Source organism: Tubulanus polymorphus, chromosome 2, assembly GCF_964204645.1.
Source record: "Tubulanus polymorphus chromosome 2, tnTubPoly1.2, whole genome shotgun sequence".
Lineage (NCBI taxonomy): Eukaryota > Metazoa > Nemertea > Palaeonemertea > Tubulaniformes > Tubulanidae > Tubulanus > Tubulanus polymorphus.
In genome coordinates this window covers 3,500,197-3,788,554 of record NC_134026.1, presented here as the reverse complement: position 1 = coordinate 3,788,554, position 288,358 = coordinate 3,500,197, and the positions used below count along the sequence as shown (strand labels likewise).

General features: G+C 38.5%; 26 protein-coding genes, 1 long non-coding RNA gene and 1 other non-coding gene across 35 annotated transcripts in view; 15 read left to right on the top strand and 13 right to left on the bottom strand.

Annotated features, from left to right (window-relative positions):
* Window positions 1–1,117, bottom strand: part of LOC141900748 (mannosyl-oligosaccharide glucosidase-like) — a 3,916-nt gene extending 2,799 nt beyond the window's left edge. For both annotated transcript variants that reach the window (XR_012618760.1, XM_074787773.1), the window contains exons 1-2: window positions 1,043–1,117; window positions 206–895 (exon numbers count right to left, since the gene is read on the bottom strand). Coding sequence is in view for 1 of the 2 variants with exons in the window: in XM_074787773.1 (XP_074643874.1) it covers window positions 206–829 (624 nt within the window). In the remaining variant the exon portion in view is untranslated. The remainder of the gene's footprint in view (window positions 1–205; window positions 896–1,042) is intronic.
* A 188-nt stretch (window positions 1,118–1,305) lies between these two features.
* Window positions 1,306–6,566, top strand: LOC141900644 (vitamin D3 receptor B-like). Its single transcript, XM_074787627.1, has 5 exons — window positions 1,306–1,430; window positions 1,934–2,043; window positions 2,133–2,321; window positions 2,776–2,893; window positions 3,025–6,566. Exons 2-5 carry the CDS (start codon window positions 1,960–1,962, stop codon window positions 3,927–3,929), a joined length of 1,296 nt encoding a protein of 431 aa, XP_074643728.1. The 5' UTR covers window positions 1,306–1,430; window positions 1,934–1,959; the 3' UTR covers window positions 3,930–6,566.
* A 718-nt stretch (window positions 6,567–7,284) lies between these two features.
* Window positions 7,285–10,650, bottom strand: LOC141900648 (uncharacterized protein C6orf62 homolog). The gene is made up of 6 exons (XM_074787630.1): window positions 9,498–10,650; window positions 9,224–9,400; window positions 8,978–9,103; window positions 8,630–8,764; window positions 8,476–8,535; window positions 7,285–8,327 (listed from the first exon to the last, which is right to left on the bottom strand). Exons 1-6 carry the CDS (start codon window positions 9,624–9,626, stop codon window positions 8,268–8,270), a joined length of 687 nt encoding a protein of 228 aa, XP_074643731.1. The 5' UTR covers window positions 9,627–10,650; the 3' UTR covers window positions 7,285–8,267.
* A 240-nt stretch (window positions 10,651–10,890) lies between these two features.
* On the bottom strand, window positions 10,891–33,774 carry LOC141900639 (small G protein signaling modulator 2-like). Of its 4 annotated transcripts, none has more exons than XM_074787618.1 (24): window positions 33,744–33,774; window positions 33,585–33,628; window positions 30,383–30,458; window positions 28,257–28,422; window positions 27,716–27,921; window positions 25,712–25,869; window positions 23,507–23,647; window positions 22,871–23,004; window positions 21,760–21,825; window positions 19,534–19,601; window positions 18,982–19,155; window positions 18,497–18,583; window positions 17,588–17,749; window positions 17,314–17,509; window positions 16,651–16,715; window positions 16,418–16,563; window positions 16,262–16,330; window positions 15,397–16,155; window positions 15,181–15,305; window positions 15,010–15,092; window positions 14,812–14,921; window positions 14,610–14,706; window positions 14,098–14,265; window positions 10,891–14,012 (listed from the first exon to the last, which is right to left on the bottom strand). In XM_074787618.1, the coding sequence occupies exons 1-24, from the start codon at window positions 33,757–33,759 to the stop codon at window positions 13,924–13,926; spliced, it is 3,405 nt and encodes a 1,134-aa protein (XP_074643719.1). In that variant the 5' UTR covers window positions 33,760–33,774; the 3' UTR covers window positions 10,891–13,923. The 4 variants fall into 4 exon arrangements, with proteins under 4 accessions (XP_074643719.1, XP_074643722.1, XP_074643721.1 ...); XM_074787621.1 differs by having other exon boundaries at window positions 18,991–19,155; XM_074787620.1 differs by having other exon boundaries at window positions 25,718–25,869.
* A 359-nt stretch (window positions 33,775–34,133) lies between these two features.
* On the top strand, window positions 34,134–38,427 carry LOC141900642 (vacuolar protein sorting-associated protein 33A-like). Its single transcript, XM_074787625.1, has 16 exons — window positions 34,134–34,293; window positions 34,607–34,672; window positions 34,763–34,890; window positions 35,171–35,267; window positions 35,401–35,505; window positions 35,598–35,714; window positions 35,808–35,982; window positions 36,264–36,448; window positions 36,523–36,613; window positions 36,734–36,808; window positions 36,914–36,993; window positions 37,076–37,162; window positions 37,262–37,393; window positions 37,476–37,644; window positions 37,932–38,051; window positions 38,179–38,427. The coding sequence occupies exons 1-16, from the start codon at window positions 34,192–34,194 to the stop codon at window positions 38,280–38,282; spliced, it is 1,833 nt and encodes a 610-aa protein (XP_074643726.1). The 5' UTR covers window positions 34,134–34,191; the 3' UTR covers window positions 38,283–38,427.
* Window positions 38,428–39,295: 868 nt separating this feature from the next.
* Window positions 39,296–50,393, bottom strand: LOC141900647 (protein unc-119 homolog B-B-like). The gene is made up of 5 exons (XM_074787629.1): window positions 50,063–50,393; window positions 49,148–49,261; window positions 45,805–45,916; window positions 44,698–44,870; window positions 39,296–43,907 (listed from the first exon to the last, which is right to left on the bottom strand). The coding sequence occupies exons 1-5, from the start codon at window positions 50,250–50,252 to the stop codon at window positions 43,795–43,797; spliced, it is 702 nt and encodes a 233-aa protein (XP_074643730.1). The 5' UTR covers window positions 50,253–50,393; the 3' UTR covers window positions 39,296–43,794.
* A 584-nt stretch (window positions 50,394–50,977) lies between these two features.
* Window positions 50,978–59,693, bottom strand: LOC141900640 (PHD finger protein 12-like). Its single transcript, XM_074787623.1, has 13 exons — window positions 59,341–59,693; window positions 58,732–58,916; window positions 57,344–57,696; window positions 57,024–57,138; window positions 56,537–56,669; window positions 56,281–56,451; window positions 56,033–56,161; window positions 55,159–55,705; window positions 54,866–54,958; window positions 54,464–54,757; window positions 53,992–54,074; window positions 53,615–53,857; window positions 50,978–53,161 (listed from the first exon to the last, which is right to left on the bottom strand). The coding sequence occupies exons 1-13, from the start codon at window positions 59,386–59,388 to the stop codon at window positions 52,925–52,927; spliced, it is 2,631 nt and encodes an 876-aa protein (XP_074643724.1). The 5' UTR covers window positions 59,389–59,693; the 3' UTR covers window positions 50,978–52,924.
* A 6,943-nt stretch (window positions 59,694–66,636) lies between these two features.
* On the top strand, window positions 66,637–93,732 carry LOC141900649 (uncharacterized). Its single transcript, XR_012618744.1, has 3 exons — window positions 66,637–66,802; window positions 85,037–85,087; window positions 93,458–93,732. It is a non-coding gene; the product is annotated as an uncharacterized LOC141900649 (long non-coding RNA).
* A 19,438-nt stretch (window positions 93,733–113,170) lies between these two features.
* LOC141900641 (uncharacterized) lies at window positions 113,171–145,056 on the top strand. The gene is made up of 6 exons (XM_074787624.1): window positions 113,171–113,904; window positions 124,698–124,965; window positions 137,189–137,335; window positions 139,391–139,467; window positions 141,484–141,674; window positions 142,673–145,056. Exons 1-6 carry the CDS (start codon window positions 113,567–113,569, stop codon window positions 143,797–143,799), a joined length of 2,148 nt encoding a protein of 715 aa, XP_074643725.1. The 5' UTR covers window positions 113,171–113,566; the 3' UTR covers window positions 143,800–145,056.
* A 22,074-nt stretch (window positions 145,057–167,130) lies between these two features.
* On the top strand, window positions 167,131–170,356 carry LOC141900643 (uncharacterized). The gene is made up of 3 exons (XM_074787626.1): window positions 167,131–167,238; window positions 168,145–168,268; window positions 168,354–170,356. Exons 1-3 carry the CDS (start codon window positions 167,236–167,238, stop codon window positions 170,069–170,071), a joined length of 1,845 nt encoding a protein of 614 aa, XP_074643727.1. The 5' UTR covers window positions 167,131–167,235; the 3' UTR covers window positions 170,072–170,356.
* A 2,695-nt stretch (window positions 170,357–173,051) lies between these two features.
* LOC141900646 (uncharacterized) lies at window positions 173,052–177,130 on the top strand. The gene is made up of 2 exons (XM_074787628.1): window positions 173,052–173,474; window positions 175,947–177,130. Exons 1-2 carry the CDS (start codon window positions 173,078–173,080, stop codon window positions 176,585–176,587), a joined length of 1,038 nt encoding a protein of 345 aa, XP_074643729.1. The 5' UTR covers window positions 173,052–173,077; the 3' UTR covers window positions 176,588–177,130.
* Window positions 177,131–181,224: 4,094 nt separating this feature from the next.
* LOC141899568 (C-type mannose receptor 2-like) lies at window positions 181,225–185,251 on the top strand. Its single transcript, XM_074785943.1, has 8 exons — window positions 181,225–181,924; window positions 182,367–182,855; window positions 182,926–183,198; window positions 183,390–183,575; window positions 183,648–183,902; window positions 184,089–184,265; window positions 184,470–184,745; window positions 185,115–185,251. The coding sequence occupies exons 1-8, from the start codon at window positions 181,831–181,833 to the stop codon at window positions 185,144–185,146; spliced, it is 1,782 nt and encodes a 593-aa protein (XP_074642044.1). The 5' UTR covers window positions 181,225–181,830; the 3' UTR covers window positions 185,147–185,251.
* A 148-nt stretch (window positions 185,252–185,399) lies between these two features.
* Window positions 185,400–189,036, bottom strand: LOC141899569 (threonine synthase-like 2). Its single transcript, XM_074785944.1, has 10 exons — window positions 188,856–189,036; window positions 188,481–188,601; window positions 187,961–188,155; window positions 187,718–187,870; window positions 187,444–187,595; window positions 187,126–187,192; window positions 186,903–187,051; window positions 186,042–186,167; window positions 185,780–185,922; window positions 185,400–185,640 (listed from the first exon to the last, which is right to left on the bottom strand). The coding sequence occupies exons 1-10, from the start codon at window positions 188,958–188,960 to the stop codon at window positions 185,400–185,402; spliced, it is 1,452 nt and encodes a 483-aa protein (XP_074642045.1). The 5' UTR covers window positions 188,961–189,036.
* Window positions 189,037–189,243: 207 nt separating this feature from the next.
* On the bottom strand, window positions 189,244–195,371 carry LOC141900272 (uncharacterized). Of its 2 annotated transcripts, none has more exons than XM_074787075.1 (2): window positions 195,338–195,371; window positions 189,244–193,886 (listed from the first exon to the last, which is right to left on the bottom strand). In XM_074787075.1, the coding sequence occupies exon 2, from the start codon at window positions 193,819–193,821 to the stop codon at window positions 190,498–190,500; it is 3,324 nt and encodes a 1,107-aa protein (XP_074643176.1). In that variant the 5' UTR covers window positions 193,822–193,886; window positions 195,338–195,371; the 3' UTR covers window positions 189,244–190,497. The 2 variants fall into 2 exon arrangements, with proteins under 2 accessions (XP_074643176.1, XP_074643175.1); XM_074787074.1 differs by lacking the exon at window positions 195,338–195,371 and adding an exon at window positions 195,064–195,307.
* Window positions 195,372–197,932: 2,561 nt separating this feature from the next.
* Window positions 197,933–202,225, top strand: LOC141898274 (metabotropic glutamate receptor-like). The gene is made up of 3 exons (XM_074784112.1): window positions 197,933–200,002; window positions 200,781–200,918; window positions 202,220–202,225. Exons 1-3 carry the CDS (start codon window positions 197,933–197,935, stop codon window positions 202,223–202,225), a joined length of 2,214 nt encoding a protein of 737 aa, XP_074640213.1.
* An 803-nt stretch (window positions 202,226–203,028) lies between these two features.
* Window positions 203,029–206,068, top strand: LOC141900329 (low choriolytic enzyme-like). The gene is made up of 8 exons (XM_074787163.1): window positions 203,029–203,125; window positions 203,524–203,572; window positions 203,872–203,912; window positions 204,020–204,095; window positions 204,562–204,706; window positions 204,893–205,074; window positions 205,472–205,678; window positions 205,832–206,068. Exons 1-8 carry the CDS (start codon window positions 203,057–203,059, stop codon window positions 205,966–205,968), a joined length of 906 nt encoding a protein of 301 aa, XP_074643264.1. The 5' UTR covers window positions 203,029–203,056; the 3' UTR covers window positions 205,969–206,068.
* Window positions 206,069–209,811: 3,743 nt separating this feature from the next.
* On the top strand, window positions 209,812–212,882 carry LOC141898273 (metabotropic glutamate receptor 3-like). The gene is made up of 2 exons (XM_074784111.1): window positions 209,812–211,794; window positions 212,355–212,882. The coding sequence occupies exons 1-2, from the start codon at window positions 209,812–209,814 to the stop codon at window positions 212,880–212,882; spliced, it is 2,511 nt and encodes an 836-aa protein (XP_074640212.1).
* Window positions 212,883–215,509: 2,627 nt separating this feature from the next.
* LOC141899885 (SOSS complex subunit C-like) lies at window positions 215,510–218,216 on the bottom strand. The gene is made up of 5 exons (XM_074786489.1): window positions 218,080–218,216; window positions 217,727–217,808; window positions 217,472–217,529; window positions 217,274–217,351; window positions 215,510–217,060 (listed from the first exon to the last, which is right to left on the bottom strand). The coding sequence occupies exons 1-5, from the start codon at window positions 218,108–218,110 to the stop codon at window positions 216,968–216,970; spliced, it is 342 nt and encodes a 113-aa protein (XP_074642590.1). The 5' UTR covers window positions 218,111–218,216; the 3' UTR covers window positions 215,510–216,967.
* Window positions 218,217–218,431: 215 nt separating this feature from the next.
* LOC141898654 (sorting nexin-30-like) lies at window positions 218,432–225,588 on the top strand. Its single transcript, XM_074784679.1, has 11 exons — window positions 218,432–218,575; window positions 219,637–219,813; window positions 221,824–221,934; window positions 222,081–222,242; window positions 222,328–222,523; window positions 222,609–222,739; window positions 222,818–222,886; window positions 222,982–223,068; window positions 223,696–223,800; window positions 224,345–224,497; window positions 224,649–225,588. Exons 1-11 carry the CDS (start codon window positions 218,432–218,434, stop codon window positions 224,745–224,747), a joined length of 1,434 nt encoding a protein of 477 aa, XP_074640780.1. The 3' UTR covers window positions 224,748–225,588.
* Window positions 225,589–226,297: 709 nt separating this feature from the next.
* On the bottom strand, window positions 226,298–231,600 carry LOC141899572 (DDB1- and CUL4-associated factor 15-like). Of its 2 annotated transcripts, none has more exons than XM_074785947.1 (12): window positions 231,458–231,600; window positions 231,218–231,336; window positions 231,004–231,148; window positions 230,809–230,915; window positions 230,272–230,378; window positions 228,790–229,764; window positions 228,362–228,471; window positions 228,146–228,280; window positions 227,914–228,064; window positions 227,710–227,770; window positions 227,511–227,623; window positions 226,298–227,368 (listed from the first exon to the last, which is right to left on the bottom strand). In XM_074785947.1, exons 1-12 carry the CDS (start codon window positions 231,530–231,532, stop codon window positions 227,313–227,315), a joined length of 2,154 nt encoding a protein of 717 aa, XP_074642048.1. In that variant the 5' UTR covers window positions 231,533–231,600; the 3' UTR covers window positions 226,298–227,312. The 2 variants fall into 2 exon arrangements, with proteins under 2 accessions (XP_074642048.1, XP_074642049.1); XM_074785948.1 differs by having other exon boundaries at window positions 228,146–228,271.
* A 658-nt stretch (window positions 231,601–232,258) lies between these two features.
* Window positions 232,259–237,057, top strand: LOC141898272 (uncharacterized). The gene is made up of 10 exons (XM_074784110.1): window positions 232,259–232,397; window positions 233,025–233,229; window positions 233,506–233,593; window positions 233,674–233,829; window positions 234,123–234,216; window positions 234,306–234,383; window positions 234,460–236,380; window positions 236,458–236,620; window positions 236,735–236,812; window positions 236,896–237,057. The coding sequence occupies exons 1-10, from the start codon at window positions 232,259–232,261 to the stop codon at window positions 237,055–237,057; spliced, it is 3,084 nt and encodes a 1,027-aa protein (XP_074640211.1).
* Window positions 237,058–242,672: 5,615 nt separating this feature from the next.
* On the bottom strand, window positions 242,673–242,745 carry Trnat-agu (transfer RNA threonine (anticodon AGU)). The gene has a single exon. It is a non-coding gene; the product is annotated as a tRNA-Thr (tRNA).
* Window positions 242,746–242,971: 226 nt separating this feature from the next.
* LOC141898873 (merlin-like) lies at window positions 242,972–249,021 on the top strand. Its single transcript, XM_074785012.1, has 14 exons — window positions 242,972–243,177; window positions 243,771–243,902; window positions 244,146–244,352; window positions 244,768–244,919; window positions 245,000–245,210; window positions 245,635–245,709; window positions 245,944–246,057; window positions 246,316–246,438; window positions 246,739–246,870; window positions 247,199–247,284; window positions 247,366–247,468; window positions 247,573–247,766; window positions 247,845–248,004; window positions 248,157–249,021. The coding sequence occupies exons 1-14, from the start codon at window positions 243,079–243,081 to the stop codon at window positions 248,205–248,207; spliced, it is 1,839 nt and encodes a 612-aa protein (XP_074641113.1). The 5' UTR covers window positions 242,972–243,078; the 3' UTR covers window positions 248,208–249,021.
* Window positions 249,022–249,688: 667 nt separating this feature from the next.
* Window positions 249,689–253,534, top strand: LOC141900490 (uncharacterized). Its single transcript, XM_074787406.1, has 7 exons — window positions 249,689–249,715; window positions 249,919–250,447; window positions 250,689–250,835; window positions 251,629–251,685; window positions 252,233–252,288; window positions 252,436–252,535; window positions 253,162–253,534. Exons 2-7 carry the CDS (start codon window positions 249,938–249,940, stop codon window positions 253,381–253,383), a joined length of 1,092 nt encoding a protein of 363 aa, XP_074643507.1. The 5' UTR covers window positions 249,689–249,715; window positions 249,919–249,937; the 3' UTR covers window positions 253,384–253,534.
* Window positions 253,535–253,779: 245 nt separating this feature from the next.
* On the bottom strand, window positions 253,780–258,350 carry LOC141900136 (leucine-rich repeat-containing protein 14-like). Its single transcript, XM_074786898.1, has 7 exons — window positions 258,159–258,350; window positions 256,313–256,575; window positions 255,546–255,886; window positions 255,303–255,404; window positions 255,121–255,213; window positions 254,792–254,961; window positions 253,780–254,676 (listed from the first exon to the last, which is right to left on the bottom strand). The coding sequence occupies exons 2-7, from the start codon at window positions 256,495–256,497 to the stop codon at window positions 253,939–253,941; spliced, it is 1,629 nt and encodes a 542-aa protein (XP_074642999.1). The 5' UTR covers window positions 256,498–256,575; window positions 258,159–258,350; the 3' UTR covers window positions 253,780–253,938.
* A 2,275-nt stretch (window positions 258,351–260,625) lies between these two features.
* Window positions 260,626–273,321, bottom strand: LOC141898302 (uncharacterized). The gene is made up of 22 exons (XM_074784145.1): window positions 273,243–273,321; window positions 272,471–272,634; window positions 272,281–272,398; window positions 271,828–271,906; window positions 271,618–271,707; window positions 271,421–271,541; window positions 271,261–271,335; window positions 270,899–271,043; window positions 270,741–270,813; window positions 270,186–270,315; window positions 269,799–269,984; window positions 269,178–269,277; window positions 268,857–268,963; window positions 268,539–268,676; window positions 267,807–267,896; window positions 267,454–267,583; window positions 266,349–267,367; window positions 265,354–265,732; window positions 264,827–265,041; window positions 264,652–264,744; window positions 262,803–262,877; window positions 260,626–262,611 (listed from the first exon to the last, which is right to left on the bottom strand). The coding sequence occupies exons 2-22, from the start codon at window positions 272,630–272,632 to the stop codon at window positions 262,504–262,506; spliced, it is 3,633 nt and encodes a 1,210-aa protein (XP_074640246.1). The 5' UTR covers window positions 272,633–272,634; window positions 273,243–273,321; the 3' UTR covers window positions 260,626–262,503.
* A 264-nt stretch (window positions 273,322–273,585) lies between these two features.
* Window positions 273,586–278,098, top strand: LOC141898304 (uncharacterized). Its single transcript, XM_074784146.1, has 9 exons — window positions 273,586–273,592; window positions 273,700–273,907; window positions 274,250–274,393; window positions 275,078–275,155; window positions 275,401–275,960; window positions 276,054–276,235; window positions 276,488–276,633; window positions 276,756–276,881; window positions 277,186–278,098. Exons 2-9 carry the CDS (start codon window positions 273,710–273,712, stop codon window positions 277,480–277,482), a joined length of 1,731 nt encoding a protein of 576 aa, XP_074640247.1. The 5' UTR covers window positions 273,586–273,592; window positions 273,700–273,709; the 3' UTR covers window positions 277,483–278,098.
* Window positions 278,099–278,559: 461 nt separating this feature from the next.
* Window positions 278,560–283,255, bottom strand: LOC141899238 (uncharacterized). Of its 2 annotated transcripts, none has more exons than XM_074785419.1 (12): window positions 283,159–283,255; window positions 282,770–282,866; window positions 282,551–282,694; window positions 282,307–282,414; window positions 281,892–282,118; window positions 281,708–281,777; window positions 281,591–281,615; window positions 279,690–281,512; window positions 279,509–279,594; window positions 279,383–279,456; window positions 279,187–279,295; window positions 278,560–279,114 (listed from the first exon to the last, which is right to left on the bottom strand). In XM_074785419.1, exons 1-12 carry the CDS (start codon window positions 283,173–283,175, stop codon window positions 278,937–278,939), a joined length of 2,958 nt encoding a protein of 985 aa, XP_074641520.1. In that variant the 5' UTR covers window positions 283,176–283,255; the 3' UTR covers window positions 278,560–278,936. The 2 variants fall into 2 exon arrangements, with proteins under 2 accessions (XP_074641520.1, XP_074641521.1); XM_074785420.1 differs by having other exon boundaries at window positions 279,383–279,440; window positions 279,517–279,594.
* Window positions 283,256–288,358: the final 5,103 nt, after the last annotated feature.

Genomic DNA, 288,358 nt, shown 5'->3' with positions numbered 1-288,358 from the left:
TAACAGGCATGTAATGTGTCTACACTACTCTGCAGTGTATTGTAAGTTACTAATTTTATTTATTGTTTGCTATGTGCTGGCATCTTTCATCTGAGATAAAAACTAATTACCAATTACATTAATATCTTTGGTGCAGTGTACTAGCAAAGGCCATCACCAAAGGGTTAAACGCAGTATGAAATTGGTAATTTTTTTGCTCACTTACCGTAGATTTAGCAGATATTTTTGCGGTCCAATCACCGCCATGATTGCCACCTGGCTGCTTCACGAATTTCGTTTGCAATTCGAAACCATCGTCGACTATATCTTGGACGCCGAAATTGATGCCGTCGTGTTCAACCCAGCCGTATTTGCGTAGGCCATCACCGTGATCGCACCAGTGACGTAGTTTCGGCTGTCCGTGTTGCGCAATCCACATGAGACCAGCGACGGGCGAATTGGGACTTCTGGTTTTCATTCCGAAATAGTTTCCCGGCCGGTACGAGCCCCAGAATCTCCGTGGATCAACTGATGCAGATGTCGCGTTGTGAGCAATGATAGGAATGACACCAAGTGGTTTCCTTATTCTTTCTTTCAACACGTTTTGGTAGATTACATATCCAACAATCATAAAAATGCATAGAACTCCAATTATTCCGAAGATGATCCTGAAATCATCTAAATTCATCGCAGCATTCTGTTTTTTCTTCTTTTGCTTCATCAAGTTTGGTAAAGACGATTTATTCTTGGTTGGTGGGGACTTTGCTTCTTGTGCATCTGATTGGTTTTTCTGGGTAGCTTGTGTAGAACCTTTAGGATTATTTCGCTTTCTTGCTTCACCTTTTGCCATTGTTATGATTTTGAAATATTGAGCAAAAAATAACTTGTCTTTCTCAGCTGAGTCCGAGTCCAAACCCTACAAATAGTGTTACCTTATCAAGTAGCGACATTACTCTAGCTATAGATCTAATGGGAAAGCGAGTAAGTACTAAATAATTTTGCAAACTAATTTTTCTAGTCCAAAGGATTGAAATACATTGTTATCACTGGATGAAATACTCACATTAATCAGTAAAAATCAACAAAACGATAATTAAACACGATTACGTGTTACACCGGCAGCCATGACAGTACTCCTCACCGATGCAGTACTGTCGTGCCTCTACCGAAATCGGATATAAATTCAAATACTTTTTGCGACTATAAATAAAGTAATTGATTTGAAATGATAGCTTAGACTAACACAAATGAAAATGTTGTGAAATTCAGTAGATCAAAGGTAAAAGTGCAAATATTATTATCCCGAATATTCGGACACCGGAACGGACCAAACATGTACCAGGTCACGGTCAGCTGACTTCCTGTATCGATGATTTTGACATGAAATCGAGAGATCGTAAATCGATTTGGGGCTGATTATTTTATGATTGACTATTGCTGTGATTGATTATGTGAGTATGTGGCGTGAACATCTGTTTCAAAGTACTATGAAATTATTGTTAAGCCTCAATATTCGTTCGTATTTTTGGCCTATCCGTAAGTGAAAGTTGGTCAGATGTTTTAACCAGTAGCAGTGACTCACCACCAACCTGGCCTGTCCATGCTCACTTTTTCTTGGTTCAGGACCTAATGCACCTGCAAGCGTACTCAATTTCTAAGGAAATGATTTTTGAAATTATTTTGAAACCTTAAATGCAGATTGTAGGTGGGTGGTTTTCTCTTTCTTACCCTAGTATATGGTGTTTAATCATTGCATTGGTGTTACATGAATTATAAGCAAGATAAAAAACCTGTTGGCCATAGCCTATAATCTTAAATGGCCTTATCTTCTATTTGTATAAAAAGATATGCACAGTCACGTGAAATGTTTAAACCATTTCAGGGAACGTACATGCTGAATTGAATGCGAGGATCTGACCGTATTGAAAACTAAATCATACTTTTCCGTTTGCAGATTAAGGTTAGGAGATTTATATCGACATGGATGAAGAAGCCGAAGCAAATGGCCAAGCCAGTACCGCGAGCTCTGGTAGCATTTCAGAAACTGAACAACAGCTTTTTACTGTAAGTTAATTCTACAAGACGCTTGTGATTTAGCAAATAGGCCTATATGGACTGTGTACTTGAAATGTATTCTTCTATGCGTATTGCAGTTATGTCAAGAATATGACATGGTGAAGAGTCCCTCGGAACAAAATGAAACCAACAATAAAAATAAAACCCGATGCAAAGATAAAAAGATCTGCGGCGTTTGCGGTGACAAAGCTCTTGGATATAATTTCGACGCGATCTCGTGTGAATCTTGTAAGGCGTTCTTCCGACGAAATGCTCTCAAAGACAAGGTATATTATCATGAGTTATTTTAAAAGTCGAAATAAAAAAAATCTCGGAAGATTAATTGTCGGTCTTTGCTAGAGTTATTTCTGAATGAGAAATGCAGATTAAGCGTTATGCATGACATAAATTTATTATGTAAATGATATCCAGGTTAGGTGGAAATAGAATAACCGGAGGGGGGCAAGTTGCTTAAAAGTTGCTTGAAGATAACAGGGCCCGGTTCCACAGTCGTGAGTTAAGATTTGACCCCGAGTTAAAATATTGAAAATGAACTAATCTTAACTCAGAGTTAACTCTAACCCACAACTATGGAACCGGATCCTGGAGGAGAAATACCATAGTAACAATGAACACTCAATTGTCCCTATGTCTACTAACCACTGGTTAACTCTAAGTAACCTACTTTTGAGCAACCGTTAAGCGGGTTAGACTGTATTGGCCTTATTTATTGTTTTGTAGATTGTAAAATGTATGTTTAAAGGCAACTGCCAGTTGGATATAAATACTCGAAGATTTTGCTCATACTGTCGTTTGATGAAGTGTCTGAAAATCGGCATGAAGAAGGATATGATATTAGGTAAGAATTTGGCAGCAGACAGAGGAGTCGGTTTCAATCTTATGGTTATTTTATCGTTGGTTTGATAATTTTAATCTTTATTCGCGACGCATTGCACATAAATACCTCTTGACGTTTCGAACTCATTTCAGGTGATGCGGAGAAAAAGAAACGCCTCGAAAAGATGAAGAAAAACAAAATAAAAAGAGAAACAACTTCGAAAACGAAGATAAAATCTGAACCGGTGAATGTCATGTCGCCTTCGGAAGCGAGTCCGCCGAGTGTTCCCAGTTCGTTGAGTTCGACGCCCGTTCCCGACGAATTGTTGTGTCAATCTCCGATGCCCGTATTCAGCAACAGTCCGCAACCGTCGCGTAAACTCACCAACGACGAATACTTTCTCATTACGGAAATCGCCAACGCGTACGAAATAACGTTTACAAAACTCGACGAAAATCCGTCTGAAAATTCGTCGCTGAATCAGCTGGTCAACGCGTCCGGATTGATCGTGCGGCGTTTGATAAAATTCGCGAAACGACTCGAGGATTTCCTGCACATGAGTCAAGACTGTCAGATCTGGTTGTTAAAGGGCGTCGTTTTGAGCACGTTGTTTCTACGCTCGGCCGAACACTACAACCCGGAAAAGGACTCGTGGATAACGCCGAACGGCGAAATACCGACGATCGTGTTGAAAAAAGCGACCGGTTACGTCGAACTGCACGAAGAACACGTGAAATACTGTCAATCGTTGAAACCGCTGATTCAAAACGATACGAACATAATGGGAATAATGCAGACGATATCGTTGTTTTCGCCCGATCGGCCGAATATCCGAGAACGAGAATCGGTGTCGAATTTACAGGATAAATACATGTCATTGTTGAAACATTATCTGGAGTCTCGGCATTCGTACGCGCACGCTCGTAATTTGTACCCGCGTTTACTGAGCAAACTCGACGAACTACAGCAGCTGACAGAGAACCACGGTAAAGTGCTGTTACACGTGAATCCGAATGAAATCGAGCCTCTGATGCTGGAAGTTTTTGACCTGAAGTAATAAATGGGATATGTCGCAATGATTGTAATGCATCAGGATCCCTATAACTCCTTGATTCCTTAAAACTTCTTCTTAATGGAAGATGCTTGAAACTCTTTTGATTTGAACATAAATGTCAAGAACTCCTTTAAAACTCATTCAATTTTGAGAAATAGGGAAAAAGATATTTTTAAAAGTTGTTCATTGAACTACGCCTAAATCAGTACAGTTGGAACAAAGATCTTTTTGTTACCCTATTAGGTGGTTACCGAATTAGAAACTTGAGTTTGGGTAGTGTAAAGGATAAAAATAAAGGTTTTGCTTACAAAACCATTGAATTAATGGTTTACTGACATAAAACAGTACCAATTTAGGAGGAGTTAACAGAATTTAGGATATAAAAGTGATGCAGACGCTTCCATGAAATATAAAACTTTCTCCTTGAAAACTCCTTATATCCAGGAATGATCGATCTGTAGGGATCCTGTGTATGTTCGTATAGTAAATTAATATTGAATTCTGGCAGGTTAGGCGTGTATAGTATGAGTGTATTTTACTAGTTTCGAGGGTGTTCGGTTTTGTTCTGTATCTTATCGTCGAAGAGTGGAATGCGTGAAGAAGAAAGAAAGAGTGACGCGACCTTATTTTCCATAGGTCAAAGTGTAAGAAGGAATCACTCCTAAAGTGACAAATGCATATTAGCATGATCGATTTGATACTGTTAAATACATGTACTTATCTCGTATGAAAGAATTTCTTCTAAGAATGATTATTACTCATTGTCTCCACAATTTATCACCTGTTTACTGTTCAGTTGGAGCAGTGTGGAACTACTGTTCGTATTTCCCTATTATAGGCTACTTTTATATCCTGAATTTAGGTCTGTACGGCTCTATGATTTTAGTGGCAGATCCAGGGTGCCTCTTGCCTTAGACGAAACACTCGAGAATAAATGCTCATCATTTGCCCTGGATCCGTCCGTATAGAAGTGCATGCCATTTCATCACTGGAGCAGATATTGCCATGATATTTTACTGGGAGCAGAGTTTACTGAGAGTGAACCTTAATCCCTATTGTAACGTAATAAACTGCCTCAGGACCACTGTGCTATGCTATGTAATTAGAAAGTGAGCAGGATATTATGCATACAATGTATTGCGTACATGGGACCATTCATAGAGTACATTTTAGTGATTAAGAAGGTATTGTTATATACCTTACATAACAACTCTTATCAGAGGACACAAATTTCCCAAAAAAATTATTTTATGAATGGTCTCGATTTTACCGGTGTTAGTTATTATTGAGTCTGATATGAGAGATCAATTTGTATTACTATTGTTGGTCCACAGAATTACATTATGATAGCCATTGATTGAATAAAGGCTTTGGCTGGTTTTTGAAATCGCTCGCTTTTTGCTTATGAAACGTATAGACGACTAGTTCTTAGATATTGTCCTTTTGTTTTATACCTGTTTATTGCACGAACGCAATCACATCAAGTGTAAGGTGTTATTTGAATTATCTACAATTCAACTAGGATAAGCAAACTGATAAAAGAAAGCTGGTCCCCTGAAGAAAGTTATTATAAATTCACAAGGTCGTAGTTGTGCAAACAGATCTATTGCTAAGCGTATGGCAATAGATTCGTGAAGGCCTTTTGCATATAATTTGCATTCATCAGCATTAATTCGTTGTAGATAAAATGTATGTTTTCGCATTTCGTTATTCTAAGTTATTGGCCCTAAATTATTTGAAAATGTGGTCCAAAATATTCTTTGAAATCAGCAAAGAATTCAATTGCCTTTCCACCATAGTGACTTGAGAACAATGTAATATAATTCATAAGTAGATGAAGTGTGCTTTATAAAGTGTGTAAGGTATGTGAGATCTGACTGTCATCATTACGTGTCTTACGATGAAATATTTGTTTGTCTGGTGCTTCCAGCTTTAGTTTTACTTCCAAATTGTCACTTCGTTTTTGTCCTGCTAAAAATTATTTTTGAAATACTTCGATACGTTGTTATTATAACTCATCACTGTCTTCTACTGCTCAGGAAAATTACATTTCGAGTTTGAAATGAACATGATTTACCCTAGTTATATTCAGATGAGAATTTCGTCTTCACGTTCATGAAAAACTTAATCTGTAATATGAAGTACATGTACGTGTATTTTGTGTAGTCAACTCAGAAAACTGCTAGAAATCGATGAAGATTTCTGATTTCTCAACTCGGTGAAATATTTATGGTAAACCATGGAATTTTACGAGCGCATAAAATGCCAAGCAAGACAAGAGTCTACTTAGTCAGTAAAGCCCACATACTGTGTGTATTCTGGATTCGCGATCATTTGTAAAGTAATGTCCAAAAACGTAAATCTAGAGTAGTTCATGCGAATTCAATTTTCATAAATTGAATCAAATCCTGATAAGCACAGGTTTATCTCTTGAGAAAGATTTTATAGATTTGTGAAAAGCACCTATTTTAGTATGGCTTGTTAATGGTACTATATATTATTACTGACTTTAGATAGAATACAAAGATATATATAGAGATATATGTATATGAATATGCTTCTAGTCTGAATGTGTTTATGATTTGTTGGAAGATTTTTGAATGAATGCAAATTTTATTATGGATCAATGCAAATATGCAATAAAGATACAACATATTTTTCTTTACTGAATTAGTTCTTATCTAGTAATGGTCGTCTTCCAAAGCTTTCCTGCTCTGTACTTAAGTTGAAACTTAAGAGTATCTGGCAAGTTGGGATATAATCAGATTCTATGCTACTCTTTAATTAACACATTCACTATGGGATGTTGCAGCCACCATTGCATTAGGTTATCCCTCGTACCTAGTCATTCAATATAGCCGTGTTCATTTGGGAGACTGACCTATTCAGTGTGCCATAACAATCTAGAGGAAAACTCGAAGCCAATATGGCTGCACCCAGGATCATCCGCTTAACAGCTTTCTCTGTAGATGACACCGTACTGAATTGAGCAAAATGAGCAGTTTCATCAGGCATAACAGATAACCAAAGACCAAGTTGACTTCCAGTCTTCGCAGCACAGCTCAATATGACTTGGAATGACGTGGTTCCTTGTTGATTAACCAATTATCTTCAAAACTGATCAGTTCTTAACAATAGCTACATACACTGACTGTATGTTGTGCTGTAGCTGCCAACAACTACAAGATATCCTCATGGTGTCCGAAAATAATTGCAGCAGTGAAAATGTAAATAAAGAAAGGTTCCAATAATATACATCTTTCACCCGTATCAAAGACCAGGCATCTGCAACTATAAATCTAAAATATAAATCTAAAAACACTGTATAGTTCGTTATTAAATCATTTATTTGACAGCACATTGTATTTTTATGTTAGATAGATCAAATTTTACAAATTTTTTTAATGATTTGAGACCTTCACTGCATCATCATCATATTTGAATGGAAGCAGAAATATTTATCTGAATAAGATGCTTAAATCAATATCATGTGAACCTTTCGACTTTAAATACGAACATCGCGTAGAAAATATACAAAAACGTTAAGGTTCACAGAATTTTTGAATTTCTGGTAGATATATAGACATATTCGTTATACAGTAGATATAATCTGAATACAAATTTGAATTGGAATGTGATTCTCAACACCTGATATGCCAGTTCACCACCAGATGATCGCTGATTATTTAAGAGATTTACCAACAGTTCCGTAATTAGTTATACATCGGGGAATATTTTCAGAATTTCTAATATGCCGCTGACATAAACGTATAAATTTACAATCAAATAAAACAATTTCATTGTAATGATTTATCTATTCATTGCCTTATAATTATCATTTTAAAATAAATCAGCTCTTTTTCGAGAACCTAAACTCCCAAATGAAGTCTCGAAAGCACATTCTTATTTACAATGCCAAAACGAAAACCTTAACGAAATGAAAATCTTGTCAAAACCGAACAAATGACCGCCATCACTGTGGTTTTGGTTGAGAAAACGACAGTTTAAAACTGTTAGACTCTGCAAAAATATCAAGTATGTTATTGTTTATTTACATAATTTTCAACCTAAAACATTTTTGGATACGTAGATACCAGTGCATTACGCAATTCCTCATTATCCCAACAGGTATACCTATACATAGTCAATGAAGACAATGCCAGTGCATTAATCATAGTTCAGTAGAGGTCTCAAGAGTGTTCAAGTAACAGTAATGAAATTCAAACATGGGTATAAATTCATTCTTGCGTAGCTCACCACAAAAATTACTAAGCAGATAAAGCAGTTAAATCAGACACTAGAAAATAATGAAAAGTCTTCTCGAAAAAAGATTGAATGCTTTTAGACATAAGCTGCCATCTCGTCCTCCATAGTCGATGGGCCCCATAATGTCAACTGGTCCTAGAAAAATACAGTATCTTTATGAAATAATAATAATGATAATAATAATAATAATGTCATACAATTGAAAAGAATTATTAAAGGCCAGCGAGATTAGTTCTAACTTAATATATCGTATTGCGACGAAGAGCTTTCGTCTGAATCTTACCTGAGGTAAATAGAGACAGATACTTGTCAGTTTGAATACAACAGCTGTGTTTTTTGATGTCTAAAATAAATATGTATCAAAGGTTAAAGCATAATCAGTTTAAAAATTATATCTTCTGATGAAATATAGACCAGTAGAGCAACCTTGAACTGACCTTCATAGTACACCTTTCCATGAAGAAGAAAATTGACTGTAGCACGTTGTTAATTATGAGACCCGATTTCTCTTTTTGAGTCAACAAACGTATAATTTGCTTTTCGTAATCATCGGAGTGGAATTCAAATACAACCTGTCAACAAAAAAAAGTATCTTTAATATCAAAGTACCTTTCATTTCTAAACATCTGATGGGGTTAGATTTGTCATTTTGTCAAATACAATAATCAGAGGTGGCAATTGTTATACGCTGTAATCCATTGTGGTCCCAACCTTTTTTTCGAACGAGTACATTTTGGCGTCCATCCAACTAGAATATTCGATAACTTAAAATGTAAACAAAATACCTGCAGCCGCCTGAAAGGTTCTTCCGATTCGCCTTTCCAGCGTGAAAATAGAAGACATTCAACGTGATCGATATCACCGCGAGGCCAAAGAAAAAAGTCGATCGTAGATGTACATCCAATAACATCCTGAACAACATAAACAAGACACATTTACAGTAGTAATTGTAAAGAAACTTCAAGAGATTTGACTCTGAATCCGAGAAGCCAAGATACCGATTCTTGATGCATATTCGCTTATCATTTTACCTTTCTCATTGGATGCCACCTATGGGCATGAAGTTGAACTACATCTTTCTGTAGCAGTTCGACGGAGCTTTCATACGAGTACGCTTCTTCTTTCACTCCTTTCAATATCGTATCCTCATAGTTATTGGTCATCACATTCACCACTTCGGCCATTTCGAACACCGCCGGAGATTTTTTCTGCGAATTAAGAAAAAACACTCTGAGAAAATATTGTTCTGAATATATATAGGTCGAGTCAACTGCACCTATCTCATATTTTGTTCCCAAATAGTACCTTATCTTTAAAGTGAAATATAGTGTACATCTTGTAGTCAAACTGGTCGGCTAACGATTCCCTTTTCTTGCGTAGTTGCTGCCGCAGCCTTTGAACAGCGTTTGATTTTCGCGAGCGTGGATCACTCATCCTGAATTTTGTGCTTCTGTGCGTTTTATCGACAAAATCGTGCTCCGCAAGTCCTAGAGTTTTTGTATGTTTTTTTAAAGCAGTTTTCGATACTGCAGCATTTGAAATATATAGCCTTTACCGCGCGTATTGAAATTTTTGTGCCGCAAATCACGAAGTCGTCACTAATAATGACATCCTCATACAAAACGCTTGTACGACAGTTAACAGTTTCGTGGGTTTTCTCTTCTCTCCTGGCAAAATAATTTTATGATGTCGAAATCTCTGACGTCGAGTAGTAAACTTGTAGTCTATATATCAATATGGCAACTAGAGACCTAATGTCATCGTGTCATATAAATATATATATATATATATATTTATACGTGCTATTTACAAAGAACTATAGAAATACAGAACAAAACGAAATGAATTTACACTTTACACAAAAACAAAGGTAAGCTTCGTCGACGATGTTGCTGTATAGATTCATTGCACGACAAGTAGCTTCATTTCTAACACTGGATTCTCATCTGATCAGGAAGCGAACGATATAATCCTATCTCCCGCGTACATTCAACCGTCTCGGCGAACCATCGCTGCTTCTTCAGATACTTATCTTTATTTCTTTCCTTACTTTTTTCCTTCCATTCTCACAGTCACTACTACTACTACGTTTTAGACTTTAGCTTTTTCGTGATCTATTCCCATTCTGGAGCTTGATTTTTGTAATTTAGTCTACTTCGCTTTGTTGTTGACGACTTATCTAAACGCGTTACTGGTGTTGACCTACGTTACAACTCGGTCTCCTTCAGTAATCTTCTTAATCTTATCGATTCAGACAATCCAGCGAAAAGTGGCCTATCTAAATTTGATATTTATGCATTCTGACAAGGGACGAATCATCAACGGTCGATAACAACGAGTTCTTAGATATTTAGAAGTCATCCTGAAGCAATAACTGATCGCCGCTTGAGCCAGACAACTTGGATAAACGCACAAAAACAACGGAATGTTCGCGTATCTCAAAAATTCAGAAGGGCAGCCATGATGAATTTTACTTCCGGGTTTAGTATAACCGGACAGCGAACCGGACTCTATCGACACCGGACCGGACCGCGTCATTAATTTGACCGTTTAATAATTCGTAATCAATTAGTCGGAGTTAGCAAATTACTAACAGAAAATTACCAATATTCCAGTTGCTCATGTTTCAAATCCGAGAAAGATCGACAAGGTGCATTTTTGTATCATATAATAACAGTTTTATTTATTTTTTGCACAATTTTACAAATATTCACAATATATTTTCATATATAATTTATTCTTAGATCGATCTATATACACACAGTAAACAACACATAATAAAGTTATTATGTCTATATTGCACATCTAAGGATTTCATATATCTTATAATATATATGTATATATACATTTATAGATTCATACATTCATCTACTGAGTTATAGTCACCAGGATCACGCAACAATAGAAAAATATAGGAACATTTTACACGAACTACCGGTATATCACAATATCTTCTGTACAATGAAATCGCTAACTAGGGAGAATTCCGCGAAGCAAAGATCAATGATAAGGGACTCAAATTTTATGATACTTTTAAAACTAATTTTTATACATTCCAATATTATGGATCCAGGGACATCATGCCCACTTGACATAGTGCTTGAAAATTCTGCAATAGAACACCCCCAGGGCAACAAATACAGTAATCAATGACCTTGTTTATATTTTTGGGCAAAAAATGGTCACAGGATGGCCATTTTGAGTCCGATCGACTCAATGTTTTATAACATGGTGGGCTCTAGGGGGATACATATATACATAGGAAATGTCAAGATAATTGATTGAGGCATTTTGAAAAGCTGAGTTGATCAGCGAACATAATAATTAGTCGCACACTAGTCAGCCAACTTGATTCTGATAAGGCCAGTTTTTGGGCTGCAGATGGACAGGGGTAGATACATGTATAACCCAAATATCAAGTCAATCCATTGAAGCATCTTCAATACTTCCCAAATTAACTGGATTCCGTCTACGGCCAGATAGAAAAATAGAAGTGAATGCAATTACCCACTGGGACTTAATTCCGAAGTGGGCTAAACAGGTAATCAAATCCTATTTCATTTAAGGATTGTAATTTTTGCAATCCAATTTTTTTTTTCAAATCTACGATACATAGGGTATATCTTGTTAATTTTTTCAATCATCGAGCCACTTTTCAAAGATAGGAAATGTCTCTTTCTATCCATTAAGGCTTCACTGAAACTGGCTAATATTTGACTACCCTGGTATAAGTATATATAATGTATATATGGCAGTGCACATAGGTGGGATACATAATTTACAATACATTATATACAATACTCTTGGAAAGAATTGATTATGTAATTATCACAATATTCCATGTAATGGCTAATATATTACAATCCAGCCTTCGTTTATAGCGCAATCAGAAACAATTTTTTCAATTGTAATCGTCAATACATGAACGCCGATAACTTCAATACTCTGAATGATTTAAACTGGAATCTATCACAACGTTTAACACTGGCAAGGGATAAACATACACCGTCACGTATAAATACATATATACATTTGTTCCACTGGATAAACCTAAACTAATCTCTTTTTAAAGTTCCCTTTACAATGGAATCTCGTTACAATGAATTTCAGGGGCCGTAAAATCATTTTTTTATAACCAATAGTTAGCTTATACCGAACCCGAACGCAAATGGTTACTAAAACAGTCACGAAATTTATCAAATCGTTTTATCCGAGCTTGCTATAACGAAGTTCCACCGTAGAATCATTTCCATGAAATTTCTTATGGAATGATTTGATTCTGTGTGTGTTTGAATTGATACTGAAGTAGAAATTCTGTGCAACTCTTTATATGGCATGCAATGAAGACATTATAGATGCTCATGGCAACATCGATGAAATTTATGTGTGGATCTGTTCAGGACTACACAGGAAGAATAACAGATTTAAGTACAACACATAAGATATACTACAAATGTTTATATGCGGAATAAACTATGGAAGATTAAATAATTCAATAATCAAACTTTCTGCTCGACTTTTTGCTAACTAAAATTTGTGAAACTGAAACTCAACTATAAGCGATATACCTAATATACAATGCATATTCGTATAAAGTTTCATATTGATGAAAATATAAGTCTACCCCCGGTATGTCTATCACAGAATCATAACATTTTTATACCTCTCATCAAAGTGACCTACATTGAGGCAATTTTCTGAACAATGATGAAGTACATTGCAAATCCTACTTGGGTGTATTTATTAGAAAGTCATAATATAGGCCTGATGATATGTTTCAAATTTTGAAAATGCATTTTGTTTATGGAAAGTATCAGAAGCTATGAATCGATTAAATTTTGTTCGTATGATTTTATACATTATGAAGTAACAGTCCTACATGTAGTAATTATTACCGTAATCGAATGCATGGAATTTTTCTAATTTCTCCCTCCTTTTTTAAGTACAACATAATTCATTCGATGATGAATTTTAGAGAACATTTTTCACATAAAAATTATAAAAATACAAACAAAATAAATGTGAATGAGACATTATTTCCTTAAGTATTCTCTCATATACAGTGAATGAAACCTCACTCAGTAAAACTTTGGTATAACATTTATTTTTTTGTAACAGCTATCAGCTGCGATATCTCATTCACTTAGGAGAAAAACACTGAGCAACAAACAGATTTACATACCAGTAACTTACAGCAAAATTTCAATTTTGACTCAACAAATTTCATGGCAAGAAACTAAATCTACTCAATACCTAGGGAATTAATAAAACTCAACAACTACTGTCGGTAACTTTTTAAACAAAGCAAACAAAAATATTCATTTTACCAATTCTAACAGCAATGACATGCTCTCTGCATTCAGGTATTTCAACTGGATAGGTTCACAACAGTTTTAAGTATGTAAGCAGTTTTAGCAGTTGCACTCGACAAGAGTGTAAACGTTAATGCAAGAAGATTCTTATCCCGTATCAGTTCCGTAAGTGAATCTAGTAATTTTTGCTGCGATTAGATGTGTAAAGTAGAGAATGTGTACATGTTCACAAAAACTGAATTTAACTCAATACCTAAAGCTCATATCGAGTTTTGACATATTTCTTCACCTCTTAACAAGACATAATGCCCAACATGTCGAAGTACTACGAAACCACACTATGTGAATGTCACTGGAATATGGATCATGTAGTGTTCCCATGACCATCGTATTTGACTAGCAGTAAAACAACTTCTATTCTATTTGTTTTCTATCAAATCTTGTAAACGATACACGAGTTCGCGAGATATCTTCAGCACTTGTTTCGCGTTATGACGTTCGGCCATTTCTGTAAGGATGTGAGAAAAAAAACTTTATTTCTAGATGAGAGTAAACACAAACGCTTCAATAATTTACGATTTATGATTACATACCATTGAAGAATTTGATAATGTCTGTGAAATCCATGTTGTTATCGAGTATGATTTCTCGGTAGTATTCGACTAAAGCTAAAGCGATGAATAACACAAAGTATTGCGAACTTATGTGCTTCGCGGCCCAGATAGTTTCCCATACGGCAAATACGTCATCATAGACCAATTCTGCAAAAAATCAAATATCATAGTTTGTTTCATAATCTACGATCGTCGTGCAGTCCATATGTTACGCAACTAAACAAATGATTTAGTTCAGCTGAAAATCAGAAAATCTGTTGTACAACCACCTAAACTATTGAGCGTATACATGAATATCATTAATCAATATATGAACAGCGCGTTTTTCCTATCCTGAATTGTATAGTGTGCTTTGATACACACTCCACTCTGTGCAGTAAGCGCTATCAATTATTCTAATCAATATATCTATTTTCCTGAAATAACCTGACATATATGTATACGCATCATCCTGACATTCGATAATGTAAAGGGGCTACGTAATAGCTTACCTCTTTTGAAATCGAGTAGGAACCAGCGGTAACAGAAATAGAAATGCGTGTAGTCACCATTCTGGTGCATGTGTTCAAATAGTTCTGCATCTAGAATCTGTTGTAAGAACATAAACAAAATTAATAATTTTCCGAATGGGAGAAAAAAGGAGATGATTTAACATTTCATATGATTTCTTATCAGTTATGACTGCACATTCACCTGAATTAGAGATCGCATATTTGCAAAATGAGTATCCATAGCTCCACCGTGTGGAAAGTTTGAAGACATTCGTTTCATCAATTCATTAAAGCAACTATAAGTCAATGACTCTGTAATTCAAACATAAGCCCAGTTTAGCAGAACTCTATACCGTATTACACCGGTGAAGAAGGGCAAAATGAGAAAGGCTATGCTTACCATCATCAAAAATGACTAGTAATGGAGCAACAAGATCACACATTCCCTGAACATAACCAACATCAAGGTGTTCCCAAACGTATCTAAACAGTCGAGCAGACATTTCAAATAAGCACTAGAAGTACGGGTAAAATTCCAACGTTGGGAGAGGCAGCGAGAAACATAACTTACGTGCACATGACATTGCGCAGTTTTTCTAAATTTTCTAAGGTGAAATAGGAATAATTACGATCACATCTTTGCACATCTTTGTCGATACGATGGAGATTTAACGCCACAGTTTCCAACAGTTCTGCCTGAAAAGAAAAGAACAATTTCATTTCATACGAAAAGATATCCAACGTGACTAGTTTGATATCGCTGTGAGGAAAGGAAGCTGTATCTTACTGAGTAGACACCTCCACTAGAGGCAGGTGAAGCTGGTGACACTAAACTTTCCATCGACAGATGTACATCAGGTTCACCAACATTGAGATTAGCAGACTCCTTCTCACTGTCGATATCCACTTGTTCTTTATCAGCTTGGTATTTCAATTCTTCATCCGCATTATCGGTACCACTTCCACTATCTACTGAGGCATTCGTCACTATGATATTTTTAGCTTTAATATCTTCATCGTCAATGTCTTTGTCTACATCGTGTACGTTCTCTAAAGCCATATCATCGTTGGCGTCATCTTTCGAGTTCTGTTGAGCGTCCGTGAGTGAGCTCGACTGACGCAATTCGCCGATACCCTCATCCGGACTTTCCATTTTTCCCTGTGCCGGAGTAACATTATCTGACGTTTTGGAAGCTGTTGCTACTTGTTCAGTTGTAGGTGATGTTCCAGCAGTTGAAGATTCCTCGGGCAATGTCTCCGGATGTGATATACATTCATCAGATGCGTCGCTCATGTTGTCCATAAATACGTCGTTGCTCAAACTCGAATCCTTCCGCACGAGGGGAATGTGGCCATCTGTACTTTCTGACGATAATTTTGCCAGATTAGCAGCCATAATCTCTTTATCGCGTTGTCGAACTATCGCCTCAACTGCTAACCATTCAGACATTGTTTTTTCGTATTGTTGCCGAATGTCATTGTCGAGGCTTTCACGTTCGTCTGGTGTACTACCAAACTTATAATACCCCAATAGATATGGCCACACCTAAACAAGATATATCAAGTACTACTTAACAAATTCAATACTCCAACTTTGCAATCATCCAACAACTTATCATCATGAAAACCTTTTTCTGATAAATCATACGAACCTCTTTTCTAATCTCTTGCGCTACTCCACCATAATAAACCAGTCTATAAACCTCTTGATCTGAAGTAACCTAAAATCAACAACATATGAATGGATATGAAAATATCCCTTTGAGTATTAAGAATTGTAACAATACTTTAGAATAAACGCAACTTACAATTCCATTTTTGTTCATTTTCTGCCAGACCTCAATGGTGAGACCTTGTGATGCATCAAGCGGGTCTTCTATGGATATGATAGTAGAATTGACTAGACCTGACAAATGAGTTCGAACGGTTTTCAAATGGCGACAGTGGGCCAACCCTACAACAGAAAACATTTGTGTATCAGCCATTAAATTCTTTAAGGGATCCAGGAAAATTGTACCCAACATGTGAATGATTTACTTACATCCATAGAAGGCTCTGGATATGATCTGTTTTTTCATTGTATCACAAAGCTGTTTGATTGATGTCCTAAAACATAACGCACACCAATTTGTTCATAAATACACATATCTTAAATCATAAAATAATAGAAAATAGAAACAAAATGATAGTTCAAGTTAGAGAAGAATATATGAAAGAGAAAGGATAGAATCTGATGACCAGATAGAGTATGTTAAACTCAAATCTAACTTGAAACTTTAATTCATTTACTGTTAAATTTAAAGAATTTTGATAATGATTCAAGCAGTTCAGATACCACTTTATTCTGAAATAGTCTAATTTCTAATATACAACAAGTGAACCTTTACTGGACACTTTGGTAGTGCAAGTTTTCATTCATTTGGTGTGATACAAACTGATACTAAAAGCAAGCGGAAATATATGATCAATCTACATATCTTGTATCCCTTTTATTATCTAAATTTGATTATTTCTACAATTTTCAGTCTCCAGACATTTCTGATAGAAGGTTTTAAGGAAGAAATTTTCCAAAAGCTACCAAGCAATCAACCTAGTTATCAGTGTGATAAAATTGAAAGTTGCTCGGCAACTTTGATGAGGACTAAAAGCGGATACATAAGAAGTGAAAGCCACAACACGAATTATACTAAAGTGCTATATGTACTTTTCATCCCACCTATGCTGCCCCTGGAGACAGTTATTGTTCTGTTGCTGTTGTGTTTTAGCATAACTCTGAATGGAGACAGTTGATGAACTAGAACTGGAGCTACTTGTATGGCGTACTGGCATCTTTGACGGCCAAGGAAAAAACCCGTTTGATTTTACAGTCATATCTGCTTTTGGATCCATCATTTCATTTGCTGAAATACCGAAAGGATTGACTTCAAATGCTCAGTAGTAGATTTGATATAACGGCGAAAGCACGCGCCGATACTTACTGAGATTTTCTGGTTTGAAAGTTGATATGATTCTAAATACATAATCAGTGGCTTCTTCTTCGACAGTCGCTGTGGCAAGGTTGTCACCAGCTGCCTCTTCAACACCATTCTCACCCTTTGCCATTCGACTTCCTTTGCGTTTGAGTTTTGGAAATACTTTCCCTGAAATAAACAACAAAGCCACAACCGTATGAGAGATTTTACAGATGAAGAGGGATAGAACGATAGAATTGCAGAAAATTAATACATGCAGAAAATCATGCAACATTTGAATAACAAAATATAACTAACACTTAGACTAGGTAATACCACCGCTTACAAAGCGCAAAAAGCATTTTTTAATAAAAAGCCTTACATGCTAAAGAGTTACCATGTTAGCTCAATATTAGCTTAAAAGCTGAGGGTTTTGGTCGCACAAAACTGTCGAGATTGAGAAAGTAGAAAGTGAATGATGTTCAGTGAGATATGTGAAATTGATGCTAAGTGTGATACATGTTTAATCATATTGACAAAACAACAGCCATTCTGAATGGGCTACATGAGAAGTCTCTTCTGTGGAGACTCCATTATCATGTTGATTTCGACGATTCAGATCGATTTAAGGACTTTTAGTCGCCGTTGAATGCTAAACACGTATTTTTATTAGCACTTGAAATGCAGTGCATGCAAAATGTGATAACATGGCTACTGTCAGCGTATGTGCAAAACGGCTTTCAGTGAAGTTTCAAGAGGAAAGAGATCCTGAAACTATTCGATACAGAATAACTGTAAAACTGGTAATGTTTCAAAATAGCTGGTTTCATCATCAGGATCGCTTTCTACTCCAGAATAATAATGATTCAAAAATGAAAAGGAATGTATGTAAAGATCTATGGATGCATAGAAAAGTGTATCTATATAAATAAAGACCTGTAAATGCTTCATACGAGTCTATAACTTTCTGCAGTTGTTCAGATAGTGGAAAACCGAGACCCAGGCTTGTACCATTTGGTCTATCTAGTTATAATACAGAAAAATACATGCAAAATCAAGAACAAAATACGACATGAAATCGGACATCGAAAAATAAACAAAAATGTCAGGAGGAAAATCAATCGCGGAATGTTGAATACAAACACGTACATTCGTGTAGGCATGAACTTATTATTGGCACTATCAGCAATTAGAATATCAAGCTTCTTTGCCTAAATTTTAATTTGTTAGCCAAGAATATATGATGTAATGTTATGCAACTATACTGGCATATTAAATGTAATTTTGGATTATTAGACAAATATTCAGTGCATTTGTATTAATTAAATATGGACGCACGACACTTCCAAATTAATATCGACGAAGCAAAACTGACACCTAGCGATTGAAAAAGTTGATGTTTGTATTAATTTGATGCGCACATTGTTTACCTTTCCCCCGCTGTGACCAGAGTGGAGGATCGAGCTGTCCGTGCGGAAGAAGTCCGTTTTCCATACATGACAAGAACGCCAGAAGATGGCCGCCTTTTGGGAAGTGTATCGGAGGACGTTGAACGCCATCTTGTCCGACCAGAACTATCGTACCCCCGCTGTCAGCTGCAGAATATAGTTACATAACAAATGTGTTAGATACGGGAATAATTAAAAGGTCGATTAAAAATGTTAGAAATATTGGAGTAGACAAATTCTTGGTTCACGGAATATGCAACTAATTAGGTGTGTTCAGTTGGACGACTGAATTGACCGCATCAGTCCAACCAATTGAAAAGATGGTTATGTCAATCTAAACCGAATTCACCGATTACACCAATTGAACAGTGAACTAAGCCCAATCGAACACACCTGGCAATGAATATGATATGGTACTTTTCAGAATGAATGTACTGTACCCTATTCGAACTCAAAATGCACACCGGTAACACATTCGCACATTTTTTGAATAACTGATCAATAAGAATGATTATCTAGACTTACGTTGCTGATGACAATGGAGGTAAACTATTTCATCGAGGAAGATCGTTACTGCATAATCCCAATACAAACTGTAAAACAAATGGAAAAATACAGTCAATACAAACAGCCATTTGTTAGCAGACTATAATCGACAAGGGAATAAGAAGGTACTGAAAGCGTCATCAATTTAATCTAAGCAACGAAGCTTCATTATTTAGCTTCGAGCCATTACAGCTTAACGACTGTAACTTAAATGAAACGAATACATTTGGATCTTATTTTCGTCTGAATGAGCATCTTTTCACAATAAATAATGTGATTCGGGCAACGATGGCGAAACTGGTAATTAACGATGGTGATAATGACCGGACATTACTACATAATGTAAGCATGTGAATTAGCGACCAATTCCAAGAGAACAACTGAGAAATAGAGCGAGAGACAAGATAGATGTATGTACAGATATGAGAGGCTACAAATCTGAACTCAGTTAATTACCCTTCGTACCACGTGAAATCAGTTCAAATTACATGCTATTGTTGACGTTATTAACACGTACATTATTTACAAATGGTAACTTTCAGTTAGGTTCTTTTCATCATGAAAACACAGTATAAGAGAGTTATGATTTTTTCTCGTTCAGGGAGATGATGTAAACAGAGGAATCCGTCACACCTCAGCTCCCTGTGTATAGAAATACGGTCCTTTGTTTACAGTGAAAAGCAAACGATGTTAGTTTCATACTCGGTTAGTAAGACTCCCCACACCCGACAAAATCATGAAATCCACTGATTTTGTGACAAGTGATTTTCTGATTTTTGGGGATGACAATAATTTCAGAAATTCAGAAAAGAACGATAATCAGGGACAATCACCCACACAATTTTCAGACATGCACATTTGGCATCTCTTGACTGCGATCCGACCATATCGATTGGTTTGCTTTTGCTATCGCGGCTAAAGCCGAGTATTTCATTACGCGCCTGACTGTGTAGATGTCAAACAATATCAATGACAAGTAGTAATCGATAGTCGTGTTTGTCAGTTACTCGATTGACACGAAAACATGAACTCAATCTAAACTCCCCCCCCCCCCCCCGAAAAAAATACCGCCGCTTGATTACTAAACGGCTCGATTCAACCGATCTACATACGGCTTCGCGGATATAGCATCGTCCAAATGATCTATCGAATTTCGGGAAAAATTGGTTAGTCACGCTGAAGAAGTTTACACCACCAATAGTTATTGAATTAATGGGAAATGATGACAATCACAAGGGGGGAGGGGTGGGGGGTAAACCATGCAATCCACCACCAACACATGCCGCAAACAACATGTTTTTTCACTGTTCGTTTTTGGTTTGATAAAATTACTAAATTTATTCATCATTCATAGCAATCATTTCCAGAAATAGTTTTTTTTCCGTAGCTGAACTTCAACATTTATTTAAGATCTATATTAGTCCGTTTGTTTGTTGTTTCATGTAAGTGCTGATTGAAAAGTCAAGAAACGAAAAACAATTTCCAATTATCATCCGGTTACCATGGTAATGCCGATAGATATGATGCAAACTTCAAGCGTTGAATGCGTGAATCCTGTTAATGATTAAAGGGGCATCATCCATGCTGGTTTAGAATGAGGTCTGTCTTTAACCCTCACAACCTTTCGAACCTCTGTCCAAGAATCCCCTTAACAATCTAATCCAGTCCCAGATCGGTAGAGTTGTTGATGATGGAACATATACTCGTCGACACGAAAGCTATTGATATGCTATGGTATACGTCTGCATATGGCAGATTAAGCATTTCCAAAGCCAAGCACGAGAAGGAGGACATTGACAATATTAAGTTGTTTCACAAGTCGTTAGAGATATAACATAGCATTACAGCTCTACGACGAGTTAAACAAGCATTGTTTGTAGATTCCTTGAATCCTCTACCCACTTACCACTAAAGGCATTGTAAGCGGGTTCGTGGTATTTCCTAACACGAGGAAGAAAGGCCAGAGAACCATCTCTGCCATCACCAGGGTGAGTACCGATGAGCCCTGGGTTGATTGAGGAGACCAGTCGATGACTGATGGCTTAAATCACAGAGCCACTGTGCCTCTTAAACCAAGCATTTACAGGCTCATTTATATAAACCCGACTTGGTCAACAAGAATGTTTTGATTGCAAGGACAGATACTGTTATTGTGAGGTTTAAAAAGGGACGATTACGGCATGTAATCTTCGTAGATATACTCACTTGCGTTTACCACTAATCTTGATTAGTTTATTTAAAGTCTTCGAATACCTAAAAGTGTTGTCGGGTCTTTTTGTAAGTGAAAGAAATAATGAGCTCTGTTAAAGAAATATTGCCCATGAAGTCGTACGCGGTCGCACACAGGTGGTTCACGTTTCAGAAACGTTAAGAGAAAATCAAATTGAGGCATTGCTCATAGAAATTTAAAGAATTTGTTTTACCCGAGGCAAGTCTTGGCTTGAATAAGTATGAATTTTCGAGTGACCCACCTGCGTTGTTGCGAGACATTTTTAACTAAATATTGATCATCAGTGGTAATCATTATAGCTTCACTAGTATTTTGTGTATTTGGCCAGAAGGGAACGTTTTATTTAGAACTAGCATAGTTCATTTTTGCGGAATGTCACGTAAATGTCAAATCACATGATAACGGAAATTCAAGAACGTCATTATCGGGTTAGAACACTGAAGGCATTTTGCAGTCGAAACCATTCAAGCTCTAAGAGCTACAGTGCTTTAATTTGACTAAACTAATTTACGAAACATGAGATTACTGCACAAAAAAGTAGGCAAGAAATCAAGAAAAACAAAGATAAACTAAAAACTCAATACACGTAGGGGCACATGATCTAGTCCAATTCGACTGTGTATTTTCAGTTATAAAATCAAATAACGAACTAGATCATAGGTTTATTTAAAAACAGATATTTTGTTTCAGTCAAGTAACCGTGAATAGCTTGATTTCATACGCGCGAGAATCTGAATGAATGAATGTATGATACGCGCTTAAGTTGAATATTATAGATTTTATCCAGAGGTATTAAGGCTAATCCCGTCGTATGAAATCAGGCGACGGTCTCTCTATCTAGCGGTTCATGAGCAGTTGAAGCTATTTGAATTGCGAGAGAGAGGCACGTAATCCCAAGCTTTGACTGATAATAGATAATTCAAAGCCCTCGTGCAGTGCTACTCGTTACATCTGATCGCAATTCGAAACTGATTAGATATCTCGAAATCGCTACGAAGGCGCTATAGTCTACACGCGGGCTTTATCTATTAAAATGAATAATAATAAAAACGGCTTTATCGAACGAACACAAACAGGCAGGCATACCTCCTGTCAAATTCCTCATTTTCGTCGATTTCGCAACAACCGTTCATCAGCTGATTCGGCGTCCATTTTATCGTTAAGCCTTCTACCGACTGGTGCAGTGATAAATAACCGGGCATCATCTCGACATCTTCTTTCTGAAAATGGATGCCAATGGGTGCATGATTTTTCCCCTGAAACTTGTGCAAATCTATTCGAGTGCACAAGCGGTAAGTGACTACATGCATTGAATATCTATTTCCCCAGTTACAGTTTTGATTTCATAAACATCTTCACTTCAAATTCTAGGTTAAATGAATATTTTGTATGTCTCAATAGCCACTTAAGACTGAATATGGCGTGAAAAATGTCCATTCAAAAGCAATACCCATAAACCCTTCCAAGTGCCTTCAAGGTGAGACTCCTGTGGGGCTTAACCCAGATCATTGCTAAACACCCTGAATTGCTAAAAGCCATTTCTAAATCACGAGTCCAAATTTATATGAATAAAGTGGGGTGTATTGCATTCCCTTTCAGGGCTGACTAATTAATATCCTAAATGTATTGTACAGACACTGAAAGGAGTGCCTTCGTAGAAACACCCTCAAATGTTTCCACTCATGGAAAGTTTCTATGCGTCGATATTTTTCGGAAACTTACAGGTTGTACGAGGACATTGTTTTTGCCGTAGAGTAAAGTTGTTTTTGAGTTTTGATGCAGGGACTCGACGTACTCTTTAGCCGATAATGGAACGCTACGTAACGCTTCATCGCTTCCGCTTGAACTTGTATTCCTCGGAACCTGCAGAAAAATACAGAAAAATCGTTTGTTTATCGATATAAAAAAAAACGTGAAGATAAACGACACAGATTTCTTCGGTTACGATATCAAGGACGAGTTATTGAACATCGGAGTACATGATCCAATAGATTTCATGCACACGGTGGTGGACAAATTTCTGTTGACGTCAATCTCAATCAGAAACCAACAGCTCCGTGCGTCACTATCGAAGGCTTTCTATCTGTATGTGACAGGATTCTATCAGAGTGAGATGGAGAGAGCAGAGGGACAGAGAGGAAAGGGAGAGGGGGAGGGAGAGCAGGAAGGGAGGAAGGGAGAGAATAGAGAGAGAGCAGGGAGGGACGGAGAGAGAAGCATACAATCCATTCAATTAGTAGACCATGGACGTAGATTATACGTCCTAGACATATAGATCAATGTATGCACACATGTATGATCATCTGTTCACTGAGAGAGCAAAAAAAAACTAGATATGTAGGTAACATGAAACAATATTTGTACTAGTGTCTCTATACATCAAATTATACTAATCATTAAAAAAATAATACTAATTTCTCAGTGGCGAATATGAAATCATACACGATGAGCTGAATGAATTTCCTATAGCACAGTTTCATTAGAGTGAAGGGATGTTATAAACACAGCCATGCATTTTTACACGGAATAAATCAACATCATTCAGACAACTCTGCATAAAAAGGTCGAGTTTTGTTACATCGAATGCGTTGAATGAGAAAATTGTCGACATCAGTAGCAGCTAATTAGACTATGTGCGATGAATTCATGAATATTCGAACAGCAATCGATACCACGCAATTGAAGGACAAACGGCACTTAAAAACCAAATCGACAATCTGTGCTAAACGCATTATAGACTGTCGAAATGTCAAAGCGCTATTATTCTTAACGGCATGGCCTGCCTAGCTGCACGAGCGTAGGCGCAAAATTGCCTGGAAACGGGCTGCCGAAACGCAAGTTGTCACGGGCGCATTTTTATCATCCGCATCGCTAGGAAAAAAAATCGATTTCCGATCTTGCCATTTATCCTTGCGCTAGATTCGCCGGCGTCGGTCGAAGGAGACGACCGGCGTGTCACGCGGCGGATGAAAGAAACGAATGATTTGATTAATCGACCGACGGGGAGTAAGAATACATCGGAGAGACGCATCGCGCGCAGATAATATCAGTTATTACACGAATCGTACGCGGATGTCAAGATGAGAAGTCATCGTTTCTGCCAATACCATTCAGAAACTACTTCTGATAGACGAGCGCACTTCGCGCAGACAAGCATCGTGAATTATGTAAAAGCGTGGACTCTCACTGAAACCTCTTAGTAAAATCGACTGCATACACAACTAAAGAATCTTTATTTGATGTTAATAATGAGGTATATATGCACTAATATGATACGCGCATAAATGTCAGCATACAACTTCACTAATACACTTTCGCTGTGGTTCAATAACCTCGCAGTCAATATCTACCATACGGTGAATCTCATAACCACTGCCCACCTACTCATTCTCAATGTTACCAAGGCCTTTTTGTAAATACTTTTTTCAACTAAGAAAGAGTGAAGATTGTGTTGAATCGAATGTAAGTGATAAGGAAAATGGGAAAAAACGAGCCTTTTAGAAATAATGAGATCGAAAATCAAGATGGAAACGCAAACAGAAAAAGTTCGCTTTTCTAAGAACATTATGATGAAAACACAATGGAGGAAGCCAAATGGAAAAGTCATTCGAGTGATTTTTGTAATTTGAAACATTCAGATTTTAGATTAAACATGCATCAAGATTAATATTTCTTTCAGCTTTTTGTTAAAAACGGTAACATTATCTCAAGGCCACCGGAGATTTGTTTTTAGCTGCTTATTCTTTTTGCTTGAAATATCTCATTTTCTATACATTATGTGCACAACACACACCTACTTGAAGACACACATATATACGTCATTAGATAATTAAAGTGAGTGCATTCAGTAACCGAGTAATCCACGATTTCCTCGAAATGAGCGAGATTTTCATCAACACGCTGAAATAAAATACGGCTATAACTTACACGTACATGAAGTCCTAATCGCTTTGGAGATCCAGGACTGTTGAAATGATTACCACTGCTATGTATACGATGTCGCTGTACGAGTTCGTCAGCAGGCGGATCGGTCCAAAAATGGTCGGTCGTTTTCATTTTCGTAAAGTCTAACGCGCATGGTCCAACTGTAAAACACAAATGACCAGAGTTTAATCATTTCAGTTTCGTTTCTTCGATTCATACATTTTGTACAAAAGCAGATAAAATACAGTTAAAATATGCTATAGCTACAAAAGCAGTTCATGTGTATTATATATTTGATATGTATATAAAAACCTGGATCCAGTTCCATTTAATAATCTAGTTTGACTCAACAGGTTATTTCTAGTATTAGTTAGTTAGATATTATGGTATTAGTTTGGCTACCTCCCTTAAATAATTAACCTTATCTCTATGTTTCTCGGTCCCAAGGCCATTTATGTAAATAGGTAACAATAGCGTTATTTTGATGATTATTTTTCTATTTTCTACTTGTAACATTGTTACGAATAAAGATGTAATTTCAAATTTCTTATCTCCTGAATTAACCTTAGTCTTAACTGTGTAACTGGGTCCTGAAGGCGAACCTTAAAGCAAGAAAGTTTGAAATATCATTGCTGGAATTTTAAGTGGTAGAGTTAATTTTCTTATCCTTATCCTTATATCTTATCCTTATATATTTTCACTCTAGTTACAAACTTCACGAAATTGTCCATAACAAGAAATGTGTCTGCTACTTGAGACTTGATATCACTCGCTACGTCTAGCTGGCTAATCCATAGATGATCTTTATTCTATACCAGTCTTGGAAGTTTTTCCCATCCACAGCCCCAGGGTCTGTTACATTCGATAATTCATTCAAAATACAATTTAAAAGGTGTAAAATTAACTCGATCCAAAGCTCCGAGAACAAAGAATATTGTTCTTTATGTAGAGATATTCTAACATTGATTCTTTTAATATCATGGCATCCATCGGCTGAAGTATGTGTCATGTTGTTATGACGTTCACCCAGTTTATGATGTTAAATACGTACAAACATCGCATATGTCACCCCGCCATACGTACACATTCTTTGAAGAGAGTGCAAATTTTTTTAATTCCCGCACACAGCAGCTGCTTTCTATCTCAACACTTTTCATTGTTTCACGTTGATCTTAAGTGATCGGAAAAACGAATCGAAAATCTATTGTCGCTAAAATTGTAGCTCAAAAATAAATATCGATAAAATGAGCCTCATACACAAACCCACAAACTCAACGAGAGTAACAAAATTCCATATCTACCAGAAATGTGTGTTGTTTGTAATAAAGGATCATAAGTGGGATCAAAACTGAAGCATTTTCAGTATGTACGTTTTCAGGTTTTTTGCATGGGCCTAGGTAACAAATCAATTAATTTACCACACTGCTATGTACAAATTATTGAATCATGACCTCATAGTAATAGTTCATGAATAACAAGTTTCAGGAATTTTTGTGATACATATTTCAGACTGTACTAAAATACATCAATGGGATGTTTTTTTGGAACTATATACGATCTTAAGCACCAAAATTTTAGTAAAGAATCAAATACAATCGTCTATTATTTCAAATAATTGTTGCAAAGCTCAAAAATCTGGATTTAGATCCATGAAGTAGAAATTCTAAAAGTGAATTACAAAATCTAACCCAAATTTCGCAAACTGGGCTGAGAAATTAAATCTGTCTTTGTAATCGGTTTCTCCAATGGAACCGTCATAAATCACGACCGATCCTGTCGGAGTAAACTAATTTACCGGTTTCCTGGTTGCGAACGGTTCTCTCATCGTAGTTCTGATATCTACACGAGCGCGCTCGACGCGGACCGAGGCTTAATGCGAGCGACGACGGAGTAAACGTTATTTTCGGATGAACAGAAATTAATGACCGTCGTATATTTGCCCCCACGACGACGACAGAAAATCAAATGAAATCGAATGAAATACGCGGCTGTTTATACGATACTCACCGAGTAGAGAAGCGAGTATCGGCCCGTCGACAGGATCGCCGACGATCGACTCTTTCTCGTAGAATTTACTGCCGTTCTGTACGAGGTATTCGATGATTTTAGCGAGATTTTTCTCGAACAGCGCCATCCTTATCCATAGGTATTTCGGATTGTAAAATATGTTCGGCTTTTTCGATGTCTGATTCTTATTGCTGTCCAGTGATTTTCTGTAATGAAAGAGATAGAAATGAAATATGCCAGTTACCAGAATTTGAATGACAGCACTTTAACGACTAGCCACGGCTTATTATTAAGTAGCAAGGGACACAAAGGAACAAGTTGATCGGGTTTTGTATTAATTACTATTAATTATTAATTATTAATTTGATCTGAAAGCGGAAAATCTAATTCCATCAAGACGACATACACGTACGGCATACAAGCGGAAAATTTGAACCTTTAACGTAATAGACTGCCAGTCAAGAAGGGATTCAATAAAGTAACAGATGTGTGAAGACATAATTCATTGCGAGATAATAGGGTTAAATACTATGGAACTAACTTCGAGCCATCGACGCTGATTTCAGAGTCGTCGAGGACCTTCACGACTTGTGCCGCTGGTTCGCAGCTCTTGGCGATTTTGTGCAACAGGGCAGACGTACTGCTGCTCTTGAATAATCCCAGCGCTCGTTTCTTAATTCCATACTGAAGACACGCTTCCACCGTACCTGAAAGGTTGAAACGATATTCACTAAACAACGGCAAAAACTAGGGGTCCAGTGACACCACGTCCACTCGGTGAAATACTTGGGTACTTTAATAGGAAATCGTATATATTTCAATATTCAACTCCCCCTGGCAGCAAGAACGAACAACTGGGTAAACCCAATTCCATTTAAGGGGATGTGTCCTACGACTGCTAACAATCATCCGCAAACAAGTTTTCTGAGAATCACAAGATGCAAATTGGCCTTATTTTTCAGAATACATCTATCACAAATTTGCGACGTAGAAAAATAAAGGATCTTTATCCATTAGGTACGAAGAGAAGTCCCCGTATAAATTGAGTTTAGCGGAAGCCATTCATTATTCGTAAAATGTCACGACTGGCTTGCGGCGTATAAAAAATATCTCGATTATAACAGCAACGCACCTCCATGTAATGAGAGAGCGCTTTAACCCCGATTTCAAAAGTTAATTGGCTAGCGATCACAATATCAGACCCCTAGGAGTAGTATATCTACCCCCCCCCCCCCGAAAACAAACAAGCAGCCAAAACGTAAATATGAAATGAAATAACAGCATAGATACAGCACTTCATTTTATGGTAAACAGAAGAAGATGGCGATGGAAACAAAAGCCGTATCGCATGGAATCTTATATCGCGATTGACAATATTGACCGTCGAGTGTAAATCAATGATATCAGCATTCGAGACATAAATTCTACGATCCGTCGTTCGCCGTTATAAGCCTCGTACTAACACGTGACCGAGTATACGGCTAATAAAATCGGTTGTTTTCCAAAAATGACAACGCGCAGCAGAGTTCATTCCCCGGTTAAAGCAGCTATAAAAATTCCTGCTAGGTCTCATACTGGCTAGCTATAAAAATGAAAGACCTGTTGCGCTTAGTTAAGATTAGATCATTTCCAGCGAATTGTGGCCAGGTAGATGGTAATTAGGATATTGCTCCGAAGTCCCGGGGTTTCTAAGAAGTTATCAACTCCGATTACATCGGTATAACAGGTAACCAATAGTGACCGTACTGGTGTCAATCACCCTTCTTATTATGTGCCAACTATACATACAGCATCAATCGCGCAAACCAGGTATATGCGGGCTACTCGCAGCATCCATTGCCATGGCAACTGCGATTCTTGTGCCCGCGCGCCACAGTAAAACAGACGGGCGCATGAACACGAGATTGATCAATGGCCGAATGGGAATTGACAAGTTATCATGCTTTCAATATTAAATGATTGATATCGCCGGATTTTTAGTTACCGACAAATACACTAGTCAAATACATTCAGACGTGAAAGGTCAAAGGCGAATGAATACAAAATCAAAAAAAATGTCGAAAGCTAACTGTGACCTCAGGGACCGCGGAGCACATGGCTCAATATTCTGTTTCCTTAAAAAATTTGAAACATAAGAAGTACTTCTCCAAATATCAAATTTTGAATTTTGATGTGCCAACCCTCAAACCTCAAGTAAAAAGCTTCGCATACTCAGCACCCTTGATCATAGGACCCCCTTTTAGCGTAGTACTTCACCAATATAGTACATTCACAGATATAGACTTACAATTACGACAACTAGCGACATTCATACTACCCCTAAAACAGGGAAAAACATTCAACACTTCTGCCGACTGTCGTTAGAATTATTTGAGGACCGAACTTTAGTAACGTGTTCTAATAAGATCATTAAATATCACTACTCAATGCACGAAAGGTGCAATCAATGCTGTTTATGATCTTTCCCTTGTGAGATTAGTCTGATTGACGTCGGAAAGATTTTGTCTTCTGAAGATTCCGATCTGTCATTCCATGAACCGAGTTTAATTGGCATTTTCACCACCCGCCGATGCTAATTAATGCCTACAATTTTGCGCAACCAGCAATCGTCGACTTCTCTGGCGATATTTGTGTTTCATTAGCGACGAGTGATCTTTCAAGACTTACCGCATAATGAAGTGATACTGCTACTCTCTTCATGTACGAATTTACGAGTAACTGCCTCCTCCATGATCTGCTTAACCTACAATACAATATTATAAAACGAATTCAGAGGATCTGTTCGGATGAAATATAAGCCGCGATCGATCGCATGAACGTTTTTTATCCAGGCCAACTGTTTAAACTGATGCCTGTTTGACACCGGCCAGGCCCCACATCAAAATCATGAAGCAACTACCGTAAAGCAAACTGAAAACATGAAGTCTTCCCAAATCTTTATTTAGAACTAGACATACTCCAATTCTAAATCTGTCCCTTTCTAGAATTTTGGAACATCCTTAAACTCTAGTTTATATTATATACCTTTAGGTCTATAGCAACTATCACATAGAGACGATTTGGACCGGGTCAAAGCCGGGATCAAAACTGGTTCAAGTGAAACTTGCCTAATTAGTGCATTCACGACACACATAAATCACTCATTTTTACTAAAAACATGCTATCAAAACAATGATATGGCAAGTGAGATGAATCGCTTCCAGAACCAATTTATCAGTATTCACACGGCATAATTTGTGACCCAGGCTAAAATCGCGCTCAGTCTGGTCGGGCTAAATTTGGCCGACGTCAAGTTTGGCACCAGCATGAACGGTTGGCTCTCAGCAAAAATTCGAACTTCACTGTTCTAAGTTTGAATGTTTTAATGAAACTAGACCCTGATCAAAATGTTTTAGAACACAGCAGTTACACAGCAGTTACCGGTAAATATTTGAAGAAAAGAGCTAAATCCGAGATCAGATTAAGGCAGTTCTCGTAAGGCCTGAAAAACTTGCACATTCCTCTTGCATCAGAACAAAAATTATAGACTTCGTTATCAATACACCCACATGCCGGAAAAATAACTAGCATAATCTTTTTCTATATCTCAATAAGGGATTAATGAAGTTCGTTCGTCGTGAAGCCAAGCAAGCCTTCAGCTATAATAAAGTCAAGGCTGGATTTCGGATAGAGGGATGACAGGAATTTTCCAATCAGCGTACCAAAGATGCCTAGAGTCACGTATAAATTGGGGCCAGTTATTACGCTCCCAAATCTATCATCGTAATAACATTACATATCGCGTCGAGGAGAAACATGCTCGATGAATAAAACACATTGAGCGTGGGAGTCAAATTACCAGCTTTTAATAGAAATTTGCCGAGTGATAATGACACAAGTCAGACAGTATTCAACAGTTAATTCAAGAACTATGGCTCGTATGGAAAATGCCGCGTTATTGTTATGATTTCAAACGTCAATGGCTGGACAAAGCACAGCTTACGCATACGTTCATGAGTTCATAATTCCCATTTTTCCGTCTGACCAAATTTAGGCCGAAGCAGATATCAAAACAACAGTCCAAAATTAAATGTCAGGATACGAAAATTTGAAAAGAATCTATTGCAACGGGATAAGAAATTTCAACATTCAACAATGTTTTTTTTATTAGATTCTTCACCTTGAAGAAGCTTAAATGAAAGGCAAATTGGGATAACAACGCGACGTGAGATACTGACAATGGAGGCTTTCGGAACGTGAGAAGATACCCTCTCGAATCGAGCACAATGACATTTGTTTGTTGGTTTAGTATTAATTTAAGTGAAGTATCATCATTCAGTATTTCCAATACGACTCGAAGGTTTTCCATCGAAACCGATCGCTTGATATTTTTTCACCGCTATTTGCGACAATTTTGATTGCTATTCATCTATCGCTTGCTCGAGTGCCTGGAAACGTTTCATAATTCCGGTGCATCCCCGTTCGCAATTAAAAGAATTGCTTTGACATTTAAAATATAGCGGGATCGAACGGCAGATTAAGATGATTTATAGGCTTTTAAGAGAACCTGGGCTATACGCGCAGCATCGCCGGATATTTTCCTGCATTTGGCAACTGAATGGCTGTTACCATAACAACTGGTTAACGGGAGAATCTGAATAAAGTAGGAATGCAGCTGCAATAACGTGAAAAGACGGGCGTTCATTCAACTTATTTCAGACGTCCGTTCATTTCAACACATCCGAATTTCTCTGATAATACGAGGAAATTAAAGTTGTTCAGATCTGTGCAGATAGATCAAGAACTCCTCACTGATATAACGAGAAAGATGAAGTCCGCTAATAATTCATTGATTCAAAGTTTCGACTATAACCAAATAGTCACCTGCTAGAATACTTAAACACGGACATTGTAATTTCATCAATGGTTATTATTGCCAGGTATTGAAATTATGCAAATAAAACACACATATTAATCTAAAAAAATATTTTTCAGCCGGGAAATTGCTAAAATTTATGATACTCTGGCCACACATGTATCATAGCTTTAGACAGTAATGGTTAGATTTTTTAATGAACAGCATTCATGCATTCAATTATGCAGTCAACTGAGCGAATTACTACAGTAATATATAGAATGCAACATATTCATTGATTATTCATTTCAAGATACATTTACCTATTATAATTCCCACAGAAGGCTTAACTGAATGCTCATAGCAATATGATGATGATATACCAGACATAAGACGGTTTTTAAGTCTTTTGAACAGAATCGATTGAAAAAGGCCGTTTGATATTAAGGAGACCATGTTAGCCAATATTGATTAGGTATAGTGCCTAGATTTTACGAAAATATATAGAGATGAAAATCATAAATATCTATGAATGTTTAGATATAATTATTATTTTTTTTCATGATACATTAAAAAACAGATTACCTGCTATGATTTATATCTATTAATGCATTTTTGTAATCAAAATTATAATATGCAAATGGAATAAAAGTGATGATGGAATGAATAGGACAAGTAGGGCCAAATTAGCCTGAAGTAATATATTGCAACTGATTCGAGGTGACATGAAGTGATTTCAAGAGAGGCAAATGTTATAAAAGAAGGTAGTATCCAGTGCTCATCGTATCTTTAATTCGAGCATAAAGATGATGGATGCTGTGTCAGGTCGAGTTCGGCTAGCCTCTAACACAAAATTAAAGCCACAAAACACAAAATTAAAGCCACAAAAAACAAAGTAAAAGAAATTGGCGATAGCCTAGTATTTCATTGTTAGATCAGGACCTAGGCAGGCAGCTGTAGCTGAGTGTACTACTGGTGTAACGTTGAGTTGTGTTGTACTGTTAAAGTGTGTAAGTAAGTAAGTAGTGTACTGACCTCCTTCTTGACATTTCGGAGTAATTTTTCCCGAAGTTCTTTATCTGAAAATAAACACACACGTCCAGATTAGGCAGTTGATTATCACATATCATAAAACAACAGCCAATCTATCGTCGAATTGAAAAACTGTCATCGCAGAAATAGGAAGATATTTACCGTTTTCCACAGCCATTTTCTACATTATTATGTTCGACCTAAGCGCATTTCATTTCCGCAATGCACATGCGAGCCTATTCGGAAAGTAGTGCTTGTAGCGGAACCAAACTTTGAAGTCACAGAGGTCATCGGTTAAACTAATCCTATGATTCAATCACTTTTATCTTGTACTTTAATAGATTTAGTCTCCGTTTTACAGTCGTTAAATCGATTATATAATCTACTTAGTAAATTAGTTGTATTTATCCGCGATCAATTCATGTCAATTAGATTTTATTGATACATTAAAATACCACATCATTCAAAAGAGTAAATTAAGTTATAAAAAGCGTAGAAATCAGCAATAGACTTTTTTAATACAATGAAAATATTTCAAAATCGTTTCCGTAGTTTTTCATGATAACATAAGGTATGCCACTAGAGGGCGCTCACTGAATACATTTTTATCATGGCGTCGCACTTGGCCGGTGGGAAGATAAATTTGTTCGTTTTACGCGAAGCTTATCGTCGTGAATTACTGGATTGTTTGGACAGATGTATCGGAACGAAGGTACTGTTATAGCTAATCTCTGATGAGCGCTAAATTAATGTTTTTCCGCTTTCGGTTGATGTAATACCGTAAAAAGAGGAACGTTTTCTTCCACTTCCGGGTTTGTGTCAATGAAAAACTGTCTCCGCTGAATGAAAGTGAAAACGAATGACTGACACCTGTTGTCAACACCGACAGGACCCAAGACTATCTTTATTTACTTGAGACTGTTTACTTGAATACATTTTTGAATCATTCATTCAAAAATCTTAGTTCTCTGTTCACTTGTTTTATTCTGAATGATGAAATTGACGCTGAATGACTTCCTTTTTAGGCTTTAGTATGGGACAGCGTCCTCACAGGCCCTTTTGGACTGGTAGCTGAATATCCCCTATTGCAGGCAAGTTTCTGGAAATGATCTTTCTTTACTGATTTGAACCTATGTGATTTGTAATTTCTCAACAATTTTGTAATTGTGTTGATGTTTTAGGAACATGAAGTTGAAAAGATGTTTTTATTGAACAATGGTCGTCTTCCGCAGTCAAACGTTCAAAATATCGTATTCATTGTCCGACCAAAGTTGGAACTCATGGATACAATAGCTGAAAACATACTGAAGTAAGTGTATGGTCCTCTTATTATTGAATCATCATTGAACAAGGAGAATTAGATAGTTTCTTTCTATTGCAGCGAATAATTAGGCAGGCCTACTGTAATTCCCACGTTTGGAGAATAGTGGATTGTTGAAATAGTGATAATTAAAAGTTAATCATTACTGTGGTATTTATTCGCTGGTTAGGCCTATCTTAAACCAACATTTTCACACCCTTGCAGTTGGAAGTGAATATCTAAATCTATCATTAATTGTCTACTATGATTGCTTGTATTTGTTCTTCAGGGAAGAAGGCAATACAGGCTTTAACAGTTCGAGCAGAAAGGAATATCATATACTGTTTGTACCGAGGAGGAGTTTAATTTGTGAAAAAAAATTGAAGGTTTTTATTGCGGATAGCAATTGTTGTAAAGACCTTGTTTCGACAAGAAATTGAGACTTAAAAACATTCATTCATGGGAAAATATATCTATTCATTTTTTGGTGAAAAAGTATTCCTCTGATTACATTTTTAGGACTTGAATGTTTACAGTTATTTAAATATCAAAGAAGATTTCTGTCTGGATTTGATTCCTTTTGATTACGACCTGTTGTCAATGGAAAATGAAACATCATTTCGCGTAAGTAACTACAGTCACTTCTGGTAGTAAATAATCATTTTGTTCTCCTGGTAATTTTCATTCATGTTCATTGAATTTGGAATGTTTTATAGGAATGCTACCTCTACAAAGATTACACTAGTTTATTTCATATGGCAAAATCTATCATGACTATTCAAGCTCTGTACGGAGTGATACCAAATATCTACGGAAAAGGTGATTGTGCAAAGGTTTGTATAGTGTTTACTTCCTTGTACTGGAATTGTTTTATAGGGCAAGGCATTGAATGAATTTTACATAGGTGTTTTTTGTTAATATTGTAGCATGTTTGTGATATGATATTGAGAATGAGAAGGGAAATGGCTGGTAATGAGATGCAAATAACACCGCAGATCGATAACCTAGTTTTATTAGATCGTATGGTTGACCCTTTAACGCCTTTACTTTCACAACTTACCTATGAAGGTTTGATCGATGAAATCTTCGGCATTCATAACAGTAAGTTAAGTTATCTGTGATGGTTATTCATGGATCAGGTCCTTTCTCAGTCAGAGCCTGATCAATGTTCTTCAGGGTTCCTACAACTCCATATATCCAGGAATAACCGATCTGTCGAGGTCCTGTTCTCGTCCATCTTAGTGTTGCTCAACCCACCTGGTCGACCTGGTCTTGGTCAAATGGTTCAATTGCTCAGCCACCTTGGTTCAGCCACTTGGTCAAATTCGATATTATGTTGTCCCTTTTTGTACCATTCATACAATGTAAATTTATCTTTGAAGCTACTGCTAAATTTCCTCCCGAGAAATTTACAAAGGCCATCGAAGACGGAGCAAAAAAAGAGGAGTTCAAGAAAATTATATTGAATTCCGGTGAAGAGTTGTACGCAGAAATCAGGGATAAGAACTTTAATGCTGTTGGACCAGCTCTAAGTAAAAAAGCTAAGCTGATTTCTGCTTTAGCTGATGTAAGTCTAGCGTTGTCCGTTACTTCTCTATTATTTTGATATAAACTTTTTTGATGAGATGGTTTTCTGCTTAGGAGCGACATTCGGCTAAAACTGTTGGAGAATTGAGAGATTTCGTAACGAAACTGCCTCATATGACTGCTGCAAAACAGTCTCTTGGCACACGTAAGTAGTCCAGACGATTAACTTACTTTAAACGGAAAATATTTAAAAACCAAATTATTTGGATTTTGCCATTGCATCTCAGACCTCCTATTGCATCTTTTGTTGAATTCTCCTTTCCAGATACATCAATTGCTGAATTAATCAAAGAAGTAACAGACTCTGATCAATTTCTGGATTGTCTCAGAACTCAACAGGGTACATAACTCTACTGCAACATATCTGTTCTTGATGCAATCAGTCTGATTTGATAGTAATATGTCAGTATTGTAAGGTGATAATGGAAATTGGTATCTATTTTAGAGTTCATAAATGGTGTAGAAGCTGACAAGGTCAATCCGTATGTAGAAGATTGTATTGCAAGGAAAGAGCCAATTTTCAAGGTAAGGGTGTTCGCTGCGTAGTGCTGTGAATTGTAGTAGTTTAATCCTGTGTATTGTGAATGTTTATTCTGTATGTCCGTAGGTATTACGATTGATATGTATACAATGTGCATGCAATACAGGTCTGAAGCAAAAAGTTTTAGAACATTACAAAAGAGAGATTTTACAGGTAAGAAAGTGGAAAAGAATACAAAGAATCGTTGAAATATATCAGGTTTCTCTCAGTTATAATCAAAATACGTTGATGGTTAAATAAATCTCTTTTAAGACATACGGGTTTAAGCATGTAATTACGCTACAAAATCTCGAGAAAGCTGGACTCTTGCACGTTCAGTCAAAACCTATATTCCCAGCCGTGAGAAAAACATTGAAACTATTAGTCGAGGAAGTACAAGAGCAGGTAGAAATTCCATCATTGTAAATATTTCGTGCTTCAGTAATATCTGTACCTTGTGCTGAAATGTATTCTATTTATGTTGCAGAATCCGAATGATATATCCTACGTGTACAGTGGATATGCCCCGGTAAGTGTGAGGCTGATTCAGTACTTAGCCCGACCTGGTTGGAGAAGTATCACGGAGTTACTTAATCTGCTGCCTGGACCACGATTCGAAGAAGTGCAACAAATTCCTGTTGGTTTACGGAAGAGAAGTAAGCGGAGACCTTCTTTCATTTAGTGACATATCCTTCATTTTTCCGTTGGTCAGACATTGGGAAAAATGGCATATCTTGTGTGTGGGGAGAACCCTTAATGTGGGATCTGGAGGATCTCTGCATGTTAACGCATCTTTAAGACAGGATTGGCACTAAACGCCTATTACAGTTTTTGGACAATTTCTTCCAGTCCACATGTTAAACTTCAATACTGCGGCAATTTCGCTGTCATCGTAGTTTGTTAATGATCGGTTTAATCACACATTTTTTCCATCTATTATTAGAAAGCTCAATTTCCTCGACACATTCCAATACTGAACAGAAGACTACATTGGTTGTATTCCTGGGTGGCATCACGTATGCTGAACTCGCTGCTTTAAGATTTCTTGCTCAGAGTGATGATAGTAAGTACTACTCGTTTTAATAGTGGTATTCAATTGTGTTGATCAAATGATTTCTCGTTTGTTAAGAAGTTGATTCGTCAAAGTAAGCAGATAATACTCATCTAATCCAATGTGTTTTGTTCTACAGGTCCCACTGATTACATCATAGCTACGACTAAATTGATAAATGGAGACAGTTGGCTGTCATCAATGGAAGATGAACTTAAACCACCGCCACCCAACCCATTCTAAAGAATACTTGAATATTAATATGATAATCACCTAGTCAATATTTGCATACTTCAATAAAGATTGTTCATAAACAAATCAGTTAATGTATATAGTTCCTATATGGATGGCGATGTATTTTATGTACATTTTGATAAATAAAATATTTCATGGATATTAATTTGTTATTTCATAGTGTCGTAATTCTTGTTTCTGGCAAATTTCAATATAAAAAGGCAATTTTTCATAATATTCATTAAAGCTGTTATAACACACTTTTATATGGCTCCAAATTGCTCACAGTTGCTGATGGATATTCTAAAGATTTTTATGAAACGTTGCCTGTTTCTTTTGGTAGAGAGTCGAATGAACGATCATGGCCACAAACAAAATCATAAACCAACACGATCGATTTCGCTGATTCGCTTTTGCCTCATCAGGTATGATAGATAGATAGTTAGATATAATGAACTGCATCAGGTTGAAAGTTTGTTTCGCTGAACCTGAAAAGAATGCTTTTAATCTAAAGAACATTCGCCGTACAATTAAATCAATTAACGATGATAAACGGCGGCAAAACGTACGCGTTCATTTCCCAACGTCCGTCGTTCTGAGTCCAGCATTCTGCCGTATCGTTTGTATACCACGCTTCATACATGTTTCGCGATCAACGAGAAATTGTACGGTAAATGTACGTTTTCTGTTGTTTTGTTGCTTATATTCAAACGGACCACGCGAAGTATGAATTGATATCTGTTGGTAGCCAATTATAAATTAAACGAGCCCACATTCTCACTTTTTTATCACAAACATATCGATTTCTGTGATATCGAATTCACCAATTAAGTGAAGATCGTTGGATTTTTATGCAAAAACGGGTTAAGAGTAGGAAACCTCAGAGCTATATGGAACAGTATCCTTACCGGTAAGGACCGCATGCATTATTGATTTTCTATATGACTTCGATAGAAAAATGCAAAACTAAACTTAAAGAGCGATGAAAATCAGATATTGAGAATATTGAGAAACAGTGACAATTTATTTTGATACACTTGATTTATTCCAACAACTGTACAATTAATACACAGTAACACACAGTGGCCACATTTTAACACAAAAGAAATTAACAAATAAATAAATAAACATTGATTGACATAGTTCACATTCATTTCAATCTATACATCAATATCTGTTCTTGTCATTTTTATGATGCATCACGCATGTTATAATTGTGGAAGTTGAAATTTTGTACACATAATTGTATTCCTATTCTGAATGATGTCCTATGTGTACATGCTCGATCGGCACGGTTTCGAACCCGCTCTCTGCCACTTTGCATATACCGCTTAAAACCATCACACCGAAGGCTCGCTCCGAAGACAAGAAGCTACACGTAGTTGTAAAACAAGTGACAAAACATTAAATCGACGGAAATCGAGCGACGAACAAACCCCTTCACTTCGCAGAAAAATAAAGCAATTGTTACAATCTCTCGAATCTTAATGTAGGCCTACATAGCGTTATTAATCATCATTTTATCAGAAGAAAATAATTACAAATGTGTTGCATCGGGTGCCGATTGTTACTTATCATCTTTTTAACATTACAGCAAAAACGAAAAACTATTTTTGAGACATACGTCGAATGAGAATAACGGTGGTAATCGAGGTGTTTATTCTTCCATTTCTCAGTTTACACAAAACTACTTGATATATTTGATTGAAAAATCTACTATCGCGAGGTATGACCGACTTGATTACAACATATTATACAAGGGCAATGTAGGCCACTGGGGGTAACAACTCGAACTAAATTATTCGAATTGTTCTCTTGACGTTTCAAAATGTGCAGCCATTTAATCATGAAGAGTGATAGATTAAAGCCAAGCTCAGGTCGACTAAGGGATCATTCATTTATTACATACGCATAAAATTTGAATTTTTCAACCCCCTCCCCCTCTGTATGCAAAATTGGCCATTTTTTCATATACATTAAGCATTACAGTACGCAATTGCACTGACCCCTCACCCTCTCCTAATGCGTACGTAATAAATGAATGACCCCTAAGATCCGATCAGATCGTCGGATCGTAAGGAAGCAATCTGCGATTTTTTAATCAGGAACCTGTTCGACATGAGTGTACTTACGACCGCAACGGATTGATCACAGTGACAGAAGAACAAGTTCTATTATCTACGACTGATCTTTAAAGTCGTAGCCAATCAGCAACGAGCGTTGCGTCACTTCGGCTCGGCGATGATCAAGTCGTAGTTGACCTGAGAGCTCATGAGACAAATAAATCGACGACCAAGTGTCCACGGTCACGTGTGTACTACCGCTGTTCGATCTGATAGGGGTTGTAACTCGACCTGAGCTTGGCTTTAGTAATATGAATTTGAATCAATTGCAACTGACATTCAGGACAAAAAAACACTCTATGGACTAAGTCAGCACTACTAAGCTATGTTTTTTATCGTTATAATATATACTCTTTTTAAACAGTTTGTGATTCGTAAAAAACTAAAACGATTTTTCATAAGATCAATAATATGAAATTGAGCAAGATTTTTAGCAAAAAATTATTGATTCATGATGAGAACGATACATTTTCATCATTAGCGATTGTTCTCTTTTACGAGGCCTTCTAAACGACCGACTAACTGTTGGAAAGAGAACGTACCACACACAGATGATCAAACTCTGCTAAGAAAACGTACCACAAAAGTCTAGCTAAATCCACTATTTTCCATCATAGCCATTGTTCTCTAATTAGACCTACACTAGAGGACCAACAGATACATCGAACAAAATGCGGGTTAAGCAATGCAAAATAACATAAACATATTTCTGTTTCTCTGTAGACACTCATTGCTAGAACATCTTTTTGCTAGGTTATTTTTCTTACATTCTTCGCCAGATGAGAGGAAAATTGAAGTGAAAAAGAAACAAAATGTTTTTTTTTTACAAAACGCACTGCTAAATAAGTTGCAACATAAGTTCACAAATAATACAAGCGCACAGTAGCATTACAATATCATGTTTATATAATAATGGTAATTATAATAATATATAATAAATACATAACAACATTTAATCTTGGAGATCAAGTGAAGCGTTCGTTGCACACAACAACCTGCAGTCCGTTTTTTTTTTTGGTAATTAGAAGTGAACCCAAGAAATATGGGGAAAATACAGCTTTACAATGGATTTAGCAGATGTAAGATGATTGATCACAGCGTATTCAAAAATTCAAACGTAATATCATCAATTAAGGAATGCACTAAGAAAGGACGGAAATTTCGCCTATTTCAATCAAATACACTACGCTGACACATGGTAAGAGAATCTACACCTGACGACTCAACCAGAGGGAATATTCAACGACCCAGTTTTATAGTAGACACCACTAAGTGAAACTCGAGGAAATTAAAAAGTTCAACAGTTTCAATTAGAGGCCTACGTACCTGGGTGTCGTACACCGACTCTCTTGTAGGGTGCCTACAAGTCAGGGCTCTATAGTGCATGGTCAGTCCTATAAAACTACGGCAAGTCATCAATTCATCTCTCCCAGATCGGAATTGAACGCGGCTAAAATATAAAATCTTCCAAGCAGCATACTCAGCTATCAGCTACTATTTCTACACACAAATAAGACGACGATGGGGAAGAATGGATATGAATTAACTACGGTTAGCAATAGTTTTTATCGTCCGACCTGTAAGCCAGGCTCTTTACAGAAAAAGATTCCGACGAAACTTGTGATTTTGGCGTAGGTTGTACAGTATTATCGATACTTTTCATATTACTATAGACATTTTACGAAATGCCTATGTATGTTTATTGTACAATTAACGGCAAACTATTTAGAGGTGGAATTTTCCAATAAGTTTACGATGTACCGAGAGTAAAATATCAGTTACGTCGGTATGTTTTGAAATCTAACTGCTAGCGGTGTTCAAATGATGACTTTTTTTCTTTTTTATAAATTTTTGTATTTACATTCATTCAAGATCAATAGGGTATAAAAACATCTGGAGGAACATGTTTTACGGCTATCAAAGAGATGAAACCAGTTCTCTCTCGATTATAAGACATCTAAGTCATGACGGTGCAGGGTCCCTACGGATCCGTCATTCCTAGATATAAGGAGTTTCCCAGGAGTTTTAAAGAAGATTTCAAGGAAGTGATCTTAAATCAATAGACTCATCCTAAATCAGGACTGTTTATCAAGGTAAACGGGTATTTCGGTACCTTAATCCTTTACACTAAACTCAGTTTCTAATTCTGTAACCGCCTAAGGCTAAACAAAAATGATACCTTGTTTCTCCGCAGCGGCCGGGTCATTTTTGTAAAATATGATAAAATTTATAAACAGTTCATTTCTATAGCGGCCGGGTCTGTTATGGTAAAATTGATCACGATTTAAAAAAAAGTAATGTATAGGGTAGATAGGCGGCCGGCCGGGTTAACATTTAAGCTCAACAGAGCGGAGAAACAAGGTATCAATTTTTTTTAGCCTAATTGGGTAAAGAAAAAATCCTGATTCGAATTGTATCGATTTAGCCGTAGTTTACTGTACAACTACAAACATTCTTTGAGTTTTGAGGATTTTTGCTCAAATGAAAGGAGTTTCAAGCATCTTTAAAAGCGATTTCTGTTAAAAGGAGGAGTTTTTGAGGAATCAACGTATCGTAGGGACACTGCAATAAAATTGGAACTGGTCACTTGTAAATATTTCGTAGCCGATGTTCCTTCACTTCGTCGTCCACTGTAGCAACTGACTGGCCGTAGAAGCTTATTGCTCTTTCATCAATTTTCTAACTTATATTCCCCATTCACTCAAGTGGTATATTCTGGCAAGAAATTCTATATATAAGTGCCAATTGGAGGTGCTTTAGCTATGTACAGTCAAAATAAAGCTGAAATTTCATTCAAAGATGCTTAATTTATGAGAGCCTAAAATGTTAGTGTTTTTTTAAATATCGAGTCTTTATCCTGTTTCGAAAGCGTTAACTTATAAATCACCAGTGAAAAAATGTAATTACCTGTATCACAAAAATAAAAACTTTTGAAGACTGATGAGAGTTATTCTTTCAACTATCTAACGCACTAAAAACAATAGACCAATCTTCACGCATACGTCAAATGATCTTCATAATCATCATCAGTTTTCAAGTAACGATCATCATGTCAAATTCACTTAGCATACGTGTCGTAATAACACCTAATCATTCAAAATGTTTGGTTGTTCGTGGCAACTGCTATCAATGTTAGATGATTCGAACACGTGATTGCTGTGACGAATGATGCCGCTCGATTCTTTCGATTGATCTTTTTTGTTTTCAAAATGAACATTGAATAGTTTTAGATTTAGATATCCGTGTTATCGAGGGTTAAACCCGGTCAACGCGCAGTTAACCCTCTCAAACAGCGCGAGTAACTGGTAAATTACATCCAATCGGGGGTCGATCTGATGATTTTTCTGAGAGCTGAATCTCATTGTGCATCAGTAATATTCCAGCGACGTATGTTCCGGTTACTGGCCTCCGTTGTAAGCGTAATCGGCTTTATTGTGCATTATCAGTTTATCATCTACGAAGTATAAACTGTCTGAACGTGTTTCATACGGATGCTCTATCATCTCCTCAACTGTAAATAAAGATACATATATGAAACTTTTTCTATCATCTTCTCAACAATAAATCGATTTATAGATTTTTAGAAATAGGTTTTGTTTTTTATTTCAGAATAGGGTTGACCATGTTATTATACAAAACTTTTTCTATCATCTCCTCAACAGTAAATTGATTTATAGATTTTTAGATATAGGTTTTGTTTTTTTATTTTAAAATAGAGTTGACCCTGTGATTTATTTGATTAGTAGATTTAGTTTGATTTGGTGTCCTTTACTTTTTAATTTTCAGATTGGAAATCGAAGTACAGATATATAGTTGTTACGAAACTACATTTTTTTTGTTAAAATCACATAATTGGAAATTTCAGTTCTGGTTCATGTAAAATAATCTTCTAAAATTTAAAGGTACTTGGGTAAGATGATCTGTAGCTGTAAGGCTTAAGTTAGTACTTTTCGTGAGGAAAAAGTAGCACTCTTTTAATGAATTGTACCCGTGATAAACAACGTAACTGTCAAACAATTACCTATAGAAAAATAACTCATGTCATTCATGCACTCATGTTAATTGCCCATAACTTAGTATAACAATTACGAATGCTGAGACAAAATCTTTTCAGATGACTTTAAGTGAAAAACTAGCTCTTTTCAGCACATACTGACATTTTTATGAAAAGTAAGCACAAATCAAGGTGTCAAAAAAGTAGCACCGAGCAGACTGGCTACACACAATGAGGGAACATGTGAGAGGTTGGTAATAAGGTGATAAAATGATTAAACTTGTGAATCAGATGTATTAATACTTACTTTCATCTGGTGTTAATTGAGGAAACTCGTATATGTGTTCGACAGTGTTCTTACTGTTGGGAATGCAGAAACCGAACTCGAAATCAAACGTTTTCAGCAGTTTATCACGGAAATAATGACGTTCGATCATACGGAACTTGTTCACCGGTTTGTCACCGATCGTGAATTCCACCCTGCAAGAAGAAACAAATCGTCGCGCATGAAATTATCTGCAACCCTTCGTATATACCAGAATTTACGAATATCCATTGTTTAACACGTATCAGAGCTGCCTTATTGTAAATATCTGAACAAAGTCTGGCCGAAGAAACTTTCGGGGACATAGGCAAATGAGAAGTTAAGCTCTTTATATCGGGACGCAAGACAACTGAATCATATTCAATACCGTAAAAATCACCATCACGGACAGCACTATTGGGGACAACTCCCTCCCCCGAAAATCGCTGATGGTTGGTAACTCTTGGTATATACTAGATACATGTACAAGCTGGCCAGGGATATAATGAATAACTGCTCCATTAGCAATTTTTCTAGTCAAGATACATTGTACCAGTAATTATTATCTAATGACCCCTGATATTCCTAAGATAAGCCGAGTACTCTGTTTAGTTTCAGAATTCCAACAAGTGAACTATCCGTATATATTGATACATGTATATACCCGGTATGTTAAGCATCAGTCGATGAGTTTTAAGTCGGATAAGGCGATTAATGGATATTTACTGCTCAGTAGATTCTAAAACTGGAATATACTTCCATCAGCCGTCTCACAACAGAAAAATATATTGATCGCTAGATTTTCTTCTCCTTTTCTTGCTTTTTCAATAACATGAAAATTGCCAAGGAAAAACCTTTTTTGAAACCCTATTTTGTTTTCATACAGAATCATTACTTTATTTCAAACCACCTTCCTTCAGGCAAGAGATCTTATTCACCCCACAGGTATCATCTCTTCTTTGAGTTTATTTAGTGATTTAATAACAACTCGCTCCAATCAATTTACGTTTTCAAAAAGTACTGGTATTGATACTCTATTTCACCAACCGAATTTGTATCTGGACTGATAAACTGATGATATCATTCGTATTGCGGTAAGGGTTTACGTACGTTGCTCCGACCGTCTTGAGCTTGAGAAATTGTGAGGTGAATTGATAACGAACGAAACGTCCGGCATTGGGGTCAACATCTTCCACGTCGATATCAGCCACCACTTCCCTCTCTGTAACAAGAAAAATTAAATGAACAATTCGGTAAGGCCAAGTAGTCGCAGTGACTTTACGATGAGGTGCCCGTTGAAAAAGATATGGTCCGTCCGATTCATCGGATTTAGAAGTCATTCTAAGCTCCTATCTACTTTTGGCAAAATGTGTGTGCAACAGGAGAGAATAAAAGGCAGTTGACAAGAATTTGCATTTATTCACAAACTGGTTTTCTATTTAAAAAGCTTATAAGGTTTTCTACGAAAACCTATATAAAACCCTGTATATATATCCCTGTATATATGCTTCTAACAAAAACCAATACGTGAATCTGGGAATAAATTATGCCAAAACGCGTCCATAGCGACTAATCCGCGAAAAACGAGACAAAGTATCAGCCTGTAACTGTTGTTATACCTTAATGAAATTAAGCGCGAACTGTTTTTTCGCCGCGTTCAATCCCAAATGGGAAAAAAATGACAAGGCACTAATTCTTGTTTCTATTGACGCATGTATTTTCAATGTGGCTGGTTATAGAAATCATTCCCAACATCATGACTACTAAATGTCCTATACGTACAATATGCAAACTACAAACAGCTCATTTTCATAAACATATTTATAATGCTACATGATCAATCGTATTGATAATGCTCGTTAATTACTGCTTCGTGATTCTCAATTAGTAAATACGCCATAAACATCTTTCTGATGTACATTCAAAGGAAACTTTGTCTGTAACAGAACCCAGAGATATGATATAAACGTTGCTCAATGCCAGAACGGAGACCACACTCAAACGTGGTGAACGGATAATAAGATAAAATCCCACTATTTAGAGATTAAAAGAATTTAAAAACCAGAATTTATTTATTAAATCTAAAATATTTAAAAGACACGACGTTTCGATCTCAGACACCTGACGATGATCTCTAGGGTGAGATCGAAACGTCGTGTCTTTTAAATATTTTAGATTTAATAAATAAATTCTGGTTTTTAAATTCTTTTAATCTCTAAATAGTGGGATTTTATCTTGTTGCTCAATGCCATTCTATCGAGGAATATTTCCTATTTTCGTACACATCAAACCAATCAAATCAGTCTAGTCATAAAATAGTAACAAATACTGAAAATCAGGAGCAGTTGTAACTGAAAAAAGATCAACGGTAAGAGGTAAGTAGCCAGTACTAGAGGTAAGTAGCCAGTATGAAAATATTTCCGGTTCCCTAAACCGGTTCCGCGATAAATATAACCGATCATCTTACATCAATGCACCCAATAGCCCGAGTCATACGTATTACATCATAGTTAGATAATACCCATGATGATTAATTATCATTAATTTCTGCTAATTAAAGTCATCACCGAGAAGTTCAATTCCATCACCATATTCACTACGTAACCATGCATCGAGAGACTATATCATTTTACACGGTTAAGTGGTTACCATAGTAACTAGATAAATAAACAGGGTACGCTGATAATAAGTCATTTCGTGTGATGACCAGACGGTTTTTGGTAAAATTTTGATATTGATTTCTGATCAGCGTGAGAATCTAGCTGTCTTCTGTCTTATCCATACATCATACATATACATTAAATGACATGAATAGACGACACATACATGATGTACTTGTTATATCCACATTGTTTTATCGGATATTTCGACCCCAATTTTCATTTATGGTCCGAATGGAAAGTTTTAACGATTCTCTACTGGATAGCTCTCGAAAAATTATTGGTTATAACTACGAGGTATCCATTTTTTCTCCAGGGGACCACTTGAGCTTAATTTTAATGAGGTTCTACTCAGAAATATATGGGTTTTGCGATAAAAAAAAGCTTGAAATAATGATCCTAAAATTATAAGGGACGGATGATGCGCTTTGCCCGATCTATTTGTACCAGAACATACATATTTGCTTCAAATACATATCATTCATACGAAGTAGATAAGTAAATGAACCGAGAACTATTGATTCGGTCTGCTATGATTATCGATAATACATTCCCAGATATCAATAATTGTTCATGGTATACGGCAAAACATCGGCCTAAGTAAGTCAGAGACTGAGAAGCTATCGCTGACAACAATCAGGTTCACGTTTCCACTAAACATCCCATTAAGGCCACCTGACCCACATGACCCCTTTTTATATTAATATATTCGCGTAACAATTGATCCGGGTTTAATAAAAGCAACTGAATTCAGCCCCCGAGGGAAATTTCTTAATTTGCCGGTGTTCATCCTGGCTACTCGCATTAAATCAACCCCACACGCGAATCATCTATCCGACTCTCTAAATAGTTAAAATTCATTGCGCATTAGATGCATTTTCCGCGTATTCAACTTACGATTGAAGTTCTGTTCGAAAATTGAAACTAAAGTCACTATATAGGAATATAACCACTCGTGGACTCATCAGAATTCAACAAGGCTAACAAGGGTTCGGTTCATTAAAAAAACTCATAATCTCGAAGGGAATGGTGACTTAGTCTAGGATTGGCCAAACCGTTAATGAGGGAACTAATCTTTATTCTATCAACAGAGCACTGACCAGTGAGCTAATTGATTACTACCTTCATACAGGGCCACTAATCCTAGTTTGAGACCTGTTGTGTAAATGTATACGAACTACTGGTATGGCCAACAGAACACGTAATTCAAACAAACAAAACTGACCTTCGCGGATAAGGACGAGAACTTTTAGATATTACCCTTGAGATTGTGATTGGTTAGATTATAATATTATATTAGGGCCTATGTAACACGATAAATCAAGCCTAAAACATGATGCTGAAAATCTAAATCTAACACCTCATACACTGAGATAAAATAACCCAGATACACTTCCACAGAACGAAGCTTTGACCGTAAGGCTAAAAAAAATTGATACCTTGTTTCTCCGCTCTGCTGAGCTTGAATGTTGACCCGGCCGGCCGCCTATCTACCCTATACATTACTTTTTTTAAAATCGTGATCAATTTTACCATTACAGACCCGGCCGCTATAGAAATGAACTGTTTACAAATTTTATCATATTTTACAAAAATGACCCGGCCGCTGCGGAGAAACAAGGTATCATTTTTGTTTAGCCTAAAGTTGAAAATGGCAAATTGAAAGAGAAACAAACAGCAGAAAATTGGCTTAAATAGCGTCTACAGATGGTCAAATACTGCTGAAGTGGGCTCTGAATTATGCGCTTTCAAGAACAGAAGGTGGATGACTGACTTTAGATCCCATACCGTACCTGGACTTGAAGGCTTTGCTACTTCAAACAATACTGTTGATGTTTCCATATCTCTAAGCTTGAATCGTGTGAAGTCGATATCAAAAATATTGGCCTCCAACGGACATAAATATGCTGTAATGATAAGTAATAGATTGATAATGATTATAGGATCAGTTTACAGCAGTTATTGATTTGTTTAAAATCTGACTCTCTTGGCTTATGAAGTTAAATAGCACTAGGGCCTAACCGAAAATGAACAAATTAAAGTTAATAAGATAAAATCCCACTATTTACAGATTAAAAGAATTTAAAAACCAGAATTTATTTATTCAATGAAAAATATATAAAAGACACGACGTTTCGATCTCACCCTAGAGATCATCGTCAGGTGTGAATAAAATAGATTATTTTTGATTGAATAAATAAATTCTGGTTTTTAAATTCTTTTAATCTGTAAATAGTGGGATTTTATCTTATTATCCGTTCACCACGTTTGAGTGTGGTTATCGTTAAATTACAGTTAAGATGATTGACATTTGTTGAACTAGGAACCGGGGCTTAATTGAGTGAAAATGTTACGCTTGAGAATTTGAAAAGCTTAAAGGGAGTCAAATCAGGTCTAGACTCCAAAATTACTGAAATTAATATCAAACTCATGGAGTCAATAAGTGTGTGTAGGATGAGTGAGGAGTGGAAAAATGAGTCTTTGATCCTGACTCATGGTTTTACACCAGGTCCATTCTATTGTTTGATCACAGACAGTGGAAGGCCAGCCAATTGTGGGGTTAACCTATATTAACTTGCAGGGAGTAGAGCCAGGAGCGGAGGAACAAATAGGCCTATGGCAGAAGCTAATTGAAAAAGCCCCGGCCTGTGAAAATGAAAATATGAAAAACAAAAATCAATCAAATTAATAATCATAGTCATACTCACTGTCAGTAATTTTATTCAATTTCAATATATCATTCGGCGTTATCGACTCTTTAGTTAAAAGTTCTTCCTCAGTAATCGTGTCTTTGTTACTGGTGCTGCTCGATGTGCTATTGTTTCTGGCTTTCGCTTGTCGAGACAGAAATCCGCCTCCTTTTTTCTTACCGCCGCTCATTTTAACGTCAGCACTCATTGTCCGCGAATAGGCTCTGAAAAAAAACGAACGACTATCGCAAATATTCCCTTGTCTCAGACGCCTTGGTTTGGACCCATTCGATCGTGATTTGTTGTGAAATATTTCACTTCCTGGTTTACTTTTGTCTACGCAAATATGTCGGATCACGATCGCTGTGCGGATCTTAGATGGCGCCACCTCCTGGAACTGATGTTCTGGAAATTCATGGGTTCGAATCCGTCAGAATCCAGTTGCTTTCTTTAAGTAGTTAGTAACTGGCAGATAGAATATAAAGAACACAATATCATTTGCTAATTCTCTGAAATAGCAATGACACTTAATTTTAAAAGGGCAGATTTGGCCACATGGTGGGAATTTGGTGGACCTTCAACAGAACATTTAACAAGGAAGGAGCTTTTCTTGCCCCTATCAGGGTAGTCTAATTCAGACTTTTTAGAGGGCACATTACTGGGGGTTGACCAGTACATCCCAAATAACCGGATAGGAATCTACCCGGTGATACTTCAAATGACCATAAAAAATTTATTTTTAAATTTCTTGTAATTTTGGAAAAATAAAACCAGATTGTTACTACATGTATTCCCTGGTGAACTTGTGAAGAGAACAATTTCAAAGCCATACAAATGCTATATATAGACAATGTTTTTATTATCATATATTCATTACATTAGTTAATGGGACATTAAATAATGTCTTAACAAAATAAACACTAAAAACTCTTCATTTTTCTAATTCGTAACTGTACACATCATTTTCCATCTTCTATTTACAATGCATCATAGGTGGTTTGTTTTACTAAAAATTCAATCACATATTTTTTTTCTAATTGTCTTTTTTCATCATGCCGTGCACTTGATTAACATCTTCCAATCCTTTTTCTAAAATGCCCAAAATTACTAATGTTGATTTACTCATCTTGGCATTGACACAAGGCCAAAAAAATAAATTCTAGCTAGTAGTTAGCACGAATGAACTTCAAACGAAAAACAAAATACTACAAATTGAAAATCGAAACTAAAAAAGATTGCACAGCGTTTCAACAAGATTCGTAATAAACTGTCAACAAAAAATTCACAGATTAAAATCATTTACATATTCACAAATCAATGTACATATAAACAACCTGATTTTTATATATATATATATCTATATACACTTAAACAATGCCAATCGCGACATTATTATCAGTCCGAGATATCTGCAATTGAATCACTGAAAAATCGGTAAGCTAATCAAATAATCACCTGTATACCAGACTCCCCTTACTCCCTAACTCGACCCAGTTCTGCTTGCGTGTTAAGATTTTTCTTTTCTTAATTAGTTCATATTCAATAATTCGACCCTAGTCAAATCTTAACCCAGAATTGTGCAAATCGACGCGGAAGTCTGCGAATTTTGGAAAGACGTTCAATTTCCCTGCTACTTCTCAAATCGGTGAAAGTAGTCATTAAAACGAGTAAGATGGAGTCTACCATATCTATGGTGTACCTTGATAATTTGACAATCTACAACCGGTAATTATCATAGCTCGATTAATTTCTTTGCTTCTAGAATGAATTAAACGTAAGTTAGACAAATATTATGCATTTACTCGAGGTGTGAAAATTTCTAAACCAACCAAGAATTTTACTTGAGTATTCTAACTATTGAATACAATCAAAAATACACATTTTCGATACAATCGAATGATTGGCTGTCTCTCGAGCGAGTTGTGTCAGAAAATGCACCATATCTTATAACATCATATACAAGGGTAAATAATAACTTCATCTTCAAAAGAGATCATCACTGTTGCAGTTATTTGAATTTTATGAAAGTTATTCTTTTCATATGGGGGCAGCAGCAGGCGTGTGGGTAAAATTCTATTTCTCAAATCAACAACCAGGAGACAGATAAAGACAATTTTCATCGAATTAAACAGATATGGAAGAACCAACATATTCATGACTAATGATCTTCAAGCATACCCACATGATACTGCAAATATCAATGATATCATCAGTGTACATAAAACAATCTGTATTTGGTATCCTCTTAGTTGTGACAAGACAGATTTTTACATTTCCAGCCCCAGGCACAATTCCACAGAAAAGACCTAAGACTAGGCAAAGTAAATTTTGATCACATTAATCCAAATCCAACAAATCTTTAAGATTCAAGCCTATCAATAATTATTCTTCGACCCTGGAACCAACCCCTAGGGTCCAGTTTTATAGACTTTTTTTAGTCTGTTAGAACCAATACTTAGACCTTAAATATATAGGGTTAATGAACCTCAGTCTATAAAACCAGACCATGATTCATTCAAACGATAAACAACATTGTAAAGAGTGAAAATAAGTTAACATTTTCCCTGTGTAAAATCAGTGTATCTTTTTATTACACAATAGTTATATTGTATTCAAATGGCAGTGTTTTTAGTATAAGACTACAGTAGCACATAGTTACATATTACATGTACATACAAATCACGGTAACCGTAGAAAATAGCTGCTAAAATGTTTTTTTCGTTTTGAGACGTTATTGTTTTTTTACACAAGTCACTGAATACAGTATTCCTTTTTACCCTGACAGAAGGCATTCCGTCTTGTAAGTCATCTTCATAAATGCGACCGTCTTCTCTCCATCACTCTCATTTCATTCTTATATTGAATTTGTCCGCAGACGAATCACGGAGAGCCTGGCGCGTTTCGTAATTGCGATTTCAAAACGGCGAAACCTTCATTTTGTTGTGCGTTGATATTTTCAAGATCTTTGGGCGCTTGTTCGACAATACTGAATACAAATTGTATACATCCCACTTTGATATAGCTGCCATGGTGTAATAATGCCGTTCCTTCCCAACCAGCTCCTGATCCACCGATTAAACTACTGCTACTCGCCTTACAATTACATGTTCTATGAATCTGATGAAAACAAGACGAAAGATTGATTTCTCATTAAAAATGTAATTACAAAATTACACACATTTATTGCAGGGTTCCAAGATCAGTCAAATCTGATTTTTAGGGTATATTTTCAAAATTGTAGGGGTCCAGCTTTTCATAATTTTCATCAGCACCACACCTGTTATACTGAATTAACAGCAGAATCTCATAATAAAAGCTATGAAAAATAATATTATGCATTTGTCAATTGACTATATGCATTAGAATTACAGAGGCAATTATCTGAATTTAAGGGGGATTATAGGGAAGCTAAGATTTTCTGAATTTGAGGGTTTTCAAGGAATCTAAGGACCCATAGGAACCCTGCAGTGGTTTATCAAATGCGAGAATTTCAAAGATATTTCAAACATTCCTATTTTCCAGTGATGATTGATCGAAGAGACTCAAAACAAAAACACAAATTAATCTTACCCTTGTAGCCGAAGCACTCATGGTAAGTCGCTCGTCGATGTCTGGTTTTTTCTCGGCTTGTTTAGCCGCAGCGGCCGCCGCTGCCTTCGCTTTACCTTTCGCGATGATTTTCCGCACGTTCGAGACGAGTTGCGTCGGCTGCGGCTGTAAAATCGGTTTCTCCGAGAAATCACACGAGTACAACACGTTATCGACCGTAGTGCCGTGTTCGCTGTAGTTCAGCAACTCGAAATGTCGAGTCGTCTAAAATCGGAAACGATATTGAATATTCAGATTATCGGGACAACATTGCTTAATACCACCCTCCCATTATCCTAGAATCAATATTCAGATGGTGGCGATTTATGTGGACTGTCAAATCAGCGGGTGTATTTTACCTCGTCATAGAATATACAAGCATGTTTCGATGAGACAAAGTTACAGTGACCGTAATTAACCAAACAAACATCCATATCACCACCTGAAATATACACGATATACCACTAACAAACGAAACCATCAAATATTTTCATCACGAACAATGCAATGATAATCAACAGTGTTGGGTCTAGAATCAAGAACCTAATCCGTTTTTACAAATGTCCGGACCCTTTTCCTTGATTATTTTTTACTCCAGATTTCCTCAGATAGCCCTTACTTCAACTTTCAATTGTCAACTTAAAGAGTAGAATTTCAACCAAAAATATGGAACCAACTCCTCGAAAAACAAGTTTTTGAATAATTGACACGATATATTCGGTCGTCATACTAACCAAGGTACGTAAGATATTAGAGTCTACTCTCGACAAACGTCTCAATTTGAAATTCAGAATATTTATTTTTCACGAAACAGAATCATTGTGAACTCACCAGTTCCTATATTCAGCATCCTATAAGGCATAGGAATAGAAGAACCTTTGCCGGTGAGGGGACAAAGTAAAGCTCTTGCTTGCACTTCCATCGACGACGAAGTAGACAATATTCCGTTCAACGTTCCTCCCTTTTTACTCGATGTACTCGTCGAATTACTCGTCGTAGTGCTACTCGTAGTTGTAGTAGACGTCGACGTATTGCTGCACGGTTGCTTTTGCGGTAACAGCTGCTGTAAACGCTGCCACGCTAAAATCTGTACTAAACGTTCATCCAGTTTACTCAGTTCTGTATCTGAAAACGTAGCGAAATTTATATCAAATTCATTAGCAAATTTAGGTCAAAAAGCTGTTTAAGTACTGTTGGTAACGAGATTTGTGGTCAATTGTCACGTGGACCGACCTGAGTTTCCTTCAATGCATGTCTGTAGAGTATTATTGAGATTTATAATGGCTGGAGATGAACTGAGCGTTCCTGCTGCAGTGATTTTATTTGCTGAAAAATAAAGATTTCATCATCAGTTTCTGCAGGATTAGGTAAGAACACATGTGGATAATCATCAAGGTTTAAAAGAAAAACATGTCATCGTTTTGTAATCAAATGAGAATTCTTCTGAGTCGTATATTCTCCTGGTGCTGATTAGACTTTGAACACATTTGAAAAACCTGCAATTTCTGTCGAACTAAATATCTTACCTTGTGATGTACTAGTTGTCGCTGATTGAACCTGTTGTTGTTTACTCTGCGTTGATGTCGATGTGTGTTTTAACTGTTGTTGAGTAACAGGCACCGATTTACTATTGCTAGACGAATTCGAGGCCGCCAGCGTTAAAGTTAACGGTTTTACGACGTTCATAGCCGATTTTCCGCTGATATCTGTCCGTAGTTGTTTCACTACTAAATCCGAACTGATTATTGAGCTGCTATCCACCACATCGCCGTTCGAAGGTCCCGATAAAACACCGCCGCTACATATACTACTAGACGCGTTGTATAAGTCTTTATTTTTATCGTCGAATGACGTTCCCGGGAGAGGTTCAGTCGGTCCGTTTGTAACTACCGGTTTATCATCTGTAATTTTATCCGTCGATTCCGACAACGTATCCTGTTTTATTTGCGGTAAAACTGACGCCGTCGGTTTTCCGATTTGCGACGTTAGATCCGCTGATTTTTCCGATTTTAATCTTTTCTGCGCCAAATGTTGACTGATGCCGGTCTGTAGCGCCACCACACTAGATAACCACTGTATAAAACAAAACAGAAATTTGACATGGTGGCCACCTTTAACTTGCTTTTTCCCTGACTTGATCTGCTAAGAATCCAATCAATGAACACAAATGCGTTACGCATAGAAACTTTGATTTCATGTGATCTAGTAATCTCAACAAATTTCCCTGACTTTTTTTTTACTACAAAATTCCCAACTTTTCCCATCCTGTTTGATCAATAAATAATTTACAGCATTTCAAAGGTAGTCGTTAACTTAAAGGATTATGTCAAATAAAATTGAACATTTCTGATACTATATTAAAGTTATAGGTTATTTTCATTTCTATCTATTCAAAGTTACCTCATCTTGTTCCTCTTGGGTCGGTTGAACAGAATTGCTGCGTGTATAGTTGAACTGCTGAGGAAGAGGTTTAGCTCGACACATCAACGCCGTTCGGTTCTTATACTGTTCTTTTATTGAATTTGGCACCTGAGAAAAAAGGCAACATCGAAAAGTATTAAAGATTTGATCTTGAATCATGAACTCAGGTCAAAATGACATACTAGTATAATTACGAATGTCATGAATTCGATTTTGGATATAATTACCGGAATAGATTTTCGACCGGGATGAATTTTTTTGATTTTAAACGGAGGATGCTCGCGATGTAGGTTTTTAAGGAACGAGACTTTCACGACGTGTTGATCGACCGGACCGCTGAACTTATCCCAAATCTGTACGCGCTCCGTTAAACTTACGGACTTCAGTAACTTTTGATCCTAAAGAATGAAGGGATGAAGTTGTTTTAAGGCTACAGCGAGTAAGAAAGACAAAATGAGAACATTTTATCAAAGAATTACGTACCACGAAGTTTTCAGGATGGTTCGGACACATCCATCGCCCTGTAGGCATTGACGTTAAGGGTGGATCGAGACAATCCAAGTGAAACAGCAATGGACAATAATCACATTGTAAAAGTGGGTTCTTTCGACAACTTCTACAATCAAAATAACAGCAAAAAGATCAAATCTAGATGACTGGTAAATAGAGATATACTTTTTTATAAATAAACTTAGGTTTGTAACTTATTGCTGTGTTCAGATAAAAGAATTAGCAGAGCTGCCATCCTATGAATTTCAAAAAAAGAAATAAGCTTCTAATCAAGTGACCAGAGATATATCAGAGGGATGCTGATTTATTTGCGATCCTATAATAAAGGATGGACTAATCCGGGACAGAATAACAGATTTTCAAGGCTTTTTCTTGAAAATCAGGTAGAGTTGGCCCTCTAGGTATCTCGAACATTTTTATAAAAAAAACAATGCGTTTATCAGTTAGGTACATTACTTACAAGTTACAAACAAAACATATTTTTGCTGGCAAAGGCACAATGCCATTGTCGAGTTCATGTGCCATTTTCTTCGGTGGATTACGTCCGTTATCCCTCAGTCGCCTTTTGCTCGTTCCTGAAATACAATTCAAATTCTGGAGTTACGACCGAAAAAGTTTATCAAGCACTTTTCTTTTAGCTCTTTCAGGATTTTATCTGAAAAGTAAGCACTAATCCTAAAATTCTACAAAAAACTAAACAATTTCAATCTTTCTCAGACAAATCCTCTATGTATACATAAATGTAGTTCTGTACCTGGTATCAACAAAGTTGTATCTTACCTGGAATTTGCGCGCTGCATCCCAAATCGATCGGAAGTTGAAATTGTTCCGGATTCACAAATTTCGCCGCTTTGATCAATGTGGTTAACGGATCGTCGGGGGGCTGTTCTTCGGTACGCTCTAATTCCATCAATTCGAACGGCGTCAGGTAATAACGTGCGTATTTGTTTTGTCGCGACGTCCGACCCGACACGCTGCGTTGTCCGCTCTGCGAGCTGCACGTCGACGACGAATCGTCTTCTTTCTCTTCGCGTTTACGTTCGAGGATTCCAGGAAGAAGTTCCTCCGTCACGCGACATCGATGACAAATCCACTCACCGGCCGGCACGTCATCCTCGTCCAGCGGAGGATCGCTAAAATCAGAAAAACATTTTCCTTTTTATCAAACGTCGACCAACTGCGACGAATGAATGCTGAAAATATAAAACCCTGATTCCATCGAATAGAATTTAATTTCATATTGCATGCGAAATCAATTTTTCATCATCTCGCAAATCCTTAACTTCCTTCAAATTTAACAAATAGGTTCCCAGTTGGGTTACGATTAATTCATCTCCTGTAACTTAAATTACGCTAAACTCGAGACCAACCATGATAATAATAATCTGTTAATTCATTTAGCTTCAATTAAAAGATGGTCACCAGATGTTTTTGGGTGTAAGTGAAACTGCATCTTTAGTCCATATGATTTATTATAGAAAAGCAGATTTCTGACTGCGTGTTAAAATCAGTTCAGATCATCAATTTTCCGAATCTCTGAAGAGTTCCACATAGATAAGGCAATAGATTGGAAGCATAATAAGGGAATATGCCATGCTACCAGCCCGGTATTAAGATGAGTGTTATTATAACAGGCATATGGTATCAATAAACACGGTAGCACATTATTTAACTTTCAGCACCTGCAATCAATACCAGTCTCCAATTCTTCATGGATATTTCATTTTTTACAATTCACCAATAAACAGTGCCTTATCAGTTTGGAAGATCTTTTACCCGGTCAACTTGTACCTCTTTTCAACTTTTAATATACCTAAACTTGTACCTCTTTGCAACTTTTAATATACCTAACTGTTACCAACTTTTATCCTGTGTTAGTTTCTCGATATAATACAGCATCTAGCTGAATTTAAAATTTCATAATACTGTACTAATAAATAGTTTATATTCACAGCAGTCAAAAAATTTCTTCTATCGTGTGTATGTATCTCATGTCCCATGGACTTTTATGTGAAATAGGAATCATTGCAAACATACCATTGATTGAAATACTCGATGGGAAAAATAAGTGTTTTAAGTGGACGAGATGAACAGCTTGTCAAAATGTAAAGGTAAGTTGTCCGCACTAGGGAACGAGTTGACCTGCTACCGTTTAGAGGAAAACTTACTGGCAATGAAAATGAAAAGATGCCGGGCATCGATCGCAACATAATAAATCTCCACCTTCCTTACAGCTAAAACAGAAGTCATTGTTGATAGCCCTGCCATGACGACGTTCACGGTCATTACGCCTCCTCTTTTGGGTCTTACGAGTGTTATCTGACTGAGGGGGTGCAACTAACTTTTGAATTTGCTGAAATAACAAAATCAACAATCTCTCAAAGTTCATTAAGATAAGATAGGCATTGCCGTAGAAACATGTTATGAAATATACTGTTATTAAGAAGATGATGAGGACAAGAAGTGTCATGCCATGATACGAAATTATTTGGTACCCAATCAGTTACTGCTTAACTCTTGTTAATACAAGTTTTATTGCTGTTTGTGGGCGAGTTGGGCACTGATGTACATCCTTCCTGAATAACATAGTTTGCACTAGGATTCGAACCCACAACCTCTCGATTGTGAGCCAAGCACCTTATCCACCGAGCCAAGGAGACAAGACCAATGTCTTGATAATAGCATGCAATTATTCATCATGGCTGCCATACGTAGTCTTTGGGCACTCACTCGTTCATTTGATTTTGGGGATTCTATGAAATAAAATCATTTCTTACCTCCATCAACCCCCCAGACGTGTCGAGGTCGTACTCTACTGCAGCCATGTCTGTGATTCGTCTACGCTCACACAACACAACGATCAACAAAAACAAAAACGTTCGGCCATTTTTACCGAACTAGAGTAAATATTAAAATGACGACCGAGAGTTGGACAAAAAATCGAAGACGTCGCGTTCCGAGCAATTTTCGGCGAAGTTTTGAGACCGATTGCCGTGAAACGTACACCGATCTGTTCTACGATCAACTCGTGAACGTTTGCAAGCGATTTCAGGGCGATACGGGTAAAGGTTGGAGTAGAAATTAGCAAAATACGAAATGAAAATCTCGTAAATTTGCTCGATTCGTCTTGGCGCAAAATGTCGGATGTCCCATTGCGCATGCGCTCTTTCCTTGAACTCGGCTCTGCGCAGGCGCAATAGCTTTGCGATTTCAGAAATCCCCTGGAGATGTCGCTAGCTGACGGTGCATCTGTCAAACGCTTGCGGGACAAAAATTAAAATCTATAGTTAGCTACTGAGCATTTTTGCTACTTATTCCCGATGAATTACAAATTAATTAATTTGATATTAAAATGATCTCATTATTCAACTGATTTAGTGCGTTCAAAATAATACTAAAGATGTCGCTACGTGACGGTACCACTTTTCGAAGCGGCTCACTCACCTTGTCATTTTTTAATGAAAAATGGCATCGTCCACGCTATACACATTCTTCTGACATTCTGATATATTCTTACCTTTGACGATTTTGTTGATTTTCGTAAACAATTATTCCATATTTTTGGAACGATATCTTTGGGGTTCGAACCCGAATGCTAAGTGGCCAAAACGTTGCACATGCTTGGATCATAGAACTTGCACATGCTTGGATTCGGGTTCGAACCCTCTCGCTGTCCCAAAGGGTCTACGTCGTCGATAAAAATGGCGGCTTTTTGAATCGTGATAACTGTATCCAGAGGGTCACAAGGGTTAGGTTTAGAGATAGAGGTTAGGGGACCAACCGGCGAAAGTTTGGAGACACGGCCATCCACCCGCCGCACGGGCAGCGCGTTATCACTGCAAAGAATAGTTGAAAGTAAACAATCACCTCCTTTAAGAAATTGTTTGGTTTCCATTCACCAATCATGTACGTTTAGTATTCTTTTCCATAAATTTTGCTTTTTGGCCGGTGGACACGGTCAGTCAGGCACGGTGATTGAGAAGTTTTCGTGGGTAAAGGGCATTGATTTTTAGAGGTCATCATATTTTAGTCGTATATCATTTCCAATTGACGTATTTTTGTGGTAAAACATTGATACCGTGGTGTTGCGGTGCCTTTTAAGAATAATTCTTAGATAACGTTTTCTTTGCATTTAGGGCTATATAGGTCGTCAGGTGACAGCAAATTACTGTGAAATGACGTGAAAAATCGATTTTCCAATATTTCTGTTGACAGTAATGAATTTGATTGAAAATTTAGCGTTTTTGATATATCAGTTTCAAAATACTAGGATGTGTTGCCATCTGACGTTGGTTTGCAACACTAAGCCGTTGTATTGCGAACACAATTTGTCTAACACGTCCTCCTCCTTGGAGGTGCTGCCTCTTTCATCTTTACGGAGAACTAGTATGTCTTTTCTCCCTGATGGTTAAAATGGTAAATGGGTCTACAATAAATTTTCAGTAGGCCGATGAATCGACGAGAAGCATTGCCACTGAGTTTGAAAATATTCCACCTACCTAGGACCTGCAATAAGTAAGTCCTAGATATTTTTGGTCTCGCGCAATGCTTATAACTAACTCTTCTTGGGAGCAAACAGATTCAGCTATTAGTGTGAAATTGATATAGTCCATGATGATAACGTATTTAATCTACGATAATACATATTTCACAAAATTGTACTCCGAAAATATAAATCTAAGTAAACAAGGATGACTAATATCGTGCATTTCAAATAACCACGATGGACTTGGAAGTCAAAGAATTTGATGAATATCACAATGACAAAAGTTGATTCTGGGGGAGAAAAAAATACTGAACCTGGCTGAGAAAGGTAATATGTCATTTATCATGGTGTTTGTGACAGTATTATCGCCATCTGGATTATAAGTCAATACAATTGTGTTTGTTAATAATATAGTTGGATGTTGGTAATGTTTTATGACTATCACCTGGGTCGTAATTTTTCTGCCAAAAGGTGCAGTTTTTCTATTGTAAATTTGATTACATGTCCTACGTTTTTGATAAAGTGACCTAATTGTATGTATATATTTTATGTATAATCATGGAAATTGAGTCCACAGGGGCCGATCAAGGGGCTAGATCGAAGAGCTTGCCACATCCCAAAAGGATACTTTGATGTCCAAAATAGAATCTGAAATGCACCAATTTTCTTTGTTGATGCCAAAAAAGGCCCTCAAAAAGATTTGATGGCCCTGTAGGCCTATAAGTCTCACAATTCCGCCCCTGTGCCCATGGTATAAGCGAGACTACGTGTTGTTCAAAAGTACTCATCGTCGTTAGAAGGGTGAAATTCAGATAGATTCACTAAAAAAGATAGACATCTTTTTATTTGCCCCGAACACCACTAAAAAAAAAAACAAGTGAGGTTTTGATCATTAGATGCGGTTTGGAAATATTGCGGGAGTGATATTTAGTTACATTTTGTGTTCAGTTGAATGTAATCAATTCGTTCAGTGCAATAATACATCTATCGGATAATGTTACCGACGTCATCGTTTTCGTATTATATTCGAGAACGAACGACGTATTGTTCTTTTTATATGATTCGTATATTAATGAATATTTACTGGAATAAAGGCAGGCATTTGAGTTTCATTCAGCGAAACGTAATTCAATATATAATGAAGAGACGTACAGCCTCAGGGCGGGCAAACTACTGAAAAAGATCTGACGACGTTTAAAGAATACTGATGAAATCAAAACACTGCAGCTATTGAAATATCAATAATATATGAACCCATTGGCTTGATTCTGTAAAACCTACGGCAAATTAGGTTCCAACTGATATTTCGTATTTGGTAGCATAAAAGAACTACTGCACGGGTATTCGAGGCAAGTTAGCCGTATTTTCGTTAGGTTTCGTGCCTTTTGCGCGCGTACTGCCCGCAGTCATCGTAACATCACATATCGGTAATAAGCCAACTTGGGTCACAGCATCTCTGAAATCTATTGAGTCGTTTCCATAATTGTACAGTTTGTCACCGCGTTAGTGCATAACGAAAGTTACTACGGCTTATTAAGCGTTAACACGTGGCATGGCGAAAAGTCAGAAAAGGTTTCGAATGTCTTAAATGACTGACAGAATTAGAAAAAAACTTTCTATTTCGTAGCCGGTAGCCGCTGAGAAAGTTTAGCTCGCAGCTATTCTCGGGAATGCGTGCTACGTGTTAGCTGGTGTTTGACGCAAAAGTAAACTTGAAATAGCAACTAAATGAATACATACGATCAAATTAACTAGAAAAACAGCCCCGCCAAAATCGAATGTGTTGGCTTAATGATATTTGAAAAGTGTATTTTATACTTTAAGGCCAAATTGGAAATGCTTGTTGTCTATCATCAAGTGCCACACCTAACATGATGGAGACAACACTTAGATATTCCATCACAAAGAACCCAATAAAACTCTCATCGTTAATGCATTGTGTCGATTGTTTCTAGTCTGTCGATTTTGAATTTCGAGTATAACTGTATGATAGCAAATGGAACTTTGAACTTTTATGAGTTCACTTTACGATTTCCATCGATCGCTTATTGATGTCCAGGAAAAGTTTTGATTATCGTTGATATTTATGCGTAAAAACTTTCTGAGACTGATGAAATCGACAACACACCCTTCGAGGTATAAACTGATAATTATAGTACATTTTCATGTTATTGATTTCTTGTGATGATTTTTTCTTCGAAGTGCCCAAAAGCAAAGTAACACTTCGGTGATAGCTTTCCGTATGGGATCAAAAGAATATGAAATACATGTTCATCGAATTTTGGATGCCGTTTTACTCGGTACGACAAATTTCAACTGTCGATAAGCGGAAGCTCCTGACCTTACTATTTCAAGGACTATGCATAAGATGTTTCCCATTTTCTATAAGATAAATTCATGAGTTTAAGACTACATCTGAAAAAGGTAGCCAATGGTGGACTGATATTAATCTCAGATCTCACAAGTATCATTAACATTATCATATCATCTTAGTTTCTCTGATGATGGGGTTTAGATAAGCCCCGAAATTGTCAGAAAATGAACAGATTTTGCAAGCCTTGTCCACTAAACAATGATTTTGCATTCTTAACTGTTCAATGAATATCGTTATATTTCCCATAAGAATATATAACACATTTGTGCTTATTCTTATGCGTTCATTTTTAAACCAACCAGGAATTCACTGGATTTTATGAATTGCCCCCGAATGGCCCGAGTACACCAGTGACCCCTAGTGAACGCTTCATGAATTATGATTTTATCTTCGATTATGGCCTTTGTTTTACCCAGCTCCGCTGTAATTGGTGTTAGTTCCGGTGCTTGGACGCGATCATCATTATCACAATCTGCTCGGTACATCTCGATACATCGCGATCAAATCGTATGATGTATGATGCCACTGCGACAGACTGACTAATGTCATCGATTTTCGCCGTGATTGGTCGCATCATTTGCTCGGGGTTTATTGAATGTTGATGCGACTCAATGACCACCTCGACCGGCTGTGTAATCTACCGTGAACATATATCGCTATCTTTTTCTCATTTATCCGTGATTCATAATTCTTCTGGAGACACAAAACTTGAGATCCCATTTTAATGTTTGTAATCGTCTGATCTTAATCGGGTCCTCCTCTTCACTGATCCTATTAATTGCTAGATTTATATGGTTTGCTCATTGATCTGGTCAGACATGCATTTTAGGAACCGACTTTGACCATCAGCCTTGAAAGATTTACCTTTCCATCTGGCTGGGCGCGAAAGTACCGTGGCTCCAATCTTAAGAAATAGTCTTAATCTTTGGTTCAGGACCTTTTTGGTATCGATTATAAATAAGTCTTAAAAAATAACTTTATCGTCCTTCTGGACCCAGGCTCGAAGTCCCGATTAAGGTCGAAAATTGGCTGTGACGTCTTTGGATGCCATGGCCAAATATCGGGTCGCCAAAATGTGGAACTAGCACAGCCTAACACAGCCTAGCACAGCCTAAGCCAATAACCAATGATTTTCCCCGATGTTCTTTTGAGGATAAATGAATGTCTGTCCATGTCAGACAAAAAGTATAACCAGATCCTGATACTATACTGCAGGCATCAACCACCTTAAAACGAAGAAAAACTGTGTTCGAAAGCTTGACAGATGTGTCCCAATCCTATGGACTCGGTTCTACTGACGGATTTGAAATGTAAATAGAGATTGACCAGGGTAATCAATGTGTTTATAATGACTGTCGCGGCCCCATCTCGATGATTTATGTCCACGTCTAAAAACAAATATTATCATTTAGCCTTTGGCTCGGTTGGGTTTTACAAGTTTTTATGATAATCGTTTGAAAGTGGAAATCAGCGTCTGAATGAAGTTATTAACCAACTGTTTTATTACGGGTTGCCGCCTGAGGTTTTGCGGCGTTATGGGATTTCCGGCATTACCGGATGGTGTGGACGAAATTGCAGGTATAGTCCATCCTACCACAGTCCAAAGTATTCAGCCATCAGGTGAATCCGCCCTCGGGGCTATTCCGTTATTTTCTCCGCAAAAGTGTCGTGTATACCTCAACCCATAATTTGCCTGGTGGCGACGTCCAATTAGCATGTTGTTTTTGTGTTCATTTTGATTTATTAGACATAACTATAAACTAGAATTTGTAAATCGCGCGGCAAATTACACTTTCTCGGCACCTTAGGTTAGAAATTATACCGCGTAACCATTGTCTCAATGTCCTAGTTATAGCTCTCAGCGAAGTTTTGAAATTTATGTTTTTCGCCAATGAAAATAATGGTGTAATGACAGCTTTGTCATTTTCGTACAACATAAAAGTTTGAATCTTCGAAAAATTAGAACGATGCTGAAATGAAAATTTACAGAACCGTTTTGTGAATGCGTTTTTTTATTTCGCCATTAAGCCCTGCACTCCCCGCTGCGTAATGCAGTTGGTATTTGAAACTGGACGGATATTTCGCATTCTTAATTTGATGATTTGAAACCTGCTAAGAAATTAGACGAGCACGTTTTTTTTTACGACGTGGTGCCCATTCCTTACAAACCGGCGTTTTATCGTGCGATCATAAATTCGTATTCGATATCATTGTTTTAGAGATGATTTCCGATGAAGCATCCACGATAGACTAGATGACTGCTGTTAACGCCTGCCTTCGCATTCAAAATACCAATTTAGCGCCGATATTGAGGATATAAGCGATGCGATTAAGACGTTGACAGGAGTCAGAACGTACATTATCAGCTATCACCATCGGATACAAAGATTTCAATTTCAGCGTTTTTAATATCATTATTGTCTCGCATTTTGCCGTTCCCTACGTCGCCTTCCTGTTAATGTGTTGGCTTCGCTTCCGTACAATTTGCGTATCATGAATAATATCTTGTCACACGGCATTGTTTAGTCATCGGCAGCAGGTACGGTATCCTTGTGAATGTAATAAATATGAAAGTAATATCTGTTCGTAAATGACATCGTCTATAGACGTTGACTATAGATTACTATAATTAAGTCAGTACATTGAACCTTCCCCTAAGAATGCTGCAAGGGTTTCGAATATAGAAGGCGCGTGCACCTTTCAGGCAAGTAGCTGCTGACTAACCAGTCGTGTAAAATATTAGGCATTTTGTATCACCACAACTGGCAAGAAATCGGTCGCTGCTGATTGGTAGTACGGTGCAGTTAGTTGCTTCTAGTCGTAATTGTCAGTTGTAGAGCGACTTGGCCCCCTTAACATCGACCCCTCAATCTGATAAATACTGGGAGATGTTCCCCATGTTTTATGCTGATTCAGCTGGTCTACTGTCACTATGTGTTCGAATCCCCTTCATAGGTGAATACCCTATGAAATATAAAAGTCAAACCACACTTGAAGAAAACAAATACACATATTAACTATAGCGATAAAAACTACATATATATATATATATATATATATATATTTATCTCGGATAGATAACATTATATCATTCATCACAATATTGAATCATGCGTTTAATGACATCCTCTTAGATATGTCAATCTTCCAAAAGCATCTAGTTCAAAATTTCAGCCAGATCGTATGACGAATAGATTGCCGCTGTGACCCGGAGCTAGGCTCGATGTTCTGCTGTCAACCTGCGTGCTGCTTTGATTTCTTCATACTTGAATTGAAATATATTGATGATCATGTTGTAACAGTGAGTTTGCCGGTATTGACGGTTTAAGTTACACCGAAATGAAGTACGCACGCGCTGCCACTCGGCGATAACTGCGAGGTAAGTTCTCCGATCTGCTTATCTTTTGCTATACGTATAAGATTTGAATGAACGAATTCCAATTAGTCAAATATCAAATTTGTCTCTGTACGAAGGTCCCATGCTGGTTGACTGTTTGTTTGGGTTTCAAAATGAGTATTTAATTGGGTGCAGAATTGCGCGGGCCGTGGTTACCGGTATTTCTCGAATGTGAAACCGGATCGTAGCTCGCGGCTTGCGTTATATTTTTTGCGGTGAGTGGTAATTGTGCACTTAAGGTACATGAAATGCTAGTACTGCGATTCTATTGTTATAATTGTTCATTGATGTATGCTACAATAGTTGGTTCTATTGTTAATTCTGGTTGTAACCATCTAACAATAACGTGCTTGATCTAATATAATTTGAATTATACCATGTAATTCTAACTTCTGTCGCCGCCGGGCTTTGCCTCTTTCTCTTTTAAATAGATACCTCTGGTTACCAACTTTTTTTTCTATGATCAGAAATGCACAAGAAGGCGAATACTCCGTAATCGATCGATGTTCGATCGGTCGGATCGTAGTAAAGGTTTTAATCAGAATTAGCCATGCCGGTGCAATTTTGATTCTCTTTTCCGATCAGGCAATGTAAAGATGTGGAATCATGGAAACAGGAGACAAACACGAACGTTTCCATGTGTCGTGTGCATTTACGAGAAACGAGAAATATGGTTTCGGGAAACAATGTTTCCGTGTTTTTTCCTGTTTTCAAGCGACGATTGAAAAATCTATGTATATTCTATCCGTAAATACAAAATAATATTATAGTACGCGTTGTTGAAAATATTAAACTGTTGAGCATTTTTCCAGAGACTAACTGGCGATCATTTTGTCCTTTCATTGTAGTGCTAATGGACTATTGATTACCCGATTTTAGTGCACATTGATACGGGTTTAAACTCAGTATCGTTTTCAGTATCAAATTGCTGCGTATACTCGTTAAAGTTGTTTACTTGTGGTTTGTACTTTTCTATTTATGGTATCGAAATCCGTCTGATCAGTGATGGGTGTGACCATCCTAGCACGTTTATTAGCCGGACCGGTATCAGCGCGTCGTGCACCCGACAGTTTTAACAGCTATGACGAACGTGGCCTGCCGCAGGTGACCCGCCGATGGTTCAGGGTGTAACCTCACCGTGTCACACGGTGTTATTGTAATTCTATATATCTCGTATGATTATGACAATTACTCGCTTGGGTTTCAAGTAAATCCATAAATCCCCTCAGATTATGACAACTTATATACCCGGGATCTTCGTTAGCTAGAATTTTACTCAGAATTTGTATCTGTGTCGATACTGATCATAGTTTCTGATATATATGTTAAGATTTGGTGAAAATCCTTCAAGCTAGACATGATAGATATTGATATCCATTCTTTTTATACTTTCTATCGTTTCTCGCTGTTTCCACCTTTGTTTTGTCTGCGATTGAAAGATATTAGTTGTTGCCATCGTCAATTCTTTTCCACAATCCCGGCTTTAAATTGGTGATAGATTATTTTCGAGCTCGTGATGGATTTAATGCAGATTTTATGACGCGGACTAAAATATTTGAACTTTTGTCAACGGTCGGTAACGGCGCATTTCAAAGGTTGCGTTACAGTAATCGCTTTATTTGCCGCTTGTTAATGGGGTTGTGGTTCGTATTTGCGTTAATTTGTCTGTCCTCTAACGACAAATGTGGCGCGTTATGCGCGCATCTTTCATACGAAACCAGATCGGCAGAGAAATTGAAGAGGACAGTTGGCCATTATAACTCGAAATAACTTCGGAAACGTTGTGCCTGACGCGATGCGTTAGTAAATCAGGCAATTATGCTCTCGAGATTCTATGTTTTATGCCTACGTCAAAATCAATTTGCGAAGATGCCTCGCCCGCACGTTTATTCGAGAGAACCGTCACTTAAGGTTGCATGCGATATGAACCCGTCGCAAATTATGGCCGGAAAAGGTTTAAAAATTTATACATTGGGAGGGAGAGAATGGCACTTTCGGTGATTTCACCGCGACTGTTAACGAATGCGCAGTCGTTATTGGGTCAATAATGAATATGGATACATGCTATTACGCCGGGTTATGGTAGTAATAGGTGTGCTAGACTGTTTTACGGTCTTGTACCGTGTTTGTCTGAACGTTTCTGGCCCGGCCGGAATAAAATAGTCATGTCTGACCATTTGCTCGGCAAATCAGCAAATTTAGTGTCAGTCGTAAAAAGCATTTCCGACCAATGATAATCTACTGCAGGACCTCAAAGTTCAGCAGGCACCTGATAATATAATAGGTTTACAGGGGCATTTTTACCCATAAATGTAACAATGCGGTCGCTGGTTCTTGCTCAATCAAAGATTAAACCCATTAGGATTGGTATTTGCCATTAAGCGTGCATTGTCGTTATTCATTTCGGATGATGTCTGGTCGGTGATGGGAGTATCATCTTTTTGTGCGATCGTCTTGTCGATCTGACCCCCTAATCACCTCGTGGTTGTCTCCGAAATAACGGCAGCGTCGATCAACGATTCGACATCGTGGAAAACGATTGCACCAGATAGCAACAATGCGACGTCATTGCCCGGCAACCCGTGAACGCGACCCGTAAAATCTGTCACTGTCGAGAGTACGTGTGATAGTTTACTGGTTTTTATCATCCCGGCCGATCTTCCCTCGTCGGAAACTTCGCGTGCGTTCGATCGCAGTTGAAATGTCGGCTGTGACAAATTTCTGACGATTCCTGCGTCTCATGCGACAAGATTTCGCGTCGATAAACGCAGCTGATTTATCGCTCGGATTCTTTTCAGTTTTCGATGAGATGTGGATTCGAATGTTCGAAAACAGTCCATCCGTGAATATCCAATCCATTATCCGTATACTTGTTCTTGGCGAAGAGTCTTGGGGTTGGTTGCGCAGTAGTAACTTCGGGCCAAAAATTGGTCTTGGTTTTAAGTAGTTAGCTTGGCTATAGAACTAAGTTGGTCTTATAGACTGGTTTTAAGTCTAAGCCGTGACTATGCAGCTGACCCCTGAAGCCCTGAAAGTCCACAATAAGTATATATAAGTCTTATACATAAAAGTAAATTGATGTCAAAGTCCAATTATCATTTCAGTTTCTGTTTTTATTATGCATCTTGTCTTTGAGACAGAAGTTGAGATGACCGAAATGTTAGCGAAAAACTACGATATAGTCATAATATGTAGAAGTTATTATCTTTCTTTTTTACCAAAGCTGTTCTCTGGTGTGTTAACTCAGAAATCATTATTTTCGGTAGTAGGTACCCACACATGTACTGGCTGTTCTAATCACTCTCATCGGAAATGTATACTCCCGGTTGAAGATGGTGGGATTCTCTCGTGGCATTGACGGATTCTTTTGAACACAAAAATAATCAACAGACTGTACGTTAAAGATTAAAGGCCGAGCTGTTCGGCTACCCACGATTAGTTAATCAAGACCGGTGAATACCTGTCAACAATGGCATCTTTTCAGCCATTGTTGTCACCCATAACTGTGCCGACGAGGGGGTAAAAAATAATGTTTGTTGAAAGCGAGCTGCGAAGGGATCATTATTTGCCGGGCGGGGATTGAAGTATTCGTATTGAAGCCGCGTTCGTTTGATCATCACTGAAAATCACAGAGAAAGTGATTGTTCTATCTCCTGTCGTGTTCCGTTGATCTCCGTCTGCGAACAGGATGACGGCTCTACCATTAAAGACAATTTGACATCGACGACTAATTATGACGGTAATCCGAAAACATCTCGCACAGGATACGGTCGAGGGTGGCTCCGTCTTGATTGACGTAAATACGTCGTCTAATTTGTTTAACTTCCTGGTCGAATTGCCCTAAACGTTAGTCAAATACGTCGTGAGATTTCGAGCCGAAGACCGCCGAAATTAGTCAAATCATCCGGCGCGTCTTGCTCCATTAAATAGAATGGCACGAAACGCCGTGATTCGTCGCTGGGGTAATTTCAGCGGGAGATCTGCTGTTTCTGCGTCGGTTATGAGAAGATTTGTCGAAATTGGCCGCGCACACGTTGATGTAATGTTGTGTTACCGTTGACAGCACCGATTTCGCCGCCACTAATGACATCGCGAACTATTACCGTTCAGCGATAGTTATTTGTTCTCTGGCAGCCGCGACTAGAAATTAAGCCACTTAGGTCCGCAGAAACGTTATTATATTGTCTTTAGTAATAAATATTTAACCTGAAGATGCAGTAAAATTGTGCAATTATCTCGTCCGTTCCCGGCAACCCACGGCTTAAAGGAGGTGATTTTGACAATCAAGCCTCGAAGAAGATTACTCAGTAACTTTTTTTTTGGTAACATCGCAATCACAACTGGACTTCGTCAGTAGCTCGAATACGACAGGTTAATGATTACCTTCATGATCTTCTGATGTCTGATGTCACGAGAAATTGTGCATCACATTTTCAAGAAACAAAAGCTCATTTCTCTTGATAACAATGCGTTAAATCTGTATGTTTTGAGTTCACATTTTTCAGTTTCAGTTTTAAATTTGAAAGGGTATTTGAGATTGACAGCGATGTTTAGAGCAGCTGCTTGCTAATATATCTCCTTTAATCGCTGAACAGTGTTTATTATAATCCACTGTTTTGCATAGCTGACGCTGAAAGGTAATAGGAGGGACCGTGTTATTAACACCCTAAATCCATTGACGGTGACCCTCTCATTAATGTTTTAGCGCCTTGTAATTTCTTTAGATACTTCTGTTATTTTTTACCGTCTCTTTAACGTCGAGCATCTGTAGGATTTAGCGAAATGTCCTACGCGGCGAATGATACCCGAAGCTGGTGGCAATTGAGGAGCATTGTTACAACCAGGTAATTTAAGGTCTATTAGATGCGCATAATGGAGAATGATTCCGGTGGATTTCACATTCGTAAAGCCGTTTAACGGCCGAACGTCGACATTGCCTCCATGTGGCGCTAGTGTTTGTCCGGATTGTAGTGATATCCGGTCGCAGGTCGAAGCGGATTGTCAAAGGCACACCTTGCGAACAGAAACGCTTTGTCTGATGTTGCAGTTGAGATTGAGAACGGTACAAAGACAATATCGCTAGTGATGTGAATGAATTAGCCTCGTCTAACGCGGTATTCTTCGACGGTGCCCCGGTTCATGTGTCTTTCCCCTCGTTTCTACGCCAATATTCGCCCGTAGGGCTCGTATTGTTAGCCTTTTTGTAACTGTTTTTATTAGGTTATTTGTTGGGCTTTGAATGTCCTGATGATGTCATTATGAATAACGGCGAGACTGCGGATACCCGTGTCATTTTAATGGGATTAGTCCAATTTGCCACTTTGATCGATATGTCTGTAGTCGAGGCATTTTTGACGAATATTTCTCCAACATCTCTGAAAAACATTTTCTATTCAAACTTGAATCCCTCGCATCCTTTTGTCATAGAGCGAATGCGTTACTTTCAATGTGCAATCTTAGATTTCTCTCAATATATAAAGAATTATAGTAGTACCGGTATCGTAAAATGTTCAACTGCTTGCTATTTGTAGAGTAGTGGCAATAGGATACCCTGAAATGGATTTACTCTAAATGAACTTAGCATCTTGTAACGAAATATATGACAAAAATATAAAATTAGTATCTAGATGATAAAGACCATGATTAAAGATATACGTAATGGACGTAAGAGTCAATTAACTCACGAATTGAATGAGTTTAATTATTTCAAATGCATCAGCGATTGCAGTTGAATGCTATATAGTATCGCACATATGCTAGGGGCTTTTTCGTGACCAGTTAAAAAAAGAATTCAACCACAACCATCCCTATACATATCGACAACGATTATATTGAGTAAATATATTTCGAGCTTTACGTGCATCGGATATCCTTTGATGATGATTAATTATATTTGATCTTCAGCTCTCGTTTGGGCACCTGCCTGATCCATAAACAGAAAAGTGGCAGTTATCACAATATGCCGTATATTCTAACTTTGTCATAGGCGGTTTGTTTAATTCGCCCTTCTTGTATTTTATTAGCTGTACATATTCTAAAACGACAGAGATGACATTTGAGCCTGAAATAGACTTTTCATACTATGTGAAATGATTTGCACGATTTTATTCGGTAACGATGCTTTAAAATCAAAAAGCCTACGCTATTCAGGGTGATTGAATCAATGGGCAATCATTAGATCACAGTACAACTTGGTATCAGGCAATTCCACCAACGATGCTTCACTTCTAACGAAAAGGCATTCAATATTTTGATTATGGTTCGGACCGCTTGTACTACGCTCCGGATCAGTACTTGTATTTCACGTAAAGTGGCTCTTTCACTTTAAGTACATTTTTTTCTGAATTCTGCTCCATGAAAATATCGGGCAGATTAATTTCATTATCGCGCCCATTTAACCGAAGCGAACTGATTTTCAATCTTGAAATGCTCTGATCTCGAGGGACCGCGCGCTTAAACAATCACTACATGACAAATATACCCCGTAATGTAATGTACGCGTGGTGCGGCTGTCAAACCGTGGCACCGCTCGAGCCATTATAAAATACTTTACTCTCATCATCGGAATAGTTAATCGAATGGTTAGGAGTCGACTTTATTAAATTAGCGAAGATGAAGCACGTCTGACGTGGCTCGCAGACGATTTCGCTCAACTCATAAACGCCAAATTGTTATATTGTGTAATTCAGTTATAACGCTGAATTTCATTATACGGTCACAATTATGTATATATATTTTTCCATTTCGTAGATTTTTTCCCAGAACTGGCAATCTGTAAATAGGTTTTATCACGAACAAGATTTCATGTCAATTGTACAGTCAAAGCCCGTTACCCTTTTAATGCCAGTGCTCACTTAACGTCAACGTTTTTTTTTTCAGAGAACAAATTCCCTCAATCAAATGGAAATTTTATTCTTTATAACGCAGAATTGCGTAATTTTACTGCAATTCTAAAAATTAGATTATTTGAGTAAGTGAAGTAATCTATTTACTATGACATCTTTATATGTTTTGGAAGGCCCGGATGTTCCACTTTGACCAGTGGTTTAGTCATCAGCTTGTGTCAAGGAGAGGAAAAACATAGCCTTGAAAACCCCTTTTACAATATTCAAAAACGTTTTGAAGATATTCTTGTTCAAATCAAAATTTCTTGAGAAGATTTAATCCGTTGATGGTTGGAGTGCAGCGGCACTACGGGATAGTTGTGTGTTAGTTGTTGACGTGTTATTTGCTGTAATGAGTTGCTTGCGTTGCTTCTGTTGACGAACGGAAATTTGCTCCCAAATCACATCAGAGTCGTAAACAAAAGTCCGAATCCGCATAGTAGAGTTTAACAGTCTGTGTCAACGTGACCAGTTTCCCTGTCAACTTCTCTGCCTCATCAACTCATTTAACCTCACATCCTTGTCATAACTTCCTCTACGGTTCTGTCCTATTTCACTTGTCCTATTTAATATGCTGTGGTCACCGCGCAGACTGTGGAGCCTGATCAATTTCCTGTTTTACGAACTCATAGTCGTAAATGTTGATGATTGCCCAACAGGGCAAAAGTTAGATGAATTCTTCTCTTTTTTGCACACATTCTTCTGAGACTTCATCCCAAGAAACTACATGTACTAACGAAATCAAAATACTGTAAGATCTGCAATGATGATTTATTTTAAACCTTTGTGTCAAATTTTCAAATCTATTATACTGAAGTCTCAAATGACTTCATTAAAACAAACATTGTCTCGTTGTGTTGAGGATTGCATGCAGCCCGACTGCTAATTCAGGCGAATTGTTTCTGGACCGTGTTTATGCTGCATGATTATTATCAATCGAAATTCGGTCGGAAATTGCTGCAACCCGTCATCTTTGAAAAAAAATAAGCGCACGATCTTTACGGGCAACAATTTCAGCGCAATAATGACAATGACTAGGCGACGTTCATCGTTCCGTTACGGTCGGTTGCTATGCGAGAGGGTACACTGTCTACGAGCGGAAAGCGTTGACGAAAAAATTTACTACGCTGGACATCTGCTTTCCATCAAACTCGAATTGACGATGACAGCGCGATATTATTTCGTAATTACGCAAGCCGTCTGCCGTACTTGCCATATTCACCACTCTGTTTTGTGTATTTTCTCGGCCGAAATTGAATTAGAAACATCATCGCTTACAAAATGCAGTCGCTTAGTTACCGCATTGTTAACGCGGATAGTCGGACATTCGGGTGCGGAAGAGCAGCGTGTGCGGGTTGTAATTTAGTCATATGTCACCGATGCCTCGTACATAGCGTTATTAGCTGTTAATTGGTGTTTGTGGTGAACGCGGTCTGGTTTATGGTAGCGTGATTCGATTAGATTCGTAGGATCGAGCGATTTTTGTTGAACGGGATTGGCAATAAACTCGTCTCGATAATATGTAAAAGCTGGAATCTGACATGTTCCAGTTGTAAATGAATCACATCGGGGGCGCTTGTCGTCCATATGCGATCATAAATACGTATCTCCATTATTTCGATGAAATTGAAATTACGGCGTTTAAAATCAATCATGTTTATGTATATATACATAGACTGAATAACTTCGTGAACTTTGCTCAAGGTTGAATCTAAAAACTGAATTTTGATAAACGATGCCTCGAAGGCACACACGAGGCGTCCTGTGTGCGGGTGATTCTTCCAGCGCGTTTTCCATTCGCCAGAAATCTATGGTGATTGGTTATTTCCCCCCACCCCAGCGCAATTTTTTGGGGTATGGTTGTATGGGTTGGCTGCCGTGGGCGAGGGTGTAATCCTGAGAAGCTGGAGTTGGAACAACTAATCTGACTTGAATATGGAAATCATAGAGCCTGATCGCTCGGCAGTGCCCAGCTGTTTTACGACCAAATATCCAGTAACCCGAGGCACTGGATGGGCTGATTTTTCATTGAAATGTACATTATGAATACTACGAAATGTGATTTCGTCACGGTCAAATATGTTTTAGAATCATTTTACATGTGATACATACACGCTTGACGCAGCTCGATTGTTGAGTGAACTTTCCGCCAGGTGTGCGATGGATTCCACGCTCGCTGCGCGCACTGTACGCTCGCAATTTTCGCTCGTGTGCGGCGGCCTTTACTTTCTATTATTTTGTGATTTGAATGTATGTCACATTATGAGGGTAAGCGGGCTTTCCGGGCTGTTACATTATGTTCGCTGTACCCGGGAGATGTCCCTATTCCACTGCTTGAGTTGTATTTGATGGACTCAACGTATATTTACTTTATAACCTCAAGATCCCGACCAATTGTATTACCGGCAAAGTTTTGGGACGGTTTTATATATCTCATTTCCTAGGTGGAGCCACCCAGGAATGCTGCATGTATTTTGTTACAAGTACAACTTTTTATATGACTGTAACAATCTCCATTGATTGACATATCTCTTAAGTCAATACAGCTATTTGCATCATAATCTGACGAAATGTCAGAAAATATATGCATATCTTCAAGTATGACGAAGCGAAGAGGTGCGATTAAAACATATCAGTCGTCATGGCAACAGCCCGGATGGCCTGTTTACCCTCAATCATAAAGTTATGCCCCCGTTAGCCCCGTTAGCCCCGCTAGCCCTTGTCTTCAATACCCCCGATTGCTGTTATCAGCGTGCGAAATGCGAAACCTCCCGGAAAAACTCGACAGTTACGTTAAACCTGCGCCACTTTACATTGTTGCATCGGTTACTAAATCTGTAATATAGCGCGATAAAACAGACCGTTCGGTAAGTACGCGCTGTCATGGCCGCCAGCCAAACCCTTGCAAGTTCTTACGAAGTGGCGATATAAGACGCCAGGCTTCATTATCATATTAGCCCAGTTTTTTTTACGTTCTCCGCGCCGTGGAATGTTGCATTCTGCGTGGTCGGAATTCAAAAACGATTTCGAAATACTTTTTCGCGCAAAACATTTCTCAGATCAATTGACTATTATCGAGTTCGTAAGGTATCGGCTGAATGATTTCATTTGATAAGAAGTTTTTCTTTTTAAGGCTGAATTGAAAAGGTGAACTCGTTGATGGTTTCTTGGTAAGACCTTATTTCAAGCTCGCCGATCAGAAGTGATCATAATTGGCCAATCAATGCCCAGAGGATATCATCTTTGATGTTTCGTATAGTTGTTTATTGTAAGGCATAGCTGTGCGCGGATGTTATAACCATTGTGCTTGAAATCACAAAAAATTATGATAACTCATGTCAAAATCGGTGCATTGCATGAAAATTCCCAGAGAGACCGGAATGGTTTTCATCTTAATACGATTATCAATAGGTTTATATAACCCCGAGCAATATCCTTTCACATCAAAAAGCTCGCAGCAGATATGTCTATATACTCGTGATATGTATCCATATCTACATTCTGATTTCCTTTAATATCACGCTTAATTATATTATCTCCATACGTTTATTATATAAAGTTTGACAGACGAGCGGTATGAATGAAAACTGCATTGATTTCTCTTGTCTGCCGTTTGTTTTATTGAATCAAAAACGATATACGAGCCTAAATAGTTTCTAATTTCTTTTTCAGTTGGATAAATTGGGGATATATACATTTATGTTCATGCTACTAACTGACAGTAAAAACTCATTTATTCACCAGTTATGCCAGTAAGACCTTTCAGCCCAACTTAGAAATGGTCATCGGTGCGCCTATTAACTTTACTTAAAGAACTTACCGGATTGGAAATTGAAATTTAGTTTATATTCAACCAAAACTTATTCGTTTGAAGAATACCTCTCGATACCTTCGGTTCTAGATCCCTAAATCGGAATTTAATTTCATTGTTTCTATATATTGCTGAGATACACAATTTTTGACCATTTATGTCAATAAACTTTCAATTTTTCTGACATTAAGGTTCGAATGCCTTTCTTCTGACGCACTAAAATGGCCTTATTCATATTTCGATATAGTACATTGATCTTTTTCTCGCTCTTTGAGGACACGTCGTCTAACCTCCGGTTCCTTTCCTGTTCCCGCGTACGGAGGATTAGGATAACGTAGCCAGCTCAGGTGAAACTGTCAGATGATTATGAAAGTTGCATTGAACAACGTAGCGCCGACGTCAATCCTCTACATCGCAGGTCTAAGTGCAATAACGGCTTGTTTTCACCGGGAAAAGTCTTTGTAAATCTGTGATCGTTGCGACCATGGTTTTTGTGTCAGTCACACGCTGTGATTATTTTCTGACGAACATCAAACGCAGGATAAATACGTCGGATACTTTACAATCCCGATCCTCAGTCTACACCAATCAGACACACCAGTAACGGATCATACCGCTCACATCTTATGTCTTATGTTGATTGGATTTCACCGTTTGCTTTTGTTTGATCGCCGTCGCTCCTATTTCCCATATTTTTCCTTATTATTAATTTATCGATTGCCGTGGCGACGAATCGCAGTTCTTTAATTGGTCTTCGCCAAACTCAGTATATTTGAGGCCCGGAGCTGTTCAATATTCTACGAAGGCTAATTAGACAGCGCTGCGTACCTGGCTTAGAGTTTACGTCTATTTCGTTATTCCTGCTAATTGAGAAACAATTATCATCAACTGTTTTGCTCTTTTTGACGTCCGTCGTTGATGATCCCAAATGTCTCATGGGTCCAACTCTATTATGATGAATTTCTCATCGATTGTTAAATCTTTGAAGTTCACATTCGATATTTCGAAGTAATTTTCAACTGGCATTTCAAAAACTTACCAACTTCGCTAAGAAAATTTTGATAGAAAGAACTAAGAATTTTTAGATCTAAATTTGAAGAATGATAGAGTAGCGTGTAGGTTATCGATATAAATCGATATGGGATACGAGGCCATCTGCTTTTTTAATTAATTTCACCTAAAATTTGATCGTAAAATTAACTAAGAAAGAGAAAGAACAGCGCGCTTGCATCTTGCCAGATTTCAAAATTCTGATGGCCCGGTTTGTCGACACATGGTCCGTGCATATCTTCTTTGCTTTCACGCACATCTAATGGTGACAATTTTTATGGTAAAAGCCCAGCGTATTGTTTCCGCGTCGACTCCAGTTGGCTTATCAGTTTCCGATCTGCGTTTGTTGTCCATAAAACGACCGAGAGGCGACCGGTTTACGTTCGGCGAGCGGCGAATCTGCGAAAATAGGCGCAGGTTTTTGTGCGTCGTGAACCCGTCATTTTTCATGAAATAATTCCATTGTTTGTATTGTTTGTGTCATTAAAGATAATTCTAGTTTCGCTGTGGGATAACGACTATGCTCTTAAGTTGCGCGCTCTTTGTAACGACGAAATCTGCCTTGCATCCGAGTCAGGTTTAGTTACTTCCATGTGACTAACGCCGTCAGACACGCTGTAACCCATGCTTACGTTAACCGCACTTGGATTCAGAGGGCTGGGAATTAGACACTATCGACCTTCAAGAAAACATAGTTCTCCAAACCATCAGAGTTTTTATATTTTCACAAAACATACGGGTTTACAGTTGGGGTGAATCTGTACTTCAATCAGACCCTTTCTGGCTCAGGACATTTTAGGCTCTTCTTGAAGGTTTTTTAAGGCATTCACCCAAAGTGAATGCCACACTATGCTGTATATCATATTTGAAAAATAAAGTGTTCAAAGTTCAAAGTTCAAGTTCAAGTGATGGTAACTATTGTTTCTACACCAGTCGCAATATTTTTGTCCCATGTTTGACATTAACCAACGTCTAAGAAATTGGCTGCACGAAGGAATGGATCTGCCACATTCTTGGTAATTTCTTTCGATTTAATCTCTCACATTCTTGGTAATTTTTATTTTCTGATTTGATTATTTATTCATGACTTCCTACGTCTGCCTGAAGGTGATTTTAGCGTCGATGAATTTGACCACTAATGCCTGAATTAACGACAAAAAGCACTATTACGTCTATTGTTTGTAAATTCTTATTTTTCTCCGAGCCAATTTTAATTCGAACAATAGAAAATTGTTCGTTATCGCAGTCACACATCGTCAAATCATTGACCTTTGTATCAAATAGTCTGCTCAGTGGCCGCGCCTGAAAAGTAATCAGTTTTTTGGATCTTTTGGCAGATGTGGGCGTTGTGTGTATGCAGCATGGTCGGCTTTAGTTGTTGGTAACTATCGAATCTTATCGGTAATTTTAGTAAAAGTAGGTTTTGTCGAGTAATTATACGGTGTCTAGTTACGTCCTTTATCAGCGAAAGGTTTTCACTTTTTGCGCGAATGACTTTTGAAGGCGACGCAGGAACTCGTCAACACCAACACGCTGCGACTGTCGCCAATGTCACATTTCGACAATTGTTTTTTCCCACATGTTTTTTTTTTCGAGTGAAATGGCAAATCTGCAGCTGTTTATGTTACGGGGTAACCAAAAATAGAAAATAAATAAACATTGTACGTCTTCATTTTATCAATTTCGTTGTTCTTTGTTTGATAAACATTCGCATAGAAGTCGTAGAAATTTGTCATTTCATTTGATCGCATGGCGAATAGGCCATGAATGTCAACCATTGCGGAATTTTGTTGTGTCTTTCTTTTTGTTTTGTTTTCACAGTTTACACAAATATTATTCCGATGATAATTGATTGTATATGAAAATTCTAATAAATACAGACACATTCCAATCATCCACAATTATCCCTTATCCTTCCTATAGTTTACTAATAATCGATTTCAAAAAATGTCTCTTCGTACTTATTATTTATAAACTACAACTATCTATGAATGAATGAACGCTTAATTTTCAAATGTAATTTACAGTATAAAGTTTACAAAATACAGTAAATTATACTTGGAGGGGTCTGTAGAAACAAAGAAATAGTTTATCTAAAACAGGTCCTTCAAAAAGAAAAGAAGAAAAAAAGAGAAATGTAAACTATGTATAAACTACACATATCTCGTGAGGTTCGTTATTCTTAAACTTGTTGATAAATTTTCATTAAGCTGAAATACATTTCAAAAGAAATACCGAAGGATGCTGTGAATGCGACCCGTTCATCAATCACGTTTGGAAGAAAATTCAACTTCTCCTGGGTTATTCATGGCTTAACTATTGTTCGGACCATATGGCAATAAATTTGGATGGTTATTTGATTAATTTTCAAACGCTTTTTACGGGCTGTTTAGTCAGACGGTTTTGTGGTCTGGCCTGTCGTAGTCTGGCGTTTAGACCTCCACTGGTCTGTATTGAAGTGATTGTCGAAGCAGCGGCTATGTTTGGAGTTATTATTTGACAGTGTGGACTTGATTTATGAATCGGTGAGAGTTGACGCGACTGTTCAAATAACGGCCGCCTGCCTTACGTCTGATGGGTAATCGGCAACTCTCATGTGCCTAGCCATCCGCGGCATCCCTCTCAGCCTCCATTTATGCTTCATTATCCTGTCTAATAGACCAAGATGTCTTAATGAAGATGGAATTGAATGCATCTCCCGAGGCTACGGTATAGCCCTCCTCCGGTCGTGGACGCCTGTCCTCGAATCCACCGTGAAATCTATCTAATGAACTCCGAATAGCCCCATTTTTCCGACAGTATTACAAATACGGGCCCGTAATTAGACCAAGTGAGAACCGTGGCCCGTATGTTGCGACAAGCATCCCCGTCGTTTTTGACGTACAACAAATATTATGTGCTTTTGTCGGAAATATGGCGTGTTGTTGAGTTGCTGGCGGACTGTTACCGACAAGCAGTTGGCGATCAAATGTCGCCTTCCATTTGATTGATATTTTGGCACCGTAAATAGTTGACAAAAGTGTGAAATGGATAAACTGATTGCGTACTCCCTATGACCCTATGACCCCTAACTGAACAGAAAACTGAAGATAAACTGAGTTGGAATTTGGATTTGTTTTTCTAATGTTACATAATTCCTCCTATGAAGATCAATTGTTGAAATTGATTTAAATAAATTGTATTTGTAAATTTTAACTGAAATGGAGGTTGGATTGTAATTGTTGTTGTTGTTATTGAATATATTTTCTCTATACTTTCATTATCTTAATTCACGGCTTCGTGTGATATTTCGCGTCGCGTGGGGGATGTTTTGCGTCATCGTCTGTTAATGAGCGTGGCATTTCAATTCTCGACAAATTAAGAGACTGATCATTTCCGTTGTTTTCATCCCGAACGACGACAAACGGGGCCCCGTGTGATGCAACGTCTAGATTGCACCTGATCCAGTCAACTCCGTCATTTGCTTCTAATCATCTTCGTTATCAATAAGCGTTGCAGATGACACAAGACGCTTAATCAGTTTGCATAAAAACATCAAATGTTCTCAATTTCACAGAGACAATTTTCCAGGTTTCCCGTCCATGAAAACATGGCTAACTCATGAAAATATAATCGGCAACTCTTTGAAGGCATTAATTTGCTGTCATCGACTGAGCCGGCGATGGAAGAAGCTTATGAAAAGTTTTTGATAATTCATTTTTTTCGCCGAAACTTATTCAACAAATTTCGGTGAACTCGTTGCAGGTAGGTTATACACTCTTTGTGTATTGATTGCGCTCATCGCTGGTTCGACAACTTTTTTGTGTATTCTATGACTAATCTATCGGCGAACTTGTCTCATTTTGTCGGCTCGATCCATATAACGTTCCGTGATGCCTTTTACTTGTACCTCGGCCAAGTCACTCTCCTTCTGAGAAATGAGTGCATTCTCGTGTTTTAAAAACTTATCGTTTCATTTTTACCGATAATTTATATCGGCGTATACCTGAAAAGCAACCTCCCAATGCGTGACAGCGACACAGCCATCAAATTAGACGTCATTAATGCGTGTTTATATATTGCCCTCTTATTCCAATTATCAGCAGGCACTGTGTCAAATTTATGGCCTTTTTCTGGTTTTTTTCGAGTGCTTCGTTGCACTCCTGCCTACGATTTCGCAATAAACCCGGCCCCCAATACATTGTTTTTATAGCCACAGTAGCTTGATCAGCTTTTAGACGCACGACTCGATTTTTTATGGGTTAGGTTATTTACATCACCGTTGCTGGTGTTTCCTGAACACTGAACGTCAAGTTTTTCAGCCGGTCGTGTCACAAAGCGAACAGTTTTTTATTTCCTCAGTTTTCCGACTGCGACACCGTTCAGCTTTTGTTGTGATTATGCGCGTTTCAGGTTGGCGTGGTATCGCCGGTGCCATGAGGTCTCCCGTCTGTCATATATTCTATAGTTTACAGCCAATTCCAGTCACTTTTACCGCCATAAACGAAAAAAGCGTGTCTTTGGGACATACTTGGTACCTAGACGAGTATGTACCAACATTAATTCCTCGCATATCAATTACCCATCAATATTTCATAGATTTTTACATAATTATGTCTGATGATTTCATACATAATCTATAACAAGTGTTAGTCTGTAGTCCCAGATGATATGATTATGACTGGGGCGTTTCAAATACTCACCCGAAAACAATCAAATCGTTGTAGCTATTGGGTTCGGAACGTAGTTTTTGCTTTATTGTTTGACCGAATTTTGGCGTACCATTCAGTTTTCCCGGGAAAGGACCATCATTTCAAGAAACTCCAGATAGATTCCAGGCCTAGAACAGCAATCTCCTGGAAAATATCTTCCGAGGATCAAAGAACTTCTTCAAACGAATGCCATATCAATAAAATCCAAATTTTGAATTTGTCAACTCATGTATAATAAACAATAGAAATGGTTCAACCATGGGCGTATAAACTAGTCTATATACGTCCATGGTTCAACCAAATGAAGGAAAACTCTCTCTACCTCGATATTGTAAGTTGTAACAGGGGAATGTTTTGCTATTCGGATTATAGTGCAGTGTCGTATGTTCGATTAGACGCTTTCCCGAATAACGCGTGTTTCTATGGATCTGATACTAACTTGTTGTATGAAGTATTTAAGGGTGAATTGTTCAATTCGCGATCGGTGTCTGATACATCGACACAGATTGCTGCAAATCTCATGAATATTTCGTGCATTCGAGCGTTGTTTTAATTGCAAATGTTGCCGGCGAACATTTCGTGACGCGGCAAGGTTTCACCTAGTCGTGACGCCCGATCCGACACATAATTCATGAAGACGACGAAGCTCATTTCGATAGCCACGCGCTGCGCGTTCCTCTGTCATATCCAGTCCAATTAATTTTTTAGCTCGATTCTTATCAAATTTGACGTAATGTTGACAGGTCAGGAAAAAATCCATTCAATAATGTTTCGTTTTTAGCGTTATGTGCATTGTTTTATGTTGATGATAGCGTTAATATTTAATCGTTATTACCGTCATATCCTCGGTTGAAAATTGCGTTCAGTTTTCCCTAGTAAAAAGCGCCAATTTATAATCATCAGATTGAATGTTTTCTAACGCATGAGAAGCGAGCCAGACGTGAGACTTGGTTTAGTCCACATTGCTCCAATCTCTTGCTATTTCAGTAGCACTCTATATCCCTCCGAGTAAGTAATTTCGATTGAAATGACACGCGATATCTTTCTGATTCGTATAGAACATTTTTTTCCTAGCCTTGAGCTGTACTATGTTTCAAGAGTCGTTCCCTCTATTCTCCAGGGGGATGAAGGGCCGGTTCGTTCCTTTACTAAAATGATCCTTGAAGTTTTACATAATACAACTATTCCGCTTTTTGAAGTTTCTTAGACACTTTTCCGTCTGTCGTACTGCAGTCGTTGTATTTTCTAGTTATTTGCATAAATTTAACTAATTAATTGTAGAGTTGATAACGAATTCCCACGGTTTCTGTTTTTACAGACTATCGTTTCTCAACTTCAGCAACATTTTGTATTGTTTCATTTTGAAATCGTTCGCTTTGTTTGTTTTTATCGATTTCATGGGAATATATCATATTATTTCAAATCTTACGGCTAGGGTGGTGCTTTGATAATTTTCCTGCGACTAAGATGATATGATACTGTGTATTTTTATGGACACTGACACATAAATGGCGGTTTCGGGCAAAAAGGTGTGAAAAATGATGTCTTGCCATTAGCTAGACTGTGAATATATAGAAATTCAAAAGATCTCGCCCGAGGAGTTACCGTTAAAAAGATATCACCCCACATTGTCATTTCAGTAAGTGACATCATTCTTCTTGTCAATTATTTCCGTATCGCGTTTGAAAAATTGCTCGAACGCATTTTGAAATAGTAGACTTATTTTGATCGAATGATAATTTGAGTATATAAATATCGCACTTACTGGTTGTCTCTTCAGGTCGCTGTTGCTCGAACTTGTGGAATCATCGTGGAGCAAAATGGAGGAAAGGTAAGGAAAAAATTCGAATACCAACGTATGTCCTTGCATGATGTATGAAATGCCTAGTGATATTTGTTTCAAGTTACGGTTTCCCAATCATATCCGGAAACTAATACACGAAATTGTAAAGGTTTGAAACAGAAAAAAAGAACTCACTAAAAATCGTAGGTTATCGTTATGTCGTGTTGTGTTTGTTTGTTGTGCATTAGAGAGTCGTACTGGCACCAGTAAAACTATCCTCTATCCTCCATCAACTAATGCCTGGAGTGTCGGTGATGACTCTGTCGATGTCTCACAGCTCTTGACCTCGTCCTTGTTTCTATTCTATCGTCTTCGCCGATCAATCAGTTACATGCAGACCCTTACGACGATTACTGGTCATTTTCCATTTGTCCAGTGTTAAGAATGGCGGAAAAGTGACTAATCCTCAAATCAATATAAAATGCCCAGTACATTCCATCATTTTTTATTATTTGTTTGGTATATTTTGATTCATCCATCTATATCAAGTTCAATCGAGCACGCTTTGTTCAGAGATATTTTACATTTGATTTTTGAAAATTGTCCGTCTTTATTAGCGGTAATCGGAATATATTTCACCATTGTTCCGAAATGAAATAGAATTATAAACTTTATTCACGATCAGTACTTCATTAACCTTTTCATTCTGTCATTCGGTGAATAAAAAGATGATTTTATTGTACAGATTATTGTCATTGTCTTTGTCCCCTTTGGCTATTGATATATACATATACATATATTCATAGATAGATATATACATGATTCTGTGTATCTATGCATGGTTTCCTTCATCTCCGATATTGCGGATAATAAAAACTAAAAAATGATTAGAATACCCAGAGCCTCGAGGCGCTTTTCATCAGGCTACGTAAAAATGATTTCTTTCATTTCTCGCTCGTGAAAATACAATTTTTGCTTCGAGCTTTAAGTCCCCAATCGGCCAGAAAGGGCGCCATATTTTTTGGTTTTTTTGTATTCGTTTTGTGAAATTCTTCACTTAACGTCTTTTCTTTCGGTCACTCAAAAAAGAGACTTTGCGCGTTCAGTGTCTGGCTTGATCTAATCAATGTCGTGGGTATTTTACCCCAAAAGAGTTTTGGTGCCACGGAGGCCCTCGCTAATAAAGACAGACGTCGTAGACTCTCGCCTTTTATACAGAGTTAATACTTTGATGTTTTAGCCGTCAATTCCACCACCGAAAGTTTCGCGGCGTATTGAAAAAAAAAAACGATGGCTCAGGATTGTTCTAGCGGTTATTGTCGTATAGTGGCGGAAAGCTGATCGTTTTAGAGCGTGGAGTCAGATCATGCCGGCTTACCGGCGAGATGTTTGGATCTTTGACGAACAATAAACGAGACTGTTGACCTACTGCCTGTTACAGACGCTCGGATGGACGGAGAAAATAGCCTCGTTTGCCCGCATTGTAGTCGCAGAAGACAGGGGCTGGTCTGCGCTATTGTGCGCCGATGTATATTTATTCTTTGCGAGTTATTATATGGTGATTAAGGAACTTTCCTCGAATGGTGGTATTTTGCTTCCATTATTGGCGCGGTGATTAGGGGACTATTATCTGGTGTAACTGGCGACAGCAGACACGGCTCGCTGATACCAGGTAGGATTTCATTTATCTGGGTGGTAAATCTCACGAACTAGATTTTTAAACGAAGCTCCGCGTTTGTTAATCTTTGTGAAGTTGCAGTTATTAAGCATTTCTTTGTGTACGAATGAAAAATGATGTTTTGACAGTGCACGAATTATCATAGAGATTCTAATTATATATACACCAAATGATTTGTGTAAAGATTGGTTTAGAGTTAGATCTGGCCTATAAAGCCAGCCGTATTGAATATTTTTGAAACAACTAGCGTACTCATAATGAAGTGTAGTTTGCATGAATTTATGTTGCAGAAAGTGACATTCTTCACTGTGTGTAGGCTACGAGACAGCCTTTTTTATCCTCATAACCAAACACATTTTCTCCGCATCCTCAGAACGAATATTCACTTGTGATATATTGATAATTTCACTGTGATATTGCGGGTAACACCAAAAACAACTTAGCCGTTCCTATTTTCTTCAATTTGTGAGCCTGTTTTACAGAGGACGCGTCCAGCATCGAACGTCAAAACATTCGCTTTGCATCCGATCTTGATGGCTTTCTTACGACGTTCCTTGATTTGATAAACATGTAGGGCGTCATCTTTACCATTGATCGGTCAAGGGAACGCGATGACTGAATCATGTAGATTATGTTTGATATCTTTTTACCTGCTCGGAATTGAGGAAAATTCAAACATCCGTCCTATGCGCACAAGCGTCCGCGCTCAAATCAGTAAAGGCCTCTACAGGGTCACGTTGAACAGAAAAAAAAACATCCAAGCCTTTGATTCGGTACAGCGGTATAAGCGATGGTCGATTCTGGAAACGTTTGAGGTTTGATGCGCCTTCGTTTTTAGTCAGTAGAAAGCAAGATACATGATAATTCTGGTAATTACGTCAATAGTTATATCCGATCCCTTTGAATACGACTTCTTAATCTTTGAAAAATAAAAACGTTCGGCTTTTCGAAACGATGTTATGAATATTGGAGTGAAAATCAGCTGTTCCTTGGTTTTCACTCCCATATACGCCCAATCAGAATACCGTTGTGAATCATATGGATTCATACATTAATCCCTCCCGGCATCTATTTCAGTTCATTCTGTCTTTACTATCATTCGATCGTGTGCAATTATTAATTAACTTAATTTTACTGTTATTGTTTTTATACTTTATATCCATACGACGTGATATATACGTACATGTAATTTGGGCTGTTACATTTTTGACAATAATTTGAAATGTAAGAAAAGGCCAGCGAGGATCGTACAAGGAAAGCCGGTGTTTGTGCAATGTACCACCTTTAACAATTACAAAAGAAACAAAGACACAAACAACGAGAAATAATGCAAAAACATCATGAACACAATCACTATCTTATTTTACATTGTCCACGATTTTCATGGTAATTCTCGCGTTAACTTTTACGAATAAAAATACCAAGTTTCGTTGCTTTCCATGCAGCGTCGTAACTTTCTTATCTTAAACGTATATAAACAACGGTATTGATGCCAGGGTGGAAAAATTCTCATTTGTCGTCAGATACACCTTTCATCGAATTGATTAGAGCTAAAGGTTGCAGTAAATTGACGTAAAGGTTGAACACGCTGCGCGATACATCTCTTCGTGAAGGGCGGGATATTTCTAGCGATGATGGCTCTATTGCTCTGATGTTCACGCAGATCTGAGATGACATTCAATATATTTGCGGCAACAGAATTTTTACCATGCGCACAATATAAATGTATGATATATAAACAGGCTCATGGGTTAAATTCTGTCACTTAAAATGATTTGTCGATACACGATAGAAATGAAGCTAGGGCACAAACTAACAAGCTCAGATTAACCTCACAAAATCAATATTTCACGTCAAATTCATTAACATTATTTCAGCCGGGTACAATGATTATCGATATGAAAAAAGATACGTATTTATACATTGAAATTGTATACGTTCGTGAATCGCGGTCTCTCGTAGTATCGGATTACACAATGGCGGTGCGGTTTCAAAGACAAAGGGTTAAATACTGTATCGGTTTTTAGTAATTGTTGATGATGAGAATGTTCAGGAACGTTTGAACAATCGATTTGTTCCGGTATTGATCCGAGCACGAATTGAATGAATTTCACTTGGAAACGTATCTTTTTTTCTGAAAAAAAAGAATCAACACTCATATTTCGATATTTCAAATTTCAAACTGCTACTATCGCCTCTGTTGTAGTATTAAAACCCTTTCATATTTTCTATATCGAATGAGTTGTAGACAATACAAAGATTTGAAATCTTGTTGAATGAGGTGAAATGGTAACTACAAATCAGTAACACGAATTTCATGATTATCATTCAATAATTGATCAGTTGATTATCTAATAAACACTTCTTTGCACAGTTTTTTGAAATCGGGTTTCTATCTGCATTATACCGTACCTTCCTATTCCTGTGACTCATCAATTGACAGCTGATGTTTGATTGACAGATCGAAAATAATATTCGATACCACCCACTTTCTCTTTTTGCTTGAAGTTCTCTATAAAGTGCTGCCACTGCATTTCTGCGTCTTTTCTACTTCCTCTATGGTATATACCTGTTTTTTTATTCGGTATCTAGATCAACTGGTAAAAAATCAGATTAAACTGCTCCGGTTAAAGATTCTTAGAAACTCAACAATTTAAAAAATAATCTCTTTTCCTAAAATCAAAAATTGTGTCAATTTCAAAACAAGTTATTCATGTTTCTACGTTATTGTTAGAAAAAAATCGAACTTAAACCGTTTGATTTTTGGACAGTATGCCTATGATGTATCTGGACTCAAATTGTACATGAATTAGTAAAAGCGTCGACGACAAAAAAAAAGAAAACCAGCAGTTAGGTACAGTTTCACTTACTGCGTAACCTTTTATTTAGAGAGCAGCTCACTCGGCGGAAATGGGAAAATCCTGTTTTTATCGAATGATATTTTCATGGGCCCCTATTGTGAAGATTTAGATAATACTTTTGCCGTTAAAAAATTGCTGCCGTGTATTGTATTAATGACGGATTAGAATTTGCCGACCCAGGTATAAAGTCTACTGACACTCAACGTGGCGCCAGCTTAGCTTAAGGTGACCAACTCAGCATCTTTGATGGACAGTTGATACGTTCTTCCTTCCTATCTTTGTTTTATGTTTAATGACATGGCAGCTTCGTTACGCGTCGTATATGTTCTAATTATTCGTCTCGGCGAGTGCGAAAACCACTGGGTTCGAATAGGTGATGAGTTACCTGACCTACCTAACAGTGTCATCTAACGTTGTCAAATGTGGTTGAAAATGTCCTGATTCTAATGCGATATTTCAATTCTATCAAAGATTAGGAACTTTCAATTTTGCCTTTAGTGTACTATTGTCCTCTCAATGCATGAAAATTAACTTATCCTACAATAAATACATGATTCCCTATACATTCATTCGTTCAAGGGAAAAGTCAAGTGATATACATTTTTCGCGGCTAAATATTGTATGTGCAGTTCGATGAAATAATCCTTATTTGCTTATATATTCAGTCTGTTCTTTAGTCTAAATCTAAGAAATCTAAGAAATTTCGGATAAATCTTAGCCCACTACTGAAATGAGGTTTTGATAAACTGGAAAGTGATCCACATTGTTCTATTTCCTCGGCTCGTTAGTCCGTGTTGATGCCATTTATGAGAAGGTTTACGGCTCGTTTTACGAGTCAAAGACAATTCTAAATTCCGTTTTTGTTTCCATTAACGACAGCGGGAGCTTCGTTGTGCATTATTCACGAATAAATGGTGGTATTAACTCCGCCGCATGATATCTAACCAGATCTCACTCGTTTACTGGGTGATGAAAAACATATCCAGATTCCGATTGAATTTCGTTAAAACAGACGCGGTGACAAATTTGAACTTAGGCAACGCAAATGATGAAGTGCACTCCTTAAAATCTAGGGACACTACTAATATTTACAGAAAATGTTTTAGATATATTGTATTGAATGTACATTTTCGAAGATATGAATTGTGCTGGAAGAAATTTAGCGTTGATGGGCCATATCAGAATACATTTAAAAATTCATGTTGCTTGATGGAAGCGTGTCTAATTTGATGGAATCTGGATCTTGGAAATCTGAAATTTGACTTAAAAGTCTTTGATACATTGAATTAAATTGTTTTCCATCGTTTGTGGAACTGTGGAACTGTGGAACTGGATTCACAGATTAATATCTTTTTAAAACTGTGGAACTGGGTTCAGCTAGAATTTGACAGAATTTGATCTTCAACTGAGGAGCCCGCCTTTAATGTATTATTGATGCTATCATCTTCTTATGATTATCCTCTTTCAAGCCTGTATTTGTGACACTGTTACATTCTGATTGTTACGGTACACTTTTCAGTTGTTTCATACCCTAACAATAGAACTTAATAATAGATAAATGAAGTCGAGACAATATCAACTTTGCTAATGAGGAACATCGTGGTTAAATAACTTTGAAGGCCGGTGGTGGCTTTGAATGGACATCACCCTACGAAGTTGTTTAATCTTTTATGAAGCTTATTACAGTAGCAATTAGCTTTTCTCTCTCTCCCTCTCTCTTCCCATATCTCCAACAGTTCACTCATGGAGATATTCACAGTATTTTCGTACATTAACACAATGAACGGATAGTTCGTTTCATGGTTCTGGCGTATTGATATGAAATGAATCCTCCATCAATATTCTCTTATCTCGAAGTGTAGTTTTTTTCAAGATTACCAAGAAACATTTTACTGAGTTCAACAAAAATCAAGTATATAGGATTTTCTGCATTCTGACTCATAATACCGATTACTGGGTTTTTCTATGTAATTTACTCTTATCGGATTATTCGAATATTTGGTATATATTTGTTCTAATGACATCTTCAAATAATAACAGGTTATGATACAGTCTCTCGAGATGGATGCTCCATTTTGCCTTCAATTGAGTCTTTGGTCTGACCATGTTTTCCCCTGAATACATATTTATTTCGAATTCTAGAAATGAATAGGAATTTCTGATGTGATATGTTAAGACTGCTCTGATATTACAGAAATGTGATCACATTTTGTGAGCTGTATTAGTTTTTCGCATGGTGTTGTAGTTATCAACACACGGGAAATATCTCTATAATTACACCATTAGTTTATCATTAAGAATGCATGGTTTATCCGTAACGGTTCTCATTGTTTTTCGTTGCGTCGTTTGGTGTTGTATCGCACCACACAATAGTCGACGGTGTAAAAATGCTCGCAATAATTTTTGTTGCGGCTGCTGTCGAAATGTTTCAGCGGGTTGGTCACAAGACACCTGATTCGATAATACATCACCGTAGACCATCCGTCACAGAAAGAAAAGAATAATAAACTAAATAATTCTTTCGTGTACTTTTGATTAGTTGTGCGCCTTTTCTCTCAGTCTCTTTCTCTCTCTGTCGATGTTTCTCCATCTCTCTCGGAATCTTCACAGAAAAAGAGCTGGCACAAAACTCTAAGGTTTCAATCTGGTTTTCTACTGGGGTGCGTGCTTTGTAATCTGATGACTGAATGTCAGTCTATCTGCATTCTAATTGTCTTGTTTCAGCTCGCCGGATTACCACTGAAGCTGAAAAGACGCAATGCGAAACCTGCCGTCTTCGTCAGCTTCATTACATGTATTAATTGGTCCCAGTTTAACTGTTTGCACGCTGTATGGCTACTGTTACAGTCTCACGAAACCATTTCATTCGGTAACACGGTCATTATGAAATATTTTCTGTCTTGGATCAAATAGCTAATAGCAAAAAGACCGTTACGCCAAACCATTGTTATGTCGCTACATCTCGTCTCGATATCTCCAATGACGGTTTTTTTTTTCTGGATAAACCAAAGTTTATGCGTAATAGGATTTTCGTAACCTAAGAACATGTAAAACCTTTGGATTCGAGTCCGGGTTTGTTGAAATTCTTCATTAAGGCGTTTGCTAATGAGCTAACGTGCGGCCACATTATGCCAGGCATGCTCGTGTTTCTTTATAAATTGCCTGCATTTTCTGATCTATTGAAATGTTATTCACTCAGATCACTGGGAATTAACAAGCCAATAGTTAGCCATATTAAGTGCCATGTCCTCGTGTAAGGGGATACTTGTCCTCAAGCGATTTTCAGTTGCAGTATGTGCATGTTGCGAACATTTGTTTCTCGATTCATTGATATCATTTAAACTTAGGTTTTTCTTTGAACTTTAGTTTTTTTTCTATAGAATCGAAGACATTTCTATGAATGTTAGGATAATGCAAATGGGAGGCATATCTTAGATCTACCGAAATCTTTTAACGTGTTCCGTATCTCGGCTTTTCGTATTATGATATAATCTTGAATGTGACCTTGAAGTTCTAACAGGTGTGGGCTTCGTGTTACTTGCATAATACATATTGAGTCACTATGCGTTAATTACAGCTTATGACTTCGCTAAAATGTGAATGTTATGTATCTAAGCTACATATTTGAAATAATGGTGACTTTCTATGAACCAGATGATAGTTTCAAAATGATATCGAAACTACTGCATCGAAATTGCAAAGTTCTTCACAAACTTTTACATTTTGTTATGTTCTGTTAATCTCCACTTAGACTCCTTCTAGTCAAATTGGCCACTTTCTCGGATACATTATGTAATGTGATGTATAATTTTTCGAGGGCCAGTTTTAGCCTTATCGTGATCCATTTGACATGCTTATCTGTTACTTTCTTATCCGTAGGGATCACTGCTGCGTGTAGGAAATTCAGCTACTTGACTCCGTCAGTAAACACTTAAGCCAGACAGAGAAGCCGCCGTAGAAAGATTGACAAAAACGGACGAAAATAATCAGATAATGTGCTGAAGCTTAGATTTTGAAAAAAAAATAAAGGGACAGCGCGGAAATTCTAAGGCAAGAAATTTCTGTCGATCGATCGTTTATGAAAGCACAGAAATGAAGTATATATGAAACTTTGTCAATGAATAAAGTTTATTATAAAGATACGTATGTTTATTTTGGGTAATTTAGAGAAGAGGTCTTATCAATAAAGCGAGAATAAAAGTACAATTTACGCGGCATTTTTGTACTTTTGAAATGATGGTTTATCAAGGAGAAAATCTGATTTTGGAGAATTTTTGCAACCTTTGTTTTTATGGAGGAATTGTTCGAAATGTTGTTTTTGGATGAATGAAATGAATATGAATACATCTGGAGGAGTAAAGATCTAATTCTAATCACTGCGTAAAATGTATAAAGGGTAGCCATAAACGGTTTCTCGGTTAAAAATTGTTTCTCTCGAAAATTTGAGCCTCGCGCGCACGGTCACCGGCAAAATGATCCAATCGAAGCTGGTTGAAACATAATCGTCCGGACATAAATAATCCCAGTGACAAGTGGGAACAAACTTGACATATGTTTAGCCTCCTATGTAAGCCTTTCCTGACCATTAATGTTCCACGGGCTCAACTTACATTAAATAAACACCGATCACTTTCAAATGATTTGAAAAGATCAGAACTTATGGATTATAACCATGGTAACAATACGCCAACAATCTTCCACTTTTGATGGTCTTTCGCCGCTCGAGTGCCAGCGTGTTGTTGTTATTAATGTGGCCATTATGCGGTATCTTGGGTCTTGGAAAGTGATGTTCCGTCGACAAATCTTTCACATGCACAAACGGGTAAAAAGAGAGCGGGAGACCTGAACACTTAGATCGCGTTAGCAGTGAATGAGCTGCCCACCTCTTGGTCTTTGCTAGCTGTGAAACGCGATATTTCCCCGAGCACAACCCGCATTACAGCTCCAACAACGCTAGATTAAAACATATTTACCGGCTAAGAGCTTTCAGAAGTAGCAAACTACACCAATGAGGTCAGATTATGAGCGTGGACTTGTCATTTTCCTCAGCCGGTTCTAATCCCCGAGCAGCTATTTCATGTCCTCGGGTTTAGATGCCTAAATTTATCAGCACACGGTGATTACGTTTGTGGTCGTCAGGGTACCGCCGTATGACCTCGTGTGAAGCCTAGCGCTCCATAGTACGAAATAAACATTATGACCAAAACGTTTTTCGGGCTTGTTTCGTGGCAAAGTGTTCGAAACCGAAACATTGTTTCAATCGTTGTCTGCGATGAAGAAACACATATTAACCAGTGGCGTGGTGTGTGGGCGCGAACTATAACACAAACTCTGTGTGATTTCGAAGACATCATACCTTATTATTTTTCGGTTTGAGATGGCCACTACTGGGCTCTACAAAATGGGCCGGGGTGGGTTAATATCTTCATAGAATAATTCAAATATTCCATCTGTGTCTTTCGTGGCTTGCTAAGCGTTCGCGGACCTATTCGATATCATTTTCTTCTTATCTGAACCTGTAATAATGTTTCTCCATCAGATTGTCGTGAAATATTCATCAAAATCAAGATCCTCGTTAATGCCGAGTTTAGCCGAAGAAATTGATGCCTTCGTCCAGAACCCGAATGGCTCCATCCTCTCCCTCGTCTTAAGACATATTGTGCGTTCGGCACATCAATTCATTAATTTCAAGCTAGAAAAACCACGATTCTTTTGATCCCTCGGGATCAATCAATTATTCATACATCTAAGAAATGAATTGTGTAAACAGAGGTGAAATCAGATTTTCTGGCTTATTGTGTGGGGGTACGGGAATTCTATGGTTTACGATAAGATTACAGTTGAGGGTGTATTTTTGTGAACCTGATCTATATAAATAATTGAAATGGCAGCTACAGTCAGTGGAAGCCGGGAAATATGACTCGTCGTCTTTGATATACGGATATATCATTTGTTATGCTCGATAAAACCATTGGTGAGCGGTAAGAATGCTCGAACTGCTGGGGGCTGTAAGATGAACGCCATTTTTTATTCCCTGTGATGAACAATTCCGATTGTTGTAAAACTTGCTTGGAAACTTCTGCCAAGAAAATAGCATCGCTGTTGGCAGCGAGTTCATATGATATCCGGTTGGTCACCCTGTCTCACATGACTATCTAAAATTCTGCGTTCGACAACCGCTTGCTCACATTCGATGAATATTTTATCACGATTTGTATGTATGCGTTTTAACGACAAAAATACGACTGTGATTTGTTGAATTGTTGGCCTTTATTTCGGCATTCGGTTTAGAGTCTTTGTCGTAGTATCTATTGCATAATTGTGTCTTTTCATCGAGTTCGGTCAAGGGCCATTTTTAAACCGTGGCTTCGTTTTGCGATGAATATTCTCAAAGGGATACACGATAAAAGAAAAATAACAAAAGGACATATTTTTTGCGTGATTTCGACGAATGGAGAAGTTTATGAAGACTATCGAGTAAAAGGATTGGAATTCCATCTTACGGTTATAGAATGACGAGAGTTGATGATAGTTTGTAAAATAAATATCATGATACATATACCAAGCCACCTTTTGACTGAGGCAAATCCTCCCGATTTCTCCGAAAACCTAAGTAGGAAAGTTAGTTCAAAGATTGATGCCAGATTTGAAAGTGTAGTCTGCCTAATCCTATGTATTTTCTTCCGTTTATCGTGTATTTTGTTATCGATTCACTCGTTGGTTTCGTTACGTCTTCGAAAAAGCACCCGAGGTTTGGATTTTCGTAGATTAAATTCGCAGCGCCAAAAACCGATTAAAAACTTGCCGAGTCATATGCTGAAGACAGAATAACGACCCGCTCGGATATACTTTGAATGATGTTAGATTATTTTCAATCCTTGCTCTGGCAGATGTCACCGAGAAGTAAACGTATTGGGGGTTGCTCCGAATTTTTGAGGGTATGCGAGGTAACTGACCAAACAATGTGTAGTATAGACAGAATACGCCGGAGCCGGACCGTAAACGATCATATCCATTACTTTATGGCAAGCGAGGGCGGCAATCCGCTTTTGATATACACTACACCCGTGAGGATCAGAAATCAACACATCGGTGATAATGGTCACTAGAGTGTTGCGAATGTTAGTCGTCCCGCCTTTAGTGTCCACAGCACAATAACAGACGATCATAAAATATATTTGAATTATTTGTCGTCAAACACCCGCAAGGGGCAAATATGTCATTATGTTTCTTCGGATTTTATTATGTGTCAACATTCCAGCGGCAAATCACTCGAAAGAGATTACTTTCATTTTATCGGCAATTGATAGAGATGAATCGTAAAATACTTACCTGAAGTTCGAGCTCAATAATCTAAAATATCTAGAAACGCCACTATCTCTCGATTGTGTTAGAACTAATAATTCTTGCGAATGCGTTATCAACCACCGTGGTTTATTCCGTTGTAATCATCAGGCCACCTGTTTAAGCGATATTTGTCTCCCCAGACAAACTATTCTACGCAGTAATAATGGGGCATTAAAACGGTAGATTATCAGAAATATCAGAACGCCGAGAGACCACGAGTTAAGCGTAACGAGAAAAAACTGAAGGGGTATAAAATGTCTAATCGTGAGAAAAATTCCGTATTCGCTGATGATAGTAGTTTATGCTCTTTTAGCCACGGTTTACTTCACCTTTTCATAGAAATATATTTTGGGCTCTGTATTAACGATTGATTACGATTATTTCAATTCTGAGTAGGCACTACACAGTATAGTTAGTAACTGTAGACACGTGACATCGGGCACGCGCACCAGTCACTAAATCTGTCGGGCGCTCCGCCTGGGGGTCCCCCGAGGATGCAGTAGGCTACACGGGGTCATGAACCTAAAGACGGAACAAACTCTTCGAATTGTTCGAGCCACGTGCGAATAATAGATCGGAATTATGCGCATTTTACCCATTGAAATGGGTCCATTCTGGAAACATCCGCCATGAAATCTCACATTTTACAAATGCACTTTCATGGTCGTTACCTAAAGAGAAATGCACCATTTTGAAGCGACGTAACTGTGAAAATGACGCCAATTGACGTCCATCGGGGCCCGATACCGGATGTAACCCTGACGCTGTATAGAATACGTGACCGTACACGGCGTTATATGGCGTTCAACGTGAAACTTAATAACGTTGGAATCCTTGCGGAATACGTCAAACGTGAAAATTTCATCCCGTTTTCGACAGCGTTTATGAACAAAAACGTAAAAACTCGCCGGTCCATTAGTCGCCGTAAATGCTACAGCCGTTACCCATTAAGCGTCTATTCCCAGGGTGACCGCGCGTCAGCTGGTTATGAAAAACGTCGCAAACATATTTGGCGTGGATGAAACAGTTTTAAGTGTTGTACAGCTCGCCGGTTTGGTGTAGCATGAATGAAATGGCAGTCTCGATATTGCCGAGATAAACGAAGCTTTAATTTCGTGTCATTTGGTTACTCTTAATCCCTACTTTCTGCAGCCTCTCGTGGCCGAAGGTTTTCAGTCTGTAAGCAACCAGGATTTTTCCCCTTATTCTAGAATTTAGTAATTTCAGCCCCTGCAATCGAAATTTCCTATGTCAATATGCTGCAGTCCGAATTCTAGTATTTCACACTAGTTTTGGTGGCTTTTAGGAATTCACCGTTGTTTTTGTTCTTTTTGCCACGGCTGTATTTAACGATGAAAACTTTCGGTCGTATGACACGGACTTTACATCGAAAACCGTTTTAGAATCCGTGACTGTAATAAGAATAGAAAAAAAACATTCACCATCATTAACCGAAACTTTAATCTTGTGAAAACAACAGTTCTCACGAAACTCGCGTTTTAATTTCGTCGGTTTAAAAAGGCTTTAATTCATAATTATGAATTATTGACGAAAGTTAATGGAACAGTCGCAAAAACGAGCTGTAAGTGGTAAAATAATTGAAATCGTGGGTGATATCGTGACGCCGACTCCGGGATAACAAACACCTGTATCGTTTCGGCGTAGCAGTCACCGGTCGGCTTGTTCTAATCAGTTTATATTTTCTTGAGAAATTTAACTGTCATGACGGCGGCGGATGTTGGTGAAAGATGCGACTGTAACAGGCGATACTCGAATCAGCGTTGTCACCATCACGAGCGTTAGTAACTGATGTATTGTCTGAAATTTTAATAAATGTAATGAAATCGCAAGATAGATGAATTGAATTCGTATGAATTTTTATTTCTGTATCGGAAGAGGATGTGAGTGTTTTTGGTCGTTATTGTTCGAACGAAAGCCGTTAGTAACCCGTGAACGGTTAAATATAATTACCCGTGTTTCAGCTCTTAGTTCGCGACTTTGTTTGTGCTTACCCGCGTAGAAGGGGCCACTGTTAATAAATTTTCCGTGTCGAAATTAACACAGGTGCGGAAATATCCGAAACATGACTTCACTATTACATTAATACTAAGTCGATGCAGTTTGGGTCATCGGGCGTCTCCCGTTTCCTTCCCCCACGCGCCAGTTAGAAAACATTTTTACGATCGGCACCGAACGGCAAGGAAAAAGAGCCGTCTCTGCGAGATTTATATTCATCTGTCGTTTGTCAATATTTTGTTTATCTGGGGACGAAAGGAAAATCTATTCGACTCGACTCTTATTATTCGTATGGTAATAGAAAATGAAAGTTTTTGGATAGAGAAATAATGAGTGTTTACATGAACCGGAACCAAAATTTCCACTTATGAATTTCGAATTAAACAAAAATATCTGCTAATTCGACCAATCACCCAAATATACATATTATGATTTCCTATAAATCGTGTATGTTATCCTTTTCCTCATCTTATTATTTCACTCAAAGGACAATAGATATATATTGAATTGAATTGAATTATCTGTACTTCGATTGTACTTCCGGTAGATGTGGTGGTTTGTAAGGGACACCAAATCAAATCAAATCTACCAATCAAATAAATAAGAAGGACAATGAATATTTCAAAGTTTTAAAAAAAATCACTCTTGAACCTTCTACGTAAACTCGACTGAAGCTAGACTTCGCCACTCGTGCAGGAGATAATCATCGGGTCACGTGACTCGACGCTGCGCCGTGAAAACGTCAACTCGTTATAGAGATAGTTTAAACATATCGTACGTTCTAATTAATACATTTGTCATAAGTTGAATTTCTCGTTTGAAATAACGACATTTTGTAATTGTTCATTAATCAGATTTCGTCGGCGCAATTGATGTCGTTCTCGCCGCCGATGACGTAAAACGCTGACTATTTCACGCAGCGTTCCCGTAACGTCGACACGTTCTACTAATGTTCGCATTTATTTAAAACAAATGCGTTTATTCCGTTTTAACGTCCAATTTCAAATTGATTTCACGTAAGCTTCGGCGAAGATATTTCGACTACTGAATCGCAATTTTGACAAGCGGATTGATCGATTCGCATCCGAGTCTCAGTTCTGCGGATCTAAGTCATCGATTAATTTAAGAAATATGTTTCTACGCCCGAAGTTGTCGTTATTAGATGTCTCCTTATTTTTCTACCACTCGTAAAGCAACGGCGAGGGGAGCTTTTTGGAGTAAATTATGAGGTTGAAGCAGCAGGAAATCATTGGGATTGAAAACCGATTTACTTTCGCAAATTATTCGATTCAAACCGTCGGTATTTATGCCACCCGTTGCGAACTGTGCTCGGCATTCATTGTCTGGTGATATTTTTATTCGTCTATCAAGGAGTGATTTGCCGCGTCTTTTTCTTCTTCGTTTCAATGACCGAAGAGAAAATCCTCTATTCAAGTGGCGCTTATCGTTCAGTTTCCAAATATTTACCACTTCAAAATAAAGACAGATTCGCGTCGAGTCTTCACGTCGTTGGAATCAGCCAGTCATAGCGCCCTAGGCCGGGTGGTGTCAATAACAAGCCACTCTTATAGCTTAATAGGAGGTGGAGCCGGCATTGTACCCGGGACATGTGCCGCTAGTATATTATCCAAGTGATTAACCACGATCTGGTCCGATACTTCGGTGACTACATAATTATAGGGCACTATACGTTGGCGCCTCTGTCTTTTCCTGGTTATTTAATTTATTAAATTCACCGTGAACAATGTCTTCGGCACAATACGCGGCTCGCGATATGTCCTCAAACCTGTGTCTATTAAATACCGATTTGGTATTATGGCCGGCTAGTTTGAGGTCTATAGTGGGATGTTTTATTGCTTATCAAAAAGACATAATTTTACAGGCACACTCTTGTGGTTCTTGATAAACGCGCGTGATGCGCCGCGGTCACTAGTGAGTATCTCATAACCGTTATTACGAAGCGTCTCCGAGCTAGAAAATGGCCGACGACAGAGAATTCGGGTCATCCGTGCTAAGGTCACGCCCGGAGAGAAAGGATTGACGAAATTAAAATTTCAATTTATTTCTAGTTCATATATTTTGGTGTTTAGGACTTAAAGAACCAGACAATATTTTGCAGACCCGATACAGTAGTTGGCGCCACCTCGAACATAATTTTGTCGGGTGGAAAAGGCATAATAAACTTGAAATAAAGCCTAGTTTTTACCTGGATCATTTACGTAGTTTCATCGGAGCTCAGACCACTATTCCAAAATCATTCATATCCGATAGTAAAATTAAGATCTCGAGAGTTAAATTCATCTCCGGGGGAAATCACTTCCTTCCACGAACAATTCGGCCGACATACCCTACCAAACTTTTTAGATCATCAAACTTTTATGGAGGGGATCCCAGTACAGCTACACCATTACATCAGATCATACATTACATTGCAGAATACCCCACCATGTTTGGTACTATAAGTGTAAACAAAAAATTCAAGGAATCCCTGTTACATCATCAATTTGTCTCCCACGATTTGGACCCACGAATGTTACACACAACAGTTTTGTTTCGCAACCTTAACTATTTGTAGAACTAATTGGAGATCTCTTGTTCAGTACTATTATTGGGGTCCTACCCTGCGCATTTTGGAGTTACTAACCTAATTGTGTTCTCATGTCAACGCCAGGGGGCGGATGAAATTCAAGCCTTCCGGTCATTTAGTTCCCGGATTTACCACCAGGGGTCGCCCGTTTCAGCTGGGAACCGTCCATATGCGCGCAGTGTAGTTGTTCTCTATCGACTGTTCAGATGATGGTTGACTTGCTCGTTGTGAACACGATCTAATGATAGGTATTACGCCGCCTAACATGCTGATTGTAGTGACAACATTCCCATGTCTGGACCCGGATCGCCGTCGCCTAACATGCTGAAAGTAGCGTGTCTCTATCACCAATCAATATATGAAACTCACCGGCGACTATTCCCAACAACCTCTAACTTCATAACTCATTTTGGTCGACCCTCGTTGTTATTTCATTTCAACTAAATCAAGAGCAAATCCCACTGAAAGCGTTGTTGCATGCACACGTACAGCACGTAATGTAGGTAGCAATCTACATATGAATTGTTTAGTCAAATAAATTGTTTATTGAAAATAATATGTGTTTTTGTTTTTTGTTTCGTGTAGGCAGCTAATGCCACTGCATTAAGCTCTCAGTCGAGAGTCAAAAAGGGGGTGTGCTCCGACCTTTGAAGTCGGAATTATTTTTTACTATTCACTCCTACTCGTAGATGTTGTACGTAGTCTTTGATCCGATCGATCAGTTTTGGCACTTTGTTACGAATTCGTTTCACCCGTTCAAAATGAATTTCAAAAAAACTACTTCCGCGGAGTGGCTTTTTAACGGACACTGTAGGCTTGTATGCGCGCGCGATTGAAGCGGAAAGTGATGAACTGGTGGCAACACGATGTAAACCGGTTACATCAAAGAACAGATATTGGCTGGCTTTCTCCCAGATTTGGTAACAAGAGTCTCCGGTTTGCTCGACAAGCTTTCTTCATAAACCTACCTTTGTTTCGGGTGTTGTTAACCGAGTCTACGTCGTGGTTAGTCTCTTGATCTACGCTTGTTTATTTTCACCGTGGGAATTCGAAGCACGGAATCGCGAAATGCCGACGACAAGTTTCCCGATCAATCGGCGACACAGGCGTCTTCGTCGTATCGTCTGATGTTCCATGGTCGTCCTAGTTTACATGTAAAGTTACTTAGCGTTATACAAGCACTGTCGGATCTCATTTCGCCTATTCGATCAATGTTCGGGGCATTAAGTGTTAACGTACACCGCCCTGGCGCAATCGCGACTTGAACAGTTGGACTCGATCTCACACATGTAGCGAGAATTCTAACACGTCATGGATGCTGCCTCCGAGGGCTCGGATCCTTGCAGGAAATAAGACGGCGCTCCGGTTACTAGCTAAAGCTTGTCGTTGCCGCCGGCAGTTCGCAAAATCTGTAAAGATTATGAATTTTCCCTCAGATTTTTTAGAAAAGTCCTTCTGCGTGTCTCACATGAAGATGTAGCATTAGTTACACTGTCGATGTTGTCGGTTTTCACGCAGTTTTTCGCGCCAAGAGGATTAAATCACAAGATATTTTCTGGTATAACTTGTACTCTTCTTCTGCTAATCCGCCTAATCCCTTCCCGGAGAAATAGCAGATTGTCGTTTGAACGGAGCCGTGTTTGGTTACTAAAACAGTGCCATTCCAATCTTCCTGATCGTTGATGTGCTAAATATGTGAACAGCGACAGCAAAATCGATCTAGCCGCCATTTTCATGGACAAGATATGCCAGCCTCCCTTGACCAACAAAATGTTGATTTTTCACTGAACGTGGGAGAATATGAAATTAAGAATATGGAATTAACATCAGTGTAATAGTTTTGAATTCATTTATGGTCTTAAGGCCTACACATTTCATGAAGAAATTTAACTGGGTCTTCAGGTTGCTTTATTCGAAATCATTCCAAATCTGAGGAGTTCCCAGATCTGAGATTCTAACAGAATAACTCTTAAAGACGACACTAGGAAGTGTCAGCTCCACGTGCCCTCGACCTTTTTTCGTCCATTTACATTCAATATTGACGTTTCACCAAATAAAAATTGTGATACGTTGAGTAACGAGTAGCAAATCTTCGGATTATCGAGTTAATGTCAGATTAAACGTTTACACATAAACGTTATAATCCAATATCCGGTAACGTCCATTTCTGTTCGGAGTCGGGAAGGTGCCGGTGGTACTGGAGCGCGCGCGCACGTCGCATGATACTTCGCTATTGAAGTTTCGCTTACAGGATATTTCATATCCGTAATGTAACATTTGAGAGTTCGGATTTGACAAGTAATACGTTACTGGCGTGGCAGCCTTAGCGCTGGAGCCACGCTTAATTATTACCTGCTTAGTTCAATGTTTACCAAACCGATGAACGCTCAACGCGGTCTATTCTGACCATGACGTCTAGTGGCCGACGTTAATTGGGTTTTTGCAATTTTCAGACAACAGATTTACACTGAAGATATTTGGTAACCCGTCATAATGAGACGAGATTGCCACGAGAAATTTCTTTTTCTTGCTTTTCTGGCTTTTTTATAATGTATCTTTATTGTTTGCTTAGTTAATGCGTCGATCATCTCGATATTCAGAATCGAACGTATTCGAATGAAGGCACTTTCGAAATCGCGAATCGTTACAGTTCGTTGGTTCAGACTATAGATATTATACAAAAAGCCTCTATTTTTGATGCTTCAATAATTAGGCATTCCCGGTATGTGTAGAATGATAGCTGTATCCGAGCTGGCGGGCGCATTCACTGAAATTGATGTTTCTTTTTTTGTACAAATTACTCCCGCAAATGACTCTCTCTTTAGACGCTTTGTTAATGACGTGTTTTATGTAGCACTTCGGCGCCGCGTTTGACACATTCTCAGGGCCCGATGAGAGCCCGTCCAGTCTTAGATAATAACAGTTTGGCGGCAACGCTAACAACGAGTCTGGACGGTTTGGTTACACCTTAGCGCCACCGATCCGCCGGGAAATCGTTGATAAACCGGCTATAATTGTTGCCCTGATTAGCTGTAATTGGACAGACAACAAGTATGATTTAATAATCGTCGATTTATCATGTATTATTGCCATGTTATGACAACTTATGGGATGTGGAGGGTAGTTGATGAGACCTATAGGTTTTTGACGGCGTCGCCAGTGAGGCGATTGAAAATTCTCAACTTGTCTGCGAACACAGAACCGTACGCACAAATTGTTATGACACATTTTCCACTATCCATACATGTACACGTTGAATAGGGTCTTTCATGTTCCGACTTATAAAAAGTTACGATTCTGTAGTTTTCGAGTTTCAATTTTCAAGTGTCGATCGAGAATAACGAATCAAACATTTTTAGACACGGTGAATCGCGAATCGGACGCAAAATGAGGCCGGCTTTAAAAAACAAACTTAAATTAAGTTCAGCCATGCAAGACATATGCGGAGATAAGTTCCACCACGATCTTGCGACGCATTAATCGCTTTAGCTGTCACGTGAATCAGTTGAACAGGATGCGTGGATTAAAACATTTGATTAAAAAAGGTCGAAATATGAAAGCTAACTCGCGTGTCTGACAGGGCCTGGTTTATTTAAATTCACGGTTGGTTTGATTTTAGCACACATCGCCACCAACTCGTAAATCGTCGTCTGCAACGCGGTATCACATGATCGCAATGGCGGAAACTGCGCCTGCGCAGTGGACGTTGTTTCCGTGTCTGAACGCTGATAGCTCGATCGCGTGTTCGTTCGACTTTTACTGAATCATAGTTTTTTGACCCGCTGAAGCTTGAAATACTGATCCGTAGGCAGTTCTGGTGAAAATTACCCGCACAGACGTGGTAGCGGTCGTCACGTCACGGCGCTAGACGAGTCTGATTACAATCCGGGTAACCGACACGCAACTGTGACGTCATTGTCGTCCATGATGCGTAGCATATGGATAATGTATAATGTTCAGTTTAAACGTAGCTTATCTTTATCAATTTGACCATATTACAGATCGCACGATGTTACAAATTACAAATCATCGATAAAAGAACGTCGTCGTAGAATTTGACACCGAGCTTTTCTATTGACAGATCGGGTCATCGCATGTCTACTTTTTGCCCAAGTCTTTTATCTCTCGACTTTGATATCGTGTTTCGTGTCATTCCTAAAACCAGACGGTTCATATATCCCGACTGCGAGCTAAGACTTTTATGTCTTCGAATCTGTAAACAGCGTTGTCAGCATACAAACTAAAACGATGCAATGAATTACGATGAGCATTTTTACAGCGCGGTAGCTTTACTAACAGATGATCGCTTTACTTCCGTTACTGGGAACTGTTGCTTTTCTGTTGGAGATATTCTGGGATAAGGTCCGGAAAATAGGATTAAGAAAATGAGATGGAAAAATAAAAACTAGGATGAATTCCGATTCTAAATGAATTCCAATTTACTTCTTTCATACCATTGTCACTGATGATTTCATACTAAATATTGCTATTGAAAAGATGCGACAGAAAGTCGACGAGGCCGCCCATGGATTTTTTTGTATCGCTAACAACTTATGTTTTTGTCCAGTAGTGTAATGTGGGGGTTAATCTTGTTTATTGTCATGTCGAAAAGATACCGAATTTCAGTGAGCGTATCTCGTTGTTGCGTCGATACTACGACGAATGGCACTTTATTGAGCTCAAGTTACTCTTTAACAAACCACCGCTGAAAGGGTTTGCTTCAGTGAATGACCCTTACAGCTTCCACGAGAGCCGTCATATTGACAACACTTTGTGTGGTCCGCATGACAGCGAAGGGTTTTTGCGCATAGCAAAAAATCAGAGTCAATTCTGTCGCGAATTCTACAATTTGTTTATATCGTACAGACGACAATTTATATGCATATACGTACTTGCATGTTATAACGGATTGTTTATGACAATTAATTGGAGAGCTGTACAGAAAGGCTGTCTACAGATGACAGGTTGAAGTTGCTGATGGCCCTAGACTACATATATCTATATATAAATTATTGTCGACTATAAAAATTTCGCATTAGAAATGTTGTAACAAAACGTATTTATGCGCGGTGCAAAAAGCCTTCGTAAAGAGGATGGGTTTGTATGTGAAAGTTAGACGATCGAAGTGGTAGATATTGCTCGCGGTGTATCGCGTCCCAGTTTATCCGGCATTGAGACTTCAAAGAACCGATAAAAACAAATCGACTGCCGTCGTCGTCATGACTTAAAAATAGCGCCGTCTCGACAACTTTTTAATATTTCGTATATGAATGAAAGAACGAAGGGATAGAATACAAACAAGCAGTTCCAGTTCCACCCGCCATCTGCCCTAATCGGAAGTGCATTGACAGCCCAATCACCGCTCCGGTCTCGGCCGACTCGGCTATTAATTATCAACTTGTATACTTAACCTTTATGGTTCGGATCTTAACTTCCGGTGTTGAGATCCAATATGGCGACTAAGTCTCAGAAATCTCGGCTGTACTGAGCGAAGTTTGGCAAGTTTTGAATTGATATATTCGCGACGCGTCAATATTGCATATGATTGATCGGCGCTTCGCATGGGTTTATATTAATACAGCAACTAACTGCACCAGTTCTCAACAACTGGCCTGATGAAAATTGATATCGAATTCAACTGTGACTTCTTGTGAAAATTAAGAGAATTCTTGAGAAAAGTGAAAATTACAAAACCAAAAGAGACATTCAAGTTATATCTGGTATTGCTATATTTTTACATACGCATACAGACTTCACCTTTCCTTGGACTGAGGTTGTGGTATGTTTACATTTTATGAAATAGCATGCGTCGTGTATTCGTGTTTTTTATGGTATCACGTTGTTGTCATGGTTTGTAGTATAGCCGCGCATATAGTTTTTGCCGGTTACTTCAAAGAGACCGTGTGAAATTCGGTCGAATTCTTTCTATCGCTATGCGTTCTACAAACGACGACTCGTTCGTGTCGGGTTTTTATAGATTCAAACAAAAACCACTGTTTTCTCTCGAGTAACAATGTACCGAGCTGATGATCGTAACGGAATTTCACGATAAGTCACGATCCATCTTTTGTGTCGTTGTAATGTTGAACCGGGGATGTCGCGTCATCCCGTTTAAACCATGAAACAATGCCGCCATTGCCGTTCCTATGGTTACAAAACACTCGTAGCAAAAGATGGCGCTGATTGATAAGATATTGCTTCATTATTTTTAGCGACCGACCCCAAATTTGAAATTCAAAATCCTTCAAATTGAAAGAACATCGAGGTTTCGGTTGAAGCCGCCACTGAGTCGACCTGCAAGATTTAAATATCTTGACCATGAAACGCTGAAGTTTACATCACTTTCTTACTGGATAGAAAAAAATCTAGCTATATATGAGGTCGATTTGAAAAGCCCCACTGCTTGTTAAAGTTCTCACAAAAGCCGTTGAATTTTCGCCAGTCATAGACCGGCTGTATTCATAATTCGTGTTATGGCGTCAGACCTATGAATGCTTGAATTATACCTATCACAGTTTTATTTCGTGAATTCATTCAGCTTTTTCACAAGTCGAATAATATAGAAGAACACCTTAGACCATGTCCACGTTACACCAATAGTGTCTGCTCATACTGTTAACAGTGACAACGCGATCAATGCAAATTACCTTTATTGATACCGATTCTATTGCCTTTTTAGACTAAACGTGCTACCAGGCAGTCACGGCGTCTCCGACCGTATTCTTTATGCGCGACGAATGAATCTTATCGGTAGATCAGGAACCGCGCTATAGCGACAGCGACTTGGCGCATACGCGCAAAATTGATGAGACGGACACAATCAGACGAGTTTAATTATCTGCAAACAAAAGCCGCGTATTTTGAATAAGTCATAGAAATAAGTGTGATTTATGTCTAGGTTTACGTGCACATAGAGCGAGAAAAATATTGCCTACCGCGCCGGTGTGGTATAAAAATCGGTCAGACGTTTTTCACGATTATATACATGTATACTACGCGATGGCTTGCTCTATGATAATCTCGCAAATATGTAAACAAATTTATCGTAACAATTTTATCTTGAATTGTGGCGAAGCTATGAACCTTCGATAATATTCATAACATTGTTTCTTCACTTTTTGTGCATTTTTATACCGCGCAATGGCGAAAATTCCGTTGGGTTGAATATTGGTTAACAACGCCACCTGGCGACCACCGACTTCTTTACCATCTGCTTATTTGCCTTGTAGCATCTGTTAACCGCGCCTTATACTATGAATATTATTTTTAAAGATTTGATTCACTCTGTGAAGTGCTTTAACCGCCAAACAAGACAGTCACAAAGGAATTGCGCCTCGTACAAAGTCAAGACACAAATGTTATTCAAGCGAATACTGTAAGGCTGAAAGCAGACGGCTGTTGCGTACTAAACAAAACCAGAAGTGACAAAAACTCGTGGCGACAGAATTCTCCATTTGAAGCACCTTATTATGTCGGGCTTTATTTGGCGTCTTCAAGATTCGACCTTCTTCAAATATTTAAAATGGCATCTGTTCAATATAGGGCTTAAACCGGGTGTAATCGATATGTTTTCGGTTGAAATAGAGCGGCGTACATTAATCAAATTGTGGACAAAACAATTTAACACCCATATTGAAATATATATATTCATACGATCAACGTGTCTATATAGTCTTTCCCGCTTCGGTTAATACGGCATAAGTCAAGTACCGTGTTATTTTTCCACTGTAATCGCACCCAATAAGTCATACACATAGATTTTAAGTTTAAAAAAATAATATTCTCTAAATTCTCAACTCGTCTACCTTCACCGAGGATAGATCGATATACAAATTAGCCATCTTTCGAAGCATTCCTTTTGGCCCGATCACCTTAAGTGTCCTTCTGTATGCTATGAAATGCCACGCATTTAAAATGGCGCCATTTTATTGTGCTAATTGAATTTGCATTTTTTTGCGAGGGAATCTAGATACTTATGGTATCAAAACGAATTGTGATATATAGTCACAAGTTATATACTCTCTATGATACTCAGGAGTGTTGTAGGTCTATACGCACCATAGGAATCAGGTTTATCTCGAACTTTGGAGATAAGAACATACGGCCCTATGTTCTTACAAAACACGGTGACAATTTATCAAAGTCTTGCCGCTTTGGTTGCTGATAACAATCTTGTCAAATGCCGATACCAAGTTTTATTAGTGGTGCCATAAATCGACTCGGAGGCGAGAAAGGACTGTGTTTTATTTACCGTTACTCTTGACTTCTGTAGCCGTTTATTGGTGAGATATCGCCTTCTCGCGACCCGTCGTGATAAGTACGGTTGTAAATTAGATATCAAACGGTCGGTTTTACTCGAATTGTCAACAAGCGATTTTGAATTTCCAGTCGAAACGGCAAGTTCACCGAGGACTCCACCGGCTCGCCACTGACTGACTACTTGATATATCGACCCATCGCACATAAACCGGGGACATTTGGTGTAATAAAACAATGCCAGTACTTGTTCACCTTATAGAGGTAAGCCGATTATAAATACTAGTCAATTATATATTGATATAAGGGCTGTTTGCATTTAAATGTCAATGAAGTTCGAATTTCGAGGTCATCTTTCATTCCATCCATCATTGAAAAGTAGAAGCTGCTTATCATTCGTGTCTCAATCTCCAGGTTTGTCTTTCATTTTGTCTGAAATATTGCTTTTGTCGGTGTCACAGGTGGTCCGTGGAGCGATATCGCCTGCGCTTTTCATGCGGACACCAATGGTGCGAATCTTCTAAAGTTCTGCGTGTCGATTCCGACAGAAAAACTGTGACAAAATATCAGTTAATTATCCAAGCTATCACTGAGTCTATTTGTAAAAACCTGATATACTATTGTGACGTTTTAAAATACAAGTACATTATAGTTTAATACGGCAGCGTGACTGGCAGGGGGTGAAATCCGTCCGACGCCGCCGAAACCCGATTAGCCATAATCGCCAGCAATTTCGGTGTCTCCTCGCCACCTTCCAAATCGCGGCTGGTGAGATAGATATACAACGGTTATGTCCATAGTAACTCTATATCCGCCGTGATAAAATTGCCTATTACGATTATTAATTTAGTTCGCGATAGACGGTGGAATTTGCGAACGATTTTGATGAAAATCGGCGTTGGAAAAACCGCCACGAATTAACGATATAGAATAGAAATAATAATATCGTTATCAATCGAAACAGATTTATGTAAAAATACGTGATTTGGGTGTAACCGGAGAACTGTTTATTAACGCTAGAAGCTGTGTATTTGTGATTAACGCTAACGCTTATAAATAGTTTTGTTTATGGACATTTTTAATAGTGAAATCACTTAGACGAAAATATAGCGAAACCTGCGTGGTATAAGCACAAAAATCATTCTTCATCTTCATCTTTTTTTTTAATCATTCACGCAGTTTCTGCCCGCGGGGGATGAAAAGCTTACGATGAGTAAAACTTTGAATTCTACATATTCTAATGAGCTTGTATTATTCGGAAGATATTCACCAGATTTTTTGGCTTTCATTTTCCTTCGAGATGTCGTGGCACACACACATACATGCCATTCTTTCACGAACCAATCATTCAAAATGTGTCCCCGGCGTTACGAGATATACCGCGGTATTACCGAAACATAAAAACATAAACGTAAAGCACTGTATGAACGTGAGCTACTGCTGCTGATGGCTGTTTTGTTTTCTTCCTTCTTATAATGCGAGAGGAATGGTTGGTATTGTGCGACGCTTTGCGAAGCCACGCCTCATTCATAATGGCTGACGCTCAGAGAACGACGTAAACACAACCGTTGTCCGCAGCTTGTCGTTTAAGCGTTTATTATCACGTATTTGCTGTCGGATCTCATACCTGTAAGTAAACGAACCTAGCAGGGTGTCAATCGTTGGGCTTCAGTTTTTGTTTTCTACCGTCTTGGGTAAGTAATTTTCATGCTGAATAAAAGTTCGGCTTTTCCGTACATAAATTAAGAATTTTCTTGTGGAACAACGTGGTTTTTGATCTCTTTTCTTTTCCATTTCGATTCGATCATTCCATTTTCTGCTTTTGGATATTGTTTTTTAAGAACGTATTCACCATTTCAATTGCAACGGTCTTTTTTTACAAAATAAATTACAGAATTTTGATAATCGTATCGTGAAAATTATAGAAATTAGAAATTTTCAAATACAAAATGACGGTTTGAAAGTTCCAGAAAATTCGCAGGTTATTTCACAAGTTTGAAAAATCTGCAATAGGTACACGCACTTTTTCTCCATAAATCTAAAAGTGAATTATAAATAGTTGATATCGGATGGTTCTATAAATTTCGCATTAAACGTCGTTGTCCTGGAGTTTTTTAATCTCGGAAAGCGCTTGTTTGAACAGAAAACTAATACACAAATTGACCCGTCGATTCTGACTTCCTTCTCATCGCTAGTTTTAACTTAATTACTCGGCAGTTACAAGCTAGCAATCTGTCGTTGGCGCCTAGCAGATATTGCAGTCTGGGACGCCCAGCGCAACCCATTACACCTTGCCGTGTTTCTCACAAACTTATTAATCCTCTCGGCTGTCATTGCCAATTACACGGCATTGTCTCGCCGATAAAAAGACCACCGGGAATCCATTTGTTTTGGCAACAAAAAGGGACGGGTTTCAAACTGGAGCTTTATCGCCGAAACAACGCATGTAAATTAAAACGCAAATTGCGCACCCGTTTCAATCCGTTCCTGGCCCGAAATTGTCCTCAATTTACATGTCTGGTTCCCTGCGAGATGAATATGAACACATGAGGTCCGTTGCTGACCTGAAGAAGACGCAAAATTATCGTCTGAATAGCCCATCGTAGTGATTATTAGCAGTTAATACAAAGGATTATAAGAATTTTCGAGTCTCTGAATATTATACCAGTAATAAAATATAGGTGTGAGGCCTGGATGTATAGTAACTTTCTATTCTATTTAGAAAATGTTTGTTAATGGTCTTACTGCCCGAAGTTGGTACTTTTTTCGAACACGTATCAAATAGAATTTCCTTAGAATAAGTAGCGTGCGTCGAAACGTATATAATATGATATATAACGTCGATAACAGTGGAAGATTCATTCGAGTGGTCGACTGGGCCGGGTAGCCTGTAATTTGCGCGATAAAATGCTGTTTTGGTTGATTTGTTTGTGGATTTCATTTGCATAATGAAAATGTTTGCCGAGCGATCGGGGCTGAGAGTTCAGGGTTTGACGCCATTGTCCGACGGCGAACGCCGCGGCGCCAGTGGTACTTAAACACGTGAGCCCGATTAGCGGCTGAATACGTAATGATTAGATGCATTATTCGTAACCACGCCGACCGAACCCGCAATTCACGCATATTATTTGTTAACAATTTCGCCGTTAAGTTTTAATATCATCTTTACGTATTTTTCAGCATCGCGTTTAGAACGATAGCTTTATCAGGAGCCAAAGAACGAAAGTGTACATGAGAAATGCTTTTCTAAGATGGCGCTTAGCGAATAATAAATGAATGCATTTAAGTCGTTAATTTGACAGCTCTTTTCACACCTTTGAACGCCAATCATAAAAGGGCGTGATTTTCGAAACGGTGGAAATTCGCAGACTACACTTTTAAAAACCCCGAAAACTCGGCCGATTCGAGAAGATTAGGGCATATAAACTAGACGCTTCGTGTACGCGGGTATAAAAACTAGAATAAGAAAAGGTTTGTCGAGAGATGGCGTTGATATACATGGTGTTATAGTTCTTTGACACACGGACACGTATTGACAATAAAAGCGAACGATTCGCCGCCGAACGGTTAACGACGTCCCCTATTGAGCCGTGAATCGAACGCCCCTTTAACACCCGGATTGGCTCGAGCTTTCAGATCAGCCAATCATCGGCGTTGTTCGCGAAGCTATCCGCACGAAAAGCTAAACGACGTACAGCAACACAATAGTTACGGGTGACATATACCACAGAGATACTACACAAGGACAGTAGCATTGGTGTTTACCATACCACATTGTACAGATGAGACTGGAAACGGATATGGCATTTAATCCGTTCTTTCTACCAAGGCATTCGGATTATAGCGTACATTCCTTGCTGACACATCCACATTATTTGCCAGGGGTTTCGCTGCCCCATCATGGACTACCAGCATCAATCTTGCCTAAACTGCAACAGACAGTATCCAGGACACCTCTTTCGCACGGTGACGTTCTCGGGCAACATTTGCGGCCTCTGCGGACCTTGGACTGTTCCGACAGCGATGTTCACGACGACCCGAAAGTCGAACTGGACGGCAAAGATCTTTGGGAGCAATTCCATTCCCTCGGAACGGAGATGGTTATCACGAAATCCGGCAGGTAGGTCTAATCATATCGGTTATGACTCAATTGACTCGTATTTCAGCTAATAAGCATGTTTATCCGAACTCGCGCCCGGTTTATAACGGAGATGATGGTCGCGATTCGGCTTATCTCGGGGGATGAATAGCGTGAAGAATTCGGGTACTTAAGACGACTCGTTCATATCTAATCCGCTATACTTTAATTCATAAGCACGTGTATTTACAAGTGATATATTTTCGAATATCAAAGGGCCGCCAAACATAAGCCCGCTGATTTCAGAGCTTAGGAAACCAGCTTAGGAATACTTTAAGTCGTTAGTTGTAGATTGTTTGCATTGATAGCATTGCGGTCGCTAGAAGTCTGTAATTGATAGTGATATGACAAACGGGTCGTCGACGATTTAACTTGATATTTTTCAATACTATTTGATAAGTAATATCTGAATTCGTATTCTATAAACGACTTGCATAAAAATATTCGGTTTTAATTTTGTCTTTCGGCCATAAACAAAAACGATATTGCGAACGCCATGTTTTGTAATGTGGTTATCTTTTATATTATTATCACCAGTGGCATCGAACAAGCTTGAGTAAATATAGTCAGCGTCTGGCTTCTCATAATTACACACAAAAGCAGCAATCGCCTTGTAAAATTACGCGTTTATTCACATAATACAAAATTATCAAATGTATTATCAAAGTTATCTCGGCCGGACCGTCAACGCGGAGCCAATTTGACCGACCATTGATCCGAACCAATAAAAATCTCGAAATAATTCTCAGGGTTTGAGCGATTCGAGGGAAAATTAGGTCTACATCTTATACGAAATTTTCTCTTCTTATTTCATGAGAAATGATCTGAGAAATTAAATCAGTATCATGATATCGGGAATTATAGCGATCGTTTGAAATGTTTTCACCGGTGATGTAAGCCTTCGCGATCCAGAATCTCTTAATAGCCGCGCTCGCAGATATAAACGTAAATCAAGCTAAAATGATATAAACACGTTCGGAAAGAATATGTAACAATCGCGCGGAAAATTCGACTGTATCGTATATTTAATGACACAATAAATGGAGATGTTCGACAGATACTGAAGAATTAATAGCTCGTATATAGTCACCATTATTAGCGAAAGTGACCGTTTAGTCACGGGCCTAATTTATCTATAAAATTAAACAGTAATTTTGACCTTAATTTATTATTACACATCGGCTGTGTATATACAACAGTACTTATAATCGCGAGCAGACAAAGCACCGCCAGACTCCAATTCTAGTGACATAAACCACATCGGTTAATCTGAGCTTCGGCGTCAATAATACTGAGCTTTCCCTAATTATACACAGAAAATAACCGCGACACGCTGTTCACTGGCTCTGCTAGCGTTTATAGTCAAACGGCTAATTTTCGGTGGCGTGTCCGTCGTGAAATTCACATACCCCGCGATTATTTGGCCCCAGATATGTTGATAAGTTCGGTCTTGTTCGTCGGATACTTCCGCCAACTTAATTATAGTTCTATATATGTGCACGGTTTTTTTTCCGCGATGCCACATGCTCGTTTTCGAATAAAAAGCGCCGCTCGAAAATAAATTAATAAATTCGAAGATGCAATATAACAAGCCATAGAAAACAAGCGGTAAAACCCCACAGTAAACAGTCGCTAAATGTAAACATTTCATTCATTCGGTATCGACATCTATATCGGATTATTCGGAGATTATTGCGGATTACCAGTAGAACTATGTTGATGAGATAAACGATACACGGTTTGAAAGTTGGATTAGGGTCCGTCTATCGGATTAGTATGTCCGTTTGGCGCCGCAGTTTCTTGGTCTGATGCGTAATGCGGAGGTTTCCTGGGTGTGGTAAACTCCGGACGAGTTTTACAGCTTAAGTACTGGTCAATTTGCCTAGCAACATGATATACATTGTCTACGATGTTATGATTTAGCGGTATAGGTCGGGAAGATCCACAATTTTCGTGTAAGATGAATAGGAAATAACACTAAGTCCAGAAAAGATGAAAAGTTATTGTATTGAATGTATACATTTTCGAGCAATGTTCGGCTACATTCTAATAGCCATCATCAGGCATCATCTAATCATCTAGCCGAAACCTCGCTCCATTATATCTTGATTTACTACAAGAGCAGATCGTTTTTTTCTGGACTTATTATATTATATTGTGTTAGTACGAATAGTGGCATCTCTCATAAAAATCCAATAGAAATGACACAATTCAAGCTAATCACAGTAGTACGTGGCCGAGTGAGCTAACAGCATCGGACCCAGATTGCGTTCATGTTTTCCGTTATTTCATACATTTTCACAATCATTAACACTGGTGCAATCTTTATACACTCAACATCTGTACTTCGATCAAAGCGCGTTCCGGTTTGATAATTTTATGGGACGATGAGGGCTGGACGCGGTTCTAATATCGACATATGCTGCCCAATATATAGTAACAGCTATTATACTATATCTTATAATGTATATACGTATAGTTAAGTTGCACCTCGTATCGAACTCTGGCGGAAAACAATGCTCAATGTTTGACGAGTTTTTCCTAACCGACCACTTTTTCTATTTCTCACAATAACTTGTCAATATTTCGTGGGTCATCGAGCGATTTTCGGAATTTTCAAACGTTTTGATTCCTGTACGCGGCAAAACCCGGGAACAAAGCGAACTTTGAATTTCAGAAATTGCCGTAGAAGATTTAGCGGGTTTCGTTTTATGGCGATTGCGCGCGTGAAATTCCCTTTCAAGTCTTTATTTCAAGTATTTTTGCGCGTTAAACTTTTAAGGCCTCGACGAGTTTCGGCTGTAGAAAATCTCACGACTTCTGGCGGCGATGCGTTTCATATTAGAATAAACGACGACGAAAGAGATGGCGGTATAAAACGAAAATTTCATTCTTCTTTAAACAGCCCGATTTCATATGAAATCGTTTGGAAACTTTTGTCGTCGTTGAACAAGGAGGAGATATACTCAAACGCGAACAGGCTTTCATTGATTTACGATTAAACTATTTATGAAAAGCGCGTTTTTGAAAAAGAAGTTTCGCATTGTATTCGTGTGTGATATTTCTCATGTTCTGGCACATAGCACGAACCGTATATATCTTGAAATTAATATGATATGCATTGATAGAGTTACATGGAAATAAGGATAAAAACACCTCGGAAGCTTAGTGAAAGCATCGCCGGTATCGCCCCCTATCGATGACACGTTCCTTCACTCTGGCGTCGCTTGTCTCTTTCTGTGACAATGAAGATCGACAGTCGGGCATGCTTACACTGGTACCAGCTGGTCATAGATAATACAGTCGCATACATCAATGCTGTGAAATGTGTTAGAAAATTACGTTCGTTTTAGAAACATCGCACATTTTACCAGTGAAGCTGCGACACCCGCGCCTTCCTTCCTTCGCCTGGGATCTTAGCGAGGATTTCTAATACCGGCGCACATATGTGATATAATACTTAGCGCCACATTAGTACTCGATAAAAGTGACGTTCGTTCGTTCACCCGTATATAGGTCCAGCCAAACCCTATTTGATATATCTATTTCTTTTGTATCGTTCCTGCGATGTGATGACGTTCACCTGTGTGTCAAATGTGTCTGGTATCACTTCAGTATCCACCATCAGGTTTTAATTTGCACATCAAATATAACTATCATAATCAGAAAAGTAATAAAAGAAATAAAAATTCTTTAGATATGACGTAAGTTGAGTGTGGGCCCCTATAATGATATGACGGGTGTCTATTTTTATGACAATAAAGTGTATGTGATAATCATGTGAACAAGATTAATTGCCGCTCTTTGAGTTTTAAGGACAAAATACCTCATTTTGTCGCACGTTTTGACAGGATTTGAAAAATGGAATTGCTCGTCCCTTGGTATATTATATACGGGTATGCGTCGCTTTGTTCGGTGAGCTCGATTGTTAAAGCACAATGTGAAAAGTCAAGCTGCGAGTAAAAATTTTGTCAAAGAGAAAACTCTTTTCGAACTCAACATCAAACGACCATCTTAAACTCCCTGCAAATAAAATTCTCGCAAGAAAGTTTAGAATTTTTACATATCAAGCGTGAGTTTAGCCGCCAAAGAACTTGTGCGCGCGGTCGGTTTTAGTAGTTAACTTCACGGCGGAACTATTTGTTTTTAGCATTATTAGAATCGAAACCAATTCATACGACAAAAATCTGATTAGGGTCTTTTGATAGAGCGGCGGTTGCTCAGACTATAAATACGTACGCGCTTTCCGGTCTTTGGTCGTTGACTTTTCGAGTAAACATTTCGAGTGTGCGAGTGAGCATTCTTCGGCAAAAATCACGTAATACGCCGGCGAAAACTCGCCTCATCTTTGTCATCGTCGATATTTATAAAACAACACACCTTCAATTCGCAAACAAACTGTCAGCTACACCGGTAACCCGAACAGTAAGATTGCGCAACGTGTCTCCGGTTAGCACGCTGGTGTGAACATCCCAACAGTTATTCCCATCGCGTCGGTTGTAAAACTAGAGTTTATTTTACCGTAAACGCGTCGCTTTTACGTTGTCACGTACGTTCAAAAAGTCAATTGTCGAACTGCACAATTGCGCAAATACAAGGCACGAAGCGATGACTTATATATAATATATATATACATATACATATATACAATTTATAGAGTTATTTATTCGAATTCGTGCTACCAGTTCTCTGGGGTATTGTTTAGAGCCAAGTGAGGCGACTCGCTTGGTGTGAATGATATGTGTTTTATTTAAAAGTGATTGTCACTCTGGAGTGGCCTGTTACACGATGATTAATTTACTGCCGTCACCTGCCTTCGTTTTACACGTTTCAGAACATGACAATTCGGGAAATATAGCCACCCCTCATAAAAGAAGCGCGTTATTTATTAGAAGTGTGACCGTGCATTGGAGAGACCTTATTAAAAAAATACCTTATCCGTGCACGTGTATATTTGCATTGGTTTTGTGTTGTGAAATTTTACCGTCCTAGGAAATGGTCATATATGCTTTTACTTGTACATTTTATCTGCTGCATTCGAACATTAAATTTGATTTATTTCTTTGCACGATGGTCACAATTTACATCTTTGACCTTTCACCGTTCTGTCCAAGATATGCCGGCCTATTTTCATGGACTCGGCTTATTGTTACTATGGTATTTGATGATCACTAGGCTTAGCATGTACCCTTGGGACACTCGGTCTACAAAACCAACTTGGTAAAAAAGGAATCGTTCCGAAATTATCACCTAGAAGAAAATTAGATTTTGAAAAATACCAATCGAATTGTTGTGATCAAAGATTCCGCGACTATACCGAATATATGATAAGGTGATTCGTGCAGCGTTTCGTGGGTTCTATATATCTCACATGCCCAGCGCCCACGCTGTCAGTTGAGACACGATTATCAGTTACGTCGATGAGAGGGGATAAACGTATAGATTAAAAGAGGCCAATACGCTATTGTATCAGATTGATGATTTATCAGTTTACATGATTCTAACTGCTAGTTTTGATAGGGACATCAACATTGATTGATTTGATTATAATTGCTTTGGAAACTGTCTCGAATATAGTCAGTTACCTCCAAATTTTCAGAGCCAGTCCCTGAGCTCCAGATTTTGCCATCTCGTTAAGTTTTATGCGAGGATCGCTTTTATATATTGTACAGTCTGTATATTTGCGTGTGTGTGTGTGTGTGTGTGTGTGTGAGAATGAGTATTTGTCGAGTTCCCGGGTAGCAAGCAGACTATTTATTAAAAATATGCCCCCGAGTTAAAAACGATTCTGTGGTTTTTAACGTGGCGTCAGTTCAGCCAACATTATAATTCACCAACTAAAGATGATATGAAGATCGGTTAATATTTATCACGTTCTGACTGTCTGTTTGGTTAGGCATGATTTTACTCATAATCGACGCCTTTTCATTTCGGTCTCGTTTTGTGCACGCACAAAAACACCTTTAGACCATTGGCGTCTACCGGCTTAGGAAACTCGGCGCCGGTCGGGTTCTCTTTACCAGCTTACTCGCGAAAACACATATATGATCAACTGTTCGTTATACAACACTTCAACACTCAACTGACAACATTACTTAGCACATCATATACGTTATGCGAGGTGGCAAAAACTAAAAGTTAACACGCTTCTCATATTTATAACGCCAGACTCAGGCGGTTTTTTCTTTTAAATAAATCTCGCCGAAAAAAAAGCATTTTTATCACGGCCGACACGATCAAACAAAAACCAGCGATTCAAAGGATCGGTTGCATTTTCAAAAATGAAAAATCGGCCACGTCGCTGTCCTCTAAATCGCCAGGTAACAGGCACGGAACCGCATGTATTAATATGGGCTATTAAAAGATTGTTTGGCCATAGTTAGATTATTTGAGTATGGCCCAGCAGGACGGTGTCTCGCGACTATCGTTTGTTGAAGCTATACATAATACATTTCACATAAGTTGACACCCCACCCCGTTTTGAACAATAGTCCAAAACGCAGCCGCCATCATGGTTAGTCATTTATCTGCCTATTCGTCGGGCCGTCAACGACCCGCTAATTGTAGGCTCTACTCGTCTGTTCTTCGGGGCAAATTCGGTGGAAGGCGGTTTTTGTTCGGTTAAGAATTCGGGTCCTATAATGTGCAGTCAGTCGGAGGGATTAGATTAGTTGGGTTTTCCTCGACGAAGTCGATCGTTTTCCGCTTGCAACCGCGTGTAAAAATCGTAGTAAATAATACACCGTGGCCGACGATATGTTCACCCGATGAAGTCGTTTCAACTTCTTTAGTCAACTATTCTTTAATTTGGCCGCGCAGGTATGCGGATTATGCCGTAGACTTTATTACCCCCACCCCTCAATTTTCCCACGCAAAGGCTTCCTCGGGTAAAGACAGAGAGTCTGCAGTATGATATTTTCAACGGTAATAAAAGCCAAAATTCATTTTCGTGTAAATCAACTCCAGTCCAGTATAACTTCAATTTTATCGTTTTTGCTCTTCAATAATAATGATAATTCTCACGCAGCCCGGTTGTGTACTTCATCGCGTTGATAATAACCTATTTCATTCATATGGCAGCCGGGTAATTGTCGCCTTCATTCATCAACTTGAAAAACCGCATTCAATGCCAAACAGTTTTAGACCAAGCAGCCGTTAGCGAAAATACTGGGGTCTGTTATATTTTCGACACATTGCCAATGGAAAGAATGGATATGGCGTGCGCAAACGAACTTCCATACAGCGGCAAAACTAAAGACGCGTTTAGCTAACTCGTAATTTTCGGTTTTCGGCACAAAACATCGCACTGACACCGGCACTTTACAGGCGTATGGAAATGGATCGTTGTCGCCTTGTTGACGGCGTTAGAATGGCTGGCTGCATTTTGTGGCGAGGGGATAGTTGGCCATGTGGAACTGTTAGTCTGGTTCTGTTTATTGTCGCTATCCGCTATAAAAGGTGTCAAACAATCTTAGCCTTAAACTGAACTGTGCAATTACGTCTAATTTGATAGAAGTGTAGATTTTGCGTTCTTGTCTTGACGCCTATTCTTGACGGAGTTCTTATAATTGGGCCATTCGCAGTAGAAGCAATTATCGAAGCAGGTGACGATTGCCGAACTTTTCAATACGGTCGTGGGTGTCTGCCCTGCGAAGAAGGTTCATTCTAAACTTTTCAAATACAGTTATTAATGGGTGCGAATTAAAGCGCGCGGATATGCGAAATCACGTTAAATCGTGACTCGGGATTCGGTCGGGTGTTGCGTATGTGAATGGTCAAGTGAAACCCTCCGTGTCGATTTCACATACAAAAGACCGACACAAAAGCAAAAATTCACCGGTATTGTACATAGGACACCTTTACGGAGGTATAGTTACGTGACTATGTGACAAGTTTCTTGGCCGACACCGGGTATAAACAAGTAATTATTAAGAAAACACCTGTGTGTAACAGTCATCAACCGTCCAGGGGGACACGACTTGCTGTTTACACAGTCGCTCTTCAAATAAGCCACCATTCACGTCCTTTCTCCGCTAGCTTTATTCGGCCACAATGAAGCCATGTTAAGCCCCTGACTTTTCGATGTGTACGTTTTCTTTTGATTCTACGGATAGCGGCGATACCAACCTCGATTCCATTCATATCGAACAGTGGTGCACATTTACGCATTCTGGAAATGTCATCGGGGAAAAGAACATTTATCATTTGTTGGGCTCGGTGGCAACGCGAATTTCGGCGAATATCACGAAAAATACATTATTAAAAACGTACCCAGACATTAATTATCAACATTTGCTGCGGGATTAGCACACCACTGTTGTCTAATGGGACTGTATTTTTTTGTTTTGTCCGGGAGCATTCTGCATATCGCGTTTCCGGTTTGATCATTTTTTGTGGACCGCGAATGGTGTTGACTCACACTGCTAATGAATTTTCGATCTTGTGTTTATTCTATAATAAATAATTGATTCCGTATTAGGTATCATTCGCATTAGTTCGTACTGCAGTGTTCTTAAAAATGGACAGGGTTCTTGTGGGTGGCTCAGTAATGTCGGCTCTAACAGTATAGGCCTATCCGTGTTCGGATGTACATGTCCATGTCGCTGTTTTCAGCATCAAAGCACAGCGGATGATCAGGTCGATATATTGCCGAGCCTCTCACGCTATGTGTTTCTCGAAACGACGCCAATATCTCACCGATTTCTGAAAAAAAATGCGCATTAAATATTGAATAATCATTTATAACGCCGGTCCACAGCGACGAGGTGTCGGTACTTGTCGATACCTACCGACAACTCTTCACCACCCTTTTACTTCGATTTAGTGCTCGATACGAGCGTGGTGTAGATCGCCTCTTCCACTGTCTCCATTTATCATAACCGAAACATCGAACATTATCGCCTGATACATCGAATTTATAGTTTTTCGCTTCCACTTCCGGTCTTAAGATTGATAGTCGGATAGTCGTAACTGGACGGGGACGACAAATCGTGCTACCATCAGGGTAGGAGGGGGCTTGTTCACTGACGCTCAAGTAGGTTGATATCTGAACCCGAACCTAATACTCGCAGGATAAAAACACAAATGCTCGGTCTTGGCGTGTTATATCTAGCTCGTGAACTAAACTCGCGTTAGGTTGACATGCAAAAGTGACAGATTTGTCAATAAACTCTAACACTAGAACAAAGAAAACCATCCGCCAGGCCATTAATAGGAAAATGAATATGGAAATAGCAAGTGACGCGATCCATTTCATTCCCATAACGCCATCATAATGTCTACTTTACGTTGCTATTGATAGATTCACACAAGTCCGGTGTTTAGGGTCGGCTTTTTTAGTGTTCTAAAGGCGAAAATGGCTCGAAGGTACATACATTTCTGCAGGGCCCTGAATTCTTTATATATATATATTGATATCGGATTCCCAGCAACGACCTATAGTCTGTCTAATAGTAAGAATGAAGACCAAGGGGGTCCTTCGATAATTTCACCCTTACGATTTGGGAATGAAAGAAACTGAAATTGTAAGAATGAGTGAGGGAATTGATGGCGCAAATGGCCAGCATATGCCGAATAATCGGTGTTTATATTGAACATTGCCCGGCTTGAACGTCAGAAATTACGGGTTAGATAACTATAATTGCATGGATTTAATGTTGATCTCATTGAATTATGTAATATAGATACATCTTAATGACTGAACACATGTTGGGATGTATTCAATACAGTCAATAAGCGAATGCAAAATGGCGAATAATTGCTCCATATCATTTACCCGACTAGTGTAGTACGTCATCCGCTTCGGATTCGAATTCAAATTTCATTGCCCTCCAGTCCTTTGAAAATTCCATTCGCCAATTATCTATGATTTGGGCTCTTCTAGGACCAATACGATTAATTAATGTGGATTGTTATGTCCATTTTATAACTTGAAGTAGCCGTTAGTGCGTGCGTTCATAGATCATTTCGATAACCAACTGATATTAGGTTCATGTTATAGAATACGTAGGCATAATATAATAGGTAGGGACATAATGTTTTTGGATTTTGTTCCATCATTATGGATAGAATTAACACTATTTTGCTTCAATGAAATACAAAAGGATCGATGAATATATACATAAAACACTGGATACTTGTCGAAAGTCACGCATAAGCGATTTGGGTCAAAAATAGGTGGCGCTTATTAACTTAAAGATGGCGCCACTGGATGGTCATTATTGGCTTATCCCCGTAGTAGACTGCTCAACAAATATTTGCTCGCTAAATTACACATCACACATCGGTGTGGTATCCATTTCTGTGTAATGCCAGAACGGCGCCTACTGAAATGATGGATGGGCTGGCAACACCGTGAGGTGCAAACTTAACGTTTACTATAGAATCGACAACAATTTCCCTCTTGTCACTAAATCCGTCAAAAAACGAACCGACAATTCAAGTATTACTTACAAGACAAACATTCTTTTTAGCCGAAACGGTGGTTGTTTGTATGGAATCTGTGGGTTGGTAAACTATATGTACTTTCATATCAAATCTCGGTCGCAAAATTCCATGGACCCCGTTAGATCTGCCCGCATTCTTTAATATTTTGTTTGATCTCTTTGTCTTGTTTCTGGTGTATAGTCTAAAACCGTTATTGGTGGCCGTTTGAATTCTGCGACCGTAAACATGATAAGTGAATATTACTGGGAGCAGTCGAGTCCTCTTAAACTCATTATTTCGAATCTCTTATGTGATTTGTGATGAATTTCTCTCTCTTTTTGTCCTTGCAGACGGATGTTTCCGCCTTTCAAAACGAAAATCACCGGCCTGGATAAGAGGGCAAAATATATATTGCTTATGGACATAGTGGCCGTGGACGACTGCAGATATAAATTTCATAACAGTCGATGGATGGTGGCCGGTAAGGCGGATCCAGAGATGCCAAAACGAATGTACATCCATCCCGATTCTCCGAGCACCGGCGAACAGTGGATGCAGAAAGTCGTGTCATTCCATAAACTGAAATTGACCAACAATATCTCGGACAAACACGGATTTGTAAGTATTACTGATTATCAATACGTTCTCTTTATATCCATATAAATTTTCATATTTCATATTCGGAACATCTAACGTTTCATATATTTCACCACCGATATAAACAACCCGTTCTCGAAAAAGCCAGATGATAATTTGATCTGCTCGGCCAGTTTCACAAACAGCTCTTGCATTGACTAAATTGATCTATTACCTCAATTCATGTTTTATCGGAGTTAGAAACTTTTTGAGATACTGAGAGCCATCATAATGTAATGCGCTAATGGCAACGTTTGGTACAATACCATTAATTAGCTAAATCATTAAAAGAACGGTTTGTTTTATGGAAACTCACTACGTCGCTTTTTCATGTGAATTGATCTGCTCTTTTTCACAAAAAAAGCGTGCGAACGCCGTCGTTTCGTGATGATGGAGCTGTTTCACTTACATCATCTTCAAAGTTCCATTAGAAGCTGGGAGCCATCCCCTATTAAGTGACTCGTTTTTCTTTTTACATTTCCTGTGCGTTCTGAGCTGTTGTGTCAAAGTTTGCTGTATGTTTTTGTGTGCATGTTTGCAATCTGTTTAAAGAGACACTTTAAGCGTCGCGTGGACCATCTGCTTGGGTTAACGTAGTACTGCTTACGAAAACTTGCGTGATAAGGCAATGAGGGTCCTGTGTTTTCCTCCGCCCAGCTGATGGTGATGCTTTTATCATTTCCCGGGTATTCTCGTTCGTTGCATGCGATGGCACATGTTACCGGTCTAAGCAGCGAGGGGATCTGTGAGGGCGTCTTCCTCTTGTTCCCGCGCGCTGACAAGAATTCTGCACTAAAAGCGTTCACATTGTTTGCGTAGACACGACACCAAACCTAAAAATCAACGGAAAACCGATCGCCTTATCACATTCTAAACACGCCTTTGGTGACTGCAGTCACCGTCGTATACTGCGCAAAACATCTTCACAGACACAGAAATCAACCTCCCAGTCGAGAAGCACTTTCTTAGATTCGCCGAGAATCGATTTCGAATTGTCTCGGTAAAATCGATGTCTGGTACCACGAATATTTATAATGGAGTAATTTCTTTTAGAAAGTTTAGTTCAAAACATATACGTATCATTCGTGTTATGGACCATGGACGTTTTACCGCTGATAAAAACGTCTGAAATTTTATGTAAATGATATTAATCCTCGCATTAATAAACGGAAAACGGGCGAAATCGATGAAACGGTTTAAATTTCATACCCGCACACGTGTAATCGGCTTAAATTGTTAAACGCTCAACTTCAGACGCTTGAAGTTACCACGAAAAGGGGGAAACGATGACGAGTTAGGATTGAAAATCCGTTTGATCATTTCAACGAAAAGCCACCTTAAAACGCCATGAAAATAATCGAAACCCCGTCTCACGATTTTATACGTTTGATCATTTTTCGAAATAGTCGTCGACAACTGACGAAAGATTTGACTGTGTCGTTAATTCATTAATTCGAAACGTTCAAGTGTTTGTCAGGGTCGAATTTTCGCTGATTCGTAAATTTGAATTCACTCGAGCGGAATAGAGAACAAATTTAATGAAACCATTTCCACTACACTGGAATTATCATGCTTAATGCGATGGGACAGATCAAGGGAGGCGCGGGATAAAATCTGTCTATTGTATCGCCCGCGAGTTGCACCTGGCTTTTCGGAAGACGTTCTCTCGGTGAAATCGTCATCAGAACACGTACCCGTCATTATCATAATCATCAATTCCATTTCTTCTCAGACAGATATGATCATATCCTGCGAGCTGTTCGTATTTTTCCATTTTTGAATCGTTGAAAGTAGCTATTTCATCCATAAATGCCTATTAGTCTAATTGCGGCAATACTAAATGTGTAATATAATCTGTCAATACGAATGGGGAATATGCGTATTCTGGCATTTGGGGAATTAGAAAGGAATAGAGTTTCATAAAAGTCTATCAACAATTATATCGAGTGTTCAGAACGGACGGGGACATGTTTGTGGAGTCTCTTGACGTGACATCGCGTCGTAAAAAGCGTTTTTATTTTTTTTCACGTTTTCTTTCGTACGAAAAAAAATGTCTGATCGCGTTGTATTGTGGGTATCGAGCGAGTGTAATGGCGGTGTTGTTCGGTCGCAGATGGTGTCGTCTGGCCGAGTCGTCTGTCAGCGGCAGCGCGGCGAATTCATTCCTCATCAAACCATAAATAGTCAGCAGGAAATTTTCTCCAATCGATTTGCTCTTCATTTGCATATCTGATATGGTTGCGCGCGCGAATCATGCGCCCGAACTCGTGCGGTAGAATGTATTTATTTAATAATATTTCGTAATAGTCTTCTTGCGTTTTCCATCCATTAGTAATACTCTAACGAAAGCTTCCGATAGATACTCTTGAAAAATTGGAAACGAGTTTTGCGTCACATCCGGCCACAACAAAAAGTTAGCATCAACAATAGAAAACATGCATAGAAATTGCGTTTGATAAATGCCGAGGCATCATCAATGAATCTAATGTTATTCAACTTTCGATGAAATTTTCGACGAATTTATTCTCGAAATTTTTGTCAAGTAAATAGAAAACCTTCGACCAGCTCTTGCGTTTGATAATGCGGAGGCATCTTCACTTCATCTTAAACAATTCAACCTTCTCCAAAATTTTCAATTACTTCACCCTAGTATCTATTCTCGAAATATTAGTCAAATAAATAGGAAATATTTACTGCACATTCTCTTCACGCACAAATATCATTTGATATCAATTTGAAATAATTAGAAGAACAAATCGCTAATTCATTTGAAGTGCGATATAAATCGCAATCATACGACAATTTTATCGATATGAAACAATGAATTGCAAATGCGTCGATGAAACGTCGTGAAAACGGGGGCTCGAATTAAATTTTTGGGCTGTGTGACATCGGTGGGAGAAACGCTGAAATTAATGCAGACGCCGTTGCCGTCGATCTTAGCGAACATGGTGCAAATTGTTTGTGATGTGGGGGTCATTATATGGAAATGCAGCTTTTCACAAGGAAGGATGCAAGACGCACGCTCCGTGATAAATACACCATAATACCACCTAATTTTCACCAGTTCCAAAATAGCCCTGGAACAATGTAATTTCGTGCAATTTTCTCGTTGCGTTTCCTACCAAATTGAGTCCGACGTGAGCCGTGAAATCGCGACCGGCAATTCAGAATACGTCTCGTTTTTATTTTCTCGTCTTTACAACAAAGGCTCGAAATTCATTTCATCTGCGTGATTCGGTTCTCGCCGAACGAAAATAAAGGTCGTCGCTTCTATTACGCGTCCGGGTTTTATTTGATTATTTCGTTATAAATTGGAAGCAATTGATACGAAATAAAACAAAGGAAGGAACACGCCACACGTACACACAGAATCTGGGAGTGGATCTGAGGGAAACGCGTGGTAATCATTCCACTAATAAGGGGTCATTTAATGATGTATAATTAGACGTGGAGAAAGAACGAAGCGAAGAAACTCTCAGAAAACGCCTGCATTCTTTGATGTTAACGCCCAGATTTCCATCCAAACGGAGGCGGGCCTTTGAACGAAATTATCCCGAGCCCGCGATGGCTAAAAACGAACACCGATATAAAGGCTTCTTTTTGTAACATGTGTGTGTGTGTGTGTGTCAGCGCGTAAAACGCTTTTGTCGCGATTAAAAAAAAAGTTTTATCGGGAAAATTTACAATCGAATTTGAAGAAGTTTGTGTCGAAATTGCCACTGTCGAGAGTAATTAGAGAACAGATTTTTGATCCTTTTTTTTGAAAATCATTCGGCAGACTTCTCTCTGCCGAGAAATACCGTCCTCGATGATTCATTACTCAGGAATTCTGTTTAACTTGTTCTCCATAGAAAATTACCCTTTTTTGCATCGCATTCCTATAGAACATGCACATTAAAACGATTTCGAGCTTTTTTCCCATTGTGTATCGATTCGTCGATACCGAAAAATCATCAATTTTGATATTAAAAAAAAGATCCATAATGTTTATGAAATTGATTATGCTATTTTCAATGAATTTATATAGCGCCATCAAATTCGAAAATTAGAAATATTTGCTGGCTATCTTTATTCGTGGCGTATGTATTATTATTATTTCAACTAGAATCTCAAGTTTGACACGATGAGGACGTGGTTGATATTGCATATAGATCAATCAGACTTGCCCGCAGGTCGTCATTTACTCCCGTGTATTAAATACGCCTTATTATCCATAACGCGAACATATCGAATATAATTCCGGTTCGATTGAGGTTTTCTTCGTACGGATATTTTCTCGGACATCAAAGGCTGTGTCGTATCTGTTGGGAATTACACGGATGGCGTGATAAATCCTCGGCCGGACCGTATTTCACGGTCCGCGGACTGGCACATCCATCGTAGGACTTACACGGGCTACTCTCTCGACAGAAACAGCGTCGCGGTTTTACGGTATTCGTATGGATTTTGCGCCAAAATCCGGTTAGAACGACGGCTGAATTGTCCGAAAATCACCGTAAGGCTCGCGGATTTAATTAATATAGATCGAAATATAACGAAAATTAATCAGACCGTTCTTAATTCTATGTATTATCACTTCAGGCTAAAATATAGCGAAGTGTAATTCATTGACATGTGTTATTATATTTATATACATCTCATTCAGGGTAGCATCGTAGCTTTTGATTAATATATCCTGCGTGAATATCTTGTGAAAAATTATTGATGAATACGTTTTGATTTTCTTCATTTCTGTTAACAAGGCGCTAAACGAATCAATTGGAAAATGATAATTTTGAAAAAAGATTTAACGATACAAATTTCTGTTAATTCTGAATATCATGCAATAATCTGTTGGATGAAGTATAAAGCTAGCGTTATTGTCATATGAATGATATAAAATGAACTTTTCAACCCATTGAAGATTCCCATCTTAGCCCGTACCTAGAAGCGCTGTGGATTAAGTGTTACGATTTATTCTAATTTTTCTAAGGCTTCATTGGTTAAAAAAGAAACGATTTTATAAATAATTTATTGTATATACTGCATTCTTGTCGATGGAAGTTCATTATTAAATCAGTAACCAAACCGTTCGTTAATGGCTAATATCAATACGTTTATACAAAGCCACGTTGAAAAGAAAACCACTATATTTTAGAATTATTCAACGGTCATTTCTTAACCGCACGCTATTTCGGTATTTAGAAAAAAAAACAACTAACACTCCAAAATTCAGACCTTCCGCGAAAAAAGAAATGTAGCAGTATTCGACAAATAGGCTTCGAGCAGACACGAGTGGATAATCATATATTTATACACTAGAGTCGGCGTTGAAGGCAAATATTTCTCCCGTTGATAAAATTTATCCAAATTACCAGCGACACGTCGAAACCGACAAACGCTTTTATCTCGTCATATATGAAAGCAGTCCGGTCTTAATTAGATTGTCAAATGGGAAAGATTTAAGCCGTTTGAACAAAGCCTTCTACCGGCGCCATATCATATACGAACGAGAGTGGCCATGCTTTGATTGTGATACGACTTGGGTAACTCTGGTCGGTGAATTAAGTGCTGCTCAAATCTCTTATATCTATAAACGCCGGCTTCGCTTTCAACTTGTATACTGCTTATGTTATGTATGTTTATGAATGAAACGTTTAGATATAAGAACCTTCCGATCAAAAACGATAAGGTGGAATGATTTTGATTACTATTGATGTATCTTGTCCGTCGCGGCGCGCTCAAAAAATTCTTAATATGCAACAGCAAAATATAAACGAGCTAAAATCTTATCGTGCATGGAGATTGAGATACTACTGGGAAATTGTAAAGAATGTCGAAATATTGCTTCTATTTCCCCCCGCTAAAAACTATATATTTATATGTGTAAAAAGTCGGGTCAAAAAGTGTGAATACGAGATATGCAAACTATATGAAACCGTTTGCCAACCACTCGATGCCATCATCGTAGAACAATAGCTCTCAACTTGTTGAGTCAAAAGGGGTTGGGGTCCTTGACTATTTTACAATGGCTCGTCTCCTCTGGAGGTCCGTATGTACTGAAATACTGAAGTGGAAACTGGAGAACACTTGTGGAAACGCTATTTATCTGTTTTAGACTGGACAATCCGTCACCCGGCTCAAGAGGCCTTTTCTATTTGATTACTCTTGTATGCATCGATGAGAGTCACGGGGCTAGCAAAACATAAATCCCCAGCCCTTTCTCTGTTGAAACATAAACCAACATAGCGCCAACAATACGACGCCTGCCTATCCATATTAAAGCGAAGAGGGTGAAATGGCAACGACATTTGTTAGATCTTTTTTTCTAAATATGTAAGTTCTAGTCGCCATCTTTGTTGCGACCTTGACACACAAGACGATTCGCAGCAGTCATTGGCGCCGGATGAGGACAGTGTTGCCGCATTAGTTCGCATGTCGGTCATTGATGCGCTTTTGTTCAGTTTTTATCAGTGTTTTCCAGTGACTGAATCTGTGTGCATTTTCCATCCATTTGTAACTATATACAGTACACGCGCGGGCGAAGATAGCCGTGTAGCAATTCTTACCATGTTAATCCCATTAATAATTATACCTTGGATACGAGACGCGGCACTTTATCGACTAAGGTGTTACATAAATCAGGCGGGCTTAGGCGACTGATTGGATTGTCGAGACTGGATGACTATTGGTTAATTACAAAACACGAACTCGGTGTCCTCGTAATTAATTGCATTTCACCACGACGATGACTACGACGAATCTACTCACAAGAGAACTATACACAAAAAAGACGCCAGTTTCTATAATAACGGTTTTAACCGAATCTTACAACCCGCATGCATCCTTTCTAACGGCTGTTGACGTTTAGCCCTCATTCTCAACTCGATCAATAACGAGTTATGAATATTCCTAATGTACATATTGAAGTTTGCGCAGTTTCCAGGGAGAAAACTTTCGTCGTCGATTTATTATGATATTAGTAATTTTGTTTGTCAGGGGCTGAGTCCGGATTATCCTCCCCTCAATTATAAGCACAATGCGTTATCTTTGTTCGTTCAGACTATTTCGGTTGTGTAGTTTGTTTGTGCTTTGTTAGAGGCTGGTGGTTGGAGAATAAACAAGCCGTTTTGTCCCCTCATCGGGTGTATTTTGTCTCGCTGTGTAAACGAAGCCGGATTCAAAGTCAAACTCCCTCGACTTTGTAAAGATATGTTTCGCTGTTGATCGTTTGGTGTTGGTTATTTCGACGGGGCTCCGATTATCGGATCGAAAAGTCCTGCATTGCAAAATCGTTTTATTTCATAAAACACACATCAGCTTATCTCAGCTAAACCACACTTATAGCGCACATATAAATAAATTTTTTTCGTCACCTTTTCGTTGATTTTTTTCTTAATATTTCTCTCATGGGACATGGTCTAGGTGTCGCTACTTGCTATTAGTTGGAGGAAAACACAAACCCGTGCCCGAAACGTCGAGCAACATGCACGCACTGAAATACAAAAATTGCGGTGTATATTTTTGTATCCAGAAAATTTATGATTACTTTTTCGCCAGTCAGCTATTGTTATGTATATGCATATCGAATTGCGTTTTGCATAATGACATGTACGGTACGTACGATTATGCAAGAACATTGATTGTCGTTTTTGTGACGTGTAGTGGGTTCGACTTTTGATGAAGAAGTCATTATGTGCTACTTATCGCTCGAGCCTGCGCAGCTAGTCGCTATTAAACCGGCACCACTTATGATAACATGTTTTGAACCACTCCAGAATTTTCGCTTAAATTGGCTCCAAGAGTGTTTACTATGAGTTTAAACTGCGACCTGAATATACGACGGGCCTCGGGCGTCCCGGCTCGAGACCAGTCTCCCGATCTAAGCACCCGAACCATCGTCGACCATTTTAACGTGAAGTAGTCATTGTCCATAACGTATTAACTGAATGACCGGGCGTTTTTTGTCAAACGCCAAACATGCATATTGAATTGGGCACGGTTTTAGTGAATTTTCCTCTTTTCTACAGCAAGTCCTGTCTCTGGACCCGTTCAACAATGCGTCAACAATGCTCTCACGTGAGGAGCGTAGAGCCATGGAAACGGTGAGGACACCATTTGTTTATTCATTATGCACGCATGCGCACTTTTAGCGTTTTTTTAGAAAACCGTTATGTTTCTAATTTTTAGTTATAACCGTGTGTTTTAGAGGCTTTAATAATACATTTTTTATGCGTAGCTTATATGTTTGTCTGTGTCTGTTTATATACATATATATCTTTTATATACCCATACATGTGGACATGAATTGACGCCTTGGTTGACTACTTACTAGCTTACACCTGCGTAATAAGCAACGAAAACTGAATCCCGCTTTCTAGTGTTCTGTAACCCGATCCTACATATAGCTTTTATTCACCTCATGAAACATCTTACTCATTTTATATTCTTAAACGTACACAGCGCCCACAATGCCAAGCTGGAAACCGGAATGAAACCGACCACCTGACGAGATCGACCCATCAAGTGACCAATAAAATGACAATATCCGCACAGTAGGATGTTAGAAGTTTTATTGTGTTGCGTTCCATGGGAAGGGTCGCACGCACGTCACATAGATATTATCTGGTCGGCTATGGCGCTCGGAGTGTCAGTAGTAGAAGCTCTTCGGAAAAAAACTCATTTCAAATTTGATCGTGGCGATAGATAACGCCATTGTGCAGTGCGTTCTCTTTGAGGGTTTTGTCACGGATAAAAAAAATTCAATACGTTTTATCTCCATTTTTATTCGTGTATTTTTTTTACATATATCGCGTATTACTATTTCATTAAACGGAGAGCGAACTGAGAATACCATCCCGACCCTATCAGCATCACTCGCATCTCGTTTGAGAATGTTGCTATCAAATTTATGACAAGCGATTTATCATTCATAATCGAATACGGAACGTGTCCGCGCAATGGAGAATGTTTAGGTGAAACAATGGGCGCTGGGTGGTCCGGGGTGCAAACCAGCTCACCTTAATGGAGTACTCTTCATTCAATGCCAGTAATAATCGGTAAACTTTTCAACGTTCCTTTCGAAAGTCCGCGTTTAATACTTTGAAGATGTTTTTACCGGAGTTGGCAATTGTTGGTCGAACGTGATCTGGTGCGGTTTGTCGACGTCGTCATCGATCATTCGGCGAGGCTGCCAGAACCGGCGTGAAATCGTCACGTTACGTCGCCGGCATTTCAATTTACGCGGCGCATAAAATGCGATGTTATTGTTGAAAAATTGTTTGAATTAATTTAATCGTCGGAAATGGTGGTACTATTGCAGCAATCCGTGCTCGAATCACGTACTAAAGAAACTGCGAATCGTCGCGGCTTCAGTCGAAAACGTGTTCGCCGTCGCCGTCAAAGACACGTCACATATTTCAAATCCCCATCTACGTCGGTTTCGGTCGTGTTTTAAATTGTTGGAAATTCGTGATGACATGTGGTCTTCCATCGTCGTAAACTTTGCGCGCCTCGTACCGCAACACTAAACGATAAAACGATTCTTCCAGGCATCGTTATTTCCCGACTCGTAAGAATGTACTAAACCCGTATATGATAACGAACGCTCTATTTATCGAATATATATATTCACTTATCTTTTCCTTTAGGACGATATGAAATATATAAATGTATAACCCCCGCGTGCGAATTAGTTTAGATATGTAATATAGGAATCCATCATTTCCCCGAACTGTCGTAATCGGTGCAATTTAAGATACGGTATATATCTTTATTTTTACTTTGTGATTAGTTTCTTTTTTAAAGAGTGCGGTACAAAAATGTATTCATGACTAAGAAAAAGTTATATAATAGTACTTCTATGTTATAAAGCGAAGTAAAAAAACACAAGGGACCCCGAATGAGTATAATTTTGATGCCCTGCCCTTTTGTTGTACGCGTTTTAAGGCACAGAATTGATATTCTTCTTGTAAGAGCCATTTTCTGCCGTGTGCAAAAATGCCCATCACTTCGACCATAAAACAACAATAACTTTTCGTCTGCGCTCTACTTTTATGCAAATGACGATCGCGAGTCCGCGATGTGATTAAATCACATGACCAATCTGGAGCGCGTAAAAACTGCCGCGATTTGGTGACGACAAAGAAACTTCAAGAGGAAGCAGTATAACCGAATAATTACAGGCCGAAACGATGAAACTTGTCCGATCGTATTATCTAAATGTCTGGTCACTGGACATCAAAGCCCCATCCATCTTGCTTATTAATTCGAGAGGCGGGACGAACGCGGCCTGGACGAATCTAACCGTGAAATCCGTTTCACCCTTCTCATCAACTGAAGCTCTATGTCGATATAACATAAACGTTTGATGATGGTTCGGACCAAAATCTATTTTGTCGTGAATTTTAATCTCGGCTGCCCGAGTAGTCCCGCTGTGGCGCGTCGCATTATCGACGCTTTGAAGATGGCCTTGTTTATAATTACGACGGCTGGCCTTAAGAATAAGATATTTTTTCTCGCTAAAAATTCCCAATCAAAGCGGAAAGTTTCATTCATAGTTTCCTGTCATATCTGGAGCGGATTTGACATTTCTTCGCGAAATTCGTGTCGTGTGAGTTTTGAAATCCTTTTCGTGATCGATATCGTATATAAAACTGTGAGTTTGAAAGGCAAAATAAAGTGATGATTTTTGTTGAAAATATGATAATGATTCACTGAAGTAAATAAATATGTGACCACCGGGTAATAGTTTTATGACATTGTTCCCCGCAAGCTGCTTGGGTCTATTCTAAATTCTTGGCATACTTAAATGTCGACCATAGTTTGATAATTCAACAAGGAAGTAACAATTAGAATAAAAAATTTGTTTCGGCGTCACGTATCATTCCATTTCATTAATAACAATCTAAACCCGGTTAAACTAGTCCCTGAAAAAGCGATTTGGGCCACCTGTGCCGCTGTAAAATTGCTATTTAAACGCGGCTGAATTACCTGTCTTTTCTATCGGCTTTTCAACGAGTATCGACAGATTTTTCGAAATCCAAACATTTTTATCATCCCAAACGAATCATTATGGCCCAATTATCTGATCTAGTTTTCGTAACATATGTGACGAATTTTATATACAAATGATACAAATACGTCCGTTATTTTGAATAGTCTTTGTCATCTACGGAGCACGTGTGATTAACTGATTTTTGAAAGCAACTATAAATCATTATCGTTCATCCTATTGTATATATATGCACATTTAATTGTACATCTATTTTACATTAAAAGTGTTTTCTATAAAAGAAATTTCGGTGAAATGATTCAAAATCAAAAGCTTCAGTCTATCTCTTTGGTTATGTATATCACGCAGTATATGTAAATAAAGAGTTTTTAACGGCATAGAAATGACAAGTAATATATAGTTTAGTTTAGTCATATTTATTTGCAAATGAAAAGCATTTGACTTTGACGTCGACTTTCAGAATCCGGCGCCGTAGCTGTCATTAAATATTCTCACATTTAGCAGTAAAAACGGCGCCTCCATTAATTTTCAGTACTCGCTTGTCTTAAGTATCTTATCATCCACATTAGTCTCCCCTCTTTATTAACAGCCATTCTATCATAAATTCATTTATATTCCGAGGCCCGACTGGCGAATTATTTTACACGATGCGGCGCCTCTATGTGAGAAAATTCTATCAGAACGGATATAATAGAATTGTGGCATTAATAGCTTTGCTGTATCGAGTAGGTTCCTGGGAGCTCGCGTCGGCTGAATCGATCACGCACGGTTTTCTCGACTGTTTCTGTTCACGCGAGATAATGCGATACCGGCACCGACTCCTGAACAAACAGCGAAAATATAGGCGATCGTGCCGTTCGGCGTAAAAACATCCTCAACTACGCACCGACTTGCCCCAGGACCACATCCCGGTGACGATAATGACTCCGTGAGCGCAGCGCGATTTGCATGATCAAAAAACTCGGTTCAAAATGCGTAATAAAGCAGTCCCAGCCACACTTCCTAATTGAAAAATCCGAGACGTTTTTTTTGTGTCTGAGAAGCTGGTTTCACAAATGGCGCCACTGTTATCGCGAATATGCAAATAATTAATGAATCTACGATTATTTCTGCGTTGAATATAAAATAACACACCAAACTATGCATGTCCTCCTTGCACTCGTCGAAATTCTTTTATTCATGGATCCGGTGTTTTTGTGAATTTTTCAGACTATTTTGAATTCGATGCATAAGTATCAGCCCCGATTTCATCTGGTCAGAGCGAACGATATTCTGAAGTTGCCGTACAGCCAGTTCAGAACCTACGTGTTCAAAGAAACTCAGTTCATCGCAGTGACGGCTTATCAAAATGAAAAGGTAAGAAACATCGAATTTTACGAAGATCGGTTCATATTACGTAACTATCGTTTTGATCTTATGAGAAATAGCTACAACTTGTCAGAATTTATCAACTGAATTTTCTATTGCGTTCTCAAATTAATTTTTCAAATGCGGTATTATTCCTGGAGACCTATTATCATCCACATTAACAGATATATGTCTATAAATATGTAAACTGAAAATGTACAAAACGTATTCGACCGCGACCTATATTGTTTCATCGCGCCATTGCTATCATTTTGAATTATTCATTTCGATAGTTTATCAGAGCATCACTTTACACATTCGGACAAAAAATTAAAATCATTCAGTATCTATCTATGATATGTTTTGTTGCCAGATATTTTGTTGCAAGTTTTTGTGTCCATAAATCAAAGGGACAATCCCTATCGCGAGGCTAAAAAATTCGAACACGCCATCCCACTTCTCAATCCAATTCATTTATCGAAGTGCTTTATGATTTAACACTTTGGAACAATAAAATGACTTTAAAAACTGCGTCGTCCATTAACGTTCAGTTCATAAAAACAAAGTAAAACAAAATAGACGCTTCATCGCTGTAAAAAAGCCGGGTCTTAATTTTCTGCGCCGAAGACAAAAACACATCGGGATGTTCGCGTGACTCAGTCTGATTGTCAGCGCTAGCAGCGTCGCAATCGGTAATATGACAGTTGAAACCGGAGTCGAAGACATACAAACTGGATGACAGATCGTCTCTAGTGTGCACAGGCAATAAACGCCATCACCAATTCGCTAATCATCCAAATTAACTCGTAAAAACCACAAAGAAATCGGTGTCTATTCTTCAGAAAGAATCTTTTATAAGTACGGCTTGTTTTACGATAGTCGCATCTTCACCAGTAGGAATCGTTATTGATGATGAAATAAAACACTTCGTTTCCAATGGGGCTTCTAACAACGCGGCTTCGCTTATTAGCGACTTTGCTGACGTTGTGAATGGGGTGCAAAGTTGTGAAAAAGAAGGGTTTCGATTCACCTGGCCTAGACGGTCACTTAATTACGGTCGCATTGTGGCGATAATAGCACAACAGAAGAAGCGTGGACTAACGTCGACTCTGGTGTTAATGAGGAGATAAAACTTTGTAAGTCGAAGTTGGTGACTAGTGATAATTCCACACTGGGACACAATAAGGCTTGCGTGACACGTCAACTCGGGGTAATCACACAATATTAGTAAGTCCGAGTGTGAAATTACGACCAACAATTATCGATAACAGTGTTGGTTGGGGTTGTAACCTCTCGAGTAAGCTGTTAACCCGATTGAACTCTTATGGCGCCGCCTGCTTTAGTCGACGTTGTCCGCATTTACAAACTGCTAAAAACAGTCGTCGGACACCTGTCATTTGTGAAAAACAGCTCCGTGAGATTGTTACAAATTCACCAAAAGACGATTTAAATGGTGATTAATTTCATAAAGGCGATCGTTATTGTTTCATATTTGATTTGATTTGAATACACCAGCCGCGATCGAAACAGGGGATTTGATTTTAAAATCGGAAATCCCGAAGTTAAATTGTAGTTGGTCGAATTCACATGGAAGGTGATTGTGATTTCATCCAGTTTTTGAGCCTGATTCCGTGACTGAAATGAAGCCCAATTCTAAATTGAAAAAAAATTTTAAAAAAACATCAAAGAAGATTTCACAAACCGATTGGCTTGCCAACGACGTGTCTTTTTTCATTCCATCAGCAATTTCAACCCACGTGAAGTGTATTAAGAGAGGTATTAGCGGTTCCCAAATTCAAAGGAATTTCGGGCCTGCGTGCTAAGCCAGCTCGCGTGACGTGACAACTAAGAATTTCTTAGATCGGGGTGATACGATCCCCACCTCCCTCCTCGCCTAGTATCGAATATCTCCCCTCGATATCGGCGTCGAACGCGATGATTCATATATTGCTAATTTTTTTTCTCTCGCAAACGCCGCCGCGTTGAAGAATTTTCGTGCGGCGGCGTTAAAGCCATCTATCGTCGTTGTTTAAATCTTTCTGAACGTCTTCCGTTTCTTTGCAGATCACGCAGTTGAAAATAGACCACAATCCGTTCGCTAAGGGTTTCAGAGACACAGGAAGCGGCAAACGGGAGAAGAAGTGAGTATCATTTCGTGTCCGATGCATTTTTCCTCTCGGTCACAAAAGCGGCCAAGTATTCGGATAGCGTGATAATTCCGGACTGTCACAGCAGTTGAAGCCGTCACATGAAGCGATGCCTTTGTCGATATTCGCAACAATAGTTACAAACGTGAATTAATCAGAAATGCCATTAATTCGTCAAAGTCATATTATATTAATGTTTCATATATTATCATATCTGAATAATCTTTTGGGAGCCTAAATACACAATGAGACGTGTAGCTTCCTATAGAAAATATGCTGCCCATCCGATGTAATTAGTACGCAGTTTAAATCGCACTATTTATTCAAAATGCCTGTAGTATAGGCTCGAATAGTACAAATAAACGTATCCTTGCAAATGGGGATGTTCTTTTAACAATTAATACGACGATCGATCTTTCGAAGAAACTTTATCGCAAAAACCAAGGATATAACGTTATTGGTAATTGCATGTGCTACGGCTAAACCAACGTCTGTTGTGATTCCACGTTAGGCGCCAAGTCTATCCGGAAATTTCCGGCAAACCGTCTGGTTAGGTCTTAATAGCTTCCGTCCGCGGACAATATGTGTAGCGGTACGTAGCGTGATAGATTTCACATTAAATATAACAAAACCAACCCAGCTCCGTTGAAACTTCAGCATTTTACACTTTCGTGTTCGTCGACCATTTTCGTTTTAATCATTTGCTTATAAATTGCACTTATACGATATCCACTTTGCTGAAACTAGACTGCAGGTGTTTGGTTATACGGCAATATTTTATTGTCGCTATCGGTTAAATCAGTGAAATTATTCTTTACTTATTTTAACTATCTGAAGTCACGCAGCAGCTTTCAAGAGATGAAATTTATTGAAATGTTTAAAACGGAAAAAAAATATAGTCGATATAAAGTGTCAAAGAATTGACACTGCGTGATAGATTATGATTTTATCGGTTACGGCTGTTCCATTAGTTTTAATTGTACAAGTCTAATATTTCGTGGAAAAGACCAGTTGTTGCTGGGCGATTCGTATTTTCAAATTCGATTCGATACATCTTCGATTACATATCCGACTGCTTATCGAGTGTTTGTCATTGCCCCGACAGTCACGAAGTCGCAGCGCCACGAGTGTCGGAGAGGGACACTCCAGAGGTGCTTCAACACAAATTTCATCCAATTGTGTTGATTGTCTACTGTGATGTCGTTACGGTGGACAAATGCTTATGTTTCGAAGACCACAAATTAGATCGCCATTTAGGCAGCAATCGAGGAGTGAATAGGTCCAAATTGGTGCCAAATTTACTCGCCTCGGCTGTTCTCGGGTCAATTCTTGCCGCTTGTTCCCCACTTATGAAGAATTCATCCTAATCAACAATCGTATTAACGATGACAGGATTTAGCATTTCTTCGGCTAATGTTGTAACCAATTTCGCCAAAGATCGCGACGCACAATCCTCTTGAAAATCGCTTAAATGCGAGTTAACTATGCACGCTAAGCTGACTTCATTTTCATCATGGTAATTGGCTTAGATCTCGACGGTCACCGGACTGTTCTGAGAAGCTTTACAAATCCTTGATCACATTCATTCGCGTTGAATTGGTGATAAATATCGTAGAAATCGCGTCCACAATCTGCACCACTTGAACAACCAGTAAATACGATTTTCGACTATTTGTGTGGAATAATTTCGCTCATCTGCTAGATACGATTAGGTTCTGGACGTCTGTGATGTAATAGAAATGTGGCCCTTATAGAATCAAACGACGAAAGTCTAGATTCGCTGAATGAAAACCGTATTATTGAAGGTTTTGTCTACCTAGAATTAAAGATCGGTTTTCAGACGACGCTTCAGCACTTTCATGCAGACTCTGGCCTTGATTAGAAATACAATGGATGAATTTGTAGTGTTTGAATTTTTTTATTTGGAGTTAAACTTTTATACAAGACAGCATGTATCAAAACAACGACAATGTTGTATCATTCTTAAATTTTGTGTTTCGTATTTTACAGGCGTTTAATGTTGACTCCATCTCAACAGTCCCAGTCGAGTGGTGGTAGCAGTAACGGGCCAGTACTAGATAATTCACGCAACTATGGCGATATTGACCCAGATTCGGACCACGAGGACGACGATGCTGAAATCTGTGTGGTTGAAAGCGACGATCAGGAGGCCGTACACATCCCGTCGAGTTTGTCAACAGGTAAATGAAGCTCTAATCGAATTAACGCGTCGCCTACGCGAATGCATGATCTACTTTTACTCCACGTAATTTCTCCGGGGGATTTAGTAAACAACAACGTCCAACCATGCGCTCGTAATTTAGTTTAATACGGCGTGAAAGGGCCATCAAAGTTCGGAAAAATGTTCAAAGTCGTAGACTGACCCCTGTCCGTAGCCGTTAATTGGAACCCTAGTGCGCAAGTATTGGCGTTTTCTTAGATGTCTCTCAATGCTGTCCAGACTGTAGGTGTAGCGCTAACTTTGACCATTGTATCTTGTATTTTGTTCGCATTCGAATCGCGATTGAAGTAAAACATAATGAATTTCGAATCAATTGTCCCGTGAATCGTAGGCGAAATCTTCATCTGTTTTCGATTTTCGTGTCAATGATCGATCAAAATGTACGAATCTCGAGCGCATCAATTTTCATCAGCGCTAGATTTCAGTTTCTTTCTCTCTCTCTCTCGATTTCTCGCTCACTTCACTTCGCCGCGCGGAGTAAATTTCTGCGACGACCTATCCCCGGAGAACTTTCATTTTCTGGAAAATATCACAAGAATTGACACGCGTCTGATTTTGTTATTAATCTCGTTGACACATTGAATACGATTGCCGTGATTTATACAGTGAAATGCAACAGTAATTGAACAGAACTATGGCCTCCAGGGTATTGCTGACGATGACTTGATTTTATCGGCTAATATCAACTTGAATTATGTCTTCTCTCTCTCTCATCGTCTTTGACAACGACGTATAAATCGGTGTTTGTCGTATTCAAATATTTACCTAAATTAAAGTTTCGCTGTTAAGGCAGATTATTTTCGTCTGTTGTCTTAGATTTGTCGAGAAAATTAAAGACGAAATCAATCTGAAAAAAGTTATCTCTTCAGATGGCGAGCTAATCATGACGGGGACACCTCTTGAATTATGTTATATTTTTCATTTCATTAACATTTCTGTTATTTTCGTGTCTTTCAGAATCGGAACGGTTACGAGCGGAAACTAGTCAGAAAAGTACGAATCTATCGTTCGATCGTCGGTCGGATGACAACGACTCGTGCCGGCCGATGGACGTTTCGATGACGTCATCGGTTACGTCGAAGAGACTGAGCAACGAAGAAAATACAATCAAAAAAGAAATACACAGGGATTCGTTCGCTGCCGAACATGTTTTAGACGCTCGCGGTGCAATAATTCGGGAGGAGGAACGAAAATTTCGCCGATCTCCCGATCACACGCCGAATGTTGACCGGCGCACGAGCACGCCGGACGATTCACATGTATCAGGCGATCGGCGACACAGTCCGGACTCGTTACGATCACCGTTACATCGACCGCTATCTCGCGAAGATCGCAGTTTCGCTCGGTCGGAAAGTTCATCGGTATCTCCGCGAACGGATAAAGATACCACCAGTCCGCCGAACGTGACTGTGTTGCATCCGTCGGCCAGTCATCCCATGTTGCCGTATCTGTATCAGTCGGGAGCTTACGCGAACGGTGCTCACGCGTTATCTCAACATTTTGGACAAATGATGTACGGATCTGCGTCGTCTTTACCGTCAAATTTCCCACTGCTCTCATCAAGTGTACCCCCTGATCTAGTCCCTTCAATGGCTGCCGCTTCTGCTGCCCATTTAGGATTTCCAATGCCTCATAACTTTGTGCTGAATAGCCAGTTGGCTTTAGCTGCCGGACATCCGTTGTTACATCCGCAAAACTTTTCATTCAATGGCAGCTCAACGACAGAATCGTCATCATCATTCCTCGGCAGCCATGTTGGACCAATATTTGCGCCTCGTGTGTCGCACAGGTTCAATCCGTATTCGCTGCCTCTTACCAAAACGACAATGGTCACTACGGCTGCACCAGTGCCGTCTACCGGCGCCAACAGTAGTAACGGCATCGATTCCAGGTCTCATTCGCGTGACAGACTTTCCGCATCGCCATCTAGTCCTCAGCATTCGCCGTCGTCGTCGTCGGCCGTGACGTCACCGACAACATCGGTGCCTAGTGAACTGAAAAGTATTGAGCGTATGGTCGATGGCCTGCAACGAAAACACGAACATCCATCGGACTCCTCTTATCAGAAATATCCCGAAAAGTGATTGGAAAATTCGATTTGATTCCGAGAGTAATGGGTAGACTTACGTGTAATATCATCAAGAAATGTAGTTAAAACTTGTAAATGTTTATCATTGTATCATTGACGGGTGGTCGCTGTATCTTAGCCAATGTTGGTCGTGTGAGACCTTTAATTTATTTTATTTTCTACGAATGGTTACATTATTATTATCATATAATACATAACATACATATTGATATATATGTGTTCCCATTTACATTCTAAAACGTTTTCCTTGAAATTCACGTCTGCGCGTAAAAATAAAAAAACTATAGGTTCGAGGGTTCATACATAATCATACACTTTATATAGAATGCATGCAACCTGATTGAAAATTTCCCCTATCGTAGAATCGCTTAAAACATGTACATGATTTACTTTGATCAATCAATTTTACTCTTGAAAAAAGTATGAATTAACGAATGAATATTTCCATTTTCACGGATTTTATTCGTAGTAGCAAATTCTTGTAGTTTTGTTCCGTAAACCCCTGTTGTTTCTGTCTAAGACGGTGCTTAGTCACATATCTTGCCGAATTATACTGGTCAGTCTTCAGTAAACTGGGGTCGCACACATTTAACCCCAATCTGATTTTCTCGTTCACCATTCTCTACGTATGTAGACCAATACAGTATTTTACGAATATCATGAGTTCTGTGCTAATTAGATCCTATCTTATGAATCAGAATTTTCAATCAGCGTCACACTGTAGAAAACTGTTCGGTATGGATTACACTTTGTATTCATACAGACTTTGTGTAAGTTTTCTGTACATGTTTCGATTCAACTCGTAAACAAAATACAACCTCGTATTCTCCTCTCTGCTTTTTGGTGCAGGTTAGATATAGACTTTCTGTGTCCGAGTCATTTTTGCATTTCATTTTCCGAACGACGTATTTCACTAGTCAGTGTTTATTAAAAAAAATCAACAAATAGACTCAAAATCTACTTAAAATATTTGTAGCATAGCGCCCCCTATTAATGTAGTAGAGTACGTTGTTGAATGCTTTTTAATATGCTAATGAATATGACGTCACGATATTGTTGTTGGTGTTGAACCCGAAAACTAGAATATTCTGTCATTTAGCCCTCTCATCACGTTGCCATGGAAACGTCAGTAATGTTTGTGTGTAAATGAAATAAACAAATAAATCTATATATAATAATAATGATAATAATATATGTGGGTGTATGAGACGCATATACCGATTGAGAAAATGAGCAATAAAATCAGAAAAAAAGTCAGTTAAAAAATTGATAGTTTCTTATGATTCATTTTTCGGCATAAGGGTCACTTCTGTCCTATTACTCGTGTTGAAGTCGTTATGAATGTCAAGGTCAGTCTCTGTTCCTCAACAATCGGCCCACTCGTTTACGTTTTCATGGTATACAGTGCAAATCTTAATTTGCGATGTTAGTAAAATAGAAATGAATTCAAAATCGTAAAAAGATGACAGATTGGAAAAGACGTGGATGTTTTGAAACATGAAACCACTAGAATATGCAGTGACGAGGTTTGTATATAAAGCGTTCATATGGAAATTACATTATGAAAGTTACATCAAATTATGGTAAAAAGAAATACAATATACATTTCTCATGTCAATTGGCAGAATATATAAAAGTATACAAACAAATGTTCTACAGAGGACTAAATCATCATAAGTCTTTAACAAGCGAGGGATTTCTGAATTCTCTCTGACCTGTGTACCCACCAGGGTGTAGCCTCAGGATTCTACACGGCTGTCAAAGCAGTTGGTAACTGTTTTCTTGGTCCATTCTGCTGGAAAATAAGGACGGATATATACAGGGAATGATTCTGCACCAAAGGCATCAAAATGTATCGTGTTGTTTACGTTGTTTAGAGCGATGATATGACGTGGGCGCCTCGGTGAGGCCAATGGGTCTCGTTTGCTCAGGCGTCTACACTTCTATTAGCAAATTGCAATAACAACGCATTAAGCACGTACCGGGTGGTGGATGTACCCAGACTGGTGTTGCGCGTGGGCAATGATATGAAACGTGGTATTTAAACTCGAAGCGGTATGGGCTAGCGGTTTGAGCGTTTGACTGCGATTTGCACCCCGACATGGTGCGAAGCCACCAAAGGAGGTATGGGGTCCTCCCAGAATGATTTGGTGTTCTCCAAAGCTATTTGATAGCTGTCATGAGCGATTGATTCATAAATCTTTATCAAATGAAAAAAAAGATTTATTCAAAGTTTGAGGCCACCTCAAAAAATCTAAGGTGGCAACTAGTCCCTCTGGTGCCCTCCTGGATCAGCCCTTGAAAGGGAGGGAGATATGATAGTTACTGATGCTACATTCATATCAGTCATATCGTGAATATCGCCGGAGTTGTCCGAGATGTTGATTATGTCTTGGCGCCACTGTCACTTAGAAGCAACGACGGTGAAACCGCCGCATATAATGACATGAAAAAAACTCCATGTGTTCAGACTGTAAAAGCTTCAAGATATATCTCGCATGGCGAATGAGGTGAGAGATACGTTCCCGGGTTGTGAGTTTATTGAAAAAATGGGCGAATTCGAAAATACTGCATCGTGTTTTGACTTATTGCCGGCGCGCAATGATACATAACCAAACAACGCATGGCTGACGGAATTGCTTTACAGGGCAAACACGACGGGCGCTTGTTCAACAATAAAAGTTGAGGAATCGTCGGGTTCGGGGTCGAGAGAGTGAGTATGTTTGATGTGGCAGAATCTTCACAATGTCACACTGTGTACTGATGCCGGGCGCTGAAATAAGACAAGACGGAACAAACATCATCAGTTTCGTTCTATCGGTTTGATTGCTGCTGGAATCTTTGTTCAGTAAACAGCCAGACAGGTTATACCCTGCAGTTAATTTCACGGAGGCAGTAACTGGACAGCGCCGATTCGCCCTTTGTCACGATGGTGAAGTATTGCAACATCAATATCTACTTCATTCAGCGATTCTGCGATGTTTCTTTTCATGATACATACTTATATATATATAGGATCCATCCGACAGTTTGAAGTTGGTCAGCCAAAACCTGCACTGATAATTAGAAAAAGTATTTTTCGAAATAAATGCATGGAAATCTAATCCATCAATACCAGCGTAACAGGTGTCATGTGACGTGAAGTGCCGGGTAACTAAATTTTGAATTTCAAATTTGTCGTTACATCACACTCTAGTGTTTGAGATCATCTCATTAGTTTTGAAATTGCAAAAGAGCTATCAAAAACTGTTCTCGATAACGGAGACGAGAATTGATATTCAATCATAAACGCCATACGCCATAATACTGATGGCAAACATTGGAAATAAATGACGGCGAAACGAATGAAATCGATACAGAATATATATATATATGTATTTGTATTCATGAATGCATTCGTATTAGAAATCTAATACATACTCGATACAAAAGCATTTCTCACTTCAGATTTTCTGCCTTTTGTAAGTGATTTTCGGTCGATGATTTTCAGTTCTGCGGCGACGTAACTTCAAATGAAAAACAATATTCGAGAGTACTTAAGTTTTATATCGCGCATAATACACTAATAGCCTGACCTTGACCTAGCGTGAATAGTGCGCGAGAGTTACACGCGTGGCGATCGGAAAAATTGATATGTTAATCGATGTATGAAACATATGAAAAAGTTAATATGAATATATGCGGAATGCGTGCAATTAATTGTCGGCTTCGGTTTCAAAAGACACGTCGTTTATTACAAAAACCTCGCGGTTTGCGTAATAACAGGGAACACGAAGCGTTGCCGATTGCAATGCGGCTTATATCCACCGAACATCCATCGAAGGCCTGATCATCCTTACAGCGCGAGCAATCGTCTGGAAAATCGCCGTCTTTAATTTGAGCTATAAAGGTGTAAACTGCCTATGAAGTATCGCTTGACAAAGTGTGAGAAAAATCAAACCATTTTCTCCTTTGATCCCACAACTTCACCTGAGAAAATGTGTATTTAGTGACAATTACAAGACGAGGACGGCGGCGGTGCGTATTTCTCGGGATGTTTGATGTCGACTTCACAGCTCCCGGGCCTTTGCGAGAAGGCAAAAGGCGACGGGCGCATATTTGCCCAAGTGAGTAAGCCGGTAGCGCAATAACTGCCAGTACTTGACGCTTCATTAGTTGAAAGCAGAACAATACCTGGAACAAAGGTTCATTTCACAGTAAAATACAGCGAAAACCAGGTATTGAATTTACCCAAATTGCTATCCATAAAGTGACTCAACGCGAACGAAAGAAACTACTTACGAAATCTATATTTATGAACCCGATCGAAGATCAATTCACAATCCCTCAAAGTACTTCGACAATCACGACAATCACGCCGCTTATTGAGGATGACTTCACGACTACTGCAAAACATTACGTCACGTAAATATGGTAAATAGAGGGTGTTTAAGTTTTGTTGATTTGTAAACAATCTGACACGGTCGGTATAACAAGGCGTCATATTAACCAATAGCTTCGGGTAGGGATTATCCATGGGGACACAGGGATTAATAAAGCGATCGCATTACAAATCCATCGCGCATAATTTCACGCGATAGATCACATTACGAAGGGACCAGGTGTCAGTTTCCACAAACCATCCAGCGTTAATCGAGAAGTTAAAGTGAAGAACAATGTAAGCCTGAAGCTATACATTCGATCAATACCCGGCTCATTGCTACTTCATGACTTTGACGTAATTTAACTCGAAGCTATAGCATTATAAATTGCCGATCAAACGTGTCCACACAAAAGGATGAGTTAGACCTATCTAGAAGTCATGTGTACAGATTTAGTTGGTTTTCGACTGTCCATCCTCGATTTCCTCCTCGTCATCCGATAAGGTGCACTTTCTTTAAAAATGAATTCAATTTGTCAGGATTCAACTCTTTAATGTTGACGAATCGAAGTTGTTGATCGTATTATAGATCGCTACTTCTGTTATCGGAAATTCGCGCGGCTTCGATTGAAAATCGACTCGTAAAGAAAAAATCAGAAAATCTGTCAGCTTTAAGAGCACTCCACAAAAACCCTACCGCTGAAACAAATGACAGAATATTAAAATGATTTACATCCTGAGTGTTCTGTCAGCAATATTTTTGTGTATATAAATTATATTCTGATCCTTTTTAGAATACGATATCACATGAATTAAATACGTGACCTACAGGGGCAATCCAGTCAATTTGATTTAAATAAAATGCGATGCAAATGCCTTTTAATTCAAAGTCAATAAATTCAACGTGTCGCGTGTTGATGACAATTGTGGCCAAGTTTGCATTCGTTAAAAATGATTGAATTCCCTCGTCAACATTCAAATATTGTCTATTTTGGTTGAAATAAGGGCTACGGAACAAATGGGAAACATGTTACACGGATAGAATTCTATTGAATTAGATTTCCGTTTAGTTTGAAATGTCACCTGTTGATCCGATAATGCGTACATCGCATTAAACTACGTAATTATGTATTCCGCTAGTAATTGAGTTATTATCATTTAGATAATAATGTATCTTTTGCTCGCCTCTCAACCTCTGAAATTGATATGATAAAAGGTTTCATCACCTGCTACTCAAGCAGCTCCACAATATATATCTATATACGGGTGCATTGACGATTTGACAAATGTTTCGGTGACGTGCGTTGACTCCTGATAACGTTGTGAACGAGAGATTTGTCATCCCATTACATACATTATCATTGATATTATGTATATGATTTAGTTATCCTAACGACAAATGTTGGCCTCCATACTTCAGATTTGTTACAATAAGTACGATTCAAGAAAAAGAATTTATTGAGGAAATATCGGAGGCTGGTATTCGTTGATGCTCGCGTATAACCAAACGGATAAACGGCGGCGGTCCAACGTGATATTCATCCTTACTGCAATCATACGTATTTTCAATTTACCGAAGTTTTAATTATCGCCACGAGTAGACCCCATTCATCGAGCGTGAATTTTCGAACAATATTCACGATTCTCTAACGTGGCGTGCAAAACCGCCCCGTATATGTAAACGTAATATCACCTAAAATTGAATGTCGTGACAGTACACTCGCCCACAGTGACCGAACGTCAAGGCGGCGGTAGCATGTGGGCCATTTAGCTAACTATAATCACAAAATAAGGGCCAGTGTGTGCACGGTATTGAGACATTATGTCAATATACGCATAGCGCAGCACCGTAATTGGTTTAATATATTAATTATGAATATCTACAGGTCCCATACATTGTTAAGAGTCTATAGCTAGTGAGGCGGCCGGTTTATCTGTAAATGGAAGGAGCACACCACACCCGCACGCAATTTGATGCCACGCCGCTGTCCACAAAGCGAGTCACCCGCCGTGTTTATACGTATTTATTGCCACGATATTTCAATAAACAATCATTTATGTCAATATGTAAGTGACATCATATGTAAGCTGTGTCAAAGCTACGATTTCTCAGTATTCTAAACGTTCGGGATGAATTCAATTTTTTTCTAATCGCCCCTGCAGGATCCTGTTGCAGCGCAGTTCCAAGTTATCTCTGAATATGGTTTTTTCAATTTAATCGCTTGGCTGCAAATGCGCGTTGAATGCACAATTTCGGAAAAAAAATATAGAACCCACAGTTGGTGGACTAGTAATACGACCGTATACCCCGCGGGTTATAGCCATTTCATTAGCCAGATTCTCAATAGCTCGACATTTTATTTCTGTATAGGGTACCACTTAATTCTTTCACTTGACATTAAATCTTTTTAAATTTACCCATTCACCGTGCATATAATATTCAAAACATTGGCTAAATTTGGCAGTGAAAAGGCGTCTCTCTATCCGAATAATCCGGCCAGATTTTAATAATCCGAGGAAACGACTGAACGATGCGGACGGCCCACGCCAAAATTGCTACCCGAATTCAAAAGCGAAAAGGCGCTGAGTTTTGATCTGCCAAAACAAATTAAGATACGAAATAATTATCCGTTAGAGTTTCGTGACATTAACTGAGCGTTCTTTATTAATTTCGACTGGTTATTTAGTCGACCGTAAAAAAGGAAAACCTAATACAAAATCAAAAGAACAGGCGTGTTTACAATGAGAATGCCCTTCAAAGCAATACGGTTTAATTTGGCCCCGACGAGTAGTCACAATATGCCTATTAACAAAGTCGCCCCATCTGCCACAACTCACCCCGTACCGCGTGGTCGAGTAAAAATAAATTCGCGTTTTTGAGATGGGCCTGCGTGTATATAGTACTGCCGTTTGAGTGAGTTAGTTATTTCAGTATATGACAACGGGAGAATAATTGAATGTGAATAAACAAGATCGCAATAGATGACATTTGGCCACCTTTCATCAACAGTGACGACGTTTAATTGCGATTTCACAGAGTGCCGGGTTCTGAACGAGTGGACTGTGATCGACGGTCGGCCTCGAGTCACGTTCTTGCGCCGTTAGCGCCGTTAATCACACCGGCGACGGCACGGTGATTAGACATAATTACAGGCTGTGTTGACCGTTTAATGATACTTAGGTTTGCCGCGTTAATTATATCATAATCCGACGTAGTAGTAACGAAGCGAGCTCCTATAGTGTGGCCAACGTGAAGACTTCCTGTGTGTTGTACCTGTCACTTCAATTGTAGCCACGTTGACAAATCTCGGATCTGGTATCATAGTAACATATGATGTATACGACTGATACCCAGGACCCATTTCCACAGTTGTGAGTTAAGATTTGACTCAGAGTTAACTCATTGAAAATGAACTAATTTTAACTCAGAGTTAACACTAACTCAGAACTGTGGAACTGGATCCAGATGTGTAGCAATACAGTTCAGCAGCAGAAAAAGAAAAAATCAACTAGATGAAATATGGCGAGGACTGACTGGATAAATGGATTGAACATGCTGCAACTTTGTTCTTCGCTCATCTCTTTCAACAACTACCTTTTCTTTCAACAACCACGCGTGTGCAATCCGCTAGCGATAAGTTAAGTTTCAGAATTGAATTTAGAATCTGGAAAAATTAATTTTGATTGTCAACAGGGAGATGACGCGTTGTCCTTTTGTTTCTTCTTTCAATGTGTTCCATGCCACTTACTTAGCATAACAAATACGATCGAATTTCTATTCTATACGCGATGCGCGTTTTCAAAAAAAGGTTTTTTTCTTCGGTGGGTTTCTGTCCCATGTCGTCAGTAAACGTTACAGACACGTTGTTGTGTTTATCTTGCCACTGCTAAGTACAGATTGGCACAGACGTACGACCGAGCGACGACGTTCTGTTTGCGTTAGGCCGGCGACGCCTGTTCCCACGTCGTCGCATAAACTAAACCAGATCTGGACACAATTTTCATTTACATTCAAAACATTAATTTATTTACGTTCGAAGCGTTTGTTTGTCTACGTTAGTTTATCAAACCGCGTCAAACGTTTGCAAAATGTCTGTTAGGAATTGCAAATAAACATATGGTGGGTGGCGTTAGTTTTTTTTGTGTCCTGATTCGGGAAAAATATCACCAAACCATAAAACACTGACTCATTCAATAAGAATGCAATTAATTTGATTATGATTTTTGATATAGTCGGTCACTTGTTTCGGTCGTTATCTGTGTATCGATAGAATAGCCGGCGTATCACTGATTCCGGGTCAGTGAACGCGGTTGCTGACCATTTCGCCGTCGATCGTATACGGCTGGCTGATTTTAGGTAGCCATCGCTGTGATGGATGAGGACATCGGCGATACGTTGCGAGATGGATCTGATGATCATCTATTGATAGGTTTCTCCGAAGATTATTATTATTTATCTACGCGCTCTGTACTGTGCCAAGAATTCGCGTGTATTTCGCTTTTTGTGTATTTCAAAAAAAAAAAAAAATCCTAACAGTTGAATACTACATACATCGTGATTTAATACAAAAGCAAGATGCCGAAACAACTGAAGAATGAAGTATTAGTAATAGTCGATGGATTACACTGGGGTAACGCTTCGGGGAGAGGTTAACACGTATCGCGGCTCGTTAACGCTAAAGAACTCATGAATTTACGCCAAGTTGACGCTCGTAACAAGCGTTCACCAGGCAGGTACTGACTGCGCCTCCATTACCGAGCCATCCGACTGGCGCTGATAACGATGTTAACAGCTTTTATCGAGTTTGGCAGGAATGCGCGTTGAAATACCTGTTTCCCGGTCTTTTACATGGTACTGTATTAATTTGAGCTGAAATAATAAGAATCATAAAAATCGCCTAAGAATGTTTAATGAACGCAAAATGTTCAATGATTATGAACTGGCTTCTTTGATTCGCAAGACATAAAACAGAGCGAAACGTAGATAGTGACGTATTTTATTAAAACGGCCAATCTTGATATCGTTCGAGCTATAAATACATCACACAAAACGACGTTTTAGAATTTCACCCATTAAGTCACCTGATGTATGATATCTGATATTGACTGGGCGCGGACCATCACAGGACGTAAGGCACGAAAATAGCGCTATCAATAACGCTGCGCCGCTTACGTTTTACGTGATACGTCACGGACGGCACCGTCAAACTCGCAGATAACGTCTATAATTGTCCGATGAAACTTCGGGATAAACGGAAAGATTTATGTATAGTGATCTTGGTGGATAAAAGCCTATAGGCAAAATTAGATAACGCAATGCTTATTAATAACCAGGACGCAATGTTGAAACTTAGTTGATGTGACCTCGTATTGAATGGCACGTCTGAAAAACGTTTCTAACAATACAATGACACGACAGGCGCGTGTTTACTGACTGAAATACAGCCTCCGCTCGTCCTTTATCTCCGAGCCTTCAGCCATGTGTAATCTCTTCATTTTTGCGAAGTATATTCAATGCTAATTAAACTCATCTTATTATCAGGGTTCGGAGCTAGCCGCCGGGTAAAACTTTGGTTAAATGAGCAAATCACTTTTTAATATCGGAGCTCGTAAATTTGATTTCAACAGATCTCATTCGGCTTGATTGTTCGAATGGACAATAAAAAAGCGTATAAACAAAGTTATGTCCCACGCAAAACGCCAGACATCCACGCATATTGTAGAAATCACTATACGATAGGTTTTAGTGGAAATGCGGGAAAATCGGTGGAATAATGATTTGCGTGGAAGTAACGCCAGCGCAGTAACGGACGGTTCGGAAGTTTTCTGAGACTATTGAGCGCCTGTTACTAATGGATTTCGCGATTATAAACATGTATTGGCGGTGTATATTAATGGAGCCTTTAGAAACCGTGGCACCAGTCCATCTTTACCCCACGTGTAATTTATCTAGGTTCTCTTGTCGTGAACGTATTAACTTCGCGTAAAACCCGTGTACACATCTCTGTATCTAGCAACACCTGAACCGTTTTACCGTCAATTAACGTCGGTTGCTTCTGTCGGCGTTTCCATGTTCCTGCCACGACTCGGCCCGTCAAACTTTTAAAGTTCGCTCCCAGCGAACACGGCAACCGCGGCAGATTATCTCGAATACTAGCGATACGTAATTCCATGTAGGAAGGAATCATCTTGCCAATCGAAAACCGAATTGAACATATCTATTTCGGGTGGAGGACCGACGTATAGGCTTTATACGTTCAGCTACTTTTAAAATCGACTCAACAACGGTGTTGCTTTTCAGGATTGCAAAGAGAATAAAGACGTTAATTTACCTGACATAGTAAGCGATCTTCCCACGTCGGTATAACCCGTATGTTAGTCTATAATTGCAATTAATGGATATAGCCCTATTGAGTATGATCAGTTTCTAGGCTTACATATTTGTGGAAATATTTTTTGTGACTATACTAAAAAAAGACGTCTACCCGCGGCCTTCTGAATAATTCACATCATCTCGTAAAAACTCGACGATGTCAACGAGGCCAATGAGTTAATGACACAGATGACATGAAATATGTCGCATAATTTAAAAAACGAGACCCACTTCAACAACGCGAGGGAAAGGTTCTCGTAAACGAGCGCATTGCGCATACTTATCGCGGGAACCGACTGATACGATACATTGTTAGATTTGTCAGTTGATGGCTCTAAGTGATCTTATATTAAATTTCTACCGAATCGAGTCCTCTATCATTACTGTAACACGATACTCTAGCAACATAATGCAAATACTTATTGCAAAGATAGCCATGCCCAAACGACCGGCTGATTTGACAAAATAATAAATGCATCTTCGCAACGAAAAAAAAAGAAACACAAGGACCGATCGCAACCTTGGCCTCAATTGACAAACGAAGCGAACCACAAGTCATGAGCTATGTGTCGAGATGAAAGTGTGTGGTCTTTTTTAACTGTTCAGAATTCTGGCTTCACGGAAATTTCGAAACTATATTTCTAAATATCGTGTTTGATTAACAACCCCCATGAATAAACTACATATCAATTTAGTTTGATTTTTATTCTCCCGAAAATATCAAGTATTATTGAATATAAGATGCCTGGTATGAATTGCAGGTTTATACTTCCCCTTAGATTCACAATGAGTAATAAACTAAAAAAGCCCATTTATAGTGTTGATGTGGAATTCTTCACTGCAGATCCGATTGTCACGTTGCACATTGCAACATTTCAGAAAAGATGGAAGTTATTCACATTTAGAGGTTATTTAGAGGTTACTTTTGATACACGTGTTACATATTTCCACGGTCACCGCGAAAGAAGCACGATTCGAGTTGTTTTGTGCGAGGTTGTATCTCCGAGGAGCGGCTTTTGTTTCAATGTAGGAAAGTGGCAAATATCGCGCGGAGAGAGTCGCATTTCCGCGACGGTAACGGCGATACACGTCAGTGTTCTCTGGCAAAGGTTGTCGTCCCGTGGGTACGAACGGCGCCGAGTCCAACACCGCTCGTGACCGACGTTAAATAAAGCATCTCCGAGATTTATACGATCCTCTTGTTTTGTCATTACAGATACGTGAATATCATGTATCGATTTGACGCCATAACACGCCGCAGATTCTGATACGCGACTACAGTTTCTTGTCGTATAATCGACGAGCCCCTGCAGCTGTGGCCTTGTTTCGCTTTGTTTCGGGAAGTTCTGCAATTCATTTCCACTTCGTAACCGTATATTCGATATTAAACCTAACCTCGCCCATTCGATACTATAGATTATAAAATGCCACGGACATTGTGATCTTATTTCGCCTTAAAACGGGGATGGTTGAACCGCTTATTTATTTGATTGGTATATGATTTGATTTTGCGTACATATTTCACACAACCCACCACACCTGCCAGGTGTAAAACAGGGGTTTGATTTGGAAATCGGAAAAGTACGGAGTTGGGTTATCGCTCGAATTGGACATTTCGATCTTAATGGATGTATTCCGAAGGCTCGGTCTCACAATCTAGCACTGAATTATGGTCTTGATTTTGTTCTTTTGGCCATATACTAAGTCTTGATTGTATAAAGGATCCCCTCGCGTGTTGCCTTAAAATTCCATTTCTATCTGAAATATAAATCACTTTTATTGCGAGATTCTGTTATCCTCATGTCAGTGTTGATATACCGATGAAAAGGTTTAAGGTTCAATGATGTGAGGCTTTGGATCGAACCTGTACAAAAAAAAACTAACCAATCTGTTACCGGAATTTGTCCAGGCAAATAAAAAGTCATAAAATAGCATCGCCGGATTTAGATAGATGGGCACACGTGTTCTTATATTGTTGTTTATTTGCTTGGATGAAATTCAGTGATACAAACGATGTAACAGATTTGCCACGGGATATGGTCCGGCAATCATTATCTGGTCCGAAACGGTCAAACAACACACCGAAAAAAACTGAACCAAATCTGCTACGTCGACTGTTTTACTGAAGCGCATCCAGGCGAATAAACAAAATAAGTTGTACATGTGGCGTTATCTCCTTCTAAAAACTGAGTATTTTAAAACATTATCGCTGTTTATTTGCCTGGACAGATTTCAGTAACAGATTGGTTCTTTTTGGGTATCGTTGCATTGTTTTGTATATATGTCTATCTATGGAAAAATGTGATTTCTAACAGATGTGTACATCGATAGTGAACCGTGAAGGGCACATTGCATGGTTGTAAAATATTCCAAAATTTATCCATACGTATATTCATAATATTTCTCGATTATTGTCCGAAAATCGTTATTCTCACAGCGGCAAGCGACGGTAGATACATGGCAACCGTCAACACGATAAAAGACTGACCAACGTGGTGACAGAGGTGAACCTCGTCTCAAAGGGAGAAGTATGGACAATAACGACACTGCACCGAGATATCGTAGAGAAAGGCGCGTGTTCACAAGGGTATCATGTGTTGAAATAGGTAGATTCATCATCTCCTGTAGCGAGTCTTTTCACAAGAAATGTATTCTGTATCCCATATCAAAATGAATGAACTCAATAACATTATTACACGCTCGAAATGTTGCCGATTGCACGTCGATTTAGGCAGCGTTAATTATCAGTAATCAAGAAGATGCCGCAGACGACTCAATAATTGTCGGTTACGCGCTGATTATGTTCGGTCGCGCGCCCAATGAGCGGAGATACTTTTCGGAAAATCTCGGCCATTTTCGTTGCTCAGTTGAGCAGTAATTTTGCAATATCTCGTGTGAAAATACGCAGAAAATGGCGCGGTTTATCGCGCTGATAAGAGCCGGATCGGAATTTAATTATTATCCAGTTCTCACAAAAGACCACACGCGGATCGCACCGGAAAACTAGTTTTCAAAATATTTTCACTTTCATAAGAATCCATATTCGCGTAAACAGGATACCTTCGTTATTAACACTAGCTGGGGAAGACTACTTTGCGCTCTTTGCTACTTTGCGCTATCCGCCAGTTTCAGATATTCCAAGAAAAACCATGACAAAATGAACCCATTGTGATTGCGGCATAAAGAAGCTCATAGAGCAACGCCCGGGGTATCAATATCTCATAGGATTGAACACTCGAGTTAAGGCGCCGGGTTAAATCCTACTCAATTACGGCCATTTTACTCCACAAACCAACCATATATTAATAGACGTGTATAATTGTTGCCCAAGTCGTAAAATAACACAAAACAACACAAAGCAAATGTCGGGTGTTATGCCGAAGAGGATGCGCAGAACGAAACGGCGTTTAGGCATCGGGGTTTTCATTTTCAGATGGCAAAGTACCTAATTCTCCAGCATTTCATTCCTCAGCGATTGTAGATGTCACAAAAAAACTTTCGCAGAGAAGTTCAACCCTACAATCAAGATATACTGCTTCAAATTGCCAGCTTCGAACATTCAATCACTTTTATTTTCGACTCTTTGCAAAAAAAAACATTTTCAAAACGATAAAAATCATAACGAGAAAAGTCATAATTTCTACAATGCCGAATTTTGCAATTTTTTTCAAATCACAATAAAGAAACTAAGTGTACGTTTATATACTCATCATTTTGACAATATCCTCCCGCATCACCATGCCGTTTGTCTATAGATAACGTGTCAGCTGGGAGTTGAAATAGTTAGTTAGGTAACTACATTACTAACGGATAGCGGGGTTAATCCCACTAAAGTGGAGGTTGATCGTACGATAATCTTCTGAGCCATTAACCCAACCCAGTGAGAGTGAAATTAATAGCCATATAATTCCAGGCCACCTGGGTAGGTGCCATAAACCGTCAAAACCCTCGATTTCGGGGCTAAATATAAATCAAATAGTCGTAGATTTGGAATCAAAGCCCTTTTACTAAACGAATGGTGAGATTTTGCATAAAGTGAAAAAAAGTGAAGTGTCGGATGAAAAATGTTAGAATACGGTAAGCGCCACCTGTTCATAAATGCTTGAACTACAGCAAATTCATAGAAATGTGATTCAGGGAATTAGATTAGTTACATGGCTACAGATAAAAATGATTTTTTGCAAGCCGGATGCAATTCCAATAGGGTGTCGCATTTGACAAAATGTCTCGAAAACGTCACGTGTCATTTAATCACTTTGATCTCGATTAAAGAGGCCTATTGAAAAATGTGAATTGAATAACATAAGTCAGTTCTTTTATACGTCATTGATAAGTACACGACGAGTTAATATCATTTGGGTTCGAGTGTTACTACAGAGTGGGTCCCGTTCGCCAAAAACCACGCTCAAGTATTTGCAACAACCATCTCTCAAACTTTCAACTACAATAGCCAGAAATACAGGGCCATTTTTGTGAAGTGTCGTAATTCATACGAGGTATTTCGTAAACGCGTAAGAGCCCTTCAGTCACCAAGCGCGGGTCGGCAAAAGCTATTGAGATTGTATCCTATTTGCACTTCACACGTTCCAAACAATCCTGAGAAAAACCTTTTGTTAAAATTGCTCGAAAAAAATCGACAAGTTTCAATTTGTCGATTTCGAGTACTTCGAACTTGTAACGCGGAATTGAGGTCGCAATGGGTAGATACAACTTTTATTCTACCATATCGATTCAGACCTTCGGTATGACAATTCAGTGCATTTACCGAATAAACGGCTTTTAAACAATTTTGAAGAATGTACATCTTATAAACCTTTCCTTCCCGAGATAGAAGGCTAGATGGCGCCACACACTGGACGCATTTGGACTGTGCTTCTTTTTCGAATTGGCAAACGCTGGTTGACCTTATATAAACGAACGAAATCATAATTTTCCATACTGCTTTGAAATTATCGCGCTGAACATAGAGATCCATAGCAGCAAACAAAAGGATGCGATAGGATATTCGGTTTAATTTATTCATGGTCACGAATCTGCTTTGATGGGCACATATGCCGTCTGACAGCTCAGGTCGTTACAGCGACACCATACGTGCTAAATTGCCGGCTCAGATACGTGTAATTATTTAGGTATCATCGATCAACTTCAGCCAATGAAGCAAAAATATATTTGTTAAAATGAAATGCCATTAAGTGCTAGTGGGACCTGTCCTCTGACAAAAAAAAACAAACGCTATTAAAGGCTTATAAAAATAATTGTTGTTTTGGCTAAATTGCGTGGTGTTCCGGCAGGTATTGTGTATCTTCGACTGCTGAACGTCAAAAGTCGGTTTGTTATTTGTTTTTACCTGTACACTGGTGGTGCTACTTGATGAAGGGCATATTTTTTGGCGAAATCTCGAAAGAAACCTTTACATTGCGGAAAATGACCCGTCTACACTTGGAATCCTCGACTCGGCCAATCTTTTAACAACAGCACTTAGAAATGGACCGGATTTGTGTACTCAAATCTTTATTCTTTTCTATACGTAAATCTTCAAATATCTGGGGTCCTTTATGTTCGACTGTACCAACGTCTCTAAGTTCGATCGAACGACTCTTTCAAAATTGTAACGTAGGCAGGCATCATCACAAAAGTCGAATTTTCCCCGTATCAATTTAAAACATATGCGTGACTATTTGAACAAACGAAGCCAGATAATAGATGATTGAAAATAGCGCTTCGCCGAAAACGTTTTACAGTTTTGAAGATGTGTCACTTTTGGCACGTCGTACAATACTTGTGGGGCGTCACAGTCTGCCCGTTTTATCGGTATATTGGCTGCAAATTCAATTTTGTCGCATTCACCGTTTGTACTCGATGTGTGTAGTACGTGACATAAAAATAGAACTAGCGAATGAAGCTCGTGGCTGTATCATTCAGGTTTTTACACCGGGGAAAACGTTCAGAATGGACACGACGTCAACGAAGCGCGCTATTAATGAAATTACGAGTCCATATATTCCGGGCGCCCGTATCAGCCTAACGAATTATTTGTGTGTACGACACATCCTTGAATACGCTGGGGACGAATCTATTCGATTACTGCGCAAAAAAATACAGCCCATTAATCGACCTGATGCGAATGTATACCGCGGACACGAAACAGTTTTTTCGTAGCGCCGTGAATGAAACGTTTTTTTTTACGATGCGCGTCATTTTAAAGTGTAGTATTCCGCGCGGTCGAGATACAACATAACGTTCCATATGAGTCCAGAGACCAAGGACCCGTTTTACAGAATGAGTTGACATCGGTATTGTTCGAGGATGACTAATGAAACTTGTAAGTCGTTCCTCTGTGAAATCTTGCAGTGTACTCTAAAACGAAACCGTCCCCATGTAAGCCATTCTACTAAACATTGAATAATCCAAATCGTATAACGTCCCAAATTCCCCAAATCGTAAAACACTGGATATGAATCTGTGTACATGAAAAAAAAAGTACATTCTTTTTCATTTATTGACGATGAAATAATAACAAAATGTTGTGACGTTTGATTTTCGACCAACTTCTACTAAGTTCGATGTTGATCTTGATGGAACTTTTTGGTTGACGTCGGTTGTTGGTGAAATAGACGCTGATGTCGTTAGCGCAATGATGATGATAAGAGCGCATTTTATGGTGACTGACTCAACAAGTACCAGGCCTTCATTTTACTGATGAGTTGTACATGCAATGGTCCAATATTTACCAGTACATTGAAAACGCCAGATCCCAACAGATTTACATCGCTCGCTCCACTCTCGCAATTGACGCATGACTAACTATCTTACAAAGACCGGCGTTCATCTTTCAAACGGCAAATTTTCTCCAAATATTGGTATAACTCGCAAAGAGAGCTGAATTCATCGCTGATTGCTGTCGAATTTGACATTGTCCGTGATACAGAGTAAACAAACTACTCATCGCCATCGAGGAATTAACAAAACGTTCGGCGAACGCGCAATGAAATATTTATCAAATCTGTCACCCTTAAGATTAAACAATAAAAACAGTGAACGGCATACGGTTGGATGATTGTAGCCGAATTCTATTGTTGATCGTCATCGACTGCGAGTCGAATCGTTCTCTGCATCATTGCATTTTGTCTCTCATCCTCTGCCTCTAAAACCTACCGTTACAATCATTTGAAACTACTTAAACAAATGAAACTTTTTTTGATTCCTTTCAGGCCTATCTAAAATAAGGATTCGTGTACGAAGTATTTGAGGAATTAAGTGTCCTTTTATCAATTATATATTACTTATATGGACCATTTTGATATTAGAATACGCTACGTTGAGTAAAAGGAGACTTAATTGTCTCAAAGAAAGCGAGTCGGCGAAGGATTTCACAATAAGCGGTCATCTAATGACGCATGAGGGCTGCGGTTGTCAACTGCAATTCATTTTTTGTGGTTTTAGTACCTCTGACCGACAACACAGACCAACTGATCATAAAACCAGGATTTATACCGGAGCAAATGTTTACAAATATTATCAAACGTGACTTAATTAAAACGACTGGCAGCCATTATTGACGTAGCCATCGACGTTGCCACAAAAGCTGTAATTTCTGGTAAATGAATCCCAACTCTGTCGCGGATTCTGTGTGGTTGTAAGCACCTTCTGTTCATATTTGTCGACACGGTGTTATTATTACTGTACAGCGGTAGTTAATGAAAATGTCATTATTTTAACAAACACGTCAGCCTTCTCAGCGTACTAATAACGGGTGTTAATCAAATTAAAGTATGCTACCGCTCATGAAATCCTGATTATAAGAGCGCATATTGTATCTTAGATACACGTACATCATGGCCACACCCTATAACATAGTTCTTTCAGTATGTGAAAACTTACAGTCTTATAACTCCAAGGTGAGAATGCTTTAGGTGAGAGGTTGGTTGCGTACGTCATGTGCGCCTTTTTCTCATTCTCCCAAAGATTAACAACTTCGTCTAGAATTTTCAAAGCTTCAAAACAAACGGTATAACAACAGCAGTAAAGTTTGAACTATTTCTACGAGAATACCCCATAATTGTGATCTGATTGAAGAGCTGGAAAAGCCTGGGAAGATTTTCGAAGTAGAAAAAAAAACGAAACAAAAACACGATGGAATACTGAGAGCCCAAACTTTCCCGTGTCAAATAAGCGGTGGCTTTGAAAGTTATGACTTCGTAATTACGCATATCGTCGGCATGATGTATATACGAGTAAATACGGGTACGTGCTAAATGACGAGTTTTGGAGGTTTCACTTTGACATTCCAATGTCTCTTATATGGTGATGGATTTATCAGATATCATGCGTTGAGCCCATAATGGTAGCTCCAGCACGAAATGGCGCTTACTCGTTCAATTAACTCGGTGTTAATGACTGGATATACGTACAATCATCGCCATTTAGTCGGCTTAATGAATGCTTAATGTGAACGAGGAAATTTCCGACCATCTCGACATGATCGGGCCATAAAATAACATATAAACCAGAAACAAGAAGTAATGGGCTATATCCGGTATTATCACCTGGCTGTTTACGCAATGTCGACGGTTCGTGTTGTAAAAACACGACTGACCTGACCCCGGTGAACAGATGAAAACCAAAATACGAATTTGCCCCGGCCGTGTGACCTTATCAATTACTGTAATTGCAGTTTCTGTTCAAAATAGTTACTTCGAGTTGACGAGTTTCCTAATCAATAGTTTTTGAGCTTACAGGTTCGCAAGATTGAATTTACTTCTATTAAGAATTTACTCCTATGGATTTGGCGACATCTACCCCTAGCTTGGTAATATTCACTAATGATATAATATAATGCCTTTTAATCAGCGACGACTCGATATTGGAAATCAAAGTCTTTGATCGGTATCGGTGTCGATCGTATCCAAACGACAAAACTGATATATTTTTCAATTATTCATTCGACAGCTATCATTATATACCAATCACTCACGTGTATTAATCCGCGTTCTGATTAACGGGGGCTTACAAGTGGATTATCAACCATCGGGTTATTGCATCTGCGAGGAGGACAGTATAATATTCTACCGCGACATTAAAAGACAACGAACTCTTCAAACAAGATTCAATAAACCGCGAATAATAGATCAGCCTCGAATCCCGCCCGAAGCCGTCAATAATGACAGAAACCGCAGGACTTAACTCAATCCACGTCTGTCATATTCAAATCATTCAATCGACGATTTTTTTTCATCATAGAATTGTAATATCGACGCGGCGGCAGTTTTTCTATATTAGATATAATCCCGTAAACTGATGCACGGATGTCAGTTACAAACAATGGGGACAATAATCGAAATTCGAGACTGCGGTTCGTCGCCCGGCGCGATTCAAAAGTGTGTTTATGGCGCTGTTATTGAAACGAAGAGCGCTGGAAGCCGACCGGGATATGTTACTTCACCGATCGGTTTTGTCAGGAAACCGCAGATTAATTGTAATTTCCGAGTCGTATTATGCAAGGGATTACTCGGTCAAAATGTAATAAAATTCTCTCTGATTTATGCATTTTTTCAGTTCTCACGTTAAGACTGTCGTAGGTGTTCGCGGCTGGCGACGATCTTGAAAAAACCATCCGTCGAATTTGTGAATATTAATAATTCTAATTCCGATTTATATCAATGCGAAATAGAATATGAATTTATGGGGATTTTCAGGCAAAAAAAGAATAGAATCATAAGCAGGCAGGCACTTGTGGACTTGTGAGTCAACTCACTATGTCATGCAGGCCACGTTTTATCATTAAAGAAATCAATTTCACTCGACCGTCGCGTATTTGATAGAAAGTTAATTTGCTGATACCCGATTCTTGTTTGGTCACAACACTATATCTGCTAGTTTTACGTGGCGAAGTCAGTTTGTCTTGCATTTTTCATTAGATTGGCAGTAATTCTGACAGGTCGAACAAACTGATTATGCCAACTGATGAATTATAACGAAGTAAAGGTGTAATTTGAGCGACCGTGGAGAAAACTACATTAGCTCTAAGATACAGCTTGACATGTCTGGAGAACCGCAAACTGCATCTGTCATCGCAATTTACCGCGTATACGCCTTTATCGTGGATTCGCATTTCTTCGACACTTTCGCGGGAAACTTTTCTGCCTGTAAGGAATTTCTACGCGCCAATAGAAAGTTAACACGAATTGTGTGCGACGTGCAGTTGAATAACACGCACGGGTATCACTTCGCTGTTTGAACGCCCGATAACAAAGTTATCGGAAAAAAACGTGCCCTCGCGACATAAAACAATTATACTTATCGAAAGTATGATTTTCCCGCAAAAGCACGTGTAATTCGAATCTTGGTTTGTTTTAGAATTTCAGGCAGGTTGATTTATATATGAATTTCAATAGGTTCGAATAGTGGCGTCAACTGCGGCTTTCTCATCAAAACCGACTGTAAATCACAGCTATAACGCCGTATAAACGCACTCTTCTAAACAGCGCGAAACCGCGAAAACTACAACAACCTTTAATAATCGTAAAATGATAATTCTGAAACAATTAATGATAGTGAAATGGGGAGTTTATATTCGTTAAATTTGCTTCAATTAAAAAGGCAAATAAAACGATTGAAATTTATGACATGCATTGCGTAATCCCCCCTTGACGGATTTTACGATGTTTTAATGCTGAAACGAACAAATCCCAATAACTGCAGTTGTTATTTCTCCCACTCGCATCCAACCAGTCCCACCGTTTTGCGTGTTAATAGTTCATATTATCTACGATGAGGGCAGCACTTTATTGACGATTCTCCTGGAGCCTGCCGTATACTGTCTTTTTGTCACAAAAAATGACCTTTTTATTACGTAGTTATTTCTGAATAACTGAGTTAATTTCTGAGGTTTTCCTTACAGAAAATCAATTTCCTTTTAATCAAGTATAGTCTACTTTACAGAAAATGTATAAAGAATTATTTGAAATTGATGATCTGAAAGATTTTTAGTACGTAAGTTATGTTGACTATGATATCAAAATTCAAAAATTTTAACTTTTAATCTCATGCTCGATATTTGCGACTCGTCATGCGCGTCTGTCAGCTCGCTAAAGCCACTGCTGTATCGGCAAAGGTCAGTTCGGGACCATTCTTGTGAAATCAAGCATTTGGTATAAAGGGCAAAAGGTTAATACGTATTGTTACGTGCATCTGTACACGTGAACGTAACAACACAAGGTAGAAAGCCTGTCCTTTTTATACGACATATGTGACTATGACATATGTGACACAAATTCACATTCCATGGAAACAAAAATAGTTCAATCCGTGTCCGAATAAATCGAGTTTACATATCGTATTATCCTCTTTCGGTGAAATGGGGGACATTTTCATCCCTAAAGAATATGTTTGAATTCGGTTGATGGTTAGATTGATTCGGTCCGGGAGGTGACTTGTGTTAGCGTTAAATCTCCGCTAATGGCAAAAACAAGTATATATGAAACTATTATGTGTTGACGCTATGATGAATTACTGAAATGACGCAAGTAGAAGTATCACTCCTCTGTGTAAATATGTTAACATCTTTACGACGTGTGTGTGGATGTTTTCATTTATTCAATGTTCATGGTATATTCTCCAAGTAAGACAATATCCGATAAACCGGGTTTTATGCATGTGTACAAAATGCATGCAGTTGATTTTGATATATATCATTTCGTGGCTTTTGGCTTGGGTGGGCCTAGAAATGAAACAGACCCTCGCTGAAAAATCATTACTCTACGTTATATTAACTTTACATTTTGGTTTAAGCAAGTTTTTTTCCGAAATCGGATCCATTTTCCTGCAGGTTTGATGACAAAACACGAATCGTGTACTGTAAATACACTTATAGAGGCGCGTTTTGTTTATCAAGAAAAAGCAGCAGACTCGGTTTCTGTCAATCATCCATCCATGATTTCAAACCTATAAATGACTTAATCGGGAAGGTTTTGAAGGAATGTCTTTCTATATAAATCCATTCTTAGACCACGTAACTGCATTAACACGAAGGGATGAGAAAGAATAAGAAAGCGATGCATAAATATACAACATATACTTTCTTATAAATATCGTAACGTTAAGATTTATTAGATTATTTATTAGAATCCAGCTATTTTCGCTGGGATCCAGCTATTATCTCTGGCTTTCCCTTTTTATCATCCCCTTTGATGATTTCTATCTCCTCATTAATTATCATTATTAAATTATTCATTAAATTCATTGGAATTTTTAGTTAAAAACCGAAAATTCGGATTCTTGAAAAATCTTAACGTTACGACATTTAAAAGAAAAAATTAGATTTCGTGATTGTGGGACATAATCAATGTCAAATATCACTCTCATCGTTCGCGATTCATTGCAAAGTTTTACCAAGTCAAGACGATGCCACCAGATCAAAAATAAAGAACCCGACTACGTACAATGTCTATGACGAAAAGAAATGGGCCCTAGTCCAACATCCGGTATGGTAGGAATGGTCTGCAGTAACTTTGTAGGTACGTTTACATATATCATGCACGCTTATATTGCTTAAGGTATTTATATCCAGTCATTTACACAAGGTTCATTACGTCTGGAGGCGAGGAACCTGTGAATATCGGGTATATTCTACAGTATACGTGTGTTCAACTACAATTCGGACCCTTTCCACAATATCTTGTTCAATTCATCGAAGAATTATGGTAAGTGCAATTAGTTCTCTTCGTCGAATTCGATATTGCAGTAATTTTGTTCTGCGAAATCGACATCCGATTGGTTTTTTAGCGTGAAATATTAATCTTATCGAGCCAGGTAGAACCCTGAAACAGCCGAAACGTCGTGGTATCAATCTTTAGCGATTTAGTATCAATCATATTTGTTAAAATTCGCGGAGAAGTATTTACTTGTTCGTGCTTGTAGGGTTTATGAGGCTAAAAGAAATAAGGCCCAAGTGGTAGACAAGGAAAAGGGGATGGGAGCTTCTGATGAAGAAAAAAGAACAATTTCTTACTTAAGAGTTAGAACCAAGACAACATTTATTACATTCTAGGCTTGGTTCAGTGCTAGATTTAATTAACAGTATGATTTACAGCTATGTTCGCAAATGAGACCAACGGATCGGGAAAAAAACAAAAACCAAACTCATCTAAGTGCATTATTACTGATAGATACTACAGATATAATGGATAGATAGATAGATAGATTGAGGCATAGGGAATGAGTTTCGATATAGAATGGAACTCGTATCATCATCAGGTGATATTTCAACCGCACCTGTTGCATCTCTTGGTATGCGAATGGTCTAGACGGTCAGATGAGAAACAGCTCAGAAATTCGACGTAGGAGTTTTAATGCCCCGATTACAATGTTCACGATAAATATATATATGTATACATATTTGATTACCCGCTCCTGGATTTTATTACCGATACCTTCCACACGTATTCGTCACTGTGGTATAAATAGTTACGGTAATCATTACGGTAGAGTATGTTTTACGGTCGTTTTTAATAATGGAAGCAGAAAATGCGCATCGAGTAATGTGAACCTAACGAAGCCGGAGTACATTGATACATCGTGATAACCTATATAAATTCGTGAATTTTTAGGCAGACGCGCCGAAGGCTTCCAAACCGACGAAGATTCCTGGCAAGGCTGATGCCAAAAGTAAACCAGCTGCAAGCACAAATAAAGGGCCAACGGCAGGAAAACCCGCGAAAGGACAGAAAACAGGTGAGACTGAACAGTCTTCTTACTCTCAGGTAGTCATGATGAAATGTGAATTTATAAATCCGATTTTATGTACTATTATTTAAAGCCAAATCACAAGTGACTAAAGTTAAAGGCTCAGCGGCTAAACCAGCGCCAGCTCCAGGAATTCCAGCACCAGTTCCAGATACTCCAGCACCAGCCCCAGTCATAGAAACTCCTGCACCGTTACCAGAAGCTCCAGCTCCAGAAGACCCTGCTCCAGCTCCAGAAATTCCACAGCCAGCCCCAGAAACTCTTCAACCTGCCCCAGATACCCCTCATCCAGCACCACAAACCCCAGAACCAGTTCCAGAAACTCCGGCTCCAGAAACCCCAGCACCAGTGCCAGAAACCCCAGTCACAACACCGGACACTCCGGAATCAGCCCCAGAAACTTCAGCACCAGTGCCAGATGCGTCAGTCCTAGTTCCAGAGATCCCAGCACCAGCTCCCGAAACTCCTGCACCAGATGCCCCAGGACCAGCACCAGAACCAGCTCCTGGAGCCCCAGCATCGTCTCCAGAAACATCAGCACCAATGACTGAACTGGCTCCTGAGGCTCCTGCACCAGTAGTGGAAGTTCCATCATCGGCTCCTGAGGCTCCAGTACCAGTGCCAGAAATTCCATTGCCAGCTCCTGAAGCTACGACACCAGCCCCAGAACCAGCTCCTGAGGCTGCGACACCAGCCACAGAACAAGCTCCTGAGGCTGCGGCACCAGCCACAGAGCCAGCTCCTGAGGCTGCGGCACCAGCCACAGAACAAGCTCCTGAGGCTGCGGCACCAGCCACAGAACAAGCTCCTGAGGCTGCGGCACCAGCCACAGAGCCAGCTCCTGAGGCTGCGGCACCAGCCACAGAACAAGCTCCTGAGGCTTCGGCACCAGTCACAGAGCCAGCTCCTGAGGCTGCGGCACCAGCCACAGAGCCAGCTCCTGAGGCTGCGACACCAGCCACAGAACAAGCTCCTGAGGCTGCGGCACCAGTCACAGAGCCAGCTCCTGAGGCTGCGGCACCAGCCACAGAGCCAGCTCCTGAGGCTGCGGCACCAGCCACAGAGCCAGCACCTGAGGCTGCGGTGCCATCTCCAGAAACTCAAACACCTGAACCAGCTCCCGAGGCTCCAGCACCAGTAGTAGAAGTTCCATCATCGGCTCCTGAGGCTCCAGTACCAGAAGTTCCATCATCGGCTCCTGAGGCCCCAGAACCAGTGCCAGAGGTTCCATCATCAGCTCCTGACCCAGCTTCTGAGGCTCCTGCACCAGTGCCAGAGGTTCCATCTCCAGCTCCTGAAACTGCGGCATCAACCACAGAGCCAGCTCCTGAAGCTGCGGCACCAGCCCCAGCAGCAGTCCCAGGACCAGCTCATGAGGCTACGGCACCAGCCTCAGAGCCAGCTCCTGCGGCTGCGGCGCACTCTCCAGAACTAGCGTCAGAAGTTCCACCATCAGCTCCAGATGCTCTAGAGCCTGGGCTTCCAGCACCAGAAACTACAGTACCAGAAATTCCAGTTTTAGAAACTTCAGCCACCGAAAGTTCGATAGTGACAGAAAAAGAAACAACAGAAACAAAACCAGATGAAATAGATTCTCCAAACAATCCGGCTGCATCTGAGACACCGAATGAAGAGGAGTTCAATCCTATTAAACAGTATAATCTAGTTCTACATCTTCAATCACAAATGGCGATGTTACAAGCACAAATGACGAAATTACAACAGAATATGCGCGAAACGGATGGCGCTTTGCAGGCTCTCATGGATTATTCGATTGCTCAGATGAAATAAACTGTAGAATTATTATGTTCATTCAAAATCATGCATTTTAATCTCCAACCTTGAGATATGGAAATCCTCTTTCTTTGAATGTAATTTAGTGGGAATCTGTTGACTTATTTCGGTGAATTATTTTACAGACTCCACAGTTGTGCGAAAAAGATTGTTTCTAGATAAACAAAACATTGAATAAACATTTTTCCTCTAGATTCAAACTGAATTCACAACCTAGCATGTCCATTACTTTCGCCATGTGCATTTTTCTTCAATTTTCGACAATAAAGTAATATATTATCTGTCCCAAGTTGTTATTCCATCTTCTTAGACGTTGGTAGCTTCGTTTAGTCAGACGGCAACTCGACCGGCTGCAGTAAAATAGAAGAAACGTCTGTACGACATTCGATAGATTTAGTATCGGTACGGTACGTTTCCTCGGGTTGCGCCATTGTGAATTGAATTCGACCCGCAGAATTGAAATAATTCACTTTCAATTGATAACCACTCAATTCGAAACATAATTTACAAATGTGGGACTACCTATTTGTGAAAAAAAAACGCAAGATGATGATTAAGTAATCACACTGGACTGATTATCGATCATAACCATATTGACCGAAGGATACGGAAAGGGACTGTTATGAGAGATGTTATTTCACATGCTGCAGGTGTGTTAATGCGGAAGTCTATAACCCGAGGTTCATTAACGAAAACACGGCCTTATTTTACAGATAAAGTTACCTAGCCCTAAAAAGTCGGCCGCGAGGCATAATATTTATACGTCGCTGAGTAAATATTGCACTTATCCGTGGCACAAAAGGATTCGAATTTAAACTGTCAAACGATTCGCACCTGACACCCGTGTCTGCTGTAGTAAGTTATGATAAGCTTTATTTTAGGAACCTTCAATACTAAAAATCATATTATATAAATCAGATACAATGAGCGGCATCGTGTGTACAATATCAATTAAACATTTCATGTTTATTTAATTATAGATCTATCAAATCTACGACGAATTCACCAAATAGAACTCAGTTTGAAATATGTAGAATATTTCGGTATCGTATTATTTGAGTGAATGATATTCAGTTTCTCGCGTTTGTTCGTTTAGGATTTTTGTGATGTTAAATCATTTTGATATTTTCTACAAAATGCTTGGACCTGTTAATCACCGTTTTTAATACCGGTCGATGAACTAATTTTCACTATACCAAATCTGATATAAACATACTTCGAGTATGAAAGATCAGTAATAATAACGCGTCGAAATTACTGATTACAGATTACTGATTACTAATTTTGAATGTTTGTTTTCGGAGTAAATCAAGACGCCGATTTTGTGTTATTGATGTGACGTAATCGGGCACATGTGGCCAAACCGCCATATTGTACGCGTTATCGAATGCGCTAACAATTTTGAAACCGAACCCAATATTTTGTACCCATTGCCCCACTTGTTCGAACGATTTAGAAAGTCTCAGATTTATAGAACTAATCTAGAGAGACTTTCCTTTGTTTCTTATCGTAGTCCGGTACCTCACAGATGGTGGGACTGTAGGTCGACAGATGGCCATCGGTTCAGATCAACAGATGTAATTTGCAGGTTTATCTGTATGATCCAAAATGACCAAAAATCTAAATGCTAACGCAATCCTACGATTGGATATTGAAGCCACGTATCGGATCTGGCTTTATGGATTTGTCATAGCAAACTGACTAACGGTTACTGTTCATAAATAATTCTTTTTTTATTACTATTCATGCAACTGATGCAACTTTGCACAACTGACTCGACAATGACAAGATGAATGGGAATCTGGTTTATAGGAACAAACTGTTATAAATTATCCGATCATACGAACATGGAAGATAAACCAAAATCGAATTTTTTCATAACACCAGAAACTGATATGTAAATATGTGGATCCTTTGAAAATATTTTTACTACCGATCGAATGCAGCGGAATAATTTCATTCAAAGTAATATCACAATATATTTTTTCGTTGGTTTTTATTTTGCTAGTAATTAGCTCGTAGTCACTTGATTCGTACGATGAATTAAGTCTGGTGCGCAGATGCTTCTTCTAACCCAGCATCCTTCCGTATTCGCGGTGGTTACAGATACGTGTGTTTACAGAAACATGGCGACGGGGAATCCATCAGAGCTTTCCTAGAGTCCATGCTTACTACAACGTTTTTGGTTGATATTCATTTCTTCACGTAGGACCTTTCGAATGAGTAAAACACGCTGATGGATTGGTTCGTCTTAGTCCGGATAGTTATAGGAACTCATTGAATTTCTCACCGTGAAAATATATTTCCTATGTTAGGCTGAATGGTATATGACAAATCACTGAAGGCGTTATTCTATTTCTTAAATTTTTACGTTTTTCATACATCAAAACGTGTAAGAGGCAAGCTTGCCAATTCACCGGCCGCCGAGAAACTTCGCACCAATCAGCGAGAAGAGGCGGACTCACTCCCGCGCGATAGCGTCGCTTGCACGCTGGGCAGGCATCTTTGGTTTCAGCCTATTGCAGTGATGATTGAGGCAATTTTTAAAACATTGATACGGGTGATAATCTGAGGTTGAGAGGTATTTTTCATCGCGGTCTTTACCCGGAAAAGTTGGCGAGAAAACTTTCGAGAAATCCACGGAGTCAACGAAATATTTCATTTCTGCTCAACTCCTGTCGTTCGTTACGATAACTGGCAGTTTCGGCAATTCTGAGCGTAGACGAACAGTAGCTAGCCACCCCTGGAAAATAAGTGGGAGAAACCCGGAGCGTGGTTTTGCCTAAAACTTTTATAGTAAGTTTCAGAATCAATGGTTTATGTTTTTCGTCTAATATTGCTCGTTAAATTATTACCGAGGACGACTTTAATCATTAACATCGGGTCGGCTTTGACTGAACATATCCCCGAGTGGCATAAATAGAAAACTTTCCCAGATCGTCTGTGAAAAACTAGAACGCTTACAAACAACGGACCAGATGCGCGGTGGTGTTTTAGGATAGAATGCTAGCAAACCAAACTTTCATATCAACTACTACTACTACACCGTTTTCAGTCAAAGACATACTTAACATGAGCGTCGATCAGGATACTGTATGTGCCATGGAATTCCAGGGTTTGAATTATAGCTCGGGTTCGTTTTACGGCAGTGATATGACCGCGCCTATATACTCGACTATACACCACCAGTTACAGAATCCGCATCTTCAACAGAATCACCATAATCCGCATTGCGACTACAGCCAGTCAATGCTGCTGCCCACGACTGCGACCACGTACGCCGAGTTGAGCCCGTCGATGAGCCCGCAGCAGCAACACCACCAACAGCAGTCAGCATCCTACAGCCCGGCTACGGTGACTGGTAGTGGCTGTCAAGAGGCTGAAAACATCATTGAAAAACGTAAGTGTCATCAGTATTAAGAGTCTCTTCAGGCCATGATTTATTTTCAGTTGCATAAAGTAGGTAGCAAGTATAGCGCTCTTGAGTCAAGGGCTACTGCTTCACCTCGCACTTACAAACCACCATTTGAAAACCCTTCACACCACTTATGGTGCCTTCGTTATATTCAAGTCCAAACAAACACAATTTCATCCTCAATAATCACCACCATCTCTTGGCGTGCAAAGAACTCGTATAGTGAAGTGCAAACAGTACATTTCACTAAAAACATTTACATTTTGTTTAGATAATTAGTTTAGCTTTTTAATTTGCATTTTATAGTCGTTCTATGCGGTTTCACATTTTTATTGTTTTTCTAATCCATATTTTTGCCTACGTAAAATGGAGGAAAAGTTTTTGGGTTCGTGAAAGAAAGGTTTTTGAGTTCTTCAAGTCCGAATGAAATACAAGGGGCTCTATTACATCTTATTTCTTAGATAATTTTCAAGCCAGGGAATTTGAGGTTTTGTCGGGGATTCAACCAGACAAATCCCTTAGGATTTTTTTTAATTCTCCGACAGTCCTGCTTTATACTGTATAACACAATTTTGTAACTTGCAAGACTGTCGAAATAAATGAAATGAATAAGATAAATGAAATCAAATGAAGGTGCACATTGGCTTTAATGATCCATCTGTATGTAGGAAATAATGCAAAAAAATGTTTTATGTTCATTTTGGTGTAGGAGAGATCAATCTAAAATCTATAACAGTCAGAATGATAATAAAATCTATGATAATGATTAAAACGATTTTTTCGTTACCAATATTTTCGCACTCTCGCACTTTTCTGCTTCTCTTACACCTAGAAAAATTGATATTTGCATTGCCAAAACTCGAGGCACGTTTATTCGTTAATTCGGTGGGAATTGAGATGAAATATGTCTGTGTTAATTATAGAGTGTTTTTCTGTTTTTCTACGATATACAATCACAGTAAAACTTGTCGTGTCCCGTGAGATATGAATCACGACTGGTTACACATCCCGGATTTCGCTCTCTTTGTAAAAACATCGGAATGTTTCTGCAACCTGTTTATGAGCATCTGATGTTTTATTCGTTTTTTCCCCGAGTTTCCGTTTCGATTTTTTTTCGGAGCTCTCATTTTGTGGGTCAATAATCGCCCAAAATGTATATACCAATACAAACATATCCTCATTCCTAAATTTCTCTTTTCGGGTTCACAATTTAGAATACGTGTAACTCTAACTTGACATTTTGGACAGCGCTATAAAGAAACCACCAAACGAAAGGGATTATTTCATAACCCTCGAGGGCTGAAGTAACTTATCTATAGACTAGTTTTATCACGGGAGACTGCGAGTCTGACGTTTGTATCTACCTGTCACAGGGCAATCTTTTTCTTTACATACAACAGTCACATCGGTTGTTTGCAAAATAGTAGATATAAACCAGAAACTCGGAAGGTTCGGCTACGGGTTCTCGTTTTACGAACAGCCGCCCAACGGACGACATATAGCTGGATATTTATCGTAACACGTTGTTCCGTAACGGCGTTATCTTGTCTTATCAATTCCGTTACAAGAAAACGCATTATCATGTTGGTAAATACAACTACAGTTTGCACGAGAAAAGCGTGGAACATAATGTTTTAACTCGACATATACATACATTTCAAGTCGATCCCGATAAGAAATATATGCGCTTCCTAGGTATTAAACGATTCATCAAAAATCTAGTTTACAAAAAAATCATATCTACGGGTTTAAGACGAATTGGAAATAATTGCACGATGCGTTCGCATGAAATCACATAATCTATCTTTTAGGAGTTATCTATTCCTCAAAAATTGACGAATCTCGCCGCCAGTGAAATGTAATGGCATTTGCGGCATCTCGAAGATGTGATTGGCTATTCTAAACGCGAGGAGAGTTTTCTTTAGATCGTGTGGTGTTTGTTAGTGGAAGTTTACACGAGCCTGATATCGTAGATGTAAACGATGACTCGTAGTTTCCCCCGACCCGACGGTGCACCTCGCGTGGTTATCATTCTTCCTACATACTTTATGTACCTGTTAGATCAAACTACTACAAACCAATATCAGTTCCCACTAGTCTCAACTTTCAACCATTCATCGATGGAGATTAATCTAATATCGTGATCTCAATGATTTCTGCTAGGATTTCAGACAGTCATTTATTCTGTACAGAGAGATTCTCACGGCTCACCAGATTTGATTCCCACGTGGATATACGTATATACAAATCAATCTCTCCTCAACCAGTTGGATTCCGTTTTGAAAAAGATTTGACGTGCGACTCTTAAAATCAAAATTTTACCTTATTCTACATTGGAACATGACCCCATCCATAATCATAACCCCTGAAATAGCTCTTCACTTAGATCTTTTCTTGATTTTTTTTCAAATTTATTTGGCATTTTGACTCCACGTATTTCTTCTTTTCTGTTTACAGATAACAATGTAGATGTTAAACCGACGTGCATGGAACTGGATATTAAGCCCAGAATCATAACCCCTCCGACGCCTTTGAATGACGATACAGACCCATCGACAAGTGGAATTACCGAGAACCAACCGACAAACGCCAGTAATCTTCCGTCGCCAGATGGTGCCACAGAATGCCACCTTCTGCGACAACGCCAAAAACGCAAACCACGAGTACTATTTTCACAGGCGCAAGTTTACGAACTTGAAAGACGGTTCAAACAACAGCGATATTTATCCGCGCCCGAACGGGAACAGTTGGCTAATATGCTGAAACTTACTTCGACCCAGGTGAAAATCTGGTTTCAAAATAGGAGATATAAATGCAAACGACAACGCCAAGATAAGACTCTCGAATTGACGGCGATGCAGCCTCCGAGACGAGTGGCTGTACCGGTGTTAGTTAGAGATGGTAAACCGTGTCCGCAGTCGTATTCCACGCCTTATAACGTGAATCCATTCGCCTATGCCACGGCGGCGACCCAGGCGTGTTCTTACGCCAACCACCCGGGCGCCTCGTCCCCCGCCGCTTACAGCCCGATGCCGCAAATGCAACAGTCGCCTCCTTACGTGCACCAACAGCAAATACAAGGAATACGAGCTTGGTGACAATAAATCATAAATCGTATAGAACAGTGAAATATAATTAGCGATTTATCGGCTTTGGACAATGAGTCGTAAACAGTAAACGCAGGATTTCAAACTCTTCCTGATGAAGACTTTCGAAATTTCGAAAAAACCGCAAAAACTGACCACAAAAACTGCGTATAGATAAATAAGTCCTTCGTCACGTGATTATGACGAACATACATGATGTGTATGTTATTGTTGGGTCAACCGGAAGTTATGGCAATCCTCCCACATATGTGTGTGTGGTACTGATATGCCTAACTGCAGGAAACAGATAAATACTGCAAACCGGGATCTGGCTGTAAACCTATAGAGCGACTAAATATTTTGCGCGACACTGTTTTATCGTTTGATCTTTATATCCACACTTTCCCAGGGTATGAGTTACATGTGCTGTATATATAATAATAATAAAAGTTCAAAACATTTCTATCTTGTTTTTTGGTGCTTTGCCGTGAGTTATAAGGAATCTATATTGTATGACATCTATGTACGCCATACATAGACACGAAAACGCTTAAATAGAAGCATTTATATATATACATATATGTAATAATAAAAAACGTTTCTCTATCGCTTTAATTATTGTTTTAACTGTTTTGTCTTTTGGAACTTTCGTCGGTGCGGCATATTAGAATAGCATTAAACTAATCAATCAAGTAGTTTTGGGATTACGACTTGCAGTAAGAGTTTAGTAGTGGATCTGCACCAAGAAGAACTCGAAAAAAACCGCTCAAATCGTTAAAGGATATTTTGGAGGGATGAGTTTGAAAGAGGTGTCGGACCCGTATCTACTGTGCCCATATACCCAATCAGAGCATCGACAATATTTTAGTTTTTCAGTAGTGATTTCAGGTTGAATTCACGAAACAGCGTCAGTTGGTACGTATCGGCGATGTATAATTTATCGAATGTTTATGACGTAAACTGGTGTTTTTGTGCTGATTACGAGTAAACAGAAAGTGGGAGGTCTCATTATTTACAAACCAGAACATGAATTATGAACTTGCACTCTGGCAAAAAAAGCTAACGAATTTAAAACGGCAAATATCCGCAGAGTAATTAGAAAACGTCTAAATATTACAACGCGCCCTTCTGACAGACGAAATAGCGAGCAAGGTGTTATAGCAGCTGATTTATATAACAGGGCGATCTTTTAAATGTTCCTGGCATAAAAACGACGAACACTTTGAAAAAGGAAACTCTGAGCAGCCAGGTAGTGTGGTCATTCATCCAATTAAATTATCAATGTTTATACTAGAACTCCGGTTTGTTTTCGCAGTCGCAGCAGTAGAGATTTCTGTGAAGTGAAATTAAGCATACATGATTCAATAATGTAGGCACCGTTGTCAGATTTCAGCCACCTAGTGTGATCTTGCTTGTACTAACTAAGTGCACCTGAGAATTAACAAGTAGAAAACTTAGTACAGACCCATAATACATCAATTAATTCTATCAACAACACCGAGGTCTCGGTAGACCTGAGTGCGTTGAAGTACTACCGAATCTGACGTCAATGAGGACGGAGAAATGTACGAAGAAAAGATTATCGTGATAGGCTAATAAACTACATTGTACTAAATTCATTTTTGCCCACTATCTCAGACGTGTGGTGTTGCGTTAGCTAGACCTACATGCCAATCAACGAACAGACTTCATCACGGCTTCAATAGAGTATGTAATTAATAAAGACACGTTTAAAAGTGGTTCCTCTTCATGGCCTCTTCAAACTATTCGCACGTCCTTCAGTGGCACGCGAGTACTTATCTCGTAGAGACAAGCAGCGCGCATTTACTTCCATTTCCGATGCCAAGTCGGCGGCTATTTAACTAATTTATAATTGATATGTTTGAACATTGATTAATAGAGATTTAATAGGATAATGAGAGGAAATTAAACGACGCGTGCAAATACGGGTTTATTTGAGAATGAGATCTTTGCCTCTACAAACAGCTCGGCGTTGACTTAGTGACAGGGTCCGAACGTCAAAACAGGAATAATGTTTTAAACGCCTAGTTCCAGATTGACGGGCGACGTTGTCGCTTTGCCGAATTCCCCGATCCGCAGCAAAGGGATTATCGCTTTGCGCACGTAAAATCACACGGATTATAATCATACAGTGATAATATGCTGGTAATTAATCAGAGATGACGTGATAAACGTGGTTTTTCTTTGTCTCAAAATGAACACCGACAGCAGCAGTGGTTTATTCACTGACGACAAACGTAAACATTTCAGAAAAATCTACATATTTTTCAATTAATTTTTGTCAAAATATCGCTTCACGCTACTATTTCGTCATCAAAACCGTCCACTCGATTTGACGGAACAAAACATATAATGTTGTTGAATAAAACTTTCCAGTCAGTTAACAATTGTGGGATTTTACATGTATAGTTAGATCAAGGATATTGGTATCTTACTGATTCATATTTATACATCAGCAATTTTGGAATTGTTTGGAATAGATTGACTTTTCGTAATAAACCTGCAAAAAATCTTTCTCTAAACGAAATGTACAATGATCACTTTTCAAATCATATTGGTACACGTTAATCAATACCACTCCCCTCTATGACGTCCGCATGAAGTCCAGAGCGTGTAGGACATCTTTTAAATTGATATACATATAGCGAATTATTGTAGACAATGCCCGGACCAAACAATCTAAAACTCGACGCAGCCAGACACACAGACAGATCAATGGGCTTGGTTCGATGTCAAAGTATAAACGAATTGCGGGTGGGAAAAAATCGAGATGATGTTAGCAGAGCATTGCCAGAAAAATACCAGTAAAGGGAAAGATAAGTCGTAGAGATAAACTAGCACGGTAAAACATCAACAAAATACAAACTTTCAGCTCTGGGAAACGTTTTAACTGATACGGAAGGCATGGTAACCTCCTCGGCATCTTCTGCCTCCGGTGTAACGTGATTCCGAATATACGGATATAGCTGACAGTGTTGAGATAACGCGAGACAAATATAAATAGTGTTTGAATTCACTTAAAAGCTCTCACTCTCTCACTCCCTCTCTGTCGGTTTGTTCTTAAAAGAAGACAAGTGGCCCGAAAAATCATTTTTAATGAAACAATGATAGCGCAATCATAATATATACAGCGATGAGGTAAAGTGAATAACCTTTGAGTCAACATGATTTCATATTTTCCTTTTTTTAGATTCGAAGCGAATTAAAAGCTCCAATTTGAACAAAAATGTCCGACAAATAATTACGCGCAAGACGTGAAATTTCTAACCAAGCAGGAAAATGAAACGAGAAAATTTCGGTAATATAAATAAACTGGAATCATTGCGTTGAAATTCTTACGATCCTTCAAGGGGTTTTACGTAACTCAGAACGACTCATTTCGTTGTCGTTTCAATAGTATTTCGCTTAGCTTAATTATCCATACGATTTACTACTAAAAATCGAGGCATATTGCGTTGTCCCAATAGAAACCTGGCTGATGTAATATTTATTCTTGATAGGACATCTTTGAATTCCTCTGCGTACGAACGTGCGAATTGACCCTTTCGCCATCTATCGAGGACTCGTTCACAAAGAAACGACTGTAACCGTCGTATTTTCACCTGAGTATTTTCCCGATCGGGCTTATCGATATCAATCTAAAAAATCAAGTGCCCTCAAATATCCACAAATTAATATCCACAAGCAATGAGAAAATTAGTAATTGTACAACGTGATATGAAAATGGCGGCTATTTTGATCAATGATTTGATCCGCTCGTTATCACTAATTGGTTAACTGATTGGTTACTGAGCGTCGATGTTCAGCAATTCCGCCCATCGTTCGCAGCAATCGAAACAAATGATTCGTGTTTCGCGAAACCAACACATTCGATAGCTTTTCTCTTTGGTGTATGCCTGGTAGTGCAGCTTCAATTACGAGTTACTATACTCTAATTTTTCGTTAAAATGTAGTGAAAATGATTTATATACAGTACGATAAAGCGTTGCTGACAGAAGATGGGTTCTAATAACGATTGGGAAGGCAACAGATACGAGCGACATTGATGCCGAGAAATATTGGAAATTCATCAAGCGCCGCATTCTTGCGACGGCATCTACTTATAAGTCAATATTTCTCAGAAATTAATGAAAATGATTTACTCCATCGTTTGGTAGCATACCGCCACCGACAGCCAATATATATTGGTGGCTCTCGAGCCGAAATTCAAATCAATAAGACGCACTATGAGTGTATCCGCTGCGAGACAACTTTTAGAAATCGTAGCCTATGACCGCATAAAAATGTCTACATTGATTCTTAGCGGAAGTTCTTTCTATGTTCTAGATTTTTTATGTTTTGCGATTAATTGCTGTTTACGCTTTAGATGAAGATAAGTCACTCTTTAAAAATCCACATTGGAAACGCTCGAATTCGAAGAACGTTTGTTGCCTATTGTTTATAAACAATGGTACGAGTTCCGTGTTGCTAATTAAGGTGTAACGTTGCTGCCGATGTAACTAAATCACGTGGGCAAATGCCAGGGTGCCTCGTTAGTTAACGTTCGTTTCTAGATACGAAATACCGCAGCGCATCCGCCGTTTGCAAATATACGTCGTCGTAATTAACCTTGAAAGCTGCTCTTCCGCGTTCAGTGCCAGTATAATTGTCATTATTAAAGCGTCATTAAGCATTCAGTAAGCCAGTATCGGTGGACATTGGTAGTTACATTCATTCAAGCATCATTTGGAGTGGCCAGGCTGCTGGTGTAGTTTTACCAAAATACTAACGTTTGATATTGCGTATTGCATGACAGTTTAGCGAGCTCGTATATACACTTATGATATTCGCGATTTCTATGCCGCTAACTTATCGCTATTATCGTCCGGAGGTTGGAGAGTCAGATATCGCCGTTGAGTTTGATCGGCGAGACGACGACATATCGGTAAGTTGAATATCGACATGGATATCCTGGATACGGATACGAGCCAACCAGTGACCGCGTGATAAATCGCATTAGACTGTTTATCTTGCGCAGGAATCCGGAGTTCACTTAGAAACTATATGAAATGATTATAACAATAGCGATTTAAGCGCGTATTGGTTCATAACTCGAAGATATATACAGCCGAGCGAACGTACATATTATATCTGTCAGAGGGTAGAACGAAAATAATTGTAGTTTTACCCTGAGCGATCAAGCCTTCTGTACCTTCTTGTAGCCAGTTTTCCAGATAGTGCATACAAAGAGCCACATGCTGAGGAGGATCCAATACAATTTCTTCATCGAGTGTTTTGTCATTTTTCTCATATCTCACCTCGGAGCGACAACAACTCCAGATAAGAGGGGTAAGTACCAAGATATATATCACCAGCTTGTAAAACATCACTCAAAGTATTTGCTTTTCGACACTCTTTGGGACATTAATTTGACACATTTGCATCGGGTGAACGAGGATTTTTTTTTCTATCAAAATCGAGTCGAAAATGCATCAATGTCTCACATTTGATGCATTTTCTAAATGGTTTCTACGGGAAAAATATTCAACGACCCAAAAGGAACAAATATACATATTTCACGCATAATAGGTAATTTTATACTCGCAACGCTAATCAGGCATTTCATTTGGTTCGTTTTACGGATGTTCTATTATTCTCTTGTGGTAATCAAATATGAAGCTACGCCGTGAAACGTTGTTCATCTATCGATTCTGGAAGTTTACTCAACGAGTACTGAAACGTACTAAGCGCCTTCAATGATTATATTATAACCTGTATTTTTTCTATGTAGGGAAATGTCCAAAGGGGAAAATTCAGTTCGGTTCGAGTTGCTATGATGTCGGTTTTAAACGGCTTCAGATAGCTAGCGCGAAATCGCAATGTGTCGGAAACAACAAAGACGGGTACCTGGTCGAAATAGGAACCGAGGAAGAACACTACTATCTGATACGTGCCATAACGGAACTGCTACGCAAACATCCGACTAATCACATTCAGTTTTGGACCGGGGGTTCGAGAATAAGTTCGGCTTGGACATGGCATTCTCGAGTAGAAGGCGCATCGGCTGCCGTGGACGGAGACGGGCAAAGCGCTCACTATATACCGATAACAGACAATCACTTTCAGGACTGGAGACCGTTTGAACCGTCGCAAGAAGGAATGGAACCAGTGGCGACGATGAAAGTAGCCAGGAATGTTTGGGGTTGGAACGATGTATATTCCGACTCGCGTTTCTGCCTCAGATACATCTGCGAGAAATCATTAGATAAGAAAATGGGCGGTAAGTATAGTTCGACGCATCACTGCCCGAAAATGAATAATTGCAACTGACAGTCGTTTCTTTCTTACAGTTTGCGAAAAGCGTTGGCACCGTTTCGATGACCATTGTTACTATTTTTCCTATCGGGAACATTTGCACGCAAAAGCCAAACGTAAGTGTCAGGAGCGGAGTTCGCATTTAGTTTCCATCAATTCGCGGGAGGAAAATGAGTTCATTAAAGATCAGATCAGGCGCCACACGTTCGGAGACGGTCCATCGAGGTACGAGGAATGGTGGATCGGAGCGGAACGATTCGGCGGTGCTGGAGGTACCCACTGGCTCTGGGACGTTACTGATAGAATAAGTAAGTCCGGTGAAACTAAGAAAATAGCAAAACCTCTAGTTCCACATGTTATTCTTATTTAAATTTCAATTATACATTCGATGCTATTCAAGTTGTAAATGATATGCATTTTGCGTTTAACGTTATACTAGTCGTGATATCTGTTTCCAATGCATTGATATCATCTATATCTATTTGATGTGGAACTGTAGCGGAAACATACAGTAAATGGCTAGCCGTCCCCGACACTAGCGACAGAAGACTTCCGTTAGCGTATCTCGTACTCGTCTTCTACGGAGAAGAATGGTGGTGGACAACTGAATTCAACTGGGTACGACTTCCGTTCATCTGCGAATCGGCACCGGACAAAATAGCAACGAAAGACCATTTTAAACTCCGTGAGTAATTGTAGATGAATCTACTGCTTCGAAGTCGTTTGAAATTGTATTGATTATTTCTCTTCTGGTAAGGATGTTATGGGGAATTTAAACAGTTCCGACGAAGTTGCTACCTGTTTGTGAAAATGTACTTCACGCGCCATCAAGCGGAAGTGAACTGTATGAATCGAGGCGGCCGACTAGTGTCGATTAAAAGCAAACACGAAATGAAGTTCTTGATGTCGGAACTGGATAAATTTGGTCCAATGAAATATAATAAATGGTGGACTGGTGGGTTGTACACAGATTTCAAATGGATGTGGTCGGATGAATATCAAAATATACAAGGTACAAAAGAATATTCTAGAACAATTTAAAAGAAGGAATTTCTACAGATTCATGTTAAATCGTTTTATCTCATATTCTAGACTTGTCTATCTATATAATTTGTATCTTTTCTCTCCTACTTAACGAAACTTTGTCTTTAGATCTCGAAAAGGATTATGATAATGATAGCAAGATATTTTCTCACAGGTGGAAAAGGCAAGGACCAGTTTATGGCATGGATGTCAGGTGAGCCGAATAATTTCGGCGGTGATGAAAAGCACATCAGTCTACGAATGGATTTTGACGAATGGGGTTGGAATGACGTGTCCGGTTCCGGGGTTGTCAGAATTCCATACATCTGTGAATTTCCGGCAACGCCTTTCAGTACGTGTCATGAACTGTACTCTCCAAATCATGTACATGTAGTAATGAAAGTAATAGAAAGAATTATCATACGCTTCATGTATATTATTATTGATATTTCAAATTATATTTTATTTACTAGTTTTTATTCCATACTTTAAAGCATTTCTACCATTCAATTTCCGATGCAGGGATGATAATCTGGCAGTTTTCTTTTCCATCCAGGCAGTGATGTCTTTAACCAAGAATGCATGGTCGACAAAATGGGCGACGAATACGTCGGAAACCTGAGCGTCACGTTAGATGAAACGCCGTGTCAAAGATGGGACAAACAATGGCCGAATCGGCACTCGTTCGTCGACAGTAATTTCCCAGATGAAAGCGTTAGCGACGCTGGAAACCACTGTCGGAATCCCGACAAAAAACCGGAGGGACCTTGGTGTTTTCTGTCGGATACAAGACGGGGTAATTGGATGTTTTGTGACGTACCACTTTGTTCAGGTAAGCAATCGCCTAAGATAATACATTGCTATACATGTATATGAATATACTAATGAACGACCGTTAGATTAATCATTACCACTTGTGGAATCGTTCATTATTATAACATAAAATATGATTTCTATATAAAGACCAACGTAGAATAAAGGGGATATTATAACATTTGAGACATCAGTCAGTTAGGATAAAACATTGACAACTACTGTACTTAAAGGTCTAAATCAGACTTATTCTATCAGTCGATGCCGGTAAAACTGGAAGAACGGCCCAAGTCAGCGAATTACATACATTCCAATCGGGCGATATATTTGCAGTTTTCTGATGTAGATTTAACAAAAATCTAATGAGAAATATCATATTCTTTTGCAGAAGTTGAAGGACATAGTCACGGTGGGCATTGAATCATCTTGGAAATCATCAAACTTCATACGTGTACTTTTTTCCAATTTTCGTGAAAGTCTTTGCATCACTTTAAACAAAAAATCCAGTGTCCAAGATAACGGGTAATGGTAAATTCATCGATCAAATATGACGTCAGTCTTCATAGCCCAGCGTCACGGAAAAAGGCCAAAAATAGTTTCTCCGTGAAATCGGGACCTTTGTCTTTCACTTCACTCAAATTACTGGAATAAAGATACATTGATGCATTACGTGTCAATTTTTGTCATGGTCGATTTTATTCTGACGCATTTCATGAATTTCCATAATTTTCGTGCGCAGAATGTGTTCCCAATCTTGGCCTTTCTCCATATCGATGTATCTCGTCGGCTTTTCATATAACGATCGTATTTCAACCGACTGCGGAACGGATATACCGGCCTCTCGTGCCACTTCCGGAAATTTCTCAGGTGACGCCGTCGCTACGACAATCCGTTTGAAATTCGGTTCGTTAATCCTAAAAAGGATATGATCAGCACTTTAAATTATACCTGGTAGGATATATACCATAAAGGACAAAAGATCAAACGGTTTTATCATTCTCAACAACTTTGAAATCTGTTGGTCTATTGAGTTTGATTTGCGTAAGGAATTACCCTAGCGAAAGCTGATGGTAGTGGTACGCCATGCCAACTGCAGTGTGGGGACAGAGTATGTATTCATTTTCTTCGTAACATCTTTTGATCGTTTTCTTTATTAGTTCATCGTCGCAACGAAATGCCGAAAATATGCTCTTAATCTGCAATGAAATGTCGCGTTCTATCTGTCTTTATGGAGTCATTAGAAATGCAGTTTTATTGGACGATGAATTGTTGGAAATAAATTGGTTTTAATGAAATCGAAACAAAACTAGCTCACCTTCTCAAGCAAATCGCTGGGTATACTCATTTTACCATCGGCTTCGTGTTCTTTTATAAGTTGATTAAGGAGTTTTGTATTTCTATTCGAAAGTAGATAGATCAATCGCGGCACGTTGTACGGATACTACAATAGGATGCATATACATTCTAAACGTTCTTTGCAGTACAGTTGAGATAAAAAAATAAGATTTATATTTTTATCAATTAGAACAGGATTTATGGAAAAACATGGGTCCAGGAACATCACGTCCAGCGCTTGATGTAATAATCTGACAATGATTGAACATTTCACGAGCTAGGATTATGCAATCGACTGTGATTATAGAATATGCATGAAAGTACAGGATGGCCATCTCGAAACCGATCAACCCAAATTTTCTCATCGATGGTCCCCATGGGTATACATATACATGTGCAACATCAAGACAATTGACGCGTGTTCGAAATTTCCCCTGAAAAATTCAAAAATTGTGCTGATTTCGGCTAACAACAATAGCCACCAATCAGCCACCTTGATCCTAATCGGGTCAGTTTTTGGGCTGATGCAGCTCAAGTTGATACAAACCAAATACCAAGACAATCCATAAGTGACTTCAAAGCTTCCTTTAAACTGGACGAACGAACAACGGACGAAAACGAACGCATAGCCCCCTGGGACTATAGCCCCAAGTGAGCTAAAAATGAACCACTTGTTTAAGACCAAATCCTTTCATTTTTGAACACCGCAACCCATCAAAAATCAAAATCAAAGAAACTGGAAGCAGATCATGTGCGTAAAACCACCCCCGGTTCAACTAGAGTAAACATATATCTACCTGATCGCGACAATGTAAACGACTTAAATAGAAATGCTAGATACCTGTATGTCCATAGATGGCGCAACAGTCGGGGTTACGGTCTGACATTTTGTGAAATCTCCGTTATTAATGAACCGACAAACGATGTCATTTACATTCACAGCAGCAACTAGTTTAATAGGCACCCCCATCAGTCTAGCAATGCACCCAGCTGTAAGGAATATTAATATCCATTTTATCATAGATTACACTTATTCATCAGCATCCTCGCTTACCATAGCCTACCTGTAATATTTCCGCAACCGCCACTTGGTACCACTATTTCTACAACCGTATCACGATCGACTTTTGCCTGGAAATTAACTCGAATCATCAATGATAAAAGTGAATTCACAATTACTCACGGTAAAATGGATATTTCAGGTAATTCAAGGTTTTCAGAACCTTTAATCTTTCCGTTAAGTGATTCAGGAGATAAAACAACAATTATCGAACCAATTTGTTCAACCGTGTCATTGTTTTCATCTGTAAATTTCATGTATTGATGATAACAATATCGACAAAACGATGAGAAAAAACTGTTTGATCTATTTACATAGATACCTGTAAATACGCATAGACGAAATGACTTATTTGTACCATTATGCGAGCCCAGTTAACCGAATTTATACTAAATATACCATATCTATCGACAAAGTCTTTATCCATGAAACATTTGCTAATAGGTTCATCTAGGTCATCGGAAGTGCCATCAACTATAACGAAATTATGCCCGTTATTTTGAAGATGAAATACCTACTAAACTTTTTACCCCTAACCCTATAAATCACACAGAAGATGTTACTAATGGAAAACAAACGATTCGGATATCACTTACGCCTATACACGTGGACATTATCTGAAATGGCAGTAGTCATTTGTAATTCTTGAATCGCAGAACATCTTCCTTTCGGCAAGATGACTATGATGTCAACCGAATTCAGGCCACGAACCCCTTCAATGGCGGAACTTCCGGTGTCACCAGACGTGCCTTGAGAATTGGAAGAACTATATTCAAATCCAAGAAGTCGACATCAAATAAGTTTGACCAGACTGTCAATCTCCATCCATAGATCCTTACCGACAAGTGCGACGAAGTGCCGTTTATTTCGAGTAAGATAGAATTCCAAAAACTGACCGACGCAAGATAACGCCAGATCTTTGAACGCCATCGTCTGGCCGTGAAACAATTCGAATATTTGAACTCCATCTTTCAGTTGAACCAGTGGCGTGATTTCAGGATGTCTGAATTTGGTAAAAGCTTTATCTATCAAACCTGAAAGTATCATGAATATTTTTTCCACTCCAAGAAAATGCAAAAAAAGCATTGTTTCTGCAGTGTTTATGGAGAAAAATTTGCGATCAAATTGTTTATATACACGTAGATGACCGTAATGGTAACGATATGGTTATAGATGAACGTTAGACACATTTTCAAAACGTTGGAGGTCGTATTTTTGTTGTTGAATACCATTTTTATTTTCTACCATGCATGCACATCATAGATCAGTACAAGTTCTATACAATGTGACTACCGGTATTTGTCCTACATTAATACTAGTATGTGAAATAGATCCTGGTGATTACATATATGTATGTACCATTTAAAGTCGTTCTCGGTATTTCAGTCTCGTCGATAAATAAGCTAGCGATTTCTTTGACGACACCTGGGTACGATAGTTTCGACCAAGCACATAACTGTTCATCTGTTACAGTCGGGATCTGCATATTGAGTATACATGTACATTATTAGGCTTATCACGAGTCTCGTTATCTGTCCACTATTTTTACGATACTGCTTTGCAAGATGATGAAACAGAACGGGTAAAGAGATATGATATACACGGCTATGATGGTGCACCCAATTAACGCGACTAATACGATGCAAAAATATCACTCGATAAAGGATAGGTGTAAAGAAGAATATCAGATTTTTAAATGCCATTGTAGTTACTGACTACAATATTCCTACGTACCTCTTCTGGTAAGATTAGTCCAGCATCATCTGGAAAACCTTTGAAAATCGCCTCTTCAAATGTCAGACCTTTGTATTTATCGGATCTAATACTGCAATACTTCATTATGCGCACAGTGAATACGACCAATGTGCTAGAAATGTGAATGCCAGACAACTGAACTCAACAGTTCCAGGATATGGTTTTTGTACTGCCGACCCCGGACAATGTACAAGTGAATACGAATATATATATAACTGATTAGGAACTGAGAAGAGACATGATGAGGTTGGGAGTTCGAACCAGTGGAGTTGCGGAATAGCGCTTATATGTTCCGGAGGGAGGGCTACAAAACCTAACTAAAAGTTTGAGAAAGAAGAAAATATTGGATGTTAAAAAATACGTTCTTATTTATTTCCAAACTGTAAGGTAACATCATACACCCTAAAACGAAGAGTTTTAGAGTCCCATGTGGATGGCAAACATGAAAGTTATATCTGAATTACAAAGATACATATATATGTCACTAACCATGTGCAATACTAAAGCCGATATTGGATCGTGCATTTTGGCATAAAGTGTTGGCTTTTATTATTTATCAACTAAGGACATACGGATCTTGCACAGCTTTTATCGTTCAAATATCCTCGAGGGAAAACGATGTATTTGGCCAAGTCGTAAATTCAGTCACGAGCCGACATTAACTCCGGACAATTAAATTTGATCTCGAAACTTGTATATATAGATTTTTATCACAGCCGCTTTGTGAAGATTGTCATGCATATTTTGCACACAAAATAAAAGTATGAAAAGACGAAGGCATTTTCGAGAAAATATGGCCACGTATGTAACATCTTGTTATTCATCATTATTGGGTATGACCAACAAGTGATTTCTAGGGCATTGAGTTATTTTGTTGTTAACCACAATGTACATGAAAAAAGTCCAATTACATATTATATACAAGAAGTTCAATTTATACGGAAGAAAATAGCAGGAAAAAATATCCCAACAACGAGAACGAACAAAGAGCTTAAAGGTATAGAGCTGTACAAGACACATTCCAAGCAGGTGGGTTCCTTGAATGAGCGTTCGGTGTATGTTTCATTAAAGCTTGTATATTTTCATTGCAAAACCAATTCATAGCACATTTGAAAAGAAATTTCTACAAAGCACCATACAATACATTTGTATTATATTTAAATTAAGGTGTAATACAAGAAAGAATATATAAGCAACGTATATATCAAATATATCATGGTAACTTGGTAACGAAAAACGCTGAAATTAGATATCTAAAACCAAAAATACATATGTATTTTTGCTAAAACTGATATGAGTATAAGGCACTGTAGTATAATTTGATAAAATACTGTACCAATTCCACATTCTGAAGGCAGTAGCAGATGTGATGGAAAAAAAGAACATCGTTTAGATTCGGCCATTATTTTGGCACAGCCAAAACCTGAGTTTTCTTTACTTCTACCAGGAGCACGACTATCACAAGATATACACAGAAATGTGTCGGTTGAACTCGGTAACTACTGTCGGTTACACTTGAGGGGTTTCTTTCTGGTTGGTTCAAAAATCAGCGGAAACAGTATCGACGAACAGTTACGTCTTTTACTATTTACATTATCGGCAATATCGATTGTCGTCGACCTCAGCGAACTGGGGCTGACTTCCTCAATACATTGGTCTTATTGTGTAATGGGGCGGTAACAGCGCGCTGTATTGGTAAACCTGATGGAAGTGGAGTGAGAGGAGGATAGAATCCACCCGATGTTAAACTTCGTATTTGAAACGACGGTCTGAGCACTTCGCGACTATCTGAACTTGTCGACGAGGCTGATGCTGGCCGACTAGTATCAGGCATCATTGTCGACTCTATAGACAGGCCAGGACTACCGTGCTTGTCGACCCCAGCGCCTCCGATCTCTCCACCCCAGGCAGATCGTTTACCGCGATGTCCTTTTGAAGGACTGAAACGGAAATCTCTCGGTAGACAACTACCCATTAAAGCATCTTGTTTGGTCTTCATCATCTGCTTGTAGAAATCTTTTCTCGCATTTCCATATCCGTTCCAAATGTGATCGCAGAATACGAGGTTACCACGTTGGTATATCAGAAACATACCGGCAGCGGCGTTATGTCGCCTGAGCAGTAGAGGCTTCGTGCAATTTGACAACTCGGCAGCCGACGCGATGTCGTAGAGGAAAATGCGGAAAGGGTCCCCAGTTGACTGAAGACAAGGATGGGTGCGATTCTTATTCAATTCGCTGTAAAGTACTTCTAACATGTGTTGAGAGGTGTTGCTTTCCGGGTATAAAGAAGACACCACTGAGATAACGAGTAACTGCTTTTCGCACACGTATCTGCCAATAAACTCGTCGAATTCCACGTCCATGACGTACGGAATCTTGTATCGATGACACCGACAATTTACATCGCCCTCGCCAAGAATCTCCTTACGCAGCGCAATAGGACATGCCCAACCGTTTGACCTATGAAGGCGAATGGCAGACGTGATTCGAGATTTAGCGGAACTAATCGCCGAGGTCGATCCACGGATGAGCGGTATGCTAGACGGTGAAGGTGGTACTTCAATTATGCCTGGAATCTGAGACTTTAAAGAGTAATCGAAGCTTGTATCCGTTTTTAACGAGGCTTGGCTGTCACCAGCTGCATCTTCTGTCGCGTTGGTTTGATTTATTTTTGAATTCAGTGATTGTTCGGAAGCATCAATTCTTTCGACTGACGATGTAGCAGCCTTATTTTCATCCGTTACTGACAACGGTGGCACAGCAAGTGATGGTGGAGCACCGTGTGGTGATCTACTGATACGTTTCGGGTTAGCTTCCCCTCGATCTTGTGTCAACTTCGATATAGGTGACTTCATACCAACTGCGGTACGATAGAATTCGAGCCAATCTTCAGTTAGAACTTTTACTTTGGTTTGAAGTCTGGCCAACTCGCGCTCGTACTCCGATACATATTGGTCCGCTGTATCGGACTGGTTCTTCATTTCTGAAAGTTGGCTTTTGATCTTATCCTTTTGTTTATTTGTATAAACTCTACTAACTTTTGGCTTCTGTTGCTGCGTTCGTAATTTGTGAGATTTGTTAAATTCTTTAGCCGTTTGTGATGTAAAATGAGTATTCGACATCAAGTGACCGAAGTCTTCGCGTTCTTTTGGCTCAACGGCACCGGGTGTGGGGGCAACACACCATGTAATAGTTTCTTTTTGGCAGGAGAATATAAATTGCATAGATGATTGATTCATGCAGCGGAATGACAACTCGTTATTCATATTTATCACAACAGTCAATGGTAGCTTCGTATTTGGATTCTGTGGCCATTTCCATTTTCTCGTTATCGCACCATCGACGTTAGCTATATGGGCGTATTTTTCCGTGGCAAGAAATCGAGCCACGCCATTTTTGTGGAAGCAGGTAACCCGTCCGCTTGGAGTAAAGCTAGCAAGTTGCGTTTTTTCATCAGTGTCATCGTAGGCATTGATGTACACGCCGGGTTTTCCGATACCAACGGGACTGATCATTATCGCCAGCCTACCGGATGGATAGAAAATCGACTTCGTACCGTCTGTTGTCGACGTTGAACACAAGACCTGTCCAGGATCTGGTTCAATCTCGACCATAAACGACGGAATAACTGGATATATTCCTTCAATGAGAACGGGTGACATTTCTTTCTGATTTGGCACATTTCGACGCTGGTATTTGGCTAAGGCTTCCTTTTTGGCATCACCATAATATCGATTTTCGAGCGGCTTATCGAATCCCTGTTCTTTTGACCTTTCTTCTTGTTCTTGTATCTGATGTAGAGCTAACCGCAGTCGATGTTGCGCCCATTCTAAAACCGTCTCCTTCTCATCCGGTTTGTCGCTGTGTAAAATCCAGCCTTTTTCTTCGCATGCTTTTGATGACAAAGCGAACGATATTATTGACATGTAATAGCCCGCGTGACCTGCGTTTGATATGCGGCTACTTTCGGAATGATAATCTCCAATTGTTGATAGATCGTCACGACTACTGATGCTAAGTCCGCGCTCTGCGCGTGAACCTCGTTTACCCATTCTATGCACAGGTACGGCCAGCCAGTCTCCATGCTGACGCTCCAACGATGAACGCCCGCTGGATTTGGATATACGCTGGGAAGCAACGGTTCGGGAATTATGTTTTTTAGTCACCTGCGTAACATTTAATGATGGGACGTTTTCTTTCGAGTTATGGGCTGGAGGTGGGTCTTGAGTATCTTCCGTTTCGACCTCCATGATATCGGCCAAATTTACTTTAGTCAGTTTTTTAGAATTCTTTTTAACAACGGGCTTGTCTGCATTCTTTTCCGGGGCTTCTTTCCCATGATTAACAACACTGGCTACATCAACTTCTCTTTCTTTTTCGGATTCTTTCTCAGATTCGGACCTTTCGCGTTCTTTTTCTTCTTCTTTACGCTCTTGGCGTTGTCTCTCTTTTTCGTACGCATCTCGTGCAGCTTTCGTCTGCCATTGTCGATATACATAGACAGCATTCGCCACCAGATCTCCGTACGAAGCCAACAGGTGATATTCTAGTGTTTTAGATATGCGGATTTTATGCCCTTGTAAATACCGCAGCAGGGTAGCAATCTGCATGATCACTGTGGGGGATTGAGTTTTACATCCTTTGTAAAGGGAAGCGGACACGTCTTCGTCGTGAACGTTCGTTCTGTCAAGTTCATGCTTGATTTCAGTGACTGTTTCCTTTATGTTTGGTAGTAAACTTTGATGTTTGTGATTGTCCGTAGCGTCAAGTATAGCATCAGCTTCATCCCCAATTGACGACCGTCGTTCTTTATTGACTAGATAGGCAGCTACTTTCGGGTTCAGATGGGCAAATCTCAGGCTTTGCGGCAGTTCTTCTATATCCTTGCGAAATCGTTTGGCCTTGCGACCGAGTTTCGCTTGACTGAAGAAATAAACGTCCATTTTTCCTCTGCAGCTTGATCAGATTTCTACAACCAGTTCAATTCATCAAACTACCGGTTAAATACCTAGAAAGATAAAAGAAAATATTTAGATATATGTATACGATATCAACGAACAAACATAGCCGATTCTATTATCTTCTTTATTGGCATTGGTTTATCTGATTGACATATATACATATTTGACAAAGCTTATCATAGTTTACCGAATATAAAGCTGGAATAGCGTTAATGACACAATGGGGACATTTAACAATGTAATTGCATGCTGTTTTTTTTTCAAGCAGACACCAATGTCACAATTGACGATGATTAACGTCGACATCGAAACTATTCTGCACATTCCAATTCTCTATTATTCATAACAAAAGCTTCGTGAATTACGTTTTGAAAAAACAAATAGATGGACTGAGTAATCTGTAGAGATTTAAGTGGAATTAAGATATTCACATGTGCTGATTTTATAGGACTCACAGAAACACTCGAAAAGTAACGCTACCTTCCGAGGGCTAATGGTTGAAATACTTGAAATACTGCACTACTGCGTGTGCACTAGCCTATAAACACCGGCTATTAGTCTTGTATATATACTTAATGGCGTTGCCTATTTGTTTTGATGAAATAAATATGCCGCCTTTCAATGAATTTATATTAACTAAATAGTAGCCAGTTGTAATAAAACTACACATCTCTTTACATCGCTTACTTGTCATATTTTATAACTAGGCTTTAATTTCCCGTGCCGAATGAGACATAAATCAGAGGAGCTTGAATTGAATTCTGTCAGGCTAACGACATAAGATGAAGGAAATTCGACCCGCTGGTTATATCAAATTTCCAAAGCCATCATTAACAACAGAGATCCGGAATGCATATTCGCTTAACATTACGAGCACTTTAAAATCAAGCGATCATTGTGTATATAAATCTATATAAGATGCTCGTATGAAATACCTTAGATAAACTATATCTCCGAAAATTCCCAAATGAATTTCGTTTTGTTTGCTGTTCAAATAAGGCTATTGATGATATCCCAGATAATTCTACCATCCGTGCTGTAGCTAAGCATTGGTAACTAAGTTTATATTTCGCCAGAACGACAGTAACTACGGTGACAGATTACATTATTCCCGAATAGTCGAAACCACCAGTATAGCTACCGGAAATCATAAGAACCGAATATTTTAAAATTGTATTCAATTTCAAGAGAATCATCTGAATTATGCAGAATTTGTATATGTACCTTAATGTATGCTAGTGTCGCTTCCTTCAACAAAATAAATACATTTCATAGAACTATGACAAGAGTTCATCATTAATCCACCAATATATAGCTAACGACTAAACTCCAACTAGATATAGTATGCAAATCTACAGAGCCGCTATTCGTACTCTGACGAATAGTTCACGTACATGGTAACGAGATTAACAAACGTAAACCAGTTCGTTGCCGTAAGACGGATTAAAACATATTTCATATGCGAGTGACATAGAACAAATCGTCGCGATCAACTAACCGGTTAGAACGACCGAGACCTTTGTCTTGCAGGGTCCTCGAAATTTGACGCTTTTATTATGACGCGTTGCCTCGAATTTTCAGATTAGATTAAGCACACAACGCGAATACTTCAACGCCCAGCAAAATAAACAGCCCGACTACGCGCGACTCGTAGAAATAAAGATAACGTAAAGAAAAAATTAATTTCATGGCGCAGACGTATATAGAATATCTACTTACAACGGTTGTAGATATTTTCTCCCCGTGTCGGTAAATTTCGATGAAAATATACCATGATATATCGTAATAAACCTTGTTCACACCTTCCAGACGATCTTAGTTAGATAATCTATACTATATTGCCTGTTATTCAACGGGACGTTCTCTTGCTGTACTACTCTGTTGGTATAGGTGTTAGCAACTAACTATTCATTTTCAGTAGGAGTGCTCAATGCGCAATCAATCGTTCCTTTCTGGACGGGCGAACGCGAGGACAATAGCATCATTACTCATTACTCAGAGTCATTGTAATACCAGCTTCATCAACTGTCGTGTTTTATATTTGATAAGCTGATTATATTCAAAATTTCAAATCAACGTTGAAAAGCCTCATCCTGTACGTACTATATACGTATACGATATTATTCGACTGAACCACAAACTAGTTGCCCTGATAGAAACAGACGGAGACATTGAAACAGATGCAACGAAGTGTTTTTGATCGATAATGTCACTGCTCGGTTGTTGTTTACAATCTCCATGGAAACAACCTCCCGTCAGCTGCGTCCGGTCGTCATTTATCAGTGATGAATGATGGCAATATAACTCAGCGCAATTCCGACTTATAATAGCTTTATGATTACCTTAATTCCCTTAACGTTATTCGGGTTTCTAAAGGTATTTTTTGGTAAAAGAAATATGAGATCATTGGTTTTCATTATTTTTCTATCAGTTATTCGTGCGTATGCATCACATTTATACGTTTACGGTGAACCGACAATATATAGTAAAAGAATGTGTGCCAATTCGCTGGCTTTCAGTTATGTTTGATGATTTGCGCAACGGTTTTCTCTGTGAATGAAAAAAAAATATCTCAATGACGTAAATTACTTCATAATTAATCTTCTCACCAAAAACCTCTCGTAATTTTTTATAGTTTGTTTCCAATCGAAAATGAAGATTTAACAGAATTTGGTTGGCCGTAATCGGGCTGGTTTGTGGGTCATATCTGAGGTTTGTGCTCGCTATTTCAAAGCCGCGCAATTTTTGGAGATTCCTTTTTAATGTGATATGAAAATTGTAAAAGATATTTTCATTAAGAATTAATTCAAATGTTATTGGGAGCACAATACTGTAAAATAAGACGACGGTAACCGAGGAAGTCGGAAAGATTTGTAACCCAGAACCAAATTCCACAGGAATTCATTTCAAGAAACGTTAATTTCCAGTTTCAGTTTCAGTTTCAGTTTATTGCTCCACAATTAATACTTAATGCACAGAGCACATAGTAGTTTACAAAATACTAACAACAACATCATACATTATTAATCAAAAAAAGGGGATACAAGATGGAATATCATGGCTTTAAACATATGATAATAAACCCTTTTTAACAAATATTGCTACATTACCCAAGGCTTTACCTTTAGAATTTAAAAGGCGTGCGAATTGGCCTGGTAATCTTAAAAAACGAGGGTGGATGCATTTTAGACGTACATCCGAAAAATATGTACAATCTAATAGAATCCAATCCTTGTGACTAAACCAAGAACTTAAGAACTGAGGTCCCAGGTCCCTGCAGGCTCCACACTCATTCACAATTCATTTATCAAATTTCCAACATTCGAAAAGTCTTTTGGCTACCATGACATGGATGCCACGATGCTCGTGTCTGGTGCTAGGTTGCGAAATTAGGTCTGAACTGTCCCCGAGAGACATTACATTTTCCGATATTCGGAGTGTCCTCGACCTTGAAGATGGTCTTATTACCCCGAGCCATCTTTATGCACACGCGATAGTCACAATTACAGTCGCGAGATAAACGATAATCTAGTTGTCGGCTGCTGATAGCTTATTAGCCGAGCCAAATTGCGTATTAAATAACCTTTCTTTGTCATTATGGGGCGCGTTAAGAAATGAAATCCATGTATATATGAAATGATACTATTGCAGAGGATAGATCTGACAACTTTGGTATTTACAAGTTTTGTGCAATGGGTTTTACGTAATTATCGACTTTAGAGCGGATCAGGTTACAATTTGCGCCTCGAGGCAGACGAACAATAATTTCTTGTCGCGAAACAATTCGGATGGTCGATCAAGTGTCTACGCGCGATAGATAACGATGCGACGAAAGCTGGGACTTCTAATCGCGCGTAAATTCTCTTGATTGGAATTTCGCGGAAAGTTGTAAAGAAAAGTGACGAGGGCAATTTTTAAGTCGTGTGTCGAGAAACGAAAAAACGCTACAAACAGCGGCGACGTTGCGTGCGTGAGATAAAGCAAGGGATGATTTCATTTTTGGAAGCAAGCAGAATAGCTCGTGGCTATCTTGTCATTGTATCCGCGCAAACGGTGAATCGGAATGTCTGTCATAATTTTCTGCTGCTTCTTGATGGTGACGACAAGTACATCCGTGTCCTGTGGTGATATTCTCAACTCAAACGGTTATCCGAACGTTTCGTTGGAAATTCCTGGAGATATTTACGTCGGCGCGTTGGTACGAGTTTACACCGATAATGGAACGCAATGTGTACCAAAAATCAGGGATGCCCAATCGGTAGAAAGGGTTATCATGTATGCATACGCGATCGAAAGACTCAAACAACGCGATTTAGTAAAAAATGTGAGTATTGGTCTAACGCTTTTGGATAACTGTAATATCAAAATTCTAGCCATAAGACACGCTTTGCAGATGATCGGTGTATTCCCAGATAGCAGGCAAATTGTTCCCGTTGTTGGCGTTTCTGGTGGTCAGGGTTCTGTTATGGCGCTTGAAGAGGCCAAGGCTTTAGCTCAAAGGCATGTTCCGTTGATTAGTTTATTTGCGTCTTCTGATGAATTAGGCGACCGTTCGCATTTACCCAACCACTTTCGTTTTAATCCGCCGACAAAATATCATATCCGCGCACTCATGCAAATGGTCAATACTCTTAATTGGACGTACATATCAGTGATTTACACTGATGACACCTACGGCATACACGGCATGAAAGAAATCATAAGATCCGCGAGCAGCTACAAAATTTGCATCGCTTTTCTAAGAATGGTTCCGAGCGTTTTGACCACCCGCCAAGCAAAGATCATAGCCAGAAATCTACACGAAAACCGCAAGGCTCGTGTTGTTATGTTCTATGGTTACTCGTCAATATTAAAGAGCATTTTAAAAGCGTTAGAAGATCGGCCGGATTTCATTCCGTCGTATTTCATCTTCGCTAGTGGACAAGCGGGCCGATCAGCATTTGCAAGTCACCCGCAAGCGGGCCTCGGGTCATTCGGTGTCAGAGTTTACGAGAATAATTCGTACGGAATGGAATTTTATGAGCACCTTAGACAATTAACGTACAACACTTTGGACATCCCGACGCCGTGGGCTCAGCAATACGTCGAACACATTTTCAATTGCAGCTGGGAAAATGCGTCATGCGACGAATTTCTGAACAAAACTTTCAATTCGAGCGGTAAATTTGATTTCGACCGTGAAACCATTCCAAACACAAACTACGTTAAAATCTACGACGCTCTGGCGACTTTTTACATTTCGATCGAGAAAATTATCGAAAACGATTGCCCGGATGCACGAAATAACCGTTCCGCTTTGCGTGAATGCGTAACCGGACGTGACGTCATTAGCGTTATGGAGGGGTTATCGTTCGAAGGCTACACCGGACCGATCGAATTCGATAGAAATGGTAACGGTATTCACCGCATTACGGTTCTGCAATATCAACAAGAAGATTCGGGAAATAACATTTTCAACGTCATCGGTCGATTCGAGAAAAAGCGGAATCGAATAGACGTTAATGTGACGGCATTAAGATGGCCGAATCCTTCTAATATTTCCGACGGGATTCAACATGACAAACTGCCGAAATCGGTTTGTGCTGAGCCTTGCCAATACAAACAATACAAAATACAAATAGACGAAGATTCCTGTTGTTGGCAATGTTTGACTTGTCCAGTCAACTATAAAATCGCCAACGATTCGAGATCTTGCGACAAATGTCCAGAAACCCAGTGGCCGGACCAAATGACATTGCGAACATGCAAACTTATCAAACCGACATATATCGATCATTACCACACTGTGGCTATTTGTCTGGATATTTTGTCGTTTTTGGGTTTGATGGCTACTATAGGGATTATAATCATTTATTGGCTCTATAGGTCGCAACGGCTCATAAAAGCCGGATCGTGGGAAACTAGTTTGATAATACTGTTCGGGTTTGTGATTAGCCTCATCACTGTTTTTCTGATTTTTTCCACGCCGGGCGGGACGGTGTGTTACTCGTGGAGAATTCTCTACCACGTCTCGTACACGATGATTTTCGCTCCGCTGTTGACGAAAAGTAATCGCATTTACCGAATATTCACGGGTGGTAGAAGAGGATTGCGGAGTAATGAGTTTATGTGGACCAGCGCCAAATCGCAGATCATTATATCGGTCGCACTCGTATTCGTTCAGGTAAGAAGATATTTCTAATGCCGCCGCACAAATGAAAGCTGTGAATTTATATTTAAAAATAATCGATCTAAATTTCTTAAGTCACTCATGCAGGTAATCCTTACGTGAACGTTAAACCATCTGCGCCGATTCCGCGGCAAAATCACCACACCCTATATTTCCATCGAAGAACAAATTGCGATTCTATCTATTAATTTTGATAGGCAGAACAAAGGTTAAAATACCGAACAGAACTACGGTGAAAATGTTTCGTTACGCGAATTAAAAGTGCGTGCGTCACGAAACGGTTGCATTCTGTCCACCGTAAAAATATTTTTGAAAAATTGATTTTATTCATAATTACGTATATGGCGTAAAAGCGTTGATAGCTTTCAAACGATGTATAGAAGCGCGTAATATTGATCGGAGATGTTTCGCCGTCTAATCTTCGAAGTGTCGTCAGTTCTTATTTGTGCAAAAAGGATGGCCGTGCATATTTACTAATTAATGTAAAGCTCCCCGTGCTTAAACAAATAGTAATAAAGAATCATGCTTGAATTTCGAATTGATAATCAGGGGAAAATTAGATAATTTCCTTCTTTTTTTTCTGTGATTTATTGTTCTCGAAATGGCACCTTTGATCTTGCTCGTGCTCTTTGCTATAGTTAAGCCCTGAACGCAAGATTGGACTAATGAATTAATTCGTTGTCAAATGGTCATTGCCTAAGCTGTGATCCTAAGCTGTAATGAGCTCTTGATGATATATTAGGTTATATGTTTCATATTTTCCTATTTTCAGCTTTTGATATGTACAGTGACAGTGATCTTCTTGCCACCCACACCGAAACGCTACATGCCGGTGGAGACAAGACCATATGTCGAGCTTTTATGTGACCTTCCTGTCAAGGCTCTAGTCATTCCTCTGTCTTACAACCTCGTATTAATTTTTGTATCCGCAATTTACGGATACCTGACTCGTATGCTACCCGAGAACTTTAACGAGTCACGTTACATTTTCCTGTCCGTCTGCGCTACCCTATTTTTATGGATCGCTTTTTTACCTACGTATTTCTCTGCATCGACTGCAATCCACAAGTCAATGTTGTTAGCGCTATCATTGATTCTGACTTCATTTGTTACCATGATATGCTTATTCGTGAGCAGGGTTTACGCTTTGTTTTATCTAAAAGAAACAGACCTCACATTTTTCACCGCAACCAGAACAGGTGGAATGAGCTTTTCGAAACACAGGTCTATTGGCCCGATGCCAGCACGATCGAGCGATGGACGCCTCGGAGATGCTCAAGTAGCCACCGTGAGTTCACGCGTTGTTTGACTCAAAACAAAATTGGTGAGGCGCATTTCTCATCAAATGTGGAAGCGAGAAATATTGTCAATAAAAGAAAATGTCACTACTCTCTGAGAGAAACGTCAAACTACCTTATATGTATCTATTAGAGAAGCTTTTTTGTGTGTTACATATGATTGGTTTGATGTGTCGGGAATATCATTCTACATCATTTTAGCCGGGAGGAAAGGCAGTGATTCGAGGAAATAAACGATATGATATGAAATCGCTATTCTAAACGTTGTAACTATCATGAAGATGTTGGGGCGATAGATTACTACAGATGCTTTCTATGCTCTTATAATAGGACTTCATAGAAATAGAGAAAAGCTTTCAATCTATACAAATGATGGGTTATCCTATTTTCAATTCAAGTGATTCCCTATTTCAGACACGTCAGTCAGTGTTGTTAGATGTACTGGCTAATCGGAACTATTATAAATGGATCTACCTTGCATAATGTCTTTTTTTCAATGTTGTCATTCCGTGCGGTGAAACTATTCGTTATGTAACATTCTAGCTTTCATCCTTTGCAATTCAATCCGCCTGATTAATTTACTGGCGGAAAAATCTACGCCGTAGGCGCTTATAGTAAAATCTGCAGTGACGCGATCGATCCTCGGGGAATACAGTTAACTCACAGCTAGGAATTCAAAAATGAAAGTATAAAAAGGAGGATCAATTTCGAAAAAAAGTCAGTGTTGCTTAAAGATTGATTTCATGTAATCGATATCAAAGACGACATTTCCATCGATCAAAATTGATATGAAAATTCTACTGTAAAATCGATCTCTTCTAAAACTTCTTAGAAATCCTACTCACTAAAAATAACCTAATACTAATACGCCTCTAGAGATTAACGCAAAATTACATAATCTTTTCATTTGCAGGTATAAAACGTTGAATGAATGCTGCTGTAAATACTGAATCGATATTCAATTTTCATTTTGTAAAAAATCGGCGAGCAATGTTGTTGTTTAAGTCTATTACTCCTTTAAACTATCACGTCGACTCTTTACTGGTAAATCGATGCATAATCTAAATTTGAAACGTTGTATCGATTGTTTGTATGTTGTCAAGAATTATTCAATTGTACATTGTAATTATACGTTGTAAGGCATCTTAGCTCATCTAATCTCATCATACAGTAAACGTCCTTGACAATGCCGCTGTTGGGACCAATGGAAAGCATGGCCTCTACCAGTCCTCTATCCGTCCGTCATATTGATGATGATGGCAATATAAGGAATTTGGCGTTATAAAGAATCGTATTTTCTTCGAATTTGAGTTATATTTAGCAAATTTGCTCTCTGAAAATGTTATGGCGTTAAATGCGCAGTGGCGTTAACAAGGATGGTAGCGTTATAACGAACTTTTGACTGTATACGTGTATTCAACGATTATATGAGTAATGAATAAATCGAGATGATTTCGTAATGAAACGAATTTGTTTGTTTGTTTAGTCGCACTAACTTATTTTGCTCACCAGTTCAAACGCTTCCGTATGAAGGACGATTTTGTTTTATTTCAATCAATCGAAATACGTGCGTGGGATTGCAAATAGATAAGACTATATGATTATTTGTTCGGATAATATAGAATTACGGTTTTGACAACTGAACTGCCATAACTCAAATCATACCGCGCAACAACCACTATTTTTCCCACATCCAGTTTCTATTATATATACGGAACTATCTATATAGACCATATTTGGCGAGGATACGATGGATTTCTTTTGTATTTTGGTTCCGATTCTGGTGGTGATTTTTGCAGAGCATACGTTAGCCACGAAGGTAAGAAATATCAGTCAACGCCAGAGAATGAAATGATTTTGAGAAAATGATTTCAGTGTGAATTACCTAATTTTTGATAATAACAAAAGTGATGAATCAGAAACTACTTCAATTTAGAATTAAGTTTCCTTGTGAAGAAAGTCTATTGCACGTCTAATCGTGTAATTAGATTACGATGAGATACGTTACCTTTTCATCGACGTTTCGTGAGGCGCTACAGCGTAGAATAATATCGCACGAACTGAACACGCCCGGAAGTGAAGCGCCGCTAGATAATAATCTTATAAGGATTCAACTAACCTGCTTTGACAAAAAAGAAATCGAGCAAACGCATTGAGCTCGATATGGCCGTGTCATATCTAAACTAATTACCTTGATTTATTCGTTATATTTTCTAGCTCGGTAAAGCCGAAGAAAATGCACGGAAATTTCCGGAATACAGATCAGGTGAAAGGATATTACTGTCGCGATGAGAGTGATTAGCCTTTGCAAAAAAGGAGCACTTAGAAGTTGGGATCGGCCACCACCGGTGTCTGTGAGCTTTTAGTATTTAATGGTCTTATATCGTTGTTTTTCCCGGGATGACACTCGCAATTTCCTGATTCCCTTCCAGCTTCGTGATTGTAAATTCTAGTATCCACTCAAGTAGCGGTCAAGAGCATTAGCAGTTTTTTTTTCAAAATCTCGTACCTCATAACGCTGTGTATGATCGAGGCGCAATGGATTTTTTGTTTATTTTTTCAAAGGTCAATACCAAGGTGATATCGACCTTTCGCAAATGATTGACGTAAGTTCTTGGTAATGCTGATCATAAGAGCATATTCATTTTGCAAAATGTCTAAAAAACACTCATCAATACTCATCATTTCTATTACTGATTCATACATAATTCAGTGGCGAAATGGTATCCGTAGAAAGTCTATGCTGTGGCCAAATGGAAAAGTAACCTACGAATTTTCTGACGATTACCGTAAGTTCACTTCGGACATTTGAGCACCAAATGCAATCTGGAAATGTTCAAACTTTCTTCCTTCCATGTTAGGTTAACCATATTGGCATTTAGGTCTTTTTAATGATTGGAATACAGATTTTTTTTCTGAAATAATGGTATGGGGTGAAGGGAAAAATTCGAAAGTTATACGATTTTCAACATTACAAATTATTTCAATAATTTAAACGAGCCGAATCAATTATTTTCACGTGACGCGTTTTGTAGAATCTAGGGCGACATTTCAGCACTCGAAGTAGATTAAAAATCCTCTTATTCTCAAACAGAAATAAACATGAAAAAAATCGAATTTTCTTGTATCTTACGTGGTGTAAACAAAACTCCCTGTAAATCCTCAAAGTTATGAAACGTAAGCCCTATTTCCCATTTTACCCAACTCTATGTCTTGGTCTCTCTCAAATTAGAGTGAATGATATCTTTTCTTCAGCGGTTGCAAGCAGGGACATTATTCGAAAAGCTATTAAAGAACTAGTTTCGAAAGTGAACGCAGATGGACACGACGGGTGCGTGGAATTCGTCGAAAAGAAATCGAACGAAGGAGATGATTATGTATTCATAGAAGACAAACCGACGTATGTGTGTTAGGAATAAATGTATAGTTGTATCGTAAAAATAACTAGATACGACTTATAACCTTTAAGTGTATCTTGCATCCTCAACAGATCGCAGAAATTACTTATTGAATATACAGAATAACGAGTGTAATTTTAGAAGCAACGCTGCGCATCATATTCAGTCGTTTGTTTTTTTAATTGTAGATGTATGTCACCAGTCGGGATGTTGGGGGGCAAACAAAAAGTGTTATTGGGTAGTTTTTATTGCCTGGAGCAAATGGCAACGGTACAACACGAAATGCTTCACACCCTTGGTTTCTGGCATGAACAAGCCCGAACTGATAGGAACAAATACGTGAAAATTAACTTTGAAAATGTCGCAAAAGGTCAGTATATCGATCAAGCTCGATCGGAAATTGCCGCGAGCTGCAAGCGTGAACACGCCTTCACTAACATAGAACAAATAAATAGATAGTTATTGTCAGTGATCCTCTACGATAATGATTTCCAGCTTATATCTTTTTCAACTCTTCGGTTTTGCGACCGCGGTTAGAATGTGAGTTAAACGATAAAAGCACACGATTGTGTTTCAGTGTTCAAATACATAACATAAGCGAATCCGCCCTGCTGATAGAGTGCTGATTTTACGGGATATTCACCTACATGATAGAATAATTCTGCTTATAGAAAAAAATATTTAATGATTTTCCGTGTAGTAAATATACATTGATAAGATATATAGATAACGTAATGGTAAATACATATTTGCGTATCCTATTTCAGGGCAAGTTCACAATTTCGACATGGAAACTGAGAATATGGATCTATTAAATACGCCTTATAATTACCATTCGATTCTTCACTACGACGAATATGCCTTCAGTACAAGCGCTGATCAAACTATCGTCGCCTTAGAACCAGGAGTTGAACTGGGTAGCAGGACTCTGGAGGGCCTGGATGTTGAACGAGTCAGAATACTGTACGAATGCGGTACGTTTACGCAACTCTACACGTACTTCCTTTCTATCAAATTCCCGCAACATTTAGGTTTAGTATGATAAAGTTTTATCGTTTGGATTTTCGATGTTGAATAATGCGAGGAATTCGGTTTTCATCATTCGACTTATTTCATTTCATTTGTAGGACCAACGTCCCGTAAAAGTGTCGATTGTGAAGATTTGCGACCAGATTGCGATTATTTTTTTGACAAAGGATATTGCGTAACGCGCGTTGGGCAGATGAGACTGTTTTGCGCAAAAATGTGCAGATTTTGTGGTTGAAACTTTCCTCCATCAAAAAAATATATCGAATAGACTATTTCACCAAGCGTCCACCAATGATTTTCTGTGAAGCATATCTCTGAAATACCTACAAAAAATAAATTACTTTTGATTGATGAAATAATAATTTTGCCACAAGCTATTTGAATTACTAGAAATCATAATCGAAATTCACGTTGTATCATATTTTCTTGTAATTCTAGAACAAGACCTTGACTATTTTTCGTCGAGAATCACGCGTTTTCAAACATCAAAGTAGCCATTTCGACTTCTCTTAGTGGCCCCAAATGGCTTGTGAGTGTTCTTGTGACAGGGCAAAGGGTTTTCGCCCCTTTTTGCCGTTGAAAAGCAAATCGACAACAAAGAAAAAGTGCGCCTTTGATAGACGACACGCGTTCGATCCACAGCTCCTGCGTAGACGACTGAGAGATAATGGTATAAATTATGATGCGGATACCGAATAAATACAACGATGGTATTTTCATCGTATTGGTTGGGAGCTTATTGCTGAATAATCTATTTTCATCAGTTCGTTAAATTGTAGTTAAGTTATCCCTCGAACGCGGAGAAACCTCACAATTTATCTAGGATAGATTAATGAGCGATCGAAATACCTTTTTCAGCGAAGAATACAACTGTAGCTTTGCTTTGCTTTGCATATCCACGCTGATATCGACGTTTTACGAAGATCCGAATCGAATTCAACTTATAGTGGAAAATCCCCTCTAGTCTGTTGACTGTATCTTTATTCATAATTAGGGTTTTATATCAATAGATCGTGTGAAAAATATGGCGATCGTAGGATCGAAATCGATTTCCTAACACGATCAAATTTATGCGTATGTATATTTGTATCATATACTCTGCACATCTAGCCGTGGGATAACTTATGGGAGAAATTGCAAGAAGGCTGAACGCTAAACTTCGGGGTCATGAACAGACACTCAAACGACGATTGCTCAGGGCGTTTGTTTTGTGGAAAACAAAGATTAATAACAACAACAACAACATATTTTAAAAGCTCGTTCACACCCAAAACGACATTTAAATTGCAAATGCCATGTCTCGCTAAAGGTCATGTGTGCAGAAACAGAATAATTCATATTCGTCGTAGAGCTTGCGTATTCAAATTTGATAACGATATGCAGGGATTGGTGCACAACTTCTCAATTCAATGACGTTCTATAAATCGATGAGAAACGACAGATGTGGTTTTAGTTTCACGTGTTTTATTCTTTTACCGTTGCCTGACTGAAAATGTGCTTTGATGAGACGTTCATAGTATAAACGTTACCAAAAAAAAACATAAGCAAATCAATAACCTTTGCAAATGGATTTTTTAAACTAATACGCTCACGGTCTTTTTATTCAAAAGTGTGTTAAGCTTTTTGAAAAGATCCTAAAACTGGAATTGATATGAGAAATAACGAATGCACTCGTTAAGAAAATTCATCAAAATGTAGATATTTCATGTATTAAGTAGCAAAAAAAAACAGATCTATAGATTAGTCTAATTTTCTTTCTCATAAACATCTTTTGCCGAATATACGTAAAACTGCACCTTCCTTTCTAGCATTTTCACTTCCAGTATTGATAATCTTTTTTTTCGATTAATTAAATATATTTCTACCTTTGGAATTTTCCCTAGATATCATACCTACCACGCTACTTTTTGTTTCCTCGACGCTCAGAGGAACGTAAAAGATACAACGTAGTACGAACAATCAAAAAAGAAAATGTCTCAAAATGTAAATATCTTAAAAAATGAACAAAAATAATATTTTCAGCAAATTAAAAGATATCTCAAACATAATTGAATTGCAAAATGAGGAAACGCGTGTCTGGTATTCTTTTTCTGCGCGCGTAGTTCACCTCCTCCCGAACACGCATTCATGTTCGTCATCAAAAGGACGACGCATTCGATCAAAACACGAACGACGGAGATGGAGTATATTTCCGGTATATTCCGTCGACAGTTAACTGACTCTCGAAAGACTTAAAAGAACTGATCCCCACTGATTACCTAAAACCTTGGCAGACTTGAAATCTAATTTTCATAATTGGCTGAGACGTTTAAGGTGATCCGTCATCGGCTCTAGAGCGATGGGTTTATTTCAAGTGCATTAGTTCGTCTCGGTTAGGTCAGTATACGTTGATTATAAGGCTAAAAGTAAGTGATACCTTGTCATTTTGTAAATCGGAAAAATTAGTTTTTATCAGTTCATTTCTCTTCATTTCTCTTACTGCCGGGTCTGTTATGGTTAACCTGATCATGATTTAATATATAGGGGAAATAAGGGGCCGGGTCAACTTTTAAGCTCAGTAGAAATGAGAAACAAGGTATCAATCTAATTTAGCCTAAATTGGAGGGTGGCCAAATTGTAGAATTACTCATCCAATGTGTTCGTTTGCTGTTAAATGGCCGTAGACATTGAGCCTTTGAACAGTTTATAAACCCACTGGAGGAGTAACTTGACCAATTAGTAGCGCGCAAAATAGACCTTCTAACGATTTCTCCGAAGTGAAACCTTGCATTTTCAGTTCCTGCCATTTACATGCTTAATGAGTGTTATGGCGGCAAGTTTGTTTTTATATATCGTGTATTTTGTGAAGCACAGTTTATTTGGTATATGTCAGTAAATCTCAACCATTTCAACGTTTTCCAATGGCTTCTTTCATAGATTGAAATGTCGGACAGACAGACAGTATTTTGTTCACTTTTCACTTTATTCTCGTTCTTGATTTGATTGAAAGTGATAGGGAAGGAAGGGGACTTGGTGATCCGTGGAAATGTGGGACGTGAACAAAAGTTATTGTTTTTATTTCATCAAGCATTTTATTTTAAAATACCGGTATACATATAAAGCATGTTCCCTACTTCCTGTATGTTCCCTACTTCCTGTTGTTGATAAACGTAATTAAAGTCATTATCACGTGATCTTCAACAAAAATGACGAAATTTTTCAAGTATCGATTTTAATATTCATATCTCGGCAGCAATTCAATTTACGAATATTAATCATTGAGTCTCAAAGGATTGTCTGTCGCCGAGTTTTACCTCAACAACAACAAAAAACTCCCAATCTTCTTTAGATGAAATCAAAAATACAATTTCAACCGACAAACACTGCCATCCAGGAGGCATCCGTCATCGCTATCTGTGTCAACGATGATGAGATGATAGAATGGCGTCGTATTCTTTTCTATATCCAATCACGTATTTAGACAACATGATATTTTAGCCTCCTCTATTCGCTTTTTTTTTATAGTAACAGCTTACACTGACAGTGACATAAATGAACTGTTTGTCATGTTATCGTGCCACCTAATAATAGTTCTCCGATAACGAAAGAAAATGCGGCGTTTGATAGACCATCGGGTAGTGTTAATTTGCAGTGAATACACAAAAAAGACACAATGTATCGAGAAGGTTTTTCTAAGTAAAAAAGATCATCAAAGAGACTTGCTAACGACGCGGTAATGATATAATGTGAATGTTGCGTCTCACTGTAGTCAGACGTGATTCTGCTGTCACTGGTTGCGTTAGAGACCAAAGGTTCGTGCATTTTGATAGGTTAGATACTTATATCAATTGGTGCCAGGTTCTGCCGCTATCGCTACTTCAAATTATCCGGAAACCTTAAACCACTACACGTGCTTGAACGCGAGAGAATCTTGGATTATCGTGAAACGGAAATTTGTTTGCGTTCGTAGTCAAGCGAAACTTTGGTACTTTATCGAGTTTGTGAAATCTGAACAGTGGTCAGTATGAAATTAATAGACTGTTATTTCTTATTTCTTGTTTTTTACAATTACACGAATTGTGTGAACGGTAACGACAATATGTTCGTCATACCAGGGAATCTAACTATTTTAGCATTTCACATGGTACATAATTCGCCTCGTAAAGGTGACGATCCATTTGGTTGCGCTCAAACCCAGCGCTACTGGGCGGTGCCGTGGTTGGAAGCTTTTGATTTCGCTCTGAAAAGGCTGAATGCCGATTCGGGGATTTTGGCCGATTTATCCATAGGATTGCGACTCTACGATACTTGTGCTAATGAAAAACGGGCCGTATCTCAAACTATGGCCGCTCTTCAACCGTCGAACGAACCGACAGTTATGGTCGGTGCAATCGGTGACCTGAGGTCGAAATTGACGGTGATTGAATCGCGTATTCTAGAACAGAAGCGACTGATGTTGTTGAGTTCGAGTTCAACTTCCCAAGAATTGAGTGACAAAATGCGCTTTCCGTACTTCTTTCGTTTAGTGCCGTCCGATAACGACCAGGCCCGGGTAATGCTGGACGTGTTGGACTATTTCGGCTGGAATTACGTTTCGTTGTTGTATAACGACGACAGTTATGGCATCTACGCGATGAAGACACTGATAACTTTGACGAAACAGCGTTCGATTACCATCGCTTACAACGGAATGGTGAATACACAACTCGAATCTGATCAAGCCAAATCGATTGCAAGAAAACTTATCAAAGAATCTCGCGCTAGGGTTGTCATAACTTTCGTCATATCGCGTAATCTATTAAAAGTATTCCAAGCGGTGGAAACGCTGCTAACCGATCGAAGCTCTGCCGATGATAGATTCATCTGGTTAAACAGCGGACAGTCGTTCAACGACCCGAGTCCGTATCCAAATCCGAGCTTCCTTTACGGTTCAATTATAATACGTGTAGACCGCAAAATGGAGTATGAAAAAGACTTCTACGCTTATTTCCGCAATATGACGTATAAAGATTTGTCGAACCCATGGCGAGATAGGTACGTCGCCGATACGTTCGACTGTAGCTGGACGAACGAAACAAATCGCACCTGCCAGCAGTTCACAGATTCGGCATTAGGTATCGCATCCGGTTATAAAAGGGTCCCGTTTCCAATATACGCCATGTCAAACGATCTCCTAATGACATACGCCTTAGTAGTAAACCAAACGATAACGCGTAAGTGTCCGAAAACTTGGATGGAACTGAACGCCCTTCGAGAATGTTTAAAAGGTGACAACATGCTTGAACAAATGGGCCCTTTATCATTCAAAGGGCTTACCGGACGAATACGTTTTGACGACGAAGGTAACGGTATAGGGCGATATTTGATAAAGCAGTGGCAACCCGGTAAACTGTTAAAAGTAATCGGAAACTGGGATGGCTTCGACGGAAAATTGGCAGTAGACAAACAATTATTAGTTTGGGGTGATGGAAACGCTTCGCAACTAATGCCCGTTTCAACTTGTAGTCGGGAATGTAGTTTAGATGAATATAAAGTGATTCCCGATGGACAGACATCATGTTGGACATGTACACAATGCTCCCACAACATGTATATCGTTGCGAATAGAACTGGATGTTCACCCTGTCAACCGTTTAGATGGCCATCGACTGCGGGAAACTACACTCACTGCGAAGAGATAGAAGTGACCTTTCTGTATTTCTGGCATAAAATCGCAATTGTCGTAGAATTTCTCGATCTCGTCACTTTTATCAGCCTCTGCTTTGTAGGCTTCATTTATTTTCGCTTTCGCCGTCATCGATTAATGAAAGCGAGCAGTTTGGAATTGAGTTTCCTGACGATGACGGGTATCTTAATGTCATTGGTCACAGCGGTATTCTTTCTGCTCCGCCCCAGTCGGCTCGTCTGCTACGTCTGGAGGTTCACATACAACATAAGTTATACGATGATTTACGGTCCAACGCTGACGAAATTGGTTCGAATCCATCGAATATTTACGAACAGCCAACACGGTATAAAGAAAATGAAATACATAAGTTCGCAGACGCAATTCGCAATTAATTCCGTACTCATAGGTGTTCAGGTAAGTATAATCGCTAAAGCGACCAAGTGCGTTACATGTTTCACGATGCAAAATTGATGTCACGTGGACTCGACAAGAAAAGAAATTCTTAAAAGAATTCATACAGCTTAAACTTTAACTAATAATTTCGAAGCATTATTTGGGCCCCTGGGTAGATTCACCAGAAAGGAATGCTGAATCTCAGTGCTGATTTGAACAGCACTGTTTGGGGTAGATTAAAGAAGTGGATCTATGGGGGTCCTTGTGCAGAATTAATATGCTATAGATAGGCCTACTCGGACGGCGAATAATTACCCCTTTTTGTTTATCATCTACCGTTTAAAAAGTCGATAGATAGTTATCCATTAGTGTATGATATATATTCATCAATAACTGACTACATCAACGCCCATTTTACTACATCGATGTGACGCCTTCCAGAACTTTGTTTTCAAATATTCTGACGGAGAATCTTTGCTCCGTTAATTCAGTTATTACAAAGTGCCCCCTCCCTCAAAGGTTTCGTAGGACTACATGTATATATTCCATATCTGATATATTTTTCACTTATAATTTTTCAGCTCCTGATTAGTACAGTGACGGCGATCTACCTGCCACCCACACCGAAACGCTACATGCCGGTGGAGACAAGACCATATGTCGAGCTTTTATGTGACCTTCCTGTCAAGGCTCTAGTCATTCCTCTGTCTTACAACCTCGTGTTAATTTTTGTATCCGCAATTTACGGATACCTGACTCGTATGCTACCCGAGAACTTTAACGAGTCACGTTACATTTTTCTGTCCGTCTGCGCTACCCTATTTTTATGGATCGCTTTTTTACCTACGTATTTCTCTGCATCGACTGCAATCCACAAGTCAATGTTGTTAGCGCTATCATTGATTCTGAACTCGGTTGTCATCATCCTCTGTATTTTCATCAGTAGAGTTTATGCGCTGCTCGTTCTCGATAGTACGGATTTGACTTATTTCACCGCGGGATCCACGATGAACAGTCGCGGAAAAGCTCGTTCAACTGTTTGGCCTAAGATGGATGAGAACAGACATGAAATCTCCACTATTAGTGTGAGAAATGCGGACATGATATAAGAATCCGTGCGCTTATCAAATATTTTTTCAAATAGATTGAAATTGTCGCAAGCCCGTAGCGTTAGAAATGCACGGGTGGGTTCGTTTTTAATTTGGCTGAAAGAAAATCTTAAACATTTGATGCTCAGAAATGCGGCCTCTGAACGATTTCCGTTAATATAGTATTATTATTATTATCATCATCATTCAATCGTCATATATAACGAAGGTCTTAGTAAATGAACACATTTGGATTACGTGCATTGTGTTGTAATAACGTTTCTGCTTGATGTTTCCTTTTGAAGATGAGCGGAACCAACTTTTTCGTTAGAACCCCCGAAATCCCTCCCGCTCGGTCCTGATTGTCGTTCGGTTTTGTCGTGTGCGTAAATAATCAAACCGTGTAACCGCGTAACCCAATAAAGATTATCTTTCAAAGGTACTAGAAATCTCTGAATTTTCAATCCTAAATTGAATATCATCATGTGCAATGGAACATATGGACATTCGTATTTTTGTGTAATCATGTTCCATGAATTACCGCTTGATGGCGCAGCTGTATAGAAAGATGCAGTACGCCTTACCCTTGTCACATAGATTTCGATTCAAGATTTTATTCCCAACTACAAAGACACATTTTGGTGTAACCATGGATTATCCTATCTTAGACTTGTCTTTCCGCTTTGATAGAATCTTATCTAGAACGACCTGCAAGATGAAATACAACTCAAATATATACGATAGACGGTTCAGAGCTCGAAACCTGCTCCAGCGATTTTTAACGGAGATAAATCAATTGATCACGTTGAATTCTTTTTTTGAATAGATTTTATTCAGATTCGAATTCATACAACCATCCCTTTGTATTTACCCCCACGAATCAATTTGAATTTAAGTTGCAACAGATATTTTACACAATAATCAAGTTTTGCTGGGTATTGTGTTGAATATCAGAGAATTGATTTTTTAATACATTTAAGTCGTGTGAGTCATGATATTCATCTCGAACTAATAAATGAATAATAGCAATCATTATAAGCAGACGACGCTATGAATACCTACTCATATCTAGTATAGAGACGTCTTGATTCAGATTCTTGCGAATCATGAATTCAACTTTAATGCATTTCGGTCGACCTTACTACAGTTACATAGTTCTCATGTCTGTGGTGAATAAATCCGGTAACTACCGTATGGTGTCATTGGCCTCTTTGTCCACCATGTTCCTGTTAGGCGTCTTCGGGAATTCAGCTACGTTCTTGATAATGATAAGTCGCAGATTCAGGAGTTTATCTTATGCTAACTATCTTATAGTTTTGTCTATCACTGATTCGTTGCAATGTATCAATCTAACGTTGATGCCTGTTGTGCAGTTCGTTCTTATGCAAGTAAACGGCAGTCCTCTTTTCGTGATGAATTCGCTCCTAAGTTGTCAAATCTACGAATATGTAATGGCACTTGCCTCCTCCAATAGTTCTTGGTTGATAGTAGCTGTATCTCTTGAACGCGCAGGTGTTGTGCTCTTCCCGTTCACTTCTCGTTTGATCTGTACAGCTAGGTTCGCAAGATTTGTTACATTTACAATTACTGGAATCAACTCGTTGATCATATACCTACTACCAACTGTTATGATGCATTTCCCCGACCAATTTTTCGGCTGCTACTTTTCGATACATGACCAAATGACGCTTTTTTATACATTCATCGCTTATGTTTTCTTTCTGCCTTTAACAATGATAGTTACGTCCAATTTTATCATAATAGTCCAGTTATTCAGGGGTATGAAATTGGTTTCGTCCGATAAGAAATCTGCTAAATCAAAACGCACGACAATAATGCTTGTAACAGTTTCACTCGCATTCGCCATATTCACGCTCCCAACCTCCATTACGGTATTCTTACCAATCTCCGCAGAACAGAAGGACTACCTGTATGATGTATTCACTCAGTTCCAAGTCGGCAACTACGTTATCAATTTCTACATATATCTTTTACTAGGACGAGAAATTCGCGCACATTTTTGCGCAAAATTTGGCTGCGCGAATTCAGTCAAATCACCACAACTCGTCGTCGAGCAAAGGGTAAATAAATGAACGAGGACCGCGGGTGAAGAAAAATATCGACGCCATTGCCGTTTACTTTTTACCTCAACGAGCCACCAGATAACCCCCAGACACAGGAAAACGCGGAAACAAACTAATCAGCAAAACCCACAGTTGGTGACTCATCAATTTATTCTAATCTGGCAGTTTCGGAGTTTATATAAACTCCATCATCAGAGAAAAGAAAATAACATAATATGTATACAGTAATTTAGAAATATAGTTGTTACTGAGGAAGGTGTTAGGGACAGGAACTGAGATACAATCGCTCAGATACACGTAAGATGAACTACAAAACTGATAGATTTAGACAGTCATTAAAAGTGGGTTTTTTCTAATAAACTGGTGATACTGTGGTTTATATCAGTTTACCAGTCAACGAACAAGCGACAAGAAACATGTTTGTTTCCGTGTTTCACGTTCTGCATTTCCTGTTTCCGTTTTCCCCATGCGTCGTGTGGGCGGTACAATATTACATATCGATCGCTACCGTCTCCCAAGAAACGAAAGCAACACAAATTATTTTGTTATAAAAAGTACAAAACATTTATTTGAATACAGTACGATATAAAAAAAATCTAGGCTTTGGCGGCATGAATCGTGAACATTTTAAGCCTTTTACACAGATTTCAATACAAGATATCAAGTGACACTAAACATCGTTACATTCAACGCGAAAAACCACAAATGTCTCCATACAATAGCGATACTCTTCTCGGAGGTGGATATCACAGAAAAAATTAATTCATAGTCGAACAATTGATACAAGGCTCTAAATATTGAATTTCGTCACTTTTGTCGCAACGATTCACGATATTATGATAAACAATAATAAAAGTATAGATTTTTCGTCTCCCAATTCCATAAGCGAGTACGTGACATCGAAAAATATCGAATCATTAACACATCGTTTGCGATAACAAATTGATATCAAATAATAACAAAGTTCATTTAAGTAGAATCAAAGAACATACGACCGTTGGGTCGATTTCATAGACGGCGTCAGTTCCATCATACTATATAAACTATAGTTGAGGGTTACGATTTCACATCAGATTCAAATCAACATAAACTACGGTCGGAGACTACCGGTTACAGGAAAAATCACAATATTTCTGACAACTCTGACCCTCTCGCGTCTTGGTTACTTTAGCTTAAGGTTAAAGCATTAATCACTATTGTTGCCTATAACCTGCAAACTGACTGATAAAATGAAACATGTCTCCGATAATATGATTAATGCAGTAGAACCCACTTAATTCGGAGCATTTGGTTTATGAGAAATCTGAATGAAAGATAATCATAATCCTGTCAAAATCAAACTAATCCGGATTAAGCAGGTTCGACTGTAAGACCTGTAAACACAGTCGATTAGGAGTAGCTAAGCATTGATCAGTTTCAGTCAGTAGAAAACTTGTGTTAGCTTCCAGCCTTGAGATATTGAAGACTGGAAGCTAACACAAGTTTTCTAGAAAAAATTGATACCTTGTTACTTGTTTCCGCTGAGCTTAAAAGTTGACCCGGTCGCCTAACTATCCTGTGCATTACATTTTTTAAATCATGATCAAGCTAACAATTACAGACCCGGCAGTTATAGAAAAGAGTTGATTACAAATATTATTGCATTTACCGGTAATGAAAGTGACCCGGCCATTTTTTTAACCTTAATTTGAGAGTGAAATACAGTGTAACCTGTTACAACGAACTTCAGGGGACCGGATAATCTGTTTGTACCAGATAATCTGTTTGTAACTATTTTCATTATATGCAATAAATCAATGCAATGAGCTTTCACTAAATACATCTAAAAAGCACAACAACAATAGGAAACTGAATCCTAGATCATATTCATAATGGATCATAGTAAGTTTACAGTAAGTGACGACATTTTTATCCAAATATAAATACTCAGTATCCAATGAGCTCGGTGAGTCTTCAACATAAATGCATCAAATGCGAGTTCCACGTGTTTTTCTATCACTACTAGCAGGTTTGATAGGCGACTCATTTATCGAGACGAGGCAGCACCGGTAATATTAGATTTCCAAACGATGAATCCTGAGTAATGAAATAACCTACTGAATTTGCGTGCGCATGCTGAAATAAGAAAACAACTGAGAGATATACTTGACTCCTCCCTCTCCTTCTCCCCCCTGGCTCCCTCTCCCTGGCTCCCTCCTGTTACAGGTATACAAACAATACAATCTTGTGACAAATTCTCTACTCTAAATCATGAGGCCTACTATAAATTTGTAAATCACTCCAAATAATCGAATTGTTCTATTAAAATTTCAACATAGGCTTTAATACCTGTAATGCAGTTCGTTGAGCAGGGGTCATCAAATGTTGTCCAGCTGAGATAACCATGTGGTGAGATTCGTTATTCATCTAGGAAATTAGACACGGATTTCTTAATTCACATTTTTGCATAGTCATGATAGAATAAATGTAACATCCCGTAAGAAAGCATTTCTAATGACTAAATGCGAAAGCTTTAATCAAACCTACCATATTCATCGGGGATGGAGACATATTACCAGGAGAGCTAACTGGCTGAGTAGAATTGCTGGAATTAGAACAATTTTTAAGTAGACATGGGTATTTTCGTAAATATACGTATTTTTGGCATTTGGGACAACATTTTCACTGTTATTGTTGGTGCTAAACATCACTTCTTCAAAAAGCCCTCGAACTAGCTATGGCGAGAAATAGCTAGAAATTTGTGGGTACAAAAATCACATTTTGATAGGACTGAAATTTTACCCGTGAGTCATCTGCGACGTTTGAAGACGCAGACGTTTCTTACGCTCTTCTAATTCTTCGAGAATTCGTTTGTTCTGCTGTCCTGAAATGGCAAAAAAGACGGTTGGAGAATTTAGACACTTGAGCTTAATTATTCAATTTCATTCAATCAATCTCGACTCGTTTATCTATTCATGATAACATTTTCAGTAAGTAGTTTATATATGATAAGTTATCGAGAAACGCGCCCGGCCCGGATCACAGTAAATTCGTAAGGCCACCGTCAAGTGCTGCCATCTGGTGGTGAAGTAATTAAGCATTACATCGATTAATTAAACACAATATCTCAACATCTATAGATTTTATCGGGATACCTTGGCCCGCGTTTGGTGCTTGAAATGTCATTCTTGGGAATGGAAAATGTTTTGCGCGGGATTAATACAGTATTTTATCAAAAATTTGATGTTTCTGAACGCAAATTTTGCCACTTCCGTGTTTTGATATTTCGACCTTGACATTAAATTGCCGCTTACAACACGGAAAATTTGACATCTACTAAGAACAAAAAATCAAGCCCTAAAACAAAATCGAGTTCCTATATCACATCGCAATCACTAGAAAATGAAAATACGATTTGCATATAAGAGAAGCGCTTTGAGTTTAAATTCCATCCTAGCGGTCGCTTATTTTTGTTGATGTATGCGGGGGCCATCTCGAAAATTGAAAATGGAGATCGAAACTGTTTTGACGCCATCGTCGTCAGGAACTGAGGGTTATCAGTCGCTGGCGGATGAGTTCGCCGATGCCAATACATTCTACGGCAGCGCGGTGTCCAGTGTAACGGTTGAAGATATTAAAGAAAAAATTAAAGTACGAAATCGATGTTTGATTTAACGCGTAAACGGGCAATTACCTTAATTAAAGTCCAATTCAAATGATTTTATTTATACAAGTTCACATCCTAAATGATGCCAAATGCACCAAAACCCTTTAAATTTTTACCGATCACTAAGTGTTATTTAGAATAGTTAAAAGTGCACCAAATCATAATTGTGAGGGGTGGATATTTCCAAATTAGGCTATTCCTGATCGAACCTAAAAAGGCAAAGAAAACGTTAGTATCGGTCAATATAAGTTGCGCACACAGTAAGAGGAAATAGAGCAGAAAATGTGTAATATTAGAACCTGAACCATCATATTGCTTACAGCAAGGAGCATCTGCACTAAACCACCAAGGCTTATTACAAAAGCTGACTTATGTTTTAACTAGATAGCTCTAAACCTAACCCTATAGTTAGTCCGGATCCCTGTCTTCCCATTGAGTTTGCCCTTTTCATCAAGACAAACATCGTTAAAACCAACTGCAAATTTGAAACTCACCATTGCGGAAATTGCATATTTTCCAATATGGTTTTTAGAAAATATTTAATACCGAGGCAGGGACCTTGGTGGCCTATGACATGGCTGCTTTTTCTGAAATGCCTTTCTCTTCATCTGGACCCAAACTTCCCAAATTTTCTAGATCTGCCCCGGATAATATGATTGTTATGAGCCTTTTAGAACAAGGCCTATCTTACTTGGCATACTATCCACTTCCAAATTTTTACAAGGCATGGTTCTTTGATCAAGGAAGATCTGGTAATTCTGGATTCATTTTACCCTTCAATTCTGAGTCTTAAAGATAAGGGAAATTAGATTTTTGGTGTCTTTATTGCTCTTGCTGGTGGTGAATGACAGGTAGAATCTCTTTGGAACTAAATATTCCCCATTCTGAGGGTATCTTATGACAAAATCAGTCGAGGGTCCGGGAAATATCAGGGAATTTCAGATCTCTTAAGGAATCGGAAGACATCAGAATCTTTTGGCTTGGTTGCGCATCTGCTTTCTCTAATTTGAGATTAAGCAATAAGATTGATCGTTATTTTTTGCAGGGTAAAGATAACGTGAGGCGTTCAGATAGCAATTTATCAAGTTCGAGTTTTCTCGATAATTTGAAACTTGACGATGAATTGGAAGGAGAAACGAGAGATTTATTCATCGTTGTCGACAATCCAGAGAAACACGCGACTGCGATGGAATCGTACATTACATTCAGGGTGACTTCAAAGGTAAAAAACTGTCATAGCAATAAATTGTGTAAGGATTGTGAATTAGGTCGTTTTTAAAGTTTCTGCATCTCCATTTCAATATGGGGTGGTACGGCGGTGTCCCAACTTGTGCTGAATTCTGTTTCAACGCATTATGTCCAAAAAATTACATGTACATGAATAGGAGATTCGTGTTTCAGGTTGGCTCAAGCGTGCCAACTACACCACGTATGAATTTATTTTTCAGCAATGTTGTTTTCATTAATACGATATATACCGATTCGCGGTACAAATCCTACCAGCATGAAATCATTCACATCTGCTAGTTATCCAAAAAATCTATCATTCTAACTAGAAGTTGCTGGTGAATCTAACTGAAGCTGATTTGCCTAATTTCTACAGCAGATTTTAGTACAGAAATAGTAACGAATTTCCCGTCCTAGTAATAGATATATGTAGAAATTTACCACAAAGTTACAAGCTTGGAAGTGAGTGAAAATATCATATAGAAAATTCTTCTGTCCCTTTGGGATTGGTAAAAATACAGTAACAGTGGATGGAAGTGTAAATATTGCAAATGCGAGTGAAACTGTTACAAGCATTATTGTCGTACGTTTAGATTTGGTAGTTTTGTTGTTGTCTGAAGAAACAATTTTCGGGCCTCCGATTAACTGAAATATTATGATTGAATTTGATGTGACAATAATGGTCAACGGCAGGAGATAAATGTAAATGACAATAATGATAAAGTATTTTATTTGATCGAATAATTTGTAGTAACAGCCGAAGAACCGGTCGGAAAAATGCATTGACAATGTTGGATAGAGAAATAACGCGTTCACTGCAGTAACCGTCGTTATAGTTAATCTTGCGAATCTAGGCGTACATATCAAACGAGACTTGAACGGAAAGAGCACAACTGCCACACGTTCTAGAGATATAGCTATTATTAACCAGGCGCTATTGCAGCCACCAAGTGTTGCTACGTATTCATATATTTGACAGCCCAACAGTGAACTCATCATGAATATACGGCCAATTTGGAAGCGCAAGAGAACGAACTGTAATACGGGCATAAGAGTGAAACTAATGCAGTATATGAAATCACAGACTGATAAAACGATAAGATAGTTAGCGTAGGAAAAACTCCGAAATCTGCTGCGCGTCATTATCAGGAAGGTAGCAGAATTTCCGAAGGCCCCTAACAGGAACAACGCGAATAGAATTGCCAATGAAAGAGATCGGTAGCTTCCCGACCTGTTTGCTACGGACATCAGGACAATATTACTGATATAAGTTCGACCAATCTGCATCTGAGTAGAATTCATGATCCATTGTACATGAATCTACTGGCTGTCTCTGTGTACACAGACTGTCTGAAAACTTCTCATTCAAGGTATCCTCTCGTATTGGAAAGTTAATTTAACACGAAAGAAATCCATATATGTGCATCATTCAAACCTTTATAACGGTTACTATTCATTTGCAGTTGATGAAAATTGCAGTATGTTGTTAACAAGAAATTGATTCACTCAGATTTAGACAAATGAGATGAAAATGTAACTCTATTTTTTCCCAAAGCTGGGAAGCAGTGGATATCCTCACAATGTTGTATTCACCCAACACAGCAGAGGCATGCGATATCATAAACTGATCTGCATTCACTCAGATTTAGACAAATGAGATGAAAATGTAACTCTATTTTTTCCCAAAGCTGGGAAGCAGTGGATATCGTCACAACGTTATATTCACCCAACACAGCAGAGGCATGCGATATCATAAATGATCTGCACACTTAAAGCAGTCACGAGAAGGAAGTTTCCAAAATACCAGATTTTTTATTCAGAATACTTTTCATTTGCTATGATTAATTGATAGCAGTTATTGTAGTCGGATGTCATTAGAATATTATTGAACTATTTATTTTTCAAATGCAATAATCAACCATATAGGGATACATAAAAATGTGCTAGGCAGCAGAAAATCCATTATCCCTGCTTTGCAGCTATATTCTTCACTGCTATTTTTCAGACGACTAGAAGTGAATTCGATCAGCCAGAATATTGTGTTAGAAGGAGATACAATGACTTTTTATGGCTTCGACAAAAACTTGAACTTTCCAATCCAACACATCTCATTCCAGTAAGTAGATAGAAACCAGAACAGTATAGTCTGTCTAATATTCATACTCTCAAAAAAGTTTCATACGTCTTGTATATTGTTGATATTTTGGATGATTTTGTCGGGAATGATATGGCTCCGTCACAAAGATGCTGTTTATTTCGTAGCCTTTGCCGGAGAAACACAGTTTCAGAAAGTTAGATAGGTTTGATCCTCATTTCATCAAGATTCGAACCGTGGCTTTACAGAAATTTCTGAATCGAATCGCGGAACACCCAGTTTTATCATTCAGTAATGATTTCAAAATGTTCCTCACTGGAAAAGTTTGGGTGAGTGAGAATTATTTCAATCTGGATGTTGATGCCGATCATACAGAGACAAGTTTGTAATACCGTTAGCTTTCATCGATTTCAGGAATTTCAAGCGCATAAGAAGCAGGGAGCCGGATTGTTAGGGCGTCTTACTGACTCGTTACATAGCTTCAGCGCTTCGTATATGATGAAAAATCGTTGTCCAGAACATATAACGATGAACACTTATATATCAGGATTTGGAGAAAAACTCGGAACTATAGATCGCATCTCACAACGCATAGCCAAAGAGCAAACTGGTAATTAATACTTTATTTTTCACGGAAACTTGCCTTTCGTCCTTTCGACATGTTTGCATTTACTTGAATATTTTTTTTGTTACAGAATATGCAGCAGATCTGAAAGAATTTGGTCCTATGTTCACTCTATGGTCAGGGTCGGAAGATAAACTGAATGGTGCTCTTGCTGCCATGGCGAAGGCAGTTGATGTAAATTTGAAGGCTTTAAAAGATGTGGTGAGCATTATTTTGTTGATATTGTATACAGAACATTATTGTAATCCACTTCTAGAAATATATCATATTGCATTTCAGATAGCTTCAACTGATGCTGAGATATGTCAGCCTATAAAAGAGTATATTCTCTACTCGGATGCAATTAAGGTATTTTGCAGTTTTTCAAACCGATATTAAGTTATGAAGTTTTCAGCCATATTTTCATTGAACAACTATTTGAAGCTTTAACTGAATTTTTTCAGGCGGTTTTACGAAGGCGAGATGCAATACAAATGGAATACGAACTAACTATCGAGGAGTTGAACCGTAAAAAAGATGAACGCGATCATGTAGGTTTCAATCATAAACATTTACTAAATGCACAGGTCTTTAGAATGAGATTGTGATTCTAATCCACATAAATTGTCTTGATAACGAAAACAGTTAAATAGCACCATTTGAATAAGAAAGAGATGTATGTGGCTTGTGTTGTGAGGTTGTTGAGTCTGCATGTTCGCAAGTTCTTATTCAAAATAACCTGTCCTAACAGTTGTTCAGCAAATTGAATGAATCATATACCTGTTTATCTTTCGGTGATGGTGGCATTGTCCTTTCGGTCATACTACGGAAAGCGTATATGATATATCTATTAGCATGGATGAGAAAATAATATCTATTTCAACATGTTATCAATTCATCTCCAGATGTTTTCGAGCTCAGTCTAAGATGATATCGATATTGTTTCCCTAAATGTTGTTAACATAAGTTCTCTTTGTTTACTATTGAAACTTAACATGAACTGCTCTTTGTCATCGAATCAAATAGGAACTTTTCTCTACTATCGCTGATTTACAGTAGAGAAAATGGCATAGGATTTCAGTCCAAACACTTGCTGTCATTCCTTTTTATGGGGCGGCAAATTCAGTCTGGCTATCAGTTGAATACGAGTTACTTGAATAAAAATGTCTCTATAACAGGTGAGGATATCAGATCAGAATTACTCTTTTGGTGCTTTTATCGGCAAAGATCCTTCTGAAGTAAAACAACATAAACAAGACAAATTAGAAACTAGCATTTCTGAGGTATGTTGCTGTTCTTTGATCAGCTCTCTTACTAAAGATTTTAGGTATTTGCTTTTGTTGTGGCTGCCATGTATGGTGTCGGCTTCGCCTGTGAATTCTCTTCAATTTGTTTTAATTTTTTTCTGTTTGAGGATCATTAAAGCATGTTCTGTGGTTTATATAGCGCGTTGAGGGCTCAGTTTCGGCGTGAAGTTTTGAAACTAAAAACTTCTGAAAGAAGTGAAACAACTTCTCTTGTCGGAACTGATTCTTTTCCTGTACATATATGTCGGTAGATTTGAACAATTTTGCTTTCTATTTTCTGAACTGCATCGTTCCGTTTTAATTCCATACACAATCCTAGCACATAATGTAGTAAACCAATTTACATTTACTGTGGCACGTTATCACAAAATCTATTTTCAAATCCTCTTCTGCACTCGATTAATTCTTAATTACACTTTCATTTCTTATGTTTTTGCTTGTTGTTTGTCGTTTGTTATTCGATCGATAATTTCGAAATTTCGATTCAAAGGAAAAATTTTTGATTCGTATTGTTTCTTAGCTAAAGACGACTGTAGAAGAACTGAATGATAAAGCGACGTGTGCGAATGCCGATCTGAAGGCTGATATGGATCGCTGGGAGAAAAGCAAACGCAGAGATTTCAAACGAATATTCATATCATTAGCCGATCGTCAGATCGAATACTATCAAAAGGTTTGCCATTAGCTATAATACATTATTGCGTGTATCTTATTTATGCGACTTCAATGTTTCGAAGCCACACCCACTCTTTAAAGCCATTGGCAAATTGAGAATTTTGATTTCTGTTGACGATTTAAATCAATAATCCATTGTACAATTTCAGTGTCTCAAGGCTTGGGAGGAGGCTATACCTTCGATACATAAAACTGATAATCAGGATGACCAGTCGTCGGCCAGCAGTGCAAATGCTCAACCACTGTGACATACACTAAATCAACGTAAGCCGCTACACTCTAGTCACTATTATGCCTTTCATAAATGCTGGTAGACGAATTCAATATACACATTGCCTAGGCCATTAATTACTTGTATGAACCGTATGCAAATATCGATGTTCAGAATTGTCTCCGACGCTGTTGGAATTCATTATCGATGTATTTTTGCTCAGGCTGATATGAAAGTAATCCATGCGTGTGATGAAACGCTCGATTTACGAGAGATAAATTTCAGGCTGAGCTATTTGTGATGTGTGCCATGTTTTTAGATTGCGTGCAGTGATCATTGGTTAGCATGCAACAATTTCAATTATTTTCTGATAAATAAATCCGCTTGGTGCATGGATTTTTCATCATACACGATTAGAAATTATTAGGCTAGTATTTAATATGTATTCATATAGATACCTGTTTCTATAACCTACAAGCAAGGATAGATTATAGATAAGCTATACACCAAATTCAACAAGAACTGTTCGCCAAATAAACCCTATTGATCGAATTTTGTTCCATGTTTTTTTTTTTTTTTTCGTGTAACATTCCCAACGGTGATCTGCTGGTCAGTGCTGTAACCAGCTTAACTCGAGGTTGATCCAATCTTGATTGTTTTTCGAAATTATCCAAGATACGCTGTGCAAGGTGATTTCAATCTATATCGTATGATTTTTTCCAGTTGAAAAAAGGCTGATTTTAGATTCAACCCTTTCTTACATTTGTAAATACAATGTCTAAATGTACATACAAGATGATTGCTTGTACAAATAATGTAAATTTTGTTGATAATTATTTTAATTATAAGCTACTTGCTGAGCATGCAAAATTTATCTCTATTTTATGTACGATGCTGTTCTATCACTATATTGAAGTATTTATAATGATGAAATAAAATGCTGATTAAATGTATGATAGAGTTGTTTCTCGTGAGTAATTGGAAATCAAAGCAGGTCGAGAATGGTATTTCTGCAAGGCGTTCACTTCTTCTGGAGGCAGGCTTATAACCATTTATTTACCATCCTCTTACTAGTCTTTCAAACTAGGCCCATGGGAGATTACGACAAACTGCCCAAAATCCGAATACTAGGGGTCCAGGGACACCATAGCCACTTGGGAAGTGCCTTGAAATGCTCAACAATCTAAGAAGTTAACGCCCTGGTTGTCCAACAACCCACAAACTACTGATCCAGCGATGCGATGAAAGTTTCAATAGCCCATATGCCAAAAACTAATAATTACCTTATGATACTTGGCAATATCAATCAATATTATACCGCAAATATGTCTGAATTCGTGTTCACATAAAATTGATCTTTACCGATACAAGTATTTCCTTTCGTAATAAATGAATGATCCCATAGGCATTTACTCATGCAGTCAACCCCCGATGTACCGCCCTCCCATATACCGCCAGGTCTTCTCAATGTACGTCTCTAGTTCATACACAGCGAAAAGTCCACAGAACTGCACCCCAGCAGGTGAGAGTATTGGTCCAGATCAAGTCACTCTAAATTCAATTGAATTTATAACAAGTTTTATTCGGAACTAAAAATGCAGTTGGATTACAACTTCTCCAAAATGTTTATACCGTTCATACATATTTACAATGTACTAGCTGTATTATTTAATAAGCAAAACCGCCTCATCCTCCACATCTCGTACAGTACAGACTACTTACTCATTAATCTATTGAGTAAAACAGGATAAAACAATTGATCAATAATAAAGTCAGTGAAACGAAAAACAAACTCTGCCCAGTTCCACTGTTCATTGCTAAGTTATGGTACCGGGTAGTTCATTTTGAAGTATGCAGTTGTCTCTGGAGTCAAATATCAACTCACAACTGGCAATAGGCCCTGATATTCATAGCAATTGACATACGTCGGTAAAATTGCATCGGTACTGACGAGTGCTTAAATTCAAGCCTGAAATGAGACTTTCACACCCATCCATGACTTCTAAAATTATACATAATACGAATATTGCACAAATTAAACAGAACAATACAGTTACACTGACAGAAAAATCACTTAATTTTCAAACTAAAATTCATTTTTTTCTTACCTATCTACAGTTAAACTTTCGTCGAAAGATAATTACAAAATAAAATCGGACAATTAATGAATTTAACATTAGATAAGGAGCATTATAATGCCTCTCATCTAGATATCCAGCGAAACAGGAATGTAATATTATTTCCTAGGAGCGGTTAGGTAATGAAAACCTATCATAAAAGTAGATAAATTTGCGACGTACATAGACAGAAATTCAGAAATGAAACATTCATACATCATCTTATATTCGGCAAAACATACTTTTGTTCGATGAGCAATTCAAACTGTCCAGCACTGGCAGAAATGACTGGTTTAAAAAATCTTGGTAGTTTATATCCATTAAAGATTAATCTTTACGCTTTACATCAGGAGCAAACACTACATTTTAATAACTCACACACTTCCAGCACACCTAACTCATCCACTAAATGATCACGGTTGTTTATTATCATACGTATAATATATATATATATCACAGAGCCAATGAAATTTGCAGGATTTTTTCTAGAGGACTATAGCCACGTAATGATGTGGATCGATCAATGTTTTCAGTGATTGTCCTGAAAAAAAAGTTCAAATTTGTTTTACAACTAATTGCCTACAAGGGTTCTCGATTCTCATCTCAGCATCTATGAAATATTTACATCCCCCGAGCAGATTCTGCTAGGATTATGTAATCTTTCAAAATGGATGAACTGTTACCTTTGAATACTGCTTCATTAGTTAAAACATGTACAGATTGTGTATAAGAAAGCGGAACAAATGCTTGTTTCTGGATATTACGACACATTGTAGCACCAGGATGCCATGGTTTTCTATGAAAAATAAAATTCATTTTAGTTAGTTTCGATTACAAATAAAAGAATTAGATATCGTATTGTAGCAGTAGATTTAAACTTACTTTACAGTTTCCTTTTGGTCGACCTCGATGTAAGAATCAGTCTCTATAGTTGTATAATTACCTAGAAAATGAATTCAAAATATACTTAAACAGCCATTTAGAGAATATGAAGGATAAGCATCCGTAAATTTAGGGGAGGATAGAAGGGCAGGGCCAGCGAGCTGTATTAGGATACAAGATGATCACAATATGCATCGAGCTAACCTGTGTGGAGATTCCATTCGAACTTAAAGCCGGTTTGATACATTTTCAAGTTGTGACGTTGCGCTTGCGAGTTCATCTTCGTCGATAAAGGCGGCCTCGCGCGAATCAGAACTAAAATCATTCCTACAACGCAATACGTGTCGGCACACACCTACAAAATTAACAACAACAAGAACCTTTATTGAGTTCTTACGATTGATGCAAGTTTAAATCTGACATTGTATTTCCTTACGTCCAATATTTGAGCATCGTAATCAGCCAGGGAAACATAACGCAAACCCATATCCATTGTACTCTGTAACGCTTCATTCAAATATTGTTCGATGTCAAACGTTAGTTGTTTAACGACGAGAACAGTCTTTGAAGGCTGGAAAAATGATGAATAGATACTGCAGTTCAATGTTGTTCATCTCAAACAGATCAATTACAACACGATATGATCACTTACGGTAGGGCAATCACGAGGACTGTCGCTTTGCTTCAGCACAGTCATAGGATTATAATTAGACCCATGAACGACTAGTGGCAGAACACTATGGTATGACATACTCAAATCATCTGTAACTCGTACAAACAAAAATATTCATATTAGGCCTATACAGGTTTATAAATCAGTCTAATCAATCTATCATCCACAACTATCTACCATCCATAAGGAAAAGATTAATCAAATGTCAGAGACTGACTGACATATTCCCGTCTGCGACCCAAGTCTACCCTGCTTATTAAAGTAAACCTGGGACTGGTAAAACCAGTCAACGAAGTCCGAATTAAGGATCGAAAAATATGCCAGGGAATCAGATATTGGCAACGTCTGAGTAAGGCAAGGTTTACTGTAGAAAAGGAATTTATTACTGATGATGTTAATCAGCTTACCATCCATATCAATCGGCGCATCACTCGGCCCATCGCTGTCGATGTACTTTCTCACTGAATACGTGAAACTTTGCGTATCGTTCTGTAAAATGAGCGGACTACTGTAACACGAACTAGTCGTGCTACTCTCCTCGCAACGAATCACGCACGGCGACCAACTAATCTCCGAACCCAAACGACAACTATCCATCGGCGGCGTCGAAACGAGCAGACGTTGATCTTTAGACGACTTGTGCTCGGTAACGGCCGCGTTTTCTTTCACGTTCTCTTTGCCCGATTGCGTCGTCGAGCAGATCGTCGAGTCGAAATTCGTCGACGGCAGGTCGCGTTTCAGCAGGTCGTAGAATTTATCGCTGGGCGCGCGGAACCCGAACGTCATCGGCGGCGACGCGGCGTCCGTGAATTTATAAACGTCGTGCGACGAGTCGGCCGGCGACCGGCTGTTCGACTTCGATTGATCGTCGCTGTTGAAACAACGCAGCTCCAACCCGTGACTCGGAGGCGGCATGTTGTTACTGCTCGGAGCATGAAAATACGAATTGCGTTCGTCGTTGGCGTTGCGCGCGTTTTCGTCGTTCGCTAAAACCGTCCGTCCCTGAGCGTCGCGCCGCAACAGATCGCCGGCGTTCGACGATTTCTCGCGCAACAATAAACCGGAGCCGGCGTCGAGCAGAGCGCCGCTCAGATTCGCGATCATCGTTTCCGTCATGCTGCAACGCGTCGATTCCGAATAGATCGAATCGAGCTCCGGCTGCGGAAGCTCCGACGGAAACAGATAAGTCTTATCGGTGAACGAATCGTCGAGATCAACGCTCATCGCGATCAACGAGTCGCCTGTATTCATCACAGCAACGCCATCTATCTTCAGGTGAGTTTTCGGAGTAAAAAACGGGTACGGTGGAGCGAGTTCGAACCTGGTATGGACTGTGTAACCGTGTCGGAGGCACTTCGTGTGAGGATTCGTCAAATCTACAGCTGTAAGCGACACAAAGAAATTAATCATTTTTTCCGTTCTGCTTCAGTCAAGTCTCAATTATTGGGTTAAACGATGTTTAAGATTACAAAGATTTGGGTATACTGTCAACCCTCCAATATACGTCATCAAATTCATTGACTTCATAATCAATTACAATTTTGATCCCTCATTTATCCACCTGAACATTCATCCCAGCAGTGGAAGATAATATCCCGAACCCAATCAGCGCCACTTCAACGTTTCTTTCCCAGAATTATGGGTGTAAAGACCATCAGCGATCAAGCATGAACTCTGGACAAGGGGTCAGCTGCTGCAGTCAGTCTGCTACACACCGTACAGGGCTCAGTAGTCCAAAATGTGGTTTAAGTTAAAAGAAAGGGGTGGTGGGTTTGTAAGGGCCCAGCAAAAATAAGCATAACATCAAATAAATAGAGGGACAATTCATTATGTCAACTGTGCGGGTCTACACTACATTCGTCTAACAATAACAAATTATCTTAACTTACATTCCATATCTGTAATACCACTTTGACAATCCTGGCAAGGAGCTATTGTTGGCATAGCAGTTATCGTTACAAAACATTGACGACGATCTTCTCCATCCTCAGCAATACTGTAATTATCGTAAATCTTTCAATAATCATGAACATGAAAACTGCAGCCTTCATTAAAATAACAGTGTCAGTGTTCAATCTATAATAAGATTTTTGTTATTCAAACCTACATTGTGGCGCCTATTTTCTATATTTATCATATTGTTTGTCGTATACTTCAATTTTTTTATGTAGTATTCTTTATTACCGGTATTCTTTGTAAAGTAACAGTTCCTTTAGTACCGGTATATTTGAGAATCTAAGATTTCAAACAGTGAAGTTTTCAGCCTTACAGACTATTTCTGATTGTTATTTTGTGGACATTAATTTCTTGTAGCTTTTATAAAAAAGGCTTGGCATGTTGTGAGAATACACGGCTCGTTTAGACGAGAGACAATTTTGTTGTGGAATTTTGCGGCTGCTACAGTCAGAGGTATATCCTCGACGTACCTGTAACCAAACACCAAAACTTTCGATTTATCACGCGGCCATTCAGAGAAGGAAATGTACAAGTTGTGAAGAATCTCTTGTTCACCGAACAAACGAACTGAGGAGACCTGAAATAAAACGTAAATCGATTTAGGATTCAGGATCAAATTTTGCCTACCATCTTATTCTTTTAATCAATTCTCTTTATAATCTTACCTCCCTTAGACTTTTGTTCGGTATGAAATGCCACCAGTGCAATTTGTACATATTAAGCGGGAAAGCAGTGTGTTCATCTGCCTCGACGTGAAGAGAATATGACACGACAAACGTACCACATTTACTAAATCCGAGGAATACATGTCTATAAATAAAAATTCAAACATGAAATATGTTAGATAATTATCTCAAATCGCCTTCAGTAAAATCTTACCCATCTTGAAGAACGTATTCACTGGCAATGGACGAGAGTTTAAATCCTAAACGGCCAGGAATCTTATCGAAATATCGCAGTGGCCGCGCTCGTTTGAAAGACTGCAGGCATCCGTGAGTCTTAAAAAAAGAAAACCATACATGTTAGAAGGCTTTGGATGAAGGGCAGGAACTAAACGGATATAAAGCAGACTAGAAAACACGGTTCCCTCATTCGAGCAATATTAAATCAAGGAAATACCTCTCTGAGCGTCAACTTGGTGAGAAGATTGTGGCTTTGGTTGATTCTCTTTGGAAAAGGATTACTGTGGGCCATATTTCACGAAGCCATAACGAATATTACTCCGAAAAATCCGAAAATCGAGAGCTCAATAGTACAATAAACACAATATCTAAAACACGGTTTTGGACTTCCATAAACTAAGTAATCGACGGCCACCAGATGCACCTCTGTGTTTCTGGGATTCGAACGTGATTGAAACTCATATGGCTACAGTGTAGGTTGTGATTTAATACTAACCGGCTAGCGCGAAATTTACTTCCGCGTTTGAAAAGTTTGATTCTTGTCAAAACATCCACGTACTATTAAACAGGTTTCAAGCTGCCTTGTTGTGACTGGTAAGAATATGTCACTCGACATTATGAAGAGATTTAAATAAATCGAAAATAATATGGTTTTGAAATTGTATGTGAGAATGTAAATTATGTAGTTGTAACTTGTAAAAACATATTCTTCAATTCAAGTCAATTTTTAATGCAATTTATTTATTGAAGTAATGCCGCATGCATTTATTTGTTTCTGTCAATTCTTTATCTCCGTGATATGATGGTGGAATTCTTCCAAAATAATAGTCCAATAGGAACACCATCAGGGCTTTACCTGCCCGGCTGGTCCTGGGCCTGGCCCTGGGGTCCAGTCAGGTCAGTGGCAGTGGGGACAATACACGTCTGTTAATTCATTTGATTCACTGCACACTGGATTTATTTTGTTTCAGAATCAAGAAAGAGTAGTCCGTGTTGGTGTGGTATTGGATGATCAGTCATGGAAGACTGTGATTATCAGGATTCACCAGTATCGTCATCCGCTCAAGAGCTCGATAATAATATCAATACTATCATATCATCACTGGATTCGGAACTCGATCTGTCAAATCCAAATCAGGATAGCCCGATACTGAATGGTAAGTTAAACGTCTGTGATATCATCTTTTTGTTCCCGATTATGAATGTAGTAAGAAATTTGTAGTTTTACTTGACTTATTAGCTAAATTCGTATCGTAATTTGCAACCAATAACCAATAACGAAGGCCGATCTGGCCTATATGACAGGTTGCCTCGTTATTTCACAAGTCTTTGTTGCTAGGTAGCCAACGTTGGTATTTTAGGGGGGATTTCCCAGCTATCAAATTCCATTCTTCGAGTCCTCGCTTTGAAAATTTTCACAACTTTTAGCATGTATTTGGAGTGCAAATTTTGCTCCTTTTATCCTACAATTTGGCCTCAAATCAAGTTATTGTGGAAGCATGCGCATATTTCGAATGAAAACAAATGAAAAAATGTTACCATGAACCCACAAAAGAACCCCAGATAGGGCCCTGATGTTTGTGGCTATCAGTGAGTAACACCTGGGTCGGATATCACTCCAAACCAACTAATTTTCACAGTTACCAAACAGTTTTACTTGAGCGGAGTCTCTTTCTAGGAGATTCTCCGAGTCCAGTTTTAAAGACCTGTTAAAAGTAACCGTGCAGTTAGAATTCAACTGTCAATCAAATGAGTTATTACCGGTGAATGTTCTTATTTTTTAGGCGTCGTTGCGTATGTAGAAGTGAGATCAGGAAATGAAAATCGTGGTAAAGGAGTCATCGCGGTTCTACGTAAACTCGGCGCTGAAATTCGACTGAGATTCACCAACGATGTTACGCATGTCGTATTTAAAGAAGGCACGAAACGAACGGTCGAAAAAGCCAAGAAAAAGGGAATCAAAGTAGTATCAGTATTATGGGTCGATAGGTGAGTGTTGTTTCTTTTTATCGCATCATTCATTCTCTGATACAAGTTTTGTAAATCTTCAAAGGTTCTAATCCAGGGGCCAGTTGCACAGTCGTGACTTAAGTCCAAAAGTGGTCTTAAATCTTAAGACTGGTCTTAAGTTGTTAGATTGGCTATAGAACTCAGTTGGTCTTAGACTGGTCTTAAGTCTAAGCCATGACTATGCAACCGGCTCCAGGAGAAATTTTAACAATAAAAATGAATGAAGAGTTTTTTATCTTAAGATGATATTTTTAGTTGCAGAGAAAAAGGACGATTAGTTCCGGAAGCTGATTTTCTGTTTAGTGAAACAGGCGGTGGAACTCCGCAACCGAGAAAACTAAAGGTAAATCTACTAAAAACTACAGAAAATGTTTTCTTTGACTGTCTCCGCTGCTTAATCACTGTAATTACATCAATATGTAGAAACACAGATCAATGCAGCCGAAAGATTACGAGGAAGACCTCGCGAACAGCAGCGAACGATGGAAGAAAACCTACCAGAAGAGAATCGAAGAACGTCAAAAAGAGCAACCGCTGTGGAAAAATATCTACGTGCCGGATTCACAACCCGATTTCAATGTGAGTTCAAAAAATGTATCGCACCAGAATTTTCATACAGGAATTAGATCAGCCATGGTAGTGTTGTAGTATTTAGATGTATGAGTCAATTCAGTCTGTTCTTGTCATTGCGGTATGTCATTGGTCGTACAGCTAGACCTTGCAAATTTGTACTAGTCCTACGTGTAATTTCATCGCGTCTTATCACATTTGTCTCGGGACTCTGGTCTCTCTTTAGACCTTGACCTCTTCTGGCTATAGTTGATATTGAAGCTTTGGATGGTTCACAGTTTCATGAGTATGTGTGTTTTCAGTTTTTGATGGGACCAGGTTCACCAAATTTAAGTATTCCCGAGACACCGCCGAGTATGAAGAGAAAACTCGCTGAGCTTCGCGAAAAGGAGTTAGGTAAATAATTTAAATTCATGCTCGTATATTGCAGATATCAAGCTGTTATTGTTTTACTTCTACCATTTCGTTTTCTCCATTATTCATAGCCATGACATCGACCAAAATGATTGAAGAGACACCTGTATCAGATTCAGTATTTGCCGATGTCCACGTTCGTCTTTTCAGTAAGTTTCATGTGAAATATTTCTGAAGTCGTTATGAATTGTATTCTTCAGTTCATGTTTATGTCTGTATTTTCAGAGAACAACAAAGCCCCACCTCCTAAATATGATAGTGAGTTGATGGACATGTCGCAAGTGATGCATTCGAGTTGTGAATCAACAGCGAGCAAGGCGATTAGTTCACCGTCTGCTGTTAATGGTTCTGTAATTCCGGTTAGATTTGGATGCAGCCCTTCAGAAAATAGTACTTATAGTCATGGGTTAAATTCCGCGCCAACTAGCTCACCGGATGATCCTTTAACGTTGAGGGTCACTCCATCTCCTAAATCGTTTGATACCGTTATAAATACTCAAGATTTGTTGGAAGCCGTTGGAAATCGGAGTAAAGTAGGAGATAACAGCATGACAGAAACTAGTCATCAACACAATTCATCCGCTAGCACTGTTACAGAAGAGGTTCCGTTAATGGTTGAAAAAACCGTTCGAAAAAAGCGCAAGTTATTGAGAAATTCATTTTGCGAACTGGCTGAAAAACTGATCAGTCCAAAAGTGTCGAGCAATCGCGTTCAAACTAATCCAATTATTCCGGTGTCGACGAAACCGCAATCGGGAGATAAAGAACGAAGACGAAGTAACGTAAATAAAACCATGGCATCAAAACGTAAACATAGCTCAACTACTGCTGAATGTAATATTCCATCGGTTGAAACAAACAACATCAGGAAAAAGAGAAAAACAGTGAGCGGGGAAGGTGTAGACAACGCTGTCGTCGAGTCCCAACAACGGCAGCAAATCCCGGAAGTTGAATTAAATTCGCCTGCTGAAAATCAGAAGAAGCCTAGGCGGAAAAGTTCGCAAACGAAGTCGAGATCAAATTCTAGGAATAGATCCACAATCGGTTCCGATACCGATGATAATTCGATATCTATCAATAGCCCTACTCGATTGAATAGTTCGATTACGACTCCGTCCGGTATATTTAATGTAGCTGAAGAAACGTCGTCGAAAGATCAGTTGAATTCTGCTGAGAATACGCCGACGGTCGCGAGCGTTACTAGAAGGAGATCTCTGATTTCTCCTCGTATGAGACGTAGTCCCGGTGACAGTCTAACAAAACGACGATCCATGAGAAAAAGTCTACAAGTTGTAAATTCAAACATGAACGATCTAACGTCGAGTAAGAATTGTTCGAGGACTAGTATTGCTAGTCTGAACGACGAACTTTCAACGACGTCGATAAATAGTCCTAAAGCGCCGACTCAGTCTACTCCTCGACGGTCTTCGAGACGTAGCATTTCCGCGCTGTCGATAAGTAATATCTCGTCGCCGACCAGACTTTCGACGAGTAGCATTTCTACCGCGCCACGAAATGAACGTTCAATCGACGACGAAAAATCGAAAAACTCGTGCATCGATAAGATTTCAGACGCCGAGAAAACACGTCGTCGGAAATCCGGTCGACCGTCATCTGCTTTAGGGTCAGTTCCCGAATGCGACGTTTTGCCGATTGCTAACCAGGATTTTGTGGTTCAAACTGTTGTGCACGACTATGACACCACGCCGCGTAACATTGCGAATAGATCGGAGTCTGAGATCGTAACGAGATCTCCGTTAACATCGCGCGACGTAAATAGAGGCGATAGGTCCGGTGTACTGGAAACGTTATTAAGCGCTAACAAACGTCAAAGCGTCGACGAGTTTTCGGCGCGTAGAAAAACGCACGGAGCGCGACGTTTAAAACGTTTCGAAAGCTATTCGACCGCGTTCAGCGACTCGGATTCGAACGAGGGAACGGCGCGGAAAAAATTGGAACTGAAAAACAACGAGCGAAAGAAAACGAAAAAGTCGCTAAACGAACAGAATATAGAAAATCTGAACGTCGATTGCCGGATAAAACAGGCGAAAACAACTTCAAATCGATCACTCACGACGAATAAGACGAAAAGTTGTTCTAGATTATCTCAGTTCCCGACATTGGTTATGACGAGTCTACACAAAAGGTTTGTAACCGATTCATTCCCTATTTTCGTTGCTGATCTGACCAGTCTCTTAAACCAAACTTTGAATGATATTTCAGCGAGAGAGATATCGTTCAATCGGTGGTGAAGAAACTCAGAGGATTCACTATAGTACCGTCTGTTAATTCTACCACTACTCACGTCGTATCTGGACAAGGAAGACGTACGTTGAATGTATTGAATGCTATTGCTAGAGGCTGCTGGTTGCTGTCTACCGAATGGGTAAGTATGACCCCAGATTGTACGGGGAAATCATTATTGGTTCTCGGGTAGACACTAAATCTCGTACTGTCGGTCATGCGCATCACCGATACATATTTCTGAATACCATTTCAGGTTTATAAATCATTGGAAGCTGATAAATGGTTACCTGAAACTTCATTCCAACAAATAGATTGTTTTCCCACCTGTCAGGTACATAGGCTATTACTGTACAAAATCAGCGACATTTTATCCGCCGATGAATGTTTCATGTATCTGTAATTTGTTATCTTCAGGTTAGTCGACATGAAAGAAGTTTATCTACAGGTTCGTATCGACCGCAGATATTCTCAGATTATGGATCGATATTTATAGCGGAAAACTGCGCCCCGCCGAGAGATGTGATCGTCAATCTAGTCAAAATATGCGGTGGAACGGTGAGCCATCTGTCAATCTAATAAACACTCAACAGTTAACCATACAATTACACGGAACCTAACGAGCTCGGATGTAACAATTTATCGGTTATTGAAATTCTAGAATTTCATCCCAATTAGGATTTGAATTTTGATGATTTCACACTGGATATAACAAACTGTTGTAACGAACATATTTTCTGGTCCGCTGAAGTGCATTATAATGAGGTTCCGATGTACATACAACTGTCAAAATACTTTATTTCACATGAATTTATTTGTAGGTTACTGGTAACTGGAGAAATGCTGAAGTTTGTGTAGGTGTCGTTCATAAATCAATTACAAGTGTATCCGAACAATGGTTACTAGGTAAGTTACAGTTACCTCCTGGTATTCCAGTGCTGTACAGTTACCTCCTGGTATTCCAGTGCTGTACAGTTACCGCCTGGTATTACAGTGCTGTACAGTTACCGCGTGGTACACCAGTGCTGTACAGTTACCTCCTGGTATTCCAGTGCTGTACAGTTACTGCCTGGTACACCAGTGCTGTACAGTTACCTCCTGGTATTCCAGTGCTGTACAGTTACCTCCTGGTATTACAGTGCTGTACAGTTACCGCGTGGTACACCAGTGCTGTACAGTTACCTCCTGGTATTCCAGTGCTGTACTGTCACCGCGTGGTACACCAGTGCTGTACAGTTACCGCATGGTACACCAGTGCTGTACAGTTACCTCCTGGTATTCCAGTGCTGTACTGTCACCGCGTGGTACACCAGTGCTGTACAGTTACCACGTGGTACACCAGTGCTGTACAGTTACCTCCTGGTATTCCAGTGCTGTACAGTTACCTCCTGGTATTACAGTGCTGTACAGTTACCCCATGGTACACCAGTGCTGTACAGTTACCTCCTGGTATTCCAGTGCTGTACAGTTACCTCCTGGTATTACAGTGCTGTACAGTTACCGCATGGTACACCAGTGCTGTACAGTCCTACGCGCTCTTCTACTAGACCTTTGAAGTAGTAGTGAAAATGTTCCTTTCTATTTTCCATTTTTGTGAATATTTCGCTTTCTCATTTTAGATTCTGTCATGGCCCTTAAAGCCCTCCCATTCACGAAATATGAACTTCACACTGCGAATACAAATAGTCGAGACAGTAGTCCAGAATGGTGATCAACGTCGCCTATGAGTTTGTCAGAATGATACAGTGAAACCTGCTTAATCTAAACCTATTAAAACCCAGATTCTAGACATTATTTACAGTGTGCGCTTTAATAGATGTTGATAGAATATGATTTCTAATCTGGACGACCAAATCAGACCAAATAGACCCGGACTAAGTGGTTTATTCTATTTATTTCGTGAAATTTCCCGATGTATAAATATTTACAAAATTATGAATTGTATTTCGATGGAAGTGGCTTGGAATTTTTTTAAATTATGAATAGATTATGCATCGCAGTAATTGGCCCCGGTATGCAAGAGCAGGGTATACAAGAGAGCTTTCGAAACATAAAAGATCTCGTTGAGTTAGCGTGAATAAATACTTTCGAGTTTTCATCTAAACACACAATTCACTCAATGTCGTCTGGGCAAACATTTGTTAACACAGACATAACAGAAAATATTCTTGTCAGCGATTGCATATATATATATATATATATATATATATATATATATATATATATATATATATATATATATATATATTTTCATATGCATGCAAACTATATATATATATATATATATATATATATATATATATATATATATATATATATATATATATATATATATATATATATATATATATATAGTTACATCCTGGTATATATATATATATATATATATATAGTTTGCATGCATATGAAAATATTCTATTGAAACGTATTGCGAATGAATAATTATTCGTTTGTATTTAACATGTTTATTTTGTCTGTGAAAAAAAGAATTGTATCATTATATCTGTTAAGCGCTGCGTCTGCCGTCTACGCAATTATCGAAAACCAATTTTCCACTTGTACGTATTTGATTCAAATGGTGGCTGCATACCGTACAGACTGTTTAACGATTATGAAATAACCGACTGCTGTTGGGACTTTTTTCAGTAAATTATCCATGACAAAATATACGATGTATTTATAATTGCTTTCGAAAGTTTTAATATTGGCTCACCAGAATTCTTCCCATACTACCGGGACTTTTATGAAATTGGGCGAATTTCTAGATGTATAAAAGTAGACTTCGTTCAAGTCGGATCTTTTGCGACCGTGAAAATGTGGCTCCGACTTGAGTGATATCCGATGTTATGTATTTCGTATATAGTGTCACAACAAATATTTCAAAAAACATATGAACTGTTATCAGAGTTGATCGGATCCGACTTTGGCTATCTTCTAGTCCTCTGCATATTGCATACATGTAACACCAAGAAGAATTATTTCTTGTACATATATCTTGGTACATATTGACTTGTGATAATAGAATTTAAGACCAGTATTTTTGTAAAATATGTACTTTCTATTGTAGATCATTAGCATGGTTGTTCTAGTTTTTGACGTGTTATATGTAAAGACGCACGTAATTTCCCCGATGTTGAAATGTGTGTTTTTTGCATACGAAATGAGTTGCGCATGATTATCGACCTATATCTAAAAAAATCATATACTTTATATGTATGTAAACTCACATACAAACTTATATTCGATAAATGCAAAAATGCATAATAAAATTTATAGTGTAAATTATGAAATTATCGCGTGGTTTATTCCTGGCTGCTCCACAAAACGAAATGTAAGAATGGTATGAGAAATTGGAACGTGTACAGTACTTGAGATATCGCTTGGAGGAAATATCCCAATGTTCAATTAACCCTTATTCAGTATGTAATAGATGTTTTAGTTGAATTCGTTCAATTGCTCAGCAGTATATACTGTGAAACAAACGAATCAATTAACGCTAACGTTTTCACAGACTCTGACTATCAAACCTCACAAAATTCCATCAATAATGATTCCGAGTCCAAACTATACTATAAGTCCGATACTATATCTGATAAGTTTAACCACGAGTCGGGCTCATTCAATAGAGATGATGATCATCTCCTCTTGAAGCGCTATCCTCTGAAGAATAACCACATTTATGATACGAAGATTTCGACGATTTTGTTGAGCCCTTGCCTCCGTAGCCCGCCGCTAAAAACGGCGTCGAATTTGACTTCAGTTTTCGCGCCAAATTTTGTCGTTGTAAAGTTTGTATCGTTTGACTAACGGGGGGATATTCAAGAGGACCGTCATTCATTGATAGCTGACGTTTCGGCGATCTTTCCGATGATCGTTTTGAAGTATTCGACTGTAGAGACCCGGATCGTTGTTTATATTCCGAACCGGTGGAAAAAGAACGTTTCACAAATTGTTTATCGTAATTATTATCACGAAGAACGACTTCGGAAGAATGTCTCGAACGAGGAGCTAATTTTCGATTGTTTAAATCCTTATCTTGGTCCGGTCGGGGCCAGGTATGCGCGCTACCTATCGGTGAACCCCCGGATATTTTCGTATCTTTGAAGGAAAAGTTGTGTATGGACGGTCTGGTGTAATCGTCTGCTCCGGGTTGCGGTGTACGTCTCGTAAAATGATGAAAACTTTCTTGTTCGCGCGATGGTGTAGTGCCCGCACCCGTGCGCATTGTCTGAAAAAACTTCGAAAATGTATTCTTAATCGAATGTTTCGATTTGTACATTCCCTTTTTATCATAAATACTATCTAAAGACAACGTTATGCTATTTTTTCTCGATGACTTCTGCTTTTTAGCAGCACGTTTTTCGACTGGAGTCAAGCCTTTTCCGGACGACCTGACTTTTCCTGGTACAATCCGGGCCGTATCCCAAAGTTCGTCGTCGTCTAATAAATATTTAGAAAAGTCTTCGTCGGCATGTTGTTGCGATGTCTTTGCCATACTCTCTTCATCCGTCGTCTCGCCGACTGTGTTTCTTGAAATATCGTCTGACGTGAAAAATCCATAGCCCACATAGGAGCCCTGGTCCGATCCATTCAGGACATCGCTGGCGACATCGTGGTCACTGATATCTGCAATGCTGCGCGTCTTCTGATTTTTCTGGTAAAGTTTACTCGAAGCTGAACGCGGTCGGGTGCTTCTTAGAATCACATTAGCCATCCTGCGTGTAAAAGTAGAATGTTAGATTATATATAGATCAAACTGTGTTTTGTCAATATGGCTATTGGAAATATCCGTGAAAGAAAGTTATTCAAAATAAGGACATCAACAATATGACGAAATTGTGAATCGGGTGTATATATACTCGTGGTTATGTGTAGGTGTCCTGAAAATCAAACTTGTTCTGTGAACATCTACAGTTGTCAAATTATATACATACACTTTATGAAAAAAACTGTTCAATAGGCAAATTTAATTAACCAGACGGCTCGATGAAGGGAGAAAAACTGATTAGCTAATCATCCTTCAGCTTTTTTGTTCGGTATAAACAGTGATCAATTTGTAACATTATCGTGTTCCACGCATTTAAACGATCGAATCCACAGACTATCAATTATTCATAACTATGTGACACATGCGACACTTATTTGCAACCAAGAAATCTCATTTTTCACCATTAACCTATAAAGTGCGCGTTCATAATTCAATAATGTCAGGCCCGTCGGAGCCACCACATGCACAGACAATTTTTCACAGCCAAATATATATCTAACCAAACATTCCTCAAAGATGCGGTTTTAAATTCCCTGAAATGAGTCTCGTTAAGAAAAAACTTGAGAAAATTCATATTCATGGCCCAACGAACAAAAAGGAGTTTAGCGGCGATGCCAAAAAATTAAACGTCATTGATCTAAATTGATGCGGCCCGTGCAGCAAATTCATCGGTGAGGCAACCGATACGTGGGAATGAGTGACCACCGTACCAAAATTGACTGCCTGATCTGTCTTAGTTCGTCAATAATTGACGAACTAATCGACTGATGGACTTAAGATTCGCAAAATTATTTTGCGAATCTTAAGTCCATCAGTCGATTAATAGAATAATTCTGTCGCGTAAAATACTTTCCTGACATCTTTAATCGATATATTATGGACATGGACCCGTTGGAGAGAAAAAATAAATTCCCGCCTACATCCTAAAATCACTTACCTCTGCTGAAATGTGGAAAGATTTGTTCATAATTTTGTCCGTTTTTACTCCTTGACGTCGTAGCGGATACACTTGGAATGTATGGGAAACGTAGGTATTTACTTCGATTTTTCGTCTAATGAAGGCGTATCCGATATTCTAAATAATACAAGAACCTGAGTATTGGAAACAACTTATTTGTAGCGGATACACTTCAACACACACGTCACATAGGCGGAACGTAGATTTTTTCCTCGATCAAACACTTTGCGGAAGTTCAAACCTTGCGGTTTCTGTGCCAAGTTCAAACCTTGCGCTTTCTGTGCCAAATTTCGCCCAGACAAAAGCACTGACTGATCACAGTTCGGGGCTAAAGAGAACTCGACATTCGAAATTGTAGAGATGAAACCCGATGTTTTTATCACCTTAGGAGGCTTAATCTGTATTGTAGTGAAGATATTTATATTTACTTCTCACTAAAAAATACTTGTAGAAAACGAAGAGCAAAATAGGCACCGCTGGGATTTGAACCCAGGATCTCCTGTTTACTAGACAGGCGCTTTAACCGCTTAGCCACGGCGCCGCTTGCATAACGTAAGGGAGAATTTTATTAATATATAGCGTGTCATTATATATCAGTCTACTGAATTGAAAATAGATTTTGAATGTGTTTAATTTTTCTTGACATTAATGTGTTTATATCAATGGATATGAAATGTTTCCAATTGTATTTGAAATGACTGTTTAAAGAATTCTATACATAGTAAGAGGGTAAACGTTTGCGTTCCGTTTCAGAGTCTGCACTTTAGCGATGACAAATGCGGAAATGAAATTTTGACGATTAGAAAAGTTTTTTTAGTTTTTGTTGTTTTAATGCTGGACTATGTGACCACTGTACGGAACACTGCGACGTAAAATGCCTCTGGGAACTTTGAAAAAAAGTTCCAAATCGCAAACGAAATGTTTTCCCGTGCGCATCACGACGATGGATGCTGAACTGGAATTCAGTATCGGAGTGAGTCATTCTGACATTCAATCCAATTCAATACAATTTTCAAAACTGTCTCAAAATGTCAAAATATTTTTGCCACCATTTAATTGGTGCCATTTCTTTATGATTGACTAGATAGAGAAACTGCTAGTCTACCAGGAAAGTAACACATTTGGAGCGACTGCAGTTTAGGTGTCCCTAATTAATAATGGTTTATGTACCTAACCTAACCATAACACTATTCTTTAATAACACTAGTGCCACACAGTGGAAAGGTGACCCAAACTGCAGTTAGACCACACATTTTGCTAGATGAGAGAACCGGTTACTAATACTCCTTAAGAAAAATTAGCCCACCCATGTCATCATGACAAAACTAGCAAGGTACAGCCGACAACAGAGAGAGTATAGGGTCAGGGAATGTATTGGGTGAGACGGGTTATTAGATATTAAGCAATCAAAGCCTCCTATAAACTTAACACAGATAAAAAGTTGGTTGTTTGTCATTGACATTGAATGGATTGCCATCACTTAGAGACTAGCAGGACTGATGAATCAAAACAAGTCGATTTGTACAAATCTCAAAATTAGCCTAATTTTATTCCTTTTTTATACAGGCAAAAAGCACCGGAAAAGAGTTGTTTGATTTGGTTTGTCGAACGATTGGTTTGCGTGAAACGTCGTATTTCGGTTTGCGTTACGCGAGTTGTAAAGGGAACTATTTAACATGGCTGAAATCAGAGAAGAAAGTAAGACATTCGTGAAGCTTTAGATACAATGAATGTTTCAGACCAAGCTCCAATTCAGACCCAAAGTATCAAAATTTCGACTTGGAATTGAGTTTTTATACCAAAAAATTTTTCAATACTGGATTCTTAGAATATAACTTTCGTGTCAGTAAATTTTCACAATGTACATTACGGTATGATGGGTGTGTTTCAGCGTGCCCTACCCCTGATTTTGATTTACTGCAAATTTTGTTTTTGTTTCAGGTGTCGGAACAAGATGTACCGAAAGAGTCGCCGCTTCCTCTTATGTTTTTAGCGAAGTTTTATCCGGAAGACGTATCGGAAGAATTGATTCAAGAAATTACGCAGCACATGTTCTTCCTGCAAGTGAAACAATCGATATTAGATATGGACATCTATTGCCCACCTGAAGCGTCAGTCCTACTTGCATCATACGCCGTCCAAGCCAAGGTTTGGTTATTACTTCATATCATTTTGGTCATAGTGGAGGATGTTTCATCATTGGATATCAAGTCAAAGTTTTAAAAATATTGAGGCTTTTTAAAACATAAAATCTACAGATGCCCTGTTAATTGAATTGTCAAAGAATACTTTTACCCAGTCTATATAAAAAGCTCATCTACCCTTAGTAGGAATTGAAACTTCCTCGAATTACCTGGCTAGACTTGTCCATATTTAATTCCTTGAAGTTAAATTCGTGAAGCCATCAGTTTAATATCCATGTGAGGGATGATGAACTTTTCTAGACCGGGTAGAAGTATTCCTCTTAATCACCTAGGTAAACTAACATTTTATGTGTTAGAAATCATTAGTATTTCTCAAATTATGAATCTTATTTTGGTACAATTTTTGATTGACGTTACAGTATGGAGATTACGATGAGTCATCTTATCAGTCGAGTATGATGGCACCTGAAGATTTGTTACCTCAACGCGTTATTGACCAGTATCAGATGACGGCTGAAATGTGGGAAGATCGTATTAAACAGTGGTACGCTGATCATAAAGGAATGTCAAGGTATGTTTAGATTACCTACTAATAAAGCTAGCTTATGATCATCACTATTTTATATGAATTTTCGATGATTTTGGTTTCAGAGATGAAGCTGAAATGGAATATTTGAAAATAGCTCAGGACCTCGAGATGTACGGCGTCAATTACTTTCAAATCAAAAACAAAAAAGACACCGATTTGTGGCTCGGCGTCGACGCCGTCGGTCTCAATATCTACGAGTTAGACAACCGATTAACGCCGAAAATTAGCTTCCCGTGGAGCGAAATTAAAAACGTTGCATTTAAAGATAAGAAGGTATTTACGAGTGAATAATAATTATAATAATAGTAATAATAATAATATGTGTCTTATATTGCGCTAAATCTAGCCAGGCTGCTCAGAGCGCTTTACATTTTCAGTATTATTACCCCAGCCAATTTCATACTCTAACATGTATCAGTCATCTCTCCCTGGGGAGAAGTAACACCGAGCTGCTAACAAACCCTCAGGAGTCATCTATCAGGCCAGGTACCCATTTACTCCTGGTGGAGAGAGGCAATGAGGATAAGTGTCTTGCCTGAGGACACAACGGCAATGTACGGGGTTCGAACCCACGACCTGGCTTCCCAGAGCCGGACACTCTAACCACTCGGCCATACCGCTCTTACAGAAATGTGTCTGTGGTGTTTCGGTGACAGAATACTAACGTGAAGATTATGATTATGACCTTTCGTTGTAGTTTACTATCAAAACAATGGATAAGAAATCTCCCGATTTTGAATTTTATGCTCCGAAGCCGCGAATAAACAAACTGGTATGTATATTGTATGTTTCTAGGACGATTGCCCCTGGTACAAATGCCTCTTGCTTGAAGTCTTAGATTAGAAAATAACAGTGTAAGAAAGTTTAAACAAAGATTAATCAGTAAAAATTGGAAGGGGGCAAAATGTCCGACGACGATTATCCTGATAATTACATTTTACTTCATCAGCCTTAGTGTTGCTGTCTATTGTACTCGGATTTATAACCAAATTATTTCCGTTGGAAGGTTTTGGAATTGTGCGTGGGAAATCATGATCTATTTATGAGGCGTCGGAAACCGGACAGCATCGAAATTCAGCAGATGAAATTGCAGGCAAAGGAGGAGAAAGCACGAAAACAGGTAGAGAATCCATAATAGAATTATGTCAAATTAGTCGATAATAACTAAGGCACTGCGATAGATATCTAGATTTATCAGCAAAATTGAATTCATTGACCTGTACTCATTACATTGTCAGTTTGTCTTTCATAGCCTTTTCTTGTATTTCAACCTTTGGCACTTCATCTCTCAGCTTCTTGTAACCTGTCAATATAAATGTTACTGCCGACATTAGATTACACTAAACAGCATTGACCAATCTATCCATATTCCAATCAGGTCGAACGATCTAAGCTGGCCAAAGAGAAGGAACTACGCGAACAGGCTGTCAGGGACAAAGAGAATTTGGAACGACGCATGCAACAAATGCAAGAAGAAATGCGCTTAGGCCAAGAAGCACTTGTAAGTCATTAGTTATAGAAAAAAGTTGAAAACTTGCATTGAAATTTCCCTCTTTACAGACAGACCCACTTAATTTGGATCTTTTTGATCTAATTCAGAAATATGTACATACAATATTCTGTTTAATCAGGAATTCTGATAAACCACATTAATTTTATTGGTCCCAAATAATCTGAATTAATCTAGTTCTACTATATTTGTAAAGTTTCATTGGCTTCTAACGTTCGAAAAAATATTGTTTTGCTTTATGATAGGATTATGGCATGAACACGAATCATTTATCGGTATTCTCTTTGTCAGATGCGATCAGAGGAAACTGCTGAATTACTGGCTGAGAAAGCACGAATAGCAGAAGAAGAAGCCATGTTACTGACCCAGAAAGCTGCTGAAGCTGAGGCTGAAACTCAACGCATGAAAATTGCTGCTCTAAAGGTAAAGCTTTTACTGAAATCTATCAACTGTTTATGTAAATGATTATGATTGAAATAGAAAGCGAACAAAAATTTCAACTTTTTGACTCAAGAAACAGGATTACATTGATTTTGGCAGAGTTAACTATTACCGGGGGTATTGTTATTTCATTGTTTACCATATTTGGTGCCTTATTCAGTAAGATGCTTCTGTAAGATAGCTAATGATATAGCTTCTGGGACATAATAAAAGTGTGGCTAGTCGTAGCTTGAATAAAAAGAGTTTTCATTCTGGCCAGCACCTTTGCAAATGGAAGTAACTTCATACGATAACTTGTGATCATTTTCAGACTGAGGAGGAGAAGATGGTCATGGAACATCGAGCGCGAGAGGCGGAGATGATTGCTGCTAGAATGGTTGAAGATACAGACCTCAGGTACTGAAATATTTCACAGCTAATCTCGGTGAATGTTGATTGAATGTAATCTAATGTAGGTAGTTATGTTAATGTTGACAGGTTACACGAAGCTGACCAACTGAGAGATGAATTGTTGAAGGCTAAAATACAAGAAAAAGCTACGAAAGACAAACTAACGATGTTAACTCATGGTTCATATGCAGTAAGTACCAGTCGATGAATTTGATTTCATTGATAAATCAAAATACGGGTCACAGTACTCAAATATTTTAGAATAAGTATATTCAAAGCAAAGTCTGTTTCCAGGGTCTCTATAGCTTTAATCCGCTGGTTTCGGATTTATCGGATCTCGGATTGGAATCCGGATTGCCTGGCCTCGGGCGTACTGATAATTCTTCGGACTGTGAATTGGGTCAGCTTTCAATTTGCGACGAAGACAGCTGCGATCTTACAACGGATGCCGATATGGATCAATTGTCGCGGGAAATCGAGAAAGAAAGGTACTTATCTATGTGATGAAGAATCTTTCACATGAACAGCTGAATCATTAACGAATGATTTATTGTCGCATTTTTCAGGGTCGAGTATTTAGAGAAAAGCAAGCATTTACAGGAGCAATTGAAAGAGCTGAAATCCGAAATCGAAGTTCTGAAAGTCGAAGAAAAACAAACGAATTTTGACCGTTTTCATGAAGAGAATGTTCAAAAAGGAGATAACAAGCATTCTACCTTACAAAAGGTGTGTTAGAAGTTGCTGCTGATTTTAAAGTTCTAGATCCCCCGGTGTACTAGAGATTTCATTACATGTACCAAGAAGTGTTTAATTAATGAAAAAATGTCCTATTCATTGCCACAATTGTCTCAAAAATCAAGTTGTTTTTCATATTTCAGATCAAATCAGGGACTACGAAAGCAAGAGTTGCATTTTTTGAGGAATTGTAAACTAGTTTGGATGTATGGTGTGTTGTATTATGCTGATAAGAGGTATCTAAGGTGCTATTAAATGTTACTACCGATTGAAACTATGCCGAAACATTTGCGTCGACCATACTTTTTATATTGTTGATGAATTTTCTCATATAGGACTCTTGTTATGCGAATCGTAAAGGCAGCTTTGTCAATTAATTTCATGGTGCGGAATGATTATGATTGTACATAATTCCTTCAATCGTCAATGTCCTTTAGTTTTAATATTAAGTACAGCTGATCGTGCAGCTTAATTTTGTCATTGATTTTTCTCTGAAGAGTTGTATCGAAATCATGTTGCTTTATTGTTCGTAATTGGCTGTGCACAAAAATGTTGTATTCAATATTGCAGACTGTAGCGTAGACTCATAGTTTCTATTGTTGACCGCGAGCCCAGTTCTACAGTTATCGACTGAGACTAGCATATGTATAAGGGGTAATCATACCTTATTAACTCGTAAGGCTTACCTAATTCAATAGAACTGGTTATTGATTGGTAATTAACGCGATAAGAATAAAACAATACGTTGTTGAACCTGGTCTTGGTCACGGTCTAGTTTGTAGTGTTTTAGAATCTATGTGAAAAACGTGACGCTTTGTGAAATAATTGCTTATGTTTTAATAATCCCTTAGACATTATTTTAATGTTATTCGATGTTAATAAGAATCGTGTGTCTTCCCTCGCCTTGTAACTCATGAATTTTAAAGCATTTTTATACATTTATTTAAAAAAATAAAACCATGATCGTTTACCGCAATGATCCGTTTTTATATAAGAGTTCGTGTATTCTGAGAGTTATGAAATACAAAAGAAAATTTCTATAGATTTGGATTTGTTCAGTCGTTGTTGTCGTCTTGGTGAGCTGGCGGTTCCCTCGCATAACTTTCGAATTAAACTAGCAGAACTTGAAAAAAGGAAGTGTCTCAAAACTTGGCACACGGATATTTAACTTGTTTACGCATTATTGACATAGACTTTACGCGAATTGTTACACTTAGGGCGGAGATCACTGTGGAAGCAACCACGTCCAGGACTGGTGAAGATCGAAGAGGTCTTGATTGGATCAAATACAAGATATTTAGTTGGAATAGACTTTCATTTCGATGACTTTTGCAACGAGAAAACGCCAATGCAACTGATTTAACTGACAAATCTACAGTGGAGCTCTTCATCGGCGAAAAGCCTACTTACGTATACCGGTAATTAATCATAATCATATCGTACACACTTTAAAAGAAAAATTAAGATCGAATGATTCATCCTGAAAAAAATGAATTAACATGACTACAAAACTGATTTTTGGTTAGTTAAATATTGAGTATTGGTATTACAATTAAATCAATCGTGGAAACACTGCTGTCGTATCTGTGCTTTTATATATGTGTCGTTTGGATCCAGACAACAGCTGCAAGTAAGTAACAGCTACTACTGGAAACAGTAAATGTTGTTGAAGCAGTAGGAAAGGACGCCTTTTGATATCTATGTAGGTATATATATTTTCGATAATATATAAACGTTTGATTTCATTCGAAAATAATCCAGATTTGTGCAATTCATACTGATTCCATTAGGGCGAATTTACGTGGACATTGAGTTAGATCTGAATACTTTATGGCAAATCTGTGGTACATGCGCAGTGATTAAAGAAATTTCTAAATCGTGAAATGTTTTTATTTATGATTTCAGAATTGCTCGATATACCGAAATGGTGCGAGCATTGAGTTTAAGGGTGTTTGAAATAACTGCGGGATGTTTGATTAGTATAGCTATAGCTTATCTGATACCATGGGGACTTTGGTTGGCGTGGCAAAAACCGTCCGACGTACTAAAACGCAATGGAATTACGCCGTATTTACTGCAAACAAGCTGTTCTATTCAATCCGTGCCAAGATCTGATGTGATTACGGATAATGTTCTTAGTTTTACGTTTTACAACGCGTCCAGAAATCTAGCGACGGATATCGATGACTTTAACGATGTAGATAAGTTCGAGCAAGCGCGACTGCTTAGTTCGGCCGTCTGCAATCAGTTCGTCTTGGAAAATTGGGTAGCATGTTGGCCTGCAGGTGAATGCTTACTTACTCCAAAAACTGTACAAAACATAGATAAAATGGTGGACGTGTGGCTCAACCCAGAAAGTCAAGCAGCACTTTGCGATATAATAGACGGGGCTGATTTCTCTAGCCCAATGAATAGCAACATTCAAAAACGAAACGTAAGAGCATGTTTTATGTAAGAATTTTCATCAATGAATTTCGATATATTATCATAGGTTTTCATTTTCATTTTTTCTTAATTTGTGGTTATTTGGATTTTTGGGGTTATACATAAAGATAATCAATGTTCTTTCATTGAAGGCGAATGCCAATATTCGACGTTTAGAAAATGTTTGCCATCCAAACACCTGTGTATTGAACATTAATATGAAAAAAATATAAATCTTTCTATTTCTATAGTTGCAGAAAAGTATATTCGACTCAGCTGTGTCGTTATGTATTTTACTGAAGGCTAAACAAATAAGTCGACCTTGTTTGGCAAACATTTTGTACATGCAACATGCCGAACACGCTTACGAGGCGCAAGCAAGCTATTTGTCACCACAGGTATCGTAGAAAAAAAGTATTCTATCACCAGCAGCAGTTTATTTATATATGTTTTGATAACGGAAAAACGTAAATTGCGTTTTACACGTGTGAAAATTCTCTGGAGTCAATCATCAAAATGTTTAGCCCAATAACGTGACCTTTTTTCTAACAAATTAATAAGCGTCTATTTGATGATTCCATGTTGATTTTCCTTGTCCGATGTTGCTGTTATTTAATGGGACTCATGGTATATTATAACTATTCGATTTTAAAACAATACCCCTTACTAAAAGGAACGACCACATTTTCAACCTGGGTCCGAAGGTATCGTCGTATGGAAGTGTCCTGTGGGGACATATCAATCATGTTTTTCATGGATTTTTCTATGAATGTACGGAAAATACGTAAATACAAATTACTTGGTGATGATTTATGACAGGTGTTGGCAAAAAGGAAACTTATATTTCCAATTTCTCGAGTCAAGTTCATCTCAGTCGAAAATAATTTTGATGAATAATTTTTTTCTGATGAGTATTCTATAACTTGGCCACTCATAAACCATGATTTGAGAATCACCAAAATGTTTAGTATCATCATGCTTTCAAATGTGATATCTTTTAGATTATATTTATAGTTCTTAGAATAGAGGGATTTATGATAATGATTTTGTGCTCGCGTACGCGCAATCGTTGGTCAATGACCTACGAAAACGACAGTATCATATCCCTTGCAAGGACGTGAAAAAAAACCTTAAAATGCATGTATATTATATACTGAATAATTGAATATATATACTTTTTTTCATCTTCAGTCACTTTGTGGATACAAGAAATACGGTCTGACGTGTCATTATGAAGGCTGTCGATCAGTGAGTTATAGCTCAGTTATCTAGAGTATTCCATTTTTGATTTCATTTACGTTAAGATACTTTGAAGTCGAATTTTGAAACAGACTCAACTCCGGGACCCAGTTCCACAGTTGTGAGTTAGAGATAACTCTGAGTTAAAGTTAGTTCATTTTCAATGTTTTAACCCAGGGTCAAATCTTAACTCAGAACTGTGGAACTGGACCCTGTTATAGGATCGCATTGACGATATTTCATGCATCGTATTGGTTAGGAGCGAGTTTAACAGTTTTAGCATTGTTTATACATGATTACACCAAATAAATGTAATAATGAATAAAAGAATGTATCTGAAGCAGCGAGTAAAAGCCGCTCCATAACCGTGGACGCTTAATACATATTTGTAATGATTTGATATTGACATTCTAGCTTATAATTTGGTCCCATTCTATTTTCATATCTGTCAATTCGTTATTGTGAATGTGCGAATTTCTACTAATAGTAAAATTTCAAATAGTTATTTTGCATCATAATAGTCAATATCTCATAAATTTTTCATTATTCTGCGTAGATGTACGAGAAAATGATGTGTATGGGTGATGTATGTGGCCATCATATGTTCCACAGGTAAATATGATAGTACTGTGAGTTCAACAACACGAAATGATAAGAGATTTAACTCCAAAGACTTCGAATCTAATTAAAAGGTCCTGGATTTTAGATCAGAACTGAAAGTCACCAGTTGCTTCGATATCTATTTCTGTCTTGTTTCAGATTTCCGAGGTGGAAATGGTTTTTTGACTACCGTTATCATTTTTCTGACAAGTGCCAACTTTCCAATGAAAAATGTCAGCAATCTCGATATGTCACACATGTATGTATGACCCGTGTACCCTGCAGTCAACTCTCGGTTATCGCCCCACCCTGCGCATTTATCCGAAACTCCCGGCAATCGCAAAGCAAATGCTCGAACTCATGCTTTCACGCTTCCGATTTTTTGCCAAATTCCATACGCGCCATCTGCCACACAATTTTCTGAATAGTGATGAAAATGTGGTTCATTTTCGTTCGATTATCCGCCGACGAAAATGTTTGACTCAACAGTTGGTCTAAACTGTTGTTCGTAAATCTCCTCCGGATGTTGTCCTCTAACTCACCCCCTTCTGAACACCCATGTTAGATTACGGGGACTTCCAGAATTAAACTCTCATCAGGGTTCAATTGAGGAATATTTTGAATAACAGCAGCAAAGTTCTCATTACTTCTTATGAAGGACATTTCAATAATTCAGTCCAATTAATGATCACAATGAATACGAGTAATTGTGAGTGAGTGTCTTGAAGAAAATGGAAATTTCTTGGGAGCTGGGAATTCGCTGGGAGTTGACTGTACTAATCGCCACCAAGTTGAGAGAATTACATTTGTTCATCATCCACACATAATCACGTGGTGCCGGTCAGCGCTCCGATGATTGATGATTGATTCATTCATATTTTCCAGGTCCAGCCGCAATCAGAGTGGCATCAAATCTACAGGACGTTTAACGACCACGCTTTTTTCGTGGCCATAATACTATTCTGTTTCGCTATTCTATCGTTCTGCGCGGCGTTACAAACCGAATACAAACGCGCAGCTATAGAAAATACATCGGATAATCGTGATTATTCCTGTATCAAACCGAGCATAATCGTGCACCTAGCACCGCATAGTGAGAAAAAATAGACTTAAACTTATGAAATGATGAATATAACTTAAAAATGCAATCGTTGTAAATGGTTTATATGGTGGAAATGGGATGTCGACTGCTTACTTTAGATACAACAGTCATAACTTGTATATCGCTTTGTCATATATTTGTAAATAAAATAAAATATTGCGTGATGTGTTCAAAGAAAAGAGATCGTGAGTACTTTTATACTTTTTTGTCATCTTGTAAAGAAGTTTCTAGGCGTCATTTTGTGGCGGTCCCTCGAGGTCCCCGTTATTACGATAACTTTCGCTCTTTTTTGAAATATTAGGATCATATGTGATGATTTTCGAAAAACGATCTAATACCAATAATTTCGGAGTTAGATAAAAGGGCAGTTCTCGATTACGTTTAAAATAAAAGATGAAGAATATTTCTGATGCCGCAGACAAGATGTTTATTTCCAGATACAGATGGAAACTACATATAAAAGGAATATGATGATTATAGTATCGTAAATAAAAGGTTTGAGTAGCTAAACGCTGCAAGTAATTGATGAAACTCGCACTCGGTACTTTTTGGTCCGTGGTTCATTCGAGTAGAATATCTGGCCTTCCTTTTTGTTTCAGATATCTGTACGTACGAGCCCGTAGGCGACTTTTATTCAGGGATCGGTCCGATTCATTATTTCCGGGGAATGCGTACGCCTCGGGTAGAATGATACACTTTTGTAGACTTTGAATTTTTGCCACTTCGAAGATGATCGAGTGCAAATCCTCCCAAGACGGCGGAGTAAAATTCTGAATGCACAAAACTTTCAAAGTGGCAAGCGACTGACATTCGTGTACGATAGTTTTGATGGTTTGTAACGATAAACTACAATACGATGACGAAAAGCACGCCAATAGGTCCATTCTAGACAACGTGGCTAAACACAAATTATGATACTGACTCAAGTTATTTCGACTGATGTTCAGTTCCCTGAGAGCGTTCAGAGACGGCCAATTTTTCAAGAACGTCAAGTCATCCTCGGTCAATCGACAATCCCTTAAATTCAAATAGATCATCGGAGTTCGTATACCGGCTAGTAGCGTAGAAATGTGTGATTTCAGGTTACAGTACGACAGATTCAGTTTTCTCAAATTTCGATAGAGCCTCAAAACTCGGTTTAGTTTAGTGATTATGTCCGTAGAGACGGTTACGTCGAGAGTATTTGATAAACTGAGGCCGCTTAAGTTCGGCATCGTATTCAGACCTCTGATAAGAGCGAGCTGCTTGGCTTTGTTGGTCGACACTTGGTTATCCTCCATTTCAAAATGGCTTATGATCTAGAACAAGAGAAATCACACTACGCATTTATCAAGATATTGATACAATGTATTTCAAATCAAACGAACTAAAATTAAATGTCAGACATATGTACACCGGCCAATAAAAATTTACCAATGGATCGAGAATTTTGTTTATGTTTTGAAGCGATAGAGCTACTTCGGGGATACTTTGCATCCACAGTTTATTGCAGACAAATCTAAAGGGTGTAATGTGCTGCAGAGCAAGCCCGATCGGTACATCGTCCATATTCATCTTCAGATCAAGCATAATCGTTATGGGACCTGAAATATACGCAGATTTTTCTAGCATAGCTATTATAGCATTATTTGTGTGATTGAAAACACTGTGTGTGTACCGAGCAGATGTTTATGACAATATGTCTATCTCTCACACACGAGATGTTCAATTGATTTAAGTATGTGACTGAAAATATCTATTACCGAACATATTTCCGTGTTCCAGATCTGGTTCCATATCCGAATAGATCACTGTGATTCTGTTAATGAATCGCTGCACCTTGTCTTTTGAGATCTCTGCAAAATATGCAATATCGATCTCACATACATCGTTTTTTACAGGATATTAGACATTACATAACGTGTTCTATCTATCACTATCATACCTATTGTTCCTTTGAGATAGCTATGAATATCCTCGACGCATCGGTCCTCGGGCCTCATCCAAAGCAACGGCAGACGACATAATTCTTTGCATAATTTTTTGTCTGAAGAATGAAGAAAAAAAAATGTTGGATCGAAACATTTTACTTCGAGATAGCTGATTTCTATCGTGCGGTTAAACCCTTCCGTTCGGCGTGATCATGGAGAAAAATCCTTTCGTTCCTTGAAGAAATAAATGTTCGTACCTTTATCAAATTTTGTGAAGTCCAGGAATTTCAAACGTGACTCGGGTTTCTGGTTCAATAAACCAAATATGAAGGCGTCCAGTAGAGTCATGTTAAGCCCGTTTACCGGAGCAGTAACATAATTTGGTTCTATGTAATCTTCTAATGGCAGTAGTTCGTGGACGGTAAGTACCGGGGTTGGCCATGTCGACAGAAGATTGGTGATAGCGTGTAGTTCACGTTGATATATCGCTTCGGTCAACATCATTGGATATAAATCGAACGGAATCTCTTGATTTTTTACCTTGGCCATGTTTAACGGGTCGATTACCATTGTATGAATACAAGTGTCTGACAGCGATCTGAAAAAATTAACCCAATTATCAAGTTCGGCGAGCAGATATTTCTCGATTTTTAAACGTTTTTATTATTTTATTATTTGGCGCCGTTTGAATATTTCAAAAGGTGAATCACAGCCCTTTTCATGAACTATAATATAACCAGAAAGGACCATTACCCTTACACCTGCCTCTTCGTCACATAGTCCACGTTATAAAGAAAGATTAATATATATAATTTCTGCACACTTAAGTATCTTTTCAACACAATTTATCAAATCAAGTCAATCCAAAGAATATCTCTTGATTAACACGTTAACAGATGTTTGATTAAACGTCCAAACCGTTGTAAACCATTTGTAAGAATTTAACATTTTCAAAAAAACCAGAGTACGCTTGTTTTGTTTCGGGAAACATTTGAGCAAATATTTCTTTTTTCAAAACATTTACCTCGGAGATCTGATGAACTCTCCTTTGTTATTTTTACGACAATGCAACTGGCCGACCTCGTCCCTGTACAGGTGATATTTATAATGACCTTCGGTCATCTGTAACGGGTGTCGATACAAGTCGCAGTCGATCGTGAAATTCTTTCGATTATAATCGATATCTTCCATAGCACTTGTCATAGCCATTTTTTGCGCAGTTGTGAGAATCAAAAATCCTTTGAATTGATTCCCGATCCTGTGTTACGTTGACTGGTGATTTTTTTTCTGAAAGAAAACCAGATGCTATCGATTATTTTCACATATGATCCATGCATTTCTTTTATACCTTTTTGGATTTCGATTTTAGCATAAGTTTTAATGAGATTTCAGGTATTGTCCAGATGCGTCATAATGGCCTCAACAGTGGACTTTTTATTTTAGTTAGCCACCGATAGGATGCACTGTGACGTCATGCAAATACTCTTTAGTCATAAATATACAATTATTTCAACGTGTTTTATATGATTTCTTTTCTATTTCTGGGGCCAGTTGCTCAAAAGTTTGTTTAAGATAACCGGCGGATGAATACCATTGTAACAATGAACTTTTAATTGTCAACTTAAAACTTAAAAATACATCCTCTTTATGCGCAACTATCCACTGGTTAACTCCAACTTGCCTCTGGTCTCTTTTCCGTTTCCATCATCTGGTCCATCATGTTTCTACTCACATTTCAAAGATCCAGAGATACAGGAATGAACTCTATTCTGATGCGTAGTAAGGCTATGATCATATACACGTATAATATATCAGATTTGGCACTTTCCCTCATGACGTCAATAAATTGCGCATTCATAGATTAACGCTCTCAGTTTAGTTCGATTTGATGCTATCCGAATCGTAATCCGCATGCGTTTACGACCTCATGCTAGCCTAACACCCTCAAACGATAGGTAATTCGAAATGCGCAACGTGTTTTGTATATGTATATAAGTGTATGGTCGATCGTGACTCAGGATGAATACTTATGATATAAATGAATATTCATAAAACATTATTCTAAAAGATGTTTCATTAACTCTCATTTTCAACGTGTGATCCAAACATCGTATATCCAAACATCTTACTACCCGCTCCAGAAAGGTTAACGAACGAGCAGATAAAAACTATAGCTTACATTTGAATAGATTGAATCTATACGGAGCGGAAACTAAAGAACTTACTTATTTAATACTTATTCAAACTAGTGTCAAACACGCGATGGAAAAAAAAGAAGAAAAGTTTGAAAAATTTGACGTATTTAATGATACTAGAACGTTGCAAGCGATTGCGGTAATTTTAGGTTTTCCAACCCAATGAACTTGTAATATAGCTCTCGTAAAATCTTATGTAGTCGAGTGCGTACCTTCATGCGCCATGAATAAACGTTGATCTTGTACGCAGTACTATTACTTGAAAATGGTTTTCGTTAAAAACTGAATGATCTGACTATTACACTTGATGAAGATTTCTATATTCGTCGATCCCGCTTTAAAACTGTTCGGTTTTTTTTCATTGTGCATTTCTCACTCATGTTTGTCCTTATTTGGGATATTGCAAATCTTTACCTCTTCAAGTCATACGCGAGTGCCCCCCCCCCCCCTCCGATTCACCACAATTACAAGTCAACCAATTTCAGTTTTATTACAATCACGAAGGGCAAGGAATGTCAGCCGGTGGCGAGATTGGAAAATCTTTTTAAGATGTTAGAGAGATGACGGGATGCCTTCTTTAAATGGCATAGAATCACATTTAACATCCAAAGCTGCTTCAGGCCTTCCACTACTGCGTATTCAAGCAGCAAACCGCTTCTTCCTACCACAACTTACCTTGGTGAAAATCCAGGCCATATATGATCAGCTTTCTCTAGTGAAGTGGCTCGTACGAACCGAGAATGAAGGCGAATCCAACGGAGATGAATATTCCGATGAGAGCACGAAAAGATGTATCGTAATACGAAGACTTGAAACTTAAAAGTTATATCCTATTGCGTATGAGGTGAAAAACTGATTTGTCGATGATTCAGTCTATGATTTCAAGGTATAAAGGATGTAGATATTGTGCACGGTATTTCTTCTGTAACTGGCTAAACAACTACCACATGACTACATCCTCGATAATGACGCCATACTACACGAAAATAGCTATCTTATTGCATCTGGGGAACTAACGGAGGAAACTTTTCATCAGAGCTGTTTGCTTTGAACGCTACAAAAACATCATAATTCTGCTACCTCACCGCATTTCTAACCGCTATAAAGTTCTTTTATCGGGCCGTTTCAAACATACGTGTACCGAAACAATAGCACTCGAAGGGACCAGGGAATTCACCCTGGCAGTTGTATCTTGGAGTAATCAAACCAATTACTCCAAACCAGTACTCGATCGGACCATGGACGTATAAACTAGATATAATCTAGTTTATACGTCCATGATCGGACATGGCCAACTCACACAAAAACGAAATCATATTTGTGACTTCCTAACATATTTTCCGATCCTTAACTCAGAATTTCGCTTACCTCGAAACAATTTTGCCAGTCTTCAGTTTGTCCCGAGTTAGGCGAAGGTTGACTGTAATAAGATTAACATTATTCTCTAGGCCGTAGCCAAACTCAGACCTGGTTATTTAAAACTGACCAGGACGTTTAGCAGGTCTTTGATAATTTCGTCTTAAACAACTACGGATTCGACCTCTTTCTCCAGAGTTGACTTCCAATGAACATTACCTTACAGACATGAGGACTGCCGGGGCTGGTGTAGCTCAATGTCGTGGGTGCATGAGCTTTGGGCGAAGATATGAAAAGACATACGAATACAAATATGCACTAAAAAAACTGACGATTGTTACTGATAAATTATATTTTAATTTCAGCTATTAAGAACTATAGTATTACATACATTCATTGACATGCGGTATAAAGACATAAATACAAAGTACAAACTTATACATACATGACGCAGGGTATATAAAAATAACAGATATCCCTGATAAAATAAAGTGTAGCATATATCCCCACAGTTTTGTTTTCCTATAAACAGCTTATTCACATATATAAGTTCATACATAATTTACAAATTAGACAATTATCACAGAGATAATACATACATTATCATAACGAACAGATGGACAGGTGAAGTGGACATTGTGGAGAGTTTTTTAAACAGTAGTTCGGCTAAAAAATTACATGCCTTGTTTCTCATTTCTGCTCAGTCTAAGAGTTGCCCCGGCCAGCCGCCTATATCTACCCTGCATGCTAATCTTTTAACAAATTATGATCAAGCTAACCATTACAGACCTGGCAGCTGTAGAAATGAACTGATTACAAATTTCATAGCAGTTTACAAAAGTGACCAGGCCGATGAGAAGAAAACAAGGTATCATTTTCTTAGCCTATACGGACGTCTAGATACTTTTTTACACTATCAACAGTGCCTTTTCTCAAAATATGATTCAATTTCGCTGCCAGAGAATTAGTGGAACTAGGAACCCGTGGATTCTTCCAACACATTATGCCAATTAATCTAACCCAGAATATGTACCAACACTTACGCAATCACTTCCAACGGATTATCTTCAATAGTGCGATATTCTTTTAAAATAAATTTCAACAAACAAAAGCATAACATATATATTTATCATAACATATAGAGGAAATACCGGTAGTTCAATACTGTGCAGGCAACAAGAAAACAATTACCATTTATTCATTGCAAATTATGCATATACAGTGGAACCTTGTTACAACGAACTTCAGGGCACCATAAAATCAGTTCCTTATAAACGATAGTTCGTTATGAACAGTTTGGAATTAATTAAATTGTTTTATTTGGGACCAAATTCTATATTCTATATTCGTTATATCCGATGAATCGTTGTATCAAAGTCGTTATAACAAAGTTCCGCTGTTTATATATTCAAAAATTGTCGCATCCTAACAATTCATAATAAATATCGATCACCTATACCGATCGAATACTAGTATGATATGATATCATTTCAATGCAGTCAAATAGCGAGACCAGATATTGCTGATAGTTAGGCAGAAAGTGAGAATACACGCAGTGCATGTGACAGGTGTACATACTGTCTGTTCATGTAATCAACTTATAACGGTGCAAAAATACCGCGGATATATATATATATATATATATATATATATATATATATATATATATATATATATATATATATATATATATATATATATATATATATATATATATATATATATATATATATATATGAACATGGTTCTTAACTCAAAATTAAACAAACTGTAAATTATGTTGGGGTTAAAAACAAAAATATTGAAGATACCGGTAATTAAGCGTATACAATGAATGGACGACCCCTTTGACAACTCTGAAATTGAAAATTGTTTGGTTGACATTTTTGAAGCTGTTATATTACTCTGCTAATGGCAACATGATATTTTCACCTAAGACTGAATAAACTGGCTGAGTCTTACATCAACTACTATTATAACATCTTATAGACCGAAGTAAACGAATTCAACTATCATCGAAATAGTGTCACAGATATTTATCATCAACAAGAATCTGGGAACTATAATATAATCGCTATACAAAAAATATTAATTCCGGTATGATATGCAAGAATTTGCATGACCCTATGTTCGACACTTGGCAGGTACATACAGCGTTCACTGACAAACTGATTGTATAATGATAAAAAACCCTACAATACCATATATCATGATGTTTAGAATGTCGGCATCCTGGTTTTGGTCGGAGTTTCACGGACTTGCTGATATGTTTTTTATGGATGGAATTGAAGTGCGTACAAATACAATAAACGGTTATTCTTGTTTTGAATATCTTCATGAAAAGTACATGTCAAATATTCGCCTCGAAAATATATTCAAGATAAATTTGCAGCAGTGAACGATGATTTTACTGAGAAATGAGTTTAAGCTCTATTGAGAGATAAACTCGAGGTTGAGCGATAATTTCAAAATCAGGTTTCCTTACTCCATGCATAGTTATAGATTTAGTCGCCCGCAACTTTTGAAACTTGCCGTATTTTACAGAGATTATGCACGGATTGGAATCTTATGAAAGACTTTTCATACGCCGAGTCCACAATTCACAGATCAATCACAGTTATTATCTACTGTATTGTTTCACCATTGCACATACGCTGATCTCCACTCTCTAACTAGAGTCTCAAACTTCACCATGAATTGTGGAACTGGGTACAAATCATCACATTTCGTGAAGAATAATTTCACGAAAGAAATCAGTTGAAGCAGTTGAATAAATGATCAAGTTGAATAAGCCATATTGATTATATCAAAATTACTAAACAGACCTTCTCTCCTGTGGCTACACACATTTTGCACAACTAACTAACTATATTGTAAATGGGCATAGTTCAATAATACACGTAATTCAATAATAAGTACTGGGAAAAACTATATCATCTAACAAAGAATGAATAGAACAAATCAACAATGCTTCTCATACGAGAGACAGACAGTAGACAATATTGGAACGTTAACAATATAAAACAGAATCCTCCCAATAAATGGACGACGTAAATGCCCATTAAGTAATCAATATTCAACTTGAAAAAGCATGAGATCAGCTGTGTAACCACTACAGACTACGGTAGTTTTATTGGTCTACCGGTTAGCACGCTTGACTTCCGTGAACGAGACCAGAGTTGAACCCTTCGGCAAATGTCTCTTAATCGGTACGTGGCGATTGTATGGAGGATGTCGTCTGTTTAGGAAGCGTTTTTCTTATTGCCATCATCACGATTTATCGAAAAATTAAGTAGAAAATCATCAACAGCAGTAAACGTATATCTCCGGTAATCGTAGCTACAATTCGACACGATTGAATCTATTTTAGCCCGAGATAGTTGAATAAGTATATTTTAAAAAAATTCGGTTCAGTGGAAGACTTAAACTAAAAGGGTAGCTACCCTATTGCTGCCCTATTAGCACACTAACTTACTCTGCACAATGCTTCATACATACAAAAGAAAATCCAAAAAAGACAGCAGTATACGTTTATATACTTAAATTTCTGGACGTGTCGGTATTGGTAGGACTTTGTGCACAGACTTTATAAAAGATTGCCGCATTTCACAAGCGATGGATGGCAGTATTTTTGACCGATGGCAGTCGTCATCGTCGTTGGATGTTATACGACCACGTCGCGTTCAATGATCATAGTCACACTTTTACAACTTCCTTTCAACACGTTCACAGCTTTGTGGTGATCGACGTTCATAAAATCAACTCCGTTCACCTGCAGTCGAGAGAAAATCAATCGTCGAAACTCAAATCAAAAACCATCGTTTTTCCGATTACGGCTGATTATTTGAGAAAGATGCTCAAAATAGAAGTGGTTTTTAAACTTCTCTGCAGAAATAGCCGAATCTTTTTCAAAGTATAGTTCACGATTTTACAACATAAATATTGGATTACGAATTAACGTACCTGAATTAGTTTGTCTCCGGGCCGTAACTTTGCCGCTGCCGGTCCATTCGGCTGAACTTTGGTGATGAATATACCCTGAAAAACAGATGGAAAAACACAATCATCGATTAGCCAAACTTTCAAGACTGATATTTGATTTGTTTTTTTTTCTATCACTCTGATAGGTCGTCAATGCCCTGTACTAATTATTCACAACACCAGTTGGTATTTATTGATATAGCATCGTTGCAGGTGATGTCACAGCTGATTTCAAGTATCTATCTTCAACAAATTGATATACAGTGTATATGTTGAAAATTGACCTGTTGAAAGTACCGTTTGTTGTATTTCAGAGTACAGTGTTCTCCGCAACAGGTTTTAGAGGCGGAGAGCCACCACTTTTATATCTACATCCATCCCTCTGAAAATCAGTCACTCCGTATAAGCTAAGTACTTCAGCAACCACGATTTCATAATGCAGCCCTTAAAAATTGCAGCATACAGAGAACACTGCACTAAAGTAACGCTATTCTAACAATATTATTCCCCGTGACATTTTTACTGGTTTCTCTTTATTCAAACGTTTTTCGCGTTAATAAGGTTCAGGGCACATTAAAGGCTGTACCACAGGTATTTTGATAGCAAAGTCTAGAATACCATTTTAAGCTACGATAATCAAATCATGAATATCGGGTAGTTTTCTAAGGGTGCCATTTACATGTAATTGTGATAAAATTTCTTCAAAGAGGAATCACAATCAGCGTACAAGATTTGATTTGAATAATAAACGATCATCTCGTGTTCAGTAGGAAATTACATCTACCAAATGAATAAAATCATACGCTATCAATTGTGAATAGTTGACACGTGCACAGATGTTCTCATCAGAATGCATTAGGTCGAATTCACTCACTTGTCATTTCTGAGCTATACGTATCTAATAGAGCGGAATTTCACATAGAAATATGAAACAAACTAACGGCAAATATATCAAGTAATTCATTGTATCATTTATCATGTATTATTTCATAAGTTCTTTAAGATATTCTAGGCCCTGTATTAAAGATAATATTGTCTTCAATAATACTGCGCACTCTCGCTATCGATTAATTCATGATCGTCAATAAATTGCAGAAACGTTTTAATACAAGGCACTTGAAATGAATGGTAAGTAACACCTGGTTCCATTCTGTAGTTATTGACAAGTGTAATAATTATTCGCAACATAAATTACTAGTTAATAGAAAAATCAAAACAATTTTATGGAATGGACTAATGTATATGAGTTAAAAATATTTCAATGGAATGCACCCTCACTGGAAGGAACGATAGTAGAGAATGCATAAGTCGGATCATTTGAGACCGTCATTTTTGGTCTGACTTACGCGTATTTGATAAGAATGAGAAATTCGTATGAATGCATTCTTAAACGTGATTAATACCATATGATTTTCATTTTTGTAGTCCAACAAATAGAACACTTTCTCTAAGTATTATGAATTTACACAAACGATGAGTGCGAGCGTTGCGTGTGAATCTGCCGGGCCAAATAGCAAGTCAACTTCAGTGTAAATGGACAATGCCATGTCAAACCCACATGGTCTACAGCCAACTTGTCTACATTGAAAGTTCAAAGAAGATGATCGACATCTGTAATTTCGTTCTCCGTTCTAAGCATATTGTATGAATTTGAGATGTCTATCTGCGCACAACTACATACATTGTAGGCCTATGTACCATTGACTTGGTTTTAGAGTCAATGGTACTACCTAGCTAATCGCTTGGCAGTCACTTGAAAATCAGTATAAAGTAACTTGTCTGTTCTATGTTTTAGGCCTACATGACAAACAACAAAACATTTCAAACTTACGTCATCTGTTGGTCGGAATGGATTTCTGGAAGAGCCGACCCCACCAGCGATACTAAACCCTAAACCGGGGTTCTTAACTATATTAACAGCCATCTGAAATGAAAAAAGAGATCATTTATTTCATTATATCATTAGTGGATGAGCCAAAATAAATACAGATAAGGAAAAAACTTACTTTTTGCCAATTGCCGAAATCTTTATTTCGTTTGGACAAATTTTGAGCTCCATCACTTCTCGATTCTACAGCACGCGAGGGAGTTCCTTCTCGAGAATAATTAGCCGATGTCGGAGAGTCGCGATATGATGGTGTTGTGCCCCCTGGTGGCATTGGACGGTACTGTTGCGGCGGCGATGGTGGTGTGCGAGACGGCGGCGGAACCATTGGGGAACCTGCATTTTAAACAACAAAAACTAAAAGCCTGTTGGACTTCAATGAGTGAGGTTAGCCAAGTTAAAGGCCAGGGGCTGGCACTTTCAATGAAAATTTTTATTGGTTATAAATTGGTCTACATCAAATACATGTAAAATCATACTGTTGATTATGACACTACATTGAAACCTCTTTAGTCCCAACCAAATGACATTTAATCTAGCCGGGAAGGGACAACAGATGTTCGATGTCTAACATAACAGATCATACATTAGATTTCGCATCGTACTTCTCTACGCTCATAGAAATCAAATACAATGCAATCAATTTACCTCCCATGCGTAATTCCTGCATTCTCTCCGCTAACCCGTTTCCGTGATAACCGCTGTCAGAACTCGATACCTGAGACGTCGGTAAATCGTTGTTATTTTTGTACGCCGATATTTCCTCGTAGTGAGTCGGTGATTTGATCGCGTCGTTCACCCCGGCGACGTTCAGATTGTTCGTGTTTTGTTTCCGTTGCGGTATCTCGACCGGTAAACGATGTTCGGGAATCATCGCCATCGACGGACTATCTTGTCGACTCATATAACGCGACAGTTCGCGATCGGGAGATTCTGACGGCTGACGGTGGTTGACGGAATTCGGTGTTCCGCCCGTTCGAAACACTTCGTCTTCGCTCGGCGTCGGTGATGAAACATTGCTCAGATCCTGAAAAAATAAACCAATACAAATCCAAATCTTAGAATAAACGAGCAGCCTGCCAGCTGAGCTCCACTATAGTCAGCTAACTTCATTATCCTTCATTTATCTGATGGATTATCTCTAACGATACCCTTTGAAGATGAAATCCAAGCACAGCTATGTAAATAAGTAGCAACTGAACTATAGAATATCCATACCAAATTTAGTAATGATCTGATAAGAATTAGTGGCGATTCATAAAGACACGGATGCCACCCAGTAGAGCAACTGCTGGGTTGATACAAACAAGGGGCCAATATTGTTGTAGTCCTAAGCCCATAGAACATTTGAGAAAATTCAGTAGAGATCCAAATAATAAAACTGTGAGACAAGAGGCGTGATCCATAGAATAATAGGCCCCACCCATAGGGCAGCCCCTGGTTCCACAATTGTGAGATGAAATTAGAACCATGAAACTCGGTCCAGATATTTCATAGCTATAACATCTATTTTTGCTTTAACATAGTGAACTGTAGCAACGGATTGGAAATATCAGTGTTGTTCACTAATCAGATCAATAGCCGAGAAAAAACCCTTTAAAGTATAAGAATAATACCTTAGATTTTAAAGTACCGTAACTTACCATCAATCGCTGGTGCTGTAACGGACTAGGTTTTCCAGTTGCGTTGTGACCCGGATAATTTCTGGTAACGCCGAAATCGCTGTTTCTCCTCAACTGCGCGGCATGATCCGTTGCGCCGGTATCCGCGATATTCGTTAACGATTTCGAATTCGGAGATCGCGGTGGTAACGGAGGCACGATCTGCGCGACGCCCGCTTGTACTCTATTCGCGTCGTATAACTGATCGCTGAGCAAATTATTAGCAAAAGAATTTTTCGACGACGCTTGTTCGCCGCTCTGCGCTCGTCTATTTTTGAGATTCTCGAACGAAGCGACGCGATCGTTATTGTTGACGTATTTCGCGCGCATGTGACCCGTGTCGCTCGAGTAACCGCTCGCGCGATTCGACGTCGATTTTGACGAATGCGGCGACCTCATTAGGCAGACGGATCCGTCCCAGTCGCTCGAGTATCCGGCCGGTTCGCAGTCGCTTCGACGTCTTTGCGGCCGGTGCATTTGTTTCTGTATGTGATACCCGGCTGAATCGCTACGATACCCGGCCGAATCGCTGCGATACCCGGTATCGCTGTCGTAGTCTCTGAATCGTCTGCTACGATTCGAACGATGGTGATTCATATGATGATGATGGTGGTGATGCGGACGCGCGACGTGATAGTTACGATGATGACTCATTTGCTGCGATCGCGAGGACGAAGGCTTCGAGGACGAAGCGTTCGAAGGAGGATAATTATACGGCGACGACATCTGAGGATATTTTGGTATATTCTGCAGAGCGTAGTCAGAATGCGAGTCTCTGATTAACTGTCCCGGTCGAGGCTGAAATACGTTTCGAGAATTTGGCTGGACTTGTCGGAAATCCGAAATGCTGTGATTATGATCCGTGTTTATAGGAGATAACGCAGTCACCGGCAAACTGCTATTCATCCCTTGCGACCTAACTTTGCGATCATCCCTCCCGGCTGATTTGAAACCGTTCTGCTCTTCTTTGGACTGAGTTTTAGACTTTTCTTTACTTTTCCCTAAAATTGTACAATGGCACCTGTTTTAGCTTACAATTGAGGGGCCAATTAAGCATGGGTGAAAGTGGCCAATCGGTACCGGGTACCTTTTGAATCTTTTTTCCTATTCTTGCCATCGAGTTGTTCTGTACTACCAGTTGCCTGGTCTAACTCTTCCATCGATTCTCGCAGCGTTCGTTGCTGTTGAATCCTTGCCTTATCTTTCACTTGTTTTTCCTACAAGAAATAAACGAAAATCAACTTTATTTCCATAATCAATTTCAAGTTAGGTGATTTTGTAAGCACAGAGTTTTTGTGTACGAAGAACATACGGATGCAAGATGCGTGTGTTATATATGCTGAGTGAATGAATGAAAATGAAATGAAAATTTAGGGTAGAAAAAAAATTGGAAAAAAAAAGTAAATGCATATCTCCCTCTTGAAGAAAATGTACATTTACCTTATCATGCTTAATAAGGAAATGCCTCTCCTGCAGCAGAGGGGAAGTGGGAGAACCACCGCCAAGTATTACATTCTCCCGATTATGACTCTAAAACAGAGCAATAAAGAAACTTTGTCACTTTTTCAAATACACAATCTACATCCGTTCCTTATATCGGGGCTGTATCGGGTATTAAACTGGTCAACAAATAAAACATTCTAATATTGGACTATATGGGATAACACATTTTAATAACATGCTAGACAGAAATGTACACGCGCTACAAGAACAGATTAAGCACAGCAACTGGTTTATTAATCTTATGCAGATCATATAAACACAGCTTGTCTTTATTGCAATAAAGTAAGCAAAAGTTGATCAAATGCTAGCTAAGATCGATAGGGTATTTCAAAGCAGGGTTGCGTAAAGATTTCGGTATCAATAGATGACACAAATGTTGCTAAAAAATCTGTTAAGACAAGCGTTAAGAGTTTTAGTGTCTTTTGTTAATTCTCTTGAATAGAGATCCATTGGGATTAAAACCATAGCAGCTACATCTAACTGCTCAAAGATATGGCATAGCCCAGATGACTTTTGTACCCATATAAATAGAATTTATGTTATACAATATAAGATTCTCTGTTTAGACTGTTTCACAGCAAACTACTTCATTACATGTTAGTATATATTATTACTCAACTATACACATAGCCTAATTAGATTAGAATATAACGGTTGGTTACTACTCACCTCTATAGCACCGTAAGTCGGGTTATCTGCTGATATCTGGCTGCTGTCTGATTTCGACTGGTTGTGAAGAGCGAGGTTACGATTGTGACGGGGATTAGCTTTAGGATATGGAGTGTTCGCTGCCAGTAAAATTTTACCCTGCAATTGTATTATAGAGAAGACAAATTTTAAATATGCAATTATAGAGGTAGTTGGCGAGTGGTGTAGCAGCAATTCTGCTCAATGAAGGGAATAAACCCTCAAAAGTTGCGACTGCAAACCAGTTAAGGGTTACCAGGCTTTTAAGGCCCTTTCCCTTGAAGTAATGCTATTAAATACCTCAGGTCTTTCATCTGTAGCAGCATCAAACTGAATTTGTTGTCTACGCGTTCGCTCTTCGTCCCACATTGATGCGTGAAAACTGGCCCCATCATCGTAGGGATAACCTGTAAATCATATTCAATTTCACATCTTACTGGTTAATGTTACCAGTTAAAGCCCCCCATTACGTATGTAATTCTTTAGATTTAAGTTGCATTGGTCATTATCATTGATAACTGTGATTTCCCAAATTCTATCCGCGATTCTTCACATAAAGCAATAGAGAAAAGGCTCGATTACATCAATCATGTTTCGTGTCTCTACACGAAGAATGCTTACTTTGATCTTGTGTCGGCTGTTGAGGAAACAAATAGCACGTTAATGTCCGTTGTCCGGTCAAAGGATCGACATCTGTTTGCAGAGGAATTAATGGCTGAGCCTGAAATATCAGTCAATTGTCAGAGAATTAAAGAAATACGCCTATTCAATCTCTGAACGATTTTGAAAACAAAGTCAAGGTTCCTACAATTCCTGGTATCCAGAATTCAAGGACTTTTCAAGGAATTTTCAAGGAGTAATTTTCAAAATTCAAGGAGGTTTTCGCGGTCATATATAAGGAAAAAAAGTCGAAAATTCAAAAACAAAATCCATGTTTTTCTCAAATTTTGATCAGTTGTTGTGTGTGCGGTTTTGGTTTTACATGATAAATGCTTTAAATCTCAAAGTGAAACAACTTTCACTCACAAGTCATACAATGAAGAATAATAGAATACAGTGTCTTCTGAAAAGGACCTGTTGAAAATTTTTAATAGGACTTTCCCAGAATTTAAGGAGTTTCAAGGAGTTTATGGATATTTCTCAAAATTAAAGGATTTTAAAGGACCTTGAAAAATATATTCAAAAATCAAGGAGTTTTCAAGGATTCAAGGAGTTGTAGGGACCCTGAAAGTTTTCACAAACCTGGTTTTCCGAGAGCCACAACGCCTGCAATTGTTTCAACCGAGTGAAACTGAACGGTAGAAATAGCAGTTGATTGTCGCTGAGATTGAGCACGCGTAGACGCGGAATACGACCGATTTCATCGGGAACGTACTGTAGTTTATTGCATCGTAGACTGAGAACGGTAAGACCCCCGCAGCTACCCAGCTGAAATATAACAATTACAACTACATTTTAGTACACAACTAGATTTCAACAATTACAGCAACATTTTACGCAGAATTTAGTTTCAAGCATTGTTTTTATTGAGTATAGAATTATTCAAAATTCAGTCAGAGCTTGATTTTAGGAGTTTATTCTTGAAATAGTTTAGTTAATACGTCACTTTCAAAGTTGCAATCTCATTACCTCTGGTGGTAAAATTTCGATGAAGTTTTCATCGGCGTAAAACGTGCGAAGATGACGCAACAGTCCGATACTCGGCGGAAGATCTTGTAATTCATTACAACCGATATTCAACTCTGACAGAGATACAAGCCTGAAAATAATAAATCAGCTTTAATCTATCTAATTGAAAAAAGACAATTAAAATAGGTCATTTTAACTCTACCAATTCTTGATTACTGACAGCGGCTGTTAGTAATCCAGAATTGGTAGCCGTGAGCCCATTCCATGATATTCAAGGCCTTGAATTGACCCATTCCCAGCATTTAAGGACTTTCAAGAACCGCTATGAACCCTGACAGCCAGAATAACTATTCTGCCAGAACAGCATTCTATGAAACAGTCGGGATATCTTTCAAGCGTATTCCAGAATTCTATATTGCAGACTACCAGATACACGTATATTCAATCAATAATCATTTGGTCATATTTTCAAACCAGAATTTAGAAATTTCTTTTTTTTCTGTTGAAAATGTCAGTAACACAAGGTGACAATGATATGAAAGGGCTACAACTTACCCTCCAATTGAAAAAGGTAATGCTACAAGTTGGTTATCATCCACTTTCAACGTAGTCAAATTGCTGAGACGACCTGTTGACGAAAGAATGACGTACATCTAGAAAAAATGATATCATCATAATTACTGAGAAAATAAAGAAGTAACACGAGGACTTACCAATAGTTTCTGGCATATGCTTTAGACAATTTGTAGATAAGTGCAGATCAGATAGGGAAACACATCCTTCAATCTCTGGTGGCAACGTGTCAATTCGATTCTTTGATGCGTCGATATACATCAATTGTTTGAGATTACCAATAGCCTTCAATGACATTATTTAAGTACAGTTTATATAACAACACTGATTAAGTATATCAAAATACATGCCAGACCTTACATAGATGATTCAGGGCACATGCCAAATAGCATGGCTTCACTACATGCTATCACAAGTCATACTATCAACCAAAAAATATCCATTTTTTGTCTAGAAATTGACTGGTCATTTCTATTTGTGCAATTAAGATGAATCAACTTACAGCAGGCAGAGCAGTTATCTGATTGCAGTCACACCACAATTCCAATAAACCGGGCAAACTTCCAATTACTTCAGGCTAGAAAACATAGCAATGTTCAACACTTTGATAAAGCATATAGATATTGATGATTGATTTGTTGCTAATTTTCAGTTTTTTGTACCAATTCTGTCAAGTCATTTTGGCCGATGTCCAGACGTTCAAGTTCTATCAATCTGCACATAGATTTAGGCAACGTTTTCAGATGATTTTCTCGAACTTCTAAAATCTTCAATTTCGAAAGTCTGAAATAGTAGAAGGAAATCTTCGATGAAATTTGGCCTTCGAAATGAAATCTTATCTAATGGCTAAATTTGCTACCTTCCGAAATTTCCAGGTAGATAGTCGAGGAATGTATCATTGAGGAATAGTTGTGTAAGATTCAACAGCTGAGTAAAGCCATCAGGTAACCTACAATAAATCAATCGATATTCAAATCTTCATCTACCAATACTAATAAGTTTACAATCAGTATCGACAAACTAGAACGTTCGCATTTTCATATGAAAAGAAATGATTTATTAAAATTACCTTCCTAATGGGTTCACACTAGCTTCCACAATAGACAGACGTTTGCATCCCTTAATATTTTCGGGTAACTCTACTATCCCTGAATTGAAAAAAACATCAGACAAAATTTTCTTCTTTTACCATTTCAGTGCAGTGCATAAAATCAGTGATGGACTTCGCTATTACGCCACATTGCGGTGTATTGATGTAATTAGTATTGAATTTCATTGAAAGATGGCTCACACAGCTGTTGAACATCGTAAAAAATTTGGAAACAATCGATAAACCACACTGCTGATATAGATGCACTTAAGCAGTATACCTATTATACAACGCACTAGAGTGGAATATTCTAAGAATTTTCAAATCATGACTTAATCATTCGGCACGGATAGGGTCACACAAAACATTGTATTGAGAACTAATCATTAATTAAACAGGAAATTAGGAGGAATTCTTCTCAAATGAATTTACCATTTTTACTGATGTCCAATTCTTCAAGGTTTATTAAGCTGGCTATAGCGGGTGGTATAGTCTGTAGATCATTGTCGCTAACGCTGAATTTTCTGATACCGTGACAGTGAAAAAGTTCCTGAAATGAACAAGAATGATTAAAAACAGTTCATCTCAGAGAACGTGCTGTGAATTAGTGCGTGATACATACACGAGGTAAATCTCTTATTTCGTTAGCGTCAACGTAAAGTTCTTCGAGCGTTCGTTCCCACGAGAACACTTCACTCGGGACGGTCGCTAAGCTACAGTGACGGAAATCTAACACGTGCAGTTCTTGAACCGGCTGCCGGAAGCAGGCGCAGAATTTAGACATCACTGCAAAAATACGAGATCCTTTAAAGCATTAATATTCCAAATCTGATATAACGCCTAGCATTAAGTTTCAAAATCAGTAGGTGTTTTAAGCTGCTATAATTATCATATTCACCAGCAACGCAGCATAAGTAATAAAGAGTTTTAATTAGAAACCCTGACACTGAAAAGTGATACTAATCATCAAAAGTAGGCTGTGTGCTCCGTCAATACATGATAAATTATGAAATTGCAGTTTCTTTTAAAAATTTAATCCTCTATTCAATCAATCAGAGTCTGTCAGAGATTATCTTTGTGGTATGAAAGGAGGAAACCTTTAATTCAAAACCAAAATTTTAAAGGTTTTAATAACAATAATGATATGACTATGGTGTTTTTTTTCTAAATATCAATAATAAGAAATTCCTTATTTCATTCACGCCCTGTTTGTGGTGATTAGTGAATTAGTAATAAGGCGATACACATTGACAAGCAATTCTTACACAGACTATCCTCTTCAGATTCGCTAATTTAAAACATGCAGTTTTAGTATGTAGCTATATATGTACCCACAGTTTTCTTATACTCGGGCAAATTTGGACTCTGAGTTTAAAATCAAACAACAAATTAACCTTATTATTCGATCACGCAGCGGTGAAAACATCATTTGAAGTGGATTTTATTCATATTACAAAGCGACGGAACCCGGAAGAGCTCAAGTGTAGATGGCAGCACTAAGTAGCTACCTATGCAATTCAACTTTATTTTCATAAATTTCTGATTTTTGTCCTGTGTCCAGGATTGATATAGGTTAAATTGATCCACGATTACCCAATTTCGAATGAGTCTTTTCCTCTTTTCACCAGCGGTACTGTATCTTATCTTTAGGCTTATTGCATTTAACTATTTGTCTCAATAAAATTATATTGTATTATATTTGGGTGTTGCACCCTGGTTCATTACGTTTAGACTCAACCGAACGGTAGTTGTGACGTAGATAGCGCTTAATCTCTCTTAATCGCGTTAATTTACGGCGATTTAGAGCGCTTCGAACGCATCTAATATAGCGAGGTGGGTTTGATATTTTAGCGGTAGTTTAATGGCGTCGTTGGTGAACTACGGTAACGATGAAAGCGACGAGAATACGGTGGAAGAATCCGTCGAAAATACGCCGACAAAATCGACGACTCTGACCGAAATTGACAAAATGGCGGGTGTCGATCAGAAACCGAAACAACATCGACAAGCAGATTACAGCGAAACGTCAAATGGCACAGTTGTTGATGCCCTTCCCGAGGTAAGCATTCATCATACTTTCGCTTTATTGCACGTAAATGTTTAATTGATTAAAGTTCTATAATTAAAAACTTAATTCTATTGCCTAAGAATTAACTGGAACAATAATGAATAATCTATTTTAAGTCTTTTTCAATAATATGAAACAAATGCCGAATAATTTTGAATAATATCGTAGGTATCAGATCCGATGGTTTCGTGAGGCTCAGCTACAAAGGAAACGATAAAGGAATGATGATAAACGTATATTTACTGAAAAATGAAAAAAAAAAAAACAACTCAATAAAAATTCTGGAAAAACTACAATTACCATTTGAATGATAATGAAAGTTTGTTATTTTAGGCTTCGGTACCGGTTGATTCTTCGTCGAGAACAACCGAAGAATTACAAGCTGAATGGAATTCATTCGCTGAATTAATCGGAATGGCTGAACCAGTACCAGCCCCGGCTGTGGTTGATGTTAAATCAGCTGAACCAGTGAATCAGGTAAACAAGGAAATGTATAGTCGGGTATAGCCATAACAAACAAAAATCAAAAATAGGTTTCCCTAGACTGGCCTTGATTTAAAATTTAGATTCTACAGAAAAAATGCTTGGAGAGCATCGAAATTTACTTTATTTTCTTCCATTTCTTGCTCCGTGTCTGAGAGAGAATTGCAGCGAAAATACCTTCCTTACGTATTATTCCCGTGGTCCCGATTCATTCAGACAACAGCAAAAAAAAACAGAAAAATTGCCATTTCTTTCGAGTTCACTCTTATATAAAATGAGACTAGTTCATGCTCCGATAATAACACGTGTTATTTATATAAATATGCCACTAGCATCAATGCGAATGCACCCCATGGTACTCTGATGAGAAACAAGCCGCATTTGACCTCTTGAAAGCGATAGGTAGGTCACAGTCGATCGGGCATAACAACTTTCGAACGGTTTGTATGTGGAAAACAAAAACGTACGTGACTACTTTTAAATAGAAAAAAAGCACAAGTGTTAATTTAAAAATAGTTGGAAAGAACGGTGTGATTGAATAAATGTTTAATAGCGTAACTCGGGGTTTTCTTGGTTAGGTTATTTCTTTATTGATTTGCTAATATTTTATCACGAATGTCCGCGATTAAAAGCTTATAATGTTACAGTAGTTAACCTAAGGTATCTTTATTTTCACAGGTTGAATCGGCAAATGCAGCGGAAAGCGACGGTCCAGCGAAAAATTCAGAGATTGAAGTAACACCTAACAAAAAAGAGGTTTGTCACGGTTTTTAAATGATTCCTCAGTACATCATATTCTATTACAAGATTGATAAGCTAAATCGTGTGAATTTGAGTCCCTACCGCTCCATGATTCCTAGTTAGAAACTCCCCCAGAAAATGCTTTAGAGGTGCTTGAAACTCCTTGAAATTGAGCAAAATGCCAGAAATCCCTTCGAAACTCCTTCATTTTTGAGAAAAAGTCAATTTTTGAAATCTGTCAGAATTAATATCAATTGCAGATGGAAATCAAGCCGGACGAATCAACTGCAGAACGTAAGGAGGACGATTCTTCTCCGAAGATTCCAGCCAAAGCGAAAAAGAAGTCAACAGCAGGGAGTTCGAGTAGTGGCAGCGATGACAGTTCATCGGATAGTAGCGGTAGCAGTAGCAGCAGTGATTCGAGCGATAGCGAATCGGAAGACGAGAAAAAACCAAAATCGAAAAAGTCAAAGTCGAAAAGTCCAGTTAAGTCACCGACGACTGAGGAGGTTGCGGCCGAGGTCGAAGAGCCGAGTAAATCGGTGAGTCGGAAAGAGAAATCGCGACCTAGTCATAGTCGAGTTCGTGACGAACGTCGTAAACGCAGTCGTAGTCGCGGTAAACGTAAGAGATCGCGTAGTCGCGACCGTCACCGGCGGCGACGCAGCAGTCGCGATCGGAAGAGTCGTCGTCGTCGCGGAGGCAGTCGAGATCGCAAACGACGAAGCAGTCGCGACCGACGTCGACGTCGTAGAAGTCACAGTCGTAATCGTCGTAGTCGTAGTAGAGACCGTAGGAGACGTGGTAGTCCAAAACGAAGGTACGTATACGCGTGGCAATCGGTTTATAAAATCAGTTGATTCTACTTGACCTGTTACCGGTACGGTACTTTCATGTTTTCGTGTACTTTAAGCAGACACAGAAGTAGAAGCGCTTCGCCGCGTCATCGGCGTGTATCGGAGAGATCGCCGAGTCCGACCAACAAGAAAATGACGTTCAAAGATCAACTGAGAGCCAACTTTCTGAAGGCGCAGAAAGACATCGAGAAAGGCATCCTACCTAAGCTTGACGAGGTTGAGAAAAAGGAAGTTCCTGGTGCGTAAGAATTGAAATCTTAAGTCTTGAGTCTAGTAGTGTTTGGTGTCCTCGGTATTAAAGCCTATTGCACATGACGCACGTAGACAGAGAAACATGTTTGATCTCAGAAATGTTGTCTCTCATAACGCTAGAGACGTTTTTTTCGCTTTTGTTTCCGTGTTCCCTTTGTTTGGTTTTAGTTTTTAGAAAAATGAATTTCCGGATATATCTTAACAGATTTTCTGACGTAGTGATTCTATATAATTTCAGTGATCCCCGGTGAAAAGCCTAGTAATCTACCTTTATACGAGAACCCACTGCTGGCTGCGACCGGCGGTAAACCGCTTACAACAGATAACGCGCAGGCTACTCCGCAGTTAGCTTTCTTACACACTATGGCAGCTATGCACCAGAAGGTAATATAGGCCTTTCAGGTGTTTTTGTAACCTGAATTGGAACTTGGTTATTTAGCACATTTCTGAATTGTTGATCGTTTCAAGACATCAATTATTATTCATTGTTTCGGAATTGGTTTCAGGCACAAGAATTAACGGGTGTATCGGTGCCGAAGTATTATAATCCAGCCGCTGTGAATCCATTGAAATACGCCGAACAGATTCAGAAACGAAAGTTGCTTTGGTCAAAAGCTAAAGAAAAGAAGGAGGTAATAAAATTGCATGGTTGCCACTTACTTGGAAATCAGGGAATTTTGTAAAATAGCTGAAAGTCAGGGAAATTTGTTGAGATGGCTAGATGGCGCAAAAAATCAAACGGTTTCCATCTATTATGTATTTGACTGTGTTAATATTATTACCCGAGTCCGTCCGGGAAAACAATGTTCATGTCAGGGAAAAAGCAAGTCAAAAGTGGTACCCTGAATTGGTATTACCGATATTATGAATTATTTGATTAAAATGTTTATGGTATCTATTTGTAACCGAAATTTACTTCGTTTTCTATTGTTATAGGAGAATAAGGACCAATGGTCGGGCACGGTATTCTCACAGGACCAGGACGGTAAAGTTTCCGCAAAGTTCCGTAAACTGATGGGTATAAAAGGTGAAACGAGCGGCGGCGCTTCTGTAGAACACGCGAGTACCGACTCGTCGAAAATGAGCGAAGAACAGAAAAAGAAACAGCAAGAACTGTTTCAGAGACTCGATCAGGATTACGAATTCGCGCGAATGACAACGCATACGCATCGCGGGATCGGACTCGGATTTACGTCTCAGCAGATACCACAACCCCCTCCTGGATATAAATGAACTGATCGTTCTCGGTATATCATCCGCGTACCCAGTGTCATATTCTGAATGGTGACCTTTCAGTCTCAGTTCCTTCCGAGCACGCTTAGTGTTTCGTAAAATTGGTCAAGTTTTATTGATCGTATAAGTTGGTGATTATTGTGTTATTACTGGAGCTAGCAGCATTATTCACACAATGATTCTTAATAAGTTCTACCTAAACCGTAATTTCAACTGTCTTTGTATTTAATGGAGTTCACATATAACTATGAGCGGGAATATTTGTTATTGGGGCCATTGCGATTGTATAGTTCGGCACTTATAAATGGATGGGTTTATAGAAAGTTGTTATTGTTCCTAAGAGAAAACTATGTGACTTGATAAGTAGGAGTTCTCTACATTAGACTCAATGTATGTTCTGTTTTATCTGAAGGCTAACATTTTGTGGCAAGAATTAACTTATTTTGTTTCTGTAAATATTTTCCAGACCGGTATTACCACTATTGTGTCAGTTGCAGATAAGCGTATATCTTGAATTTGTTGCTTGTATGTAATATGTATATGTAGTATTTGAAACTGAATAAAATTTGGTTTTACTTATGTAGTTATATATCAGTTAAGATAATAAAATCAAGCCTGTACATAAGCACTTGTTTTAGTTGGTTCGTACTGCAAAAGTATGAAAAAAGATTGATGAAAACGTTACCAAACATATTCTCTGGATCAGAATCTTACGAGGACACTCGAGAACGAATTCCTGATGCATGAACGCTGCAGAAGTTGGAAATCTTTTTTCGTGATCACGATCCAAGTGTACAACAGACCGGGTTCAGATTCGGGCGTGTGCTGGAGCCATTTTAATTACTACCATATATGGTATGATCAAAAGAAATGCCCAGAATTCAGGAAAATGAGACCAATTTTCAACAGAGCATACGCTTTGTAAATCCTGCATACATCCCTGCAGAAATGTGTGAATTACAGGTCTAAAATACCGAGCGGCCTGGATTGAATATAATCTTCAATGTGACGTAATACAGAATGAAGAGGATTTCCCAACTACAGCAAAGCAGAATCCATTTAATATACTTTATTACAGATATATTTTCTTACAGATTTTCTTTCACTAAATCATAGCACACTGAATCGGGGTCTGAACATTTTATACATGTATATGGAAGACAATAGATGCCGAACCAGTCGGCAGAGTAAAAACATCCAGGACGGATTATTTATAGCACCATCTAATCTAAAACGTTTACCACTTGATTTATTCAGATTAACGATATAAATTTTGAATCTTGAAATAACTGTTAATGGCATGGAAAAATGGACAATTTTACCATTGCACTAACAAGTCATGAAAATTATTGTACAGTTTTAAGTGTCTTGTTCTCCGTTAAACCATGGACCTCTAATTTTAGAGTCCATAGTAAGACACTATCAGAGGATGATTCGTAATTTTGACCCAGAATCTAGATCGTAGTGATGTTTAAATCCTTTTGTAGGAGTTTCTGAACTTTCGGTTCTAAGATGAATGAATTTGGATCTTTAGGATCAGGAATGTCTGCATGTTGCTTCGGAGTTAAATTCGGCGTGAAATATGTTTCACTCGTAGCTCCCTGATGTCCATAGACAAAGCATGAGTGACTTCTGAAATGAAATTGATAACAATTCAATGGAAATTCAAAAATCTCATTCATCGACAGCCTATATGGATCTTACTTAAGAGTGACACTAGAAGTCTCCGGAGATTTGGAAAAATCGTTGTGCAAATTGTTAGCGATCTCCACAAAATCATTCTCCACAGAAGATACTGGACACAACATATTACCTACAGAATACGAAGACGGGAAAAGACTTTGATATGAAATTATGTGAAATGCCATGAGTGAAACCTGAAATTTTCATCCGTACTTACCCTGAAGGCTGCGTTCAAATGAATCATAGTTGAGATAACTATAGGTGTTAGGAACATGCTGAAAATAAGAGGTACTCGTGTAAAGGTAAATGCATCCATTGGAAACACTGCTAATGAAGCTTTCACGAATATACCTTAGTTTCTTCTGCTGTCTGCAAGCATTCTTTGATCTGCATCTCCAAGTCGGCTAGTTGAGTAACTGATGTTTTCCACTATCAAGAAAATAATTCATCCCAGCTTTTCGACTTTTTTCAATGCTCAAAATAAGCCATAATTGCAATTCAAATATAGGTGAATTCATGCTTACCAATTCCTTAATCAGACTTTGATTTTCAGCTGCAGACGGCGTCATCAATAACAAGAGTACAATATCAGAATGACCTTGAACATATAATCGTACTTCCTGCAGACTGTTGTCTTCATCTGTACTGGCTTGTGATGGGGTCTTTTTTGTTTTGAAAATTTTCTTGCTTTTTGATTTGCTTTGACGAGCTACATCGGACTTGCTATGATTGATATCCGATTTGCTATGATTAATATCAGATCTGCTATGATTAATATCTGACAGGCTTTGATCAATATCTGACTCGCTAATTTCGGAATTACTATGTTTAACATCATCACAATCTGCTGCTAATGATGTCTGCACATCATTTTTAAGATTGTCCTTATTCGTGAGTGTATTAGTTTCCGCACTAATAGAACTAGATAACAAACTTTGTTTATCTTCACTCAGTAAATTCAGTTCTGTAGAGCTTTTTTCGTGTGATGAAATAGCCACCAGTTGTTCACAATTGTTGTCTCCATTGTTTCCGCAGTCGCAATAAAAAACCGACTGTCCGACATGATTTTCAGATTCTTCTTCAATTTCATCCTGCAGTTCTTGGTATTCAGTACTCGAATTCGATAAGTGTCGTTTATTGAAACTTAACGATCGATCAACGTTTATGTGAAGTTTACCACCGCTAGTATTCAGACTATCTATCACAGTATCGTTCATTTTCCTACTGTTACTCTCACTATTGTCTACTTCACTTACCGGCTCGCCTTCAAAATTACCGATATCTTGGCAACCTTTGAATACCGGGAAGTGTTCATTTGATTTAAACTGCTGCTCTCCACACGTATTCTCATTACTGAAGTGGTTGCAACAACGCGAATGAACAATTGATAAATCATTGAATGTTCTACCAATTTCTTCATAACTACCCGTTGAACTCTTAGTCAACGCACGCTTTCTCTCTTTTGATTCATGTGTTTTCGCTTCTTCTGATGCGGCACCACTATTCAAACCTGATTGTTCATTCACAAACCACGCATCAATGTTATCATTGGTGGGGAAGCTATCACTAGGGGTCATCGCCTCATTATTTGTTTCAAAATTGGACGTAATTTCATCACATGGAGAAACGTATGATGAAATATTGGATAATGAACTAATATCTTTTGTCTCATCATCTACGTTATCCTTTTCAATACTTAAATGAGAAGTATCGCACACTGCCTTGGCTTCTTTAGAGAGTTCATTTGTTTTTTCATCAGAACAGGCAGGTGCATCTCCCTTATCCTTTATCAAACTACTCTGATAAGTAGTTAGCTGATCACCTATTTCAGTAGCGAGCTCATTTACTTGTAAATCATTCTCTGACTTATCATTCATGTTGTGATTATTCTGTGTTGTATTACAACCTTCTACTTTGAGTCCTTTTACAAAACTTGTACCACCCCGATTTTCTACAGGTGTTCCAGGGTCATCAGTAAATTTCATCAAATCTTTTTCAAACACATCCACCAACTCATCATCATCTTTCACCTTTTTGAGTTTTTCATTACCAGCTCGCGTGGGTTTAGTGAAAGTAATGACATCATCCATCTTTCTACGTCCAAGCGGAGCATCCCAATTCTCACTATGTTTTTCTTCTTTTGATTCTTTCTCATGCTCAGTCTTCAGCATCGAAATTGCCATATCTTCCTGTATACTGCTGGTTCGTGAAAGGACCGATGATAACCCGTAATCTTCAGCAACTCTTTGGGTTTGAGCATTTTGACTACCGACCGGACGCACATATTTTCTTTCTTCCGAATTCAAATATACGACTAAAATCCGTACACCGACCGGAAGCAGAAGGTCTGAGAAAAGATGAACAAACTGTTAAGCGATAAAAAAATAAGGAATAACAAATACAAAATTTCTAAACAGTTACTTACTGGTTTCTATTAGTTGACAAGGAAGCTGAAATATAAAGAAATTTTCCATCAAAATTCCACCATTTTGCATTTCATCTGAAAAATATGCTTTATCAAAAATTCTTATGAATAACTTACATGTAGCTGTTTTGGTTTGACTAGGCAGAGCTTCGCTGCTAAAGCAATTGGAAGCTGATTACAAAGAATACTAGGAAGAAATACAATTAGTTCCATTAGTTATCATCAAAAAGGCATATGCCATTAGCCACATCTTCACAAAGAAAAATATCCCATGACAAAACGCATATGGGATTTCACTAACCTGTTTTTGAGTATGATGCAGCCTCCTAAAATACCAGGTTTATAACGACTAGCTTGTAATATGTGGGATGATTGGAGGAATAATTTTGCACCTCGTCGCGGCAACTGTACCGTGGGTATCATATGAAATGCGGAGAGCAACGGGTCATCATATTTACGTATGAATGGTAAATACGTGTTCCAAATGAACTCCATTTCCTGCAGAAATCTCTCTCGACTCTTACAAAGCTGAAAAAGAGAAATTCCGAGGAAAAATCAATAATACGGCGCCTAGTACATAGGTCCACATAGTAGGCATACAATTTCATCAAAATGAAAAAAATTTTAGATATCATTTTGGAGGCTAAGCACTATATAAGGTCTCAAAAGTTAGACACATAGGCCTATTGCTACATTTCATAGAAGTTTATCATTACCTTTTTAACAGTATCTATACTGGCTTGGTAAAATGCGAAAGTTTGGTAAAGATCATCAAGCTGCTTCACCAATGTATTGTCCATCTCCTTATGACTACCAGCAAGAGCCTAAAACAGTAATAGAATTCAAGGCAAAAATTATAAATACCGATCAATAGTAATAGATTTCATTTCTTGCATGACAGGCACAAAATCTACTCCATACTAATATAAACAGGTTTACTTGAAATTTAATCTATCTTACCATTGTATATTGGTCAATATGTTTTACAGCAAACTTGTCATTCTTCAATTTGTAAAGTTTTGGTTTGGTCTTGAACAACTCTTTGAATAGTGTAACCATACCCATTAACTGTCCACAGATGGCACACTGAGTGGTGGGATCAACCTAAAAATGGAAGACATTAGTGGATAGCGTTCCATACTTAATCAACACCGATAATTTTAACGCAGATTTACTAACTGTATGTGGAAAAAAGTAAATTATTGCATCTTTCAGATCATCTTCTTCTTTTTGCAATACTGTATGGTCATAGATGAAGAATATCCGACCCTCCGGGCTGAAATGAGAACATTTACTTAACAACAGTCATTAACCAAACCCGACCGAATCTCCTAGATAAATATGGTGGATGAGGAGAAAAAGAATACGTAACGCTAAGCGGGTTATCAATTACTTATCCAGTATCAGAGCCCATTATTCGAGTGCCTGTTTGTAGGACAAGTCAACTTGTCAAGTCCAAACTATAAGGCATAAATAGTTACTCCTAATTAGAGTACTGTTTAGTACTATGACACTGACTGACTGACAGCTTCGTTATCAAAAAAGAAACAAGTAATCATGGTAATTACCAAATGGTGTGCTCCATTATAATCCCCCTATAGTTTCGCCATTAGGAACAGGAATTATTTTGTGTCACTTGATTGAGTGACCAAAATGAACTACGTGAAGTGAGCGTGTTATTCCAGCCTCGTATTCAGATATAGCGTGTACACACTGAACAGCTGCATGTAGACACTGGTTGATGTGAAATGTACAACTCGGCATGACGGAGCGATGATGTATATATAGTACAGCATCAGATACTGTAAATGCATGGCTAATCCTTCCCAGAATATTTCTAAATATGATGAAGTAAAAATCCGCAAACCTATTCTATCTAATGAAAATATTAGCCTATGCCCTACTCTCAGATCTCCAAGGAAAATTTGGTAGTGTATTTCCAGTGGACTGAAACAGTCTTCGAATAAATTGGTCAATCAATGCAAATAACCATAGAATAGCGATATACGATAGATGGACATTTCCATTAATACTGAATATTTTGGAATTAGGCCTATTCATTGAAAAATGATTTCGACTTATTCAAAATTGAGCATTTTGATAAGGCAACTCTTTCTAAGAGGCTATTCTTTTTTAAGTTGGGCCTGCATTGTTAAGCATGGCCAGCGTGATGTTTTAGGCGAGAGAGGTTATTTTCAACAAAATTGGGACCTAAGCAAATACTGATCTTGAATTATCTAGACTCTCTACCTAAGATCCAGAATTCAAAAAGTTTGGTTTTTTTCCCACGATGAATTCAAAAAGTTATATTGATAACGGCTGCCTGTGGTAACTTCAAATGTCACCATACATTCCATGCACCTCAGTCGGTCTTGGGAGAGTAAAATAGACTTTCAACATTTTTTAGGAAATAGTTGTCGGACAATCAATTTCACGGATTGGTTAAATGATCCAAAGTAAAAAGACTTAATTATCGGAGCAAGGCTGTACATAATATCCTACTGTTTCCACAGGTTAAAGGTGTATTAGTTGAACTCGATCCCTAACTGACCAGCTTGAGTACGACCTTTAGATAAGACCCGATCAGCCATCAAAAGCAAAAGCAGTGAGTGGCCGAAGGCGTCGTCTCCTAGACCGAAATTTCCTTCAAATTTTCTGGCTTTATTTGATTTCTAATATTACGTAGTCAGCGGTTCAGTTCTACAGTTCTGGATCCAGTTCTACTGAGTTTTGAATCCAATTGTTCCACAGTTGTATAAGCTGCTTAAAGTCTGCAACTGGTGAACAAACAGAATCAAATTATCGGCGTAAAATCAAACAGACTTTTATTTACAGCAAATTTTCAAGACCCTCACCTTGGGGTGACATGAGACAGTTGTTTCTGAATAAAAAAAAATTAGAAAATCATTAGACACATTTTTTCATCATGCCTAGAACTGAAGAGGGACCAATTGTTGTTCAAATAATCATCATTTGGGTAGATTGTTGGTAGGTCCTCGAGCTGCATTTGAAAAAATCACAAATAAGCGTCTCAAGTCACCCCGATTTACGGTATGTTAAATTGGCCACAAAACTAAGTAGACTGGTGTGGCCCGGGCATCGGCGCTTTCCAACGTGAAGGCACCCCTTAATAGAAAATCAACCATCGTTCCATTTGCAGGATTCGAATCTAATGGCATTTCGGTGGCAATAATTTCATTCTTTGACTTCTCGGCGGGAATGTCAAGTTACTTGTCATTGGTCAGTATTGTGTAATATGACGTCACACCGGTGTCGGTATAAAAGGCCCGGTCACGGGGTCACTCTTTCCAGTTCGGCCATTTTCCGGTATGCTAAACTGCGTCCATTTTATTTTTTCTGTCGATGAAATGTTTCTTGATTGATTTAATATCTTGGTATTAATTATTCTTTTATCAATATTGCAGCAGCAGCAGCAGCAATCAGAGAACCTACAACAAGAAGAACAGTCTACAACAGAACCTTCTACAACAGAACATTCTACAACAGAAACTTCTACAACAAAACCTTCGACAACCGTGAGAAGCTTCTACAAAAGAACATTCTACAACAGAAACTTCTACAACAAAACCTTCGACAACCGTGAGAACCTTCTACGGAACCTACAACAACGTCGACAACTAACTACAAAAACTACAACAATCATGTCATGTAACTTTTTATTCGACGTGCTGAAATCCGTACAGGTCGAGGTGCTGAAAAATGGCGGGGCACTCGACCTGTTCCTCAATTTAAGTAAGTTTTTACTCATTACCTTATCTTAATTAGTATGCCTCAAATATCTCAATTACTTATCTTGGTTATCTCAAATCCACAACATATCTAGCACAAATCTCTGAAATTTAATTTAAATAGTTCTCGAATCCGAAATCTTAAACTAGAATATCTAAACTGCCAAACACTTATCCAATTCTATTCAGATAATTTTTTTATTCATTTGAATACCTCAGTCACTTTGAAAGTTTAATTATTTCAACTCTTAATCTCAAAAGTGATCACAGAAATATCGACGTTTCAATATCTCAAATATATATTTTTTTTCAATTTTACTGATCTTAAATATTTCATTCTAGGTAGAATCTCAATTATTCTATTGAAAAGTAAAAAAATTTAGAAACATTCAATAAGGAAAGACAATTATTTCTATATCTGCATTGAAACAGTAAATTAACTGCAGTAATAACGATAAAACTATCCTTGATGTCTCGACATAGAATTTCCTTTACGTCTCTCGACACAAATATTCACGGAACAAAATTGAATTTAATTTAATAGAATGTGACTCTGATGGATGGGATTTATTATAATGATGTAAAAACCTATTTCCGGGTCCAAAGTTGACGTGCCGTTTGTAAGGAGTTTCCATCATGCGCTCCAAGCATGTATCATTGATGCTGTTTAATTCCTTTCAGAAAACAGCAAATAAACAGTTTGAAACTGTTTAATCGGCCTCAGTCATCATTGACATCATTAGCTGGGACGCCACGGGTGGTGGGCAAGTCCTCCCTCCGTCCGGTCCAGACCGTATCAGGGCCTGGGCGCTGGCGCTGGGGCTGGCTCTGGTATATGCACCACCCACACGGCCTACATACAAATAACTATTAAAAAGGCCTCCTATGTGAAGTTTGAATTTGAAACTCATCATTGCGAGTCGGGCCGAAATGTTTGATTGTTGAATTTGAAACTCATATTGCAAGTTAGAAAAGGTTTCTATTTTGTTGAAAGAATTATTTTCAATTAGGCCTAAAAAGCTACGGTAGGTACGGGACCCAAATATTTATCCATTCATAAGCCTAGCAACCTCAGCCTAGTGTTTTTCCAGCCTATGAGCGTTTTTTCCTGCGGGGAAGTAGCTGTCATTATATTGACAGTGTCAGTGAATTATTCCGGTGATGGATTCAATATTCGAGGGGTAAGTAGTGATTTATTTGAAATATCTCATAAATATCGGTATATGTGAAATAGACCTAGATTCCAATTATTATTCATTATTCACTGTTTAATGATGTTTTGTTTTATGATTGAATGAAAATGTATTTGATATTTTATAGTAAATGGATTTGATTGATTTATATGAAGTCACCTGGTTGTGGGAGAAAGTTTGAATAATTGCGCAACTTACAGTAACAATGTACTAAATGTAAGTGTAATCGATCCCTCATTTATTCATTATTTAATGATTTATATTGGTTTTTTTTTGACGTAGATGAAAATGTGTTTATTATATTTAGAATGAATTTGTTGAATTGAAGCCGGCTATGAATTGGTTATGCAACGTCGCAGCACCGCTTCTGAGTTCAGCACCTGATACTAGGCTACCCAGTAGTGAGATTGGCCGCCTTCTTCCTTACTACAGATTAAGTACTATCAAACCACACCAACCCAGTTGCAGTGTATAATCATCCCAGTACCAGTGATACCAGCGTATCAAGCCAGCACCCAGTACCAGTGATACGAGTACATCATTTCAGTAACAGTGATACCAGTACATCATCCCAGTATCAGTGATACCAGTGCATCATCCCAGTACCAGTGATACCAGTACATCATCCCAGTACCATTGATACCAGTGCATCATTCCAGTACCAGTGATACCAGTACCAGTGTTACCAGTGCATCAAGCCAGTACCAGTGATACCAGTGAATCATTCCAGTACCAGTGATACCAGTGCATCATCCCAGTACCAGTGATACCAGCACATCAAGCCAGTACCAGTGATACCAGCGCATCCACGCCCAGTACTTATTATTGTTAACTGTAGCTGTCTGGTTATTCTACAAACTGCTGATTGTTGATTGTTCGGTTTCTATTGGTTTCGGTTTCTGTAAATACTTCAATAAAATGATAAAATGAAAAACATTTTAAATAAAATGATACATTGAGAAATCAGAATTGTCAGAATAATTTCATTGGTTGACATTCAATATTCAGTAAACGAATCTAAAGTATTGGCCCTTATTAGAATTAAGATAACTGACTGGCAGCCTTTGTTGTTTCTCGGTCAAAATAAGTACATTTTGCATATTTTTTCTCGTCTTGAATTTTGGTTAGTGTACAGTTCTTTTCTGATCTTGATGAAACTTGGTATGTAGATACTACGGGCCAAGGGCTAAAAAGTTACAGAGCCATTTTCCCAATTTGATCTTAGGGGGCACTGTACGGGTGACGCTTGTAAAATCTTTAAATCGCTACTTGTCCTACAATTATTGTCCGATGTTGACGAAACTTGGTATGTAGATACTATGAGCCAAGGGCTAAAAAGTAATAGAGCCGTTTTCTGGATTTGAACTCTTAAGAGTGCTGTGTAGGTGGTCCTTGTAAAGTCTTATCATAAAACAGCGGAGCTGTATCAACCGATAGGCTGCTTGAATTGATGTAAATATCATCAACTACTTTCATAAACCTTAATAGGTTTCTTGATGCGTCCCTCCATCTTGAATTGTTAATTTGTATCACCATTGTACAATTCTTATACGTGTAAATCAAAATGGTAAATGAATTATCATGTTGTGATATTATTTTACTTGAATTGAACAGCATCTCATCAAGTTGAATTAGTATTTTTCAGTATCGATACTCCCATAAGGAGAACTGAAACTTATGAAAATATAAGCAATTTTTCGATTCGAGTTGGTCTCGGTATATTTATTATTGCTCTCAACTGCAAAGTTGTAACTAATGACTGTCCAGTATTTGAAGATTTGGTGAGGTTTCAATGAGGCATAAACTTATTTTGTACTTTTTTCATA

Coding starts and splice junctions, on each gene's coding strand:
- LOC141900642 (XM_074787625.1), top strand. CDS start 34,192: ATGGCGTCGCACTTGGCCGGTGGGAAGATAAATTTGTTCGTTTTACGC. Junction 35,983..36,263: donor AATCTTCGGCATTCATAACA/GTAAGTTAAGTT, acceptor TTATCTTTGAAG/CTACTGCTAAATTTCCTCCC. Junction 36,809..36,913: donor TTGTCTCAGAACTCAACAGG/GTACATAACTCT, acceptor TATCTATTTTAG/AGTTCATAAATGGTGTAGAA.
- LOC141900648 (XM_074787630.1), bottom strand. CDS start 9,626: ATGAGTGATCCACGCTCGCGAAAATCAAACGCTGTTCAAAGGCTGCGG. Junction 9,104..9,223: donor GGTGGCATCCAATGAGAAAG/GTAAAATGATAA, acceptor TATGTTGTTCAG/GATGTTATTGGATGTACATC. Junction 8,536..8,629: donor TGGAAAGGTGTACTATGAAG/GTCAGTTCAAGG, acceptor TATTTATTTTAG/ACATCAAAAAACACAGCTGT.
- LOC141899885 (XM_074786489.1), bottom strand. CDS start 218,110: ATGACATTTCAAGCACCAAACGCGGGCCAAG. Junction 217,352..217,471: donor CTCCATCCCCGATGAATATG/GTAGGTTTGATT, acceptor CTAATTTCCTAG/ATGAATAACGAATCTCACCA. Junction 217,061..217,273: donor CTCAACGAACTGCATTACAG/GTATTAAAGCCT, acceptor TTCTTATTTCAG/CATGCGCACGCAAATTCAGT.
- LOC141900136 (XM_074786898.1), bottom strand. CDS start 256,497: ATGGCTATGACAAGTGCTATGGAAGATATCGATTATAATCGAAAGAAT. Junction 255,405..255,545: donor CTTCACAAAATTTGATAAAG/GTACGAACATTT, acceptor TTCATTCTTCAG/ACAAAAAATTATGCAAAGAA. Junction 254,677..254,791: donor ACAAAATTCTCGATCCATTG/GTAAATTTTTAT, acceptor CTCTTGTTCTAG/ATCATAAGCCATTTTGAAAT.
- LOC141898304 (XM_074784146.1), top strand. CDS start 273,710: ATGGCGTCGTTGGTGAACTACGGTAACGATGAAAGCGACGAGAATACG. Junction 274,394..275,077: donor CAGCTGAACCAGTGAATCAG/GTAAACAAGGAA, acceptor TTATTTTCACAG/GTTGAATCGGCAAATGCAGC. Junction 275,961..276,053: donor CGTGGTAGTCCAAAACGAAG/GTACGTATACGC, acceptor GTGTACTTTAAG/CAGACACAGAAGTAGAAGCG.
- LOC141900329 (XM_074787163.1), top strand. CDS start 203,057: ATGGATTTCTTTTGTATTTTGGTTCCGATTCTGGTGGTGATTTTTGCA. Junction 204,707..204,892: donor TTCATAGAAGACAAACCGAC/GTATGTGTGTTA, acceptor TTTTAATTGTAG/ATGTATGTCACCAGTCGGGA. Junction 205,075..205,471: donor CTTTGAAAATGTCGCAAAAG/GTCAGTATATCG, acceptor ATCCTATTTCAG/GGCAAGTTCACAATTTCGAC.
- LOC141900639 (XM_074787618.1), bottom strand. Junction 27,922..28,256: donor ATCAGCGTCGATGGCTCGAA/GTTAGTTCCATA, acceptor CTTTCATTACAG/AAAATCACTGGACAGCAATA. Junction 16,156..16,261: donor CGCAAGAGATTAGAAAAGAG/GTTCGTATGATT, acceptor TATCTTGTTTAG/GTGTGGCCATATCTATTGGG.
- LOC141898654 (XM_074784679.1), top strand. CDS start 218,432: ATGGAGATCGAAACTGTTTTGACGCCATCGTCGTCAGGAACTGAGGGT. Junction 221,935..222,080: donor ATCCAACACATCTCATTCCA/GTAAGTAGATAG, acceptor TTTATTTCGTAG/CCTTTGCCGGAGAAACACAG. Junction 222,887..222,981: donor TCTACTCGGATGCAATTAAG/GTATTTTGCAGT, acceptor GAATTTTTTCAG/GCGGTTTTACGAAGGCGAGA.
- LOC141900272 (XM_074787075.1), bottom strand. CDS start 193,821: ATGGACGTTTATTTCTTCAGTCAAGCGAAACTCGGTCGCAAGGCCAAA.
- LOC141900641 (XM_074787624.1), top strand. CDS start 113,567: ATGAGACTGGAAACGGATATGGCATTTAATCCGTTCTTTCTACCAAGG. Junction 137,336..139,390: donor CGGCTTATCAAAATGAAAAG/GTAAGAAACATC, acceptor GTTTCTTTGCAG/ATCACGCAGTTGAAAATAGA. Junction 141,675..142,672: donor CCCGTCGAGTTTGTCAACAG/GTAAATGAAGCT, acceptor CGTGTCTTTCAG/AATCGGAACGGTTACGAGCG.
- LOC141900490 (XM_074787406.1), top strand. CDS start 249,938: ATGGTGCGAGCATTGAGTTTAAGGGTGTTTGAAATAACTGCGGGATGT. Junction 250,836..251,628: donor CAAGCTATTTGTCACCACAG/GTATCGTAGAAA, acceptor TTTCATCTTCAG/TCACTTTGTGGATACAAGAA. Junction 251,686..252,232: donor ATTATGAAGGCTGTCGATCA/GTGAGTTATAGC, acceptor TATTCTGCGTAG/ATGTACGAGAAAATGATGTG.
- LOC141898302 (XM_074784145.1), bottom strand. CDS start 272,632: ATGTCTAAATTCTGCGCCTGCTTCCGGCAGCCGGTTCAAGAACTGCAC. Junction 270,814..270,898: donor GCATATGCCAGAAACTATTG/GTAAGTCCTCGT, acceptor TTTCGTCAACAG/GTCGTCTCAGCAATTTGACT. Junction 267,584..267,806: donor TCCTTATTAAGCATGATAAG/GTAAATGTACAT, acceptor TATTTCTTGTAG/GAAAAACAAGTGAAAGATAA.
- LOC141898272 (XM_074784110.1), top strand. CDS start 232,259: ATGGAAGACTGTGATTATCAGGATTCACCAGTATCGTCATCCGCTCAA. Junction 234,217..234,305: donor GCTTCGCGAAAAGGAGTTAG/GTAAATAATTTA, acceptor CATTATTCATAG/CCATGACATCGACCAAAATG. Junction 234,384..234,459: donor TGTCCACGTTCGTCTTTTCA/GTAAGTTTCATG, acceptor CTGTATTTTCAG/AGAACAACAAAGCCCCACCT.
- LOC141899572 (XM_074785947.1), bottom strand. CDS start 231,532: ATGGCCCACAGTAATCCTTTTCCAAAGAGAATCAACCAAAGCCACAAT. Junction 231,337..231,457: donor CCAAGTTGACGCTCAGAGAG/GTATTTCCTTGA, acceptor TCTTTTTTTAAG/ACTCACGGATGCCTGCAGTC. Junction 229,765..230,271: donor TGGTATTACAGATATGGAAT/GTAAGTTAAGAT, acceptor TGTCGCTTACAG/CTGTAGATTTGACGAATCCT.
- LOC141898873 (XM_074785012.1), top strand. CDS start 243,079: ATGCCTCTGGGAACTTTGAAAAAAAGTTCCAAATCGCAAACGAAATGT. Junction 245,710..245,943: donor AGCCGCGAATAAACAAACTG/GTATGTATATTG, acceptor TTCCGTTGGAAG/GTTTTGGAATTGTGCGTGGG. Junction 248,005..248,156: donor AGCATTCTACCTTACAAAAG/GTGTGTTAGAAG, acceptor TTCATATTTCAG/ATCAAATCAGGGACTACGAA.
- LOC141900646 (XM_074787628.1), top strand. CDS start 173,078: ATGCTAGCAAACCAAACTTTCATATCAACTACTACTACTACACCGTTT. Junction 173,475..175,946: donor TGAAAACATCATTGAAAAAC/GTAAGTGTCATC, acceptor TTCTGTTTACAG/ATAACAATGTAGATGTTAAA.
- LOC141898274 (XM_074784112.1), top strand. CDS start 197,933: ATGGTGACGACAAGTACATCCGTGTCCTGTGGTGATATTCTCAACTCA. Junction 200,003..200,780: donor TCGCACTCGTATTCGTTCAG/GTAAGAAGATAT, acceptor TCCTATTTTCAG/CTTTTGATATGTACAGTGAC.
- LOC141900643 (XM_074787626.1), top strand. Junction 168,269..168,353: donor CGCGAAAGGACAGAAAACAG/GTGAGACTGAAC, acceptor TATTATTTAAAG/CCAAATCACAAGTGACTAAA.
- LOC141899238 (XM_074785419.1), bottom strand. Junction 282,415..282,550: donor ATATTGACCAATATACAATG/GTAAGATAGATT, acceptor TTACTGTTTTAG/GCTCTTGCTGGTAGTCATAA. Junction 279,457..279,508: donor GAAGAAACTAAGGTATATTC/GTGAAAGCTTCA, acceptor CCTTTACACGAG/TACCTCTTATTTTCAGCATG.
- LOC141899568 (XM_074785943.1), top strand. CDS start 181,831: ATGCTGAGGAGGATCCAATACAATTTCTTCATCGAGTGTTTTGTCATT. Junction 183,199..183,389: donor GGACGTTACTGATAGAATAA/GTAAGTCCGGTG, acceptor GTGGAACTGTAG/CGGAAACATACAGTAAATGG. Junction 184,266..184,469: donor ATTTCCGGCAACGCCTTTCA/GTACGTGTCATG, acceptor TTTTCCATCCAG/GCAGTGATGTCTTTAACCAA.
- LOC141899569 (XM_074785944.1), bottom strand. CDS start 188,960: ATGAAGTATTGCAGTATTAGATCCGATAAATACAAAGGTCTGACATTT. Junction 188,602..188,855: donor GACTAATCTTACCAGAAGAG/GTACGTAGGAAT, acceptor CTCAATATGCAG/ATCCCGACTGTAACAGATGA. Junction 185,923..186,041: donor CCAGCGATTTGCTTGAGAAG/GTGAGCTAGTTT, acceptor ATTTCATTGCAG/ATTAAGAGCATATTTTCGGC.
- LOC141900644 (XM_074787627.1), top strand. CDS start 1,960: ATGGATGAAGAAGCCGAAGCAAATGGCCAAGCCAGTACCGCGAGCTCT. Junction 2,322..2,775: donor GAAATGCTCTCAAAGACAAG/GTATATTATCAT, acceptor ATTGTTTTGTAG/ATTGTAAAATGTATGTTTAA. Junction 2,894..3,024: donor GAAGAAGGATATGATATTAG/GTAAGAATTTGG, acceptor AACTCATTTCAG/GTGATGCGGAGAAAAAGAAA.
- LOC141898273 (XM_074784111.1), top strand. CDS start 209,812: ATGTTCGTCATACCAGGGAATCTAACTATTTTAGCATTTCACATGGTA. Junction 211,795..212,354: donor CCGTACTCATAGGTGTTCAG/GTAAGTATAATC, acceptor ATAATTTTTCAG/CTCCTGATTAGTACAGTGAC.
- LOC141900640 (XM_074787623.1), bottom strand. CDS start 59,388: ATGGCTGCAGTAGAGTACGACCTCGACACGTCTGGGGGGTTGATGGAG. Junction 54,959..55,158: donor GACAACTAGTACATCACAAG/GTAAGATATTTA, acceptor TTTATTTTTCAG/CAAATAAAATCACTGCAGCA. Junction 53,162..53,614: donor TGAGTGCTTCGGCTACAAGG/GTAAGATTAATT, acceptor TGTTTTCATCAG/ATTCATAGAACATGTAATTG.
- LOC141900647 (XM_074787629.1), bottom strand. CDS start 50,252: ATGAGTGCTGACGTTAAAATGAGCGGCGGTAAGAAAAAAGGAGGCGGA. Junction 49,262..50,062: donor ATTGAATAAAATTACTGACA/GTGAGTATGACT, acceptor TTATCATTACAG/CATATTTATGTCCGTTGGAG. Junction 44,871..45,804: donor CTCAAGACGGTCGGAGCAAC/GTACGTAAACCC, acceptor TTCTTCTTGCAG/GGTGGAATTCACGATCGGTG.